This window comes from Cyrtonyx montezumae, unplaced genomic scaffold, assembly GCF_038088225.1.
Source record: "Cyrtonyx montezumae isolate F1298 unplaced genomic scaffold, pur_monq_1.0 scaffold_15, whole genome shotgun sequence".
NCBI lineage: Eukaryota > Metazoa > Chordata > Aves > Galliformes > Odontophoridae > Cyrtonyx > Cyrtonyx montezumae.
In genome coordinates, this window is record NW_027071881.1 from 8,814,399 (window position 1) to 9,046,260 (window position 231,862).

At 49.3% G+C, this 231,862-nt stretch overlaps 7 protein-coding genes across 12 annotated transcripts; 2 read left to right on the forward strand and 5 right to left on the reverse strand.

Moving 5' to 3' along the window:
- Positions 1-2,133: 2,133 nt before the first annotated feature.
- On the reverse strand, positions 2,134-99,033 carry ACACA (acetyl-CoA carboxylase alpha). Its single transcript, XM_065732089.1, has 56 exons — positions 99,017-99,033; positions 95,866-95,912; positions 94,756-95,008; positions 85,562-85,694; positions 84,866-85,004; positions 84,665-84,774; positions 84,123-84,204; positions 83,356-83,454; positions 82,671-82,777; positions 82,157-82,267; positions 81,625-81,834; positions 80,925-81,095; positions 79,165-79,326; positions 78,445-78,608; positions 77,501-77,651; positions 76,869-76,972; positions 76,521-76,602; positions 75,460-75,605; positions 74,429-74,579; positions 73,018-73,152; positions 72,077-72,223; positions 71,696-71,884; positions 71,012-71,112; positions 70,772-70,860; positions 70,003-70,127; positions 67,158-67,271; positions 65,727-65,840; positions 65,299-65,388; positions 64,750-64,868; positions 57,982-58,005; positions 55,916-56,059; positions 55,282-55,378; positions 54,019-54,126; positions 51,967-52,023; positions 51,607-51,651; positions 49,022-49,063; positions 48,290-48,505; positions 47,640-47,795; positions 45,985-46,188; positions 43,684-43,839; positions 42,968-43,114; positions 34,732-35,001; positions 34,281-34,378; positions 33,036-33,156; positions 32,466-32,576; positions 21,562-21,705; positions 20,727-20,847; positions 18,498-18,594; positions 16,149-16,245; positions 15,433-15,568; positions 11,738-11,915; positions 10,738-10,850; positions 4,971-5,125; positions 4,607-4,777; positions 2,792-2,928; positions 2,134-2,315 (listed from the first exon to the last, which is right to left on the reverse strand). The coding sequence occupies exons 3-56, from the start codon at positions 94,980-94,982 to the stop codon at positions 2,189-2,191; spliced, it is 7,044 nt and encodes a 2,347-aa protein (XP_065588161.1). The 5' UTR covers positions 94,983-95,008; positions 95,866-95,912; positions 99,017-99,033; the 3' UTR covers positions 2,134-2,188.
- Positions 99,034-109,172: 10,139 nt separating this feature from the next.
- On the forward strand, positions 109,173-128,288 carry TADA2A (transcriptional adaptor 2A). The gene is made up of 15 exons (XM_065732069.1): positions 109,173-109,226; positions 109,915-110,021; positions 110,943-111,002; positions 111,619-111,710; positions 112,732-112,889; positions 114,588-114,676; positions 115,325-115,397; positions 120,812-120,875; positions 122,746-122,789; positions 122,905-123,015; positions 124,320-124,391; positions 124,963-125,095; positions 125,746-125,789; positions 126,866-126,939; positions 127,744-128,288. The coding sequence occupies exons 1-15, from the start codon at positions 109,202-109,204 to the stop codon at positions 127,927-127,929; spliced, it is 1,332 nt and encodes a 443-aa protein (XP_065588141.1). The 5' UTR covers positions 109,173-109,201; the 3' UTR covers positions 127,930-128,288.
- Positions 128,289-141,261: 12,973 nt separating this feature from the next.
- On the forward strand, positions 141,262-144,516 carry DUSP14 (dual specificity phosphatase 14). Of its 2 annotated transcripts, none has more exons than XM_065732140.1 (2): positions 141,262-141,306; positions 142,718-144,516. In XM_065732140.1, the coding sequence occupies exon 2, from the start codon at positions 142,836-142,838 to the stop codon at positions 143,430-143,432; it is 597 nt and encodes a 198-aa protein (XP_065588212.1). In that variant the 5' UTR covers positions 141,262-141,306; positions 142,718-142,835; the 3' UTR covers positions 143,433-144,516. The 2 variants fall into 2 exon arrangements, with proteins under 2 accessions (XP_065588212.1, XP_065588213.1); XM_065732141.1 differs by lacking the exon at positions 141,262-141,306 and adding an exon at positions 142,293-142,457.
- Positions 144,517-149,521: 5,005 nt separating this feature from the next.
- On the reverse strand, positions 149,522-179,611 carry SYNRG (synergin gamma). 3 transcript variants are annotated; one of them, XM_065732070.1, is made up of 23 exons: positions 179,520-179,611; positions 176,589-176,629; positions 175,177-175,295; positions 173,701-173,831; positions 173,269-173,374; positions 172,892-173,003; positions 171,397-171,696; positions 170,452-170,676; positions 169,355-169,432; positions 168,476-168,672; positions 167,372-167,626; positions 166,979-167,115; positions 164,867-164,982; positions 164,626-164,688; positions 161,873-162,817; positions 155,440-156,033; positions 154,953-155,116; positions 154,143-154,196; positions 153,680-153,776; positions 153,444-153,592; positions 151,396-151,506; positions 150,917-150,952; positions 149,522-149,803 (listed from the first exon to the last, which is right to left on the reverse strand). In XM_065732070.1, exons 1-23 carry the CDS (start codon positions 179,609-179,611, stop codon positions 149,672-149,674), a joined length of 4,254 nt encoding a protein of 1,417 aa, XP_065588142.1. In that variant the 3' UTR covers positions 149,522-149,671. The 3 variants fall into 3 exon arrangements, with proteins under 3 accessions (XP_065588142.1, XP_065588144.1, XP_065588143.1); XM_065732072.1 differs by lacking the exon at positions 171,397-171,696; XM_065732071.1 differs by lacking the exon at positions 150,917-150,952.
- Positions 179,612-179,969: 358 nt separating this feature from the next.
- On the reverse strand, positions 179,970-186,718 carry DDX52 (DExD-box helicase 52). Of its 2 annotated transcripts, XM_065732073.1 has the most exons (15): positions 186,632-186,718; positions 186,280-186,457; positions 185,849-185,982; positions 185,507-185,692; positions 185,106-185,249; positions 184,796-184,907; positions 184,218-184,290; positions 183,872-184,075; positions 183,612-183,702; positions 183,057-183,179; positions 182,698-182,848; positions 182,250-182,325; positions 181,720-181,791; positions 181,016-181,108; positions 179,970-180,391 (listed from the first exon to the last, which is right to left on the reverse strand). In XM_065732073.1, the coding sequence occupies exons 1-15, from the start codon at positions 186,716-186,718 to the stop codon at positions 180,304-180,306; spliced, it is 1,812 nt and encodes a 603-aa protein (XP_065588145.1). In that variant the 3' UTR covers positions 179,970-180,303. The 2 variants fall into 2 exon arrangements, with proteins under 2 accessions (XP_065588145.1, XP_065588147.1); XM_065732075.1 differs by lacking the exon at positions 179,970-180,391 and having other exon boundaries at positions 181,012-181,108.
- A 5,359-nt stretch (positions 186,719-192,077) lies between these two features.
- HNF1B (HNF1 homeobox B) lies at positions 192,078-209,645 on the reverse strand. Of its 2 annotated transcripts, none has more exons than XM_065732105.1 (9): positions 209,257-209,645; positions 206,242-206,441; positions 204,903-205,089; positions 204,255-204,496; positions 198,532-198,695; positions 195,760-195,892; positions 195,450-195,641; positions 194,973-195,091; positions 192,078-193,395 (listed from the first exon to the last, which is right to left on the reverse strand). In XM_065732105.1, exons 1-9 carry the CDS (start codon positions 209,592-209,594, stop codon positions 193,375-193,377), a joined length of 1,596 nt encoding a protein of 531 aa, XP_065588177.1. In that variant the 5' UTR covers positions 209,595-209,645; the 3' UTR covers positions 192,078-193,374. The 2 variants fall into 2 exon arrangements, with proteins under 2 accessions (XP_065588177.1, XP_065588175.1); XM_065732103.1 differs by having other exon boundaries at positions 204,903-205,167.
- Positions 209,646-217,036: 7,391 nt separating this feature from the next.
- Positions 217,037-231,250, reverse strand: HEATR6 (HEAT repeat containing 6). Its single transcript, XM_065732076.1, has 20 exons — positions 231,050-231,250; positions 230,771-230,878; positions 230,232-230,372; positions 229,141-229,256; positions 228,052-228,166; positions 227,691-227,792; positions 227,477-227,614; positions 226,426-226,709; positions 226,151-226,328; positions 225,629-225,835; positions 225,025-225,124; positions 224,460-224,815; positions 223,435-223,557; positions 222,777-222,863; positions 221,665-221,799; positions 220,374-220,496; positions 219,222-219,346; positions 218,442-218,538; positions 218,078-218,282; positions 217,037-217,606 (listed from the first exon to the last, which is right to left on the reverse strand). Exons 1-20 carry the CDS (start codon positions 231,248-231,250, stop codon positions 217,062-217,064), a joined length of 3,486 nt encoding a protein of 1,161 aa, XP_065588148.1. The 3' UTR covers positions 217,037-217,061.
- Positions 231,251-231,862: the final 612 nt, after the last annotated feature.

A 231,862-nucleotide genomic window follows, 5' to 3' on the forward strand; every position in this document is an offset into this window, starting at 1 on the left:
TAAAGCGGAGTTTTCCCCCCACAGATCGGCCAAAGCCCTGGGGGAGGCTGTGCAAGAGAGAGAATCGCATTTCCAATTATTTTGTTGAATTGCTAATTTAGTTATTGTGCCTGGCGTAATTGTGATGGGTATTGGGTGTGCAATTCAATTTGTTTTAAATATTTGTGGGAAGGCGGATCAGTAATGGAGCTGACCTATTTCATGGCCCAAATTGAGAGAAGAGACTGAAACAAAACGCAGCTACAAAGCCGCGGTTTGTCTCAGTTTTTATTTTGATGTCTCTCATCCCTCCTAAGACTGTTGATGCAACAAAAGGTTTACATTAAAAGATGATGGCACTTTGATCTCGGGCTTTTGAGAGCTTACAGCTTTGGTACTTCTTTTCTTGGCATTTTAATATGTGGTTATTTTAGGCTAAAGAGTTTTAAATGCATTTCTGGAGTTCAGTAGCCCCCTCTGTCTCCCCCCCTCCCCCCCCCCCCGGCTGTTTTATGTTTGTTAAGGTGATTTGTGCTTTGACCCACCCGGGTTCTGGTTTTGGGCAGACACAGCGAGGGCACAGCTGAGCCACCATGGGGTGCTGTGTGCATCCCTGCTCTGCCCTTCAGGACAAGCAGAGCACCCCGAGGGCTGACACACTCACACTCCCAGCAACAGAGAGAGATGTAATTCATTCTTTTTATTAAAAGAAACTGAGGTAAGTGAAATAATTCAGCACCAGCAAGAACTGCACGGGTTCCTGCAGCGCCTGTCCCCCCCCCGACCCACACACACATGGATGGGGCGGGCACTGCACCTCAGGCAGTGCCCCTAACACTGAGCTGGAGGGGTCTGCTCCTGCCCAGCAGAGTTTGGCAGCTGCAGCTGTCGTGGTACAGACCCCTGTGACACCACGGAGGAATTCCTGGTGATGGCAGAGGAGCAGTCCTGCGTGGCTGAGACATTCTCTGTCCTTGTGTCCGGCTGCTGCCCGGATTGGCGTAAGTAAAAGCATCTTTGGGGACAGTTTGGGAGGGGGCTCCGGAGGAAAGAAGTCTTTTAAATCACGTTAGGGTTCTGAACTGCTCCTTCGGTGGCAGCCGCCGTCCTCGGGGGGCACAGAGCTGCTCCTCCGTGTCACCGAGCGCTCCGGACGCGGTGCAGGAAGGGGGGAGCAGCAGTTCAGGAGGAAGGAGCTGGGGGGTGAGGCACTGGCTTTGTCATTAATTCTCTCATCTAAGCATCCCTTCTGTTTGGGATAAACAAGCCCCCAGTTTTACTCTGCAGAGTTCCCTGCCCATGGTCGGAGAGGTCACTGCAACAGGTGGAGCTGCCTCTGGCTGCTGAACAATGTGATTGCCCATACCCTCCCCTTTTTCTTTTTCTTTTTCTTTTTCTTTTTCTTTTTCTTTTTCTTTTTCTTTTTCTTTTTCTTTTTCTTTTTCTTTTTCTTTTTCTTCTTTCTTTTTCTTCTTTCTTTTTCTTCTTTCTTTTTCTTCTTTCTTTTTCTTCTTTCTTTTTCTTCTTTCTTTTTCTTCTTTCTTTTTAATTTCTTTTATGTGAAGAAGGCAGTTCCTGTGCTCTCCAGCAGCTCTGGGGCAGAGGTTGGTGCAGAAGAAAAGCTCAGGTGCATTAGACCAAATTTCCCTTTGCAGTTCTAACCCCATCCCGGTACTGGGCTCAGCCCTTCCCCATCCCTGTTCCCCCTCAAAACAAGCAGGGGAGGAGGAAGAGGGATGGCCAGACAGCCGTGTTTACTCCTTCACCTCCTCCTCGAAGGGCTGCAGTGTGCACAGAGCAGAGGAGTGGGCTGGGTGGGGTGGGACCCCCACCCCTCTGTGCAGGAGCTCAGGGTACGGCCGTACCCGTCACTGCTCGAGCGTTGGTCCTCTCACGTGGTTAAATAAATAGGGTACAGTTAGGACAGCTGTAACTCGGTTCCGCAGGCGCTTTGTGTTCATGCGTTTTCCTCGTGTCTCTGGCCAAAGAGCACACCTCCTCTGGTCAGTCTGATCTGAAGAAATAAAACTGTCACTCTCGCAGCATTTCCCTGAGCCTCCCCGTGCGGGTACAGCGGTCGCAGTGGAGCAGACAAAGGGCAATTCTGAGCTTGGTTTTCTCGGTTGGTGGGGTTTTTTTTGCTTTTTTTTTTCCCTTCCCTTTCCCTGCACGGTACCGAGCAGGGGGGGAGCACAGGAAATTGATGCTCTTACGTTGAAGAAGGAGAGTCCATTGTGGAGAGGATCCGCACGATCTCCGCTCGCTGGGTGGGTGATATGTGCTGGGTCATGTGCACGATCGAATCCATGGCAACCTCGGGGTTGGCCTGGACCAGGCTGGGGAGAGGACAGAGTTAAGTGGAAGCAGCCCCAGCCCCGTCCCGCAGCTCCTGGGGGGGGGCAGAGCCGACAGACGGGCTCCTTCAGGGAGCAGAAGGCAATGGGTGCTGCTGGCAGTGTGAACCAGAGCACCAACCACTGCAGTACACAAAGCACAGACCCTCACACTGTGTGGGTGCCCTCCCCCAGCTCTGCCCTGCAGCAGGGAAAGCTCAGCCCTCTGCTCTAACACACAGAAGTGATCAGTGTTAGATCTGTTCACGGGTAACAGTGCTCCGCTCGTGGGGCTGAAGGCTGCGAGGATGAGTGGCCGTGCAGATGGGACTGTACTGCTCACAGGGAGGGGGGTGTTGGCTGTAGTTCTAAGTGAGAACCTAAAGGGATGCAACATCTTGTGGCCCCAAGCACAGAGTGCTGTCTAGCAAAAGAAAATATGGGGAACCCACGTGGGTGCTGTGGTCGGAGCTGCTCACCTGCGGATCTGCTTCAGGATGTAATCCCTCGAGATGTACTTAATGTTTTCATCCACCACCGAGCGAACCCCTTCCTCCTCCATCAGCTGCTTCTCCAGCCACTCCACCAGGTCCTTATTGCTGTCCCACAGGTACGCCTGCCAGCCAACACAGCACACACATCACCCGCTGTCCCAGCACCGGGGCACTGGTCCTACCCAGTCTGTCCCTCTGCTAATCTCAGTTCAGCTCGAGCCATCCTGGCTCAGCTGCCCCACGGGCACAGCACGTTCTGCGTGGCATCCCCAGTGCAGCTGCACTGCCCGCAGGAGGGGGTCCCACTGAGCCCCATTTTCCTCCACGAGATCATTTCACCTGATATCTGCGAGGTAGTTGACTACATAATAACTCAGGAGTGTGTTAGGTGCCTAATAGCCTTCCCACTCCTCTCTTCTCCTCTCATTTTCTTTACAAATCATTTAAGAATCGTTTTGTTAATGGTTTCCGGAAAAGCAAGTACCGCCATTAGTACTCATTCATATTTATGTCGTTTTATTTGGGTAATTAAACACAAAGCTCGTCATTTAAAGGTGCACTATCCTTCTCTGTTATCACTAACAAAGTCAAAGTCAGAATGACAATGAGCTGTGTGGTCCAGCAGGAGGTGAGTGGGACCCCCACGTTGCTTTTACCCTTAAAAATCACACGCGCAGCCGTGGTAACCCACTGCTGTCACTTCAACCCAACGATTCTGCTTATGGCATTGTTTTTTTCCTCCTTATTATTTTAAACTCGTTAGTTTTTGCTCCTTGCTGCTGCCCCCAGACAAGGCAGCAATGCTCCCTGCATACAAAGTGGGGCACTGGAAGGTTTCAGGGAAGGGTTTTCTCCCTCAAAGCCACTGTATGGCTGCAGACCTGCAGAAAGCGAGATTTACCCAAGAATCCCAAAGCTGTTACTTTAGGAGAATATTTAATACTCTTATTAATCATTTTTAATCCGTTTGCTTTTAATTAAGAAACAGCATGATGCTTTCCTATCAACATATGCCAGGGAGCAGATTAATTGTGGCTTAAGATAACTCTCCTTGATTGGTGTAATGTATTAGCTAACGAGATGCCCGCTTTTAAAGACGCTCAGACACTACCTTGGAAAGCCTGCTGCCCTCTGGAGAGCACATTCACCCCCCCCCCCCCCCCCCTCTGCTTTCTGGAACCCCTGAGTGCTGGTGACTTTAAAAATAAAATAAAATAACTCAGATCGGAGGACTGTGACAAAAAGCAACCTAAGAGCTGCGCTGGAGATGGCTCTTTAGAGATTGCCAGCCTCGGAGTTTGAGCACAATTAAAAATGAAATCCTCAACACAGCCATCAGATGAGGATGCTGCTGAGGTGACCCCCCCCACGTCCAGCAGCCAAACCTGGCAGTGAGCTGTGCACGCTGCTTTGCATGGCACTGAGTGAGGCCCTGTGGAGCTGGGGGGGCCATGGGACATCTGCTGTGCCTCCCATGGACAGCCCTCCTTGCTCTGCCAGCAGAGCTGCCCATCCTCAGATGCTCACATTTCCATAACGGCAGCGTTACATCACTGCATGCTTGGGGAGAAACCTACTGAAACCGAGTGAGCGCGTGTGCTTTCCTGCCCTGAAATAAAGCACTGCCACAGAGTAGCTCACTCATGACCTACAACGTTCCCAGTTCTCTTTTGTCACCCAAAGTATTTTCGGGCATTACAGTCAAGAACCAAAGATGATAAAGTTCCACCTTTAGGAGAACTTCACTGACCTTGCACCCCAGGAAGACCACGGCCGTGGTGGAAGTGCGTTTCCACTTACCTTTACTGTCCCCTCCACTTCCACAAACCAGCGTCGCAGCATGGCCTGGATCTGCCCGTCGGTCAGCTCAGGGTTGGCATCGTGGATCTTCTTTTTGACCACATCTTCCAGAAGAAGACGTCTCAGCCTCCAGTAGAAGAAGGTACGAGAAGTTTTCCAGTCTAGAATGTCCTGCCCAGGACAGAGGTGAAGGAGAAATGAGGATTTCCAGGGAGAAATGCCTAAGCCTTGCTCCCTAGGGAAGCTTTCACTCATACAGTTGTGCCACTCACACAAGAAATACAATTCCCGGCTCTGAGCTGCAAAGTGTCCCTGCTCAGCCGCCCCACCTCATGAAGCCAGCCCCCATCCCCGTGGTGCTCACTGTGATGGCGCCCTTCTCCTGCATGCGGCCAGGAGTGTCATGCAGGTCAGCAAACTGCATGGCCACCTGGTGGTAAATGGGAATCAGGAATTCCTCCCGCTCCTTCAGCTTGCTCTCCAGCTCCTTTCTGTCAGCAGCGCTCAGCTCGGGGGTACCTGCAATCAGAAGAGCCACAGGTCAGCCACCTCTGACAGAACGAGGCACAGGGAGCAGAGGTTGCTCCTGCTCCTGCACACGGGATGGCTTTGGCCAGGAGCAATGCCAGCTCCAGGCAGTGCCACGCAGTCCTGAATCAGAACCGGGCACTCTGGCCCAGATTTCCTGCCAACAATATTCAGGCAACAGCTCCAAAGGAGGTTTGACCATGGAAACTCTGTTCCGTTTAAATGCCAAATGAGTTGAGCCATCAATTGAGTGACAGATTTACTGGACTCGCCCCTATGAGAGAGTACTGCTCCAGCACGGTGCTGCTTTCAGCCCAGGACACGGGCAGTGTGAGACCACCACCCCACGCACACCCACCACACGGCCCCAGACACAGAGCAGAGTGATGGACAGGAGGAAAACTGCGAAGAAGACAAGGTCCCCTGAAGTTCATTAAGTTTTCTCTTGTTTTTAAAAGACCAAACTGTAATTAACGTTGATGAAAACGCCTTAATTTCACCCCGTGAAGGGCAGGAACCGGAGTAAGTCAGGAACGCCACTGCTGACAGAGGCACAGTACTTCGAGCCAATCTGGGTTCAATGTGAGCAAAGACTGTGGTCAGAGCTCAAGTGCACAGCAGTGGATGAGCAGCTGAACTGTGCTGGTTTTCACCTCCCACCCACACCAACAGCTGCAGCTGCTCATCCCGTCCCATCCCATCCCATCCCATCCCATCCCATCCCATCCCATCCCATCCCATCCCATCCCGTCCCGTCCCGTCCCATCCCGTCCCATCCCATCCCATCCCATCCCGTCCCGTCCCGTCCCATCCCGTCCCATCCCATCCCATCCCATCCCATCCCATCCCATCCCCCCCAGGAACACACAGCGATCACACAGAGCTCCCCAGCCAAGGTGCACTACCAATACAAATGCTTCCCAACCTTTCCAGCACCGCTAAGAAGGTTTTAATTAAGAGCAGCGGCGCTCATAACCTTCAGAATAAAGAATGAGCTGTATTTATCCACGTTCATCTCCTGTTCCTCCAGCCCCGTTCCAAACGGCGCCGCGTGCTCTGGAGCCCGCGCTCAGAGCAGCCAGGCCCAGTAATGATTTAGGTGAGATTAACAAATATGTCAATGTCTATTTTCTGCTTAATTTAAAAGCGGCGTCTATAAAGATTTTTGACTTCTGAACCCTGTTCTCCTGAAAGAAAGAAGGTAACAATGAGGAGGGGGGATAAAGAGTGATTATCCCATCATCGATCGTTTGTCAGGAGCATTTCTTATTCACTGGACTATTGTAAAAAGCTAAGCTCTCGATCAATCCTGTAAGCCCCCCGTACAATTAAATATCTTGGAATGGTTTTCTTTCTTTCCCAGGCAGATCTCGAGGCCTCGGGGCTTTTCGGAGCGCTCGGGCCTTATTTATTTATTTCTCAGGAAAAGTCTCCTTCCACAAATCTCACCTGGCAGGGAGAGCAGCTTAAAATATGGGATTCCTTTGCTCTGAAGGTACCGGACAGTTAATGAAACCGTTACCACTTAAATCATAGGAGCGTTGTGGAGCTGGGGGTATGGATCGGCTGCTGATCAATGGGAACAAAGGAGCAGCGTGGCGGTGGGGGACGCAGAGGGGACGAAGGAGCATCCTCGTGCTCGCAGCGATGCTCAGGCAGTGCTGGAGGTGCCCCCAAGTGCCACGTTTGTGTCGGGCTGTGGCTCTCCCTGCAGCACAGCCGTCCCCAGCTCTTCATTCCACCACGTCCTCCCTTCGTTTGCTCCATGGCAGAAGCGCTGAGAAACTGCCCTGGGGAAGCAGTGCTCCCGCTGGGAGATCAGAGATCACACTGAGGTGAGAGCTCCGGGACCTGATGGGACAGGGGCCCTCCCAGCCCCCCCCCGCCCCTGCACTGCAGGACCTGTGGCCACGGAGCTGCAGCTGTGGCCGATGGATGGGAGCACAGTGCCATAAATCCGCGGGCAGAGCTCTCGGAGCCTGAATCTCAATTTACACTCCTCTCCAAAAGTTAAGGGGAAGCATCGCGGCAGAGAAAGCAACACCTAAAGCACGTTGATTTGTGCCCCATTAAACACAAACCCTCTGCAGGGGCAGCCCCCCCCCCCCCCTTCAGCACCACTCCTGCCGTCGGGACGCGGCTCAGCCCATGAATCACGGCCTCCCATAACATTTAGCAGCAAAGCACTTGTTTTAAATATGACCACTTTAACAGGTTAGACAAAACGACTTCAAGAAATGTTATTGTAGGTTCCCTCTGATTGCAGAGCCAGGCGGCTTCTGAATCAATTTGATGGTTTATGGTTTCTAAGCTGTTAAAACGTGGGATTTTCTCCCTCACCCTCAGCGTGGCAAAGCGTTTCCTTGGCCATGCACTCCCTCTTCCCCAGCCACGCTCCCGGGGCCCAGCACACCCACAGGCCCAGCTGGGGATGTGCTTCTTCCCACTGTCACTCACCCAGTCCATCAGGACACGTCCATTTTAACCCTGGTCATGACCACCGCATCTAATGCCCACACGTGTGACAATCCTCCCCCTCACATCTCACCTTCTCTTCCTCCTCCTGTCCCCATCTGCCGTGGGACGGGAGGTCACGGCAGAGCGCGCGGCTTTGGGCCATCGCGCGTTCCTTTAAATGAGACTCCTCGCAATTGCTTCACTAAACATGCAGCAGGATTTATGTTACAACGGTGCAATATGCAATAGCAGTGAAGGTCACACGTGCTGTGGTCACAGCCCTGCAGGAGGGGCTCAGGATGCTCATGAGGACGTGGCAGTAATCGCCACTTCTCCTCTGGGCTCCTGACTGCTCCTTACCCACTCACACTCAGCAGCACTTGCATACAGAAGCAAAGGCAAAAAGTTACAGCTGCACCGACACCGCTGTCCCAGACTGCCTGCGAGACAGCACCACTACAGCCCCATTTTTCTTAGTCACTGCTCAAGAAAACAAGCAGCATTTTGATTAATTACCGCACGCAGTGACAACCCACCCCCAGAAAATAATTACTGGACCTCCGAGCCACAGTTCACCTCTGTGAGCCGGGGCTGGGAGCTGCTCGGCCATGGCACCCCGTGTCCCCGCCGTGCAAGAGCCTCTGCTTCCCAGCACAGACACAGCTCTCCTCCCACCGTGCCAGCACACAGCTGAGCACTTCTACCAGGAGCACCGCGGGGAACATCTGACAGCAGAAACGCGATCACGCCGTATCCGAGTCTCACTCTGACTGCGGCCATTCCACCCCACAAGCGACGCATGGCACGCGTGGGATCTGCGTGGCCGAGTTAGCATCTCCTCCACTCCCATCTGTGCCGCTGTGACCCATAAATGGGATGCACTGCATCCCCGTGAGCTGCGGCCGCACTCCCATTCACCGCACGCGGGGGAGCGCTCCGGGCAGGATGGGACCGCCCTCCCCCCCCCCGCTCCGTTTGGGAACGGCACAGCTCTGAGTGACGCCGCAATCCGACGCGGGGCTAATCAACAGTTCAGGACTAGCGTCGGGGAATGGATAATGAACAGATTTATGTCAAATGATTCGATATCCGCTGCTCTCACACTCCCCCACTGCGGCCGCGCGGAGGGAGATGGCTCCGAAGGGAGCGCCCGGCCCCGCTCCCCACGCAGGGCACCTCGTGCTGCTCGGCTCGGCAGGGATGACAGCCACTCAGGGGTTAAAGAGAGGCAGTGAACCCCCAGCTAATGAGTAAGAATTCAGCAGGCAGTGTAAGATAAATGGAGCTTTCTCTGCTTCTGCTGGAGTCAGCATGAACTGCGGCCCTGCGGCTTGTTTGTGGCAAATGGAGTGCGCGAAATATCAAAGGGCAGTGATCCAGAAGAAGACCGACTTTGACAAATTTTAAATTGGCCAGAAAGAAAACCAGCAAAAAAAAAAAAAAAAAATTATGCAATTCAGTGTGTCCTGCAATCTTAAGCTTTCCTGCGACGGACGGAATTAGCAGCGAAACAACAGCAATGATCGGCCGACGCTGGGAGCAATTACAGCCATCTCAGTGCGATGCTTATCAGTGAGTGAAGCTTTTAGAGCTCTCCGTATGCACAGCTGTAAGTGACTTGCTCTTGGGTTGCAGTCATTTTAATTAAAGCGTACGGAGTTTGCCAGGAGTCATCGCCCCGTGCAGAAGAGGGGGCAGAAAGGCCTGCACAGCTCCTGCCCCTCCCCCACAGCCCAACCGGGGCACAGAGACCCTCAGCAGAGACCTGCTCCCATCCTGTCCCCATGCCCGTGCCTTTGGGTGGCACGCTGTGCCCGCTCCCAGCACGCCGTGAGCTCTGCCCTCCACTTCTTCCATTGCTTTGGGACTGGGAATCGTGGCTGTGAGGGGAACCAGCTGCAGCCCCTCACCCCAGTGAGCTGACAGCCACCAGGACCACTGCTGGGTGCCCGGGACCTGGCACACTCACACTGTCTGCTTCCTGTTGGATGCTGTCAGTGTAACATAGGCCCAAATGGGTTTTTAGCTGCAAACATTCAGATGGTTTTTCACAGCCGTGGGACAGCTGTGTCCCCACTGCAGGGATGCACAGGAGCTAGACCAGCTCAGACAAAGCACTGTCCCACACACTGCCCACCTGTGCATGCCCAGAGAGGGAAACAGAGGCTTTTAAAACTGCTATCAAAGTCTCTGATGCTATCAAAGACATCAGCAAGAAGCTGCCTTTCAGCAAGCACTCTCATTCCTAACACTCCCAGCACCCCTTACATTCCCTGCTCTCCTCCCAAGGCGCATCAGAGCACTCGTTTTGTATATGTATTGTTGCACTACCATAAATTAAAAAAAGACAAATAGTAAAATACAACTGCAGCAACAGAGACGATTTATCAGTCATTTGCAGAACACTTCTCCTCCTGAAGGATCCCAAAAGGCTTTATAAATTCACACCATCCACACATTGCCTGCTTCCTCCACTAAAATGTACTCAATTTTGGAGGTAAAAAGAGGCTCTGTAAGATTATACTCTCAGAGTAAGAGCCAGTAAAGAACTCTTTAAGGAGTCTATTCTGAGAGAGTACGCATCTGATATTAAGTGCTGAGCACTGTGTTTTGGGCTGTTGGGCATACACCAGGTGCTGGGATTGTTTGGAATGAAAGGCTCCCTAACAACACAACACGCCAGCTGAGAGCACTGCAAACCAGCCCCATCTCCCAAGGAGGTGAGCAACAGATTTGGGCTTTCTTAAAACTGAAAAGCAGACACCTCGAGCACACACAGCCCAGCAGCCCGAGTGTCTCTGGCCAAATTCTGAATTGTGCCAAACGACACCAGCTGAGGGCTCGGCCAAAAACTGCTGAGATGGAAACTGGAGCCAAGCATCTGCAGCAAGTGTCTGCTGCAAGGCCCCATCAATTAAAGCAAATTCAGCTCACAAAGACACCTTCCATCCAGCACCCCCCCACGCACGCTGTATCCACACCAATCCCCCCTCACGCAGCCTGTCTCGTCTGGTTTCCTTCCCACGGTGGATGACGGTAAATAAAAATTATCATCAATTTGATGCAGTGCCTGAGTGCCCCTTTTGAAGGCCCACGACCACCCTCCTCAGGCAGCAGAGGGATGCTCTGCTGCCCACCCAACGTACCCAGCCGCTCCGCCAGCCGCATGTAGACCGGGTCCACTCGCCTCATCGTCTTCACCAGGTCCTTCCTGCGGAACTTGATTTCCACCGTCCCCTCTGGCTCCAGGATTCCTCCTCTGATCAGTGAAGGGAAAAGAGAAAAGAAAGGCACCTTCAGGTCATCGGACAAGGGGAAATACAAGAAGGAATGGTTCGGTGTTGTCTAGAAAGGATGTAGAAGGATGCAGAGAAGGGAGGAGGGAGATAAAACAAAGAGAGAACAGATCTTAGCTGTGGTTTGCCCAACAGCACTGCACACGAGGCTGTACAGGAGGTGCCCATCCAGCAGCACGGGGCACAGCCCGGCACCAGCACTGCTCTTGGCAGCCTCTGTCAGCTGCAACCTGAAAGCTTCTCCTAAAGGTAAAGCCTTGTGACACATCAGTTAACCAAGCACGTTCATTAAGAGGAGGAGAAGAAGGTCGGTGCTGAGGTGGAGGAGCAGCACTGGCGATGGGAATTATCACACACTGCAGTGTGCAGGGACAGGATGGCAGCACTCCCAGAATAATCCTTCTGGCCCGAGGGCAGCAGAGCCCAGCTCAGCCCTGCCATGCACACAGAACCTGCCTGCTCCTCCCCATGGCTGCAGGTACCACCCCCTGTAAGTGTCCCTGTCCTCCTGGCTCACCCTGTCCTGCCTGCTGCAGGCAGACCAGGCAGGGCTGGAAGACCCCGAGTGACTCGTGCTGTATTTTAGAGATTCTCATTTAGAAGTGCTCCCCACAGTCTGCCTGCCACTCTGCACGCTGTAACTAGGACTTCACTTATGCAACTTGTAGCACAGTGACCCAGAGAGACGGGATCGACACTGCAGACCCCCAAGGTGAGGGGTCGGGGCTCTGAGCACCACACTGGGCTGTGGGGTTCCCTGTGCACTACAGGGGGGTGGGACCAGATGGCCTTCAAGGGTCCCATGCCCCCACCGGACAGGACAGGGCCGGGATGCCCGGAGCAGCCCTACCTGCTTTCCCGGTCCGCATACATCTCCATGTGCCGGGGGTTGATGGTGGGGTCGATGACGGCCCAGGAGCCGCCCCTGAGCTCCGCCTGCGGTGGGATGTAGATGAGCACGGGCTGCCGGTACTCCCGCAGTCCGTCCACAATGTAGGCACCGAACTTCAGCACCTGGTCGTACATGTCTGCAGGGAAAGGACACGGCGTCAGGAGCACAGGGGAGAGGGGAATGCAAGCACTCATTCTGCCCTCCCCGTGTCATCCTACAGCTCCAGCGGGTGCTGCCGGCCCTGGGCGGAGGGAGGTGCACACACACATCCTTATCTACCCTTATAAAACCCAGTGAGCACAGAGGGTTCAGGCATGGAATAGCTCTCCTCCCCTCTTCTGGCTTTAAAATCTATCCAAAGCATTTTGCTGAACATTCTGAAGAACTCCACTGCGTACAGACAAAGCACGGGAAGTATCTGCCCCAAAGGTGATTTACATAAAAAAGAATGAAGGCAATGAGAATTTATATGAGATGATACAGTTCATAATGGATGTAGTCTGTAATGGAAACAGGCAGCCTCGAATACGTATGTTTTGTTACACAGAATTATATTTAGAAGCATCGAATCAGATATGTAAGAAATAAGAAATAGTGATCAGGATTATCTGGTCTGTCCACACGGGCCCCATCCTATGCTTCCTTCTTTAAAGCCTCGATTTAGAAATCTCAAACCACCAACTCCTGCTCTTTGGGGCCATCTCCACAGCATTCAGCCAAATTTCCCCTCCTTCCCCATCCCAATTCATTTCCCATTACTCCTCCTCGCACGGCCCCACACTGCATCCACACCGTCAGGCACAGTCATCAACAGACCAACAATGGCATTCACCTGAAATCCTTTACATCCCTTGAGAAAAGCCACTGCTGGGCAAGAAGAGAGCCCAGCCCAGGCTACAGCCTGGCATGTCACAGCCCCCAGGTCAATGGGAAGCATCAGCTCCAGGTCTTTGGGAAATACACAGTGTGTATATGAAGTCTGTGTGTGTGTGGGTACCGTGGGCTCTGTGCAAGGGCACTGTGCAAACACCCACGAAAAGGAAATCCCCAACATTTAGAGATGCCAAATGCCAACGAGGAGGAGGAAGATCCATCTCCACTGCTCGTGTGGATCAGCGTGAACGCTGGCAGAGCGGTGGGGCTGAGAACCAAACCGAGCTCCGACCTTTCCATTTGTCCTGAGCAAAGAAAAAGACCTCAAAAGGGGTGACAAATTTATTACTAATTACACAATTATTTTATTATGTAGTGCTAGTAATAAACCACTCGAAGTACTTTCGGCTAATTCTAGTGTTAAGAAAATAATTGCTTGATTCAAATTATTTTAACTGAATTAATTCTTTACTCGACATTTTTTACTAAGCTACATAATAAAATAATTGTGTAATTAGCCATCCATTTTTCACTCCTGCCAAGGGTATGTATTTTACTCAGGTTAAGACCTGGGAATAGAGGCGTCCCTGGTGCAGAGGGGGGTGCAGCAGAGCAGGCAGCCCCTCCCTGGGGATCCTGCACTGCAGTGCTGCACTCCCCTGGCAGGTCCAGGGCCGTGCTGCAGTTTGTGGATGGGTTCACACTAACTTCAGGCTTCCCTTGCACACTCAGAACTCCCACCACAGCCAATTTCTGCCCTCCCAGATGCCCCTTCCTGCCTTCGCACAGCCTATAAACTCCTGGCTGCTTACGTTAGGACGAGCAAACTTCAAACTGAACGTGGGATTTCTGGGCCAAGTTTCAGCACTGCACCAATTTAAAGCTGAGCAAAGCAGCAATGCAGGAGTCCTCAGGAGGAGCAGTGCTGGTGCTCCAGCAGGGCACGGTGCTGGCAGCATGCTGTGTGAGCACCAGCTCCTGCTGGGCACTGCTCTCACGGCACCACGAGGGTGCTGGGACGTGCTGGATTGGTGCAGACAGCTTTGTGCACTGCAGGCAGCGTGCCCTGAACCTCTGAAGCTGGAACGGATCTCATCAGCTTGGCTGGATTAGCAGATAGGACCCGGAGGTAAACACCAGGCACACGTTGGCTGCAGACACATAATGAACCTCGTAAAGCCATTACATACAGCAGCAGCGCCGCTGAGCACCAGGTAATCAGAGATTTAAAACAGCCCTTTCCTTCTGCTTAGATTTTTTTTTATTGTTATTTATAACCTGTCCCAGGGAAAAATAATAAGTGAAACATGAAAACCCAACCGCGAGTGACCCCGTAGCACAAGCAGCGCTGCCGTTAATGTCGCGGGGATTTGCATGCTATCAAACTATTCATGCCGAGTCCAAGACCCCGGTGCTAATTTCCAGTAAATTTCATGCTTGATGTCTCCCCGTCGTGGGTCACTGCCGGTTCGCCTAAATAAACCACTTCCAAATGGCTCCTCCATCTAAATATTCAAGCCAGTTTTTATAATTTAATTTTGCATTATGCTGAAGAGCCTTCCGGCCACGCAGCGCTCGCTGGGGGAAGCGCTGCACGATGCTGAGCTGCCTCCATCCCTGGCCCTCCTGTATTTGTTTTACTGCCCGAATCAGACCTCCTAGGCTGACGAGTAAAGGGGTTGGTCTTTTTTTTTTTTTTTTCCTTTGCTTGCTCTTTTCTTTTTTTTTTTTTTTCTTCCCCCCTCTGCTAATGTCAATTTTCAGCATAGCAAGAGCTGTCTCTAATCTTTTCCTACTCATTACACACAATTTTGGAGTCATTTTACCCACAGTGCAGCCGGCTCCTGGCAGTGTGTTTGTGTGCACTGAGGGGTGGCATAATTGTTTATTTTCCCTCCCCGCATAATCCCCAGGCAGTGCTGAAACCAACACTGCCAACACGGCCCCGAGGAGCACAGTGAGCATCCGGAGGGAGCAGAGCTGCCACGCAGCCCCAGCAAAGGCCGCAGCAGACGTGCCCACAGTGCACACTGCAGCAGCTCCATCTGTCCCTGCTCTGCCAGGAGCTGCTGCACAGTGCAGTGTTGGCATCCTCCCACAAATGAGCATCTTTGCATCTTTGCTTTTCCACCTCCAGTTCCAGCTCAGAACGGCTTCTGAGGAACACACACCCAGTGGGAACTTCTGCTGTGAGTGGACCTGTGGTGCTCCTGCTCAGTGCCAAGTGCTGTGTGTGGGTAAAAGGCCAGAATCCCTCACTCATTTACATTTTATAGTATCCATCTCACGTTCCTGGCACTTAGCAGAATTTCAAGTAGCGATATGTGGTACAGAAGTCTAACTGCCAGTACATTAACTGAGCATTTTGATAACCACTGCCACCCAAAGGAGCACCCGGGATGGGGAGCCCACCCTGATCTACTCGGTGTGAGAAACCATCAGTGAGATGGTGCTTCCACTCAGTGCAGTGTGTGCTCCCATTACCCCGTACTGGTGTCTCGCCCAGCCCCAGTTCTAAGCTGGGGCAGAAGGACATACAGCAGAAGGGGCTCCCAGAGATTAGTGTGTATGAAAATACAGCTGTGCTGTTACGCTGAAAGGAACCAGCTATCAGACTGGTGTGTGGCACATTCAGTGATATTCCCACGCTGGCTGTTAAAGACAAGAGCCCAGCAGGGAGGAGAGGAACAAAACCCTTCACCACCACCACCACCACCACCACAGGCAGCCCAGCAGCACCCTGCAGGACAACACCAGCACGGTACACGAGCGCCCGTTACCTTTCATGCCACCAGAGAAACCCCTCCAGTTGGCAAAGACCATCAGAGGCAGCCCCTCTCTGTTGAAGTCGTTGATGGCCTGGGCTGTCTTAAAGGCAGAGTCGGGGAACCACACCTGACCAGCCTGCTGGATTATCTGCGGGAACGAGAAAGATCACCAAACCCTCCATTGCCTTAAGAGCACAAATACACAAACAGCTGCAACAAGAACTGCAAAGTGGAACCATCAGTGCAGAGCAGAGCACACAAAATGCATAGGATCTGCTTGCCCATGGAAAAAGTGGGACAATCCCTCTGTCACCAGCACCAAGAGGAGCGATGCTGCTGCTTTCCCCACGGGGAGATGGCACAGGAAGGCCAGTGCTGTGACTGCTGTAACAATGCAAAGGAGAAAGGAACAGATATGCGAAGGAGAAGGCCCAGAAGAGATTACAGAGGGCCACAGCTGTAAAATCAGGCAGGAGAAAAGCAAAATGTCAAAGCAGCAAGAGCATGAAACACTGCAGTCACAGCCAGGGAACAGGGAAACGATGCTTCTGATGCCCCACTCCCCACATCTCAGCTAGCCCACAGCAGAAGTGGAACCCGGTCCACAGCTCCCAGCCAAGGACTGGCTCTGCTTTGTGTCCTGCATTTGAAAGAAAAAAATCCCACCAAAGCAAATGCTTTTTTTCTCAGAGATGTTTGCAGAGGACAACCAAGCACACTCAGCTGACCTTGGCCTCCGAGTCCAGGTTTGCGGGATCAGCGGGGATGCTCAGCTCCACTGTTCTGGTTTCTACGGCAACTACTCCTACAGGTATTCCTCCCAGCCTGAAAGGAGGTGAGACACATCAAAATCCGTGTTTTCACTGTTACACAACTAGACAATTTTTCCAATTTGCATCAAAATACTCAGAAGAGACAAATAACGCATGCAAATGGAGGAGGAGGCCGCGCTGGGGCCTCTGTGAAGAGGCTAGGCATGCGACCAGATAACTTCAGAGCTGAATTTAGAGTTCTGAAAGCAAAACCTAGCTCTGAAAACTGCCACGTGCCTCGCTGAGAATGAAACAGAACTGAACTCACTGCACCTGTGCTGCTGCTACAACTGCCTCTCCCTGGGGGCGGCGGTGGGCTGGGGTTTGGGGCTGGGGTTTGGGGCTGGGGTTTGGGGCTGGCTGCCTCTGTGCTGCTGGATGCCTGCAGCCAGCACAGCATCCCAGTGAGCTGCTCCTGCAGCCCCAAGGCAGGACAGCACGGCCAATGGGCACCAGGGGGCTGAGAACATTCCCATTCGCTATGATTAAGAGTCTGCCCAGAAAGCCGTAATTGCAGAAGCCGTCTTAAATCGGTAACTTATAACTTCTGTATTAGGGCCCATGTGACCTAATAAAGAACATCTTTATCCAAGTATTACAGTTATTTATTGAACTTGAAAACAGCTCAAAACAACTTCTGTTTTCCATTATACTTCATATAAATTTTATCAGGCTAGCACATGAAGATGCTACATCTTGTTTTATAGTGTGTCCCTGGACAAGTTGCCATAGAATAATAAAAGACAATTTACAGCCAACAGCACACATATTCCAAACATACATACAAAAGATGAGTTTTGGCAGCACTTATAGTAACAATCCCAGAAGAATACATTCGTATTTGTTTTTTCAAAGTGCCGCTGCTTTCAAAAGAAGTCGGTTTCATTTGTGTTATATATATGTGTGTGGGGGGGGAGCCCAGAGCAGCTCAGAATTTGTCAGAGGGAACTGCAAGAGGTCACACACTGGCCTGGACTGAGACCTTCCGGCTTTGCCAAACCATCAGTTGTTTTTTTTTTCCCTGGAATACTGCTCAACCTAAAAACCTTTATGAGATTAGAGCACCTCGTGAGATAAAAGTTCAGCGTGTTACAGATGGCAGATTAAAATACTGAAGTGTACCGGAAGGTCACAGGACAACCTGGGGTTATGTGCTGCAGTTAGGAGTGGAGTCTGAGGGACTCTGAGGATCCTTTAAACAATGTATGAGGACCAGACAACATCCTGAGTGGAAAGGAACCCTTGGGAGCAGCCATCATCCATGGTGGACAACTACACGGAGCTGTGGCTTTGAAGAGTCTAAAGGAAATGGGAACTGGCAGTGTCAGAACATCTGGGTCCACCTGTGCTATCACTGTAATGGAGATAAGAGGCAGTGGTGATCCACAGCCACAGCTCTGCCTGGGAGCAGAGCTGGTTCACAGCCATGGTGCAGCTCAGGAGCAGTCCTGAGGCAGTCAGGATCAGGAAACTTCACAGTGCAATTCTGTGGGACAAAAAAAAAATGAAAAGCCCAACTAAAAAGAAGGAACTAAAAAAAAAGGGTGATTGCAGGTTTTTTGAGCCCAGCATTCAGGATCCTACCTGCAGGCTTCTGCTTCCTGCCAGCTCAGAGAGCACAGACCTGCTCCACCCAGGACAACACAGGCTGAACTGATCTTAGAGGCAGGGATGGAAATCTCAAGCAGACAGGGAACACTTCAGAATTCTGCATAGGTGCCACTTCCCAGCAAGGCAAGGGGAAGTGCTTCCCCAGGAGGAGGTGACAGCCCCAGGTCCTGGAGCCACACACCTCTGCAGCACAGAAGACACCTGAGATCAGCAGGTGCTGCTTCGGAAAATGCTGCAAGCGATTCCGTGCAAGTCTCAACGTGAAGCTCTTCCCTTGCAGAATCACTTGCAGTTTGTTCCAGTTTTAGCTGAACTTCTCTTGCAAGTCAAGTGTGACCTCAGGACACTAAACTGTGCACCAACCCTTGGGCTAACAGCCACAGGAAGGCCTCCCTGCGACCACGTACCCAGAGGAGCAGGTTTGGTCTTCCATCACCTTTAACAATCTCTCTCTTATTGGCTCCTGTGCATGTCACCTCCAAGCAAAACAGGAGCAATGATCAGTGCACACTCCACTCCTGTGGTAAAGGAGTATCCTATTCAAGTAATGACTTATTTTTACTATCAACTTTGAAATGAGGTTCCAGAAAACAAATGTAAAGTGTGGTGGAAACATGATTTCTACAAACATCTGAAATGTCTCTCAGCATTTACCTTGCTCTGCCAACCACAACCGTCTGCGCCCAGGGCTGCATGATCTCCAGGAACGAGCCATTGTCAAAGAAACCACTCTGCCACTGTCCTTTCTGACCTAAAAGGAAGGGAGATGGAGACATCAGACTGGGAGGAAAGGAAGAAGTCAGAATGCAGAAGGAGCAACAGAAACTTGCTTAAAAATGCCAACCAGAGGACGTGGCGCTGCCTTCTGATGTATTTATTTATTTAATTTTAAACAGATTATAATACAAGGGAACATTAGACAGCTGAGCATTTGTCTGCCTTCAGCCATCATGTCTTATTTCGTTTGCTAGCCTGCATAAAGACAGTCATTTATCAGCAAAAGCATCATTTATTGTTAAACGATGGGGTTCAGATAGCAGAGGGACTTTGCATGCTTTTAAATAAATAACTTTTTTTTTTTCCAGACACGACAAACATTTGTCTAAAGGCAGCACAGTCATTAAAGATGTTCTTCAAAGCTCCTATTTCTATTTTAAAACTTGGCTCGCTCTCCTCCTGATTCTGCCTGGTATCTCCTGGAAAGGACCAACGCTGAAGAAACGCAAAATGTTCCGTACTACTTGAAAATGAGGTGGCACATCTGAGAGCTGTTCTCACATTCCTTGGGAAAACCTGAGGTAAGTGCTGCCTCCTGAAAGCCTGCTCGCTCCGTACACACCACGTGCACCCCCATGAACCGAACCACGCTTCAGGAGTCACTGTATGCTGCCACAGCAGTTCACAGGCCCGGAGGAGGCAGCAGCTTCCAGCACCTGAAGGAAATCAGAGCTCTGCCACCAAGATGCTGCCCACCCAACAGGCACAAACACAACTTTCTGTGGGAGTCTGCTCTTCCCTGCGACTTCATGAAGCTTCTGCCAAAAAAAAAAAAAAAATACAAAGCCCACAAAAGCTCCCTGCTTCACCCCTTGGCACGCAGCTTCTGAGGAATGCTTTAATCTGAACAAGCACCTTTGCTTCTGCAAACCCAAGTCCAAAACCAATTAAAAGTGGAGATCCAAGCAAGCTAACCTCTGCTGACTTAAACAGGATGGAGAGTGTTTTATCAAGACCAAACTTGTAATTACTGTGTTCTACATTCCCTGCTTCTGTGGCCCCACTGTAAAATGTGACCATCCATTTCAAAATTATCTCTTTATCGTGAGCCCAAAGCTGATCGTTTAGATTCTGGCCTCGTGTCGGGCGTCAGTTTGAAGAATATCACGGCAATATCTCCTCTAATAAATGGCTTTAACTTTTCACCTAGGAGATATCTGCTTTAACTTATCACAGGGAATCATCTGCTTTCCTTAACGCTTCCACTAAATTAAAATCTGAAGTCACTCGATTTGGAAGCCGGCGTTTGCTGCGCTCAGACAGCTGGATGAATTACTCGAGAGATGATGAAAAAATATTATCCAAAAACAGAAAACTTAGTTTATCACAAATCTCATTTTAGGCCCCCAATCTCATTAATAACAGCAGGCGTAATGGTCACCAGTTTGCAGCTGGTACATACACAGGCCGCACAACCCCGAGTGCGTGTGGGGGTGCAGTGGTTGGCAGTGTTTCCAACACATTTATCCTCTGAGATGTGCAGGAGTGCCGAGCGATTCCTCGAGCGTAAAGACTTTTGTATTTGTGCTTTCCTCTGAACCAGAAAAAGAAAGTCTATAAAAGTAACTATTACTCGTAAATGTTCCCAAGCATTTGGAATTTACATGATGTTTTGGTATATTGCATCTAAATCCCTTAGAGGGAATCATTTCATAAGCTCTGCGATGTATTTGCGTGCAGGCCTTGGACTTTTCTTCCCGTTCCAACCAGCCTGATCCATTTAAACTACCCACGTTCACAGGCTGCCTGGCTGGGGGCAGGAGGCAGAACACAGCATTTCAAGTCTGGAAGCAGATGCTGAGAATCTCCAGGCAGAACAGACAGATTCAAGCTTCAGAATGCACTTGGCACAACTCAAGTCCAAAGTACCAGAGAAGAAAGACCCAGATTTGCAGGGTTAGCACACAGCACCGCCTCATTTGCTGACATCCCTTCGTTCTTCAGCCCTTGTATTTCTAACTACACAACGGGCACAGAACTGCACCAGAGCAATAACAACGTGATGCTGAAATTGGATCACTGACAAAGCAGTACCAGATGTGGAGCCTTGAAAGCTTTGAAACAAGACACAACACGGCATGTCCTGACCACCAGAGATCTACGTACTTGGGTTTGGGCGTCCAGCCAGCATCCAGCGAGGATCATAGGGAGTCTTGGTAGGAACAAAGTCTATGGTTCTGTCTATAGGATCCTTGACCTTGAGGATAGGAACAGGGCTGTACACACTCTAAGGAAAAAAGAAAAATATTGCAATAATTCCACACAGCTTTGCACCAAACTCCAAATCTACAGCACCTGGTTGGAGTCCGCTTCCCAGCACGCAGTACAGCCCCATAACAAGGGATCTCGGAGCCTTGGCAGGAGTCTGCAGAAACTTCCAAGGGGCACCACACACTCCCCAAACCCCCTCCTTCTGCACCATCTGGTATGCACTGTGCTTAACTTGTTCCTGAACTTTAGGCACTGACAGCATCTGCAATTGAGTTTCTACGGGTGACCAGGCCACCCGACTCATTCATGCACGCACTCCTGAAGGAAGGTGACCTGTGTGTTCTCACTGCTGCCTTCCTGCCTGCAGAGCAGCTAACACACATACATCAGCTCCTACAAATTACTGCCTCAGAGAGGAACTTGTAGAGCCTTTTCAGGAAGAGACAACCTACTGCTGACAGAAGGTCCTGCCACTGAGAGTACAAAGACAGGACGCCAGGGGTGTGATGTGGAAGCGCGGCCAGCAGTGCCTCTCAATCCCAGCTTTGTGGGTCAGAAACTGCTCTGTGGAGTTCAGTACCACAATGCCCAACTGCTTCAATCCCGAGTCTAAATCATTTTGCTGCAAACACAAGATAAAACATTCAGAGAGTCTATCCTCCACCCCAAAGCTCTGTGAACAAAGAGAACGCAGAGTGACATCTCACACTCCTTCAGGGTCAGGGATTACCTTGGGCATGTAGGAAAGCCACAGCAGAATAGTGTAGACTCCTTCAAAATCGTCGCACACGGTGCCGTGCGTCACCCCGTTGTTGTGCATGATCTGGATCCCACCCAGTTGGTTGTTGGAGGTGTACACCTCCCGCCCCAGCACCTTGAAAGGAAAACCAGGGAAACCATCAGGGGATGGGACGTGGCCAGCAGGTGCTGACTGAGGAGATGCACACAGCAAGTCATGGCCACTTCAGCAGCACAGGACGACGGCTCCCAGCAGACCCTCCCATGCCCTGAGCACGGCTGAGACCCTCGGGTACGGATTTACAAGGGAAATGACACTCGTGGAAAGCCAAGGCAGCTGTCCCACCTGCCCTTTCTGAGCAGCTGAGACATGAACAAGTCTCCTGAGCACTGATACCCTTTGACTGGAGAGAAAAGCCACGTGCTGCAGAAGTCAGAGCAAAGACAAAGCCCTGGCTCTCAGAGGTTGGGAGATCAGATGAGCGCTGCGTTTGACTCTCCCGTGCAGCTCCAGCCTCAGCCCGGGCTCCGCAGCTCTTTTCTCATTCCCTGCTGTCTCTTTCCATTTGCCCTCTTGCTGACTGATACACTGATCTCTCGGTCACTCGGCTTTCTGCTCCACTGAGTCCATATTACTAATAACACCTCTGCCACGGCCAGTTTACCTCATGAAGGCAGGAGCACATCATTACAAAATAAACTCATAACTTTGACATTCTAGCAAATATATGCCGTTTGTTATTTTTATGGGTTGAGTCTCTCTAACAGACAGAGGGCATTACATACCTGCTGCATTTAGATCTTAAAACCCCCTCAAACGCAGGCAGACAACCCGTCCTCCCCCAGCAACCCACTGGCACAGCTCCATGCAGGATGAGGGTCCCCAGGGGAGGAGCAGCCCCAGCCCAGGACAGCACTAAGGATGGGGAGCTGGGGTCTGACCGCTTCTGAGGGCTCAGTGCCTGACATCCAGCCAGGAGCACTGCTGGGACACTGGGGCTGCCACGTTCCTCTGAATCTGAAGCTTTGAGCAGAGAGCAGAGGTGTCAAAGGGATGGGAGAACAGAAGCTCTGCCCCGGCTGTAAGCTGCCCTGGACGAGCAGCACCTTTCTGCACACACCAGTTAACGGAGGCTCGGGTTGTGCCCTGTGCCCACCACTGCCAAACTGCAAAGCTATAACACTACCATCTGCCAGCCCCAAAGGAAAGCAGAGGCCTCGGGATGCCAGTCACAAGCCTAACCAAATGCTCTTCTGCAGAGGAAAATAAAGAGGATTTCAACTCCCCATCTACGAACTAATGCAAACATGCAAAATGGGCCTCTGCTGCCACTCATCTGGAGTCCGCGCTGACAGGCAGCGAGAGCAACCTAACACGGCACCCCTAAATCCCACTTTGGAGATGAAGACAGATATGCAGCTCCTTCTCCTGAGTGCTGCAGACATCTCTGTGAAGCGGCAGAGCACTGCGAGGGGCTGCAAGAACAGGACCCCCCCCCAGCACTGTGCCAGCACACATTTACCCATCGAGGCCTGGGGCTGTGCCTCTGCAGCTGAGCTGGGAGCAGAGGTCAGGAGGCAGCGAGGGGCCAGCAGCACACACAGTGATACGGGGCTGGAGAAAAATGAATGCAATGGCTCATCCATTCAGCTCTGCCAACCGCCTCATCTCTGACCTCGCAGGACTACATTTTTAAAGGCTGACAAGTAATTCAATCTCCAATTAACAATTTTAAATGGTGCAATGCATATTGCTGTATAAATGTTTCTGCAAGAAAATATCCAAGGGTGAAAGAGAATATGTCTGCTGGAGGAGCCCAGAACTGATGCTTCTGCAATTAACTGATTCAGATATTCCTCAGTAAGACACACTGTCGGCAGAGGCATGAGTGGATTTAGAAGTGCTGCCTCTCAGTTAAATGGAGAATGTTGGAACCAAGAAAAGACTGTGTGGGATTAAATCCCATATGGAACACAACCAGGGCTGAGCATGCAGAGCAGGTCCCTCCTGGCAGAGCTCACTTCTTCCCCAAGGACAAAGATACAGCTACCACAGAGCAGAGATTAGGAAAGGTGCGGCAAGAGGGGAGGAGAAGGGATGCTCCAGCTCTCAGAGCTCAGATACACAATGCACACGTACCTGAATTATTGGTCATGCTTAACCTCTGACCTTTCACCTTGTCTGATGGGAAACCGGACAAAGAACATCCACAAACAGCAAGGCACTGCACAGTAAGCTTCCAGCCCCAGGAAATGGGCTTTCAATTAAAATTCCATCCACTCTATAAAATCCAGAAGACAATTTCTGCCCACCCTGCTCCAACACGCTGTCAGCAACAGGGAATGGCTGGGGGCCCACACAGGGATCCCACACTTGCTGCAGTACACCGGGGGGAAACCTCAGGAAGAGCATTCCTGTGGATGGCACTTGGGATATCATTTCCAGTTCCTCACTCTTTGCAGCTGCTCTGACTCCTCTGTGCCTCCATCGCAACAAAAAGATGAGGAGATCAGTGAAGTGTCCCAACAGAGATGGGAGATACAGAGCTGCACATGTTAAAGCTCAGCCTGTGGCTGTAAGAGCACACACAGCCTTCCAGGTAACACAACCTCTGATGCTCCATGCTTAGAAAATACCCCAGCAGAAATGCCACTGCCTATTCCATCTGTTCTACAGAAGCTGTGCTAGGACACCACATATCTTTTCACTACAGAGGACCCTTCAGGAAGCACAAAGGAGAGCCAGTGTCCTGGCAGCCCCTTCAGCCTTCAGAAGGCCCTTCCTCCCAGGCCCACGGGCACACCATGGCTGTGCTGATCATTTTCTAGATCATTTTCCAGCCTGCACTGACCAGCAGCTCTCCCACACTGCTGTGCAGAAGCTGAGCTGCTGGAGCTGAGACATTCACAGCGGAGCTGCTCTGGCTGCAAACTTGATTGGCTCAAATGTTTCATCAAAGATGAAAGATCTTAAAAAATGACAGCGGAGAGCTTGAATGGGAATCATCATGTAACATAAGTGCTCTTATTATTCAGAGCATATCATGTGTTTATATCAAATACAAGTGCCAGATTTTTATCCAAATAATTTCAATAATTGCAATTCCCATCCCACAATTTATATTATCTGCCAGAAACCTGAAGCAGAAAGGCACATGCACATACTATAAATAGCCTATTTTTCATAAACAGGCAGAAATGATCAGAATGAATGTCTCATCAGAAAACACAATGTAGGAACTTAAAACCTGGCTGCTATTACGTGCAGTCAAGCCTCAGCAGATCTTACGGCGTTCATTTCCATCCCTCAGCTCTTCCTCCACACGTATCGTGTCATTAGAGGGCAAAAGGGAAGCCACTCCAGGCACAGGAGCAGCTGAGGGAGATGCAGCAGGAGTGGGTGCACTTCTTGCATCTCTAATCTACCGGCGTGTGCAGTTCCTGCACTTTTAATTTACGAGCGTTCGGTGGGGGACCCTTCTGACTTGGGAACATATTGGCTCAGTCTAATGCTTGGAGATTATTAAAGTCAGAGCTATACTCCACTATCAAGTCTACAGATCTTTTATTTAGAAGATATGGTGCTCTAAATGCACAAAGAGCTCCCTGTCACCTTCACATTAAAGCCCCTAGTGCCTGGTAAATGGAATTATATAGCTGTCATCTCCTTTCCCCAAAGTTTTAAGAGTACAATGGGCTCATTTTTTCACACTCCATCCCAGCTTCAGAACTAAGAGACCTACTTTGTATTGATTTAAAGTCTCAGAAATAAATAAACCTGCTTCACCAATGTGATTCACAAGAAATTCATGATACACTATTGCATGATATATTTCAAGCTGTGGCTCCAGCTCTTTTTTTCCTTTGGTGAGTGATGGGGGAGGTGGGAGGCAGGGGGAGGTGGGGGAAGCTGACAGCCTGATGGTTATTGGAGATGGCTCCTGACTGCAAATCCAGAGCGGGGCCTGCTGGTGGAGGCCTCTCCTTGCTTTAGTTTGGGGAGATCAGAGGGGGAAGGGGAAGAAGCAATTGTGTGGGAGGCAGCAGGGGAAGACATATCCGGGGGGGCAGTGCTGCTGCAGTTGGCCTGGCCATGGCACCTTCTGCCTGAAGATCCCAAAGTGCCTGACTGATGCAGATGGTGACGTGAAATGTTCCTGGGAGGAAACTGTCTCCTTCCCATACGGATTTGTGGGGGCCTTTGAAAATTTCCTCTTCTGGACCGCAAAACGTGCGGCCCCAAGATTTGACCAGACAGGATCACCAGGTCTGCTTCTGACTTCTGAAATCTTTGGTGGAGATATTAGAAATAGAAGTTAATTTGGAATGAACATTCAGTTGGAATAAAAGAGCTTTTCGATTGACAAAATGAAAACATTCCAAATGAGGAATTCATCAAAACCAACACCTTTTCCTGAAGAGTTCCTGTTCCAGTGAATTGGCATTTTCAAATGAAAAATGTCTTGTCAAAAAATTCCTGCCAAGCTCTCCTTTCACAGCGTAGGGAGACGGTGTGTTTTGCTCAAGGTCACTCCATCAGTCAGTGGTAAATCAAAAGGGCTCAATATACTTTGCAAACTAAAATTACAGCCCCCTGTTCTACATGGTCCAAACACTCATAAATCCCATCTGTCCCAGCTAGGGGTTCCCTACTCTCGACAACAGCCCTATAAACAGTATTAAGAATTGTCTCCATGATACTTAGTGATCTTGTTTTTGGTCATCCCCTTGGCCACCTTCTGAGCCCCATCAGAACACGGAGATCAACCAAGGGGACAGCTCCAGCACAGGACAATGAAACTCTGTTCACCCTGCAGCATGGTTTTGGGTTTAATCATGAGATATCTGACAGCTTTCCAGAGCTCTTTCCTAGAGTTCCCACTCAACCATCCAGAACAGCAGTAGAGAAAAGCCATAGGCAGATCATCCTGACACACTCCCAGGGACACCTTGAGAGATGGGAGGGCAGGACCAGCTGCCATGGGACACATTTGAAGATTATCTTCTTCCATTCAGCTCCAGTGGGATGTTGGTGGCAGAACACTCCAGTAAAACATCCCTTAAAGGATCACCAGGAACTGGGATGCAATTCCTGCTACATTAAATGCATATGGGGTTTAAAACACAAAGAGTTTCCCTAGGAGGTGCAGGGAGAGATTCAGATGGGCAGAATAGGGGCCAATATGCTGAACTCCTGTTCAGAGGGATTAAATACCACATGCCCACACTGTACAAGCACCATCCACACAGAGAAACCGATCGAGATCCATATTAAAAATGATAGAAGGAGGAAGGAAAAAAAAAGTCAACAGAAATCTATTAGACTTTCTTCCCTAAGCAAACATAAAGGGACCGATAATGTGATGTCTTGAACGTAAATTGTCTCTAATGGGAACAATACACAAATACCACCACTTAAAGAAAGGCAATTAAAAATAAAATGTAGAAATGAAGGACGGTGTTTATTTGCACTTATCTGAAGCTCAGGCACCCATCCTGCTCACCATTTCTCCAGACAGAACAAAGACCTTGGTGTCACCAGCCCTGCGTGCCCCATTCCAGGTGGTGCCCAGTGCCATGCACGGGGCTCTGGGCCCCTGACCAGCTGGGGGGCAGCCAGCCTGCAGCTGGGGATGGGGCTGTAAAGCTTCCTGCATCTCAACCATGCCACGACTCTGTAACTATTCTGACCTTGGTTCCCAAACCAGGCAGCTTTGTTGGCGTGTGAGCACTGGTAACCTACAGCAGGGAAACCACGGTCCTGCGTCTGCTCTGGGTGAGCTGAAGGAAGCAGCCTCCACCCAGGAAACCACCGTGCTCTGCCCGTCCATGGAGCCCCTGCTGCCACTGGGCCAGCAGCAGGACAACCTTGGGGATGTCCCCATGGGGCTGCTGCTGAGTGTGAGCTCCCAGCTGACACCTCCTGGACCCCCTTTGGTCAGCATTCTCCAACACCCCGCATCCAAATATGTCTCCCTAATAGTCTTGCTGTGCCACTACAGAAAGATTCATATCATGCATTAATAATTATAATGCTTCTTTGAATGACAGGGATGGCACTCGCTGTTCTAACTCGTATGATTTCTCTCACATGATTGCTTTGATCTAATCCCAACACTGGAGTCATCTGGAGCAGATACTGAGCTAGCCTGCCTTGAGTCTCAAAAGAAGAGCTTTTCACATTCTGTATTTTACAGTAAACCCCCTGAACAGCATCAATCTCACTGGGCCTTTATTTATTTTTCCAGATTGTGAAATTGAAGGGTAAATATTACTGCTTGCGATGCTGAAGACGGATCACTCACACGAGACAGACTGGCAGGCTGAGAGCCTCCCATTCCTCACCCACAGCTCCACCAAGGAGCCCTGTGCCCAGCTCTGCTCCCCCTGCCCCCTCCTGCTGCCCACCCCCACCCATTTCCAGCAGTCCCAGCAGCTTCTGCAATTTCCCCAGCAGCAATCTGCCGATGTCTTCAGGCCTACAACAGGCTACAGTACCATCAGACACGTTTAAATAAATACGATTTTGAGGACAAACTTCCTCAGAAAGAAGCCCTGAGGATGGAGGTATTATCCTGATGTGAACTCAGGGAGTCAGGAGTGCCCAAGCAGCAGAAGGGGCCATGGTGATTCCTTACCCATGGATATCTGCAGTGCAGGGATCCATCCCCTCGGCATCTCAGCCCTCAGCCACGCAGACTCTTTGCAGCCCTGTGGATGCTCTCTGACTATTATTCCCATGACCCAAAGCATCCTTCTCATGGGGAAATTTGCTACCATAAATGAAGAACTTCTTTTTTTTTTTCAGAAAAGAAGCCCCTTAGCCACTCTCACTGATCCACACGTTCAGAAACAACGCTAAGGAAACAACTTCAGGTGTGAGAGATTTTGGAGAGAGCAGGCAGAGCCCAATGGTTCTTGTGAAACCAGAGTCACCCCTCATCCCACCACAGTCACAGTGCCAAAGGGACACTGCTGCTTTGGGCACTGATGTGATGGAAAGCCACTCTTTGTTTGCATTGATGAAACAGCCTTAAAGATGGGATTTCTTCTAAACACAAAAGGCAAGGAGGAGCAAACTAATTAAAAATAGGTCAGCGACAGACTTGGGAACATCCCTGGGAGGACTGAGGTGAAATGTAGTTCTGGAAGCTCGAACCACGTAAGCAATGCATAAATCTGGAGTTCTTCAGCTTCCTTCTATGAAGAAGGAAAGCACTGGAAATTAACCTGTGAGTGCAGGGCAGCAGCACGTCACCTGCCCATTCAGCTGGTGATGGGGAAGGGGAGGGAAGGAGAGGGGAGGGGAGCTGAGGGAGGTGCACGAAGGCACAGGGGTGGAAAAAGGGGGAGGCAGCCAAAGTTAAAAAAAAAAAAAAAAGAAACAACAACAAAAAACAAAACCTCTGTCTCAGCAAAAGTTTTCATTAAAATTTTAGACAAATGATCTCTGTGTCCTTCTCCCATGCTGCCTGGGGCTCCATGCTATTTCTATGCAAATAACAACCTCGTGGTTTATATCTTATTATTTCCACCGGAGCTGCGGCGACATGACCCGAGACGCGTGTGAGGCAGACAGCGAGAGAGAGGGAGAGAAAGAGAGGGAGAGGGAGGGAGAGAGATGGAGTGGCTGCTCGCTGAAGTGTGAAAAAATATTGTCAGGAGTGAGCGGCAAGAACAAAAAAAAAAAAAAATTGCAGGGATAACGTGTTTATTTCAGCCCCTCTCCCCATGTGAACCGGCACCTTTTAAAATTCATTGGGCATCAGGCGATCATGCACAATCCATCTGCTTTCACTTTATCATTTGCATTTCATGCCTCCTGGCTTTTGATGTGCTGATACTTTGATGCAGTCAGGAGACGCGCATTATCATTATTTCAATTTTCAGGGGGGTCAGCGGGCTCAGCACAGGCGCGCGCACACGCTCACGGGAGAGGAATGAAATGTCATTTCCACCTCTCCACCCCCTGCTGAAATGTGCTGCTGAAGACAAAAGGGGTGCAGATGAAATGCAGCCCGGAGCCGCCGGCCCCAGCGCAGCATCGCACCTCTCCCTCCATCCCCTGCCCGCAGGTCCGGGCTGCAAACAAAGACAGCTTAATCACCAGCACAGAGACAGCTCACGCTGCTCCCCCTCACCCCCACGGGCAGTGGGGCCGAGGGAATGCCAAAACCTGCGTGCTAGCAGGTGCCTCCCTGCTTACAGCACTGTGTGTGACATCAGCCCCTGGAGAACAGCACTGACCTTGAGCTCGCTGCCCAGGCCACGGCCCACAGCCTGACTGTGCCAGCCGGACCCCCCCCTGTATGCCCAACCTCTCCAGCTGGGTTTGCATAACGATAATGAACGAGACCAGATCTGCTGGCACCGAACGCTTCTCACGGTTCTCCTCCTCCTGTAAATCACACCGAACCCGCAGCAAAATGAAACATCAAGCAACTTTCCAGAAAAAAACACTCAGTGCTTTTGGCAAGCCCAGGTCTCCCCCGCTGCCGTGCGAGCATTTCTGCATTGCGTTTTCAATATACGCAGGCAGACACAACTCTGAGTATAGTGTTTGTACAACATCTTCTTTGAAGACAGGAATTAAAGTCAGCCATGGAAAAATCTGTGCCACATTTCTGATATCAAATTGGGAAAAGCTGAAGGATTATTTGCATGCAGCTGTGTTAGAAACTTTCATTTCCAACTGTCAGGCAAGACAGCAGCCTCCATTTATTTATCTTTGTTTCAGGCATGATCCTTCCTCAGGTCCCTGCCCACTTAACAGGGGATCACCTGAAGGCCACAAAGCAAAGCAGTGACTCTGCTGAGAAGAGCCCAGTGCTCTCATCCAAGGGAACAAAGAGAAGTGAGGCTCAGTTGCTCCACAGAAGGAAAACTGCAGTAGGTTCCCACCACCAGGCTCTCCTGAAACCTTATTCACACGCTGCTAAGAACACATTGAACCTCACATCCAAGGACCCCTGTGTTCCTCCTAGGGAAGACTCCACTCAGTCGTCCCCTGGCTGATGGAGACCCAACTTCTAATCAAAAGGGAATGCGAACAAACTGTCCGTCCTAATTCAAGGGAGGAAGTGTTTAAAGGTTTACACACAGGAACAAGGAGACAGTGTGAATCTCTAGCAGATACTATCTCCATGGCAAGATGATAGAGATGCGTTAGCTCTCGCCATGTGCTTTGCTGCTGAAGATCTCAGCTGGAATGAGCTCAGATGTGAGAGCTCTGGAGGTCATTTCTGTGCCTCAGATGTACTCCTGGCACACAGACAGAGCTGGATCCATTCAAGAAACTCTCACCAGAACGGGAGGGATCAAATAAAGAAGATCACAAAAACTAGCAAGACACATCACAGATGCATCCAGATGAGAGGGGACTCGCAGCTCCTCAAGGACAGGTAAACCTCCCCTTGGGTCTGGGCTTCAGCCTTCTTACAGGGAAAGCTGGAGAGGATGCAACAGGCTCCACCCTTTGCCTGACCTTTAAGCAGCTAGAAGTTCAGTGCCTATATAACAGCACATACCTTTCCAACAGAGCATAAAGGGAGAGAAAAGGACACGTGGAGTGATTCAGAGCAGGGCCAAAGCACCCCGTGAAAGCATCTCCCCCCTAGGCCTTCTGACAGATGTCAGACACTTAATTCAGAGTGAATCTTTAATTTTTAAGTGCCTAAAACTCAGCAAAATTAATTTAGTCGTATAAAATCAAACATTCGCTCCATGTGCAGAACTTGCAGTCAAACCCAGAAAGAGGAGAGCAGAAGAGGAAGACTTAACAGACTTGCTGAGCCATCTGGGAGACTCTGCAGGACCCCGATCACCAACAAATGACAGCTGGAATCACGCAACGTACTTCACTTCAGCAAGCACTAACTGACTCAATCTCTTTTTAAAGGATGGATCTTCAAATGCCTCTTTTTCCTTCCATTGATGCAGGTGTGTGTGATGTGTGTAAGAGATCTAACTGAGGGTACCGCATCCTGGAGTTGATAGGATCAATGCTTCATTCTCTGCAGAGCCCCCTTTATTCAAGGGAATAATTCAACGAGAGACTATTTTCCTTTTATCTCCCATTGTCGGGCAGGCACTCCTTGAAACGCAGCTTGCGCTGAAGCACAGCCACCCCAGGTGCTGGAGAGTGCCTGAGAACAAAGCTGCACAATGGGGAAGGGCACCGGGGCCCACACAATCCTAACTCCCACGTAAACAAAGCCCTCAGTGAGAGGGACAAGAGCTGGGCTGGCTGCGAGCCGCGTCTGCTGCACACAAGGAGCTGCAGGCTGGGATATTAATAGGCACAGGGCAGCAAGGGAGAAAAATCGCCTCTGGTGGGGGAAAAAAAACAAAAAAAGAAGCAGAAGAAAAAAAAAAAAGAGCTGTCTTAGTAGTGAAAGCACTAAGTTTTCTTACAGCCTGAGCGGTTCCTCCCTGCCCCAATAGCTGATGAAAATCACCATCCGCACTCCTTCCCATGGCTTCCTCCCTCCTCCCCTCCACCTGGTTCAGGCTCAGGCCCTTCAATCTGCAGTACTTCAAAGGTCCCCCTCCCATGTCCAAGCAGAATACCTGCAACAGTGCCTCTGGTTGTCAATGTGATGTTCTTGTCAAGGAAAATAAGTGCAAGAAAGGACTCTCCTCACCAGACTAACAAATAAAAATGACTGAAAGCCATTCTGAATGATCCCTGTGCCAGCTCTTGTCCTTGATCAGGAAGAACCTGAGCAGGGCAGGCTCAGCCCCTGGGACCCCCCCTTCACAGCTGTCCCAGAAGCAAACAGCGAACGGGTCTGAGTACGGAGCAGGTACAGTGGTGGCAGCTCGAGTGTCAGGCAGAACTCACGGACACAATAACTCATTCCACACAGCTCTGAAGGCTGAAATGTAAATGCTTACCTTGTTGAGGGCTCCACAGCCCGTCAGGATTATGTGAGAGTTCTCAACCTGGATAGTCCTCTGCCCTAACCGAACGAGGTAAGCTCCAATTCCAATTGCCCGACACGTAACCTTAAAAAAAGAGAGAAAAAAAAGAAGAAATCACATTGATTTCTGTCCTACCACACAGCCAAACCCTATTGATTCAAATGCCTAAATAAAACAATAAAACTAGTCATGTTTGTATTACAAGGTTATAAAACCTATTCCCCACTGCAAAACTCCAGAACCTACTGTTCTGTAAAACACAGCATCTCAACACTTATGTATTCTATTTAAAAAAGGGAGAGAAGCAGTAATTTACTGACTGAGCAAACATGAAGCCCAATGGGTGCTTTCTGAAAGTGTCCTACATTTAGTCTGTATGGACCCAGCCTTGTACTGGTGCCAACAGTGCTGCTCAAAGCCTACAGGAGTCAATTGACATCAACCAAGCGTCTGATCCCAGGTGTATCTCCTGTGTACCACCACAGGATTTTTAGCTGAAATAGATTGATAAAGTTTGAAGAATAGAAAGCAGCGGGGGATTACCAAGTTGATGGTGATAATACTCTCATAGGCTAAAGATGATTCTCCAGCAATCATGCCAGATCCTCTGAGGTTCTCTATCCCAAGTCCGTCTTCCTTCCCGATAATATCTGTTATCTTATACCTGAAGGAGACACATACAGCCTTTGAGTCACAAGGTCCAGTGATTTGCTGAATCAGTTTGCTATGAAGAAAATGGAAAGTGACTAAATATCATTAAAGCTCTGAAGAGTAATGTGCATAAAACCCATCTCGGACCCATACAGGAGCTCATTCTGCAGCCTTGCTGAGCATCATGAACAGGCCTATGTGCACACAAGGGCAGCAGCACTGCGAAGAGGAAACGCCAAGGGAGAGAAGAGATCCCATGAAAAGTGCTCTGCCATTCCCACAGGATGCGAAGCACGGTCTGATCATAATAAAAGGACAAGAAAGGAAGAGAACATGCAGCCAAAAGGAACACAACAACAGGACAACAGACAATATTGAAGTTCTTACCTTTTCTACACTTTCTTCCTCTGTGCCTTGCTTCCCCAGCACGGTCCCTTCTTACTCAGCACTCTCAGACTGGCTTCTATCTCCCACACTAGGCCCTCACTAAGCAAAGCACTTGAGCATGTGCTTAAGTACATCACTGAAGAGCCACTGACTTTGCTGTCCCCACACCTACAGCTATTTCTTTGTTCATCTAGAGCCTGCCAGGCTGCAGGCCAGGCTTTCTTCTTCCCATGCACATCCTCCTCTCTCTCTCCAGCAGCAGCACTGCTGTTTCAATCTAGCTCTGAAAACTTCTTCACCTCATCTGCAGATGAGCTACCTTTGGGATGCAGCTGGGAAAACATCCGCCTGGAGCACAGACGTGCATGGAAAACCAAACACTGTAAGGCACTGCCATTCTCCACAGCGCACGGAGGGCTTAGCTCTCATCCAGGGATTCGTCTCTCCTTACTCTGGAGTCTACTCAAAAAGCAATTTGCAAAATTTAGACTGCGAGTCCCTAGGCAGAAATCATCATCCTGGTGTTACAGCATTTACCACTGCAGGACCCCCAGGCATAACCTGGAGTCCCAGGCAGTGCCACGGTGCCAACACAGTTCTTCCTCGAACAAGGCACTGCATGGCACAGATGCTCCTCCTGCCCCATGCCCTGCCAACACAGAGCTCCAGCTCCTCAGCTGAGCACGTACCACCTTCATGCATACCCAAGGAAGCGCAGAAAGCCCTTCATTCAGACTCATCTGTGCTTACCTGGATTCTCCATTGTCCTCCACGTGTTCACAGTGAACTGAGTTCAGAGCACTGACTTTCTTATAGTCTTGAGGTGTCAGGTACAAGTATTTGTATCCCTGAAGGGAAAAACAGCTCACTGATTCATTCCCTTTTGCAGACCCTTCCCGTTTCCCAGCAACCCTATCCAAAAAGAGAGTTTCAAGGGAGCAGAATTTAATTTAAGAGCGAGGCAAATGTTCTGTCTCAACATCACAGCTCCAACTGAGGTCAGTGGAAGCTGGGGATGCTTTCAGCATTTCACACTAATTCATTCTGGACGCTCGTTCTGCTGCCTGACAGATCCAATACCAACTTTGGACCTAACAGCCTGGCATATACGCAGCTCACCTCAATTAAACGAGGCTGTGTTAAAATAGGATCATCTCCTAAGCCACGGAGACTTCCATCTCTATTTCCTGTGCCTCCTTACTTTGTATGGGTCGTCCGGGTCCTCCCACGCGACGTGGAACATGTGCCGGATCTCCTCAGCCAAACCAATCCTGGCTCCGCTGTTGGCAGCCACGTAGATGCGGGGGATGCCGTGGGTTCGAGCGAGCTCTGAAGCCCTGAGGAACAGCACGTCCTCCTGAGGCCCGAAGGAGCCTATCCGGTACGTAATGTCATTGCCGATGACGATGATATCGCGGCCTTCGGGGTACTCGGGGGTCTTGAGTGTCATTTTCCAAGCTACCATCCCGATCTGCAATCAAGGAAGAGAGAAGAACAAAAGCTCAGTGGATGATTTTAATATGTGAAAGCAAGGAATCGTGCATGCTGTTGGTTTTTTTTTCTTGTGTATACTGCGTTTCTGTCTTTTCCTTGGGAACCCCACTAACAGCAGCCTGCATCCCTGACCCTGCCCTCACGTTAGCAGCCCCTTCGTTCCCCATCTCCCTCCTGTATTTACTGTCCTTCCTTTCATCCCCCTGCCTCTTCCCCTTCTCCTCCACAAACACTGCAGCCGTTTCCTTCCAAGCCCCGCCAGGATAAGTAATGCTTTTTGCTGCATATTTTTCTTCTTAAAATCAGCAGACGATCTCTTCTGGCCCATCTTATGGAGATCAGCAACATCTGTACCCCGTGCCTGCCATCCCTCAGCCGCCGCGCGTCCCCGCGCCGGGGAGTTGGCCATCCTGGAATGCCATTAACAGATGGAAATAGCAGCGTCCCTTGAAAGCCACATGCATCACCCAGTCTCTGCTTGCCCAAGGATCATAAGCTCTGAGTACACATTCCTCAAGCCGATTGCACACCCGCTGCAATCAGGGGGGCTGAAGCTCTCATTGCGGGGACTCTGAATTCTGAACATGATGAACTAAACCGGGAGGGGGAGAGTGGAGAAGCAGCAGATAGATATGTGCCATTTAATCCAAATCAAAACTGCACAATGTACAGTTGAGATCCAATCAGTATCTGCAGTAAGATATGCCATAATAGGCTCATTAAAAAAAATAAAAAGACAGAGGAATTAATCAAAGGGTCATGGGAAGTGAAGCAGGCAGCAATCCAGAAACCCCACAGCTGGCCGATCCTCGCCTCACTCCTCCCTCCCCAGGGCTGAGGCTGTGGGCTGGCAGACAGACCACGTTTCTCTTCACCTTCCCCTTGGTCTCAGTTTCAATATTTTGACGGATATGTCATAAAGGATTAATTTGTTTGCTTGCTTCAGAATATTTGCAGATTCGCAGTTGCATCTTAGCATCCAACAGCAGCGTTTGGGGAAGAGAGAAAGAGACTGCACCAGTTTCAAATGCAGGAGCATAAATCTCTAAAGGTCAGCAGGTTGCTCTGCTGCAACAGCAGCATTACAGCAAAGCACAAAGGCAAAGTTGTAATGCTGTGAGACAACAGAACGTGAACGCTGGTTGGGCACGCAGACCTGCACGCCGGGAGGTGGGGGAGTCACCGTCCCCAGAGGTGGTCAAGAAACCTTTGGATGTTGCACTACACTTACAGGTTAATTAGACAGGCTGAGCTAATCACCTAGGAGCACCACCAGAACAACAAAGGGTGATGGCAAGCAGTGGGGGCTTCCAAGTGGGCTCTCAGCAGAGGCAGCACGGTCGGGCAGTGCTTCTCCTGCCACAGCTCTCTTCCCAGCACACACAGCAGCAAAGGGGAGAGGGAGGGAAAAATAAAAGCAGGAACCATCTTATTTAACTGTTTTCACGTTGGCAAAATGATTTGTGCCACAGGATTTCCATAGGAAGTGGGACCATTATTCTCCTGTAGGAACACATTTGGTTTGAGAAGTATCACCGGACAGAACGTGGAAATCAAAGCGGATGAATTATTCACAACCCCCGATCAGAAGTGATCATTATTTCTGATGTTCCAAACTGTGATTAGGATTCAGTGCTCAGATGCCATTTGCTCCCTGAATAACACCAGCCATGCAGAATTGCACAGCACACACACATTACGCACAAGTTTTATATATATATAATTTTATACACATCTTCTCCCAATAGATCTTTGCCTTAATGTAACCATTAACAGATAGTAAAAGCGTGATATTAACTAACGTTCGCTTTCATGGCGCTCATAAACGCCGTTCGTTTGACACACAGTGTCAACACTAATCATGGCCTAAAATTAACACCAAAATTGACTTCAACATTAATTGCGCTATCGATGTGAGCAGTAATACACACACTGATGCAGTCACAAATTGACTGCTGGTGGCAGTCAGCAGGCACCGAGCGCCCTGAGAGCACCAGCGTGGGGCAGGAGGACCTTGCAGGGCCCCCCATCCCTGCAGCAGTGCAGCTGGAGGACAACATGCATTAAGCTGCAGCAGCTCAGTGCTTGCCAGCAGCAAGAGCCATGCAGCAGGACGACTAGCTCCTGTCCCACAGCAAGATGGTGCTAGAAGAAAGCCTCTATGCACTTGCTGGATTTCAGCATGAGCCAGCTCCCAGAAGAAAGGCACGATGGACTGCTAGAGGCCTTCAGTCTTCCTGCCTTGACAAAAGGGGAACAGCAGAATCCAGGAGCCCTTCCTCCTCCTCTTGCCTCTGAAAAAGGCACTGTCAGGAGCAGGAGGTGCAGCCAAGCCCATGCTGGGCATGGTGCTGCACAGGACAGGGCTGTGAGGATGAGCCGTGGGGAGGGATAGCTCCAGGAGGAGGCACAGCAAAGTGCTGCTCAGGGCTGGGACTGGAAGGAATACAACATAAATTCCCACTGTCCTGGTTCCTTCCACCAGATGAAGGGTACTTGGGTGGCAAGCAGCATGCCAGCTGATGTCCAGAGAAAGCAAGAGGACATCCAGAGCTCCAAACGCTCTAGACAACTGCTGAAGACTGTAAACCTAGCTTGGACTGCACCCACACCTTGCTGCAAGGTTTGAAGCTCTCTCTCAGAACTAACTAAAGGCATCATGTTGAACCTAAAATGCATTCGCTGTAAATTCAAGTTCCTGTCTGAGCCCACAGATTAATTGGGAAAATCACTGCCAGCTCTGCATCAAAACAGAATGCTTTGGATGAAGGTTTCTAAACAAAGCTCCAATGCAGGCAGGTGTAAAGCCTGAAAACTTCAGCCCAAACAATTCAGCTCTCATAAAGCAACAGACCGACGGATCACAGAGGCCAAGGGGTAATCTTCATTAGGAACCTCCTGTGTTGTAGGCAAACGTGTGTGTGTGTGTGTGTGTGTGTGTGTGTGTGTGTAACATCCACATCCAAGTGTTCAAATACATACCCCAAGGTACAAGATCCAACTTTGCACCATCCCTTTTGTGCCCCCACTAACAAAGGTACTGGAAAATTTTAAAATCCCGCAAGAAGTTCGGGCTATATTCTTATAAACAACCAAAAATTGGTGTTACGTTCCACTCGTCAGCACACATTCTGCCTTTTGCTAAGGATGAGACTCCTGTTCGCAGCAAAAGCGTGCTCTGCACCAACCCTGGCCCCTGCCCCTCGTGGTGACAGCCGAGCATCTCGCTGATGGGGGCTGAAATCATTCTGCCAATGGAGGATCACCTCCTGAAATTGTACCACGCTCGTTTCAGATGAGGAGCCACCACTTGCTGTGCAGCACAAATAGTTGTCCAGCTTCCCTGTTATTTAAACCTATTCCCACTGCCACGGAGGCCTTCAGGTCAGGATTGCTCCCAAAACTCATCAAGAATTGGGATTGGGAAATACAACGGGAATCAACTACTTTTCCAGTAATCTCTGGGTGGGTTTGGGGTGGGGTGAGAAGAGGACATCTGTTTTCCATTCACCTTCACACTGATTCCCCAACTCCACCGTCCTACACTCTCTGCTCTCTCAGAAGCACTTATCTTCCTGCTGCACGGAGCGCAGTGGATGTTTTAATACCCTGTGCCTGTCATGAAACGCAGGGCCATGGGGTGATGGAGCAGAACGTGCAGTTCAGCTACGAAGCCGTGCTTGTATAAAATTCATTAGCTACACCTTCGAGCCCCAGGCAATCCAGGGAGCTGGCAAGGCAGTGCTGCTGCAGCCCTGTGCCCAGCGCCGGCTGCGGTTCCACCTGGCCAGGCCTTCCCACACTCACCAGAAAGGTGTCTGCCAACGCACCTCCAGCACGGGTTACTTCTGAACCTCACGTTGCTGAGAAGGAAAAACTGTGACATCTAGTGCCAGGAGGGAAAATGACATGTTTAGAGACTGCACGAGGCAGAGAAGCAGGCTGCCTGGGGCAATGCTGCAGGCTCTCCTCACGCTCACTTTCTCCCTGCCCTTGGAGGTCAGTTGGGTCTTATAGTGAGCAGTGCAGTCCCAGCACCAGAGGATCGTGGCAAATTGTAGTCAAAATACATACAGTACATCTCAGCCACACACTTCTGTCCCACACTGTGGAGATCTCAGCCAGAAACTTGCAAGACTGTGCCATGAAGAAGAAAGGTTTCCTTTCATTTATTTTAAAATTGAACTAGCAGGAATGTTTAAAGTCTTGTGCCGTAATCTAGATCCAAGCAACGGTGTGAACTTGTGATTTTCTTGTTAAAAACACTTTAGAGTAAATGCACTTTTGCAACCTTATGCAAGTGGATTTCTTTCCTTTCGCCGATATAAGCTCTGAACATTTCAATGGCTCATGTCTACCTAAACTTCTGCTGCTCAGTTCTTGACGTGGTCACAGTGGGGCACTAAATGCCCCATTTGTCCCACAGTCCTCATCCAGTAACAAACTCAGGAGCATCAGAAGGGTCCTACTGAGCAGTGTCTGATTCTGCTGATAAAATATTGTCTCCCTTCGTCCCTCTCGTATGCACCTACCTGCTCTGAAAATTATTTGCAAATCTTCTTAACTTTTTAGGGCTGCAAATTCAATCTTATCAAGTGTGCTTAGTGAAATGTTACGGTGGCAGACAGAGCTAACTGGAGCTGTCCCACATGTAAGCAGAGGTGCCAAAGCAGCCAGCATCGTAACAGAGGACACACAAGGAGGAGTAACTGGGGGCCAGAAGACAGTTCAGGATCTTACTGTGAAGGACCTGGAACAGACATCATCTCACAGACAGCTCAAGGCAGCATCCAGGATTCTGTCTGCAGCCCAAAGGAACAGCAGATGTTCCAGCAAGAGCTCTGCCTGCACTGAGAGGGCACGGGGATGGAAAAAGGGCCCGCATTAGTGATGCCTTCTGGGCTATGAGAGCACATGGCCAGCAGCACTGCAAGCTCCCCCGCGTGGCTGGGACAGGACAGATCTTCCACTCAGAAGGAGCAGGCGCTGCCTAGGAATAAATAACAAGTTGTATTTTCATGGTCCATTAAGTCCTTGGCTTCTTTGTTGAGACTACCAGCAAAGAGATAATTACTGCCAAATGAGGTGGTGGGTTACATGAAGTGGTCATCAGCTAAATGGAGAAAAACCTCTCACATTGTGAAAGTTCTCTGAGATTTCCCATTTCACAGATTTCTCTGAAAACAACAGCATCAGCCTGGCTAGCCCAGAACACTGCCAGCAGAGCCCACCAGGATGGGAGACTCCCAGCTCTGAGCTCTTGCTCTGCCCTATATGAGAGCAGGGATTGCAGCCTCTGTGGTTGACATCCAGCTGAACACAGTGGCCACGGATCTCTGGATTTTATGCTGGCTTCTCAATTTCACCAGCCGGCTAAAACAATTAGGGCACTCAGCTGAGCTGAATGCTTTAAGAGGAGGAGTGTCTTGACCCCTTTTCACATGGAGAAAATGTAATTGTTCATACTGTGTAGCACAGCCCCAGCAGAGCAGAGGAGCCCTGCCCCAGCACAGCTGACACCGCGCTGCTGAGGCACTCCCACGTGGGGGAATAGCTCTGAATCAATCTCTGATATCAAACAAGTATAAGAGAATGACAGAATATCCCGAGTTAGAAGGGACCCACAAGGATGCTCAAGTCGAACTCCTGGCTCTACAAAGGACCACCCAAAAAATCAAACTCCATTTCTGAGTGTTGTCATGATCTTCCCGACCACCAGCAGGCAGAACAGTGACAGGGGCCTGAACGGGCAGAGCTGCAGCTGCACTGACTACAGTCAGAACCCTCCTCTTCAGAAATAAATAAGTGTCAGCCTCCTGGAAATGCCCAGCCCAGCAGGCCCAGCCCGCAGCTCACTGCGCGGGAGCAACTCGCAGCTTGGGGCACAGCCCCCAGGCACTGACCACTTGGGTGCTGCCAACCAAACCTGGGGGAACAAACACTCCGTAACATCATAACCAGCACTCAGCACGTACACATTAAGGCTCTGAGAACATACTTGCTTAAACTATCCCTGCAAGAGCCCCCAGTGTTCCCCCTTTATGATAACGTGAGCAGCCCTAACAAAGGAAAGGCCTCTGCCTGAATCCCGCCACCATCCCGCCTCCATCTGTGCCGGACAGAGAGCACACGTTTGTGAACATCTCGGCTGAACGAAATGAAACCCTAAAAGCCTCAAGTCGGCTCATCCTGATAAAGGAAGTGCAGCGGGGAGGAATGAATCCGCTCGGCAGCTCGTCACCCCGTGAATGTCACCTGTCCTTCAGAGTGCTGCCAGAGCCTCTTCCTCAGATTGACCGCTCTCCCATCTGAATGAGTGCTATTGTGCGCAGCAGCTATTGGTAACAGAATTCAATACCGATGCCTCAAACCTCATTCCAGCTGCACACGGTCCCACGGTCACTGCCTGGCAGCTGAGCACCACCGGCCTCGGGCAGGCAGCAAACCCAGCACTGCCCTCAGCCCCAGCACTCAAGAGCAGCACCTGCTGCACACCTCTGGGAGAGGACATCTTGAAGAGACAGAAAAACATGGGGGGAACAACACAGCATGTCCCTGTGCTGCTTTCCAGTGGCTGAACTGCCACAGGAGGGCCTGATCCTGCGCATGGGACAGCGCTGCGCACACGACAGCTGTGCCATTTGTTTTCAGATTGAGCGTAATGAAGTCTACCAAGGGTTAAATAAAACTTCTAATTTTTTTTTGTGGTCTTTGGGTACAAAATCTCTTATAATAAGACTATTTGTATTCATACTGGCAGAGTAAACAGTACATGTTCATGCCCAGGCAGCTCCGTGCTTGTAATTTCAGTGAGAGCAGAGCTACGTCCCTGAGGGACGTTGCTATTTCCCCAGCCACCATCCACTCAGACACTGAATGAGTGCAGAGAAAGAGAGAAGGATGATGGTGTGAGGCTCCCCAGACCACAGCCCCAGCTCTCAATGCAGGGAACCATTCCTGCTGGGTTTAACTGTCCTAGTTCAGGCGGTTCTGCCATAGGCCAGCGAGGAAGCAGTGCTCTCACAGTCAGCACTGACTAATTAGGTTCAGTCTAAAAATACTATTTCTGAAACCTTTCCCCAGTAAGAGACATGTAATAAACAGTGATGAAAACCTCTATTTCCTCTCGTCGCCATCCTTGATGTTCTCAGTGTAACATCTGGGCCAGTCTTATGCCCTAAAACTGTAAAAGGCACTATGCCAGCTCAGCAGCACCCAGCACCTCGATGCCATCACTTAGAACAGCTCCAACCTGAATCACTGCGGAAACATTTGCTTCTGGAATCCCACCTAGCCAGGACCAAACTCAACCAAACCCAACCCAAGCGGGCTACCAGCTGGCTTTCTTCTCCAGCTGCTTCACTGCTGCAACCCACGGCTTGCTGACACAGCAGAGCAGCAGAAGCCCACAGCTGTAGGCCTCCTCCACCTGCAGCTGAAGGAGCAGCCACCAGGCAGGCAGCACTATCAGTCCCATGGAAATCCCTCACTAGAGGGGGATGTTGCACCCGCATTGCCCACGTGTTACACAAACGCTGCAGAGTATTTCCACGGCAAGCAGAAAATGGGCTTTTCATTTTGAAGGAAATGAAAACGTTTCTATTTAGTCTTGTAAAACATATTTTGTTGGAATATAAACTCTGGTTACCTGGAATAGCTGAACGAGCACTTTTTAATTATGAAGGAAAAAATAGCATAGGCACAGGTTTGAAACGGAATCACCATTTACTACGGAGTTTAAAATATCCATTGTACGGAAGGTATTAATTTTTAATGAAACAAAAATCCCATTTTCAAGAGAGAGATTTCATCTACGAAAGACTGAATGAATAGATTTTGTGCCTGGCCTGGTAAATTTTCATTACAATTGTCAAACCTACTCCAAGGCACAACGTGCTGCAGGACACGGAAAGAAAAGCAGTGTTAAAGAAAGTGCAACTTGCCTCATTTCCTCCTGGCAGCCTATTCATGTGCACGAGCTGGCCCTGATCATCCAGCACCAGCTCAGTGTATGTCAGGATGTCAGACAGCAGCGGCGGCGTTGGCAGGAATGCATGTTCATTCATAGAATCCCAGAGTTTAATTAAAGACTAGAGGATGAAGAGAGAAATTCTTGTTGAAAAAATGCTTTCATTCAATCCGCTGTGAATTAACATTCTAGGCAGGACACTCTCAAATCCCCCCTCCCCACAATTTGACTGGCAGTATTCAGTGGATATCACTTATTTTGGAATTTAAACTGTGAAACACAGTTTCACCCGAATTAACATAATTCAAATTACATGATTCAGGACAGAACTCAGCAAACCAGATACACAATCGATTCTGAAACTCATTAACACATTGTATAATGTGTGCACTGTCCAACCTTCAGGAAGGCTGGATAACAGGGTGGTAAAACAAAGAAACACAAGCAAGAAATACAAGAAGGTTTACATTTCAGGTTCTGCTGTTAGATTTATTAACGGAGCCACAGCAGCAGTGTACCAAGAATCCTGATTTTTTTTCGAAGACGACCCAACCTGGAGTCGTGCAGGCTACCACTGGTAGCCATTCCAGGCCACTCATATCCCAACAAGTAGGACTGGCAGTGCCCAGAAGTGCTTTGCAGGTACAGAGCTTGAGAACAATCCACCAGGCCCCAACAAAGAACACTTACCTGCCGAAACATCTCAGGAATGTCATAGACATAGGATGTCCCTAACGACTGCGCCTGGAATCTCTTGGACTGAAGAAGGTCCTTGGTCACGTATGGGGTATTTATCAGCATCCCGTGAAGTGGTCCCTGTTTATCCCCATAGGCCTGGAACATAATCTGCAGCAGAAGACACAGCCAATTACAGTTTAATCCTCCAATTCCACAGACTTACCTCATCCACACTTTAACAAAAATCACCAAGGCATTCCACATTGGCCAGGCTTCTTTCTGTTCTCCACAAATATGTTAATACTCACATAGCCTATAACACCATGCCTCATCTTGCATTACAACCCTTTGGAGACAGTGCTGGACCATAACGCGTGGATCTGAGCATCGCTGACTTATTACCACATCACAGCAGAAAGCAAAGTGAACAGAGCCACGTCCCCACAGAAAAAACCTGGTGACATAGATGACTTCACATCCACCAGTATTTCCCCTGACACTGTATCTATGCCGATGGATTGTGATAGCTGGGAGCAGAGAGGAGAACTCTGTTATTTATGGAGTCGAACAGCACTGCATCCGTATCTCCACTGACTGATCATGGAAGCTAGGTCAAGACTTGCATATGTCATTTGGCTTGAAGTTTTGATATTATAAGTTTAAAAGATTTTCCCAGAGTAGCAGCATGAATTATCAGCTGCCATGCTTCATGGCACTATATATTCCACTCAGCCAGGACTTGGAAGGAAATCTATTTCAACTGAGAAATAAACACGAGGAGCACTGCATAACTGGGACAGCACTGCACAAACACTGCCTCATAGAAATGCACCAACAAAAGCAACATGATCAGGCTTTCTTATCAACAGAATGGTGATCAGATCTGACACTGTAAACTACGGGTGCTTTCTAATCGTGGGGGAGTTAACTGAAGAATACCACAAGGAAATAAAGTCTATTTTGGGCTTTATATTCAAAGGAACAGTCCACGCTGTCTTCACAAACACTGCTCTGTGAAAGTCACTCTGTTGATGCGGTAAGTATCTGCTCAGGCCAACCTGCATTGGGGCCAGGGTCTGTGTTAGGAGCCCAAACTGAACCTGGAGCACAACCCTGGAGATGTCTGGAAAACCTCTGAGCAGCTCTCAGGGAAGCAGAGAGCTCTGCACGGCCACTCGTTACTGCAGAAAACACAGGAGATCTTCTGAAAGGCCAGGAAAACACACAACAGCACCAAGCTATCCTGCGAGCCTCTGTTGTGAGGGGGGAGTTTGAAGGTGTCCCAGTTTTCAGGACAAGCCTTCCTCTGAACGACACAAAGAGTTAACTGAAACAATTCCTGCCACCAGAATGTTTTGACAGAACTGGTTTAATACCCTGAAAAGAAACCAAAAAATCAAATATTGGAAAAGTTGTTAAGAGCTCCACACGCACAGGTACGTCCCGCTAGCTTTAAGAAGAGCACAAAGCTCATCACAGATGGAGTTTAAGAGAGACAGTGACCTTCACAAGCAACTAACAAAACTTGTGGGTAAAGCCCAGCTACCGCAGATTATTAAAACATTCTTTCTCTTTTCTTGAATCCACTCAAAGGCAGAAATGAAGTAAAGCATGCGGACAGTATCTGTTCTGAGATCTCCTGAGCTGGACAGGCTGTGCAGCCTGGCAGCATGCTGCAAGAATCCAATGGAGGAGAGGGGGAGAAGAGGTGACTCAGCACTCAGGCTGCACATTAACACTGCCAGGTGATTGATTCTGTTGCTACTTCTGCGTGGCAGGAAGATTGTTACAGGGGGAGATGTAAACGTTTCTGTATTTAAATATTTTTCATGCTTCCGATGGCTCATGTATTTTATATGTAAGGATTTGAGTTAACTGCAATATTCTTATGCCATGGAAAGCACAAAGACCTGAACGGCTGTAACCACTACAAAAGAGTCTATTATGCTTAATAAAAATGATATAAAAGCATCTGGCACAGTTTTATAGCATCCTACCCAAGTCATTCCCTACACCTTCAGAATCACACAACATCCTGGGCCGGAAGGGCACGCACCAAGTCCAGCTCCTGGCTCCACACAGGACTACCCAAAATTCACACTGTATTTCTGAGAACATACACGAAACAGATTATGTTTACTGCACCTACACACCTCTTGAAGGATTACTTTACCGTGATACGGTATGGCAGAGTTGAACAGCCACTTTATATTACCTGAAAACACAGCAAACCACAGAAGAGCTCTACCAGGTGTAACAGATCCCCCGCCAAATACTTTGTGCACGAAACAACGGAGCCACGAGGAACCATACCTGCCCTGTCCTGGAATCTGTCACCTCTTTGTACAGACTGATGTCCAGGTAATAGCCCGACTCGTTGGTCAGGAAGAGACGGATGGGAATGGCCTTTCCTGTCGGTGTCAGACGGATGTTGATCTTCAGCTCGGCCTGCAGGACACGGAGCTTCCACAGGCGACTCCCGTAGCGCATCACCATGCTCCGCACGGATTCTTCGATCTTAAAACACAGGAGAATTGGCCTCACCCTTCTGGACACAAGCACCCTGCTGCTGTAAGCTCCTGCTCCAAGGACAGCCCAGCGCACCTCAGGGCAGCAGGAAGGGAGATCAGGACTCCAAACGGCAGCAGGTGAGCTGCTACCGGACCCTGGAGGCTGGTCCTTCCCCATCCTGGCAACTCCTGATACGCAGGACTCAAAACGCAGGGACAGTGCTGAACTCACACCCCTCCTCCCTCCCAGCACCTCACTCCCCTGCACTGACCTTTCTCCTTCAAGCATAGCTCAGAATTACAGAACACAGAGAAGTGAAATCCTTGACAAACAGCTATGTAGCACTTATATGCACAATAATCATGTTTCACAGCACACGCAGTACAGTGCCTTAAATCAACAAAGTAATTACTGCTTGGAGCTTGGCCTTGTGGTGTTCTATTAAAGTTTGTAATATACCACTGTTGGCAAATAGCGCATATTAAAAGGAGGCAATTTATAGTCTGTTTTTAACATTCTTCCCAAAAAAAGGCTCCTTTCCACTGCTCGGGAAAAAGTCACAGCGCACATCTGAAGGCCCAACATCCAGGGCTGCACACCCTGCCCCTCTGGTGCTCCTGAGAGCTGACAGGTCGGGACGCACCACAAGAGGATTTATTCAAAAGCAATTTAAATCTCCAATTTTTAATCGTGATTTAAAGTCAGCAAGCGAGAGATCCTTACGCTGATAACCAATTCATCCTTTTAAACTTTCAGTTACTCTCATAAGGAAAGGTCAGCTCTCATATCTTTTGGTAACCACGAACACAATGTTGATTCCCAACTAAACGCAGCCAGGCAGCCTTTACAGCACACTCAGGACTTCCTTTGTAGTCATCTGCTCACCAGAAATATCATTTATGCCTAAAAACTTTTGTTTATCCATTTTCATCCCTCACATCTAAAACAGACATAAGGAACATGAGAAGTGATTCTTGTAAATAGCACAGGTGTTAAAGCTCTTTTTTCCTGGCAGGCTTCAAGCTGCCCCTAACAGCTTCGGGGTTAACACATGGCATTATTCTGTCTCTGTCTGGTAGTAACATTCACTACCAGCTGGTTCCCAAGGCAAAAGTATACTCCATACGACTTACACTGACAGGAAGAAATCCCAATTTGTCATTAAGTAACTAAACAAGGCAGTGCAGAACCTCTCAGCACACATGAAAAGCAGAACTCCACTACGTAGAGGAACTGAACAGACCCTCACATTACCACTTCTAACACTGGCCCCCAACTTCTTGTGATTTCTGCTATAAAAAGGCTGCTAGGAACTGCACCCCATTCAGCAAGCCATTCAAATGCATTCAGTCCATAGGTGCACTTACACAGCATAAAAGAAATAACAAATGACCTTTTACTGTGGTGAGCTAAGCCCAAGAAAAACAAATAGTTCAGGGTTGGCAAAAAGGCCTTACCTTGGATGGGTCCATGATGACAGTAGGCACAAAATTTAAGAAGATGTGATTGCAGTCAGTGCGCACATTGGTGTTATTAAATGCCACCTCCAACTCATCCATGGCTTCCAAAAGCAATCGCTCTCCCTCGTTCTGCAGATACTCGAAGGAGGCTTCCTGCCAGACATTGTCAACAAATAATTTACCTTCTACTCAAAAATCACAGCCCAAGTAAACAGCGTTTGAAAAAGGACTTGACTGAGAAAATAGGTTACATGAGGATCAGCAGGATGTGCAACGCTATCACAGATCAATCACAGGCACAGAGTCACTACTCCCACTTTCTGGATCCACGTATCCAGCTGACTTGTTTAGTCAGCATAAATGTGAACCTGGACAAGTCAAACTACTGCTTCAGTAGTAGGAGAAACGCAGAGAAATAACTACTGCCTCAAAACACAAGGACTTCTGAGTACCCACTTAGCTCAGAGAGAAATCTCTGTAAGGCACAGGAATACTGTCTTTGGAGACACGCTCCCGTGGAGCCAGGGTGAGGGCACACAACACCAGCTCTCTATACGTGCTCCGTGTTTTCAGGCAGATTCTCAAATGGTTCACAGAGTTTTATAGGCTGTCCTGGAAAGAGCCCCCAGCTGGGTGGCAAAACTCACCTTGGTAACGAGGTCTGAGTGCCTTATAATAGCCCTCACAAAGAACCTGTAGTCTGTCACTTCAGTCCCTACTTCAACTTTAGCTGCTCCCAGGTAGAGATGCATTTTATGGTTGGCACACGGAATGGCAGTGAGATCGAAGTTTCGCATTCGGTTCAGCTCCAGCTGGAAAGCCAGAGCTGGCTCCAGATGGCGGTAGATTCTGTCTTCTTCAAACTGGAGGAACCCAGCACGTGCAGAGAGGGAAGGATGTACAAGGAGAGGAGTGTTAAGGTGGAATACTGAGGACGGGGAAAGCTAGATGATACAAAACTTCATTCATACACAAAGGCTAAAAACTCAAACCGAAATGCTGAACTGCTAAGAGTGGTACACGCTGTGAGACAGCGAGTCCCCAAGCTCTTTCCCCAAGAGCCCTCTTTTTTCACAGAAGCTGAGAAGTTTGGTACTGAATCATTACTCAGCTTCTGCACTTCCCCTGTTACACTGTGAATGAAACCCACAAACCCAGAAGCTTCACGTCAGCTTCCAAATGCATTATTTTTTTATCCCACGTTACCGGAGATTCATCATAGTTCCTGAAATCTAGTGCTGTGTGGGAAGGTGAAGACACCACACTGTGCAGTGAAGCTGAGCTGAGGCAGCTCCCTGTGATGCTGGCATGGAGCAGCTACAGGAAAAATGGATAGCACAACTGCTTAGAGAAGAAGGAGATTCAAATGTACAACTTACCTTATCCCTGGCACGGAACGTGAAGAACTTGGGAAATTCCCTCTGTTTGAAAACAAAAATCACAACATTAATCCTCCAAAAGTAAGGCACCCAGAGTAGCACCACAACAGAGGGGATCACAGAAGCTGTTCCAAGCCACTTTTATAGTATTAAAGTGTGGTGGAAAATCAAGTTACCCCCAACAAGGCAGAAGTTATTTCAGGCCTGTCTTCGCCATCAGTGCAACAGATGCTACTTAGTTGGCTTTTTATTATTGTTGTCAGTTACCAACAGACAACACAACTGAACTGTCCTGACGTGGTAGTGGGAAACTTGTTCTATTATTACTACAGTGATTGTGGAAATGTTTGGGAGCTGTACAATCACATTAACACCTTATTATGTAAGATGATGTACACAAAACAACAATCTCTGTTCAACAGCTATCTTCATAACCTTACTGTTAAAAACATCCTCTTTCCAAGGAAAATTATGCATTGTCGTAACAGAGCTTCATTCCATGTATTAAGCATTACTCCAGAAAAACTCCCAGCTATGGTTAGGTTTCTCCATTATTCTACTGCTCGGATTAAATCCTAGCAAATCGTAAAGGGTTTACATTTTGTTGTGGTGTATTGCACAACTCAGAAGGCAGCACCACTAGACAGCATCCTTCTTTGTGTGCCCTTCAAATCCACCCAAGAAAAGTCATCTGCTTCTGTGGAACTGCGCTTGCACAGGGTGGAGGAACTTTCCTGAAGCTCTGCAGCAGCGTGGGAACACCAGCCATTCACACTTCAGGTGATACAGCAAAGCACACACAGCTGGCCAGAACTGTCTTACTAAGAAATAAAGGTGGTGGCTGAGTTCTCACTGTCAGTGAAGGACATGCAAGCCTAGCTTGATTCGGTGCAACAACCAGTGAATAATAACCAAATACAAGGCTGCACCGAGCAACACAGCCTTTAAGGCCAGGAGTAACCACCTAGTAAATCATCTTTACCTCCCATAAAAAGCAATCCCTGGAATGCCACCTGAGAGCTCTCAGCTGAGCAAAGCTCGTGTTTGACTGGAGTGGGCCGTCCAGACTAGTGAGAGCAAGGGAACCCTGCCTGAAAATGCAGGTGCTGGGCACACTGGAGAGCCCACGAGGAGCAGCAATACTCTAAAACGAGCAGACCCAGGACGTTTCTATGTGTTCCCTCACTTCTCTTCCCAATCCCTCCCACCTGTTCCCCCCACACACCAATTTCCCCTAATATCGTCCATGCCCATTCTATCACTAATGTAATTGCTTTCAAGGCATCTGACTATTGTTGTGGGCAAATATAATAATTAGATGTGCACACAAAAAATTCTCCGTGCTCTGGTACCAAAATCCAAAAAAGTGCTCCATTTCCTAGGCAGAAGAATTATACCCCTGCTGTGTTCTCATCAACCAACCATCATCAAGACAATCAAAATAATTTGCCTAAATTAGCCAATCAAGACACCCTGCAAATCGCAGAATGTGAAAAGCTACAACAGAAATCATCATAGTTGATTATTATACTAATAATCACGTTAAAAACCTAATGAGATGAGGAAATTGGAAGCTTGCTGGAGCAACTCTCTATTACCTCAACATGCTGGGAACTAATTATATAGACTGTAATTAAAACAAAAACAAACCCAAGCCTGGGCCCTGGCTATGTTAATAGTTGGTCCAATAATAAACGGAATAGAACAGGAGATGGTAATAAAGACTGACACTCACAAAACGTCCCAGTGGTGCTCTGGAAACTTTGCAGGCAGACGATGTGTGCGGAGCCCGGGAGCATCCCACCCATGTGCTGCACCAACGGCGGCTCAGGGCCAGCACGAGGCTGACTTGCTTTGCATTCCTCAAGTAACAACTCAATTCTCTAAATATTCATTTTCTCCCATCTAAAGCTAAGGTTTCCTCCAAAAAGACCAGGTCCTACCTGACCTGCTCACCAGTACCTGTCTGTGCTCCACAGCCAGGGATTCCCATGCAGTGCTCAACGTGCTACACCAGGCTCGTTAAACACAGGATGAACTTCTTGCACTTTAAAGACTCCTAACAACCTCCAGAGTTGTAAAGTAACTACAGAAGGGATAAAAATGCCGTGTATGCTTCGCATTGCCACCTTGAAAACAGGGCCAAACTAACTCTTGCTGATGCTGGGAGAAAGAAGTGATTCATATCAGCAGAAGCACCAAACATTTTCCACATCACTAAGTCATTAGACAAAATTTAGCAAGTCACTTCAATCACTCCTCAAAGTTACACTGAAATCAGTATGAAGACTAAAGGAATCACCACAGTACATATAAAATACAGAAATTTGCCTAATTACATTTTAGAATATAGAAAGACATTGATGCAACGAAGACCTCAGTCCAAGCATCAGTCACGAGGTTAGCCAGATAACAAGAGCATGCAGACAGCCCTGCTGAATGCAACAGGCACAGCCATGCCTTTAAACTTAACTCTGACACCACCAAACACCTGCCTAAGAAAGAAATGGGAGCCCAGAGTCTCTCACAATTCTCTCAGTCTCTCATCAGAAATACCCCCACGTTCTGGAGCCTTTTTTACTTACATGAAATCTCTGATCCACCTCACAGTTGACCTGTTTCCTGAAGTCCTTACAAACGAACCACACAAACACAGGAAGAGAAAAACAAAAAAGAAAAAACAAAGCAGAAGAAAGCTAACAATTAGGATGAAAATCAAAAATGAATTAATTCAAGAATACAAGAGGTGCCAAGATTGTTTACAATTGTAAATTAATTGTCTTAAGCAATTTCATCAAAACTATCTCCAATTTTAAAGAACAAAAACAGTGAAGTTAGAACTAACTGCAGTTATAGTACTTAACTGGTGATAAGCACAGTAAATGCAACGCTGCTATGAACTAGAAACCAAAATGTTCTTAGCAGCATGAGACACATCAAAATACCTTCTGTGCCACGAGGAAAGTCAGCCTCCGGATGCCGTGCTCAATCAGGACTGATTTCTGCAAAAGGACAAAGAAGGAATCAAGACTCAGCTTAACAGCAAAGGAACACATTAAGAACATGTGAAAGTCTTCTCTGAACCCGGAAAGCTCTACAGGTTCTCCTGCATCTCTGCTGCAACTAAGTTCCCAGCACATTCTGGCTTACTCACAGCCACAATCTCCCATCTGATGACTGCCTAGCAGCACACAAATACATCTGAAAGCCTGAAGAGGAATGTAAGCACATGGCAAGGACAAAGCAGCCCAGGTGAACCTCACCAACAAGCACAGAAGAGTCTGCTGCAAGTCCTGCAGGGCGTCCTCTCAGTGGCCAACACGAGCTGGTCTTTGTTTTGCAAAGATGACTTTCTGGAGCACAAGGCAGGCACAGTAAGGCCATGGAAAAGGATCTTTAAAGGAATGGACCCAAGAAGGCATTCACCACGTGCCTGATTTTGGCACACACAGCACACGAACAACCCTGACCGAAGGATGGATCTATCAACATCACAGAGGTGGCAGTTGATATTTTTACACTGTTTTTCAGATACAGGTCAGATAAGCACACGCTGGTTGCTTCTTGAACAATCCCAGAACACCACATTACAAATGAAAACGGTGCTGAGAGTGTCTGCCACATCACTGTTAAGCGTTGAAGAATTTTGGCCCTCTGAAACTTTATCCTTTCTCCTCCTTTTTCCAATTGAAAAGCAAAAAAGATTTAAAAAAAAAGGACAAAAACAAAATGAGAACTCTGGTAGAGCAGGAACAAAACAACCCCTTTCAGCACAGGCGGAAATGTTTTACTAAGGTTAAGCCCTTTGAAAATGAGCATCGGTGACTATATTCATGGCAAGAGGAAGAAAATAACTTCAATAATTCCATGATTTAAAAAGCAAAAATTGTTATTGCTTTTAAAATTCCACAAGTGGCAGACAATAACAGCATAGCAACAGGATTCTGATTACATCGTAATAATGTGGGTCTCACAGCAAGTCCACAGCTATTACAGAGCGATTAGCCATCAGCACCTGGAGAAACTCCATTTACACTGACTGCCTCAATCTCCTCCACAAGTCATTTACAAGTATATGATCCTAATTTCTATTAGAAAAAACACACACAACATGCTGGGACTAGAAGATTATTTGGACAATTTGGATCAACCTATTTGATAGTTTAATGTGTTTGGGAATTTTTTTATTTTTTTATTTTTAATTTCTTTCCTTTTATCCCCTCCCATAAAACACCTCGAGCATGATCAAGAAGATGAAAAGCAGAACTAGCTTTAATTTTTATATTTGATCATTTTCTTTGCTTAAAGAGACAGGAAGCTGCTGAAGTCGAGCAGATACCAGTCCCATTTTGGATCCCCTCTTTTCTGCAGAATGCATTACTAACTTTCAAGCTGGGAAGTGAAGTTAGAAATTACTCTCTCGGTACTCCCACAGCCACTGCAGGTATGCAGCAGGTTCCCAGTGCCTGGAGAGCTGTGCATACCAACAAGCCTGAGTTCTTCATGCCAATCAGGAAAGCAAGTGAAGACAGGCACTAGAGGGCAGAGCAGACACGAGGAGCCCGTCCCCAACGCCTGCTTTCTCAAAGGTGACCACAGGATTAATCCTTGACACTCTGAAGTGAATCTCAAGGAGCAATAAAACCTACCAAAGCAATTCCACTTGATGCCAGAAATATCACCTGATGAGTTTAGAGCCTTACAGGTCTCTACCAAAAATTAAAAGGGAGAAAGTCCTGAGCTGAAGGGTTAGAATGGATCACGAAGTACTGCGAAGAAAAGTGAGAGTTTATATGGCTTTCACTGCCCACCCTGGAGGCCTCAGAATGGTGTAGCTATATCCAAACGAAGAAGTGGGATAAATTAAGGATGCAACTGTTGCATTTATTTATTTGCTTTCGGAAAGAACATCTGAGAAGCATGCTGACTCTTCCCAAAGCACACAGACCTGTCCTGAACATCCTGCTCCAGACAGGGAGAGAACTGAGCTGACTTACCTTGCTTTGTGTGAACTCTCTGAACATGGCTGCCAGCCCATCATCATCAACGTCACCGTCAGTTTTAATGGCAACATTAAGAATGTGAATGGGCTCCTCACGGGCAGCCTGCAATTTGAAGAACACACACCTCATAAATAAATGGTAAACAACAACTCTTCAACATAGGTCCCATAGCAAACAAATGACTTCAGCAGAGCTTGATACCAAGAAAGGAGAGCTATGGGGGAAATCCCCGTTCAAGAGGCCTCACAAGTTCACAATTTCAGAAGAGATAAAATCCACAAACAGCAAAGAGGAGCTTCGTTTGGAGGATCCAGTTCTGACTTGGTGAACTCAAGCATGCCTCATTTGGATGCAAAATGAACGCAGGGTAAGGGCCTCTCTCTGTAAGATGCAATGTAGGCAGGGCACAAAAGGGCTCTGGCACCTTAAAGGTAATGATATTAAGCAGATTTAGCGTTTCTAACTTCTACAACAGAATGAAATAACGTGAAAGCATCAATTACATTAGAAGTCTGAGAAATGACAAATGTAGTGTTCAAGAATTTGTGGTTAACTCTGAAAAGCTGAGCATGAACTGGAAGCTTTCCTTGGTGAGGTGAGAGGGAGATAAAGACCGGAGGACGCTAAAGTTGATGGCAACATTCTGGAACAAGGCCACAGTATTTACACACACCAACATCAACAGCTAAGTTTAAAACCAAGCCCTATTCTGAACACAGACTGTACTGCAACAGAGCCCCAGATGCTGGGGAGCAGGATGGAGCAGTGAGCAGCTACCTGTGGTGCTAGGGACAGCAGTTCTTCTGTCACTAAGAATTACAAACCATCTGCTTCCTCTGCACCTGTTCTCCATGTCAATGCAAAAACTGTCAGGGCTTCACTCTCTCTTTCCTCATAAAAAGAGTTCTAAGAGAGTGAAGAGTCAGGATGCAAAGTGAGTGGAAACCTACTCAGCGTCCAAGCTGTCAGTTTCACTGCCATGGATCCAGTAATTCTGCTGATGCTAAAAGCAACAACCTGAATTTACATGGAGAGTAACACTTAGCTCTAGTTTTAAAACAAGCGGGAAATGGACGCCTACTTTGATTCACCTGCTGTGAAACAAGCAAACAAAACATACATAAATACATCAAGCTCTTAACTCCTGCTTCCAGCACTGGAACAAGTGAAAAGCATCCAGCCCACAGTCACTGCAGCATTCTGCATGCCTTCCATTTCCAAACCGAGAGCAACCTCCAGAGAAAAAAATTGCCATACCTTCTCTTCATCATAGAGGGAAGCATGGCCAGCTTCAGGGAAGGTTGGGCTCTGGGGAGGAGAGTCGCAGAAACAACTCATCACTTCATCGAAGATTCTGAAATACACCAGAGAAGTATTAGTCATAAATACACTGCTGGTAGCTCACTGAAGGCACACAGCACTAAAATCCACAAATCACATTGCTAGGAGGGGAGGGTGCAGAGTACTCCTTCCCTCTGCAGGACTGAAACTCGAAAGATGACGAGGCAGCATCTCCTCCACCCTTACAACTGAGCAGATCTTCTAGCACTTGTCACAGTGCCTATGGCTGCAGGCACTCATGGCTGCTATGAGCTCTGCTGCCTTTTTCAACTCGTTCCAAAACGTTGAAAGCATAAAGAATACATCCTCCCCTGGGAACGGGAGCGCTGGAAATGAGTACAGAAGCGAATGACCTGCAGTCCACAGCAGCTCCAGATGCTGCTCCTTCTGGCTGCGTGCTGAAACTTCTCGTTAGCTCGAGGAGACAGACGAGAGGATCCCAACAGACACCCCAAAGCTGAACAAACAAGCTCAGGAGCACTTTGAGCCTGGTTCTAGATAGTACCACCTGGGCCCACCTCCGAACCCAGCCATCACCTGCCCCACGTACCTGACAAAATCTTCAAAGGTGCGGAAGGAGACCATCCCACCCATCCGCTGGCACGGCGGAGTGAACGAGTTGTCCAGCAGCACGTCGCTCACACTGGCCACGTGCACCATCCCGTAGTGATTGAGGTTGGAAGAGAAGGACATTCTAAATGGCAATTCAATAAGAGCACAGTCAGTAAGGGCAAGGGGGAGATGTGTGTGTGCACGTGCTCTGACCATCCAGCACGTGGCTGTTTCTCCCACGTAAGCACTGCAGGACTGTTAGGATCTCAGCACAGCAGAGCTGCTGTTTCCTACAGCCCTGCAATGCTGGCATCAAGGTGCCACTGATGCTCTTACCTGGACACCCTCCCAAGCCATAGAGTCAGGAAAGAACATTATAAGCCCTCAGAACGAGTACTTCTTAAGGAGGTTAGTGAGGTGCCAGGTGAACTACAACTATGCAAAGCTGAATGCATTTTTCCCCCCTGTATGTGTCTTTTACTCCACAGGTGGAATAGCAGTCACTCTTCTGCTCCTGCCTGCACAGTCCAGGGCCAATGCCTGATTTCAGTGAGCAGCACCAGGGCACATCTACACAGTCTCAGAGGAAGGCTCTAAGTAAGGGACTTCTATTCAGAGCACAACTGTCCACTGCAGAAGTCAGTGTTCTTTCCTGGAGAGGACATGATCCTAAAGTACCACTGACTTCTCAGATAGTTCAACAGCTGTGCAGCTTACACCAGTTGTGAAACTGTTAATGTGGGTGGTGAGCTCTTCTCATCTGTTTCTCCCGTGTTGATTTTTTTGATTTGCTTTTGTTGCTTTTAAAGCTCCACAATGTTATGGCCAAGACTAGCAGAGGAAGCCCCTCACATGTCAACACAAATGCTACAACCAGCTAAGCATCCTCTCTCTGGCAACTGGAATGGGGTTTTGCCTTCTCTGGAGTGAAGGGGAACAGTATTCCTCATTCCTGCACTGCACATTACAGCCTCAGCTGCGTTCCCTGCAGGATGCAGGATGCTCCCTGTGATGTGGGCAGCTCTCCCTCCCCTCACTCTCTGTAGGGCTTAGGAGACATCAAAGGAAGTCAAGTTCCCATCCTCCCCAGACGGTGCTGTAAGGGCACGAATGAGGGCACTGACTCAGCACTGCACCACAGTGACGTCCAGCTCCTGAGGTCCCAACAATGCCCACCCATGGGCACTCCTCACACTGCTGCTTCCTTCACTCCTCTGTCCTTCCATGGAAAACCACGGTGACACGGCCCTAGGATCACTGCTAGCCACTCCAAACTATCACCACTTTGATTAATAGCTCTCCACGTTTAAAGTCAGTGCTTCTGTAATTTATCTCTGATTAAGAGCCGTGAGACTTTGGAGCCCATTTTTACTATTTTCCCTAAATAGGCATGTAAGCAGTAATAAATAATAAGTATTCATGTTTTGAAAGAGAAAAATGTTTCAGGACATGCCTTGGTGTACATTTCTTACAACCAATACAAAACATATCACAGAACAGTAACTAAACAAAGAGACAGCAGACATTTTTCATGTATTATTTAAAACGAGAAATACTTTTCAACTGAGACACGGGAGGAAAAATTAGCATCCAGAACACAACAAAACATGCTGTCAGCTGTTTGAGATGTAGATTCATCTATGGCATGAGGGAGGTGAGACAGCCTCGACAAATTCTAAGCTAGCTGCAAGACAACACAGTGGCAACAGGTGTGCTACCAGCCAGAGGCAAAGCCCTGCCCCACTGTGGCACCCGCAGAGGGCACAGCTGCCATCCTGCTCCAAAAGGAGCTCCCAACCAGGAGCTGTGCATCACACCACGGGTGGACTGAGACACCAAACACTGAGGAAACTGCTGCATGCAAAGCTGCTTTGAAAAAGGGTGGAGAGAAGCTGAAAACATGTTTTAGACAAAGGGAGAGGAAAAGGGAGGGAGAAGAGTTATGCTTGAGAGCTTCCGAACTAAAGAGAAGGGTACTACAACAAAACATGTTAAAACATTAAGAACTAGACTACTTCTTGCTAGTCTTTCTGTTCAAATGTTAAAAGATGACGAGTACCATACCTGTTTAGCGTGGGGATGTTCCCTCTGTAATCAAACAACCACAGTTAGTTACAGATTGGTTAGTGAAAGCCATCATCAAGAACTATCATCATGCCGGTACGTGGACCAGCGACACCTTTACAGTTGACCAAACCCAAATGTGCCCATCAGAAATTAGGCAGAATTCAATTTCATTGAGCCCGAGGAGGCACCCACCACCTGAGTTCGCCTGCCACGACTGCCACGGGAGTTAAGCGCAGACCACGCACGTGACATGCAAATATCACACAGCACCCTGCACTCCTACAGCACCCGATGGCACCACTGCATGCCCACTGCACACACAGCACAGCAGGACTCAGCCCCACCTGACAGAAGAGCAAACAACAGCGCAGATGCAGAACAGGGACTGCATCCCACAGGGAGACTGCAACGGGTTCAGGAAGGAAAAGCCAAATCCTCATTGCCAGACCTCTCTGGTAAGCAGCAGCACACACAGCAACACGGGGACAAAGCGAATGCACACCAACACTGCACAACACTTGGCATTTCAGCAGCAAGGCCGTGAACATCAAAAAACAACAAGCAGAACTTCAGGCCAACTTCAGGGAAACGGAGCAGCTCCTTGCATAACAGCAGTCCCCAGATCCCTGCATTTCCGCATGCAGACCACGGCTCAGCAATGGGTGTGAGCTGGAGGGAGGAGAGGTGCAGCTTCCCAGCAGCCCGAGGCAGGCACAGCCAGCACGGGAGCACGAGGTGGCAAACTGCCCCATGCGAGATGCAGGAATTGCTGCAATCTGGCATTCAAAACAGTAAAGATTAAGTCAGAAAAACACATGCAACCGGGAGAGATTAGCAAACATGGAAAGGCTGAAAGCAAAGCTTCAAGGAGCATGTAACCAGCCATTTGTCCTTCCTTCCCTACAGGAACCTGGGGAAGATCAAACCACAGACTTTCCCGATGCCCTTAGCCACAGGCAAGGCCCCTGGCTGCTGGACATCAAGTCCTGGCAAGCAGTGACCAGAGCGTTCCCATGGTCACAGCCACAGTGCACCCACTGCACCCGGCCCTGCTCAACAACAGACTTTGCTGCAGCTGTGAGATATGTTGGGTGCTTTACTGACAGAGGCACGGAAGTTCCCCTGATTTCCTTAAGCTGTTATGGGAGAAAGCAAAACTGAGCTGAAGGCATATCTATTTTGCAGCTTAATAACAAAACTAAATAACTCCTTTTGGAACCTGAGGGAGAGATGGTGTGCTGAGAGCCTGCTGCCCGGGCTGGAAGGGACAGGGGCCACAGGGGCGGAGGGGTTTTGTGTGCTTTTTCTGTCCTGCAAAGTGGTGGGAAAGCTGCATGTGATCTCCTTTAGATGGAAAGAACAGCCTGGAGAGAACAGGCAGCTCCTACACCTGGTGTGCTCATGTAGTACAGTGCTCCCTGCAATGATTTCAGAAAACTGGAAGAAAAAAAGCCAAGCAAACAGTGCAACGAACGCTCACTTTTGTCTCAGAGAGAGCACCCAGCTGCTGGGACCATTCCCAGAGCACTTGGTACAGAGGTAGAGAGATCCTGGCAAGAATCGCAGCAGGAAAACAGATCTCGGGGGAGAGGAGCACAGCAGTGGGGCTGTGCTGTACCCACAGGCACAGCTGTGGGAACCCTCCCGCATCCCAGCTCAGCTGTCACTGTCACCAGCCTGCACCAAGAGGCACCAGGCTGACGTGTGCAGCACGGGCAGGCCCTGGGGCGAGGCACTAGGGAAAGGCATCACACCTCTGCAGCTTCACAAACAAAGCTGCAAAGCTTGCAGGAGAACCAGCAGGACACAGTGCAGCACGGCTGCCATGCGGCTGGATACCACCAGGAGCTCTCCCCTCCACCTCCTCACCCTCCCCTTCACAAAGTCCCCCCCCTACCTGGGGGGCTGATCTCACAGCAACCTGCCCCAGCCCTGTGCAAGCACCGCATGCCCTCATGCTGCAACTCCTGCTCAAGCGAAGGAAAACCCCCCTAGCTCCTTCCTGCACCTTCTGGTTGAATTTCCATCCCTTTCCCCAGCCCCCTTCCCCATCCGTGGGGCTCCCCGGGCAGTGCTGGCCGTGCATGCAGCACTGTGGGTTGCAGCAGGCTGTGATGGAGGTGCCGGCGCGGGGCGAAGCTTTTGAAATCAGGCAGCAAAGCAGAATCAGCAGAGGTTGGCTGAATAACCCACTTGTAGTTATTAACAGCAGTACCACAGGAGAAAGAGCAATTCCACTGGCTGTGACCAGTGGCACTCCTCTTATGTTTCTTCATTTCTGTAGAAGAATCTAAACAGAAGGCTGTGAAACATGCCTCAAACCATACATTTTGATTGGGTTTTTCCTCTCCCTCTTTCTTTCCTTATTCTTCTGCTCCCTCTGTGATTCAGCCAAGCTGAATCTGCTACTGAAGTCCAATTTGCATAAAATTATCGTCGTTCCATTCAGTTTGCTGCCCCTTCAACAGCCCCTTCTTTGCTCTGCTGGAAGATTTTGCCCTTTCTGAAACAGCCAAGCCAAGGGAACTGCAACCCATTACTGCTGCCTGCTGTCTAATTAACATCAAACCCTCAGCACGAGGCTGTGGGGATTTACAGGTGTCCTGGAATCGTTGCCCCCTCCCTCCCGGCAGCGAGGAGGGGACCTCGGGCTGCTGATGGCACATTTTGGGCTGTGTGCTGGGCCCACAGCAGCAGGGCTCATTCTACACCAGGAGTCCAATGGCTGAAGCAAGAGGCAGTTCTAGCAGCTATTTCAGACCACAGGAAACGTGTTCATTTTGTCAGAAATTCCAATCTCCTGACTGTATCATTGTAAAACGATGAGGCAAGCTACTGGGAAGGTACTCATAACACTGCTCTAAAAGTACACCAGTTTGGGGTCTCAATTCTTCTATAAAAAAAAACACTGTTTGGAAATATCAATGTAAATTTTGGCTTTCTGCTTTCAAAATGGTTTCAACCTGCAAGCTAAGGAAGAGGCTGACAAAAGGAACAACCAAAGTACTCCATAGATGACAAAACATCAAGAGACAGCTCCAGAGAAACATGCATCACTCTTAAGCTTTGAAATCAGCAACATCAAAGTCCAAGGACGGGGCCAACAAACACCCACAAGCACAAGAAGAGGAGATACTGGGCAAAAACAGGCACGAGATAGCTGAGACATTTATGCTGAGATGCTTGGAAGTACAAGACAAGTGATGACTAGACCCAAAGTCCATTCTCAGAAGCACCAAGGACATCAGAATGCAGTGCCAGGAAGGGATTCAGACAAACCCAAGGCATCTGCTTGTATGCACTTGGTTGCTGAGTTGTGTGCATTCTCAGCTCCAAATACAATCAGAGTTTGCAGCTGGTTTAATGAGTTTCAAAGTAAGCTTGCTTTGAAGCTAAGTAAGGCAACTGTCAAACCTTAAAGTCTTCGGTGGCTTCGAGTGTATCTGGAGGGAATCTGCATCACTAAAACCTCCAGTTGCTTCCAGCTCCCAATCTCATCCTGGTTTGAGATTCCCTGTGACACATCGAGGCCATATGTGTGGCACATGGGACAAAAGGAAGGCATGGGCTCAGGGCTCAGGCAAGGGTGAGGCATCAGAGCAACCAGAACAGGCCAGGTTGTATTTCAGTTTCCTCTGGGGCTCAACATACTGAGACAGCAGAGCCGTCTGTTACAGCTGCCATGCCCCAAATAAAGCCATAGCCAGCATTTTTATGTCGTTTTTATTTTATTGCCTCATCTTCTGACAGAGCAGTGTGTTTGCTAGGCATGTGTCTGCCCCGAGTTCCTCCCTCCCAACCCTGCAGCACAGTAGGGAAGGACAAGGCTGGCAGGGGAACGCAGTGAGGGGGGGATGCTGTAAGTGTGCTGCAGCAGCACGATTCTGCAGCAGCCCCAAACCCTAGCAGCAGACAGCGTCCCAGCATCACAGCCCCACACGTAGGAAGAGCCGTGTGAAAGCAGGAGTGGGGAGTGGGGTTATTAGGGAAAAAAAAATTCCCGTTGAAAAAGCCCTGCAATTCCCTCTGCTCCTTTGAACAGGAGCTTTTAAGCCAAGAATAAGCAAGCACTGCTTTGTGTGCTCAACAAGGCCAAGAAAGGCTTTCAGTGTCTGTCACCCAGCTCACCACTCTCACAAAGGAAGCTGAACCCTCCAAGCACCAGTCAATATCCCACCAGCTTCCCATCTCAGCAGGGCAGCGTGAGCGAGAGGGAGGCAGACAGCATCTCAGATCAGGGCTCGCTTCATTCTCACAGCTCTCCTCCCCAGGTCTGGAGGCGACAGAAGGAGGCAGGTGATCCGAACGCAGGCGGCTCTGCACGCAGGCACGTGCCTGCAGTACCCCGCTGCATCCCGGAGGTGCCCTTGGATCGCTTCCTCCAGATCCAATTACTGCAATGCTCTCTACTTGGAGAGGGCTGGGAGGCACCATTTACTGCAAAAGGCACCAGATGGTTGCACCGTGCTCCTCGTCTGCCTTGCACTGGGCAAGGAGGAATGCTGGGCTTGATCTATACATCCCTCTACGGTTTCAATTATAAGTTTTTCTCCCCATGCCTTACCCTTGCAATCAAGATCAGCGGGGATTCTTACAATAGGGCATTTTCTATTAATTTAAACAAAGTGAGAACTAATGACAAAGAATTTAAGTGTACCATAGTTATAACAGCCCTATCAGTTTGCCATTTTCTCCGCATAAATATTTTCTCCAGTATAAGCGTTCACAGAAATAGGTCAAAAAAGGGACCAAGGTTTAAAAATAGCTGAGCAAGTGTTGGAAAATGTGTTGCATGACAAAAGAACAGCTCCAAAAAAGAATGCTGCCTTTGGGCCCTGCAGGACCCACTTCTGCTCTACCACGACCCAACCCTGCGGAGTTTCAGGGACATTTACTCGGCTGGGATACTCTGGTTTTGGGATTTGCCCCTCATTCCATCTGCCCACACTAAAGAAGATACAGAAGAACATATGAGGGACTTGGAACACGGTCAGAAGCAACAGAGACCACTTGGCAAGACAACAGCAGAGAGTTTTGAGATTTCATTGCTCTGTGTCCTGGGATTAACATAAGGCCTGACTCTATGGGTAACTTAAATCTGCACACTCAATGCTAATTTAATTCCCTAGGTATCCATACCCTGTTATCTGTTGCACTTCAGCCACACAATAGCTGCAGGAGGCGGTATGCACTGCAAACAGCTGCATTAAGCAACAGGAGCAAAATTCAGCACCAGCAGATGGAGGAGCACTCAAAGGAACAGAACCTGCCTTTGCCAGCAGTGAATTTGCCCCCAAAGTCTGCCTGCCTTCACACAGGGACTGCAGTGCATTTTCCTTCAACCATCAGCAGCACTGATCGTTGAGAAGCAGCACAGAGCTTCACAACATTGCCCCAGCAAATCCACAATAGAGGGGAGAGGAGATTTCAGGACAAAGAAGCTGTTCCCCAGGCAGGTAGCAGTTCCCATCTTCCAGCTGACCTTGTCCAACTACGCCAGCACGCAGCACCAGTGCAGTGGTCAGCGTGGGCAGCCCACACTACCCGCAAGCAACAGAGGTGACAGATGAGCAAAGAGAGGAAATGGAGAAAGAGGAGCGGCAGGGGAGGAGTATTATAAAGAAGGACTAAAAATAGTATGCAATAATTTACAAACATTCTAGAGATGTAGGAAACAGATGAGACCAAACGCATGTCCCATTTGTATCATGAGTGCTTTGTGCTGCTTGTTGAGGACACCCATTCATTTCTAGCAAACCAGATTCTGAAAACCATTTTATGAAATGTACTGATGGATTCTCAATGAAGCGAGACTGGACCCCGTTGCCCAGCCCTACCAAAAACAAAATAAGGAAAAGGATGCTCGGAAACAAAGGAGGAAAACAGCACCGGTACCACAGTGCCACCCAGCACAGAGCAACAGCGGCACCCGGCGGCCACGGAGCAGCACTGCACCTCAGCTCCGCAGCCGGGGACAAAACCACGTCCTGCCTAAAGCACCTTCCCGAGGGGCCCTGCACGTGAAGAGTGAAGTTCTGAAAATCAAGGCTTCTCTTAAAACACCCTCTGCACACACGAGAAGACGCGAGCCCTCCACAGGGCAGGGCACAGCCGGCGCTTTTGGTCTCAACCTTAAGATCCGGTCATCATGAGAAATGCATTCTGAAAAATACTGACTGAAAACCAAAGCATTTCAACTCTAATATCTCTGCGTAATACAGGTTTACGTGTGTATCCACAGCTCCTCAGTCACACAAACAAAGGCTGCTCGTCCTTGTCGTGCTACAAAAGGCATCGCCTCATCAATAAAGCCAGGTTTGAAAGCACAGCCAACCACAAAGAGTTACAAAAAGCTGGCGAGGGAGCAATGCAGCAAGAGGAGACTGAGTGTTCTTGATCAAAATTCCTAGTAACTGATGACTGTCTGGACCTGCATCTTTCAGAAAGCTCAGGATTCTGCCAGAACTGATTCTGTAGTTACTACACAAGCTGAACTTAACACTGGAACACATATGAAAATTGTATCGTATTAAAATGAGTCCAAATTGCCAGAACTACTGCCTGGAACTACATGGCTCCTGAGCATTTAAATTATTTAACAGAAAGAACTGGGTCATGTAGGGTTTTATCCTATGAAATCTGTGCTTATTTGGTACATTGGGATTATCTATTTCTCCGTGAATTCTACTGTGAGATTTCTGTGAAAAAACAGCACGTAGCCCCACATCTCTGTGACTCCAGAGGCACCTGGATGCGTGATCTGACCTGTTGGGGTGGGAGGTGGGCAGCATGAACTGGAACTCCACCACACAGGTGTTGTCCTTCAGCTGGCGGTGCTGGACGCTGTTAAGCTCGTAGGCAATGTACGCCCTTCGAACGTACACCTGGTCAAAGAGAAACTCAGTCAGCTGCCTGTGCTGAGGAGGCAGGAAGAGGAAAAAGACAAAGGACAGATCAAGAGAGCTCATCAAAGCATTACAGGCAGTACCGCTACCTCCAGATGAATGTTAAGATAAAAGTCTAATTCAACTAGAATTAAAATGGTGTTATTCAAGAAAGGCCTCTCTGGTGGCAAGCAACCATAAGGTATGGGCTGACCACATCTAACAGCAGCTTCACCTTCCATCCCTTCAACCATGTAAGCCTTCTATCAAGAGAAGATCATTTGCATCTGAAATTTCAGCCAACTATGAATGTTAATGCTGTTAAATGCTAGATTCCACACAACCTACAGCTCCTGCAGGGTAACACTCATTAAAAATTAAAATAAATTAAAATTCTAAGTACTTGTTTTTTCAGGGGGCAAAAACTCACCTCTAAAGCTGCCATTCTTACCACCTGGTTACTGTGGTAGAAAAAGTTGGGTAGCACGTCGAAGATGGATGTCTCTGACAAAATGAGTTTCTAGAAAAGATCACATGAAGCAGCGTTAAAGCAGAACTCCCTGTCTTGCAAACAGGATTAGGCAAAAAAGCAAAAAGCAAAAAGCCCTCAAACAAAACCCAGCAAGATAAAGCCTGACTAGTTCGCATTTGCTTGCTTTTCCTGTTGCTCAGCAAGGACTAGGACCTTTCCATTTTACATACTATCAGCATAGTAATGGGAATAATAATGAGGGGGAAGTTAGGAATCGGGCTGATACAACTTAAAGCCACAAGGAACCTGGGGCCACACGGTTTTAAAGCAGCAACCTTAAGCTCAGTGAGAAGGAAGCAGGGAACCAAGAAGGGCCTGGCAGATACCTGCAGGTTCTCAATGCAGAACTGGTGTCCGTACATGTCGATAGCGGACAGGAAGATGGACTCCACCTGGTTGTGACGCAGCTCGTAGGATGGCAAATGGGAAGCAATGAGAACCTGGCAAACAGCAAACACAAAGTGTGTGGGTGAGGGGAGCTCTGCTGGGCCACAGGCAGGAGGCTGCAACTCCAAGGCAGCATGAGTCTGCTCCATCCAAGAAGAGGCTTCTCCTGTGAATTCGGTGGCACCTGGGTGATGCTGCAAACTCTCTCCCCTCCCCAGCCTCATTTGTGTATCCGCTCAGTTTGTATTATTGGCAATTCCCCATGGAGAAAAGGAACAGCTTCAATCAAGTTCCATCAGTGCATGTGATTTAGCACTGCAGAGCTGTTAGTCCTGGGGATTGCCTGACCGGCTGTTAATTGGAAAGCAGATCTGGCAGGCAGCAGCTGTGGGGAGGCCAGCACCAGAGCCCGCCTCGCACAGCTTCCGAGCAGAGCAGGCAGAGCCACTGGTGCCAAGTATTAAACGCCCAACATGAAGGATACAGAGATGGGAAGGGGAAGCAGCTTGCAGGGGAAAATGAAGTGAAGGAGTAGCATAAAGACATCCACAAGGACTGCAGCTCTATCCCCAGCATGCTGCTGAGAGGTTCAATAACTCTGAATGGTTCAAGGACACAAACACAATCCTGAAGGAAAGGTAAGGTCACTGAGCAGCTTCAAACACCACATTCATTTTCCACAGTCAAGCTCTGAAATAAAAGGAGACATCTCCAAAGTGTCAGCTTCCCTGCTGAAGACTTTTAGAATGGAGATGGGGACTGCGGAGTGAGAGGAGTGATCAGACTGTGGGGTCAGCACTGGTGTGAAGTGATTATGCCCTCTCACTCCACCCTGGCTGCACACTCACCGCTAACGAGGAAGCTCACAACAACACGCAGATGGATGTCTGACATCCAAATTGCCATCTGTACTAGACTCTTGGAAACGACCAAAGTTTTTCGATTATTTTGAAGTTAGAAATAAATTAACAAGAGTAATTCACAAGCTAGATGAAACTATATTAAAAAAAAAAAAAGGACCAACATATTCTCTGCAATAATTCCTTAGGAACATCTGATTCTCGTGTGAATTTCTCTCATGAAGGTTTGTCCCACTGTTTTCTGCCCAAACTGATTCCCAGTTGCAGGGCAGCTGCTGAACAGCACAGCTCAGCTGCTTGCTGCGTGTTCCAGGCAGCCTGTGCTTGGCAGGCTCACGGGTTACGAAGCCAGAAGCCACCACGATGAGCAGGGATTTTCTCTTCCTCTAGCACACAAACCAGCCTATCTCCAACGTTCCTTTTTAGGCCAGACAACACTTCTGGAGGAACAGGGACAAATGATGTGATCCCAACTTCAAAATGCAGCCTGGCTGCGGGAGCGCTCCTCACCTGCCGTGCCCGCAGAGCCACTTTGGCGTTGGTTGTCTTGCTGAGCTGGGTCAGCTCTGTCAGAATATTGATCAGCTCATCTGTCAGAGTGGGGTCACGGCCACAGAGCTGGTCCTGCAAACAGACAGAGCTGAAAACATCAGAAACAGAAAGCCATCCTCCCACCAAGGGTTAAACACAACACATACACCCACGTTTTCTGATGCTGAGGTCTCTGGCTAATTTATTCTTTAATTCTGTGCCATCAAAGGTAGAAGTATTAGACTTTCAATAAGTTTACATATATAAAAAAGCTAAGAAGGTACAGAGGAAAGAAGCAGCACCACCACCGATTTTCTTACTTGCAGCTTGTGTTTTGGCACCCACATGCTCAACCACCACAATGACTGTTCCCAAAGAAAGCTCTGTAAATCTCATCACTACAGACCACTGTGTGAAACCACAGTGAATAATTTCAGAGCTGCCTTCGTTGCACTCCAGGTCCAAACACAGTGTGCTGCTGTGTTGCTGCTCAAGGCACCAAAAACCCAGCAGGACTCAGGACATCAGCACACCATCCAACACCAGCACTGCGGCCCAGTTACAGCAGGGATGTGCATGCAGCAGTCACTTAAGTACATAAAATGAATACACAACTTCAAATCGCACTATATTTCATCAAATACATGAAAGATGGAGTAGTTCCCATCCTGCCTTAAACGCCTGCTAGCTAAAAAGGTGAATGATGGCAGCATAACACCATTACTAAAACCATCCTCAGAGCCTCTAGTTAATAATGGATTCCTAGGGATACATCAATAACAGCAACATAACATCAAGGTGTTCTGACACGACATCTGCCCTTGGAGGACAGTTCCACCATCGCACACAAATGGCCTGGCAACCCAGGGAACACCACAGCCCCCACCACGATTACCAGATGTGCCAGAGGGCCCTCACACGAGGAGTAACATGAGGCAGAGGGGAGAGGAATGACAGCCTCACAGTTAACAGAGTGAGCAGTAATTCAGCAGAGCAGATCCTCGCTCTGCCATGGACAATCCGGTGCTCAGAGGTGCCCTTCCTAAGCCTCTGACACCCACCTGATGTGTGCAGCCCCCATCCCACAGTGTCCACGTGAGGGCTCAGCAGAGGCCACACAAAAGCACCTCAGCTATTGCCCTGCCATGTGCAGGAAGGTCTCCCCAGGCTGTTTTAAACTTGGATGATGGCCTTTACTTGAGGTGACACATCTAACAGCAGCAAGCAGAAAGAGCACGCATAAAAGACAAAGGAAAGCTCAGGTGGTCTCTCATCTTCTGTCCTTCCCTGGCTCCCAGCACGCTCCTCGCTCCCTCAGACATTCTGCCTACCAACCTGAAGGCACAGCAAGACTCCATCTCTAAGACACGGCTTGCATGGAGGTGAACATCTAGACAAAAAGTTTCAGTCCTATTTTAGCAAGAAACAATCAGGATGACAACAACAAAATAAAGCAGGTAGCTGGCGCTGCTCTGGCTTCTGCCTGCACTGATTGGCAAAGGCAGTGAGCAAAGCCTCAAACCAGCTCTTTGACAAGGCCTTAACGCCTCCCCGGCACCCCCGTGTAATTACACACTTGAGTGACTGGACTCTGAAGAAAATTGAAGGCCTGAGCTGCGAACAGCTGCCATTTTCTCTCTCCATCACGCCAGCATGATTACTTGAGAAATGAACAGCCCCGGCTCAAAGCTACTCCAGAATTCTCAGAGGAAATATGGCTCCGTGTTCAAATAATGAGATTCTTAAGGCAAGCGTTACTTACAATCACACCACACACCAAAAAGGAAAAGGAAAAAAAAAAGGAAAAAAGGAAAGCCAGAAAGAAAGAATGCCAGGCTCCTTATATCTTACAAATGAGAATTTAAGAAACCCAGCCTCTGACTAGGACAATTATGACCCTTCCTATGCTTTTGAGAGTTATTTTGCGGATGGCTACTTTGGAAATACTTTTCACTGTAACAGACCACGCTTTATTATTTTAAAAAGGAAAGAAGAGGAAGAGGGGGGGGTGTCAGAGAGGGCAGTATTGTAATTAGCCTCTTAACAAGCAGAATACCTAACTCTAATCTGTGCTGGAAGTCATGTTGTAGCTAAATTCATCCTGCCCTGAGGAATGTGGACATTTGCCCTGCTTCAAAGCCTTATGTGGAAGAAGGATTTTCTGAGGCTTTTTAGGAAACAGGCAAAGAGAAGCAGGACTCGATTGCTGGTTTTCCATTTGTTTTTCCTGCAAATGTAATTTAATGGGAGGTTTACCCATTAGACAGCAGCTGAGGTTAATAAGAATGGAGATCTTCAACAAGCCAGTAAACAAGCCAGAAGAACATGAAAAGACGATGGGAGATCCCAGCATAAGGATTTCTGTGTGTTGCTATGCTAGAATCTGTGTCCAGGAGTCTCACCATACCTTTGCAAGCCCCCTGGGCAGTCACACAAGCATCCCTAGGGTCAGACACCTTGCCTGGAGTGTGCAGCTTAGTGCTGAGACAGTGGGTCCCAGCCAGATTCTATCACACAGCCCAGAGCAGAGCTGGTCAGAACACACCACAGCAGATCCACCCCTATGGGGTGGCCGGGAAGAAAGTAAGACAGCAGCCAAGATGATGAGACCAAACACAGCTCATCAAGAAAAAGTGAATCCACTCCAGAATGTCAATACAGGCTGACTGAGGCCATTCACCAAGAAGAAAACTTGAAGAAACTCCACATTGTTTGCTGCTGCTGCTTCAGAAGCTAGAAAGTTAGCATCTTTAAGAGCTGTCAAAGCATGAAACATACAATTACATGGAGAAGCAAATTTCTAGACAATAAATAGACAACTTACAATGAGCATTGTGACAAGCAGGTTCTTCTTGGTGACCTGAGCATGTGAGAAGATGTAGTTCAATACAGCATTCATGTCGCTTTTATTCTCTTCCCGAAGGGCAAAGACACACTTGTCATAGTGACCTGCAACCAGAAATGCACATTTTTTTCAGCCAGCTTGGGATGAAAGCATTCCTCCCAACACATCTCCCCACAACAGAAAATTTAAAGCATCCCATTCTTATGAAAACAGATCAAAAAAACAAATAACAATACTCTGAGCAAAAAGGGGAATGGTGAGCAGCCTCTTTCTTCAAAAAACAATCAAATAAAATACTAAAAAAAAGACTTGCACCATCCTCTACCACCAGCAAACAGAAGTGGAGGTGAATCTGCAGTACCATTACTGCAGGAATAAGGGCAGGACAAAAGAAAAGTATAAGAGAATCTGAACTCCCAGTGAGAACTCGAGCCTCACAATCAGCCAGTGCATCACTGCCACCCTGTGCCTGGACACGGTAGTGCAATACATTCATTTCAATTCTGAGTCGAGCAGAGTTTGAGGTTTGTTCTTACTGAACACTGAAAAAACCCTGTGGCATTTCACAGCAGGTATTTCCTCTACAAAAAAAAAAAAAGCATAAAAAGGGATCTGAGTGAACTTTAAAAGGAAATCCAAGTGACTCAGCCTCATGGACTCATGCTTCTTGTGAAGGGTAAACGTAGAGCTGCTGGAACCAAAAGTGGGTCCTTCAGAAATCAAATGCTTGATAAGCATAGAGGCTCACCATGCTGAAATTGAGTCTCCACCTTCAGATACTGACGGAGCAAATCCATTACCACTGCTTTCATGTGACCACGAATACCACTCCGGTACCTGCGGAAGCAAACAGATCAAACCTAGTGCTCAGGGTTGATTTAAGGCAAACAGCCTCAGGTCTTTCAAGCAGCAAAGGAAAACTGGGAAAAAAGGAGAGGAAGAAGAAGAGAAAAGGAGTAATTAGGGACACTCCCCGAAAACAGCTTACCTCTGTACAAGCTGCACAATACTCTGAGTGTTCATGAAAAAGACCTCACGCTCGGACTTGCGGTTCAAGGTGGCTGCGTGGCTGTCCAAGATATTGGCAATCTGAAATACAGTAAATCTCGTGACAGCTTCTGAACAAAGATGAGACAACCTGGCTGACAGCTAGTAAGTACTTCCAGACAAACCAGACCAGACTTTAGCAGACTCCAGAAAAGGCCAGAGTCTCAAACTACTAAGGAAGATAACGACCTAACAATAATACAAAAATTGAAGCATGACACTGTATAATAAGGAAATCATCTTCCAACATCTCTTTACTTGATCAGGCCTTCCTCAGTTGCAATCATTCCTTTTTAAGGTTATGTTGACACTAGAAATTGCGGTGCGCCATATGTACCAGCCAAAAAGTGAGTAGGGAAATGCCCACAAGGCCATTGATATGATTAAACTCCTCCTAATTCCCAAGCTAGCCTGTTTAAAGCTATAGTGAGCAGAGAACATATAGCCTTCAGCTCAGGAAAAGGCAAATAAGCTTAAGTGATACAATAAGTATCTTTCATCACAAAGATTCTACGTTCACATGTATTATTAACTCCATCTAATCTCCAGCTAACTTAAAGTAATTTTCTCTCTTAACTCCAACACAAACTCATTTTTATTCCTCTACACAAGTGTGGTTGATCACCTGTTGGCTGGGAAACTGGCAGAGGACTGATGTGATGTTGCTGGCATATTGGGCCATCTCCTTCTTGATGGACTTCTCCACATTGGGTGGGATCCGTCCAGAAACACTGGTCATGATGTCCTGAAGTTCCAGCAGAGGCAAAGATGGATCTCTCAGAGTCTTCATTAGTCGCTCAACCCAGCCCTTCACCTGGAGACAAGACAGCATAAAGGCAAACATAAGGAAAACAATTAGCCAGAAGGGAGAAACTCTCTGCTAAGCCTGGCTATCAGGAAATCCAAGAGAGAAAACTGCTGTGGTGTGCCAACTGTCCAGCCTGACGTTGAACAGAAAGTTCTGAAACTCTGCTCTCACTCTCTGAGCTAAGAAGTTAACCAGTACCTTGCTGCTGAAGTAGGGCTCTGGCAGGCAGTATCCGTTCATCACGTTGACCAGGTTATCCAGGACACAATGGAAGATGCGATGGAGTTTCTCACCTCGAAGTGCTGTGCTCTGGATCTGTGGCAAGGTGCCCGTGTGCAGTTCAGCCTGGAAACACAGCAAATACCACAGTGTCACTAATCCTCCAATACAGCATCAGATGTGGTGGTAACCTCCAGCTACCCTCAGCTGGAGGCTCAGATTTAACTTGGAAGAATTCCCAAAGTGGAAAACGCTCTTGGTGAGAGAGACAGAAGTTATGAGCTCGATCTGCAACCATTCCAGGCTCTGTTCACCCACAAAAAAAGCTTCCAGCCTCTCTCCGAAATACCTTCCAGTTGATTTATATCCAGGATGCCCAAAATCTCAACAGAAAGCAGAGGAAAAGCCAACAGTTTGATGTTGACAATTATTTTCCACTCCCTGCCTGGCAACTTCTTAGTTTTCTACTAGCTATTGCTAAAGGAACATAAATTTTCCACTGCTACCAGCTACGTCCCAGGCTACAAGGCCTAAAGAAATACAACCTTCACCTTAAAAAAGGTCCAGATTTGCTACAATTGCTCTTGCAGGGCCTGACACTCTTGGAGTTGGGATATCTATTCCTGCCCTCCAAAAGAACATCAAAAAGAAGAATCCATGATAAAAAGAAGTAAAATAAGCATGCAGACAAATAAAGCAGGTAGAAAGATCCATGCACCCACAGGAGCTTCAAGGTAAGAAGAGAACAAGGATGGTACAAAAGCTTTGTCTCCATGAGACAAGCAAAGAGTGTGGTGACAACTCCAGTACAATGTACAAATCTAAATCTGGTTCAGCCCACTGGACCACCACGTAGCACTCTTAGCATCACTCTCCTATTAGAAACACCACAAAAATCTGTGCTCCCTGCAACTTCTCACCTGCTGAACCCTGCTGGGATCATCCAGCTGGAGTTTGGCAATCACACAGCCTGGATCCAACACTGCCCCGGGGCGTTTGACATAATGGATGCAGCCAGATTCTCCTGCTGTTAGTGTCATCACCATTTTCATCACCTGTAGCAAGGAAAACAGGTTACACACTCAGCTTCAATATTCCAGAAGTGGTTCCAGTTTTGTGAGCTAGCAGCCAATAGACTATCACAGACAAACTAACTTGCATGAGCACCTTTTGCATTCAGGCTTTCTCAAAGGTCTAAAAGTACACACACTGTGAATGAAATTCCAGGAACTTAAGGAAATAGTAGAACAAATTAGTAGGCCACAAATCAGTGCAGCAGGAAGCTGCTTGGACCAGCAGGTGCTTAAGAAGGTACCACATTCAACAGATGGAACAAAACAGATAACAGTTTATTATTGCAGCTGCTGCATTCCAATTGTCTGAAATTCAGGAGCCTCTCTCTGAAACTACAGCAAGACACTTGCTCTTAGCAGAGGGAATTGGGATTACCTTCTAGAGGTCACAGAGCTCTCACAAAAAGAGATGCTCCCATGGTTTAACCACAGAAGCTCTTGCTTTTGGAGAAGTGTTAGGTTTAGGGAAAGGCACTGCTGTAGCATATACCACAACTGGGAAAACAGGAACTGAGTAGGTGGCACCTCTTTAGCCATGGCTCTGTTGCAGCATAAAAGCATTTACATGAAAGTATCCAGATCTCTGGTTTGATATCCTTCTCCTACACAATCTTCCCAACTAGTTTAATTGTTCCTCTGCCAACACACCCTCCCCTCCCTCATATCTGTTTAGAGCTGTGCAATCCTACTCGACCTCTCACGCTTTCCTCACTATGGTGCAGCAATTGTTCTTCATCCTCCTCCTCTCTAAGCATTAAGTAACTTCCAAGGGAGTAGGTAAGATGCTTATTTTCAGCTTAATTTGTCTGATGAATCTGATAAATAATCAGGTAATCAGAGAAGTCTTAACTTGTTACATAATTCTAGCACATACCCCTTCTTCTGAGACTCTTTAAGAGCAAAGTAGTGGTCTACAAAAGGAAAGCCTTCTTTGCTGCAGTTAGAAGACACAATACACGTAGACTACACTCTGCTTTGGTACCATGGCAAGATAGTAACTGTGGTCTCACTGCTGAGAAATTTTGCTTATCACTTAGTGAAGTCATTGATGCTCAGATTTCAGCTGTTAAAAATTTCTTCCTCACCATTCTGTTTGCTGATTGCTGAATTAGTTCAAGTTAAAGCACAGATAAAATTTAGAACAGAAATACTACGAATTATTGCTCATTCTCATTTCCCCATTCAAGAATATTTAGCTTTTTTTTCCTTGCCAGCTTCTGCCTGGACAGCTTCAGCAACAGTTCTTTGAAACTTTTACCTCTATTTCTGCAAAGCATTGGCCTGCAAACACATGTCCCCCATCCTCCACCACATACTGGATAAGCTTCCCAGCCGAAGGTGAGCGCAGAATGGAGGGATCGTTTTCCTTCTCAAACACACAGGTCTTGTTACCTATAGTGATGCGATACCTAGGAAATAACAGGCAGAACAGAATCATGGAATCATTCAGGTTGTAAAGACCTTCAAGATGATCAAGTCCAACCACCCACCCCATGCTACAAGTCCACTGCTCAGCCATGTCCCTACACCCCAGGTCCACATCTCCTAAATACCCCCAAGGAGCAGGATGCCACCACTTCCCTGGGCAGCCTGTTTCAATGCCTAACTACCCCTCCTGCAAATAAATTCTTTCTGATATCCAATCTAAACCTCGCCTGGCACAACTTAACATGTGAGTCAACAGCCTCATCACTTCTCACCTGAGTAAGGAGACCGACACCCACCTCACTGCAACTCCTTCCAGGTAGTTGCAGAGATCTGAGTGTGCATGTGAACACAAGTTCACCATTCGTGTACTGCAGTTGGCTTACAGTATCACTGTGTTCTGACAGCACATTTAAAAAACCCTCTCAAAGCATACCAATGCCATTCTAGTATCCTTTGGAAAAGTTAATCCAATTTTCAAGCATCTGAGCCAAGAAATACTTTAACATCCCAAATCACGAAGCTCTGGGAGATGGGAATCTGAGCCCTCATTCACCTAAGCAAACTGCAAATCAGTTCAGCTGACTGGTCATGGTACTAGGTCTCTCACAGGTGACCACATGTAAGCCAAAAGGGGAGGAAACTCTCCATTGATACACATATAGAGGAAAGGTCTGGATGTATCCCAGACACACATTTCAGAAGAAGGCAACTTCTCCCTTAAAACTCAATAATAATACACCCAGGAACCCTTCCTAGGAGAAAGTTCCATTTCCAGCTGATCATCAGGAAACATAAGGTTAAAAGTACACCTAATCTTGACTGGCACGAAGATGTTATACAACAACCTTTACAAGTTGTTACCTGTCCACTTCTTCTTTCATGTAGGTAGTATAGCTGCTACCATCATAAGATAGGAGCAGCCCTCCATCACTCAGTCGGTGCACATCAACTTCCACACAAGAGCTGTTCATGATGACCACGTAGGAATTGGGAGACTGTCGGGTCACCTGCAGACCCACAAGAACAGGAGGCAGCACATGAGAGAGTGCCACAACAGATTTCCAAGCACTGCAACAGTGGTCATTAAAGAAGTGGAACAGAGACGTTTGTTCTCATCTTAGATGGAAAAGAAGTGTGAAAAGAACTTGAGATCTCAAAGCTAGCACTTAGCAGACAAGAAATGCTGCTGATATTTGAAGCTGGTAAATCACCAAGAGCACAGTGTAACATTCACTGCCTCTCTGCTTCCCACTGAAGGGGTGCCAAAATAAAACTACAGAATCTGGTTTGCTGGGGGGCAGAACGCTTAGAGCTGCAAACGATGACATACGATCATGTCATTAAAAACTTCACCATATCACGTTCTCCTAAGGAAGCTAATTACGACTGCACAGACAACTTGAAGTCTAACATTTCTTTATTTTTGTATGCTTGCTTTTGCAATCTTTGAACAGTATTTCTAAAGCGAATTTCTTTGTTTTGTTTTTTTTTGTCTTTTTGCTCACAGCAAAGGAAAAACAATGCTGCAGAGAAAACTTGCTACAAATTCTATCACGCTGATGAAACTGGAGATCAACACCCAACACTGTGTATCCACACATTCAGAAACATCAACTGGAAGTTTAAGACAACCAAAAGGCAGTGAGCTTTGTACAAAATTCTGGCCTAATATCCTTCAGGCACATGCAGAGGAGCTCCTGACCCTGAAAAATTAAGATGTTCACAGACACGCACAGAGATACTTCAGTAAAAAAATGTGACAAGTTATCACCTTCACCATGATTTCTTAACCCCATTAAAGCAGAGCAAATATGTTTTGCACAGATTTAATTCCAACAATTACAAAGACTAGGCCAGAGCAGCACACAGACGTTTCCAGCTAACAGTGGCACGAGGAGAGTTTCCTATGCTGCACAACATACCTTCAACACATACTTCCGTCCTTCATAAATTAGTTCCACATCCACAGTGTTTAGCAAAGTATGAGCAGGCAGGACCTGGCCCCTTGAAAGAGAAGTACAAAGCAAAATTTGCCTTCCAGAAACCACCAAATAACTGCCAGGGATCCAAGAGATTCAAGAAAGCATTCAGTAATTTAAAAAAACACTAGCAAGAGACAGAGCAGGCCAGTTTTCTTAGGCCAGTGGATAAACAGCTTCTTGGGACCAGAGAACAGTCAACAAGTAACAAGCTCCGTGCACTTCTGGATTGAACTGGATTTGAACAAAGCTTCAAGTAAAAAGCAATTACTATCTACCAAACAATTTCACCTTTCTAGAGAGTGCAGGAAGTTGGAGACGCTGTTTCGAAAGCTCACGTCGGCCACATGGAGAGCTCCACATACCACTCCTAGCATGGTATCAGGCCTTTCCGCCTAGAAAGAAGGGGTACACCATAGAGTTACATCTCTTCTAGCACCACTCTGTTCTAGACATCACTCAAAGAACCAACAGTTTCAGCTCTATTTCTGGTTTAAGGCCAACCTGCATCTAAAATTAAGTTGGTGTAGCATCTATGTAAATATTATACAGAAGTGTATAAAGAAAGCCACTTGATCTTTGTTCTTTCTGAACCAAACCTTGAGACTCCATCTACTTAAGCCTTTCTATTACCACCTGTCCAAAGCTGCACAGTAAAATACTAGCCTTAATTCTCATGCACACTAAGATGCCTTTATGGCCAGCTTTACGACTGCGTTTCCCTGACAGGATGGTGACCTGGAATTTTGATACAAATCAGAATCAAGCCCAATAAAAAAATCTTTGTGGTAAGTGGAAATTAAGTACCACTAAATACTCATCTTCCTGTAATCAGAACATATCAAGCTTTCCTACTCTCTCTTTCCACCCCACCCATCCCTCTCCCTCTCTCCAAACCAGTCCTGTAAAGCAAACAGCTGCACCTGCACTTTCTCAGCAATAAGCCGATCCAGCCAGCCTGTGTCGATGCGGTTCTGCTGGAAGCTTTCTGTTTCCAACAGTTTTATCAAGTATTCAACAGTGGTTCGGAAATCCCCTCGGATGGACAGCTCCTTCAAAGCAACCACCATGTTTCTGAAAGAGAAAAGAAAACCTATTAGCTATCCCATATTAACAGTAATGTGCAACCCAGTAACTCTAGACCGTTCCCCCAGTGAGTGGCCTGGAAAAAACAGTCTGAAGGTAATAGCAGAACATGTGCACTCGAGCAAGATCCTACATGGTATGCTTGGGGATGAAAGAATATTGATTTTTTTCAGTCTGCTGTCTAAGTGAACCAGAGGAACTCAGCCAGCATCAGCTATGAGATCAGGAGTTTCCATTGTTATCAACATCTAAGCACCTACCACATGTGAAAAGCACACGTAACAGTAACAGACACTGTCACCATCCCACCCAGAATGGAACAGAGGAAACACTCTGGATGAAAAATGGCATGGATGACAGGTCAGACAGTCCTGCCTTATGATAAGCCTTTTATGTTCCACATCACATAAGAACACTCAGTTATTTATAGGGCATTGGCACAGCCAAGTTATCAATGCTGCTCCTGTTAAAAGCCTTCCACCTGAATGCTTTCAAAGAAGGACTTCAGCACAATGGTATCTTACCCCAGCAGCAGGCATAGAAAGCAGGAATGAAGCAGAAAGGAAATAAACTAAAGAAAAGTAATCAAAAAGTGAGAAATAGAGGTGCCATGCAGTGGAATTGCAAAGTAAGACAGGGTGAGGAGCCTGACTACGATGTGGAAAGTGAGAAGGAAACTTCTCCCAAAAACACAACTGAAGAGTCTAGTTTGTGGCACTGTGAAATAAAGGCAAACAGAACAAGTAATCTCCACGGTGCCAACACTTTTATGACTACTTACGAGATGGCTTCTTCACGATTCTCTCCCCAGGAGAAGCAGTGACCAAACTGAGAGTCAGCAAATTCATGAAGCCCTCCTGCAGCAGCAACACTGAAATAGCCCCAGACATTCTTATTGCTGCGGAAATTCAGTTCCTGGACTGTACCAGAACTGGGCTTAAATCCCTGTAAAAACAGACAGACATTGCTATACATCCTAAAGAAAAAGTAAATAAACCAGAATTAGGGGAATAATCAGGATTGTAAAGAGCACCATTTTGCTCTGTAACATGATACATACACAGCTAAGCTGAGCCTGCTCACTGCCAAAGCAACAGCATAGGTCTCTAGAACAGAGAAACACAGAAACTGCTGCATCTCCGAAATTATAGGAAACCAAAGACCTTAGCTTTTGTGAGGTCAGTAACACCTTGGCAGCTAATAATGACACTGTGCCTGGGGGACAACTGTTACAATAAGAAGGATTTATAATCCTAAGGCACAGATTAAATCTGTTATATTCCGGGAAGTTGAGGAGATGAAGGTGAAGATACTGTACAGGGCACCTGTGTCAGTCCACATTCTTCTGGTGTCTAACCACAGTCTACAGAACCATCAGCTAAGCAAGATAAGGGAAGAATCTTTTAAAGGTGCTGCCAAACCTTCCAGGAACAGCAGCAGCGATTGAACTTGCTGAGGTTATCATAGCACGATAAGGAACTACAGAATTTAAAACACTCACCTCGTCGGGATTCTCACTGGTGATACGTGCAGCAATAACATGGCCACGTGGACAGGGGACGTGGGCTGAATTCTCAAAATCAATAGATCCATCACCCCATGGGGAAACACCGTACATCACTCGGATATCCTTGATCCGGTGCAGTGGAATTCCCATGGCAATCTAAGGAGGAAAAATAGAATTAGCCACTAATGAGCAAGTTGCTATTCTCACAGAGAGGATCTTCTCCTTAAGGAATTAATTCCACCAATTTTCTGCAGAAGCTAATGCTGCAGCTCTCATACAACAAACACATAATCTTATTTCCCTCAGTGAGCCTTCTCTGTTGACATGTCCTGTTAACGTTTTCATTTCTCAGGACAGCTGAACTCGGTGTAACATCCACCTTATGACTTTCAACAGATATTTTCCATTGATTAAAAGACTTCAAAGAAGATTGGTCGCTGCCAGGTCAGCCAAGAATGGGGATGAACTAACCCTGATGAACATATACTGAGGTGCCAGATGGCCCCTAACCAGTTCTATGGGACCTCTGAGGAATTCTCTAACTATAAAATGCAGTGAGAGTAACCTACAGGCTGCTGACTGGAGCCTTGAGGACTTCTCTAACTATAAAATGCAGTGAAAGTAACCTACAGGCTGCTGACTGGAGCCTTGAGGACTAAAGTCCCAGTTGTTCTGGTCAACAACAAAATAAACTACTCGTTCATATAAGCCACAAATGTCACTCACTGTGATGATTTCACCTTGAAAAAGCAATAAATCAAGACAAATTCTTGGTTGCTTTGCCACATCCATTCCAGTGCCTAATTATTAGGCACAAATCCTATTTTGTAGAAAGACTTGAAGAGCAGGGACCTCAGCCAAGAAGAGGAAGCATCTGCTATTAGTGAGGGACTTGGAGAGGTGGAAACAATTTCCCTGGAAGTCAAGAACTGCTAATCAAAATTAAAAAGACCAAAGTCACTTTCCTGAACTTCAAACAACTGCTGAACTTGCTGAAAGATGAAAAATCCAATTGTCTGTTCTTTTTTCACTTCCTTTGTCATTAGAAACTCTGGGAATACTGTTATCTCTCGGAGGCAGTGGACTGGGCAACGCACTGCTCCGAACTGGCACAGCACTTGATTGCTCTGCTAGCCTCAGAAGCCAATTCATTTGACAAAATAATTTTAGGGCTTGAAGTTGAATTACTCATGTCTAAAGCCTGTTAAGATAGGGTTTTTACACTCAACCTTACTTAAATCAGTTTTCCTACCTTTATGCTTTATTTTATCTGAAGGTCTTTCTGTAAGACTTTCAGAAGGGACTATAAAATTTCTTCTCTTCGCTTTCCAAATCAGAACAGAAGGGGAAGAATATTTTGGAACGCAGAAGCTTTGCTCCAGCCACAGAAGATAAATCCCAAGCTGAGAAAGTAACAAAACTGGTCTATTAATTGGGTGTTTTTGTTGGGCAAGAGAAGTGGGGGAGTCAAACATCACCTATCTGTGTGCGAGGACACAGGCCGTGTTTGGTAGTGCTAATAGCTGCCTTGCACTCTTTCTTCTCTAAGTATTAAGATCTAGTCATGTGCTTAATGTTAGTATGTGATCCAGTTTTAACACAGAAACCTGGCAGTGGCTCAGCAAGAGTCCAGCCAACCTAATTTCACTAGGGCTTCAGCAGAACAGGTTTTTCACGCTCAGCTTTCTTCACCATACCACAGTTGGAGTACTTCTGACAGGCTCCAGAAGCGCGGGAATCGGGTCCTGACTCACCTGGAGCTGTGCTGCAGGAAGATTAACATCAGCTACCATCTCAGTGCAGGGGTGCTCCACTTGCAGACGGGGATTCAACTCCAGAAAGTAGAAGCTGCCATCCTGGCTGTACAGGTATTCCACAGTGCCTGCACTCACGTACCCCACCATTTTTGCAAGCTTCACTGCACACTAGGGTACAGGAAAGAAGAGTGTTTGCTTTCCATCCCCAACACTCAATCATCTATGCCCTACTCATCCACCCTACCCACTTCAGATTGTTTTTGGTGGCATTCTGAAGCATCCAACATCTTCTAAAAGGCCCAAAAGCTGCTCAAAGAAAAGCACACGGCACCGGGGTTTTGGTTCCCAGGTTATTTCGTTTACACTGTTTACAGAAAGCAGAGCTTGAAGTGAATATTTTTAATAGCCAGCATTAGAAAATTCATAAAACCCCAGCTGCTTGATTTAGTGTGACATTACACATTTAAAACACACCTCTCTCATTTCTGAGGTGGGAGCATTCTTCAGTGGAGCAAAGCAGTGGCAGACTCAGTTCTGGAAATGTCAGGGGTTGCACACACAAAGCAGTTTACAACACATTACCTTATGTTGCTCTTTTACAAGACTGAACAATGCAAAATTATTCACCAAAAAAAAAAAATCCTGGCTCTTCCTGGAGTCTCACATAAACAAAGAGAACTTACAGAGCTACTCTCACCTGTTCCATGTGCTCGAACACCACCGACGTTGCAATGGAAGCAGGTGCTTCTTCAATAATCTTCTGGTGCCTGCGTTGCACGGAGCAATCCCGGCCAAAGAGAGAGATGGCATTGCCATACTGATCTGCCAGGATCTGCACCTCCAGGTGGCGGGACTGTTTGGCTAGTCTCATTACAAAGATTGGAGAGCCTGGGACTTCAGCTTGAACCTATAGCAGAGACACCATACAAATGGGCAGGTCAGTTTTAGTAAACAACTATCTTAATCACAATCTTCCCCAGTTCATTTTTTTTTTGAGCAACAGACATTCTGAGTATTTACCAAGGCCTCTTATGACTAAAAACAACATGTGCTCACTTGTATTTAATTACAGCACTGGTTAAATCATCTCAGCTTTCCTAAATAATCCATAAGCTAAAGATGGCTCACAACAGTGCCCCTAAGTTCCTCAACATTTCAATACGGCGCTCTCAGAATCACCCAACCTCAGTATCTACATCAAGACAGCATAAATCAATGGAAAAAGTTACCTGTCTAAATAGGTTGGGGAAGTCATCTGCATTATTAACTTTCCTAATTCCTTTCCCTCCTCCTCCTTCAGAGGCTTTGATCATGACAGGGTAGCCAACCTCCTCAGCAGCCTGAGCAAGAAGGGAAAAACACAGGTAAGAAAAACAAGTTAGCAAAAAACATCTTTATGATTTGTGTCCAAGTCCCCATATCCCTTGACTCTGTTTAGCAAACTCAACATTAACAAAATAGAAACCAAATATGCTAGTTCAGGAGGATTTCTTTAGTTGAAAAATGAGGGAACATTTGCTGCCGTGGCAGCGATCTTGTTTCTCTTTCCTAATCCCACTAACTCTGCAGGCTGGGCTCAAAGATTTCGTGAAAGACTGCTTTCAAATTTCCAAGACTCGGTTCCATGAGACAGACAGACCAGACCTACTCCGTTCTCCCCATCAGAAATTAATTAAACCTCCAGGCAACCTCCAGGTATGCACGCAGCAGACTCCAAGCAGCTCTGAACCACCAGCCACCTACCCGCAGGCCATCGTCTGCATCTTTCACATAGCCTTTCTCATACAGCTCCTGAGGAACGTTCAGGATACGCTTCTGAAGATCATTCTCCTGCCAATCTACTCGAAGACCTGAAACATAAGCACGACCTTCCAGCTCACTCTGCTGCAAGGCTCAGTGAGAATTCACACATCTGATGAAAGAAAGGGCTGTAACAGTTAGAGGAACCAGTCTGGAAGCATTTACAAAAGAGAGGATGCTGAACACAAACAATTATTACTGTTTTCAGGGGCACAAAGATTCTTCTTTGGGAAACAAACAGTTACACCCTTCACTTACCCTGTGCAATTCTGAGAAACAGGCAGGTATTTACCATCTTTGAAAGTATACAAAGCTTCCACAGAAGCAGAGTATTGGCTACGTGCTCCAGAATTACAGGAGAGATGCTAGAGAAGAAAAGACTGCAGAAATACCAGATACTACAGCTGTACTGTTAGACTAACAGCATGGTAAGGAACATGTACGTTTTGCCTGACATATCCATAAATAACATGATCACTCTGTCTAAGCCTTGGATAATACACGTTTGAATCCATTAACAGATGGAACACGACAGATCTTTTTATGCATAGATACTTATTAAAGATTAGACATGTTGAAGAAAAACAGATTAGAATGATCTTTATACATCAGGAAATTTCCTTCTTACCACTGCCACTCCAAGGTAGAGTTGGGATGCCAGCAGTCTGAGCCACTATTGATGAAGCAATTTTATCTCCTAAAGCCCACATTGCTTGGCTTGGAGGACCTGAAAAGAACAAAAACAATGCATGGAAGAGGCACAAGTGGTATCAAACGCTAGGGAAATGCTTACACGTTTGATTTGGATACCATGTAAAAGGAATAAATAAAAGCTCTCGGAAAGACTGATGCAGGCCACGTCCCAACTGGGATAAATCCAAGTTGCCAAATCAAACCCAAGAGCATTAACAGTATCAGCCAGGAATCTAAAAGCAGACTGGAGTACCTCTGACCAAGAAAGAAGGCAACTGCTGCTGCAGCAATGCAACCACAGACCTATCACAATTGCTAGTTACAGAAGCCTCAGAATACTCAGCTTGCAGACACTACTGTCTGTCCACATGTTTCTCTTCAAGCTGGGCCAGCTCTCAGAGACACAGCAGGTACTGGTGACTGGCATTAGGTAGGCACATCACATGCTACTGAAATAGTAATTCTGTCCTCTGATCTTTCATGAAATGTGGCTTGTATGGGACTGCAGCACATGATTGGCAAGAATTTAAGCTGGAATTAAAATGCAGATTTAAAATTCACCTGTAAAGAACATACCATCTATCTTGCACTTGTAAGCAGTACCCCATGGCTCTCATTCAGGCTCAGGGTTTTCTCTCATTAAACCCACCCATCCTAAAATAAGACTTCATCAGACATCTGGTCAGTAGTACACATGCTCACCCATGAAAGCAATCCCATTTTTGTGGAGAAGTTCAGGTAGTTTTGGGTTCTCAGAGGCATGGCCCCAGCCAGCCCATACAGCCTGCAGAAGAACATAACACAATTCACTTTGTTATAACAAAACAGGCACATGAGCAGAAATACAAAGCATGCAGACACTCCCAAATCTTTCTCTTTCTCCACTGAACAGAAAACAGCCTCATAACATCCACAAGCCAGGCCAAGCTCCTGAAATATGCTCAGGCTTACTTTAAAGGGCCAGTGCAATGCACCTTGCAGACAAGTCCAAGAAAGCTGCAGAAGGAAGCTGCTGAAGAGGAGTTAAGTGAAGGGAAGTGAAAGGGTGAAGGAAACCTTTGTCTCCTGCAGATACTCACACTGGGAAATTGACTGCATTCTAATATTCACTGTCCCTTAGCACCAGTATAGGCTTGTCAGTTCCACTTCTTGGACCTGTATTTTCTCCCACATACAACTCATTATTTGAGGAGAAGGGATTCCTTAGCACTACCTCATGATTTGAGAACTGTGGCTCTTCTCACCTGCACTGGAATGCGTTTAGCAATATCAAGAATGAGTTCCACATTGGCATAGTTGTTGTTGTTTGGTCCTCCTGGAACTGGCACGTAGTGATCTGCCATTTTAATATACTCTGCAAACAGAACAGAGGTCACATCCAGATCACAGATCTAATCAGTGGTACTCAGTCTGAAACTTCCCAAGGTCTGTGTGCCTTCACTCACCTGCGTTTGCTTTCAGGTCCTCAGGAGTCACCATGACAACAAACCTGATGGCCCGCTCGTTGCGGAACATCTCGTAGGACCAGCGCCGGATGGACCTCATGCATTTCACTGCTGCAATCCCATTGTTGGCAATAAGGACCTAAGTATGTCAGACACAGGGATGAGACAAGCATCTAAAGAGCACAAAGCAATGAGCAATAACCAAAATAGTTATGCTCTGTGCAGATTCTCCCAACCCATTTTGTTGCTGCTCAGTTTCAATAAGGAATCAGCTCTTCCTGACCAGAAGATCTTAATGTATTATGCTTCGTTGGGATTAAAGAACAGAGGAGCACTTCAGAACTGGCATAATGACTTGCTAAAACATCATTATCGAATGGAAGACACCCTACACGTTATGAGTTTATGTATTTTGAAAGAAAATTCTCAGTGCTGCATCCAGTCTGCATTCGTCATGTCCGTAAGTCCTCCTCTATCAGCAGAGGCACTCTAGCTCATTCACATCTGTTTTCCTATCACATTGGACTAAAACATTTAAAATTGAAATAGAATGACTACAGGCAGAAACACAACCTGCAAGTTCAGGAATTTCAGTATTTTGATATCTGCACTGTACAGTGTTGAATAAAGAAGTCACAGCTCTAAAGAAGGGAACAAGAAGGCAATATGCCAGAGCCCAGAAGGTCAACCACTTACCTTTTCGATAACTCTATTCCCTCCAAAACGAGTAACAAATTCTGCTGGAGAAGCCACAGTGAAATCCCGCTGCACATCAACCTTCTTCCTGTCCCGGCCTTGCTTTACAAGGTGCAAACCAGACATGCTGGGCCTAAGAGAATTTGAGGGGGACAGAAAAAAGCGACACAGCAGTGCCGATGAACACAAATAGAACAGTGTAGTAATTTCCACCTGACTCCTCCATCATATTCCCCAAGACAAGCAGATCATTTCCTGCTTCCAGCCCATCGTGGCCTGCTTTGCAGCTTTTATAAGCGTGATCTCATTTTGCTATGAACTTCAGTTATATCTCAGCACCATCTGGGGAAATTCGAGTTCCGCTGATGTATGAGCAGGTAAAAGCATGCTCACTGCACATCACTGCCAATCACAGAACAACTGAGCTAAGCCACGCTCCATGTCACCTCTCAGTCTTCCAGAAGAGCTGACAAATGAAGTTTTCTGGCCTTGGTTGAACAATATACTAAGGCAGATTCCATAAGGAAATCCTATTTGAGAACCACAGCAAATCACGCTTCAGGCATAAACGAGTGACTCTGCCATCCCTGTGCCTGGTCACTTCAACCATTTCCCATGGATGTGCCCAGCAGCAAGGCCAGGCCCTGGGGGCTGTGTGTCCAGCCCAGACCTGGCTGGCTTTGGCGATGGTTCCCCTCAGGATCCTCAGTCCTCATCAGCTGAGGCACTGAGCAACTCCATGGGGAGATGGGATGGGGTGGTAGAGAGCAACCAGCCTGCTGGAGAGGGCAAGAAGGGCAAACTACGGCAGGGACAGGCCCAGCTGCACGCATCCTGGCCCTCTGCTGCACAGCCCTGACTCTGTCAGGATGTCCAGAATAAAAAAAGCACATTGATGGCACTTAACACAGCACTTCGGAGCTGAATTTCACCTCATCTATCTTTAGCTCACAAACGGGGTATTCCTATGGCAAAAAGTCATGGCGGTAGAGAGCTCCAAGTTATAGTCCTGTGAAGGAAGCAAATCTGGAGCTTATTTGGGAAGTGAAAACCCACCCTAAGCACTGCAAGAGAGACACGTCAGAGCAACCCCTGAAGCCAAGGATGGTAAAAAGAAAAGCTAACAGATGGGAGAGCAACAGGGCGACGTTAACACGTGCTAAGAAAGAAAAGACAAAAACGCCTGTCTCCCAGTGACACGATGGGAACTACAAGTGTCCCCACCAGGTCAGACCAAAGTACACCCAGTTCAGCAACCTGTCTCAGAGGCGACAGCTGATATCCAGACAAGGGCATGAGATCATGTTGAGCATGCAGAGGTACTTCCCAGGAATACTTTCCCTTCTTCAGGCGAGCTGCAATCCCGAGATAGGCAGTGTCACTGTACCTAACAGCGGCTGCTGTCAGTGAGAGTTCACGGGCTGTGCTGCAATAATCACAAGCCTGAAAACTTGAGGACAGAGGCCAACAGGCAAGAAAGAGAAGAAAAGCGTAGGCAAGACTGAATTTCGCCTATATTTGTCTTTAAAGAAGATCAGAATCTATAGCTTGGCAAGGAAGGAGTACAGCCCAGGAAATAACTGAGGCAGGTTTACTCAATGAAGCTTCCTGCAAGTGTTCTCAACCAAAGACCAAAATCTTGGGTCAAAATCTGTGAAAGTAGATGAATGTGGACCACGGACATGTATGGACCAACTCACCAAGCTCAAATTACTACTTAAATGGAGATACTGCTACACGGACAGTGGCAAGACAACCAGATTTTCCATCACTCAGAAAAAACTGCAAACACTTGCTTATGAACAAGTACAGTTCAGCTTACTTTGTGATGGAACACATACCAAGAACATCAAGCTTTATTCACTAGCAATCACAACCAAAGCAGGATTGATTTTCTTCCTTTTGCAGCGTAACGTGAGGGAGAAGCCGTGCAGCAATGAAGAACACTGAGCCCTAAACAAGACAGAACAAATGGGTAACAGCCATCCCTGCTAATGTCCAGGTCACACGTGCAGTGCTTTCTCAGGTAGGAGCTTCCCAAATGCTCATCCACCCTTCAGTTTGCAGAGGTTAATGCCTGTGCAGAATCTCAAACACCGATTGCCCACCTAAAATACAGCCCAGTGCCTTTCTTACAGCCTGCACACACAGACACCTCACGGTAACTCCGGACGGCTTCAGAGGGATAAAACTGACATGGAAAAATATCAGTTTGAATTTCCAGCACAGAGCACTCAACCAAGACGGGGTGCTCTGAGGAGACAATCATAGCTGGAACTCTTACCTCTGCAGCATGTGATAGATCATCTCCTGACTCTGATCTGCAGGCTCCTCCATGCTGTCTGTGAAGGAATTAACAGACTGCAACGGCTGCTATTTTGGTTTTTCCAACGCTGCAGCTCGAAACCCAGCAGGGCAGAGCCGCAGAGCCTCCCGCGCTCAGATGGTTCTCCTTGAGGCAGCAGCACTTCCCGGATTGCTTCAGTCTTCTAACCTTTGTCCCCTGCCGACTACCAGCCCTCTGTCACTCTCTCTTCCTGTGACGCAGAGCGGAGCAGCCTCCCTGCTCCGTGCTGGGAAGGCAGCTGATCAGGGACAGAGGAACCCCCAGTTACGTAAGGAGCCGTGCGCAGCTCCGAGCCCCACGAGGACTGTGCAGGGAAGGGCTGCACGGCTGGCTCCCCGAGAGCCCCCACCCCCAGCACAGCCCAGGCTGCCACAGGGGCAGCTGTCAGCCAGGGAACTCATTGAGCAAGCAGCATTTTGTGTCTGGTGTGCACAGAGGGGGGGGAGTTGACAAGGAAAGCAGGCACACAGAGCACAGCACAAGGACAGCAGCCCGAGGCTTGGACAGGGCACCCAGGATTTCAGTGTCTCACTTTGTCCACCCTTTAAAGAGAGACAGCTCACTCCAGTGCTATAGGAATGAACTCCCTGCTAAGCAAAGGTGCTGTGGTCCTGCGGGGCCCCTAAGAGCCCTGCAGAGAAAATGGATGTCTGCTCAGCACCAAGCACGTGTAGGAGCAAACTGCAGATTTGGACTGCAACTCAGCACAGCAACTGGATTACATTTTGAAATCTCACGACACTGGGGTCCGCCCTAGCACAGGGCAGTACCCAGGCAGCACAGCCCTTATTTGAGGCACACAGATCCCAAGAGTCTGAGCGAGCTATGCAATTATCCAGGAAAGAATCACTAATAAAATAAAAAATATAAAAAAGGAACAAATACCCGGAGGAAAAAGGCACGTTATGAAGACATTCAATGCTGAGCCCAGAAGAGCAAGGTGAGGCCGCTGTGGGAAACAGGGACCTAAGAATAGCCAGGCAGTGACCGCCAGCAATCGCCGCATGTCTGATAAAGCACAGGCAAACAATTCTGTGCAGATCCAATTCCTGCATCATTGTCAGCAGGAGGGCAAAGCAGGACAGCGACATGCTGTGGCAGCGAAGAAGAACATCACGGTGGAAGTAAATCCAAGCCAGGCAGCAGACAGGTGACAGTGAGGGAAAACTGCCCAACCAAACAAAAACCACAAAGCCAGGCAGGTCGAGGATTTAAGCTCCTGGCACTGATGTGCAGCACAAAAGCCACACCAATCTCTCCCACATGGATGGCTGCAGAAGAGAAGAGAAGCCTGCGGGTCAGAGGGGACTTGCAACAGCACCGTGCAGTTGTATAACACCAGCTGTGCTGCAATAAGCCATGAGCATCAGGTGGAAGACACGATAAGATGGCCCTGCTCTCCTTCCACAGGGAACAGACTGGGGCACAGCCCCTAAAGAAAGATGTGGAGCATACAAAGATGACTGTGGTTATGATGAACAGCCCAGGAAGGGAAGGGGCTGCCAGCACTGCATGGGCACAGGAAGGATGCCTGCTGACAGCCTTTAAATACAGGAAAAGAGGACAGGAAAGATACCCAGGAAGGGGAAATAATGAACTTTAACTACAACAGAGAACACACGTTAGAAAACCTTTCCAACAGCAGTGCAAATGCCAGCAGTGGGCAGAGGGCTGTCCAGGCTGCTTGTGGGAACAAGGTTTCACAACAGGTTCGTGTAGTACCTGCTCAGGACTGGCTCAGCATCCAGATGACCAGACCCTGGGGCAAAAGCACTGCCCAGCTGGCTCTTGAGATCCCTTCCAGATTGACACTTCATTAATTCTCTGAGCTCTGCAAGCTCCTGCTCCCCCAGCCCTCCTGAGAGGCTCCCTCTAACACACCAGTTCCCAGAAGGCCACCACAAAGGCATAGACTCAAGAAATATCAGACTCTGCTTGATAAAATCTCCGTTGCTTCCTCACAAGGACATGCAAAGCCCACCAGGTATGTGGTGACCTCACTGGACATATGCTGCACATAGAAAATGGTACATTCCATCTCTCTAAATAAAATCCTTGCATGATCTATCACTCCGTTAAATTCCCTCAGCTTTTGATCCCGACTTAAAAATTTACAGTTATTCAATGTAATTGGAGTTTATTTTTTGGTTTTTGTGAATGCCCACGCTCCAAAAAAGCCTACCCATAGCTCCCAGCCCTAAGAGCTCCCAGCCACAGCAGCTGCAAGGAAACAAACCCTCCAGCTACACACAGCCTCACGTTAGAGAACAGCTTCAGCTGGGTTAAAAGCATGCATTGTGCTTCTGCTGCAGCACCAACACAGACGATGGGCTGCAGCATCCCCACAGAACCACACAAGGATGTGTCACTGACACAACACTTACCATCACATGCACGAAGCCCACTCCCTGACCACAGTGCTATTCACAACCCAACTGGCAAGCAGCGTGTGAAAAGCACCCCCCTCCCTGGAGGCTCAGCCTGCAGGCAGACAAAAGGGAAGCCTGCCTGCATGCTCCTCAGCTGCCCTGCAAAAAACCACACTGATTGCAGACATACCTGACGCACATTGCAGCCAGGAGCCTGCACTGATCCCAGCACTGCAACATGCCCAGCACGACCGGTGACGCTGCAGTCTGTTCCAAGGGCTGTGATGCATGAGCTGGCTGTGTGCAAGGCTGCTGTAAGGAGACTGCAGCACAGACATACACACGCGTACACACACCCTGAGGAAACATTATTCTTTTTTTTCCCCCATATTTGGTCCGTACAGAGTGTGGAGGGAGGACAGCTCTTATCAGTTTGGGATTTCTGTGTTGTAATACGTACATGCTGATGTGTCTGTGTCGTAGGACTCTGTGAAGCATCCACAAAAGCTGCCCTGGTGCAAGGCCTGCCCCTGCAGCCTGCTTCACAGAGAGGCAGAGGGAAGGAGCAAGCACACGGGTATGCCAGCAGGCACTGACTGTGGCTATGGCCTCAGGAATGGACACTGGGAGGCAGCGAGCCAGACTTATTCAAAGACAGTCTTTCCTACAACCTTAAAGAGACAGAACTGCTGGCCTGAATGCAGAAATTGCCAGAAGTCAGAGCCTCAACACAAGAACCTAAACCAAGCGTCCCTCCACAGCCCTGATGCAATGCTGGGCCCAGGAATTACAGCAAATAAACAAAGGATTCAGCACAAAACACAACTGCCCTCCTCCTGGTGAGATAACTTGACATTCATAGCAATGCAGCTTTTAACAGCCATCGAGGCAGGTATGCAGCCTAACACTGGAACTCTGCTTCCAAAGCAGTATAAGACTACAGAGGAACATGGCCACAAGCCCCCTCCCTCTCCTTCACATTTCTCTCTCAGAGTCCATTTCTTCATCCCCCAGTTCCTAGCAGACCCAAGTAAACAAACACCTTTCAATCAAAATCCATACTCCAGTTCCTAAAAGCCCCAAATACCTTTACTTTTACATCCCTGTGAAGTACAAAATTCTCTGTGCTCCTGGAGTAACAGCCTAACGCTCTCCAGATGAAGTCCTGCCACTGAGATGAAAGCAGTAGAAGACAATGCAGCTGAGAGCAGAGCCAAAGTCCTTTCACAAAGTTTTCGACAGATCTCCTCTGCAGGGAAGTAAGAATACAGCTTTTGTAACAAGAACTACAGGGCGGGAGCGTTCTGCATACGATCCAGCACTGACAGCTTTTGCCCCACACCAGCAGCACAGCAGGGCACACCTGGGATTGCTGCCACACCTGTCAGGACCCCCTGTCCAGTCTCAAAGACAGAGTTACAACAGTCAAGAGATCCAAGTTGCTCTCTGCCCTGGAGATTCAGCATCACCCGGTGACACTGGTGCTGAACAAAGGGCTGGAACTAAGTGCTTTGACTTGGCAGGGGTACCCCAAAGATGCACAGCCTTACTTCAGCAACTGGCAGAAAGATGCAGTGGTATCACTGCCCCCTTCCGCTGAACCAACAGCAACTGATCACGTGCAAAAGTTCCAGCAAACATTTGGTGAGGAGACCCAGTGAAACATGGAAGAAATCCAAACACGGTTCGGCACGAAGGCCACGGTCTGTGGGAGTGCTGTCAGAGCTAAGAGCTGGGCTACCTCTAAAAATCTGGCTTTCAGATGGTATAAGTGGACTGCCAGGTGACTTTGTATACCCACTTCATCGCTTATGAAACCAGAGCCCTGATGGACAAATACCAGAAGGCATGCAGGATTTATTCTATTTTAAACAAGAATTTGATACTGGATGCTATCTTTAAAATGAGGAATTAAACACAGCAACAGCCAAGAACAATTTATTAAACAAACTGACCCAACGGACCCTCCACGTGGCACTCACAGAGAAGTTACTTTATCTCCCACTGACCCCTCAGGAGCACAGCAGCCCCTGCACAGCACGAAGCACCGCATCCATGGGAGCGCTCAACTCAAACACAACAGTTACTCCCAGAAACAAAAAGACAAAGGAAAAACAGCACGTGCAGTTTTATCACCTGGAGGTGCACCATGCAGCAAAGAGCACGTTTTGTTGGCATAAGCTGTATGCAGCTACTTAAAGACTTTGAGGATTCTTGTTACCAATGTTCAGTGCTATAACTAACCGAGCAAGGAAGACATTCACACAAGTTTTATCGCTGATGCTCTTTAAATACAATGCAACACAAGAAAGAATCAGAACATTTACATGCACAGCTACTCTTCCAGCACACACTTTGTTCAACACTGGTGTAACAGACACTGATTTGAAGTTCATTATCAGACCACAGCTTTCTCAATCCCATCCCTAGCAGTCAGCTAGCACAATCAAGGCCCTGCACAGATACCTCGTGGTGTGAAGCCTGCATTGTACAGCCTGTCCCAGCAAGACCAGCTTTAGCAACAGCATGAACACTTACCCAGATCAATAAGGTGATAGAAGGAGCAGTGCAGCCACACACACTCCTCATGCTCAGATGAAGAAACACGAGCTGGCACACAGCCTGCCCACAGCTGGGCCAGGACCTACCGGTCAGGAACCACAACCCGACCTCAGCAGCACTTTCCAGCTCAGACAAAAGACCTGCGAGGTCTCAGGTATGGAGCAAACACGAGCAGCCCAGGGAAGCACTCGCCCATGCTGCACGAAGCAACAACGTGATGCTGCTTTTCACTTCACTGAGTTTCTTTGCTATAAAACAACAGCTCATGAGAACTAATGACCGAGGAAGAACATTTCTAATCAACAAAGTCATTTTCATACCAACAGGGTGCTCCTTCCAGGAGTGAAAATCTGCTTGGGAGATCTGGGTGAGCGCTGGGACAGCCACTGCACAGACATCAGCACTCCGTATTACAGGATGGGCTAGACAGTCTCACAGATAACCTCCACCAAGCAACAAAATGCCTAAAAGTGATCTGGAGCACGAGAGGGAAAAACAACTCGATATATCTGACAAGCAACCCTGCTCCTCCAGGCCTCCAGTGCTTCAAGAAGGAATCTCTTTTCTCCAGCCATCAGAGCAGCAGGTGCCACGCTGTGTGCAGAGGTAACGGATCACCCATGTGCACTCACAGCTGACTCAGTTCTCCAATTCAGAGATAATTGCTCCCTGAGAAGGACTTCTCTGCAGCAGTCACTCACCTCAAGTACAGGCTGCTTCTGTGGTTAGCTAACCAAACTCTCCTGTGTGGTACAGTGGGGCTAGCCAGAAAATGGAAGGATTTTTGGCACCTCCTTGAGAAGATTCGCTCCCTCAGATCTGCAACTTGTTTGAGCAGTACTGCACAGAACTCACTGAATTTGACACTCCAGAAGGAGTTGCACCTTTGTGATTATCAAAAGAAAGCAAGAATGTCAGTGTTCCACTAATTCACTGTCAGGCCGTGACGGCAGGCAAGTTGTTTGCCTTGTCTTTGTCTCAGTTTCTCCATCTGCAAATATTATTTGGAAATCTTTTGATGAAAGAGACTACCATCCTGGAAAACTATTTCAATTCATCTAACCTTATCTTAGAAAAACAGCCTCATGCTGTAACTTCTTTTTTTTTTTTTAATTTATTTGAATTGGCACTTCCCTCCGATTTAACTAAAAGTCAAGTACCCTCAAAGCAGAATGCCAAAGTAAGCAAGTTACAACAGAGGTGCTCAAGGTTGCACATCTATTGCATTACAGCTCTCTCGTGCCAGGCAGTGTCCTCGAAGTTGCATGCAGACACTGCTGGATTTTCTTGCTCCCCTGTTATCTGTTCCATGCTGCTGGTTATGTCTTCATACAGTTTCCTCAAACATATTCAGTTACAAGACTAGAGCTTTTCCCACTTCACAATTACCTTCTTTGTGCCGACAAATTATTACAACTGACAGCCAGGGGAAGGGGATCCCATTTACATTAGCTCTAAGTTTTATACTGGTTATATTACCACCAGCTGGCTAAACCATATCCATCAGCATGACCAGAACAACTCTCAGCTACAGACCACTATTGGCCTTTGGCCCCAGTCCACAGCCTGAACATTTTCAGAGGCTGTCTCCATAAAGTGACAAGGGTACCACCAACAAAAAGGACAAACTGAACAGTCCTTCTCTCAACTGAGGCCAACATCTCTCTGAGCTGCAAGCAGTAGCTACTGCATCAAGCCTTGGTTTACCAACTTCAAAGGTTACCCATCATTTCTTTCATCAGAATCTTCTCTCTCCTAAACAAAACCATCCAAAAAACACAGCAAAAACTTTTGAGGCCAAATCCAGAACCCAGATACAAAGGTGAGATTAATTAGCATGCAGCTGCAAGGAGCAGCTTTGGACTTTCTTGGGAATTGAGAGGGTAAGAGACAGAAGCTGAGATGTTTATCCATACCTCATATGGTTTGCCAGGCCATCTTGAGCACTAGGAAGTCCCAGGTCTGAAAGGGAATCTGAGCAGACAGAAACAGGGGACAGAGACCTCTCTTTCTCCTCTAGCAGGTCAAGTTTCACCAAGGAGCTTGTCTCATCTTCTGAGTTATCCTCTGACACAGAACCGATAATAAAGCGAGAGTGAGGGTTCATCTCCAGGGGTTTAGCAGGTTGGGAAGATTCCTCCATGGCTCCTCCAAACTGGGCTCTCAGCACTTTAAGGGGCAAAAGAAAGAATAAAAACAAAACCCAAGGTTGATATCTCCTACTGCAAAACAAAGAAGGCACAGCAAGGTTTGCTTCCAATTGGAAATGCAATGGTACAATACCAGAACACAATAGCTGAACCCAGACAGGAGTCCAAGGAACATTTACTTCTCTTACAACCATTGACTTCTCTGTTTGCACAAGGACTATGAATTGAAAGCAGCTACAAAACCTGCTTGTTTAGACAAATCTGCAGAAGGTACTTAGAAGAGGAAAAGGTAAGGCATTCCTTCTTACTTTTTTTCCAAAAAACCCATGTTAGTTAGGATTCTTTTAGGAACCTGAGCTACCTTCTGAAAGCTGGGGAGCAGACACAGCAGACAGCACTCTGACAGCAATGCAGAACTGCTTTACTCCTACCCTGACAAGACCACGTTTATGAAGACTTCAATCTTTGAGCTCATTCACATCTGAGAAGTTACCACCAGGACTTTAACAGCTCTAAGGCACCACTGTCACAGGGAGAGTGCTCACTCCATTCATGCTTTCCTCCTCCCACCTCTGCTCCAGCAATGTGCTCACACTGCATACTCCCCACCAGCTCTGATGCTTTCCAGACCACTTGATCTGATTCTATAAAAGTGTCACAACTGCCACCAACAGACCAGTATAATTTCCTGTGAGGTTAGCAAGCGGGAAAGAAAGAACATGAGAGATGGAGAACAAAGGGGTATCTCACAGCACAGCCCAAGATGGGTGGGATGGTGAATTACTGTCTGACACATCCTGCTCTGCCCAGCTTTGATGTATCTACACACAAATGGAAATCAAATAGTCATAAAACCAGGAATGTTTATGCACTAACCTCTCGTTATTCTTGCAATCTGAGTAGTTATCCACTTCCAAAATGAACTGGAAAATAAAAGAATTCACAGGTAATTATTATTGCTATAAAAATATTCTGCAAAATACAGTAAAGAGAACTATTGTAAAAGAAAAAAGAATAGGAAGACCCAAACACTCTGGGTCAATGAGTAAATCAGGAGCTAAATCTGTGATGCTCCTAGGTAGGAAGACAGGAAGACCCCAACACCCAAGTGCAGTTTTGCAGTTTTTATAGGAAATGATACTTGGTGCTAGTGCTACCAGCATAGGGCAAACTTTCTCACTCTGCCACCTCTGAACTTCTCTATCTGCTGGCCACTTTCAGCTGAATTTGATGGTCAAGAGCAAATCCGAATGATAATTAGAACCCTCATGAATAAACAGCTTGAAAACACAGCTGAGATACCATAAAACCAATAGTTACCTGTAAAAGAAACTGCATGGAGCACTACAGACATGGACAAGGCGTGGAGCAGGCATCTCAGGGCCTCAGCTCCTCTATGAGCATATTACCGTGCAGAAAAGGTGGGCTTGGTGCCCTCAACACCATGCTCACATCCCAAAGGAAGGAGAGCCGTGTCAGCCCTGCCAACATGGGCTGTGCCGTGGGGCAAGCACAGGGATGCACCACGAGCAGTTTGATGGGAACATGACAGCTTACATCCGGTACACAAGCAAAACCAGACCGTGTTATAACACTAACAGGACACGACCTAAGCTCTAATTAGAACACAGACAAGGAGTTTATAGACACTGCAATCCTTGAGCACCATTTCTTTCTTCCCATCAGTAACTGAGAATTAAAAACAGATGCAACTGGCTTACGCAATTTTACCGTGACCGTACCGCCTGAATTATTCAGATCCAACTCTGTGTTGACATCACTCCTCCCACAAACTCCAGTTTCACCCGGGCCAGGGGCAGTTCGTTTTACAAGGAGATGTCCTTAACCATTTTATGACCAGAAAGCCACATTCGCCCACCCAGTGTAGATGTTAGAAGGTCAATCTTGCTGCCTCTTTGCAAGGGAAAACTACAGGACGCGTGGCTGCGAGGCCTGCGTGCCCACCTGTCAATGCAGAAACTAAACTGCACGAGGCTCCATTAGCTGGGCTGCTCAGCAGGGCTCACTCCCCCTGCTCAGACAGAAAAGTTTGATCACGTTGGCTTTGTACACGAAGACAGTACTACGCGTACATTTACTCTTCCATCAGATAGTTCCCAGAGAATTTCATCCAGACAGATTTACTGTTGGCAAAACCAATCAGCACTGGATCTGGGATGCAGCCAAACCAACACCAACCCTTGCTAACGAAGGAAGGGCTTTTTTTAAAGAATTTACACTTTAAAAACTGCATTTCAAGGCTTTAATTTTTTTTCCCCTAAGCAAAGAAGGAAGCGGAGCAACACAGGGGAAGCACTCCGGGCAAACACCCCACGAGAAGCACCGACCCACGGCCACGCTCGGGCTTCCCAGCACTGCTCTCCAACAAGCCAAGCTTCACATCGTGTGCACAGCTCAGCCTGCAGCAGCCAGCTGCCCGTGGAGCCCCACTCGAGTGGGCTCACTGGTGCATCTGTGGCCCCTCAGCTATTTGCATGCCCCGTGCTTATTTCTGCGGGTACCACCAGCCGTCACAGGGGCTAACCTGCACACGTACACTGAAAGCACTGTGTCTGCTTCACTGGGATGCATCCTGAGAACTCCACTCCGTGGGGACTTAAGGACATGTAATGTCATGCACCGTGAGCCTGCTCCATTACACAAACATGGGTTAAATCAGTTTTATCTTGCAGAATCTGAGCCACACTCCTCCCTCCCAAAGGAACCAGCTCCCATCAGGAGCCAGAGCTACATAACATGCTCCTAACTCCCCAGCTCTGCAGACATTAAGGTATTTAATACCCAAATCATGCTCTTTGTATGCCTTATGCTACAAGCAATGAAAACTCCACCATCCAAATTTACAGACGAACTTGTTTTTGCCTGAGGGAGAACAAAACCCAATTCATTTCTCCACAACTCTACAGCCATCAAGAAACAGATCTGGCTTGCCAAATAAACACACACACAAAAACATTAGATCTTAGACGTTTTCATGACAACTATTCCTTTAAGATGGCTTTACATTCTTGTAAACTATACCCAGGCACGAAGCTTACTTAACATCAGACAGAAACTTAGCTCTGAATGTTTTTCCAACCACTCTGAAGGAGGATTTACACTCTGAACTGCAGCAGGCGGAGATGATGCTGCGCCCACCCAACCTCCTGAGCCACTCTCCCTGCAGTGTGGCTGCTCCACGTGTGCTGTGCCCCAACCCGCACTGCCCCACTCACTGACCATCAATGCTCGGTGAAACCCGTTTGCTTTTTCTGCATTGAAAGACAAACTCCTGCATGCATCCACAGGTGGAAGTTCCTGTTGAATTTTAAGGCTCACAACATCTACCTGAAACGCACAGACAGCTCAACATCCATTAGGGGTACGAGCTTCCAGGTCTCCCCAGGTAAAACGTGTATCAATCCTTTCCACCAAGGAAACATAAAAGCAAGAAGCAGAGCCTGCATTCACACCAGCCTCACTTTGCTAAGTCACTCGGGGCTGCGCCCAACTCCCACTGCCGGAGAGCACCAGCGCAGCCGGGCACCCGCTGACCCGGGATGGACCACAGTTCCACTTCGAGCCAACTACCAACGCGGTACGCGGCACCCGAGAACCCTCACAAGGTGTAAAAGGCGGCACAGAAAGAGAAGAACGCAACAACGCGGCACGGCGCTTCTTCCCCAAGGCCCGGCCCGGCCCTGCAGCCCCGCGCAGCTCACACACCGCCGGGATACGGGAGGCACCGCCGTCCCACGCCGCGCCGGCTCCCGGAGCTCGGCCACGCCGCGCCCATCCCCGCGCACGAGGCAGCGCGCCGCCCGCATCCCCGCGCCGCGGAGGCCCAGGGGGGGTCCGAGGGAGCGATCCGAGCCCCGAGAGCCGCGCCCACGCGGGACGCTCGCGGAGCCTTCCGCTCCCCCCAACGGGCCGCGCGATGCCGGTGGGCCCGGCCCCACGCGCTGCCCGCGGCTCGAGCCCCACCGCCTACCCCGCCTGGCCCGGCCCGGCCCGGCCCGGCGCTCACCTCAGGGTGCCGGGCGCAGTGGAGGCGCCGCGGGCCCCCGGCCTGGTGCAGGTCAGCGGCGGTGCTGGGGGCGCGGCGCTGCCCCCCCATCCCCGGCCCCGCCCCCGGCCTCGGCCCCGCCCCCCCGCGCCCGGCCCGGCCCCGCCCCCCGCCGCCTCGGTGGTGTGATGCGAGAGGTTACCTCGGGTCAACCACCTCTAACCCCACCCCTCCCGCCGCCCGGCCGTCCGCCATTCCCATTGGCTGGCGCCGGGCGCGCAACGGGGGGCGTGACCAATCGGGCGGCGCCCGCGGGGCGTGGCCAATGAGGAGATGCCGATGGCCTGAGCGGCGCGGCGCGGCGTGCCCATTGGCTACCGGCGGAGCGGGGGGGGCGGTGCGGGCCGGGGTCCCCGTGCCGCGGTGCGTCGGCGCGGCCCACGTGGCCGAGGGGCGCCCTGAGTGCAGCGCAGTTCCGTCGTCACGCGTGTGCTGCGGGGCACGGTCCCATCCACCACACGGACACGGGTGGGTGGCCGGGCCCATCGGGCGGTGGGGGCACCGCCGGAGCCCTCCCCGCGCGCCTCTCGGCCCCAGCAGCGCGCTGTGCGGAGTGCCCTCCAGCTGCTCTGCCCTGCGCTACGGAGGGGGAGGAGCTGCAATTTGGCACTAATGAGCGCTGCACCTCTAATTGCTGAGGTCCCGTGGTCTCTGTGCAGCCTCGGAGACGTGGCTGCTACGTGAGGATCCTCTGTGCAGCCGGAGATTTCCTGCAGGGCAGCGATGGCCCCGAGGCGTGTGGCTCTAAGCTCACCGTGGGTGCGTGGGGCAGCCCGTGGGGGAGCTGAGCCCGCAGCACTCACAGCAGCTACACGCAGTCTCAATGAACCGAGGGTTATCACAGCTGCTTGGCTCATCCCGACTCCCTGGGCACAGTCATGCCATAACCTGCACGCTGCTCTGCCCTGCACAGGCCATCCCTCAGCTCCTTAATGCTATGCAAACACGTCGGAGGAGTGATTGCTACATGTCGTTAAATCCTGTAGCAACTCTAGGTCAACGGCAAAGAGAGAAAAGAAGGCCAGAAAATAGCAAGAAATAGATCAATTGTAAAAATAAAGCTGAGGTTTGGAAAGTGTGGGATTTGACAGGAGTAAAAGCCCACAGCTGCTGCCCTGTAAGGCTTTGGGCCCACGGCAGCAGCTCATGACAGAGCCACACGTGGGCCTTTCCCACAGACAGATCCCCCACACATCCCCCAGGACAGCTGCCAGCATCCCCTCAGGGGCTGGCAGCCTGCTCACAGGCATGCAGCATGTCCCCAAATATTCAATTACATGAATTCTACACAAGGAAATAAGTTTTGAACTTCCTATGCCTCACAGCTGTTCTGTCCCACTGAGGCCAGCAACAGTATCACTCCTCACTCTGATCAAGTATTGGTGGAAGACATTTTGCAAGGAAATGCAGTTTGGGAGGAATTACAGTAACTGATTTGGGGTAATACGCTGCAAGGTAAGGAGCACCCAGCAAAAGCTATTTGCTATTGCTGAATCCCAGCATGCATTTAGGCCATTCAGGGAAATTTCTGGGACTTCTAGAGAAGCAGAAATGGGTTCTAAGTTTCCCATAATTTCAGATTGAAAAGAATGGTTAAAGCATGCTCAAGCAATAATGTGAACACTGTTCCACAGATTTCACTTTCCAATGACTGGGAATTGTGACCTGCTTCTTGGGGGGCAGGGGGCGTTGCTGAAGTGCACATCCTCTTCCCATTATGTTCAGACATGGGACACAGCACACTATGTACTCTGCATGGCTTACAAATGCATGCACTGTTTACACACGGAACCCCTCCTCCTCAGTTTTTCAATAAGCAAGCACAGCCTTAATAATGCAAGTAAATAATTTTCCCCAAAAAACATAGGGAAACCATTCCTACCTTCCACAAGGCCAAGCCAGGGCTCCACGGCTCTTCTCCAGGCTCTGATAACATCACCACTGCAAACACTGGAGGGATCATTCCAGGTGAGGGGGTTGGTGACGCCATGCACCCTGGCACAGCTCACATCCTGGCAGGCAAGGAGCAGAGAGGAAGGTCAGATTTGATTTTTAAAGCAAAAACACGTTTTGGCTATTTGCAGAAGATTTTGAACATCAGACATGAAATGCAAGCCCTCTCAACAGCAGCTGCGTGTTCTCAAGGATAACCATAACCCTGCCTCTAGCTGGTGGGTGAGCTGTCAGCACTAGCTCAGTCCACAACAAGTGCTGCTGTTGGCTCCACGTTCTCTCACTGTTTCAGGAAGTGTCCTAAGATGTGTTGCAAATCTGCAGAGTTAGGCCTGTGCCAGCACCACAGCCCAGGAAGAGAAAGAATCACAAAGTGAAACCAAGTGCTATGCTGGGATGGGAACACTCAGCAACAGTATCAGGCAGCCACGCTAAAAATGAACGTTCAGTTGGAGGGAATTATTTAAAATCCATTTCTCTTTTCAGTATTTTTAGTTTTTGTTTACAAGGCTGACAAACATTGGGTTCCAAGCGATTTCTATCTTGAGAATGTTGCATAAAACTTGAAAAGTAGGGAAATGTAGCTTTAAAAGGGGATTCAGAAGTGAATTATCCAAATCTTAAAAAAAAACCTCCTAACATACACCACAGATACTACAGACACACGCTCAGATGAGCCAAGTGAGAACATGCTCGTTGACAAGATGATGAAATCCTCCTCTGCAAAGGATCCTGACACATCTCCCTTCGACATCGACGCACTACATTTCACAAGCAGGGAAGTGTGAGTGAACACTTTTATTTCCATGAATATACTATTTCTGAAATAAAAGATTAATTCAACTGTTGATTAAGTGTTGATTTGCGACAACATATTCTTTATACCATGCTCTGGGTGGGAGAGTTACACCTCTCAGGAAGATTCACTTTTTTTTTTCACTGGACAGTGGTGAATGGCATACTTATTTATTACATAGTCATTCTTTATGATTGGTGTAAAAATTCAGCTTAAGGTAACTGGATGTCACTTATGAACAACACAGCACCTCTGAAAAATATGCAAGTTTTCTCAAGTCTCTAAGGTGTCAGTCCTATGAAATGCCAGGGGTTAGTTCAGATTCAACACAAACAGTCTATCTTCCCTCTTGTGAGGGGGACATAAACCTGTGTTATTCAGTACTTAAAAGACAGAGACCTTGGAGTAAAAAATGATTTCCATTGCCACTTTTTGACTATTGCAGAAAATGCCAATTGTCCAAAACCAATCCACCCAGCAACTAAAGCAGTCTCATCAGGACCCTTTGGTTACAGCTGCACTCTAGCCAGGATTCTCCACCCATTTCGGCCCCAGGATTTGAACGGGTTCATTCCCGAGGGCTTGCATGCAAGCACAGATTCCCACCCTTCCTTAAGCAGCCCTCAGCATCAACACCCAACACCACAAAGGGCACGGGCTGTGTGGAGGTGAGGGTTCTGTTGGCACGCCAGGGGTGGGATGCTTCCAGAACAACTGAGCTCCATAGCAACCAGTGTCTCCATGGCAGCCCCGGAACCGGGGCCCTCTCCCAGCTCCACTCCTGCTTTGCCCATCTCAGTGTGCAGCACTGAGATCTGTGCTCAGGACCACACTTCAGCTGCAATGAACCCATTGAAGGGCAGTGTGACTGACAGAGAAGGCCTTCTTCAGTCTCTTTCTTAACCAAAGTTCACATTTCACTGGACTGGATCAAAACCAGAAATTGGTAAACCGAGACGTTCACATTAAGCCTTGCCTTAGTCAACCACTGTAAAGGTACAGAGTTCTCAGCAGGAATATATGATTACAGAGCTGTTCCAGGAGCTCTGCTAATCAGCACGGTATCAGCTTAGACACCTGTACAACGGCTCAAAGGAAGCAGTAAAGATAAAGACGGCCTCAAGACTTTGAAGAGCAGGAGCAATTATGGTCACACTACTGATACTTAGCTTGGTGATAGTGCACCGGACTCTCATCAGAGAAGGTAAGCTGCTCACATAGCCACAAGTTCTGAGTGTGGATTTTGTAGGAAATTCATAAAAATACTCATGACCAATGTTACGTATTTTGTCTCTTTACCGTTTGCTGAACTAAATCCCTACGCTCAACTAAGTCTCTAAGGCATAGGCCCTCACCCCAAATTCTAGCACTTCTGCTGTCAGCAGAACGCTGACATTTAAAATTAGTTACCAAAAAGAGAGTAGCACTGACCTAACTGCATCGCAGCTGGAAGGCACTCATCCCTCACTCTACTCCCCACAGACTTCAGGGACTACCGATGCCACGTGGGAAGCACCTGGGCAGCTGGCCGCGTGCCGAGCGTGGATGTCTTCCTGAAAGGTGAGAGCCCACGAGGAGGAGAGCTGCCACGGCTCTCAGTGGTACGGCCAACCCTCCCTGTTGTCTCAGCTCTTCCTCAGCCACCTAGCCACAAAGGATTACAAAGGTCATGCAGAATTGTAGCTCTGTATCTCTAGAAACCAACGAGGCAGTTGCAATAACCTTAGATGGGTTGGTGTTGCTTGCCTGCAAACATCTAAACTTTTCAGCCAACTCTTGCAGCAAAGAAAGCAGTTCTGCAGGACTTACTGCCAAGCTGACCTGCACAGAGCTGCCCCTGCCCCATCACAGCAGGGCATCTGCACCCAGCTCCTGGCACCCAAGTGCCTTGGGCCTCAATGGGACCCCAAAGCAACAAGGACCCCAAACAGGAGGTTGGCCTCTGGCTGCTGTTCAGGGAGCTGCCCACAGCAGGTTAGGCTGCTGTAAGGTTTGCAGGTGCCAATGCTGTCCTTGGGAGCATACCAGATTACAATGCTTGAGCACTGAGTGGTCCAACACACACAAAATAACAAAGGGAACACGCACAGAGAACCTGCTTGAATTCTCCTGGTTGTAACACGAACACCAAGCTGTCTCTGCAGTTCCCCTACAGCAGCACATCCCTCACAGCTAACTGCTGGCTTGGGCCTTTTGCAGGAGGAACTACGCCGGATCTAAGAGAAACCTTTACTAACATTTAGCTCTTACCCTTTTCCAGCCCCTGGGATAGCTGAAACCAGAGGGAAGTTAAGCAGAAACCATAAAGTCACAATTCTGGAATGCTTTACGGCAAATAAAAAACAAGAAAGCTCCATGCAGGTAAATCTGCTGCACCTGGAGAAGACACGTGGAGATCTGACAGAGCGGACAGCAAAGGAATGCACCGTGGAGAGCCTGCAAGTCATCCACAGCACAGCTGGGGGGCCCGCTCCCCACCACCCCTGTGTCTTACGGACATCCATGAGGAGGCATTTTCATCAAAGATTTATTTTTAGAAGTAAAGGTAAAAAGTTCAGCATAGCAAATGTCTGTTTAAGTATATGAAAGGATAGCAGTCTTCATTTTCATACAGTTAGTGGTTATTTAAAAAATTATTTGCTCCTTCTCACTAAAAGCAAAAAAAAATTAAGGAGAGAGTAATGGTGCAGAGTTGACAGTACTGTAAGATTCAACTTTTGGAACAATTCCACACTGCTGTTTTCCCTTCTTTGGGGAGAGACAGGAGATTTGGGCAGATATAGTTTCCAATCTTAATACCTAAGGAAAATCCTGCACACTGGGAAATGGCATACCAGCAAGAAAGCTACGTGTCTCTGGTACTGTACTGCTACCTGCCAGGTGCTCCATCACTTCTTGTCACTGCTTCAGCATGCAGGTTATTCTAGAAACTGCTTCAGGTCCTTCATTTCAAACAGCAACAAATGTCTAGCTTTACAATTTGTCGTTTCCAGTGTTTCTGGCAGTGATTTTGAATCACACCACACCGACAACACCGCTCCAGCAGAAAGTTTTTACCAATGGTTCATCTACTACCCCGCACATGCACCAGGAGAAGCAGCCTTCCCAAGGTAGGTGCCAGCTCTCCCTGCTGAGCCAAAAAGCAGCACAGCAGCATCAGGACGGGAGAGGGTAATGCCTTTCACACACACATCGTGGCCCAAGCTCTCCCAGGCAGTGATTTATCTGAATAACTACACAGACCCTAATAAATATACTGCCCCGGGTCCCTTGTGAACCCACAGCTGTAAGAAGAAAGCAGTGTTTAAGCACTGACTTTCACCACAAGTTACCCATGTTCAAGTAAGGGCTCCTTGCATCCCTTGAAATCCTCACTGCCTTCAGTGGGCCGTTCCACAGTGCTGCTCAGTGCCTATGTACTGACTGCTCCTGGGGACCACTCAGCAACTGAAAGACATCTGCAATATTTTAAAGTAAAACAATTCTGAGATTCCAGAGAGATTTGCTGATAGCCGACAGGAGACCCTGCGCTGTTGCTCTGCCCAACCCACTTTACTCAGCCCAGCCTAACCAAAATGAAGACCTTGAACTCTCAAAGACTTGCAAACATACTTAAAATATCCTTTTGTTATCTCATTTTAGAGAGAATTCCATCCACAAATGGCAGAGACTTGCTGACTTTGATCCAAAATAAAAGAATCTCCATAAAAGTGCTCATCGCTTGCAACCTGTTAACTCTCATTATATACTTCTGTGTCATGATCTTCATACATGAAAGAAACCACTTGGTAAGTTTTTGAACACGATAGCTTCCCCCCCAGCCCCACATGCTGACCAGTTGTGTCAATGCAACAGGCAAGCTGAAATACTGCTACTGAGTTCTGAGGAGGGGAGCACTGTCTTTACGGGTACGGACAGAACCCGTCTGCTCAGCACAGTGGGGAAAGAAAAATACACGTGCAGGTGTCCTGAAAGCACTGTGCTACGCTGTGCCAATCCCACAAACCCCTCCATGTGCTGGGACAGTGCTCCTCCTAGAGGAAACCTTGCTCCTCCTTCCCAGCAGAGCAGAGTAGCACACTAGCAGCTGCTGCTTATGGCTCGCATGTATTTTGGTTGTAATCAGCTACTCCCCAAACTATGACTTTGTGAGGTAAGCCTGAAGAAGGCAGCCCAGAATAACCCTGTGCTGCTGGGCAGGAGCCAGAGGTCCTCTGATAACACAGGAAGGACAGATTAGGGGGTACAGGAGCATAGGTAAGACTCTGGGAAAGTTACCCTCCCCAGCTTTCTAGGCTGTAGGATGAACTATTTCAGCACACTTGCGAGACCGTTTTTTCCTAGCACTGAGCAATTGGTATTCCCCCCCATCTCCTGCTAAACTCTAACTGGTTCTGCTTCTTTCCTAAGTGCTCGGGCCGTGGCTGGATCTGCAGCAGACGGAGCAGAAGCAAAGGCATGTCTGCAGCCTCCATCCCAGCAGATCACCAGTCAGCAACACTTTCAGCCCAACTACTTGAGGACACAAAGAAGTCAGTGCTATGTTATGCCTGACTCTCAGACTCCCTTCCAAAGGTATTACCAGCCAATGCCAACCAAATTTTGAGCAAGGGGTAGCAGGCACCAGTGCAAGCAAGTTTCCAGGTGAAAATGAGCTGCCAGGGAGTAAGGAGACAGGCAAATCCGTGCCCCAGGGAAGCTGGGTGGGCTCACTGTCCTGCTGCGGCCACTGATGAGGACAGAGGGAAGCTGGTCCCACCAGCACTGGGAGGATGCACAGGGCCAGCTTGCCCTTCGCAGTCAGCTCAGTTCAGGGGCATCAGGGCAACAGTTACTGTGTTTGAAGACTTCCTTCCACTTCAAAAATTAACTAAATATCCCTGCAGTCCTGGAAATGAACTATTAAGGTGCCTTTTCATGAAGAAATGATTTAATCTTATGCTTCCTACCCCATTAAGCAAACTGCTGAAGTACAACTGCTATACTCCCACTATGTCTGCCACCTTCCCCACCAGCTGCCTCCTGCTGAGGCTGGAAAGCTTAGCCCTGCTGGCACACAAGAAACTCTCCAGATACTGTATATACAGAGCTTGAGAACACTTAACTTGCAGGAATTATCAGTAAATAATGAGGGGAAAATGAAAATTACTTCATTTGTTAAAACTTCTGAGTAGGAAAGGGCAGAACATGAGCACATTATTAATTACGAAGTACCCACTTCGACCTTCCTGGAGCGTAACCTGCTGTGAGAAACGTGTCACAGTGGGAGGTGAGGAATTTAAACTGGGGCCTTCAAGTGCCATTTCATGCAAGCCATTGAACAGCCACCAGGTGGTAACACCTTTTGGCCTCTCCTAAGCTGAAAACCATTCATACAGTTAGAGCAGAAGGCTTTTGATGTCATTGCTACCTCTAGTTCAGCTCAGCCAGGAGATGTCACTCCACTAATTACTGATTTGAAAAACAAAACACGAGCACTGGTGTAACTCGCTAGGAATAGGGGTGCTTAGTATTCCTCATGATATTTTTTCTTCCTTTGCCAGATCCCTACGTGCGAAGATCCCAAATTATTGTCACCCCTGAAACCTACTGAAGAAATATTGCAGGCTTTAGAGAAACACCCTTTTTACCTACAAAAAACACATCACCTTCCTCCTCACCACTTCCTGGGAACAGCAGATTGAACATCAGCAGCTTAAATAACCACAGCTCCAACCACTGCAGACTGAAACCAGACTTCACAGCAGAAGAAACATTTACCTGGTTGGGAGTAATCACATCAATTCACTGCGAAATGAAGTGCTATGAATACACCCACATGCTGATTCCTTCCCTTAACTACCTGGATTTGTGTTTTAATTCACAGATACTAGAAAAACCTGTTGGCATAGCAATAAATATTTCATCGACATTCCAAACTCTACTTCTCTCACCTATTATTTTTTTTTACACACATATTTAGGGCCTGGGAAAAAAAAAAAATCGTTTCCAATATTTTCAGTCTTAAACAGCTCAGAGTGTACACTAGCAAACTCATCCTACAGCAGCAGACCTCCTCCTCTCCCAGCCTCCAAGGAGCAATGCCGATGTTCACTGCTGAGCTGTAGGCTCCAGCTGGTGCACGTTTCCGAGTGCTCGTTCAGATTGAATCTCTGCTTTATTCCCCACTTGTATCGCATGCAGTCTTCACCTCCCAGATACCAACAGCCAAAGGCTGCACCTGTCTGTTAGAGCACAGCTCTCCCCTCCAGTTCCCACGCATAGGATTTAAACGCTTCGGAATCTGCGTGAACGAACAGAAGCGACCTGCGAGCACCGGGCACAGTGCTGCGGGCCCAACCAACGCAAGGCCGGAGCTGCGTGCCATGCTCGGAGGCCTCTGCAAACCCCGCCAGCCGGGTGCCCGCAGCAGCCGCGCCCCGATCGCCTCAGGAACCCGAAAGGGAACCCCGAATCGCACCGCCCGCAGCCGAAGGGCGGAGCGGCACGGGAGCGCGCACGCACGACGCCTCAGCGCACGCGCACGGCCGGGACGCGACCGCGGGAGGGCCGTGACGCGCGGGAACTGCCCCGGCGTGAGGTGAGAGGCGGCGGGGCGCGGCCCGGCGGCGGCCAGCGGGAAGTCGGGAGCGTAGCACGGCGGGGAGGAGCCGGATCCGGGGCGGGGGAGATGGGAACTGCGGCGGACAGGAAAAAGGAGCGGGCGGACGGCAGCGCGCTCCCGCCGCTCACCGCACGGCCTCGGGAGGGGGCGGGGCCGCGGGAGGGGGAAGGGCGCCGCCTGGCGGTGAGGGGAGGACGGTCCTCCAGCGGCGCGTTCCTGGGGCGCCGTGTGGGGACCCCACTGAGCGCCGCCCGTCAGACTCAGTAGGAAAATGCTCGAACCTGACTGACACAAACACAGCCCCCACGTTCCCGGTGCTGCCATCACTTCTGTCACTCCTACTGGCGCCCTTGAGGTGCGGCCCCATCGCTTCACCTCTCTTAGAGTCACGGAATCATTCCTGTTCTGAAAGACCTCCAGGATCCCCCACCCACCCCTCCGTGCACACTGACCACATCTGTCAGCTCCACAACCCCATGGGTCTGGAACACGTGGAGGGACGGTGACCCCCCCCACAACCTGTGCCAGCACCTGACTGCTCTTTTAAAGACATTATTCCTCATACCCAACCGGACCCTCGCAGCACAACGTGAGGCCGTCACCTCTCACCCTATCGGGGGCAGCAGGGGCTGACCCCACCTCTGTCCCTGTGACAGAGGCTGCTCACTGCTCAGACATGCTGTGAGGATTTCAGCCACAACTCCTCTCCAGCCCAGATCACCACTTCAGAAGCAGTGGTCGGCGTTTGGGGCAGCACAGGTTTCAGGGAGAGGAGCGGGAGTACGGCAGGAGGATGGAGCGCCTGGCGTCCTTTGGCAGTGAGTACCCCAGCACTGCTGGGAAGCATTGGCTGTGCTCTGAAGGGGGGAGGGAGACAGCAACATCTGATCCATCAAATCCTCAACTGCATGAGGACAGGAGTGGTTTGGTGGTGATTCAGATCTTTGCTTCTGTCTGCTTTCCACTACTTAAAAAATAATGGCTTAAGACAGTATTTTGACTAGTTTGCAGTGAACAACATAAGAACTTGCAGGGCAGTGTCTCACTCCTCGTTCGGCAGCCTGAGGTTTGGACAGGTTACAGAACAATCCACTCAATGCCTTTGCAACCACAGCAATATGCTTTTTGAGTCAGATGAGGAGAACGGATGGGAGAGTGCTGCTGTCTGTGCAATGTTCCCCATAAAGCCTCGGGTCTCTGGGCTCTGAGTTAAGTCAGCCAGCTCACACAGCTGCCATCGCTGCTGAGCAGCACCGGATGGCTGCTGCAGAGGTGGTCTTTGACTCCAGCATGATCCCAGTAGTTGCCCTCAGTGTACCAGGTCTGTAGCAAAGCTGAAGTGCCAATATCTGTCTTACAACTCCAGCTCAGGAAGGAGCTTTCATCAGTAGGGAAGAGGTTGCGTGCAGATGAGTTTGTTTTAAATTACTGCACACAAGTGAATTTGGGTGATTGCAAAAGCAGTGCCACGTTTGTGTTGCATGAGATTTACTTCTGGCTTTGCAGATGACCCCTTTGATAAACCTCCATGCAGAGGTTGCTCTTCGTACCTCACCGAGCCCTACGTTAAGTGTGCGGAATGTGGGCCTCCTCCCTTCCTCCTGTGCTTGCAGGTGAGTGCAAGGATGAAAGCAAAGATATTCATTTCTCTGAGAAAGCCATCAAAGGCTGCCTGGTGCCAGGCTGCTCCATAAACACATTAATAACGGGTCTCCATAAACTCATATCAACACATTTATTTGCTCAGGGACAGGGAAACAACAAAGAAAATATGGGAGGCTGAAGATCTGAGACATGAAGAGCTGAACAAGGCCTTTATGAAGGCAGCCAGAGCTTGCTAAAGACATGCAGTCAGCCTGGCTGTAACAGAGCCTGCCACTGCATGTCTGGAGAGGTATTGTTTCTGTCACTTTTATGGCACAGAAAAGAAAATCCATCAAGAAACACCCTGTCCCCACAGCTTTTTTTTTTTTTCCACCTCCCAAATGGAAAAGAAAATCAGCAGGAAATTTGCAATACAGACAATAATTCTGACCAGATAATAGTTATTTACAAATTGTACATGTGATCAGATCACTGCAGAAGGGGTTTTAATTTTAATTATGACTGAAAAATGGCAACTACTTCTACTACTGAAAAAGGAGCTTTGTCAAAGCTCCAAGAGGAAACCAGGCTTTCAGTACTTGGAAAATGCTCTTTGCTCTCTTCCAGGAATGACACATAACATACCACCAAGCTTCTTTCACCTGCCTAACTCAACTGTTAATACCTAAAAAAAAAGCATGGAGGTGCACAGGAGTTACATCCTGGTGTAGAAGAGCAGAATACCACACAGCCTCAAAGTTATAGCACAGATTGTCCTTCCGTTACGTATATTTTCTAAAATGAAATCAGAAAAATTAGATGCTATGTTCAGCATATCAAGTGGTCACTTTTGGATATGCAATGTGCAGAGAATAAAAGGAGAAAAGAAGAAGCCACAGTGTTTTCAGGGCAGAAGAGAGTAACATACTGTTCATTTTTTTGTTCCACAGTGTTTCACGCGAGGATTTGAATATAAGAAACACCAAAGTGATCACACTTATGAGATAATGGTAAATACTCCTCTTGGGTTACCCCTGCTCAATCCTGAGCTGTTATACTCTGCAGGATTAGACCCTTGCTTCCTAATAGCACATAAAATGGTAACTGACACAATTCTTGGATTCATAAGTTTAGAACTATTAATAAAATAAAAAGTCCTCCTTGCAAGGAAAGAAAGAAGTGTCCATCTGAAACATAATGGAATAGTAGAGATGTTTAAGTGACCTTTTCCCTTCTGCCTGATAGCACGATGCATCTCCCTACACTTTCCAATTCTTTAACCATGTAAATTCTTTTTCTCTGTTGTTTTTTAATTCCCCAAAAATGAATTGCTAAAAAAGTTTGTTATTTTTTTTACTGTTTCATGGCATAACATTGAATTACAGGTGGTAGATAGAACATGTAACAGCATACTGAGAACTGTGGTGACAGACTACTATTTACTGTAATTAATGAGCCAATGACTTAAGGAATTCAACAATTATCAGGATTAATGACACAGTAAAACTGAAAGATGGCCAGTACAATGTGCTGTGTTGCCCTATAGTATGCAGCTTCTTTCTTTCTTTGTATGGTGGATTATAACTGAGAATCACAGCAGTTTGATCTGCTTCTTTTTTCCTCCAGACTTCAGATTTCCCTGTCTTGGATCCTAACTGGACAGCTCAAGAGGAAATGGCACTGCTGGAAGCTGTGATGGACTGCGGATTTGGAAACTGGTGAGAATGTAGGGGCTCAGCCACCAACAGTGAATGATGGGGGACATTTCCTCTTCTTTCACTGGATCTTGCTGTTGAGTGCATCAGTGCACACTGAACGTTCAGTGACTCATCAGGGATGAGATACCAATTTAGTAGCTAAAGCAGAACATGGATTCTGTTTTCATCTCTGCTGTTAGACACACAAGGAAATTGGTAAGGGCCTCTCATGTGTTTCATGGCACCTCTAGTGAAGGACAGAGATTTCTCATTTCACAATGAATCACCAGGATTGGAAGAAACCCAACTATTACATGAGATTTTTTTTTGCCTCAATTCACTCCGATGTAAAAATCAACTGTAAAGTTTATCTCATGTGGTTGCAGCTTGCTTACAGTTTTCCTGCCTTGCCAGGAATTGTTACTGGTTTCCTGCTTCTGTCATGTTTAGGATGGAGCACTGGAAATATTTGGTCTTTTCATGTTGTTTTCTGTTAATTTCTGTAGTTGCTACAGGATTTTTATGCATCTGTAAATAAAGGAGATCTGTGGTAACAAGTTATTTCCCTTCTCCTACATGAAAAGATTGCTATGATAAAAGAACTCCAAATTATACAGAAACAGAACTGTACATCCTTATGCATACCTTACTGTTAATTAAGACTGAAAACTGGTTGCAGTTATGTCTGCAAGTATGCTACCTAGTACACTTTGCCCAACTTAGAAATACAAGGAATCAACTTTTTCCTTAAACATTTGGCTTTTCTGAATAAAGGGAAAGCTGACATTTCATGGAACACCCATGCATCCCACTTTTACTGTACCAGAAATTAGCATGCTTGCTGTTAGTGTAAGTCCTCCACTCACACTGCCCATTTTATTCAGGTGAAATACTTTGCATTCCTCCTCTGTCACTGCAGAGCAGTTCTCTGTGCACACTGCAATCAATCTTGTTCAAAATTAACTCTACCACTACAGAAAAGAAAAAAAACTTCAACATTCCCCTGCTCTTTGTATTAAGCATCCCTCTTTCCCCACTTCAGGCAGGATGTGGCCAACCAGATGTGTACAAAATCCAAGGAGGAGTGTGAGAAACATTACATGAAACACTTTATCAACAACCCCTTGTTTGCATCTACGCTGCTGAACCTGAAGCAGGTGGAGGAGGCACAGCACAGCGAAACAGCCATTCCCTTCCACCGTGAGTACCCCCAGCCAGCAGCACACACAATGCTGATGGACTCTGCTCTGCAGAAATGAAACATGCAACCAGGGGAGGAAGGCACACGCCACACACACACTGCTTGTTTTCATTCCCGACAGGAGAGCTAGTTCTCATGGCTGACTTGAACAGTGTAGGGTTTTCTGGGCACCGTATTAAATCATGGGAGTATCATATAGTGGGAAAAGGTGGGAGCAACAGAGGGATCACCATCAACTGCTCAAAACCTGAAGTTTCTGCCCAATCAGTGGAAGCAGTCACTCAGAAATCCCCACAGCAATAGTCTGAATGTACGTATTCATTCCAGAGACAAACAGCCTCAAAGCTACATCGCACGGGGCTCAGAGTAACAGCACGTGCTCCTTGTGAATACCAACATGAGCAGTCCCCAGATGCTGGGGCAGCTGCTTCTCTTGTCCAGACCTCAGGTTTTTTACCTCCAGAACATTCCAGCTGAGGATCCACTTTCTAGCAGCCTAACTGTTGTGCAGTCTGTCATAAAATCACTCTCTTTAAACAATGCCGACTTCACATCTCTGTTTAAAAGTGCCTTTGAAATGCTTCTGTTCAATTTCAGCAATTGGAGGAAAACTAGTAGGTTCTGTTCAATCTAACATCTTCAGAATTCCCGCAGGCTGTCAGTGCAAGGATCTCCAAAATGGCTGAGCAAGAAGATTGCTTGCTATCTGGAGGTTTCGATTTCATGAGAAAGTGTTTAGTAGGAACTGGACCATTTTGTTTCTATCCCTGGCTGCTGGCATTGATTTTTATGTGACCTGTACCAAGAAAAATTCTCTGTGCCCCAGCTTTCTTTATCTGTAGCACAGGATTTACAACCTTTAGCTGCTTCACAAGTGTGTTGTAAGCCTCGGCCCATTATTGTCTGTAAATTCTGAGATCCTCAGTTGGGAAGCATTGTAAAAACTCAGAGTTCTCTGGCTTTAATTGCAGTGCTCCATAAACGGCCCCGTGAGGGTGGCAGATTGAACAACCCTGTTGCTATTAACTACAAGAACCTGTGCACTGAGAGCACGGCTGCAGAGGTTTACCAGGGGGATTCTGAAATCCAGAGTTCATGTTCTATAGTCTGTTTTGTACCCTGAGTTTCTGTTTGACTTCTGTGTGTATCTGTAGGGTAAATAATCCCCAAGGATGGTACTCAAAAACAGTATAGAAGATGGCATATTTCAGTAGGTCTATATAGATGGTACATAAATAGTAAGCAAAAGATGGCCTTTATCATCCTCACCTTTAGGATGATAAAGGCTCACTGTAGACTCCACGTGGGAGGGATCTCCAAGAAGAGATCCTTCCCTGGTGGTGGTCAGCCCTTAAATGGGGTCTGGGAGAGATGGAGCCAGGCTCCACCCCTTCCAATCACACAGGTATATCACCTTTAGCTGTGCCCCCATGGCTGACTTGGTGCTCACCTCAGGTGACCAGTGGTTCTGGCTGTGATTCAACAGTTCTCATACAGCATCCCAGATTCCTGCCTTTGTCTCCGAATGGACTCAGTCTTTTCCTGAACATAACCCTGCACAGACCCCCAGTCATAGTGGTTTTCTTCCCCTATCCCCACTTCTTTTGTACGAAAGCAACACAAACCAACTTACAGAGCAGTTTGCTTTAGAAGCAGCCCTGTGCCGCACACGACACTGACAGCCTTTCTTTTTCCAGCTGCTGATGATCCCCCCCGGCCCACTTTTGACTCCTTGCTCTCCAGAGACATGGCTGGGTACATGCCAGCACGGGCTGACTTTGTCGAGGTAAGACCTCCTTCTCCCATTATTGGATACTTGAGACTGAATGCAAGATCAGCAAACACAGGGTTGCAAAGGTATAAAAGGTCTAAAAGCCACGAGTGGTGCTGGCAGGACGGGCTGATCGCAACGAGGAGTAACGGCCCATGCTGGGTCATGGCCACGCTGCCACCACCACCTCTTATGTAAGGGGGCACAGAGCTGTGAGCTGAGCACTCAGAGCTCACATTCACTGTGCCTCTGTTCTGTGTGCCTCAGAGAAGCACACAGCAATCTGACCCAGAGATGGCTTGGAAGCCCTGTGTCGTTTCGGTGTTTTACTGCGGGCAAAGCGAGCTCCCTTGCACAGAGCAAGGTCAGCTGCCTGAGCAGCACTGCTTCTACACACTGGTGCAGAACTTCCACCACAGCACAGGAGTCACAGAGAGTCCCCACTGATTTAATTGTCCCCTCTGCATATCCTGCCCCAGTTACAGCCATAGAGGCACACACTGTTTGTTAAGCAGCCCAGCAACGCGTGTTGCTCACGGACAGAACCGTGTACAGCCACAAATGGGTAAACACCTCTGGTGTCAGCACTTACATGCGTACTGAAACTCAATACCAATCCTTCAGTGCTCGTTAAGTGATGGTTTGTTAATTATCTCTGAACAGGAATTTGACAACTATGCTGAATGGGATTTGAGAGATATTGATTTTGTCGAAGATGACTCAGACATTTTGCATGGTAAGTCTTGTTCTCAGGCACTGCTTGAACAGTATTTCACCAGGTCTTTTTCTCTACAGACTTTCTTTAAAGTGAACATACATTTTTAATGATCTTGGGGGTTTACACTAACGTTTTCTATGGTCTTCATTTCAAATCTCTTAAAAGCTCTTAATTAATTGATGTACAAATGGTGCTTATATGTATCACAGTGCACTTTACTCACTACTGAAATGCCGTGAGTTGTAAAGTAGAACATGACCCAAACGAACAGTCTGTCAGTAACAGGCATCTCTGTAGGAGCAACACAAGAGATGTTGATGCAAGAAGTGAATGATCTCAGCTAGCAATCTGTCTGGAAACGTGCAGCAGTACATCAGTGTTGGAATAAGGACCTGCACAACAGTTACAACCAGAAGCACAGTGCCTTGGTGGCACCCCCCTCCCTGCCCAAAGGACACTTTCTATCCACATAATGCTTGTGAGCATTGTAGCAAGGTGCAGCTTTTCTTCTGATACAGAAAGAAGAGGAACACCTTCCCCTCTGCTGCTAATGCCCTTTTCCACTGCTATGTCTCATTTCTTACAAGATTTGCCGCATATTATAACCACTCTGCTTTATGAAATCAGTTACTAAGGCAGGACTGAGATGGGAAGCAAGGAGGTGTGTAATTTAGGCCTGGGTGCAACACTCCAGAACAGTCTTGAAGTGCATTTTTTTCAGTTGTTAAACATGCACGAAGTTACAGTCCATTAATTGTACCTTAGGAAGTTCATTAAGAAGAAGAGAGCCATTGGACAGGTCCAATTACTGCTCCCGAGTTTCTGTGAATGTCACTGCCTTAATAATACAAATATCAAGGAGTATTACAATTAAGTTTTAATCCATAGACAAATAAAGATTACATTTACTTATGAATGTGGGAAAAAGTCTGTTTAAAAGGACTGCATTTGTGTTTCAGAGTTCCCCCTTCTCTGTCTGGCAGCTCTCAGCTGAGGCCTTTGGAGCCTCTGTGGACAGACAGATCCTGTTATGGACAGACAGTCTTTCCAAACCTACAAAACTCAGTTTGAAATTCAGCAGTGCACACGGAGTTCTAAGGAATGCAATCTCCCTTGGCTCAAAAAGGCTTACGAGAATCATATATCAGTCTCTTTTTCCCTTTTAACTTTTATTGAAAGAGGAGTTGGCTTGTGGCTGTGTCACAGATTCATCGTGCCCTCTCTGCACTGTTACTTTTTATTACTATTAAAACATACTTTATTCTATGTCCTGTAGTGCATTCTGGTAAACTGAAAAAGCCAAACACTTCCCTAGTTCTGTGCTAATGGATTGCTTAATGGTTTATCAGCACTTTCTTCTGTACCCCTCACGTGTGTTCTTCCTCCCCCTGCACAGTTCAACCAGGTGAGATATGTCCTCTCAGCCCCCTTTTAAATGCAAAAAGTCACCTTTCCCCATCTCTTTGGAGAATCATGCAGCTCTGCTGATCTGTCTGGTGTCCTGTTGTCCCATGGCAGACACACAGAAGAAGAATGTAAGAAAAGATAGGTCCAGCTGATGCTATTCCTGGCTTATCTCCCAAGTTTTCTGCAGCCAGGAGTTAGCAATGTTGTTAACCACAGGTCTTGTTCAAACTGTTCTGACCACAGCACCCGTCCTGCATGAACTTAGCAGCTGTATATCTGTGTGCTTTTCCCCTTAACATCCTGTAGCAGTGAGCTCCACAATTGAGTTAGGAGTTCTGCAATTTCATTATGTGTTGCATGAAAAAATACTTCCTTCTGTCGGCTCAATCTTTTGCCTGTGTCGTGGTTTCATGCCTGATAATTTCATTGGGTGTTCTTGAGTCCATTCTTTAGTTGTCTCCAGTATTTAGTACAGAATGTCAGGCATTTGCTTTGTGAAAACTCCGCTCAGCAGAGGCTGGGGAGCATGACTGACCACATTTTCGGTGCCTTAGCTCAGAGACTCTGGCAGCTTCCTCCCCACAGCTGTTCCAGATCTGCCTGTGGAGAGAGAATGCCTCTGAAAAAATGAAGTCCCGGGGCCTAGCCAGCTGTTTTTCTCTTACATGAGGCATCTCAGGGAGGGAAATAATTATTTTCTAAGAGAAAGTTTGGAATCAGATCTTTCCCTTCTCCAAGCTAGCACAGAATGGCTTAAGGTGTGGATCTAAAGGCAGGGATGGGAGATTGGGTGATGAAGTCCCTGCACTTTCCTGCTAGGGGCAGAGGAGGCTGCAGGCAGTCTCGTGGCCGAGCTCTCACACAGCTCTGCTCCAGCCCTCCCTGGCAGTGTTCCTGCACTGCACCTCACAGAGATGTCCTTGAAAATCACAGCCCTGTGGCTCCTTCCACTGCACCCGCTCGAGATAAACTCCTTGCTGGCCAAACAGCACACTTTGCTCGTAAGGTACTGATGTTTTAGCCCATTAATCACCCACAGAAGCCCAAGTAGGGTCTGGCAGTGTAGATTAACCATCAGGTTGATCTGTTTTCCTGCTGCGTGTTAAACCTCACTGAGTCCAAGGCTGATTTTTTGGACTACTTTTATTTTCCATTTCTGCATGTTACTCAAGCTAGATCCTGACACAGTGAGCAGAACAACTTCTATGGTTTCTCAAGCCATAGATTGTGTTGCAGGGGCTGGGTTGGTCATAAGGCAGGACCATTTGGTGCTTGCATTGAAACAGAATTCCCTCTTCTTCCTTCCCATCACTCTTAAAACTGTAAACAGTTCTGCATCTGAACTGCTTGATCTCCATTCCATAATGTCAGTGGGTTTTCCCTGCTACACTTCCATGCTTGCTCACCACATTCTCAGTATTTCCACAAGAAAGAAGAATGCAGTTTAAGATAAGCTCCTCCTTTGTGAGGAGCACAGAAACCTGCACCCGCTGCTTCGCACTGCTCCCACCACCCCGGAATCACTGCATCACTTCTTGGTCATAGAGAGATGGTACAAATTGGATCAGATCCTCCAGATTTCAGTTAACTTCCCAAACTGTTAATTTTTCTGCAGCACTTCCAGCCCAGCAAGCGCATGCAAATAAATACTGCAGCGAAACAAAACCATAATGGATGGATCGAGTGAAGCAACGAGTTACAAATGGAATCCAGCCCGGAGTGCTTGAATATTTCATGAATTACAAGTTTTCATCAGACCGAATTATAACATAAGTCATTTGTCTTTTCCCAGGCTCTTTCTCCCTCTCATGTAAATGATTTTTACTTCAAACGCAAGGAAGTAATTGCTGAGACTGCAGTGTTGGAAGTGTGTTGGGAATAGATTGCAACTCTGGATGTACAGCAGTGACAATTTGTTCCATGAGATACGAGACTGTAGATGCCCTAATCTTCACGATGCTTGTTCTCTTAGGTCCTGACACGGTCTGAAGGGCAGTACTCTGCTGGCTTAGGGCCCTGCTTTCTTCTGCAGGGGTAGATGTGGGTTGTGGCCATGAAGTTTGCACCACCCGAGGCACAGCCTGTTTGATGGCTCTGCATTCTTGCATTATTTGGCTCCTGCATACCAAGCAAGGGTTGGCTAATGTGAAACAAAAGTCTCACTCATTAGGGTAAGGTTGTGCAGACTAAACGAGGCTGAAGAGGAATGAAAAGCAAAGAAACTGTTTTGGACACTGTCTTGAGAAATGAAAATATTTTGATTTTTTGGAGCACAGAAAGGAGCCTTGAGTTCCTGCCTATCACTGTACCCTTCAAGGCTGTTACCTTCTCCTCTCCCAGAGCAGGCACTTTGAACACCATGTCAGCTTGGATTATCTCAGGTTACCAGGACAAACAGCTGCCTCCCCAGCATAACCCAAGGGGAAAAGCAGAAGCCAATCGTTTTCATTCATAAAGCATTTCTTTTTCTCATTGTAGTGCAGCATGTAACAGTGTAGTCCGAGTCATTCACACGTTCCAGATCTTGTGCTTGGTTGCCTCAGCCTGAATGCATCTATTAAAAACAGGAGCCCCTCCAGAAGCACACGTGGCAGCAAATTCTCATTTTTCCTGTCCTCAGAAGCTCTGGTTTTGCCCTTCACCTGTTTTCATGAGCGTCCCATCCCCTCCTGGTGAATCAGGAGATCTTTCAGAATGTTGTGTGCTCAGGTGAGAGCACCGAAGTGCAGTGGTTACTGATGCACAGTTACATGTTATTTATGGAGGTTGTCCAGTGCAGTTTCTGCACATGCTCCTGAAGCACTGCCCACACAGACCCCAGAAGATAACATGCTGCTGCCTCTACAGATACAGTTATTTTCCATCAGCTGGCAACAAAACTTTGGTTGTGAAGACATGCCAGCTCCTGAGCTTCTCTGAGGGCTTGGCAGAAAGCAGCACGGATGTTGTAGCACCCCTCCTGCCTTACTGTGTGATCTTCTGCTCCTGCACTAGCAGCAAGTCACTTTGCATAAATGCAGCACTTCCTGACTTAGCAGAGGACCTGCAGGTGGAACTGTGCAGCTGGAGCCCCGGGCTGCAGCTGCCTCTACTTGCAGGGAGCGTTGTTACCCCGGGACCGTGGGGCCAGATTGCTGCAGGCTCAGGGCTTCCCACTGTTTACACATAAACACAGATTTTTAACTGGTTGCATAACCACATAACCACACTTCTTTCTCAATTGCACTATTTGCATTATTTAGCAGAGAATCCAATCGATGAACTGCCACTATTGGCTGTGCCCTTTTCCTGTGGCTGCAGAGAGGAGCGCATCATCCCAGCTCCCAACACATCCCAGCTCCCAGCACATCCCAGCTCCCAGCACATCCCAGCTCCCAACACATCCCAGCTCCCAACACATCCCAGCTCCCAACACATCCCAGCTCCCAACACATCCCAGCTCCCAACACATCCCAGCTCCCAGCACATCCCAGCTCGCAACACGTCTTCTATCCTCTTTGGTCTTTCAGCAGACAGATAAATTTAGAAGTTAATGAGCTAAAATCGTGGAGATGTTTTCAAGAATGGTAGCAAATGCTCCTTTGAATCTTCTCAATGCAGAACTCTGCCATTCTGTTTTCTGGAGCTCCTCATTATGTGCAGAGAAGCCTTGCTCCAGGTGAAACCTCCGAGCTCCATCTGATAGATTTGCTTCTTGAGAGAAGCGACGTTTAACAGCAGCATGTATGTAGGAATAAATATGTGCCAATAGTAAAACTGCAGGGTTGTGTAAAGGAAAGAAGTTCTCAGGGTTTGCCCAGGTTCACCCTCAGAGGCAGTAACGTGTCTGAAAAGAGGAACTGAGAGAAAGGCTCTGCAGCTGGCACATGCTTCTGGTGGTTTTATGCCCATGTAAAATTACCATGGGATTTTTAAAACATCAAAGTAAGTCACAGTTTCAGCCTGCCATGAATGTAAAGGCTTGAAAATTGGCATTAATACAGTGATTCGTCACGTACTTTGTAATCCCTTTTTCTGTTTTGCAGCTCTGAAGATTGCAGTTGTAGATATCTACCATTCCAGGTTAAAAGAAAGACAGCGAAGAAAAAAGTGAGTTTTCAAGCAACAAAGCAATAACTGTTTCCTTGCTTCAGTACCACGTCTTGTCACCCAGTGCTGTCGCAGCACTGAGCATAACTGATTTCCTGCAGCCCCCTTCCAGACTGCTGCCATGCAGGGAGACCTGCTGCTGTGAGATCTGCATGGCACAGTTCATTCTGGATGTGTGTTCTCTTTCTGTGCCCAGATCCACGTCAAACACGTGGCTTTAGCAATGGTACCCAGCCAGAAAACACAGATTAACAGACTGGTACTTATGAGGACATATGGATGACAGAGGACATCTAGACTCCTTTACTCTCCTTTAAGTGCTCAGAGAACAAATCGTTGGCTTAAAAACCTGCTTTCCAGGACTCCCTACTGCAGGAAAGTCATGTTCCCACTGCCATCCACACTGCTGCCCCCAGTCCAGTTATCTTCAGCACATCAGGCTTCCAGCATCCCTGTGAGACACAGCCACTGTGCAGAACCACCTGGGAACAGCTCAGACCCAGCACTGGGGACGGACAGCAGACAGGGCTCTGTTCTCCCTGCCCCTACCTAGTGCTGATGGACTGCACGTGGTGGTTCGTTTCCTGTTTTAGGGAAAAACAAGCTGCCAGCCTGTGAGTGGTTGCCAGGGCCCCCACTTTCTCCACAGGACTGCTTGCATCAGGTTTTCTGATTCCCTGTGGTCCATGAGTTGGATTTTGGCAACATGTAATGAAGGTAACTGTGCTGCCGACACCAGTTTGAGTCATTCATCCAGTTCATTTGACAGCTTTTCCAAATGACTCAATCTGCTCATTAAATTCAATTTTATTATAATTTCAAATGCTTTCTTCAATATTTAAATTATATCTTGCTGCATTATTGCCTGTTGGAAGAATGAATAATCTGCAGAAAGGCTCCTCCTTTCCTTCTCATGATACAGCACAGTGCTGCTGGAGGACAGGCTCAGAGCTGCTATTTATTGACCTGCTCATGTGCTGTGACTTCCATTATGGTGCGTTGGGTCTTACTCAGAGGAAGTGCTATAAAGCTCAGTTACATAACTCATATCAGCAGCAGTTTCTGTGATGTTCCCACAACAGAATCAGGAAAATGACATAAAAACATTGAGGTCACTCAGAAAGTCTTCTCTGCCTGGGATGGGGCCATTCTTTTATACACACTGAAGAAAGTAGAATGGATTTTATAGAACAAAGGCCAAGCTGACCTGGAGGAGCTGGGACTCGACTGTCTCCTGTCATTTGCAGAAGTCAGGTGTTGATCATGTTGCCACAGCCATGACCTCATGGCATTGGCAGAAACCTGTGACACATGCATTTGTCATGCACTCACATATCTTACCTGTCTTCTTACACTGTTCATTTCCCTGATCCTGTCATGAACATCTCATGCATAACCTCAGCCACTGTCTTTGTAAATTCCAGGCTGCCATGGAAAAACACCACCATCCTCATCCCAGCAGTGACATCTGCCCTTCATCCCTCACCCCTGCTCCAGGAGAAGGACATCTGCCTTTCCCTGGAGCCAGAAGTCACACACCGTGACACACACAGTGTCCTTCCAATTTTGGAAAGACAAGTTGTGAGACACTGTAGATGTGAAAGCTCTGCCTAAAAAAAGCAATTTCTCAACCCTTTAAAGCAGCTGGGGCTCCTTTTGTGCTTAGTGCTGTCAGCCTGTCCAAAACCTCCCTGTTAAAATCTCACTGCATCATGTTTCTCAGCTCTCCAGCTCAAGGGCCATATAGATTTCACGTTTGGTTTTGGGACCATCTCATGGTTTAGATCAAAGTTTCTTCTGAAGCCTCCGTATTTATGTGTAATGCACGAGTTATTGTCTCTCATTAATACCATTTTTCTCCTCATTATAGAATTATAAGAGACCATGGCCTAATCAACCTCAGAAAATTTCAGAGTGAGTATCACGTGTAACTGCTTAAAGTTAATGTCACATGTTTCATGTTGCCATGAAAATGCCTCTCCCCCTTCAGCATCACCTCACCAAAGTGTGTCACCTTTTCCCCCTTCAGTTTTGGAACGACGATACCCAAAGGAGGTTCAGGACCTTTACGAAACGATGCGGCGGTTTGCACGGATCCTGGGGCCCGTAGAGCACGATAAGTTCATTGAAAGCCACGCATGTAGGTATTCTGGGTTTAACATACATCTTCTCCAATAGCCATAATAAGGCCTTGCATCATCTACAGCCTTTCCTAAATGTACACTGCTCCTGGAGGGCAGGAGGTTGCTCCCCCCGCTCTGGTCTGACTACCTCAGAAAAACAACTGTGTTTGTGGCTTGGTGCATTAAATGTGCAACAGATGTTTCTTCCCACAAAAGCGTGCCCCAGTTCTTTCTGTCTCAGCTGACCAGAGCTGCTCTCCTGCTCGAAGCAGTGCTTTCTTACCAGAAGCCCACTGCTCTTCTACTGATACTGAAAGAAAACCCCTAAATCTTGAGTCTGCACTGAGGGATAGGGAGCTGGCAGCAAAGGGCAAATTCTGTGAAAGATGTGCATTAAACTATTCTACGTGTGCATAATTACACAGCACAGCTGTCATTACGCTCCCTGCCTTAAAGGGAGAGGCATTGTTCCATCACCGAATCATCTCGAGTCGTTATGCATAATCATAGCATGCATTCAGTCAAATTCCAGCACGAGTCATTACATCCTGCTTAATTCTGTGACTTAAATGGGGAAAATTATTGCTCATTAGGAAGAACAAAGCATTTCAGCAGTCGTGACTGTATTTTCGAGACACTGGCATTAAATACCAGAAGTGTGACCCTGCAGATCAGGAGTCCAGCATGTGAGCTTCGTGTTGTGGCTGCAGTGACAGCCAAGCCCTCGCGTTCAGCCGTGAGCCACACGCAGGCACTGAGCATGGCTCCTGAGAGGCGTGAGGAATTGAACTGGAGACAGGCAGACTCACTCCCTGTAACACCAGGCAACGTCTTGGAGCCAGCTCACGAATGCTGGACACAGTAAATAGTTCTGAGCAGAAGAAACAAGGGTACTTAATCTTAACAAGTGCAGAAAAGGGGAATTTTCCGCAAGGAAATGTTTTGAGAGGTCTGGTTATGAAAACTGTACTTCAAAGTCGGCACTGGATGCTATAAAGGAGCCAGGATGGAGTCGTTTTTCAGGCCTGGTGAAGGTCTGACCTCCTTCCAGAAATCCTGTGCTGCTTTGGCTGGGGTACAGCAAAGGAACTGTCAAAGCACAGAGGAAAAAGAACTCTCCTGGCTTAGATCTGCCACCAAGGGGTGTCACGGCGGGCAGAGTGGGAGGGCTGACACAGGCTGGTGCAGGGGGCTTCGCCCTGCCTGCGGTTGTGTACCCCTCCCAGCTCAGCTGTGTAGGCAGATAAGGACCACCCGTGTCCCCACTGACCCACCTTTCTGTTTCTGCCTTTCCCCTCTGCTTCCCACCACGGGACGGCAGTGGAATTTGAGCTGCGAAGGGAAATAAAGCGCCTGCAGGAATACAGAGCTGCAGGAATCACCAATTTCTGCAGTGAGTACACAATGCGTTATTCAGCCCACTCCCATTCACCAAGGTGCCCAAGGATGAGTTTGCAATATTTAGGATGTGCTGAATAAAAAGGCATTTCTAAACTTTTGCCTGCCCCTTGTACCACACACGGCTCTGGTGGTGATGTGTGTGTGCATGGCTGTGCTCTTAGAGCTGCTCTGAGCCCTCAGCTGGGATTGCTGCTGCCCAGCACAGCTCTGCTCCAAGGAGCCCCGGGAGAGCACACACTGTGGTGTCCGGTGCCTCACGTTGGAGCACTTTCACTGCCCATCAGCAGTGGGCTGCTCGGAGAGAGGGCTGCTGCCTCTCCACAAGCCAAATGCCTGGCATTGCATCGTGGCAGTTCTTGTTTGTTCCCTTTTGGCCTGAAATCGATGGTGGGGAGCGGCGCGGGGTGGAACCCGATACCTCCTCATGCCAGGGAGCTGTCATGAGGCAGAACGGCAGGGTCGGGTCCAGAGCTGGAGAACAGCTTCTCCCTTATTCCCCAAAGTAGAACAACAACAGCCTGAACACTCCGAGCAGCGCGACAGAGCGTGTCTGTTCCTCGTAGGTGCGAGAACATACGACCACCTCAAGAAGACGAGAGAGGAGGAGCGGCTGAAGCGCACCATGCTGACCGAAGTGCTGCAGTACATCCAGGACAGCAGCGCCTGCCAGCAGTGGCTCAGCCGCCAAGCTGACATGTACGGGCACTGCGAGGCCACGTGTGCACTCCGGCTCACTCACACTGAGCCTGGAACACTTCGGTCTGACAACAAACCCGCGCCCGAAGCGTTGCAGGAAGAACAGTCTGCAAAATGCAGAGGGGCAGGAGACGTGGGTAACAGCAGCAGTGCTGAAGCTCAGCCAAGGAAGGGCCTGGCGTGGGCTCAGCAGCTCCGGCTTCTCTGTTTTATATTTCAGGAGCTTAACTGCTGTTAATGGAGGCACGGAGGGAAATGAGGTCTTTGGGATATTAATGAGGGCAGGGCCGACACTTGAAATGTTTCGTGTGATTTTAGGTGCAGCAGCACTGTTAATGTGTCATCACCCCACGCAGCACTTCGATTTCAGGAGTGAGCTGCAATGCAAAGTGCTGCAGGGCTGAGGGGATCACTTGTCATTTCCCAGTCGGTCTCTGCTGAATTTCTCACTGCCCCCCCCGACCCCACACACCTCTTTAAAAAAATCAGGTTTCAGACATGGTCCTCAGTCTTGGGGTGGTAAATATTTAGAAAAGCTGCTGCAGGTCAGGGGTTGGGTTATACAAGCTGAGCATTAGAAGCTGCAGAAGGTGTCAGGGCCGTTACACACAGTTGTGCTCACAGAAGATGAAAATGTTTTTTCCTTGCAGTGATTCCGGCCCCGCTCCCGCAGCACCGCTCCCTTCCAACTCAGGTAAGTGTCAGACACTGGTAAATAATTTTCACATGAGAACAGAATTATCTTTTAAAGATAGCTACGGTGCTGGCTCAGCTTTATCACAGCCACACAGACTGCTGCTTTGGAGGGAACGTGGCACTGTGTGTCCGGGGCTGGAACCCAGGGTCCCTCGGGTGGGGATGGTGTCCCCTGAGCTGAAGTGCTGCTGTGCAAAATGAACTTAATTGTGAAGTACTCTGTGGGCAGTGAGGGAGAACAGCCCGAGAGAAAACGAGTTGTTTTGCCTGTGGAGCTCAGCTAGCACGTGGTGTTTACAACCAGTATCTCGTGTAGAAAAAGCCCAAAGAAAGTACCAAATAGTTGCTAATTGGGTGAACATCCTGCACACTGAGCGAGGCAGGGACACTGCAGAGAAACAGCCACGTGGCTGTAATTAAAGGCTGCATCATCCTCAATATACAAGAGGGCAAATTATTGTTGCTTAACTTTAATTCCAGATTTTACGATCTTGGCTCTGCAGCCTTCACGTATTGTCTGTATGTGTGTCATTTCCTACGTTCTGAGAAGCCCCAAACCAAATTCTGCCCCGTCCCATCACAGCATGCTCCTTCCACCCCTCGGAGGGAGCCACGCTCACACGTTGCTCTCTCATCACAAACACAAACAAATGCACCAGCTGCGTTTGGTTGGCAGCACCTTCAGTGCATTCAAAGGCACGGAAAGAAAGCTGCTTCGGGAAGCTGTAAGAGCCCCAGCACGGCCCCCAGCTCCCTGACCCCCAGCTCCAGGAGGTGCAGTGCCCACCTTCCAGGCAGCCCTGGGCCCACACATCCTCCTGAACGCCGGTGAGGCATCATTCAGTGCATCACAGCCCTCACGTGTGCATGCCCAGCGCTTAACTGCATCTGTTGCAAAACCAGACCCTTTGTCAAAATGGTGCTGGCTTTATGTTAAGCCCTAAATACCTCTGAGTATGAGCCCTCGGATCACAGCGGGTTAACATCGCAGGGGTTTAACGGCTGCGGTAACGCCCGGCTCTGCCACCACCATCCACCCCACGAGTTTGTCATCTCCCTCCCTTGTCCCCGCAGGCAGACGGAGTGCACCTCCACTGAACCTCACCGGGCTGCCAGGGACGGAGAAACTCAACGAGAAGGAGAAGGAGGTGAGGAAACGAACCCAAAGGCAGCGTGCACAAAGCACGGCGTGTGCCTGCACCGCCTGCCCCACATGTGGGGATAACACCGCAGCCACACAGGCTTTTTAATGCCAGTGAGTGCTGCGTGTGTACAGAGCTGTGGTAAATTAGCTGATGTCCAAAGGAAAGGTGGAGGGAGCCCAGGGGTCATCACATCCCACTATGACATCCAGAGAGAGCATCCTGCCCTCCGTCCGGAGCGGGGCTGAGCGCGGGGCGGTATTTCCTTAACGTGTTCAGGTGGGCAGAGGGTTTCATTCTGCACTGCCTGGGCTCCTCACTGCCCGAGTGCTGCGGGGCCTCTGCCCCCACAGCTCAGAGCCAAACCTCAGCCATCACAGTGCTGCTGAAACGTGGATCAGGTTCAGGCTTCTCCCTCCGCGTGGAGGTGGTTTCCACCCTCCGTTTCCGGAAGGGACAAACGCGTGCAGAGCTGCTTTTGTGGAAGGGCATGGAGCCCTCAGTGCTGGCATCGGGAGGCAGAGGCCCGCAGCGCTCACCCAGCGGGAGGAACTGAGCCTCCCTGGCATGCGTACATCCCCGGCTTTGTAGAGAACAACGCCCACACGGGACACGCTCAGAGCTCCATCCTCCTGCTTTGTTTCCCAGCCAGGAACGTTTTGCAGTGTGGCAGCTCCTCCTGCCCCCCCTCCCCCCCCCACCCATAGAGCCCCCCACAGCCGTCCTCAGGAGGCATCCACTGCGTTGCTCCCCCAGCAGGAGCAGCAGAGGGACGAGGCAGCGCTCCCTAACTCCCCCTTTGTCTTGCAGCTCTGTCAGATGGTGCGGTTGGTCCCCGGGGCCTATTTGGAATACAAAGCTGCTTTAGTGAACGAGTGCAACAAACAAGGAGGCCTGCGACTCGCGCAGGCGAGAGCGCTCATCAAGATCGATGTGAACAAAACCAGGAAAATCTATGACTTCCTGATCAGGGAAGGGTACATCACGAAAGCCTGAGGACACACGGGGCTCTGCTCGGGGCACACAGACACACACAAGCTCTGAAGTCACTCCGACAGCGCTGAAAGATCTTAACAGTGTTGAACAAAGGGCATTTTCTATTGTTTCAAATCTTCCGGGCCCTTTTTCTTTTTGGTGAAAACAAGTAGGAAGCTTTGTTAGACGGTGAACACCGACGTTTCTTGGTCTGCTTTCCTTTTGACCGTGCTCTGTTGTCAGGATCACACCACCACGCAGCGCTGGAAAGAACCCCGTGTCGTGTCAGCCACGAGTGACACTGCCCCCTCCCAACATCTCAGAGGGAATCGCAGCACTGCAGAGAGCAGGGACAGGAGGGCAGCACCTGGGAGTCACACTGACTCAGCCGAGTGCAGGAACAGACGCAGTGCTCTCCCTCCTCGCACTCCTCTAAAACAGCAGCAGCTTTCAGAGGAGGCAGCACACACCCGGGGCTGCAGAAACGGAGCGAGCAAGAGTCCAGGCTTTTTAACTTAATTACGATAAAGGATGGGGAAGGACATCGTGGGGAAGCACCTCAGCAGCCACTGCTTTCACGTGGCAATGCACAGCATGAGAGCACTGCACGAACCAATAAACTTCATCTGCTGCAGCGGGACAGCTCGCACTGCTGATGTGCCACGTGCTGTTGGGTCCCAGCTCAAACAGCACTCCATAAGAACCCCACGGCCAAAGCAGGGAGGAGGAGCGTGTCCCAGCTCTGGGTCCTCACACTGAATAAGCCCAAGCTATAACTATACTGGTGCATATTTAAGGTCTTTGGCTTCGATTTTTGCTTCCCCTCCCCCCCGGAATGTAATTATCCCGTGTACCTGAGGTGCTGCTGGATGTGTGGTATTTTGGTCTGCAATAAAATCAGGTGGATCTGAAACGGTCTGAGATGTGTATTCCTGGGATCTGAGTGAGACTGTGAAGCTCACAGAGCTGCCTCTGCTCCATGCTGCTCTCCTCTGCCATGAGAGCTGAGAGCTGTGTCCCTTTGGACATCGAGGAGCCAGAACAGAGTTTTCTTTTCCAGGAAAAGTAGGAGAGATGAGGCAACGGGAAACGGGGCAGGGATGTTTCCCCTCACAGAGCATCAAAGCAGAAAAACAACAGGTTTTTCTCCCCTTGCAGGGCACCCCATGAGCAGGGAAGGGAGCAGGCTCCCAGCCTGGGCCACGCTCAGCACCTCCTCGCTCCTGTTCCCATCTCCAGGCTCCAGCACAGCACTGCTGTGCCATCCTGCAGGAGGAAGGGCAGCAGAGCCGTGCTGGGAGAAGGCTGCGGGGTCACAAACCTCTGCCTGAGCAGAGCAGGCGCAGCCGCCCCACGCTGCAGCCTGGGGTCACACCACAACCACAGATTTTGGGGTCCAATCCTCATAACAGCAGCTGGGGCCTGACCGAGCAGCAGGAGGCAGCAGGACCTCCGCCCCAGGAGCTTTCAAACCTCTTCCAATGTGATTTAACGAGCAGACAAACAAACCCCGCTCCCCTCCACCATTCCGCAGAGAGCAGAGGAGGAAAAGCACATCCCTGCTGCCCTCAGCCACTGCCAGGGAGGGGGACGTGGGGACAAAAGCCGCCCCAAGCTGCCAGCCGTGCTGGGCCCTCCTTCACATCCCAGCTCCTCCTGGGCTGCAGGAGCCCGCTGCCGTGGCAGTGGAGGGGCTGTGAAGTGGGGATCTATCTTTATCCGTGCTGGGAAGCGCCGTGTGCGGCTCTGGCACTGTTCAAGTAATTAACAATAATGAAAAGTTCGCGTTGCCATGGCTATGGTGTTCTATTTACAACACACATCCCTCCCCATCACCCGGACCCGCACTGCAACCAAAGGAAATCAGAGCCCCATTCACAGCCCCGGAGTGGGGCTGCATTGCAGCCAGCACTGCCGCAGCACCGCGGCCCCACGGGAGCCCCTCTCCCCACGCAGCAGCTGCCCACAAAGAGAGCCCAGAGGGATGCTCTGCAGGCACCCCGAGCTAACTGCTCACGATGGTCTTTTGTAGGACACCACGGTCCCCGTGCACTGTTTTTGAGGACTTTGCTGCTAATGGGCCCTCAGTGCAGACCCCGCTTTGGGATCTGCCCCTCTGCAGGGCAGGGAAGTGGAAGGACAGAAACAAAGGAGCAGAGGGTGTCCGTGGGTTTGTTTGCACGTGGGTCTCACACGGAGCTCCAGGAATGCCAGCCCTCGTTGGCACACCGCGGGCACGCTGCTGAGGAGCACAGTTGGCTTAATTAGAGACTCAGGTGTACATGAAAGATTAAATATGGAACAAGGCCGGGGAGGGATGGAAGGCAGCCAGTTTGGGCTAACGTGCCTATCCGGGTACCTGCAGCATTAATTACACCCGAGCTCAGGAGATGGGCAGAGGCTGCAGCTGCTCCATCCCGGAGCATTCGTGGTCTGCAACGGCCATCACACGAGGAGTGCACGGGATGGATCTCCGGGGCTGTTATCTGCCTGCCACTAACAGCATCGCTGCTTCTTATTGCTGGTCTGACTGCCGCAGCCACGCAGTGCTCAGCCCCTCGGTGACACAGGGCCAGGAGCTGGGGCTGCACGTGGGGGTCCCGCGGGCCAGCACAGCCCCAGCACGGCACTGAGCTCCTGCAGTGCTGCCGGGCTGCAGCAGAGCGGGTGACGCCGACCACAAGGTGATGAGAAGAGCAGCTTTAGCACCTGCTCAGGTTCCCATCAGGTGGGGCCTGTGAAACCTGAACCTCCTTTTGGACACAAACAGCAGCGTTTCAGTGACAGTTAAAGGAAAACTGCAACTCTCCTCCTGGCTTCTTCGAAACAAAAACAGAAAAACCCACTTGGAGATGCCCCGTAGCTATTTCCTCTGCAATTCCAACTAACAGGTTCAGCAGCCTTCCAGGGAAAAGCAGCACGGATCTGCTGGTGCAGAGGAAGTGTGCGCTTCCACCCTGCAGCCAGAGCCCACCACACGTCCCCACAGCTCAGCTCACCACGGTACAGCCGTGCAGGAACCTGACAAGTGTTGGATGGAGGAGGAAAGGGGACAACAAACGCAGATGTGGGGTCAACCATCGGCAGATGCACTTTTACCACTCGGGAGCTGTTAGGAAATGCCTGCTGTACCACAGGATTCCCACTGGCCCCGAGCACAGATCACCTTTTGCACCAGAGAAAGCAATCTGGCATCCCTTGAGCCTTCTGTGCAATTGCTTGCATCTCATTTCTTCCTTCCTTCTTTTTTCTTTCCCCCTGAGCAGGAGGTGCTCACAGTGGGGCACTGACCCTGGCTCAGTGAACCCAGAGGCAGCACAGGCTGAGATGGGATGCAACGGGGCCACAGTGGGAGAGGTGCAAGGAGCAACAAGCACCTTCGGAGGCCACGTCACCCCATCTGCCCTCGCTTGGCCCCAGCTGCAGCACACACCCCCAAGGGCACAGAGCATCACCCACCAGTCAGACCAGAGGGAGGCATGCTGCAGCTGCACGGCCCCACAACTCAGCGGGCAGCACCCGGACAGAGCTCAGCCCTCACTCTGCTCAGCAGACCCCACTGCCCCGCAGCCCACCTCTTCCCAGAGAGGTGCCAGCACGCAGCCTGCACCACGGGCCCATCAACTCAACGAACAGCAGAGCTGCTTCCCGTGTCCCTATAGAGCCCACCAACACCCACGGGAGGGAAAGGCAGCCCTGGGAGCGGGCAGGGACGCAGGGCGAGGTGCGGGTTTGGCCCCGCGCTGACTCAGCCCTGGCACCCCACACCCACGCTGCAGAAGCACTTCCCCCTCCACGCACTGTCCCCATGAATCAGAGCACCCCATACACACAGATCAATCAGGGCAGCACCGCAGCCACCGCGGGGACACAGCAGCAGAGATGTCCCCCCGCCAGGACACAGGGTTGGATGCACGGTGCCCTCTGCTCCCCACCTCGCTTGGAAGCGATCAAAACTGCTGCTGCATCCCAACAGCCGCCTGCCTCCCCGCAGAGGCCTCTGCTGACCTATATTTGCCCGCTTAAATCATAAGCTCTGACCTCGAGCTCAGGTCTTGTTTTCCCCCATTAATGAGCCACCGCCTGAATGCCCGCTCGGGGTTCCCTCTGCCCTGCGCTGTCACCTCGCATCAAACGAGAGGCGGCCGACGGCTCCCGAGCCACAATTACCCACGGGAGAGCACCCATCCCCTCCCCCCCCGCGGGTCCCCACCGCCGTCACTCACAAAGCAGGGAGCACGGAGGGGAAAACAGCACTGCAGAACCACTCTGCAGCCCCACACACCCCGAGGTGCCGCTCGGAGGGGACACCGCTACGGGGACAAGGACGCAGTGCCGCGTGCTTCACCACCCCGCGCTGGGGGGGGGGGGGGGGGCAGCTGTGGGTAACGCTGCCGTGGGTAATGCAGGAGGGCCCACGTCCCCGCGCTGCTCGCATCGCGCGTGGTCCCTGCCGCCCTTCCAGGGGAAGGTAAACTCCCGTGTAACCATAGAAACCGGGGAGGATGGCAGCGGCGGGGCTGGATTCCTGCGCGTGGTGCTGGGTCTGCTGCGGAAACCTCAGCCTCAGCCGGCACGCGTGGCCGCCGCTGATCACAGGGCACGGCAGGAAAACACCCCGGTGATTAAGCTAATAGCCCCAACGACCAGCTGATGAACCAAGGGCCGGACGCACCCCTTGGGAACGCGCCCGGCACCGCACCGCGCTCACCCCAGCGCTCCGGGCGCGGTGATGCTGAGCCATGGGTCGCAGGTGCCCTCCCCACCTGAGTGCGGCAGGATGGAGGTTAAGAGCTGAGTTACACCACTGCTAAAACCATCCACCACCCGGGACACGGCCTCACAGGAGCACTACAGGTGGCTGCCACCCCAAAACCATCTCTGGAAGAGATGAACCCGACGTGTCCTCTGGAGGACCGCGATGTGGGGTGAAGCCCCATACCCCGTGCAGGGCCCACGCTGAGCACCAGCCCCGGATCCGGCCCAGCTCCTCGGAGCCAGCACGGGGCACACCCGACACAACGCAGAGGCGAAGCACAGCCCCCAGCTCACGGAGCTCAAACCCTCACCGTTTCATTTTTTGGCCTTTTGAGGGTTTTTATTTCTTTTTTTTTTTTTTAATTTGTCTATTTTGGGTCCTCGCCCACCTCCGCGCTGAATGTGCTGAGCTGCCGGGCCGGAGAGGCAGCGTTTTAAGGGAGAACACTGATGTTACAAAGCAGAGAGGCTCTCTGAAAAACAGCCTCTGGAGCAATAGACAGATTCGGTGCCGAGGGCCGTAGGGACGGCTCCATCTGGGCTGCTGAGTCACGGAACCCATTGAAGTGAGGTAAAAGCCAGAGGGGCTGGAGGTAAGGGAAGATTTCCTGTTAGGGATCTCTGCTATTTTGGTCCAAACGCACAACAGTGACAGCAGAAAGAGAGCAGAACAGGGCCAGGGCGGCGATGCTCCGGAGGATGTCACTATGCTCCGGCAGCCGGGGGGTTAAAGCGCAGCCTGCCGCCTCCTCCTCCTCCTCCTCCTCCTCCCCGTATCAGGCCCCGCTGAGCTCGCAGCCTGCTCCCAGGCCCCGCCGCCCTCGGGAGCCCACCCTGCCGGCAGGGCAGCGATCCCGGAGCGTCCCCCTCCCGCAGGGATCCCGCCATGCCTCGGCCATGTCCCCGCACAGCCCCACTCGCGTGTCCCCGCGGTGACCGTGTGATGCCCCACAGGGGCTCCATCGCTCCCCCATCACATCCCTCAGGGACCACGCCGCGTCCCCGCGGTCACAGCCCCACCGGGACAACGCAGCGCCCGCACACAGCGCGCGTTCCCGCGGGGACCCCGCATCCCCGGGGACAGCGCCGTCACACCCACGCGGCGACCCCGCCACGTCCCCGCGTGGCCGTTGCCACGTCCTCGCTCTGCCCGCACACGGAGCCCCGCACGTCCCGAGGCGGCGCTGCGCCTTTAAGCGCGGGCCGGGCGCCAGCTGCCTCCGCCCGGGGGCAGCGCCGGGCGGGCCGGGCCCCGCCGTAGCCGGGCAACCGCGCACGGCGGGCGGGCGGAGGGCGGCCCCGGCAGCGCCGCGATCAGGTGGCAGCGCCGAGCCCGAGCTCGGCCGCTGCCCGGCGGATAAAAGTGCCGCCCGCCGCGGGACGGCCGCCAGCCGAGCGGAGCCGCCGAGGAGCAGCGGTAAGCGGCGGGACGGGACGGGGCCGCGCCGGGAGGAGGAGGGGGTGGGGTGGGGTGGGGTGGGGGTGGGAGCCGGGCCTCGGCCGGGGCTGCCCCGCGGTGCGCGCCGGGATCCGGCCCCGCTGCGGCTCCGGGGGCGGCGGTAACTCCGGGTTCTCCGCGCCGGCGTAGCGCGGCCCCCACCTCCCATCCCCCCGCCCCCCCCGCTCCATCCGCCGCGCGCTGCGATGGGTGGGGGTACCGGGGGGAGGGGAGGGGGGGTTCGGGGGTTCCCGCGGTCACAGCCCCCGCTGGGGGAGGGAGGGGTGGGACGAAACGGAACACAAACCGCGCGGGGGAGAGGTACGGTGGTGGAGCAGCCGAGCTCGGGGTGCGCCCGTTCGTCCGGGGGGAAAACCCCGACGGCGGTGCCGGGCAGAGCATCCCGCCCGCCCGGAGCCGACCCCGGCACCGCGGATCGGACGGGGCCGCGCCGCACGTTGACTCACGGCCGAGGCGGCCGCCGCCAGCAGCGCGACTCACCGCGGCCCTGGGCCCGGCGTGCGGGGACGGCCGTAACCCGTCCGACGGGGCGGCCGGACTGCCCCGCGCCGCGCAGCTCTGCCCGCGGTACCCACGCGTCGCCTTAGAGTTCGGTTTGTTCCTAAACCGCTGCCGCAGGAACGGTGCAGGGATTAGCATTGGCGAAGCATTGCTTTCCCCTATGATAGGCCACATCAGCCCGGGCAGGGAGCAGGTCCCTTCCCCCGGGGCTCTCCATCCGCCTGCGGGCGTACTGCTGCCCCCAGCGCAGGGCTTCTGGCCTTTAGCACAGCTGCAGCTCCCAGGCAGGGGAGGTACGAGAGCCCGGTTCGGGTTCGGGGAGCACACACCAGCTCCCCGAACCGGGCTCACAGCAATTCGTGCTCAGCGATAGCAGAGCCGCGGTGCCGGCTGTGCTCCCTGCCCTGGGACGTGCGCGTCCCACTCCTCGGGAACACGCGAAATCTCAGGGATTCGTTCCTGCTCCAGGAGCTCCGGGCTCTGGTGCTGCTCCCGCGTCGGTCCACACGATGTGGGAGGTGGCACAGTTGAAGCAAAGAGCTGAACCCAACTGAGTCTCAGAACCGGCGAGGAGAGCTGAGGCTGCTTTTGTGTTGAGAAATATACAGAGGTGATGGGAAGAGGGAAATCCCCTAAAATGGGATATTATGGGAGGGGAGAACAAAATGTGGAACTCAGTATTTGAGAGGCAGTGCTGGCTTTGAACCAGGAGCATCACATCTGGGATTCAGGTGGAAGTGTGGAGCCAGGAAACACACCGGGGTGAGGTCAGTGCACCCCACACACAGCCCCCCCAACTCCTGCCCGCTGCTCCAGGCCGTGGGGATGCAGGCAGCCTTCCCTCTTACTAGGCTGGTTGCCTATAGAAAGGAAACCTCATGCCTCAAATTGGGCATGGGAGCTTCTCCCAACCCCCTCTGTCTCTAGATAAATGCACACTGAGTTCCGGCTCCAAAGCAGCACAACACCCAGCAGCTTTGGGCTCAGGTCTTGGAAATAGATGAGAGTCTCTGGAGCACAGCCCCTGCTGCTGGGCTCATCCCGCCCAGCTCCTCTCCCCCTTTAAATAAGACACCAGCAGCCCTCAGGCAGCTTGTGTTAAATTAAACCACCACAGCTGGCAGCTTCCTGCAGGACAGCTCACCAGTCAGGTGCCCGTGTCCCCGCTGGGGTGTTTGGACCCAGCACTGATGGCACTTCACATCCCCCCCCGTACACACTGCATGGCTGCATCTCCTCGGAGCCAGGAGTCCCCGTTCCCGAGGGAAATCAGCCCTGGCTGTGCCCTGTGCTGAGCACACAGCGATGGGAGCTCACAGAGATGAGGGGTGCTGGCTCCGTGCTGTTTGCATGGGAAGCATTCAGTGCTGCACGTAAACTTGATTTCCAGCTAATTGATTACAGTTGGCCTCCATTCCTGTTACCCTAAGCAACCCCAACCATGTGCTCAGAGCGACCTCATTCCTTCCAGCTGCTGCGGGCAGGAGGCTGGCATGGCCAGGCAGCTCCTTGCCAGCCCTGCTTCCCCTCCAGCACAGCTTTCTACTGTACAGCCTCACACTGAACCTCCCCAAGGCCCTGGGGTGCCCACGGCCCCACTCACCCACCCGGGGGGGGTTCCCTGCTGTGGGCACGATGCTCTGAGATCTCCTGGGGAAGGAAGGCTGTGCTTCAATGCACATTGCTCAGCACAGCCCCTGGAAAAGCTCTGGGTGAGCATCAGCATGGAGGTGCCACGCAATTCCCAGCGATCACAGCAGTGAATTCTCAGCTGACTTCAGTTTTATGGGTCCTGAAGCCAGCCGTGGCAGAGCACAGAGGTGCTCCCCAGCAGTGAGGTACCGACTGCCTCCAGCAGCAGCCTCTGAGCCCTGGGTGTGAACCACACAGCCCCAGCAACATCACATCTCCATCACAGCAGCCGTGTTCTGTGCCACAGATAAGAGGGATGCTTTCCCCTGCCTACCAGCTGGGCACATCCCACGAGGCACAGCCTGCCCTCTGCTCCGTGCAGGTGCCCAGGCAGCCAGGGTCTCACACACACACAGTATGGGAGTGGGGGAGCTTCTCAGAGCTCTGCCTGCAGCCCAGATGCCGTCAGCTGGTGCCAAAATAAGCAGCAGCGCTTCGCAACAGACGCTCTCCCTCCCCTCTTGCTTTGAGAGATGTGGAATGGAGAGCAGCCCCCAGAGCTCAGCCAGCTCACAGCCCTGACGCTGCACGCAGCCGTAGGATCCAGCTCACGCCTCCTCGAGGCTTCATGCTGCTCAGAGAGCATCTGATGCACCCAGCCTGAGTTTATGCAAGACACAGGTGGCTGCACTACGGCCCTGAGCGGCGGACACACGGAGCACTGGAGCAAAGCAGGAGCTCCAAGATAAGAGGCACTGCTTTAAAAACAAACAAAAAAGGCAGTTTGTTTCCCATGGATAAAACCGGTTGCTGAGGGAAGCTCAACCCCAGAGCACAGCCCTGCATCACACGGGGCTTCGTGAATACCTGCAGGAGCTGTGGCAGCGGCTGTCACCTCGCAGGCAGTGTCACACAGGCTGGGGCACCCAGAGACCAGGCTCAGGTCGTGGGAGCTGTGTGGAGAAGGCAGTGCCACAACTGGGGAGATAAACCTCTCTTTGTCTGAGCAGAAGCAGTGGGTGTGGGGTCACTGAGCAGCAATAAACCCCAGACCTCTCACAGCAAACCCCGTGCAGCAGGGAGCCGTGCCTGAACGCAGCTCTGACAGCAGCAGGTGTGGGGGCTGTGGTTGTGCTGGGTGCTGTGCAGGCAGCCAGGCCTGCTCACAGCTTCTGGGAGACGGATTGTTATCTCGAGTTCGCATCTGACAGCTTCCATCCCGTGCTTGCCTAAGAGGATAACGCAGCAGCCAGCAGGAATCGGAGCAGGGCTTGGCCACCGGTGCAAGGTACAGCCGAGGCATCCTCTGTCACACCCAGATCACCCCACGTCCCTGCTGTTACCCAATCCAAAACCCAACTGCTCATTTCTCTGCTCACGAGGATGCATGGCTGACAGCAGCCGTGGCAGCTCCAGGAGTAAATCCCCAGCAGGGCAGGGGCTGCAGCTCACGTTCCACCTCCCAGCTTCCCCACCAGCCTCGAGCCCACCTCGGACACAGCACAAGCAAGCTCTGACCCCGAGGACAGCACTACTTTGTGCTCTCTGCTGAAATTTATTTTAAATGCCATTCTCCAAGACTGTTTCCCAAGCAATTTGCCATCCGGCCTAGCTAGGAAGAGCCCTGAGCAGACTCATTTCAGCAACTGCAATATTGTCTCTTCTCTTTATGGCAGCATTTATCTCTAAAATGAATAACTTTACCTCTCCTGGGAAGGGGAAGAAGCAGCCTCAGCACTGACATCTCGTACACCCAGCCCACAGACCTGCTTCCAATCCCAGGTGATGCTCTGGGAAAGAAACTGAGGGCTTCTGCTGCTCCACTTCGTTGGGAGTGAGGCTCTCACTGCACCTGCTCCTCCCCACGCCCTGAGTTCACTGGGCACTTCTCAGTGCATTCCCACCATCCCCAGTGCCACGCAGTCCTGGGGCTGTGGAGGGGATGAGCAGAAGGCAGCATTGGAGCAGGGCCACCCCTCAGCAGCAGCCTGGGGCTCACAGTGCAGGGGGGGAGAGCCAGGGAGGTGCTTCCACCTCGGAGGTGCCCCCTAAGAAGTGACAGAAAAGCCACCCAGCAGCCCCAGAACGAGAACCTGGAAGCTCAGAGCTCACAGCTCATTGCTGGAAGACCAACAAGCACGGCCCTCCAGTACGCCAAACCGCAGCATGCTTACCCATGACATCTGCCTGTACCCCTCATCCTTCTGAGCCCTCAGAGGGGCTCTCAGGCCTTTCTCAGGAGAGCCAGAAACCAAGAACATTTACCCAGGGGAATTTCAGTTTTCATTAATGGAAATCTACGTCTCTGGGAACCAAAGTGAGAGGAGGAAACACCAACCACTGCACAACTTGGAACTGTAAGTGCTGTCAGTGGTGGCCTTTCCGAGGGAGCAGACTGCACAACGCACAAACTACAACAGAGGCATTACCTCACTGCTTCTGAACCCCCCTGCCTGCAGAGGGGCTGCTGGGAAGCACAGCGGTGGGCACACAAAGACACACCTCCTGCAACCTGCCCCTTCTGCTGGGGGTTCAGCCACAGATCCAGCACTCCGCTTAACCCCTGGAGACAGCAAAAAAGCACACGGTGCCCAACGCAGACTCACCAGGCTCAGCAGCACGCAGCAGCCACCAGGAGAGGAGCAGCAGCTGCAGTGGTCAGAAGCGAAGTCTGCAATGAGTGCTGGAAGGACCAGCTGGTTGCTATGAGCCCACCCCCAGGGACGGCTGGGGGCTGTGTGGAGCACACCTGAAGGCAATGGGGGTGGGCTTACCTCCAGGCTGTAATTAGCGAGTCCCCACCCCTCGTTAGGCCCAGGAGAGAAACATCAGTTTTCACCTGGGGCAGGAGAGGCACTGCACCAATCCTCAGTACTGTGTCAGTAGGGACCCGGTGTGTTGGGACCCCCACTGAGCTCAGCACGTGGGGACACGTGGGGCAGTGCCACTGTGTGATGTGCGTGTCCCTGCGTCCTGAAGCTTGGTTGCACAGTCTGCCCACCCACGTGCAGCCAGGATGGAGGTGCTGACTTCAGCCTTCTGCAACAAACCCTGAGCCCTGCCAGCCCCCGGAGCCACTCACTGCTCACTCCACTCCATCCCCAGGTTGTTTTTCTTTGCTTGTTTTCTTGCATGCAGCAGGAGTCAGGAAGAGCCTTTTCACACTCTTCCTCTCTCTCTGCCCCAGCGTAATGATGGGAACCATTGCATGAAGAGTAACAGCGTTGGGTTACAGAGGGACGAGGCAGAGTGAATTGTGCATATTAAGAACAGCAAATGGAGTACCATGGGAGTGAAATCAGAAGCTGGCTGGGGTAGGCACAGCTGTGAGGGTGGGGAGCGACCTGCTGCTGGCTCTGGTCATCGTGCAGGGCTACCACAACCTCCACAGGCACGGAGCTGCCACACAGAGGCAGCAAGCTGTACCGAGCTATCCTGGCTGGCTGATGCTGGGAAGGGGCTGCTCTCTGCATCCCCCTGCCTTCCCCAGCCCTCTGCTCTCGCTGCCATGCAGCACCCTCGGCCGTGTTGAGTTTGCTCAGAGCGTGGCAGCAGCCCCAGCAGTTGCTTATGTAATGAAATCCTCCCTGAAACATTAACTGTTTCTGGTCAGGGGTTGCTGTGCTTCACGCAGGGGCAGTGCTGCCAGGTCTCGGCCGTTTGGAGCTCTGTTGCTGCTCTGTGCAGCATCCCCTGAGCCCAAAGCTGTCTGTCCATCCATCTGCCTTGGCTGCTGTTGCAGGTGTGCTGCACGCAGTGCATGGGCAGCTTGCTGCCAGCCCGGAGCTGTGCAGTTTGCAGAGCGAGCCCGGCTCGTTGCATGCAAATGGTCGGATAAGTCACTGCCTGCAAGCAGGAACCACTTTATGGAAAGCAGCAGAGCCGTTCCCAAAGCGCCCCGAGCCCCCGCAGCACACCTGCAGGGCTGGGTCTGCACGGGGGTGCTGCTGGCTGTCACACTGCCAAAACCAAGCCTGGCTCTCAGCGCTGGGAAAATCCAGCTCGTCCCTATTCATGTTGCATACCAAAGGGATCCCATTTCCTCTCTGCTGAAAAAATTTTGGTGGTCTGTGTGGAGCCAGGAGTTGGACTCGGTAATCATTATGGTCCCCTCCATCTCAGGATGGTCTGTGAAGATCTCTTCTCCAACGACTGCTCTCCTGTTTGCCGTGTCCAAAGCTCAAAGGGACCTGAACCTCCACCCTCCTGCAGTTGCCACTCATCCACCATGAGGACCTGGGGGATGTTTCTGTTCAGATGTCTCTATACAGCTAGGAGGAGACCGATCCCCAACCCACTGCAGCCCCTGGAGCTGCCTGGGTCCCAGCACTGAGCTTCCCCATCCCAGGCAGCAGCAGGTCAGCCACACGAGCGAATCAAGGGAACAGAGGTCAGCCACGTTTGCTGGCTGAGTCCCCACGATGAAAGCTGAGCTGAGACCGAGCAAACAAAGGCCCTGAATTCAGCACTTCTTACACGAAACAGGCTGGGTCCTCCTGCCCAGCCCCGCAGCTGCAGTGTGTTTGCAGGTCACCTCCCCACTGAGGCTCCCCGGCCCTCCTGGGGGGTGAGGAGTTACAGTCCTGTTTGGATTTGTGTGCTGCCCGCTCTGCATCCCGCCCTGCCCACCGGCCCTGCAGCAGGCATGCACTGCTCTCCCCACCCCCGGTCCATTTCCCCTCACTTTCTTTTGCTCCTTCCACTCTCAGGATGTGTGTTATCTCTGATTCAGCTGGAGAATTAAAAGGGGATGCTGTCCTAGTCCTGTGCTTCCCAGGAGCAGGGTGCTGCGGCTCTCAGCACCAGCTTGCCTTTCTTCAGCCTCTGTGTCCACGCAGAGAAGCTGCGATCCTCCTTTCCAGTCCTTGGAAAGCTACTTTAACCTGGTGGCTAAGCATCCTCAGAGCGAGGTGCTGCCCGGTGCCCTGCCTCAGTCCCACCTGGAACCTCACAAACCCGTGCTCTCTTCTCTTCCCAGCTCAGCATTGGACGTGCTCTGCGACGCCTCCAGGTGCCAGGCGGTGCTCGGGAGCAGCTCCTTCCTGAGTGTAAGTGCCCAAATCCTTTGTGTTGCCCGCTGTAGATATTTGAATAGGGATTTCCCCTGCTCCAGGAACCCAGTTCCCTTGAAACGTTCCCTGCTGCCCCAGCTGGGTGCCTGCAGTGGGAAGCTGAGTGCTCGCAGCTGCAGCAAAGATCTTGTTGGGGCACGAACTTCTGCAGCACCCGCACTTTGGGCCCACGGTTTCAGGAGCTGCTCATGTAGCTGCCAGCAGGGAACGAGCCACAGAGGAGACTGTGCTATGCTCATTAAGTTACCGTACAGCAAACCCATGCCAAAAATCTGCTGGCAGAGCTACCAGCTGCTGCTGAGACCTGCCGGCGCTTCCCAGAGCCCGGGATGCTGACGGACTGCTGCGTGGCAGTGGCAGTGCCTGGGGACTCTGCAGGCACTGTCTCAGCCCTTCGAGGGGGCCCAGGTGGGCCCCCACCTCTGCCCCCACCTCGGCCTCTCCCACACCAGGCTCCAGGTGGAGGCCACATACGTGGAAACGACCTGCAAGGTATTAATGCTTTGTGGCTCATCCTCTTGCTCGCAGCTTCTACGCTGGCTTTGGAGAAGTCCCAAAGGAGTAAGGGAGGTAAAAACACATCTTTTATTTTCCACTCTGGCCCTCGAAATAGCAGGAGTGCCCAGATCGTGTCCTTCCTGGAGCCCACAGCGGAGGTGGCCGGGGACAAATGGCTCACACAGGCAAACCCACGCCTCTGCGGAGCGTGTCTTTCTCCAAAACATTAGTCAGTTATTAAAGCAGCAGGAAAAGAGCCTCCCTTGTCCCTACCTCTGCTTCAATTTTACTCTCTGTTTGACATAACCAGGTCACTCTTTCCACACTTCCCCAGCCTCACTGGGAACCGATTACCGATCAAGATGGACGTGAGTCACTGCCTTTTTTAATGAGCAACTTGCCTATGTTGACGTGCTTTGGCAGAGACTTTCTTATAGCTAAAAAAGGAGAAGGGTGGCACTGGGGAGAGGGCAGGGTAAACTGCTGGCACCTATATCCAGCCTCAGTGAGATGCCTCTCACCCTCCCCTTGGATCCCAACCAGTTGTGAAGTTGCTGCTTTTGAACATGAAAAAGGCGTAACTAATCTTCCACGCGCTGATCTGGATGAAACACTGTCCAGGCCCACAGGTAGGCTGCCTAAGCCCTTGACGAGTAATCGGGGCTAATTAGGCTGGAAGATTTTTGTGTTAATATCTGTTCAGGCAGTGCCTGGGGGCCCCATGGTAACGCGCGCCGTACAAACCCAGAGCAACCCTACCCCGTGGAGGTTTGCCAGTAGGAGATTGTCTAGGCCACAGCGGGGTGAGCTGGGTTTCCCTTCTCTCTGGCACGGACTCGGGCTCATCGGACGGGTGCCCCACTCACGCGGTGTTGCTTGTGTTTTGCAGCAACTAAGCGGAGGGAGCTCTTGCTATCCTCACACCACCGGGCCAGACAATCCTTCCCTTGGCTGCAGGTCCCGTTGGATCCCTTCCCATAATGGAAGTGTGAGTGCCAAGATCCTCCATGACCTCCAGAAGCCACAACTCCTTACCGAGAACTCTGATGGCTCCACGAATGCTTTCCGAAGGTGCCCTCGGGGGCATCGCCCAAATCACCCCCTCGCTGTACCTGAGCCGGGGCAGCGTCGCCTCCAACCGGCACCTGCTCCTGTCCCGAGGGATCACCTGCATCATCAACGCAACCATCGAGATCCCCAACTTCAACTGGCCCCAGTTTGAATACGTCAAAGTGCCTTTGGCTGACATGCCCAACGCTCCCATCTCCCTGTACTTCGACAGCGTCGCCGACAAGATCCACAGTGTGGCGCGGAAGCACGGGGCCACCTTGGTGCACTGCGCGGCCGGCGTCAGCAGGTCGGCCACGCTGTGCATCGCCTACCTGATGAAGTACCACAAGGTGTCCCTGTTCGAGGCATACAACTGGGTCAAATCGAGGCGCCCCGTTATACGCCCCAACGTGGGCTTCTGGAGGCAACTGATAGACTACGAGAGGAAGCTGTTTGGGAAGACGACGGTTAAAATGGTACAGACACCATATGGCATCATCCCAGACGTTTATGAGAGAGAGAGGAGACCCCTGATGCCTTACTGGGGAATTTAATGTGACTGCAGATGGGAAGCACAACAGAAGGGACACGCTGTTCCAAAGTCAACCAGACTGGAGACGTTCCCTTCTCTTTCTACAGCCAACTTTGGTTCTTTACCATACAGCAGAACCTCAACTAATTCTCACCTCACTAACCCGCAAGGCCAACGGTTCCCTTCGAAGCATTTCTCTCTACAGGGATTCCCTCATCCCATTTTTTCTCTGATTTAGCAGAAGGAGATCTCCTTATAAGTTTATTCCTTTCATGAAGTCTTTTTAGTCAGTTTATTAGTATCCTTTGAGGAAAGGCCTACGAGGCGTTGGGCAGAGTTAATGAACAAAGCGCGCTTTGTGATGCGGTAGCCTGGATATTTCTTTAATAGCTTGTTTGCTTCCTTGCAGAATCCTGTAGTGGCTTGGGAGCAGCACTAGCACCAGGCAGGGAAGTCGGGCTCTTAGGGCACGGCTTCCAGGAGCAGGGAGGAGGCAGTGCAGGGTTGTGTTGCTAGTGCTGGTGTTTTCTTTAACATCTGTAGTGACTCTCAGTATATAGTGTTTGAGATCTTTAGTCAGCTCTTAATCTGTATTAAAAGTCAAAAAGAATGAAGTCAGTCCGTGTCAGGCACAAGTAAAGTAAAATCTGAATGATTGGAATCAAGTAAATAAAAAAAAGTCCTTCTTCACTCATTCCATGCCAGGGCAATGCTCCTGGAAGACAGTGGCACTTCTGAAAAGTACTGGGGGTGTTCTGTGGGTGGAAAGTAAACACAATTTGTGGACGTGTGGCTCCAGGCAGCAGCAGGAGGTTAACCCTTCCCCTCCCCCCTTGCACAGCCAAGGGGATTTCTGGGGAGTGCTGCGTGCGTGGCCACCTTCCTAAAGGGCTGAGTTGCGTTTCCTAACGTTCAGACAACCAGTGAACTGAAGTAGGTACACCCACTCGATTACTTCGCTCTAGATACGGTCGTGATCTGCCTTAGTCCATTTCTGAAACACTTCATTACGTCCTCAAGGTTATGTTGCATTCTAGAACTGTTCTGCTCAAAAAGGCGATGTGGATCTGTGAGACCTCCTGGACAAGGACGGCACCGCGGGGAAGGCTCTGCCTCGTTCCGTTCACGATGAGAAAGATTCCAACCAGAGATGTGGGAGAAACCTTTCCACGGCACAGCTGCTGCCTCCCCAGCACCACTGCTCCCCCTGCAGATGGAGCAACACCTTCCTGTCCTCTGCTGCATCCCTGATGAGCAGGGTGCAGACTGCTGGATGCTGACATAGCTCTCTGATTTAAATGAGATTCTATACTTGTAAAAAAAAAAAATCAATAAAGATGAAACTAGAACGCGTGTTTGGCTTCCTGCTCAGAACTGCGCTCGTGTATCTGGAGGAGCAGTGGGAACGTGGTGTGATCCTGAGCAGTGCTTCACGGGGGTCTGGAGAAGTAGCTCTGATCCAGGCGGTTTTGAGGTGTCCTCCGGTTCCTGACATCACAACAGCCAGTTGGTGCTGCCAAGTCCTCAGTAGCTTACGGGCATCCAAAGGGAGTTTGGAGCATCTATAGCCCGTTCCACCTGCAAAGCTCTCTCGTGTCAGGGGTGCACTTAGCCAAAGCTGCAGCTGGGAAACCCCCAGCACTGGAGCACCACATTTCCAGCTCCCGGTGCCCCTCCGTATCTCAGCACCACGGAGCAGCCCCGCAGCGCCAGAGGGAATTTCTTTTCAGATGAGCAAGAATCGAGTTTCAGCCCGCAGAGATAAAAGGGAGCTTTGCCACACGCTGGGAGCAGCTCAGGTTTCAGCGGTTGTGTCTCTTGGCACTGTTTGCTGTGACAAACAAGCGGGCGGATCAGGCTGGCTGTCCATTTGAAAATACATGCGTTGTTTGTTTTTTTTTTTCCCTCGAGTTAAATCGCACCAGGGAAGTGGTAAGTAAGAAAGGAAGGAGAGATTAAAAATAGGACTAAAAATTAGTTAGGAGAAATCCTGAAAGCATGTCACGTAGAGGGGAAAAATACTAAAAAAAAAGTCTTTCAAAATTAAATTTCACCTGAAAAATGGAGTAGGTTTAACTTACAGTATTTTCTGCATTAAAACTAGAAGGGATAACTTCTCCACTTGGAACAGGTAAATCTAGATATTGCACATACACTGCTCCAGTGTTAGGGAAGGGGACGGTACCAAAAGTGTTCAACAGCCAAAGCACTGAGTGACTCTGAAGCAATAAAAGATGCCATCACCCCACAGAAGCACATTGTCAGACAGAACTCATCTGGAATGCCCAGGAGAGATTTCAGAGGAGTGCAGTGGTACTAACACCTGGAGGTGTCCCTCCGCAGAAGTTCCTCATTCCAAGAGATGATATTTACCTGAGCCCTCTTTTCCCCTGAACGGTTTTTGTGCACCTTTAAGTCAGCAGAAGTGGAAGAAGATGCAACTCCAAGTGCCTGGCAGCGGGACACGATGCTGCCCACCGTCCAGCAGAGCGCACACCTTGTTTGCAGAGCCCTGAAGTGCCACTCACTGAGAGCCCCCACACATTGCCCCCACTGCAAGGATTCCTGCAGTGACTGTGGCACAGCACAGACCGAAGCAGCTCCAACTACGAATGCTGAAATCACTTCTAGGAGACAGACAATGCTCACCCAAAGGGAAGAAGAAGGAATTTCTTCCTCGTACTGAGAACTGGAATTAAAGGCAGGCCCAGAGATCAAAAAGACATCTTCCAGAAGAAGCAGCTTGTACAACAGCAGCTTTTATTGAGAAGGCTGCCTTTGTTTCACGTTTAATCAATCTGACACGAAGCTGAGAAGGGAATTGCATTCCGTGGGGTGTCACAGCTTCTTCCCAACCCTTAGCCGTGCTTCCCCTCGCAGCCGTGGGCTTCTCAGGAGGAGCTGCTGCTGGAGATGGAGACCACCAGCATCCAAGAGCTGACCATTCCCACCCCACAGAGCATGGCAAAGGAAGGGCAGGGAGACAGGGCAGTAAGGAGACACAGGCCGGAGCCACGGGTTTGCTCCCCAGCACTCCTCCCACAGAGACAGCACAGAAGCATCAGGAGAACAAGGCAAAACCATACATAAATTAAATTAACCAAGGGAACAATCTCTTCAAGCTCCAAATATACACAAAGATAGGAAGATTGCTTTCCCGAGGCAGCTCCACAGATCTCAGGCATCAGAAAAAAACAAAATGTGTTTCTCGGGGTTTTTTTTTTTTTTAGTCAATGTCCAGAAAAAGGAATTCCACTTACAAAACTCAGCACAGCAAAGCAGAAGCAGCAAGTCCATCAGCCTGTATGCAAAGGAAGCAGGGAACACGGTCTGCTACAATGCACCACACAAAACACCGTCACCTTGGATACAGATTGGCCAGCAGTGCCATATCTGAGGAGGCTGAAAGCCACAGTGAGTCACTGTGAGGAGCAGGATGTGCGAGGGGAACGATCCTCCCGGTGCCACGCTGGCATCCAGGGCATCTGCACCGAAAGCATTTGGCGTTCCCATGACGTCAACACGTTCAGAAATACCACTTGTGCTGCCATGGATGCTCTGATGCTGCGGCTGCCTCCCCTTCTGCACGCAGCAGTGACGGCAGTGCTGCACTGCTCCGCTGCCACTGTGAGCACAGAGCCCTTACTTTTATGGCCAGGAGACACAGCAGGTCCACCAGGAGGGGAAGCTTCCCTGCTTAATGAGTACACGACCAGAGAAACATCGCTGAGACGCGTTATTATGACAGCACAGCTCATGCTGCATTTGAAATATCGCTTGCTTTAAGCTCCACGTTGCGGCCTGTCTCCTTCATGCTGTTCTCTTAATGAGACGGACAAACCTACCCAGCTAAGGGCTCAGGGCCTGCAGTGGAAACCCACCCTGACAATAAACTCCCTTCTCCCAATATAGCACTTCCACAGGCGCAGCCTTTGTGTCAGCCACACACTCCAAACCGTGGAGAGGTCCCCTCGCAGCACTGCAGCAGTGCCCAAGTGCTCCGGTGCTCAGCAGCACAGGGAGTGCTGCCACACAAACCCAAACAGCAGTGGGAACACTCACCCTGGTGATGTGTACAGCCCCTAATCAGGAGGGAAGACGATCTCTGTGGTCAGAAGCTACAGTGCTGTCACTATTTCATGCCTAATAAATGAAAGAGAGCAAGCAAAGAGTGACTGCCTTCTTGCTCCATTTTTTTTTTGTAATAATTGGGGAACAGAAGGCAAGCAGTCGCTGTCACACGATTAAAAATCCGCCACTTGATGAGCTTGAGCTTGCAACGGGAGGCATGAGATGCTTATTCTGTGAACGAGCTAATCTCAGGCAGCAGGAAGGTTGGTTTTAATTTGTGTAAATGAGGGCCCAGCCATCTAATGCTCCCGTCAGCCAAGATTCTTTCATTTGGCATTATGAATAGTTTAGTATAGTGCAGAATTAGTAAATGCATCAATCAATCACAGACCCACGGGATGGTTAGGGTTGAAGGGACCTTGGGGCCCACCTGCTCCAACCCCTGCCCCATCAGGCAGGATTTGCCCTTGTGAAGCCACTCCTGATATTTCTTTCTCCTTCACATGCCTGGAAATGGTTTCCAGGACAAGCAGGTCCATCACCCCACAGGGACTGAGGGGACACTGAGCGACCTGTGAGGTCCCCTGGCTCCTTTTTAGGGACATGTGCTTTCCTCCAGGCTTTGGGAACTTCTCCCATTTGCCACATTTGAGCAGCGATGATGGAAAGTGACCTCACAATCACATCGATCAGCTCCCTCAGTGGGGCATCCCATTGGGGCCCTTGGGCTTGTGAATGTCAGTTACTCATAATGGACACAAGGCAAAAGTGGAAAAGCTGTTGATATCCTTGGAGAAAAGGGACTTCTGACTTAAGTCAAAGAATTCAGCAGCAAGTTGCATCTGATGGATATACACCACACTGCATTCTCTGCAAACTAAACAGAACTGTACACAGGTAAGGCTCTTAAAATAATGCCAGGCAGCTCCCTCTGAGTTTAAAATCCTGTAAGCAGCAGCCAATGGCACTGTCATCTGAGTGTTGTCTTGGAAGAAAGAGTCAGAAAACTCCAGATGTCTGGGTAACACTTTGCAATAGTCTACTACAGACTTCCTCCTGTTTAGGTAGGTCCCCCTCCTGTAAGCAACAGAACAGCAGATTGGCAGCAGACTGCTTCAGCAGACAGCCTGCTCGAGGAGACAGCTTCCAGCCTGAGATCACACCTGTCCCCAGCAGGAGCTGAGCTCCACCTGTGCTGGACTCCTGGGAGTCAGGAACACACACCATTGCAGACAGCACACGTTACATGCAGGCATCCCATCAAGGAAAGCACGTTAACGTACAAAAAGGTAATATGTACAACAAGCAGACATGCAGCAACAGTGGAGTCCAACTTCCAGCAGCGACGCAGCCACACAACCACCAAAGTGTCAGGAAAAACAAACTCCACCTATAGTTTAGGCAAGTCCAAGAAAGGATATTACCTAGCATTTACAGCAGAACAGCACGGATGGCAAGTTCCAAAACACAGCTGCATGTACCACAGGACCTGGACATGAAGGGGAAATCTTAAACCCTTTTTCCAAGTTCTCATCCTTCAGTGCTAACCAATTATGTGCTTGAATATGGTGTAATTTACAATTTGGAACGGTGAAAGCATGAATATACAATGTCTCTCTGCCACCTAATTCATCTGGTATCAGTAATTCATTTTGCCTCGGAAGTAACTGTGACATGCACTGTGTGCATGTAACAGAGCAGCAAATATTTAAAGAAAAACATCATGGTCCAGACACCAAAAACATTAAGAAAAGATTTGTTTGCAAATATGTACTTCAAGTACTTAAGTAGTCATTTCTATGCAAATCAATCTAAGGTTTGAGTTCATCTCGGGAGCTGAGTATGTCCTCTGTGAGGTCTGTGCTTGGTGAGCAGAACTGCTTGTTTGTTTGACAAAGGCCAACCCACGATCATTGCAGCAAGGACTGGACCACCACATTTTATGCCACTTGTCAGTTTTTCCCAGATATTTCTGAAGCCCCAGCCATTTCCAGGAAAATACTTCATGGTGACATCTTTTCATGGATGAAAATTCTTCTGTACGTGACAGTGCCTTTAATTCACGATTGTACAAAAGCCAAAAAGAAGCATTTCAAACAAAGAAGCCTTTCCACTTACTCCATCACACCATTTACCCAAGCACTGTGCATTATCATTCCACCTGATACTCCACCTTCGGCACAACTGCTTTCAGAGCAGGTCTGGCAAAATGAGACCTGGAGGCTTTGGTTCCACACAGTTGATCCAGAAGTTTGCACAGCTCGCGTGGTACTGGTGCCCTCCATACGCCAGCTTAAAATTATCCGTTTCTGAGTTAAAGGCCTGGAGTAACAAGAATTGAAACAAGTGTGACTGTCTCACCTCCTCCGAGCTCCGGAAACTAGAGTGGAAAATGGACATCACACAGGTGATCACCCCGGAATGGCAAGTCATGGTTCAGCCTGGACGCTCTATGTCTGAACTGAATAAACCACCCTCACTTGCAGAAGCACAGCAGCCAAACTAATGCTTTCTTTTAGTCTGCAAAAGGTCTGCAGGTGGGCAAAACCTGCCACCCTCACACCTATCTGTTACACCACACATCGGTAGTGCCCTGTCTGACACCTGTAACTAACTCACCATGTTCCAGGCACCGTCCAGAACAAAGCTAGTTCTGCCAGCCACTCCCTTCCCCAGGTCAGACTCTGCTGTGACTGAGCTGGTGCTGCTCCTGCTGTCGATGTTATCTCACCACACTCCAGGCTGAGTTTGGTCCACCTTCTCCTGGTAGCTGAATTTGCTTTACGACTGAAGCGCGTGAAGCCACAAACAAGCTTAAAATATCTCCGTGTGTGTTGCTAGGAGATACTGCTTACATGTGACGGGGAACTGAATTTTTATTTTTAAATAAATCTCGACTCTTTGCGATATATTGATTTTTTTTCTTCCCCCCAGTTCAGAAGGAGCACATTTAACAGCTGTTCCTACTTGAGCAGAATTTCCAGTGCTTCGCAGCCACCTATTTTAAAAAAATATTCTAAACCTGTTTCCCACATTCTGGATTTCCTACACAGACTTCTAAAAATGCCACTGCCTACTGCATTTAGACAGAAGTCAGTATTTGTAGCAGAAATCCCTACAGCTCCCCCCTCAACAGGCATGCAGGCAGCTACGAACTCAGAAACTCACTGCAGGGACTTTTCTACCACACAACAGAAGGAGCACAAAACCAGAAAGCTATTCACAAGGTACAAGCATGCAGACAAGACCAAAGGGAGGCTCTAGAGCATGTTAGTTGATCAGATCAAGTGTTAACAGCGACAAAAAAAAATGACTGGAAGAAAAGGGTTCATGATTGGTACAATTGAGAATGACAGCTGAAGGCCAGCTAGCAGTTCAGCCTTTCACACTCAGCTAGGAATGATTCTATAAGGAATGTTTTTTACACGTTCATACTTTTTTAGGGAGCTCTTCCACAGGTTTCTCTTCTTTCTGAAATAACGTTGAAACCAAAAAGTCAGCAGAACTGCCATTACATGTTAATTGGATGGCATAATTACTCTGTACACATCCTGGGATTCCCTCCCAGCTCCGCTAATTACAACAGACCCCTCCTGGCGATCCTTGGAGATACATTTCATCAAGAAAAGGCATTAAGAGACCGTATATATATGCACTTGAGTCTCAGTACCCCAGTCTCTTCCCAGCGACGAGCCACTGACCTCATCAGCCCTCTCTCCACATCTCTGTCGCACGCGGAGCGCAGTGAACGCAGGCCATGACTCCAGGAGTCCCATCTATTTACAGGTCAGATTTTGCCTTTGCCACTTCCAGTTACAGATTAAAATTTAAACTTCCTAATCATGTCCCAGGCCTAAATGGAAGCCAAAACTATAAATTAAGAAGGAGTTTAACGACTGAGGCTGTATACTTACTTTACTTCTGGAATCCACATTTAGGAGGCACACTCCACAGGCAAGGTCTTGGGCGTTTTTAATCCCTGGGCGCAGCATACAAGAAGAGAAATCCAGTGAGTTTTCATCTGGCTGAAGAAATGAGACAATAAAGTTTAGGAATTTTCAATGAGTTTCAGACATCATAGTAAGAATAATCGATCTGGTTGTGAGAGAGAGCTGTGGTATCCCAACAGGAACGTGAAGAGATGACACAGTGCATGTCCTCACAAACTCATACACGATTTAATCAAAGCTGCTCATGGATATCTGCAGTCCTGCTACGCAATCTCCATCTCCATCGATTTGTAACACTTCAGCCCTTGAAAAAGGGTGAGACTACAAAGGAAAGGATCCTTCAGTTCTGTGTTCCCACATCAAAAGGAGGAGAAACTTCTGAGGAAAGAGCCCAGGCGGTTCTGCTACATTTCAACTGCAGCATATTAAGAACTGGATGAGGATAAACAGTGGTATCCAGCGGCTGTTTGTGCAGCTGTGAGGAAACAAGGCAGCAGCCAGCACTGCTTTCACCAGTGTTTGAAGTGTATCTGTGCTTATTGTCCTGAATTCTGTACCCCTGCCTGCTCAAAAAGGGCAGCTGTTCTTCTTTCTGAAGGTTTTTCTGAAACTAGAATATGGCACAGCATCCAATTGGAATATTTAGATCAACCAAAGCACTTAGGAATTAAGGGCATCGGCTGTTTCACACCAGACACAAGTTCAGGTTCAAGAAAGACAAAGGACAGAGGAGACGAAGCCTGCAAATAAGAAATAAAGTAACTTCTCTGGCACACAACCTGAAATTCAGCAACAAGACAAATGGAAACAGAAAAGCCTCTCTGTATGAGTGGTATAAAACGATGCACTGCTTGAATGCAGTGGCACAATGAATGATAATGGCTAGAAATGTAGGAAACTTGGGGGGGGGGGGGAAAGTGTGACCATAAAAAGATGCATACTCCACTCCATAGGATAGGAATGCTGATCACACTCCCTGCAGAACGGCCGGAGAACAACTGAAGCCCTTTAATCTTTAAGAAGATCAATCAAGTTAATAAAGGCACTCTAATATTTGTTTACTAAATGCATGAGTGAAGCAAATGAGAAGGTCATCCTGTAATTTGCAATGAAAACCACAGGGCCAGGCACAACATTACCCTGCAACAAAACCCTTTAAAAGGTAAAATTAACCTTTCCAAGCAGACGTCTCTGAGCTAGAATGCTTCTCAGCACTTAATTGGCACTTCTGCACCATTTGGGATCCACACTAGGGGAATGTATGGGTGCACACAGTTCCACGTGGAGAAGAGAAACAAAAAACAATGATTCTGAGAACCATAGGAACTGGGAGTCCCAGGACTCCTACAGATAACTTTTGGTGCTCCAGCTCCAAGTGCTCCCAACGTGTGGCTGACTGACATGGAGGGCACAGCCAGGCCCTAGCCCTGGGAGTGGTCCCTGCCATCTTCCACAGAGGGCACTTCAGAACTAGATTTTGATCTGCTTGTTTAAATCAAGAGAGAATCCTGGTGGCTGCTTCGATTGTTACCATCAACAATGCCAGCTGTCAAACAGATGAATCCTCATCTATCAACATCACCTGCTGAGTGGTAAAATACTGAAAGGATAAATCCCATATTCTGACAAGGTGTCATCAAAAATACCCATCTGTCTCCACTATTTGTGCTCAGCTAGGCAGAAAGCTCCCAAGCTCCTACCAGACTGCCTCAGAGCAGCCCGGTCGCGTCTGGCAGATCCATTCAGAGCAGGGAAAGCTATTTTGTCTGCAGTGGAAACCAAAACAAACTGAGGCACTTCCAAATCCAGAGAGAAAAGAAAACAGCTCCGTTACGTGTGTGTTGCTACGTTGCACGCTCCTGTGTTGTGAGCATTAGAACTAATGGTAGAGATATTATACAGAGACAAATCCACACTATTCCAGCTTCATAAAATGGCTCATTAAAATTGTACTAATTTTCCCTTATCAGAGCTTTTCTTCTAGTGAAGATGCAGCTTCTTTTTGGTCTTACCGTTAAAGCAGCAAGGGACATGAAGCTTATGAGGTTGTTCCACACTTTATCTATATCCTTCAGCAGCTGCTGGAGTTTCTCACTACAAACAGCAGTTGCTTTGATTCCCAGTTCAACTCTCTTTGTTACTCTGTAGACTTCAACAACCCCTGTTGGAATAAAACACAGTGGAGAAACTGCAGCTCAAATACAGAAGAGAACTTCCAGTGTAAGAGATGCAGTCCATTAAAACATACCCAGTAAATACTCCATGCCTTGAGCAGACTGGATAACCTCAGTGCAAACGGATGAGCTGCTTATTCCATTCAAGGTATCGTTTGCTTTCTTTATCACCTGGTAGAAGGGAGTTTCATGAAGCAGAGCTGTTAATTACTACGAACAAGATGGTCACTAACAAATTGTTAAACAAAACAACAAGGCAATAAATAACTGCTATATTCTGTCACACAGATTGGGGTAGAAGTATGAACGTTTAAACACTGAACGCACTCCCTCAACTATTTTCATTATTAAAACAGCAGTTTTAAGTGCATGCATGCACCACTATCTAGTTGAATAATACAATTAATAATATACATATTTTTAAATTACTCTGGCTGGTAAGTATCACATTACCTGAAAATTAATGGCCTTTCCCCTTCTCACAATAAGTATCCTATGCTAGGGAGGAAAGGGCTGCAGAGGAGGTTACACTCTTACCTGCAGAGCACTCTCCAGGCACCTCTGCCACTCATAGGCATACCTCTCACTTTCCTATTTGGAAGAGAAGGACAGTCTGAATCTCATTTCTACACACAATTCCCTTTCTCCTATCACAATAGACATACAGAAGATGTATATTTAAAGAGATTGCTTGCAGGTTAGCCATGAAAACTCCTAAAATACCTTCTCCTAACTTTTTTCCTCATTTTTTAATTAGTCTGTTTGCATCTGAATTGTAAAGTTTGATTTCTGAGGCTTAGAACTAGTTTAAAAAGGAATAAGGTAAACAAAAGGGTGAAAGTTTGGATTGCACATCCCTACTCCTAACAAATCTGTTGCAGGTCTGCTGTTGGAGAAATGAGGATTAGCAGAATTTAATGAGTCCTTTTACCATTTGTTCTCAATATGAGCAAGAGAAATAACTATTACACAGCCAAAAAGGTTCGTCCACTTCCTAAAGCCAACGGTCTCAGTGCCAAACCTGGGATTAGATTTTAGCTGTAACCAATTTCCAGTTACAGGCTTAGACTGCAAGGTCAAACGATTCAGACAACAGCATTTTTTTCCATGTCATGAGGCTTTAAAGACAGAAAAGATGAAAATTCTTTTATTAATCATTTCTTGCTCGTAAGAAGGGAACAAAGGAAAGAAACTTTAAGAACAGCAAAATCAAAACACAAAACCTCACCCAGGTTCCATCTTCAGATCATACTCTTAATTTCAAGCAGCTCACATCTCAAAGGGCTGCGATACAGAACACCTGATGGAAGTCACTGCTGATTTACTTGTATTCTGGGTACTCCTTACCTCAACCTCCCCAGTTAGGTCTTTGTACTTGTCCCGGATGACAGGCAGAGCAGGCTTCTCACTCAGAGTGTTTGAGCGGTCCCTAAAGGGCTGTTCCAGAGCTGGTAAAGGCAAGGAGCGGCTTATTTCTCTGTCACCCAGGCTTAGGCTCCTTTTATGAGATCCTAAAAAGTTTGGATACAAACAAAGCTATTCTTCTATTCAACGGCAGCGACTAGCAAAAACGAACAGAGCAGCACCAAGGGATGTCCAGCACAAAGCCCTCCATTCACCCAGTGACTGGTGCAAACCAGTTCTTAAATTCTTACAGATTTTTAGCACAACCATTTTTTTTTTCACTTCTAGAAAGAGCTCCACTCCAAACACCATGGAAATTAGTGAGAAGTTTGCTTCCAGCAGTCCTCATCAGCAAATGCATCATTTGGTTAGAACAAATAGCCTCTGGTAAGTGTATGCATTACAAGCTTCCTCCACGGAGCAGGCTTACCTTGAACAGACAGGTCGAAGGTTGCCAGCTCACTCTTGATCATTTCTTCACTAGATTTCACCTTGCCTTGGGACGTTGCCACTAAGAAGTCAAATTTGCTGATTTTTGGCTTTTCACTTTGGAATTCTCCAAAATCATCTGTGGACTCTCTCTGTATTTCAGAAGAGATCCCAGCGGCGAGGAAGTCTGCCTCGTGGTTTGGGTCAGCTGCCACATCTCGTGCTTCTGACGAAGGTCTCGCAAACTCACCGAAGTCTCCGTTGTCATCATCACTTGGACCACTGGATATTGGTCCGGAGTCTTTAAAGTTAGCAAAGGCTGCAAATGAAACATCCTGTAAAGCATCCTCGCTAGAAAACGTCGTCACTTTGGAAACGGTTGTCATGGTGATGTTTTCTGAGCTGCCAAACAAGGTCTCCTTCTTCTGAAGAACAGAAGTAGCTGCAGAGGATCCACTTCCTGAAGCCTGGGTGAAGGAGAACTTCTTGCCCTGCTGAATGTCCTCTTTGTCAGACCAGTCGTAGCTTGCCAGGCTGCTGACTGCAGACCCGCTGTTACAGCTTCCAAATGGGGCACATTTTAATTCATCTATATCTGAGAAAAACAAACCCCTGCCATTAGAAGCTGAAGTTCAAACATTAGCCTCTCTAGGCTGTCTAGAAGTAAAAATGACTCGCTAAGAGCCTTAACAAACTGCACAGTGAATTGCTGTTCTGATGAGTTGCACTAAGCCCTTACTACAAAAAAACTCTCCGCTTACTAAATGCAATCTTTCACCTTTGAATATTGTCTTATATTTTAAGCTGAAAGTCACCGTGCCCTTATAGATTGCAAAGAAGCACTAAAAGAAATGTTCCTAGATGGTACGGAGCACACAGGGCACCAGGTCAGCCTCCTGACACTGACTACAGAACCTACAACCGAAATATAAACACGAGCAACTCAAGGATCACCTTCATTCATCAAAACCAAGCACGCAGAAAGCAAGGGCAGCTTCCCCATCCTCTCCACTGAAGTGTTAACACGCTTTAGTTTTGTACTGATGCTCTGATACAAATAAGGTATAGAAATGTGCTGCAGAGGTTACAAGAGGTAAAGTTGTGTCTGAGCTTCTCACAGTTACTGCAGTGCTGTGTGCCTCAGCCCTCAAGCTTACAAGTTTCAGGAACAACACAAACATGGCAAATATCTTGCCTTAATGGAATAAATCGCTTGTGAAAGCTAAGTACAGAAAAAAAAAAAAACAATTATTTTGCAGAAAGCTCCAAGCATTTATACTCACCTGGCAATTACACGGGCTGACGGGCTCTTCTCCCTGCCACAAGGAGGTATGGCACACAGCCTGGCTGCTTATGCTGCAGCCAGCAGAGGAGATCAGGCTCTGCCAGGCTGTGCCCACTACTCATCCAACTTATCTTTCACATTCAGACCGAGATTGATCCACCACGAGGGCACGCAGAGCCGGGGAGATGTCATTAAAGCATTGTAAAAAGAGCCCTTCTGCCCTGCACTTGGCAGTTGTTTTCCTGCATTAATGACTGTCAGCCTGGATCAGAGCTTCAGCCACCGCTCGGTGCCTACGGCCCAACAGTCCCAAGGCAGAGCAGGAGCAAGGCAGCGCCGTGCTCCCCGGGCAGAGCTGAAGGCAGCACGCCCTTAACTGCACACAGCAGGCACAGCTGGGGCAGGGCAGCCAGGCAGGGAGCAGGCTGAGCCTGCAGCTGCCCTCTGGTCATTAATAGAGGATTAAGCCATTTGGACACGTTTCTGCCTCTTGTATTCATTTGACCGAGAGAGGAGAGCGTGCCACGCTCCAGGCTGCCTCCCAGGCATGAGCCTCATAGAACAGCTCATTAAAAAAGACCAACAAATGTACGATATAATGATGTGTTTCGTGGCTACGACAAAGAGAAACATCCCTACGCAACGTGTCACCTCCAGATTTTCCTAAGGGAGGGTCCTCACACAGCAGCTGCACAGGGAGCAGCTCCACAATTAACATCACACCTCGAACGCGTGCTGCAAGATTTCAAAGCACCATTTGAATATTAGATTGGTAGAGCAAACCAATTAGATTGGTAGAGAAACCCCTAACTCTGCCAGAAGAGATTTTAGTGAACTTTACCATAATAAGACAGAATTCCTTCGCAATCCCAGCAGATGCTGAGTTCAGATTTGTTCTAGAAATCCGAATGCCATTACTCCAAATACAGACAAAGCCACAGGGAATTGGCACAGCCAGCTCTGCACTACAGGCCCACAGACACACACCAGGCTGAACACAACGGAGCAGACTCCCAAAGCACTTGGAGCTGCTGTGGGGAGGAAAGCAGGCGTGTGCACACTACCAGAGCACAGCACGGATGCAGTTCAAATGGTGTTTCCCAGTGCTATCTAATCTACAGAAGTATAGTTAATATGCTGCTTCCTAGCGTTATCTAATCTACAGAAAAACTTGACATCCTTCAGCAGGGCCAACCACAACAGTGTATTTCAGCTTCCAGGGATCAAGGTAGGTCTGGAGGCGAATGACAAGCTGCTGGCTTCAGTGCAGCCCCTTGATTGCTTAAGGAGGACCCTTGGCAGCATTAGCTGTATTCTAACAAACAGGAAAAAAAAGACAATTCCCAAGATTTTAACATATATTTGTGACTGTAACCAACACTCAGCTGGTGAAATCTGGAACAGCCCCAATGACAAGGGAGTTGTCCCAGCATACAGCCATTTACACAGCACTGCCAGAGAGGAGCCACCAAGAATGCTGGATAGAGGACACTTCAAAATGGAGGAAGGAGAGAAAATCCTTCAAACCTTTTGGAGTTAAAACCTTCACCTGTTTCTTTTATTACCCTTAGGGATGCTGCCCCATAGAGAGACATCAGGACCCCACTGCCAGGAGCCATCGGGGACACGTACAGCTCTCACAGCTCTTCTGTTTGCAGAATTACACTAAAAGAGAGCAACTGAGAGAGAGCAACACTGTCAAGTCTGGACAAAAATGCAATAAAGCAGAGTCACCAACATTACTGTCCCTCCTCCAGGTATGATTAGCTGAACAAACACTAATACAAACACTGCAGAAGCAGTGCAGAAATCAGCCTCCCAGGTTTTATGTTCAAGCCTTTGGTTTAAAAAGCTTTAGGGCCAGACACAAGGGCTGCTTCTCTAGAAAGGGAGAGGTTTTAAAGTCCTAAAGATCAGCATAAAGAAGAAAAACCTGGTGTGCTTTGCTCTCGTGGCAGGGAACAACAAAAACCCAGTTTGTGCTGGCACAGTGCTTGAACTTTATCCCACAGCTCAATTATTTTTAGCTTTTTACCTTGTCTGCTAATTTGACAATCATCCAAAGCAGTCGGTGGCCCAGGATTTGGAAGAATTCGAAGTGACACAGTTCTGCGACACAGATCTGCAGCTGTCATTTGTGTTTGAAAGCACTTCAGTATTCAGCAAGCCAGGATTTTCAAAGCAGAAAAATGAAGCAGGCCCTGTACTGCAGGGCACCAATTAACTCACTCCCAATTAACTACATCAATATCAGAATACTGTTTAGAGGCCTCTCACTAGCAAAGGCCTCCGCAGCAACACGTTTCCAGTTGGCCCCATCACAAAGTGGCCTTATGGCCTCACATGGCAGCGGGGAAGTGCAGACAGGAGATAGTGGGGCAGAGGCCCCCAAGTCAGCACGGAGCTCCCCAGGCCTCAGCACAGCAGCAGCCCCACCACACACACTGCTCCCAGCCCCACTGCACGAGAGCTCTGCGGGGCAGCAGCTCACCCACACGAACCAGCTCAAGGGGATACCATAACTTTAAACTTTGTCGTTCTTTGTTTGTTTGTTTTCCCAGGAAAAAGAGGCAATGCTGCTGGACTGCAAACAAATCACACGCCCCCATGTTTTCAAAATATGCCAAGATAATATTTATTAACACAGCAGGACTTACAGATCACAAAAGATAGTGATACACAGGAGCTCGGAAAGGTGTTATCAGAATAAAGCATGCAGGTTGATACTTGCAGAAGAGAGATATCAAAGCAGATCTGAGAAGGCACATTCACACAGGAAATGTTTAGTTGAAATTAGACATTAGAAAAGCAGCAAAAAACCTGAAGTTGATTAAAATATACAGAGATCTCCAGTAATGCCAAAGAAAAAGGTACTTTACAGATTCGTAAGTGCAGCAAAGTGGATAACCCTTTGAGAATACCCCAGGCAGGTACGCTCTGACCGCAGCGCTCGGCAGAACGCAGAACAAATTAGGTTTACAGGAATGACGAGGCGTTAATTAAAAATGCTCGAGTCCTGGAGTGAAACACAAATTTGGTTGAAAAGAAGCAGCCCGGTTCAATTAACAGCATGCAGGCAGTGCTCAAAGGGTTATACCAAGTATATGCAAGAGAAATCAGGCAACATTAGTATCATCTACCTTCCACACAAAGAAGTATAACAAAGTTTAAAGAGACAGTATCCCCTTTGGAGAGCACAACTGAAAGCCTCGCTTCCTGCAGAGCTCCAGGGCAGCCACCCAACGTCCTGCCATCCCCAGCACCAGCAACCCACCTGCCCTGCCCACAGCCACGGCGCTGCTCAGCAGGCAGAAGGCAGAGAGCTCCATCCTGGTACGCCAGGGCCGCCCAGCAGCAGCCCCCACCCGCGGCTCGTGTTGCTTGCAAGCAGCCCAGCTCCCAAAGGCAGCCCGCCTCCTCTCAGCAGTGAGCACTGCAAAGGGATACTGTCCCTTTTGACATCAGATTTACAGGTCAAAAGAAGTGGAGGGGAAAAAAAAAAGCTGCTTTTTGAATGATGTAAAACTGAAGGAAAAAAAAAGACTTGGACATCAGCAGTTCGTAGCTTGAGATGATCCAATGCACGTAAAGGAACGCACGGGAATACTGGGAACAGCACACAGCACGCTCTGCTACGAGAGCCAAACGGAATTAAACGATGGAGCAAACCTCTCCTCGTGGAAAAAACACCTAGCTTGGCACCGTAAGAGAATACAGACTTGTTGGAGTTTAATAAAAATAGCTTCTAATTAATACTTCAAAGTCCAAAAGTTTAGCAACGAGCACATGATCACCTAACCCCCCTTAAAGAGACCGAGAGAACCCCTCCTGCCACAAAGGGCAAACGATGCATCGCTGATTCCTGTGGCAAAAGCTCACGGACTGCAAAGAGCTACATAAGTCAAGCTACCACCAAAAGAGGCTAGAAAAATATTAGGAAAAAGTGCTTCCAAAACCAAAGTAAACATTCAAAGTACGCTGTAGGTGCTACGTTTTTGACAGCTCGCTCAACTTGGAACTTTACCAAGCAGTAATATGAAAATTAAATGTCTTTGCTAATAAAGTTATTCCTGATATTTTGTACCCTGTTATAGAGTATCTTCCATGTTGAAGTTGCCAACTTAGTTTTCTCTCCCCTACTTAAAAATAGCATATAATGCAAAATTACAGTACTGTATATTTTCTCTACCCATACTGCAAAAATGGAAGAAAAATTTCATCTGAGAATTCCCAACTCTAGCAGTAACAGCTTTTGCATTTGCAGTTTGTGTGCTCCCCCTGTTCAGAAACGCCTCTGTCTGAGTAGTATTTGTCCCCAGAACACAGTAATGGTTCTATATTATTGAAGGCCACAGAACATTCAACTACACCTTATCTTCCTATGTACACATGAAAAGAAAAAGCAGGACACTTGGGAAATTCCATGATATGCAATCAGGTTGGAGATGGTTAATTCGTTCTCTCAGGAGTGCTTTCATAAAGGGAGATTAAAGAAGGAGAAAAGCTTGTTAAGGATAAAATACAAGTCCTGTGGTTTTGGATATGGGCCCCAAAGCCATCGATCACGACATTAGTGCTTACAGATCCATTCCAATGAGGGCTTTAATTCTAAGAAGTGTACACGACACATGCAGTCCTGCAGAATACTGGCTATGCTGACAGAGCCCCACCAGAACGGGATGTACCAGTAGTGTTATCAGACAGCTTCTCGTTAACAGCACGTGGGAGTGCCTACTTCCAGCAGCACAGAGTGGGTTAAGACCCCAAGCCAAATGCTTTGTTGAAACCAAGAGATTAAAGTGAGACTCTCTGCCGTTCATCTTGCTAACATAAATGGAATGATGCTCCTCGCATTAGAAAATTTTCCACTCAAATTCCTCAAGTGACAGTTGCTAATGGGTACCAGTAATATGATGCTGCCAAATCTCAAAAATAAACGGGAACTGAGTTCAAACTGCTCAATCTATTTATAGTCACCTAAGAAAAGGAATAAATGCTGCCCATTTAAGGGGCTGCTGGCTAGCAGGTGCACAGATTTAGAAGCCTTTCACTACTGAAAGACTAATGCATAATACTGTAACTTAGCACACAGAAGAATACTGCTATCTCCATCACCTATGTTACCAGAGCAATCTAACCAATTCCTCACCTGCTGCTGGTGGATGCTGGCCACTAACTGTTGGCAAATCCAAAGAGCTATCAGACATGACATGCTTAAGATCTCCTTCCACATCAGTCAGTTTCATGTCAAACTGAACAGACAACGCATCTTCAGAATCCTCCTTGCCAACACTGCTGCCACCAATAGAAGGGAGATCCAGAGACTTCACCGAAGCAGAGTCTTCTTTGGCCTGCTTGAAAGCTGCAACTTTGTCCACCAGGGACTTATCTGCACTGTTGCACGTGGAAGAAAACTTGTTTGAGTGAAAATCGGCAAAATCATCATCGCTCTTCACTGAGGAAAGCGTGCTGTCCTTTGTCTCCTCAAAGCCTGCCCCAGGGCCTTCCAGAGAGAGCTGCTTGAAGATGTCATATTTGGTGGGAGTAGCGGCGGTGGCCGAGTTCTGCCCACTCCTCCCCGTGCTGGCAGATGAGCCAGGCTGAGGAACAGGGCTGGTCTCTGCCTTAAGTGCACTGTATTTGTCATCTGGCTTTTGTTCAGAAAACCCACTGCTATTGTTGAAAGCCATGAAATCTGCAAAGTCATCTTGTCCACTGGCTGATGTGCTATTAGAAAATTCCCCAAAAAGGTTGAACTCTCCAAACTCATCAGCTAAGCTCGAGCTTTTGCTAGGTGCTGGCTGGGCAGGGGCAGCTGGTGGTGGCGGAAAGGAGGCCGGTTTTGAAGCATTAAATGCAGGTGGAAAGGACAGCTGCTTGTTTTCTCCAGTAGAAGAAAAAAGGTCCAAGTCTGCTAGATTCAAAGAGGTCTTAGCTTGTGTTTGCTGTTTGGACTGGGCAGGTAAGGAAGGGAAGGACGTGGGGAAAGTTTTGTCTTTTGTAGGAGGCTCTAATGGCGAGATACTGTCAGCGGTTTTAAAATCTGTGAAGCCATCATCGGTTCCTGCAGCCTTGAATTCTGCAAGGTTATCTCCTGAAAGGGAAGCAATGAAAAGAAAAAAAGCAGTAAGATACTGCAGCAACAATACGTACATCACACTCACACCATGCAAGTAAGCAAGCAACCTATTTCATGCCATGACAGAAAACTTTAGGCAAACTGTTTCAACTAAGACCTCAGGATGCACATAACTCCACTTCTGTGAGCTCCACACATTGAGGTCAGTGATTCTAAAAGTCATTCCAGAAAAAAAACGAACACCCTCACAAACAGCTCCAGTAATGCAAGAACTCAGGCACCTTCCTGCTGCTGGTATGGCTGGTTACAGCTTTCCTAGGAACCCTGGAGATGAACTTCCACATGAAAGTGATTAATCATAAAATGATTAATCATAAAACGTGGAAACCCCCAGTTCAACTTTTAAACTGAATGTCAGCCAGTGCAGTAACGATGTACAACGACTTGAATATTAGGTGGCAATGTCTTCACTGAATTTACATTAAATACGTTGGTGTATTAGACAGTTTTCTTCCTCTTAGGACAATATTTTTAAAAAATGAACAATTTATTTTAAACACATGACAACAAGACAAATGCTTTTTAACCCATTCACCAGCATATATTTGCTTAGGTTACTTGTAATTTCACAGTATGAGTACATTTTATTACAGGTGTCCAATAAACAGATTTAGTTCTATTTTAGAAATACACCGTTACCTTTTAATTCTTCAATCACCACACAGTGCCATACTTTAAATGAGTTTAACCAAGATCTGAAAGACTCCTCCTGAGAACTGAGAAGGGGAGTAGAGGACCACAGCAATACCCGACATCTTTCCACACTCCCTTCCCTCCAAACCAATTAACTTGGCCCAACGACAGTGCAAGAATTTGTGGAATTGCTATTTGTTTACCAAAGCTAAAACATCACAGCAAATTACACTTACTGATGAAGTGCAAACTTTTCCATTAGAAAGGTAAGCTGGTGAAAGGGTTAAGAATGGTCAGACCTGGATAGCAGGCAGATACAAAAATCATCTATGTTTTAAGAGATATGCAGAAAGACATTTCTTTGCATTTCATGCAATTAAGCCTAAAAAAAAAAAAGTACTGAACATGAAAATTTCTCAGATTGCAGGAGTTTCAAAAACTCTGTGCCTGAGAATCCCACCTTTGAAAAATATGGAGTAGGAATGAACTAGGGCAAGCAGCCTTATCCTAGCACCTAAAATTGTCTACTACCAGCAAACCAAAATACTAGCCAAAATATAACTCTCTGGAAGTTAGATTAAATTTGTAACACATTTATCTTCTACTTATAATATGAGAAAGTGGAATTTATGATTAAACTCATTGCATAAATGAGTTATTCACAGATCTGGGAAAAGTTCAGGGAGCTGCAGCTTGTATAACCACACAGATATTTCATCTCACATGCCATCTAGGTTTTACTTTTCCCAATCAACAAAAAACAATTAAACATCATTACAAATGAGTGATCACACCTGTTCTTGGGACGAAGGCCATAAAAGCTTTAAGTTCTGCCCTAACAATAGAAAACAGTTGCAATTTGGTGCAGAAGCATCTTCTTCTTCCTTCTAATACACTTATCCTGACTTGAAACAGACAAATTCTAATCACAGTGTTATTTTAAAATAACTCAAGAGATGCCCATCTTCCACAAACAGTCTGTTCCAAGAGTACACTGTACTGCTCTTTCCACAATACTGTTTGGAGGAGCAGAGGGACCATTATTCTGCAAATATAGCAATGGAAATTCTACAGTCCATGGAGAGCCACAAAAAAGCATCCAAAGCACCTCCAGAGCCCATCCTGCTCACCTGCATACTTGCTCTCTGATGGCTGCTCCAGTTCACGGAAAGCACTGTATCTGTCTCCAGAATCTTACCAATGTGAGAAAAAGAAATACATTTACATTCAGCTGTTATGAATTCATGATGTAAATTTCACATTGGCACGATTACTCTGATTTTTTACATTAACTTTTAATCAATGCCAAAAATAAGACATATGGAATACTGTAATAAGTTGACCAGAGTAGTTGCATATTTTCCCTTTTACCTCCAAAAGTAGCTGTACTTTCAGGCTTCTCAGCTGCAATTCCTTTAAACACAGCATACTTATCAGTTGATGAGAGTGTCTTGTTACCTGGGAGCGGCATTAGCAAAGAAGGAACACTAAAAGCAAAAGAGATAAAAGCAAAGATCTTAATTTATCCACAACAAGTCTACAGTTCCAGGTTTCATGTAAAGGAGCCTCCTATCCTGACTACAGCTTGGATTGCTAAGCTTAAGCTTCTACTCTAAAAACACTGAATTTCTGTCTGTGCAAATCAGTGAGTTCAGACGTCCATCTATTCAGGAATATCAGGATTATTCCACAGTTACTTTGTGTACTTCTTTGTACTTTGCACATAAACACACGCTACTTTATATGGTAAAACTGTCATCATAACCTCACACCATTTTAGCAACTGCTGAAAGATTTAGCAGATGCTTGCTTGCCCTCCACACAATCCTCCTTATCATTTGCAGCACTATAGAACAACTTCCTTTCCATATGAATGATGCATTTTACCTCCAGTATATGTCTCTCAATGCTATGCACATTGAAAGCATGAATGAATTGCTATGGCATTCTTTGGCCCGAAGCAAGAATCTTTCTAGAGCCATTTAAATCTCCTTACCAGCAGCCTACAAGCATCACACAAACCTAGCACTTGCACACACGTGCTAATGATAGTCGATGATGCCTGCAGACAGGCAGTGCAGTGTCAAAAAATATAGCTTCTGTTAAAATAATTGAATTTCACATCACTGCGAAACAGGCTGTTAGATATGCAATCTTGGCAAATATAATGGTTAATCATCTGTCCTCTACAGATGGCTTTTTTTTTTATTTTAAATAAAATTCCATAAGCAATGAGATTATAGCTTATTGTAACCTTTTTATTCAAAACAGAATGCTTTTACAACTTTACAGCTGAATAAAAAGAATTGCTGCAATGAGAAAGAAACCTTTTATTTTTTTCTCCTTATGATCCCCTGCTTTCCACCATGGAATTTAAAAACAATATTTCTTTGAAACTTTCACTCACAGAATAGCTGTTATTGCAAACTGATATCTGACACATGCTTAAATTACAGCCCTTTCAAATACAGGTGGCATTACTGATCGACATCAGCATAATTAAATCCCTTCCATGCAGTGTCCTTAAGTGCAATCTGCTTTAGTATCTATCCCCTGACAGCACTGATGAGGAAGCATTTAGTAATCACTGCTTACCTGCAAAGCACTAGTTCTGCCTGCAACTATGAGCATACAGTTCAACACGCCTACAGTTAGATACCTGGGCACTATGTAAAATTTTGCCATGTGCAACAGGATTAAACAGCACTTTGAAATCCTCACGGGACTTTGAAAGATTAATTTTCAATTCCCAAAGGCAGCAAGTACACGTTTTATTGTGCCCAATTTGCCTGACCCAGAATTACAATTTGGCTGTCTCCCAAACAAAGAGCCAAAATTGCTGAAGACTGAATGAGATTTCAATTCAGATTTATAGTCAGCTATCAGAAGTTTATATCTCGGCCAGAGAACCATAGAAATAAAAACCCTGTCCACTGGAGTTCTCGTTCATTTAAAAGTACAATGTCATGCTGTTGAATTGAATGCTGGGTTCATAATTCACGGTCTGAGGAAAGGCCTTGGTGTCAGCAAATGGCTTCTATCAACTCCACCAAACACTGGGTGAGACTATTAATGGATGCATACAACACCAAAGGCAGAACTTCTCTGTCCTTGTGCCTTATTTCTGAATAACTTCATGTTAGATTTTTGCCAGAATGCCCAGAATAAAATAACTTCCAATTCCTGTGCAATAATATAAACACTTGAAGACCAATTCACATGCCCCATATATACAATTTACCTCAGCATGGTAAATGACTGGAATGGTAAAGAATGGGCAACCACTTATGGCACATCAGATGTCATTCTGGATTTAGAAAGCCTAATTATAGTTCTAACAGTCTTCAAAAGGAATTGTCAGAGGAGAAGTCAGGTGAGAGAAAAAAATTACAGGCTGGAAAGCTAGCCACGAAAGAGGAAAACATTTAATTTCTTAGAGGAATTCTAAAACGCTGAAGGAGTGGAAATCCAAAGGTCTCCTACCTGTTCCGGTGCTGTGAGCTGGCTGCTTTGGAGGAGCCAGCTCCATCCCCTTGGAAATCAGCAAAAGAGTCTTCTAGGGAGCCAGACTTTGAGGCATCCTGAAACTCTTGGAAGTCATCATCTTCTGGTTTTACTACCTACATTGCAAATAATATGTAAATTGATATGCCTTTCCAAATTGTCATATAGCATGAAACCAGTTCAGAGTAATGCGATCCACTTAAAAAATAACCTAAAATAAAAACCCTCAGTCCTGTAACATTAATGAGCAAACTCAGTATGGTTCGTGTGTCTCTGCTTCACCTGCACCTTGGGCTTTATTAAAGCCACTGTGCAGCCCTGAAACAGGCCTATTCTCCCTGCAGGCCCATATCTGCCAGGCAGAGCTCTCACCTGGCTGGGTGGGTAGGAGGGTGTGAAGGCTCCCACTGGTGGTGCTGCAGCTCCGCCCGCTGGCGCTGCTGCCGTGATGCCCATGCCCATCACGGGCGGCCCGATGCTCAGGGGCATGGAGACAGGAGGTCCCGTGGGCAGCAGGGGCTGCTGGCTCACTGTGGCAGACAGTGGCATTGGAAATCCAGATAAAGTAGGGACAGGGGCAGCTGGAAACTGGTTTAACATATCAGGACTCACTGCAGGTATTCCTCTCTGTAAAGGCAACCACAGGGGACATCAGCAAAAAGGCAACACGGACTCACTCCCATTTTGAGCTTGTATTACTGAAACTAAGAAGGAGAAAGGTTTCATTCCAGCTTCAATTAAATCTTCTAAAACAAATAAACAAAAAAAGGGAGATACTATCCTGTAAGAGTGAATCCTATCCAGCACTCTGGCTCTCGGGGTTATGCTGAGGGTAATGACAACCTCGTGGCTGAGCAGGGGCATTTGATAGCATTCTTGTTCAGTTTTCAGTAAATTAATCTAGTGTGTACTGGAAAGAAAAGCCATGCTGAAGCAGGTGGGTACTATACAGAGCAGTCCCATAAAATCAGCTTGGATCTTTATTGCTCAATATACTTAGATTTCATACAGAACTGGTATTTGGAAACAATCTGGTGAGAGATGATGCTGGGCTGACAAACAACAGAAGCCTAAAGTTCACGCTCCAGTGGTTCAGGAAAGAAGTAACAAGTTGACTTGATATCACACTTGTTATTCACAGACTGAAGGGATACAGAATCCACAGCTTGAGGAGATCAAATGTGTAACAAGAGAAGAAAAACATGCAGTGTTTTCCATCAGAAATAAGAACACACACTGCCGTTTGGTGGGAACCACATTCAACTGACATTTAAAGAAAGGATCAACTGGGATGTAAGTACATGGATGTAATTACAGTCCTCCTGAAGTTATGAGGGAAGTTTCTCCTCTGGATTTCAGCAAAGTAGTATTTTTATTACAGGTGTGGTATAGTACCCACCTGCAGTGATGTGCAATAATGGTGGATGAGCCAAGAGAACTATCTTTGCACGCTAATCCCCAAAGCCTTAGTCATACCTGAGTTACTGCTATCATTGCCAGGACAGTGTAGAGCTCTTCCTTCGTAAGTTTCCCAGGGGTGGTTCGGTTGGCTAGAGCCCATATTTGTCCAAGAGTCTCTCTGGGCAGTCCAGATGACATCAGTATGGGATACAGCTTAGCTGTATCTATTCCAGCAGGAGTCAAAGTCGTCTCTAAAATTTTCTTATACAATTCTGTTACAAAGGAGTCAGTATTAGTCAGGCAAACTGCTTTTTTCAGGCAAACTTAAGACTGCTTTTCTGTATCAAATTCTTAAATCAAATTAGTAACATGCAATAGTGTAAGGTAAGGCAACAGTGTTCAGGCACTGTACGCTATCATGTGTTTTCACCCAAAGATGGCAGTGGAAGCTCTTCTTGCACAAGTTTAAACAAACAAGAATAATATTTTATACAAAATACAGTTTGTGCTTTATTTCAAAAACATGTTTCTGTTATGAAATCGAGGGATAATCTACTTTGAAAGATAGTCCCTAACAGCCTCACGTATCTAAACCTCAATGTAATCAATACTGCATGTAGAATTGCATTATTTCCCATGTTATTTGCATGTAGAAGGTATATACCCTTAAGAGGTGAACCTGCTTAATTACAAGAGATGCCAAAAGCAGTCTACTTATGAAAGCAGTTTTACCAGCAATAGCAACCTCTATTAGCATGATCTGCTTTCGTAACAATTCTACATCAAGCATTTAATATGCTTGAAGAAAATCCTCAGATCAGAAATAGGTATCTCAATGAAAATACGGATTCATTTGATAAGTGAAGAAAAACTCTCCAACCAGCAAAGGCAAGGTGAGCACACATTCACACTGCACATCACCCACTCAGTTCAACACCCACTCCTTTTGTTTACCTGGGACCAAACTATCGTTGTAAATCCAAGGAGGCATCATTTGCTGAATTGGGTCCTGCGAGGGAAATACTCCGACTCCTAAATGTATTCCATTTAGTAAGAAAAAGAAAGATACAGTTGTATTAAGACATACAGATTCAGAGTATGTAAGTCTTTGAGACTAGATCTTAGCTTGTCAGCATCACTTAGCGTTCAGGCAAAGTTTTCAGAGGAAAAACAGCTACTGCATAATATATTCCAACATAATGGCTAGAATGATTTGGGGTAGCAGCAAGAATACTGTTACATACAAGAAGAAACAAGGAGCACTTGCCAAATCTCTAGTTGCACAAAAGCTCAAGTGTCACAGTACCTTACAATTGCATAACATCCGCAGTTCTGTGCCATGGAAGCTGAGCCTTCCACCACTATTAGGGCTACTGGTGGAAAAACAAGTTCACAGCTATCCAAAGGGAAGTGTAAGAAGCACTCACAACACTCCACCAGAAAATCCTTAGTGATAGCCCATCAAAAAGGATCTGAGCAAGTTAATTTCCCACTCTCACAAAAAGGCAGCCACTGCCTGTTCCTTCCTGCACTTCAGATCCAGAAGACACCGTATCTGTCTTCACAGACTTCCCTGTGATCTGCCACAACTTTGTCAACTGGTGACTTTCTCCTCCACTGCATTAACTCTCACTAACCCAGCACACATTAGTCAACATTAATAAAATCTGAACTGGAGCTAAAGCTTTAGAAATCATCCCTAAAATACAAATAATTTTAGACATAACACTATGAGTGGCAAGGGTCTGGGAAATAAATATAAAAACTTTAGAGAGCATATCTGTTTCTCCAAGAAAGAGGGCAGAATATTGCAAAACAGAAAACCTGATTAAACAAACATGTTAAATGTGATTACAGCAGTAAACTCACATGGGGAAAGTCCAGAGCAAAATCACAGTTGTTACTTCTAGCAAGGAGCAGGAGGCCCTGGTATATTATTCAAGCAGGCGTTCAGAGCAAAATTATGCAGAATTGGCCTTAGAATTAGTATATGGAGTGTTAGCATTCAAGCAGCATCTTATTAAATTCCGTCAAATGTTTCATTTGCTCACCACACTCTTCAACTGCTATGTTTTGTTCTGAAGCCTTGTGAACTTCTGCAGCAGTGGTAACACTTTCATGTCCACCTACAAAAGCCCAGTCATTGATGGCTAGACTGGCATGAGCTTGGCCTGCAGCCGAGGCTTTGTGCCCAACTTCGGATGTTCTAAGTTTGGTTTGCTCTCGTTCAGATTCATTTGAGCCATTATCTAAGGCTTTCTCCTCCAAGGAAGAGCCTGAATGAACAGCAGGAGGAAGTATGCATATTTCATTAACCATCTCAGATCTCAATTCCACATCTTTAAAGAAGTATTACTGGTACCACCGACAGATGATCAGGATGAGGACCTGTCCCATCTCAGAGCAGTAGCACCCCCCTGCTCAAACACCTTTACAGCCCGATTCTGCCTTTCACTTGCCACGTACACGCAACAAATTTGACGTATAGAAAGAAACAAATAGGGAATACATGAAAACATTTCCTGTATTAGGGATACTGCTGCATAATCACCTGGATCATGGAAAAGCATGACTTAAGGCTCAGGTGAAATATGTGCTTATATATGCTAAGTTCTTCATGTTAATCTTACCTACATCCGCATAGCCTCCAAGAGAGGAAGCACGCGACCACTCCACATCAGCACAATGATTATTTTATACCATCATTTCAACTATTCTACAACACAGGTTTCATACAATGCTAGCACACAACTCTTAAAACATTTGAGTTCAGCCAGATGCATATTTAACATCCTTAAATCCACAGGACTTGTTTTCACAGTGAAGTACTAAGGAAGGGGACATCTTTCCCCACGGATCAGCAGGCTTCTACTTCATTGCCTGTATCTTTCAGCCAGACTGAAAAAAAAAATCACCAACAAAATAGATAAAGACTCTTGTAGCTTTACAACAAAAAGTGGTATTATGAAGAATAAAATAAAAAACTTCAGAGTTACCTGTTTTATGGATATTGGGTGAAGATGCAGAGGTAGGAAAATAAGGAACCTGCCCAGCTGTACCATGCAGGATGGATAACACTGGAGTCTGGGCTGGAGGGAGAGGTTGGACCACAGCCTTTTCTGAAAGCAGTTGTCCAGCCTCAGCAGCAGAATGGAAAGGCTGAAAAGGCTGAGAGGTGGAATGAGGCACTGCTTTGGGGCTGTCAATAGGCCCTTGTATAAAGTCACTAAATTCTTCATCATCGAGAAAATCAGAGTGGGAAACAGACACAGCAGAATGGGATGATGTGGGATGATCTGTAAAATGGAATGAAGACAATGCAAAGTGATGAGGAAGAAAGTTTTTAGGTGGAAAAGTAGAGAAAATGGCAAACACTAGCTATAAATGGCAAATGAGTAAGGAGAAACAGCAGTGGATATGTTATTTGACAGAGATGAGAGCAGTGACTACTGTCAGCGTAGCAAACACACAGGGTAAAGCTGAGCAGACTCTTCCAACCATGCATCTTCTCTCCCAGATGTAAATACTTTGATTGACTCTGGATCCTTAAAGCCACCTATGGAAGTATTCTATTTGTTTCAAACAGGTTGGGTCAAAACGAATCAAGAGAAAATATTTCAAACTAGACATGTTGGGTGGGTAGCAAGGCAAGGGGAACGTTCCCCCTCAAAGAAGCGTTTTATCCTCTGAAACTCGATAATTAATCATGAAATGGAAAAGAGATGTAATATCCCTTCAGACAGTTTTCTGCTCGATGCCTTCCTTAGTTACTAACTGTAACAGAGCACGATGGGAAATTTAACAAACCTTGGGAGAATGTTAGAAAACCACTTGGAACTTCAAAATGATCAAAGAGCAAATTCACAGTAGAGATAAAGATTTTATATGTGAAAATCCTTGTCCAGATAAGCTTCATTTCAGGCTACACAGAGCACGCCATGTTTTAACCTATAATAATTGTTACTAACGTAGTAATTACTGAGAAGAGGGAATACCAAAGGCTTTGATTTGCCCATGCCCAGGCAATGGTAAAAAAAAAAAAAAAAAAAAAGTGAGCTATTACAGTACTCTCAAGTCTTTGCTCAAGGTTTTGATCATTCTTAACACTTATATAGCACTTCTCAGCTTCAAAAGCACTCTGCAAAACATTAATTAATGCTTTGACTAGAAAAGAACTCAATTATCAGAGTTAGAATGGAAGTATAAAGAAAGTTATTAACACTGGGCTTAACATCCATTATCAGTTCCCATGATATTTCACAGTAAGTGTTTCATATTACATTTCCTTTTAATGATTATCAAGTCTTCCAATGAAAACTGAAATCTAATGTTTCACCCCAAGTGAGTGAACAGTTGTTGGGATGGCACTCGAGTTTACAAAGCATTAACACATTCACTTGATATCATCAAATAAAAACGCAATTGGTTCCTTCTGCCAAGGATTTCAAACATTAGTTTTATTTTCAGTTGGAAGAGAGGAAAATGACAAACCTGGCTTTTTCGGATGCGACGCTGGTGTTGGATGCATTTTAGCATCTCTAGAAAAACCATCTAGGTTTCCTTTAATGGCTTCCAGTGCATCATCTCTGCTTTTTTCACCTGTCTAAAACATTTTGAAAAAAATCACAGTACAATTCAGTTTTCTTCCAATATCCACACTTGTTCAGTACAAGATTCAGCACTGCCTACCCTGAGATCAAACCTTTCCATCTCCAGCAACACCTGAAGCATATTAACAGTAACTCCTCTGTTTACAAAGCATGTATTCTGCAGGTACACAGTAACAGCACCTCTCAGTCCTCTGACAGATGCCTTATGCACTGAAACAACACATTATTTATAGTCTTACACCCCCGTTTTGGACCCACCTTAGGTTTCACACTGCTTAAGAGCCTCAGCTTTTGCTTCTGCTCTTCAAACTGGCGCCGCTTTCGTTCCTCTTCTAAGAACTTCTGCTGGTGCTCAAACCTCTTTCTGAAGCAAATGATTAGAAATAAAAGAATAAATAAAACCAAGTTTTCATTACAATTTCCACGTCCAACTTCTGCTTGACTTTTTCCTGTTTCTTTTGACTCAAATTCAGGTGGCTCAGTGCACACATCTACTTTTCCTCAGAACTGTTTAACAGACACTGTTAATCTTACAGACTGCCCTCAAGTGCAATGGAATTATCTCAAAACTACTGCACAATACTAAATGAAATACTTTCCTAGATAAACTATCGTTAGTATGGTTGCTATGTGGACTACACTTCCAGACCACATTTCCCCCTTACAAAATATAAATAAAGCATCACTTACTGTTGTTCCTCTGCAAACTGCTTCTGCATGTCAGGGGTGTACTGTGGGGCCGCCGGGCGCATTCCTAAGAAAGAAGCCTGTCCCATGTAAGGCATTCCAGTTGCTGGCATCGGCCCTAAGGGCATGCCACCCTAGAACAGAGTTAACCATACAGCTTCAAGATATGTCTTTCCTCCACAAAGCCCAACCACTGACAATTACATCCTGCTCAATGACGAACTAGGGAGATGTCAAAATTCAGAGCATTTGAATACTAGGTGAGCAATCTGCACTAGCTGCTACAGAACAAGGCTGCACTCACTCAGTAGGTGGCACTCTTCCCTCTCAGTAACGAGCTATAATTCTTGAAGGATTTCACACAGCACAATGGTTTTCTGGGCAAGTCCAAAACTGAAGACAAAAGCAACACCATCTAAGTGAAAACATTACAGGCATCCTAACCTACATCACTAATGTGGTCTGGGACCTTGCTCTTGGGTTTCCTTGTTTGTTTGTTTGTTTAAATGTTGTTTCCTACTCTAAGTGATTGCATAACATTTCTGAATTCCACGCTGGGGGTGCATGCTCCTGACCAACAGTGGGTGCTGACAAGATTGGGTCTGATCACTGCGCAGAAAAAGCTTATCCAGGCATCCAAGGGGGCAGAAAATATACAGCAAGAGTCACTAGGAGACTTAGCCAAATATTTGATGATAAACATATTCTGGTATAGTGGCAGTAACAAAGCTTGCTTAATATAGAAGGAGACAGAAATTAAATTATTTCTATTATCATTCACTTTGTTTTTGCTATCGGAATACATAGGAAGAGAACAAATGCTATTATTTTTAGACTAGCTCTCATAAAACCATCTTCCTGCTGTAAATTTTAGGAAATTAATTTAATAATGTCCAGGTGGGGGTGGGAAGTGAGAGGAGAACATAAGGAGATGGCAAGATATAACAAATTCAATTTGAGACAGCAATTTGGTTACAAAGCTTTGGCAGTATAGAAAATTTCAGCAAAATGCAAATCTGTACATAAGCACAGATGGTACTAAACAAAACAAATGATTAAAAACAGAGAAAATATAGTACTGGCTACTCATACTTTATTCTTATTCTTCAATTAGGAACAGTACAGTTAAAGACAAAGTTGCTTTAAGCAAGGAAAAAACAACAGTGTTAGAGGAAGTAGGACAAATGGGAAAACTGCTCATGTGAGACAATGCAGCACATTTCTCTTCAATTGCTTGCTTCCTGCAACAAAGGTTTTTAAAAACTAAGTGTATGAATTGTCGCTTGCACTTAAATCCAGTTCTTCTAACTTTAGCATGTGAGTTACAAAGCAATATTCAGTGAATTGGTCACCACCACAGCATGCATCAGCTTACGAGGGGCTCACGAAACACTACACAACGTGCCACCTTGGCAGCAAGGAGGGAGAACCAAAGCAAAAGGAGTGTCTCACTTCAACACACATCTCACTAGCACACACCTGCATGGCCATGGGCCCAGGAGGCATCTGGGAGCCATAATTCATTCCCATCATGCCTGGCATGTTGGACTGCATGACAGGAACCATTGGAAATCCTTGCTGTTGCATAGGAATCATCCCTGTAATGAAATGTTAAACAAGGTGAGCACTTTGTATTCAGGCTTTAATATTTGAACTAAACCACCACAGCAAAGTAAAGGAAGAACAAAGAAATCAGTCCTGCTGAACTGTTTCAGAAGTAAAAACCAGCTGCAGCATTTCCTGAAGTGAGCCCCTGGTCAGGCTGAGGGAAGAGATGTTATGGGCTGTCCCATAACCAAGCAAGTGAACCCTCCCCACCAACTGAAGGATTCTCTGTGGGTTTCTTCCCATCAGTCTTCACAGGGTCAGTTCCAACTAATGAGATTTAATTAACCAGGTTGACTGCTGCAGATAAATAACTGTCCATTACTCTTGAAAGGGGAAACTTTAAAACTGGGAGCCTTTCAAGCTCAGCCTCAGGATAAATAAATAAATAAATAAACCAACCATGCACCATTTTCACAACACAACTTCTCGATCTGAGCTGGCTGGATAACTCATGACCACCACATAGATTAGAATGGTTAAAACATTTGCCACTTAAAAAGCTAAATTGGAATAAGATCTGGCAAATCAAACTGAAATACAATCATTCACAGAATGAAGTCAAATCAATTACGTTTTGGGATCTTTGTATGTTTTGCTATCCTGGGACTCAGACACTGAGAAGAAACTCACACATGCTACCAGCACACCAAGAGAGAATTCTAACTGCCTGCAGCTGAACATCACATGCAAAGGCACTCCAGGAAGGATGCAACAAGCTCAGAAATAAGCCATAAATCAGCTCTCAGCACGTTTTATAAGGAGACTGTCACTTCTTCAAGTTCTTTCTGTATTTTCCATTAATTAAACAAACTGCTCAAATGGTAATGACAACAAAGGCAGCGTAAGGCTGGGGCTCTATTATATGAGTACTTTCACACAGGTTATGACTGCTGCCCTGAGGTCATGCAGAGCTTTGTAAATATTGACCAGGTGCTGCAGCACCCACACAATGCAGGTATGCACAGCTGGCAGAAGGAGCACAAAGAGGTTAAATACCACACTCAAAATAATATAAAAATCTTAAAGGCAAATTCAGGGTCAAAGAAACCAGAAGGATCATTTCCCTGAGTCTTTAACGTAGCACTCTGCTTCATCAGCATTGTACAGAGAGCTTTAGAAAGAGCTGTGAGACTCAGCTAAGCAGCACTGAACTGAAGGGGGCAGCCAGCTCAGGAGTTCACTTAATCACACTGAGCAGCAGCACTGAACGGAGATTACTTCACGTTGGTTAACATCTCTAAAGGTAACGAACTTAGCACTCACAGCATTATGTCTGTACATACCTTGAGGGGGGCCCAAAGCACCTGCCACTGGAAACATGAAGCTAGAGGAGGAGGGAGAAAAGGGAACACGAACATCAATGGATGAAAGCAGTCTCTGCTGCACACCAGCCCCACCAGCCACAGCCCTCCCACCACAGTCAGCACCTCCACCTGCTGCTGGGCATTTCAGGAGACATCGGTGACATTACACACAGCTCAAACCTTCACAGCTCACACCGCAGAGCTATGAAGGAGCAAGACCTCAGCCTCCAGAACAGCACGAAAATAGCTTTGACTCATCCACATCACCCACAGGAAAGCTTCCAGCACCTGCAGGTTGGTAACAGGTCAGTCTGCGAGCTTGGGCTGGGCCCCTGAGCACTGCAGAATGAATAAGCATCTCCTGCTGGAAGCATCTGATTCAGCAAGACCACGAAACACACCAGGAAACAGTCCTCAGCTGCTTAGTAACTATTTTGTGCATGGAGTAAACCACCCATGAGACCCCACTGCCTTCCTCTCTCCCCCCATAAATGGTATGCATCACAAAATAATGCAATGGCTGTTTTCTCAGTTACATTTAAGTACAAGAACACTAGTTTGCAAAAAAAAAAACCGATCCATCCAAGTATTAAGAACCAGGTACAGCTGGGGGAGGAACTGTTGGAAAATTAACCAAAATTACAATGGAAAATGCTAGGTCTTGCTTCCAAATGGGAGCACATGCTGTGCTGCCAAACAGGAAAAAGGCCCTCATTGGGAAACCTCACTTGCAAGAAATGTACACGAGCAGTTAGTCACAAAATAAGAACCTCAGGTGGTGTCCGTGCCAGCTGTTACCTCAAACTGCCACACAAATGCACTCACAAGACTTCAGCACTTCAAACCGCCTACAAGCGAAGGAGACACAGAAACTGACTGCTGGCAGCCCTGCACACCTTGCAAGAAATCAGAAGGCCAACCTCACCTATACTTAAACTGCTGAGCAAAATGAATCCTAAGACAAACTAAGGAATTTGGTTTGTGGATGAACGCAGAATTTAATTGTGGCTAGTTGTTGTACAGACAGCGGGTGACATGGTCACCAGGACAACCTCCTGGTGATTACTCCTCAATTCAGTCTCTAACGTGGAACCTTCTCAATGCTTCAGCTCTCCATTTTCACCTGCAGAAACCACTGTTTTGTCTCGAGGCTGTCAGCACAGAGTGCCACCTCGGCCACAGACCCACTGAAGCCGCATGTAATTTCAGCTCCTGCATGCAAAGCAGTTCCATGCATCTTAACAAATACACCATTCATTGTTTCTTCTGAATTGTAAAATATTCAAAGTTCATTTTGAAAAGCTCACAGGTATCACAAAGCGTTCAGAGCTTTACGTCGCGCTTTCATGTCAGGGAAGCTGCTCTAAAAGTGCTCTTCCAAATTAGCAAACGTAACCTGAACAAGCATAGCAAGGTACCACTGCCTGTTGGAAGCAAATAAAGGACAGGCTATGAAATATTTATCGCTTTCTACTGAGCTCCTGATTTATTTATAGGTCTCAGGGAAAGATAAATAAATAAACAAACCCTCGAACTAATGAGAGGGCACTGGAAGAGGGAGGTACACCAAAGCAGTGAAGCAAACTCATAGCACAGCTGTCCCTGTGCAGCTGGGGGTCACCCCACACCTCAACCCCACAGTTGCGCTGCCACCAGCACACATGCAATCCTCATCACGTTTCTAAAGGCAAAAACCTGGAGCTGTACTTCCATGCTGCTTTTCAGGGACACAGAAGAAAGCGTACAGCCACATCCAGGTAAAGCAGCTGATTGGCATTGCTGACATCAAGCTCTCAGCCACTGCTGAAGGCAGGACAGAAAACCACAGGACTTGACCATGCTGATAGGAGCAACATGAGAAGCAGTTTTATTAAGAAAAAAAAAAAAAGAAAGGCATTTTAATTTCAGGTACCTCAAAATAATAGCACTGACAATACCAATAAGAAGGCAGCAATAGGACTGCCTTTAAATAAAATAAAATAAAATGGGAACAATAAAGAACATCTGTAAGGACCCATACTCCTCTTGAAGGCTAGAAGAGCATTTATTACAGCTAGATGGTGGCAAACTCCAAAATTCCCAAACACACCTTCCAGGCAACAGAGCCCCTCAGTCTGGGCCATTCAGAACAGCTGACGACCATTAAGTGTGCTATTCCAGCGGGGTTTCTTAATCCTTATTATTTTCACGAGGGCTTTAAAAGCAACTGCAGAGATTTCTGTAGTTGTTGGCATCCGATGCCCCCCACCAGCAGGGCTGATGCAACTAAATGTAATGCTCAGTAACACAGAAAGAAAAGATTACACGACACAGAGTCCGTAAGCACAGGGAAAGCGAAGCAGTTACCCTATATCACAGATGCTGACAGAGCTCAATTAATCCGTACGTTGTTACTGGGTAAGTACCTCAAACAGCAAGCGCCAGAAACTAAAGCCAGCCTCGATGAGAACGCAGGAGCAACTCCATCGCTGTGCGTGCTCCTTCAAAAGCCCCAGCCTGCACCTAACGCTTTCCCAGCCACAAGCTGCCTCTGAACCCCGCTCAAGCAAAGCCTCAGTCCACCAACGCGACAGGATCCGCTGCAGTATGTCAACCCAGAAATCCACACAAACGAACCCCCCCAGCGCACAACGCGAACCTTCGCCCTCAGAGAAACCAAACCACCGCCGGGAAACAAAGGCTCCGCAACGAGCGCGCCTCTGAAGCCCGCAGCTCGCTGCTCCGAGCCCCTCAGCGCGGGCTACACGCGGGGTCGCGCTGCAGCGGAGCCGGCCCTCAGACCGCACAAAGGAAGAGACGCGCGGCGGGCAGGCGGCACGCACCGGCCCCGACCCCTCCGCCTCAGCCCGGCGGCCTCCGCCCCTCGCTCAGGGCCCCCGCGGCCCTCCACTCCCGCCCCGCCGCACCGACCTGGCTGCCCCCGCTCCTCCCGCCGCTCCGGTCCCGCCGCCTCCCGCCGCTCCTCCGCCGCCCGCCGCGCCGGGCCCGGCCCGCAGCGCCATCTTCCCGCCCCGGCCCGGCTGTCAGCTGAGCCGCCGCGCTTCCGGGGCCGGGCCCGGCTGCGGCCCGCCCCGCCCGGCGGGAAGGGGAGGGGAGGAGGAGCCGCTCCTGCCACAGCCGGCTGCGCGCCATGAGGAGCCGTGCTCCCACACTGCTCCATCGGGGCTGGAGGAACGGACGCAGCTTTGTGACCTTATTTATTCTGCTGTGAAGAGCTCACACACGTACAGGCACATAGAAAATCCACTATTTCAAACGCAGAAGGTTTCACTTCCCCTGCACGTGTTGTGCTATTGGCGTGTCCAGGGAAGCATCCAACAGCGGCAGCTCCCAGGCCCTTCCCCTACCTCCACCCCCCCCATATTTTCTGAGTCTGACACATCTTGTAGGGATCAGCATTACTGACAGTAGTTCCAATCAGTAAAATAAATCTGTGACAGTAACACAGATGCCACTTTTGAACAATTGTTCAGTAACATGAGGTATTCAACACAAGAGCACGTTCTGCAGCTTCTATAAGGCGCATTCAGGTGTCCTCTATTCGTATTTTGGTTTCTCATATGTAAGCATCCCACCTCATGCAGAAGGAAAGAAGAAATACTCTTCTCCCCTTCCCTTCACCCTTATCTTCATTCTTCCATTCTTCAGTATGGAGAAGGGCATCAGTCCCAGCTCAAGAGCCACGTGCTGCTGTTCAGCTTTTTGAAGCAGTCTTCAACTTACTGGCATCTTGAATACCCTTAACCTTCTTTTTTTCTTGAGTATTTTCCTTAGCAGATCTCCTATAAAATAAGAAAGTATAGACCAAGGCAGCTGAGCACTGAATATCAATATATATATATATATACACACTGAAACACAACAGACAGCAGTCATTTTGCACTGCAGCAGTGCAACTCAACATAAATCCTTCAGCAGAAGATATAACGAGCACCTACCATACGAAACTGCTACACACCAGGCAGTCCTGTTTCGTGAGCTCTAGCCATTGCAATTTGACATCTATTTCTGGTGCTAACACCTGGCTACCCTGCCTGGGGCAGGGAGGTTGAATCCTTGAGGTCCCTTCCAGCCCAAGCCATTCTATGATTCATATGATAAAAACAAAGCAAGCTCTTTACCAGAAGAGCAGCAGGTTCTGGCATTCTGCTAGGAGTGCTGGTCTGAAGTTGAGCTTTACAGCGTGTTACAGGCAGCTGCCTGTAACACTGTCATCTCACACACAGCCACACAGGGTGAACCAATGGCATTAATCCAAATTCCAGTAGCAGGTACTGACACTAAAACTTCACTGTCACTACAATACAAGCGTTACAACTTGCCACGTCCAAACAAGAGATTGGTTATAGTGGAGGAAACAAAAGAAGAACAAAAAAACCCCACAAACCCTACATACACACACTTACTTTTTTCGTCTGCCTTTTTTTAGGAAGCACTGAGGAGTGGTACAAATTGCTTCTCTCGTTAGTGGTTTCTTAATGAATTTCTTCTTCTGTTTGCTGAGAATGACATTTAGTCATTTAGGATTAAGTGACTTTAAATGACATCAAATAAATAAAACAGACAATGAACACCTTTATAAGTTGTAAGGTAATTATGGGTCCGGATGTATTTTCAGCATTTATTCCAGGGTCAGTTCAGCTCCGTTATCTCCATGCCACTCAAACAAACTTCATTTTAATACACATGGTTAATATACATATACACACATAAAATGTTAAATTAATTTTGAAATCTATGAAAAATTATCGGTCAAAATAAAGCATTAAGAAATACTCTTTACAATCTATCAATACGCATACAGCCACACACCACTTTAAGGTAACTTTCTCATGTATTTGAAGTCTGATTCATGAGTGTGGGCCTGGGAAGCCTAGGGCACATCTCAGGGAACTCCCTGCTCCCCAGGAATTAACTACTACTCTGTATTAGAGATTTCTTTCTGTTCCCACTTTTTGTCTGGGTGGAAAAACACACCATTACCACTCTGTCAAAGATTCCTTTTGCAGCTGAACTGCAACAATAACTTCTGCAACCCTCACGCCCCAAGCAGCCCTCATGCAGGATTTAAAATGGAAGACAAAATGGTGACCTATTCAAACAAACATACCTTTGAAGTTTGGGAAAATGCTTTATGTAGTCTGGCACAGGACAGCCAGCCCGCTGAATAACATTGGCTATACTGAAAGGCAGAGGAGGGAAGAGATTAACATTGGCAGTAACTGCAGGAAACAAAGCAGAGCAAAGCCAGCTGAACAGTCTTGAATCTTCCCCCTCAGAAGGGTTCAAATCAGAATACCAAGTTTCACTTAAAAATGCTATGAAGTATGCCTTCACACTGCCATTACTTACAGTGTAACTGGATGCAGTGAAAGAGTGCTAGTATCTCTCTTGCTGCACTAGCAAAGAGCTTCAAAATGAAACCTTAAAACTGAAATGTTTTTGGGCTTTTCCATACTGTTAACACCTTATAGCTTCAACGTACAAATTCTGAGCTCTTGAAGAGCATTTTATACCAGGGTGGTTTCCAAAGCTCAGCAGCACTGCGCTCACAAGGTGTGAGGCACCACACAGAACCATAGGGCTCAGCAGGACACTATACAGAGGATAAGGCATATTTCTGATATGTTTTAAATGTACCTTCGTAACAAAGGTTTGTCATCTTCTGTAAAGAAAGTGACTGCTTTCCCTGTGTGTCCTGCTCTTCCAGTACGACCTGTCAAACACAAATTGAACAGAGCAAAGGGTTTTCTTCAAATATCTTTACTCGACTCCTCTTCATAGCCCCAGTCTCTCAATTTACATTAACATACTAAGCACACTACCACACAGCTTATCCCCAAAGATCATTTCTACAGCATGAAAACAACGGGTATGTCTGAAAGCTCTAAGTGTTCAAGGTCTGTAGAAGCCTGACAAAAAGCAACCTTGTTTTACTGAAAGTTGAGACAAGGAATAAACTGACTCAAATGAGTCAGTGCTATAGCAACAGAGGAGTCTTGGTCTCATGATTTTCACATATGCATAAGAGCTTCTCCATTAAAGATATACAAACTATGGGAAAGGACATACTTTGCAAATAACTCACCTATCCTGTGGATGTATTCCACTGCACTCGTTGGCAAATCATAATTAATGACCATATTTACTCCTTTGAAGTCAATCCCTCGAGCTAGTAAAGCTGTGCAAATGAGCACCCAGATCTTCCCAGCTCTGAAACTGTGAACTACATTATCTCTCTAGAAAAGAAAAGAAAGGCACTTGGGGAACAGTCTGACTAGCAGTCTGAGGTAAACTGGTTTCCTGACAGTTGTTGTGTTAACAAAAACTAAGTCCCTAAACCAAAACATGCAGTAAATTACTGCCAAACTTACCGGAAGTAACATTTTCAAAAGGAAATGCCAAGTATCATAAAGCATTTCTGAGAAAGAAGCTATAACTTCCTACCTGTTGCTGAGTTTTGTCTGCATGGATGACATCTACGTTGATGCCTTCATAAATAAGTTCATGGAAAAGCTCTTTAGCCCTCTCAATAGACTGTACAAAAACAAGGACCGGGGGAGCAAATCCCTGCAAAACAAAAAGCTTGTTAAAGGATCAAGTTCTTTTCCTACTGTTGCTGGCTGCAGACTGTGCTGCTAACAGCTTAAGTGAACCCAGTATTTATATCTTAGAAGATATCTTTTTTCAACTAGCAAAAAATCTTTGGCATGTAAGCAAGCTCAGCTCCACAGCCTTTACATTCTTCACTTAATCATCAGGCTGTATTTTAATCCATAGAAACTAACTTCATTTTTCCCCCACTCAATATGAACAACCTAATTCACGCTGTCAACTGAAATTAAATGCACTATTAACACAGAACACTCCCAAGCAAGACTTGAATACATAACTAACAATGGGGGATCTCCTAAAATTTCACAGGAGAGTAATATTCCTCTTGTAGAGATTTGGACAATGTCTCAGATCAGAAGCAGTATGTACTCAATCACTCCAAAATACCTTTTTAACAAGCTCTCTCATTGCTGTTAGTTTTCCAGTCTCAGATCCAACAAACAGCAGCTCTTGTTCCACTGTCTCTGCTGCAGAGTTTCTGAAACCAGAAATCAATAAATATATACATATAAATATTACCTAGTGGGTGAGAAACACTGCATGCAAGACAAACTTCCATCAGTACATGTTCCAAAGCTTAACGCTCATTTGACAATAAAGTAACAGGCAAGGGAAAAAAAGAGAATCAGAGCACACTGCACACCTACCTTGCACCAACAGACACCAGAACAATACTGTCAAGGTTGAGTTTACACCACTCCTCCACATCACGTGCAAAGGTTGCGCTGAAAAAGGCTCTTCTCACCACATGGGATGTGCATGCCAGGAAGATGGAGGCCAACTGGTCTCGGAACCCTGACTTTCCATCTTCAAACAGTTTGTCTGACTCATCCACCACCAGCCACTCCACACTAGGAACAAAGAGATTTTCTACTCAGTAAGAGTCATTTCCAGAGAAGGAAAAAGTTCTAAGGAACCTTAGAGACACAAGGACCATGCACACATACACTTCCAGCAGTAGAGCTAACAGCAAAGCCACATTTGATGACATACCTGGTCAAGTCTATTGCTGGAGGATCTTGTTTCAACAAATAAATGAGTCTGTTTGGAGTAGTAACTAGTATATCTATTAAAAAACAAAACAAAACAAAGTTAGAAGAGACAAAACAAACTTTAACAGAGCACTGAGAATCGTGATCCTACCTAAACTGACAGAAGTTTGTTGGTTTGGGGTTAGTACAAGGCACTTCATCGTTGCAATTCACTTAGGGTAACATTTAAGCAGCAGAAGACATTGCAAAAAGGCTGTGAATTTATTTTATCACCACGGGATTTTAAAGGTGTGACTGTTAAAATTCAGTAGAAATAGCTCAAGTACTAAAATCAATTCCACTCTGCTCTTGTTTGGAGCCCTATCTACTGTAACATTCATCTTATATTAAGCCCACAATTTAGAAAGGTTTGCTGACCCACTCCCTATTTCTTCCACACAAGCTACTTTTCAGTGTTGAGCAATAGACTGTATAACTTGAGTGGTACTGACAGTCTCCTCAAAACCACACAAGCCAGAAGAGCGAAGTCAATGTCATTTTTGAAGTTTTCAAGAGCACTTCAGTAATGAAAACAGTTACCAAACTTCTTAGATGACTTGGGCCCAAACTTTTTTGCTGCTTCAGCAGCCTTCTGGATCATATGAATTCTGAAGCCCGTCCCCTCAGCCAACTTCACCAACTCCCGATGCGTCTGAAAAGACAGCAACACTGATGAAATTCTGAAACCAAGCTGATTAGCTTTTGCAATCAGAAAAACTGCAGACATCCCTCCAGAGAATCTCAAACACCGTTCAGATTTCAGGACTAGAGAAAAACATCTATTTTACTGAGCATAACAACAGGAATTATCTTCAAATGTATGTACTTGCACTTTCTCCACAACACACACCTGGCTAGCAAGTTCTCGGGTAGGTGATATGATCAGAGCTCTGAATCCTTTGTTCATAGGTTGTTTCAGGTGCATTAAGAGAGGAATACAAAATGCCAGTGTTTTTCCAGACCCAGTAGGAGCAGAAGCTAGAAGTTCTCGACCCTGGCAGAAAACCAAGAAGAGGCATTTTATTCTACTCAAAGAAGAATAAAGAAAAAAAAATCACATTCATGGAAACATTAATATTACAAACTACTCCCAAGTATGTCAGTAAAAGCACAGATCAAAAATCTTTAATAGCTGCATTCTGAAATGTAATGTCTTTGATACACACTGTACAACCAACTGCTGACAGGACTCTAAAAAGAGAGAACTCCCTCCAAATTTTGCCACACACCCTGTAATTCTAGAAGACTTACATGAAGCATGACAGGGATGGCCTGCATCTGGATCGGCGTTGGAACCTGGAAGCCAGCAGCTTGAATATTCTCAATGACTTTGGGGTGGACTTTGTATTCCTTCTGAAGCTGTTCAAATGTGGCAATTGGGTCAGGAAGATCTGTTCCTTGAACATTAATCTTGTGTTGATTTCTGAAACGGTTTATCTAAAAGACAAGATACACACTCTTCCTTTAGTTTGTCTCTTAACTCTGACATAAAACTAAATGCATATGAATTCAACTTCTGGTTTTTTTCCCCATCCTCAGTCACCCTACTCAGCATTCACAGACAACAAGGAATTGTTTGAATTGTAGTCCTACCTTTTCCCTTCTCAAACGTTCAAGCTTTTCTGCAGTAGGTTGTTTGTTGTCTTTTGTATCTTTGACTTTTGCTTCCACAGACGACATCCACATTATCCCATTGCTTTCTGACAGCTCTGACATTGCCACTGTTTCTGGAAGTTTCAAAAAACAAAGCTTCCATTGGTAAAACTCAGTCAAAAAGGGCATCTCAAGACCTTTTTTGACTCATTCTCACTGAATGGAACAAAGATATCGATTACATCCCAACGCCTCAATATTGAACAATGCACAGCTGTTCTATCAGCTCTAACACTGCACAGCCAAAGAGGACAAAGACTCCTTTTTTTTCCCAGACAAGTATTCCACAATATCTGCACATTTAACACAAACTGAAACAGAAGAATGAACTTTGTCAGGGCACTGTATCAGGTACACACATACATAAATACCTTGCATCTTTTTTCTTTTCCTTTTACCACCTTCTGCCGACCTCTCTCTCTTCCCCGCCACCTCCACGTCCCTTCTCTCTGCTCCATCTTCCTGCTTCCCCGAGGACCCCGGAGGGGCTCCCTCCTTGCGCCCGAAGAAGTCGAGGCTCTCGGGTGGGCCGCCACTTCCCCGGATCACCTGGGGGAGGGAGCGAGGAACACGGTGACACACCCGCAGACTCCCAGTGAAAATCCCGAGCGCCGCCACAAGGCCGCGAGCACGCGTGGGGCTCTAGCGAGCTGACGGGAAGCGGCCTGGAGCCCCGCTGAGCCGCCTCGGGCCCCGCCCAGCCCTCCCCTCGTAGCTCCGCACCCCGAACCGCCGCGCGTCCCGTCCGAAGCGCTGAACATCGAAACGGGCCCCGGCGCCCAAGCGGCGGAACAGCTCCTGCACCTCCATGCTGCCGCCGCCTCCCGACCGCCCCTGCGGCGTGCCGGAAGCAGGGCGCCGGAAGTAGAACGCACTTCCGGGATCGCGGAAGCGGGGCCAACGCGGTACCCCGCTGTCGTCATGGCAACCGCGCGGCGGAGCGCCGTGGGGTGGTGGGGGTCCGACGGGGACGCGCCGCCCTCTGTCGGCGCAGCGCTTCTCGGGGCCGGGGCCGCCTGTATGGCTTTGCCCGGCTCGGTCTGAGCCCTTGCAGGGCCTGAATGGTGCCAGAGGTCCGGGTCGGCCGCGGTCGTTGCTCCGCGCTCCGTGGCACCCTCACGTTCTGTATAGGGACGCTGCCTGGAGGCTTAGTGGGTTGGGGGCGGAGCGGGAGAGCACTCCACAAGTGTCCTTCTTTCATAGCAGAAGGTGGGACCCAGCCACATGCACAGTTTCCTTCTGTTTGCAATCAGAGCACGGCTCCGGGTGAGAGGGTGGAGGAGGAAGACTGAGAAGCGGTACCTTCGGTTCCTGAACAGATTTTCAGCTATGCTCAAGGCCGAGGTCGCCTGCATGAGAACGAAATGAATCAGAAATATCAAATCTGGGCTATGAGCTGTAAAGCTGTTCTACATCTTTATAGGCTCATCACAGCACTTTGTCCTATTGTGTATTCCTGATGGCGAGTTAATTACACTGACTGCTGCGCCTATTTTAAAGGAGCAGCTCATTTAAATGAAGGGACAAAAGCTTTTGTGTGAAGTTTTTGTTCGCCCATGTCTGCGCCGTCATGATTTACAGTATCATTAGCTGGTCTCAAAGGGCTGGCGGGCAAACTGCTCTTCTATCAATCACAGAGAGACACCATCGGTCCGCTGGGCACAAACAGGGCTCGCAGAGCTGCAAAGTTGGACCCTACCTATTTCTGAAGTGGAAATCCAGCAGTTTATTAGTTCTGATCTTCTCACTGTCAGGATCATCCCCGGTTTTACATTCTCTTCATCAATGGTCTGGGAAGCCCCTTTGTGACCTGCAGCAAGCTCTGCCTTGCTCCGTGAAAGGCTGAGCGTGTTCTCTCTTGGTCTGAATCAAATCCATGGCAGCCAGGAATACTGCACTGTGCCCTTGTTTTAAGGCTCACCCTGACGTAGATACCCACATGCATTTGGCATGAAGCAGCGTGGCAGTTCTGGAGATACATACCTCAAAGTCAGGCACACACAGAGTTTGTTTAATCTTTGATGTTACATTGATATAGTTTCTCCTCACGTATAAGCAATTGTGCTTAGAGAAACTATTTTAGAAGCAAAACAGGAGCACCAGAGCAACTGGCTCTGCTCTTCAGGGCAATCAGAGAAAAATCAAAACTTGTCTAATTAATCTAATTATTCATTCTGATAAGCCATGAGACACAGTAGTAAAGGTAAGTCTCCCTGTACTCTGTATCAGATCAAATGTTCCAGATATGTTTCCTTGTGTGCTTGAGGTAGAACAAGCAAATCCCATTAAGCAACATAATATTAGCATTACAAAAACCACTTCATGCAATAAAATTATCAAGGGCCAAACATCTACATCACTGAAGTTTGTGAGCCCCAGAACATCCAGGCAATGGTTGTTCCTCCTGTAACATTCATTACTTTAATTACAAGCTTTGAGATGAAAAATTGCATTAACGAGATCCTCCCCACAGCCCCTATCTGCCTGATTTATAGCACTTTCCCTTTGCCAACCTTTTGACTTCCCAGCAGAGGGATGAAAGCAGCTGCACAGAAACCACGAGTGGGTGGGTGCAGCGCACCGCTGTGTCCCTCCTTGGTGTCCATCCCCATTTGCAGCTGCTGCTGTGTGCACAGTGAGTAAAGCAGTGCAGGAGAGACCCGAAGGAGCATCCTTCGAGCTGATCCAAGGCTGAAGCTCTTGCTTTTCTGTTGGAAGAGGTGGCTGATGGTTGCTGTGTGAGGACAAGGAAGAATGTGGAGGAATTTGTGTAACAAAGATCTATAAATCGTCTCCAGTATCCATCACTCCCCAAGAGATGCTGTCAGCAGATTCAAGAGTGAGGAAATGGGAAATACTCTCTTCATCAATTGGCTGGAAGTGCCTTTGTGGCCGAGCAAAGGAGCTCCACACTGAGGAAGGACTTTGGTGGGTGCAGAACTGGAGCTTGCTCCCACCTCCTCGTGCCAAAAAGGAGAAACTGAAAATGTGAAATTGAAACAATCTGAATGAATGCAAAGCAAAACTGCTCATGTGAAAGCATCAGGTTTAGCTTTGCTTCCCTGGTGCTGCCTTGTCAATTACTTGGCACTAATTGCCAAGTCAGCGCTGACAGCAAATGACCAGCAGAGGCTTTACAGTGTACATGTGGGGCACATAGGGTGCTCAGCCCTGATGTGATTCAGGGGTTCATGCACTCCAACAGCCTCGTGTGCCAGGGCAGTCATCAGCAGAGCTTGCTGGGCTGGGTCTTGGTTCCACAAAAGTCAGCTCAAAAACACACCCACCTGACCCCCAGAAGTGTTCTCATGTCTGTCTCGTGCATGAAGCATGAGGGATGCGAGCACGGCAGCCTGAAGCTGCTGGCAGGGAGCTGGGCTGGGACCCCACGGGTCTGATGGGCATTTCCCTGACATCGATCAGGGCCATGTCCCACAGGTGGGGCTGAGGTAAACTGCAAAGCAAATGTAGTCAGCAAATTCAGTTCATGCACAGTCAGATCAGGGATGTCCACCTATAGCCATGGCATCCCCTCCTGAGGAAAGCCAGTATCCTTTTTTTTTTTGCATGCTTTTTTAGCCCATTACGGTAGGACCGCATCCATCAATGGCGCTTCTGCATATCTGCGCCCCACATCCCACTACCCTCCTAAATTATCATCACTAATATGCACATAACAGTCAATTAGCCTGGCTGAGCGCACTCGTGACCTCTGATCCCTGCTGTGTCCCTCAATCCATTAACAGGCCCTCGTCCTCCAGCTCCCAGTATGAATTGATGTCGCATCTATTCTCTTTGGGCAAAGGAACACGCTTCCTCATTCATCTGTCCATTTCCACTTTCTGTTCTTTTGTCCCCTCCTTCTGTTCCCTGTGTTGCTAACCTGGTCACAACTTCTTGACCCCACGTCCTCGTCCCTCCCGAGGGTGCTGTTATCCCCATCACTACCAAAAAACTTTTACTTTTTTTTCCCCCCATCTTATTTAGCAAAAATGGTTTCCAGCAGCGTGAGAGCTTTGATCCCCTATTCAAGAAATCCCTGCAATGTTTTTTTAAAGGCTTTCTTTCTAAGGCAAATGAATTCTTCATGAAGGGGGAAATGGTGTGCTAGTTGGTCTCTGTTCATCTGAGGAAGACAAACGATCTCTTTTATTACTTGAAAAGCATAACAGTTGAGTGTGTGGATTTGTGATTTATCTGTAATTAAGAATTCATTTGAAGCAGCATATTAATTACAGAAAGGAGGATAAATTTTGCAGGATATACAAGGAAAAAATCAGAGTTCCTGGAAAGAGAAGATAAAACTTCTGAGGTTTGTGTTTTGCGTATCTCTGTATGAACACAAGCGCTGGGCAGGGCCAGCTCCGTGGTGCCTGTGCAAGGTTTTTGACTTGTAAGTTTGATCCCTGAGTTGTAAAAATAACAGCCCAGGTCAGAGCTCTACCCCGGCTCTGCTGAGCCCTTCACCGCAGCACAAACCTGTGCCTTGGGCAAGCTCCAGCCTAAGCAAACCTGCCCAGAGCAATGAAGCTTTCTTCCCAGCATCACGCAGGGAGCACAGCCCCGGTTTTCCTGCCCAGATTTCCAGTGCATGCGGCCATCTGACCGGACTGGCAGAGCCAGTCTGGAAATGCTGTGTGTTTGGAGCTGGGTGTTCTTGTGCAACTTGGTGTTGCTACTCCACATGCGACAAGCAGCTGAAATAGCACGTCTGGCCTCCAGTGTCCATCCAGAGGCCATTTTGGTAACGCTGGGATCCAGGAGGTTTCCTCTGTACCCACGCCTGCACGCTAAGTTAAATGCAGAGATGCGGCTTTGCTCTGCCAAGAAAGTGGTGGCAGTTGTTATGGATATAAAGGCGGCCCTTTAAAGCCTCGTGACAGCCTGTGGATCCTCATGTGCAGGAATTCCCCTGCAAAATAGCTTTGAACTGTGGAATTATCACCCAGACTTGTAAAACTGTACTGGTCATAAATGGGCTTTGTCGTGTTTCTGCCAGGTGTCTTTGCTGCATGACAACTGCATCACCAGACACAAAATGCCCACTAGCAAAAGAAACAAGCAGCCATGCTTCCTTCCTCCAGGCCCTCTGCTACCCAGGAGTGACAGCACACAAGCAGCTTTTTGGCAGCTTCGTGCATTCACACCTCTTGGGTAAACGCTTTCCCTTCTTAATCATTAGTTCTGTTCATATTATCAATTTTGTCCTGCCTGCTTTATCACATGCTCTTTGCTCCATGCTTGCTGCCTTCTCTATCCATGCCTTTGTTCAGATGTGTCCTGTGCCCATTTCCCAGTTCCCTTTGGCTCAGTCCCACCCCTGACCTCCCAGCTCCTCTCCCATGGGGTTGAACCTCCCCAGGATTTGCACTCACCTTCTCTGCATGGCATTCTGGAGAGCAGTGCTGATACTGGGCTGCTTCCCAAGCAATGATTTACACAGAGCTCTCACACCACAATCCCTATACTCCTCACTCCACATCAATCATAAGGAGTGTGCAGAAACCATACTCAAAAAGGCACTGCTCCTCATGGAGCATCAGCTCAGGTACAGCAGATTAAGTAGTGCCTATTTCCCTCCTCCCTTCCCATTGGGTTACCCATTCTCCAGCAGGACGAAGTCAGCCTGATGCTGGATGTACACCAGCTGGGGGTCACTTACCCCTCTGCCTTGACGAGCCACTCAGGGAGCAGAGCAGCAGCTGGCAGCAGTGAGAGACCCAACCTGCTGGGAACTGAGCCCAGGCAACGTCTGGGAGCAGAATCTGAGCTGATTGAGAAGGCTCAGCCTGGCTGAGCTGCACTGAGAGGGCATCGCTGAGCAGGGAGGGGCAGCGGATCTCTCTGCTTCAAGTCTGCATCTTTTCTCCCAGTCTTTGCTAACAGAATGTTAACTTCTGAGTCTCTGCGAAAGGGACCAAATAGTCTTCATCTCTCCCATCCTCTTCCAGTTTTCATCTAGGGCAGTAAAAAATTCAAAACTACACAGGAGGGCTTTGGAGTGTCCTGCTCCAGCCCTAAAGGTGAGCACCAGAACAATGCTCTGAAAGCCCTTTCCTCAGCACTCACACTGAACAGATGAAGCTCCCTGAACCCCACATCCCTGCTGCACCCCAGCAGCCCCCCCCCCACCTGCAGCAGGAGCCATAGATCACACGGCAGCAACAAGTCTGAAAAAATGGTTTTTAATTATGGTATACATTAAATTAAATGTAATTTGAATATCAGTCTCAGATTCATGATGACTTATTCCCCATAGGGTTGCTCCTATCAGTCTCAGCAAGGGTTATCGTACAAATGCACCATAAAAAAAGCATTTCTTGCCCCAGAAAAAGCATCCAGTGTTCTTCTGAGCAGTGGTCAACTGTCCACAGGCACCTCCACTGCTCTTTAAAGCATTCTCAACATTTGGCACACATGACAAAGTCTAAGAAAAATTTAAACAACTGAATAGCATTAGATCCATTTCCAAAGGAACGTGGGCACGAGGGAGCTCATGTCCCATGGGAAGTGAGGTGATGCCTTTCACAGCTTTGGGAACTCAGACTCGGGTAGATGCAGCAGGGGGAGGCTCTGGCAGTGCACAGCACAGTGTTCCCAGTGGGTGCCAGGCTGGGACACGCACTGTGTGCGGAGTGGCCCACCCCATGGCAGCCCTGCTCTGTGTCCCCAGACACAGGACAGTCCCCTGAGCTCCCCACGTCACCCAGGCCAGGGGCCAGCTGCCAGGGCTCAGCTGGTGCCTGCTGGTGTCCCCACGTAGGCACAGGGCTTTCTTCACGAATTAACTCCATTAAGGGAAGAAAGAAAATACAAAACCGAAACCATGCTCAGCTCTGACCTTTACCAAAAAATAAAAAACAAGACTGGGGGAGAGAAGAGATGCAGGAACAATATATACAGATGGGGGAATTGCACTTAATTACAATAGTTTACATCAATTGGACAAAATTAACTTCTTTCATATAAATCTCTATGTATAGGAGTGGGGATGGGTGGGGGTGGAGCAGACTGTACCTATATTTACAGTTTAACTGGCTCAGTTCATCAGCACGAGATTCCTCCTTCCAAATGCCAAGTAACAGACCCGGGTCCCTCTCAGTCCATCGGGTGGAGGAGTATAACTTAAATATGATCCATCTTCTGCCACGTCCCAGTACAGCTTGTTCCTATTTCCTCAGGAGAGCCAACGGCCTCTTGGAAGGCAAATACTTAGGAAAAAAACAATCCTCAGGACACGTCTCGGAAATACTGCGCGGAGGGGAGGAGAGGCGCGGTCCCGTGGTTCGGGTTCGGGTTCGGGCTGGTCCCCAATGTGGGGTCGTGAGGCTCCGGCTGCGTGTTGGGGTAATGAGCTCCTCGCTGTGGCACTGAGCTTCGCTCCGGCTCGGCACACGGATCACCAGCGGGATGTTGTGGAAAATAAGTTCCCGTTGCTATGTGCAAAGGCAGCGAGGTGTGGAGCATCACCAGGCTTGCAGGGGACACTGGGAAGGGAGAGCAGCACGGTGAGCAGCAGGTCGGGTGGGCTCCTCCCACACCCCAAACCCTGAGCCCTCCGCATCCCCAGAGGGAAAGCACTTTCTGAGACAGATATTGCAACCCTACAAAATATTCCGTTTTTTTTTTTATTATTATTAATAAAAAAGGGACTATTGCATGGGCTGTTCCAAAGAGTTTGTGCTGCTCAGGCAGCACTCGTGTGAGAGCAGTGGCTGTCCTCAGTGCTGCTGTCACCTCTGGGATGGACGAGCTGGCCCCTGTGGCTCCATCAGTGCCACCACAGCTCCATCCCCTACCCCCCTGGGGTCCCCCGGTCCCCACAGTGGTGGGGGCTGGCAGCCAGGGGTGACCTTGTGGGCTGAAGCACACAGCAAACATCGTAACATGGAGATAAGGAGACGCCAGGAGCCTCCCGTGACATGTCATTAGGGACGGGCCGCGGCTATCAGGTGTTTGCTAACGTAATAAACATGGTGGCTCGGCCTCGAGCATTGTCAGAGGAACCAGAAGCTGCATGCCCCTTCCAGCCCCGACCAACAGCCACATCTCCCCCTTCTCTGCTTCAACTGAAACACGATGGGGGGAGGAAAGGGAGCGCTGCCCACCCCGGGCAGCACCGTGTCCGGGCAGGCCGAGTGCGGGGCCTGCAGGCCGCAGCCCCATGGCGGGGATGGGCGGCTGCCGTTCCCATACAAGGGACATTTCCTGTGTGTGCCGGGCTCGTTTTGGCAAGCCGGCATCAAAGCCGGCCCGTGGCAGGAGAGCACAATTAATCAGGGGCAGTTCGGGCTGAGCGCACAGCAGATGGGCCGATAAAGCTGCACAGAGGAAATGGCGCTCCCGCACCGCCGGGCACAGAGCAGAGGGAGCCCAAACCGAGCCGAGTCGGGCCAAGCCGAGGTCTTTGCCTTCCCCTATGGTTCAGCCCTAGGGCCTCCACCATCCCCAGCCCATCCCCAGCCCCTTCCTTGCCCCCCAGCGACAAACAGTGCCAGGCATCCGTGCGGAAGTCCCACAGCAATCCCAACTGTATTTACTCTGTGGTCATTGCAGACATTTTTTTCCCCTCTGCTGTCTCAGGTTGGTAAGAGAGTTTATCTGGATACAAGTTCAAGGCTCTCTCATATTTATCTAGCGATCAATAAGGGCCGCATATTTCCCACAGTCCCCAGAGCTGACATTTAGAAAGGGGCTATTGTCTGAGTAAGGCCTTGTGCACCTGATTCCAGCTGGGGTATGTCTTGCACCAACATGGGGCAGATAAAGCCTGGGGCCGGGGCTGCCATGCTGCCTGCAGAGCCGCCCGAGCACCGCTCTCCAGCTGCAGAGGGATCAGACCTGCTCGCTTGGCCAAAGCCTGGCACTCAATGGCCACGCATTGCCCACATCCCCAGCGTGGCTGCCATCCACGAGTAGGTTTCTCAGAGCCCGTGGAGGGGCTGGGGCTGCGTTTTCAGGGCTGGGCTTCCAGTGCTGGAGGGCTTGACCCCAGCAGGGCCAGGAGCCATGGAGCAAATACCCAAATTACAGCAGTATCCTGCTGCCAGAACCCAGCTGTTACCTGCTTGCTGGAAGACATGTTGGTGAGCGTGCTGATGCTGCTCGTGTCTGTCACTACCATCGCCGAGGGGAAGCGGGAGGTGTGGGAATACTGGGGGGGCTCCTGCTTGTGTGCATACACTGTGGAGAGAAAAACAATGTTATCCACAGCCTTTGTGCAGGAGCAAGGCAGGCAGACACCACGCTACACACATAGCTCTGGGGATGGACACTGCAGACAGGAATGCAATAAAAGAAATGGAAGGAAACCACCACGTGCCCATTGGCACGGCGGGGAAGCTTTTGCTTTTTCTGACCACTCAGGTCAGTGGTGGCCAAGGCAGGAGCAACATGCACTCTGTGGCAATAAAAACCCAGAAGGAAAAAAAAAAATCCTTGCACAAAGCCAGACAGGGAGCACCACGGGTGGCACAGCAGTACAGCAGAAGTCACTTTCCCATAGGAGTTAATTTCCCGAGCGCTCCCGTAAGGCCCTTACTATGCGAGTTCTGCAGCTGGGTGACCGTGGCCATGAAGGGCTGCTGGGCCATGTGGCTGGGGGACTGCTGCATGAGTGGCTGCTGGTGTGGGCTGTGCAGCTGCTGTGAGAACTGCACGGGCTGCAGGGCTGCCAAGCTGCCGGCCACGCTGTTGATGACAGGGACGCTCTGCGCCTGGGAGGTGTTCAGACCTGGGAGAAGGGAGAGAGCGCAGCAAGGTGTCAGCACTGGGGCTGGGACCTGCAGGTCGGGGTCTGCGGCTTGAGGGTCGGAGGTTGGGGTTCAGATGTGCCCCCGTTTCACACTCACTCTGTGCAATGGCCATGACTCCCGAGAGCGGCGTCATGATGAGGTTCTGGGACTGCTGCGGGTTGTGGTGGGACAGGCTGTGGATGTTGGTCAGGGTGCTCACCGGCGGCAGCCCACCGCCCGACACAGAGATCTGCAGGGAACAAAGCAGACAGGGACCATCAGGCACATGACACTGGCTCCCGGCCACACCAGCACCGAAAACAGTGACGGAGGAAACAGAGAAAGCCCCTCAGGAGGTGACAAGCTGTGGCCACACCGGCACCTTCCAGCAGAGCACCCCAGGGCTGCAGCCCCTGGCTGGAAGCACTGAGCATCGCGTTAATAAATAGCAAAGCTGCAGCAGTGTGAAGCCTTCCTGGAAGCGGCTGCCAGCGCTCCAGCAGAGCACAGCACCGGGGACAGGACGTGTCCCACGCAGTCTCCGTTTGCTCCCCAGGTCCGCATTCCTGCTGCTGGGGACAACTGAGGACTCCCACACTTATTAACTTCCACCTGCCGCGGATGTAGGGGAAAGTGAGAAATACAAACTTGGGAAGCTTAAAAAAGAAGGGAAAGTAAATAAATAAATAAATAAGACATCTTAGTCATCACTTCCATGAAACAGATCCCAGCTGAGGGGCTGCAGCCCCACCAGGAGGATGGCAGTGCTGGTAGAGGCAGGTGCACACGGGCAAAGGCAACCGGTGTACAACCACTGCACACACAGAGGCACTGGAGGTGTGCTGGGGCAGTCCTAGGAGTAGCAGGACTCCAGCAGCACGTGGTTATTGCTGCCTTATTGACCTGCTGCACATTCACCTCACCCCTCTGTGACACCTCCTGCACCGAGCAACCTCAGTGCAGATTTTGGAGCCATCCTCTGGTCTCTGTGTGACACTTTTGGACACTCAGTCCTTGTTTATTTTGCCCATGTGAGCCTGAGATAGCCTCATTGCAATCGAAACAAAGGCATCAATAAATTCCAGAGCACAGCAGTGACTCATGTTTCCTTATCCAGTACTTTCCACTTTGAAAGTTTCTTCAAGGCCAGGCCACGCCGCGGTGCAGTGCGGTGTGGGCAGCTCATGGCAAGTACATGCTGCTCACCTGTGGCATGGCACGTTGCGGGGAGAAGGGGGCAAAAGTGCTGCACCCAAACGGGGGTCAACCAGAGGCAGCAGGACTGGAAAAGACCTTACCAAGCACTGAACAGTCTGGCACTGTGGGAACAGCACAGCACCACCACGCAGTATAACACCCTCTCTACAGTGCTCCTCCCCCCCAAAAAAAAACAATTGCCTTCAGATGCAGCAATATCCTTGGCAGCTTTTGGTTTCATGTGGGGCATTAAATGCATATGTTTACCTACTAGAAACCACAGCCTACAGCATATTTTCATTAAATAACTTGCAAGCACTAGCTAGCCTTGCTTAAAGATCAGAGATAAGCTGGCAGAGCTGCGTGCTGCCGGAGGAGCAGAGCAGCCCCAGACGACGCTGTGCAGCGGAAAGCTCAGCAGTGCTTCTGCAGCCCCCAGGTGCCTTTAGCACATTGCTTTAACCCTCTGCATCTCTGAGCAGCCCCCTGCCATGCACTGCAAACATCCCCTTCCTGGGGGGCTCCTGTAAAGGGACTGCAAAGGGTGCACCGAGATTGCTGTGCTGCTGAGCTCGTGGTAGTGCTTTGTCCTCCCGTCCCCCGCCCCTCACCGCCTGTGCCTGCTGCTGCCTTCTTTCGTGACTCATTTTATGACTTCAAGGCTCAGGGTTACAGGCTTAACACACCCAGAGGGAGAAATGGGTGCGTGCAGGGTGTGCAGCGAGGGAGAGTGCCAGGGGGTTTGGGGTTGCTCTGTGACGGTTCCCCTGCATGGCTGAGGATACTCAGCTTTTCTGGAGCAGTGCCTGAGCCCAAGGAGCTGCAAGGAGACCCCACAAATGAGAGGCAGGCAGAAAGGAATGAAAAGCAGGGAAATGGGGGAGCAAAAGCTCTCAGGCAGTGAGAAGGAGCACGCAGCTCGCCCTGGTGTAGCCGCCAGGCTTGTGGGGACCTGCAGCTCGTGGCTCTGAGGGATACTCCTAAGAAAATGGAAGTGAAAACCTGTGCCAAGAGCCATGTGCAACTTTCACTTTCATCAGGAAAACCTCCTCCCGGAAGAGCGGCCGAGCAGCCAGAACAGCCACGCAGCGATGCCGTGCCAGCCGCTTCGAGGAGCACTGTGCTCACTTCCATCCCATCCCATCCCATCCCACCCCATCCCATCCCATCCCACCCCATCCCATCCCACCCCATCCCATCCTCCTCACACCACTCCTCCCTGCACATTTCTGCACCGTGCCCAGCCAGGAGCACACTGGGCACTGGAGCCAGCATTGCCCAGCACGGCCACATCACACTGGGGGCACAGCTGGGAGCAAAGTGCTTCCCAACGAAGCTCAGAACTCAGGAGGGCTTAAGGAAAAGCAATGAATGAGAGCTTTATCAATGCCCATGTCATCGGCAGGGGAAAGCAAACAGTGATCCACCCAGCGCGCATTCAATTCACAAGGCATGCAATCAATAAAAGCGGAGCGGGCTCTGTCAGGTTTATGGGCCGCACTTGGGGAACACGCCGGGGCTGTGGGGCCGCCTTTGAGGCGGGCGGTGGGGACGGGCGCGCGCCCGCACCCCCACAATGCCCCATTGTTCAGCACGGGCCGCGTGTGAAACCCGGGGAAAGCGTGTTTGCTTTGCCCGCTGGGCCCTCTTATCTTATCAGCGCCGCCGCCACAATAGGCCAGGTGTACTCACCATTTTACCATCGGGAGAGAGCAAACCGTGGCCCGGGTCCAAGCCGGCGGGGGAGACCTGCTGCAGGACTGCCTGGCTGGTGGTGACCATGGCACCGCTGCCGTGGTGGCTGATGGCCCCTGAGGATGCCGCCTCGCTGCTCGCGCCCTGGCCGTACCGGACCCCTGCGGAACACGACGTGGTCAGCGGGCATGGAGGGACGGGTTGGATGACCTGAGAGGTGTTTTCCAACCTGAATGAGTCTGTGATCCCACGTCTCTGTGCAAGGCACTGACGTGGCCTATGGGGGCTCGCTCCTTGACAAGTGTGTGATTGGCACAGGGGGAGGACACGGTGACAGCAGCCACGACGGCCAAGAGCAACCACGCCGCAGCCCACCACTGCCCAGCACAGGAATCTGGCTTGAGCATGGGTCTTCAATACAAATATATTTAATTTGGCTAAATAGCTCTGTGCTGATAACCATATGATCAGCCATGTGTCATGGAAAGGCATCTACAGATCACAAATAATTAACAGAGGGAAACCCACTGGAAACAAAAGCACCTTTTACAGGGCTACCCCGGCAAGGAGACATTTGTTATGGGAAGCCAGCACCGGGGTCACTGAACTCCCAGGGATTGAGGCGGTGGCCCAAGATCCCTCCTGGGAACACAACCCATGAGAGCATCACCCATGTGCTGGCACCCTCTCCAGAATGACCCAAGCTGGGATCCTGGGTCTTTAGGACTCCTTTCTCCAGGACCAAGTCCTACTGGAGCCCTGAGCCTGCACTGAGCCTTGGCCAGGAGGTGCCAGCGCTGCCCAAGCTCCAGTTCTGCAAGGATGCTCAGAAAGCCTCCATAAGACCTGAGTCCAGGAGGAAGGAATAAGCCATAACTCAGGTCTGGGAGCTTTGCTGCAAAATAACTGAATAAGGTACAGCAGGCTGCCTGCTGCCTCCACCAAAAGCACAAAAAGTCGCTCTAACCGCCTCCAAATTTTCCAAACATCAGCTGGTCAAACATGTCCCGCAGATAGGAATCTCCCCGCGCTGTCTGGTTCCTGATCATTTCCCAGCAAACCCCTTTATCCCTGATAATACAAGAATGTCCTCTGGCAGGTGGATATTTGCCGGTACGAGTGGACGGCCGGGTAAACATTACTCAACCGGGGCACTGTCACCACATTCTTCCCCGCAGTCCCGGCCTCGTGCAAAGTGTGCTTCAGCCGCTGCCGGGCTGAGACGCTGCAGTGCTATTCAAACAGAGGGAGAGCAGAGTGAAAAAGTGCCCTTTCTTCTCACAGTGGTCTTTAAATAGATGAGGAGCACAGGCAGGAGATTGAACGATGGCTCCTGAGCCCATGGAACAGTGATCGGACTGACCATGAAACTGGAAGCAGTTATGGAAAATATGGGACTGAATGAGACACTGCTCTTAGGAATTAGTGTGTGGTGTTTCGAGGTGTTGGGGATGCCAACATCTGCTCACTACCGGGGAAATCTTTGCTCTCTTTTGGATCCTGTGAACCTTTCAAGAAGAAAAAATAAGACCAGTTTCAAGTCCCAAATCACACTCTGCCCAATTCAGCCAAGATTCCCAGCATTACAAAGTTGACTTTAAGAAGTAGATGTTAAAAGCCGATCTTCAAGCTTTCCTCTGCAATCCTAAGAGCGAGGCTGTTACTGTCAGACAAAAACGACCAGGACTGGGATTTGCAGGTGCCATGGGGTCCCCAGGCACAGCTGTGGGTGCAATCACAGAATCAGAGTCATCCAGTGAGAGAATCATTTGAGTTGGAGGGGAGCAGTTTAGGTCAGTGGCACGTTGGGCCATGGCCAGAGCCATTTGCTGGCAGGGACAGGGTTAGCCAGTGTGCCCTGTGGGCCTTTGGGAAGCCACAACCATTTCACCTTGGGTTTTTTTCCGTTCCTGGAGCAGGATGCATATTATTATTTGTGTGCCCTCACTGTTGGGATGGATTATGGCACATTGCATCATTAACATCGGGAGACTCATGCTGGTGCTCCTGCACCCCCACATGATGGAGGTGCCATCACTCCCTGCTCCCCACCTCCACTGAGCTCCCACCCAGCCCCCATCAAAGCACTGACACAGGAGATGGAGATCCGTGGCCACACTGCTGGAGTATCCTCCAGGCACGGGATGCCACCACTGGCCCTGTTTTCTTGCCTGTGCCAGTCATGCCCCCAGGACCAGCCTCTCCCCATGGCCCAGCTCCCACTGCCCACCCTGGGCACAGAGATTCCCCTCCTGGAGGCTCTGCTGCTGCCCAAGCTCAGCTTTATGGCACGGCGGGGCAGGCAGCCGCGCAGAGCCAGGCACGATTGTTCTGCCGCCGCTCTCTTGTGCTTCCACAGCGTGACGCAGCCCCAGCACAAGATTTATTCCTCCCTGGCCTCTCCCCGTCCAGCCCCAGCAATGAGTCTGCCCGCCAAGCCTGCACCCTTAAAGAGTTTGTTTCCAACTTGGAGCTACAGCCATAGTATAAAAGTCTGTTTATGGGACGTGGCTATTGTTTGGTCCCTGAGCTGCACAGCCCATGAAATGCTTTACTGCTTCCCTACGGCTCCAGACGAGCTGCGGGGTCCCACTGCCATAGCCTTAACCCTGTGTCCCAGCCCTGCAGCCAGAGCCCTGGACTTTCTGGAGCCCATCCCAGGGGCAGTGCATCCCATGGAGCATCCCATGGAGCATCCCATGGAGCATCCCATGGAGCATCCCATGGAGCATCCCAAGTTGCTGCCAGCTGCAGTGCTCGCACCCAGCTGCACTCCTGCCCGGAGCCGATTTTGGGGCTGCCACTCAAACTGTCCCTAAAGTGTTAATCTTGCTATGTTACCGAGGTGCGTAGTTTATGTCCATTATAAAGCTGTTTATTGGGACTGGACCCTCCCATTCTGCTGCTGTCATAAAGTCCTAATTACCCCCCATAAAAGCAGGAAAAGCTCCTAACAGTGCACTGTACCCACAGAGCCACACAATGAGCGCAACAGTAAAATCTGACAACGGCTGGCACCAGCTCTGCAATCAGAACCCACACTGCCCGAGCTATCAGAGAACAGCCTGCAGGAGCCAGATAGAAAGCGATGTACCTCTGGACCAGGGTGTTATTAGCAGGCTCTTCTTGAAAGAAAGAAAAAAAGAAGCGTAAAGTCACCCAAATTGCCCTTTCAGTTTAGGGAGAATCTCAGGGCGTGGAGCTGAGATTTTATATTTTTATACGTGGCTGTAGAGATATCTAAAATATATATAAATAATGTAAAGTGCTGCGGTGCCGTACGTTCCTGTGGATGTGTGTACACACGGGGTCACCGTGGTGGTGGCAGTGCTGCTGGACGGAGTGGGGCCGGGGCACTGCGGGGTCCTTTGTATGCGGGGGTGTGGGGGGCACGTCCCTAATCTCATCAGCACTGATTGTCCCCGGGGCTCTTGAAGATAAAAATGGCATAAGCCAGAGTCTGCGGCATGGCACCGAGGAATGAGATAAAGCCCCGAGTGACCTTCAAATCAAACAGGGAACCGAGATCTCTGATAATCCCCTATAGGAAGGGAAAAGTCCAGAGTCTGAGACACCTCTGAGATAGATAGGCTTGGAGTATTTACCTCCAAACAGTTAAAAACCTCGCACCGAGGGGCCGCCCGGGATGCTTGGTTTTACAGCTCGCCCCGGCCGTCAGTTTGCCCTCTCACCAGGCACCGGCCTCATCCCGGCCGAGGGGCAATGCCCACTCTGAGCCACGCTCAGCTCCATCATCTCCTTCCCCAGGGGGAGCGTGCAGCATCCCAGCGCTGTCATTAAGCTGTTAAAGGCATTGAGGGCTCCAGACACCACCGCACGCGGTGCAAGGGCAGTTCAAATCCCAGCACGGACGGGGTCAGCATCTCTCAGAGGAGCTGGTGGCAATTCGGGGACTTGCAGCCCCAAAACACCACTGCATCTGATGGATCCCAGCGCAGGCTGAGCTCCATCCCAGCCCCTGACCCCTAAAGCAGCCCCGAGCCCCACGCACACCCCTCGCCGTGCCCACCTCCTCGGCAAGGCCGACACACACCAGCACAGAATTCCCGCGGCTGAGCCCTCCTGACCCCTCCGTGGCCATCACTCCTGCCCCACTCAAAGCCCCACGAATGGGCTGTCAGAGGCCCTATAGCCACGGCTGGCTCCTGCTGGCCGATGCTCCAACGGGAAAATAAAGGTTGGGGCTTAACGGCCCCGCAGCCCCGAGATAAATGCCCGCGGTTCCAATAATTGCCATCCCCTAATAGAAGAAAACAAAGGCTCTCGCAGGGTGCCTGCAAGCGCGCTGGCAAGACGGGGCCACATCAAAGGCAGCGGGGTTCGTTCAAAGCCCCAGCTTAATTGTCAATTAAGCATGCACGGGGGGGACAACGCCATGACAACGCGGGGCTGCATGCTGGTGCGGTATTGTAAAGCCCGGCGGCCAACACAGAAAACAGCTGATTTTGCTGACAATGTGCTTGTAGGGCACCTTGTAAGCAATCAGCCGGTGACAGGAGGGCAAACGTCCACCCCGTCCCCACCATTGTGCGGGGCATTCCTGGGGCAGGGTCACATTTTGGTCACTGTGGGCCAGCCCCGCAGGGAGAGCTGCACCGTGAGTCAGGCTGCCAGCCCCCGTGTCCCCGGTGTCCCCGGTGCCCCCACACCATGGGGTGGCATGCTCTACGCCCATCCCCATCTCCAAGCCTTCCCACCCCACCATGGGGTTCACAGTGCCCAGGACAGCTCCATCCCCACCTCCCATCCCACCCCACCGTCCTCCCTGGGCGTTCTCTATTAATTCCCCTTTCTAATGAGGCTGGGGCTTGCAATGAGCCAGGTAGGAGCGTTTCTGGGAAGCAGTTGCTTTGTGTCTCCCTGTCCTGGTATCAGGATGTTGTCCCCAAGGGGGGACTGGGATGGCCGGGGCACACTGCCCGCAGCCCACGGCCCCACGCTGACCCCTCACCGCCCGCCTCAAAGTGCCCGCTGCTGTTTGCTGGGGCTGGCGGCTTTGGAGTGCAGATTGCAGGTAGCAGCACAATGGGGATTGTTCTCCCAACAATGCCTCTTGCCCCATGCCGCCGGGCCCTCCCTGATTACCGACCCGGCTCTGCTCTCAGCATTATCTCCTGCTCAAATCCCCCATCAGTGCACACTGCAGGCAGAGCAGAGCTGAACTGTGGGGCTCAGCACAGCCCTCTGCCCACAGTCACTCGTGTCACCAACTTTTGTTCCCCAGCCCTAACTCCCTGTGTTGGGCAGAGCAGCCGTATCCCCACCCCTGCCCAGCCCAGCCTGCACCAACAAATGCGCCCAGCCCAGCAATCTGTCCTTGATGGGATGGAAATCCAGCCCCCACCACGTGGCTGGTACTGCAGGGACAGCGTCACCACCTCTCTGCACCCATCAAGGCTGCGGGGAGAGCAGAGTGTCCCCGTGCTCCATTCCTGAGCAGAGTTCCATCCTACAGCCAATGGGGAAACTGCATTGAGGGCTGAGCCTTGATGCTGCCCCTCGGGCAGCACGGACCACCTTTCCCCCGAGGCCATCACCACCACGGCCACGCACCGCCCGGAGTGCCCCTTTCTGCAGCATTGTCAACAGTCTCAACAGCGTCAACAGCTCAGCAGCACAACCCGTGAGCTCACAACCCCTTTCTTCATGAGAAACGTGACCACCGCTGCCTCTGCCCGGCGTCACCGTCCCCGTCTCACCTGGCATCTTGCTGGGCGGCGAGGCGCTGGGCTGGTTGTGGTGCGGGGAGCCGTGGGACAGCAGCAGGTTCATGCTGTGTGGGGGCTGTCCTGAGCTGTAGGCGTCCATGGCCAACTTCTGGCGGAATGCCTCCTCCTTCCGCCGGTTGGCGAACCAGTTGTACACACGCACCTCCGTCACCAGGTTGGAGCCGAGCCCGTGTGCCTTGGAGGGGGACACCCCTCGCTGCAGACACTCAGCCCTGTGCAGGCAAGGGGACACGTTGGAGCAAGGGTGCTGACGGGGAGCTCCCGACGCAGGGTTGGGGGCGTTCAAGTCCTCCCTGGATCCCCGCCTGCTCTTCCCGACCACACTCATGCTATAAAAGCCATCCCACCTCCCTCTGAGCTTGCTGTAACACCACGGCGCCGCTGCTGCATCCCCCCTGCATCGTGGCTGCATCCCTTCTGCGCCCCTGCCCAATCTCCACCGCATCCCTGCCACACCTTCACTACATCCCCTCCTCATCACCGCATCCCTGCCAGCGCCTCTCCGCATGCTGCCCAGAGCCAGCAGGCAGCTCAGCAAAGCCATTCCAAAACGCAGTGCTGTGCCACGAGCCCAGCACGCCGTGCAGCTCCTGCAGGATGGCACCAGGCGGCCGTTACCTGTTGCACTCCTCCACCAGCGCTTCCCGCTCCTCCTTGCTGGGGTTCTTCTGGCGGTCGTAGGCTTGGTACAAGATTTGCTGGGAGGCCGGCCCCCACTTGAAGCGGTTGCGGCGCATCTTCTTGCTGGGGGTTTCGGAGCAGGTATCGTCGAGCTGGCCAGCCCCCTGGTTCTGCTGATTGAACTCTGGAAAGAGAAACAGCAGCTGATCCTGACTGCTTTTGTCTGTCCTATTTCCACACCCCTGGACTGTCTGGTTGAACTCTGAAAGAGAAAGGAGCAGACGTGACCCGGCCTGTAGCCGCCGCTCAGAGCTCAGAGTCACTGCCACGCGTGGCAGCAGCCCCCGCCCCAGCCCCCGGCCCCCTCCCACCCACAGCCCCCGTGGGCACCGTGGGCAGGTGGGCACAGCTGGCTGTCATGTGGCACACACAGCATATGGGTATGCACGGCCAAGCTCTGCCCACGTGAGCTTGTGCCAGGAGGAATTTTGCCACGAGGACGGGGTCACAGCCCCCAGAAGGAGCTCAGTGGGTGCGCAGCCCCCTGCCCGTGCCCACCCTGTGCCCAAAGGGGCTCCCAGAGGAACCCGGCCCCACACCAGGGTGACCTTCCCGTGTCCGCCAGGCACCTGTCACCACGGCCATAAAGGGAGATTAATGGGAGTTTTTATTATTCTCCATTTTGCAGGGGAATTCTCCCTCTTTTTATAATGGCTTTTCCCCTTGTGACAACAGGGGAAGGCGCGGGGCACGGCTGGAGCAGCTCTGTTTGCTTTAACGTCTCCAGGTGCACCTTCAAAGCAGCGGCACTCGGGGCTGAGCCCTTTTCTGCCTTTGGATTTTGCATCCTTTGGGGCTGGGGGCCAGGGGGACTCAGCACAGCACCGACCCCATGCAAGCACTGCCCCGAGCCAGGCCATAGGGGTTTATGCAGCACAGCTCCCAGGCACGCAGCACCAGCACCGCTATGGGAGCTCGGTCAAAGCCATCTACACTGTAAATAATTTGGGCTGCATGAGACCTTGCTACAGATTTACGGGTTTTTCCTTTCCTCTCTCTTTCTGGGTGCAGAAAGCGAGCGGGTTGGAAAAGCAGAGAGGCAAAGGGGGCAGAGGTGGGAGGTGAATCTAATGGTGTACAATCCTTAATCGCTTTCCCACAGACTCAGCCATCCTGGAGGGCTCGGGGCAGCCCACACAGCACTACTACAGCCCAGAGGGGCTCCCACCCCTCTTCCCAGAGCCTTAAAGCAAAAAGAAGCACTCTGGGGGGGACGTGGCACCCTGCCCCCACCCGTGGCCGTGCCCCCCACCCCAGCCCGCTCCCCAGTACTTACGCCGCAGGATCTCCCGCTGCTTGCGGACGTACCACGTGTAGAGGGCAGCTCGTTTCTGCGTCTTCATGGGGGTGCCCTTGTTGAGGTGCTGGGAGAGGTGTGACTGGTTGAGGCCGGTGACGTCCACCACCTCGCGCTGCGGGATGTTGTGCTGCTGCATGTAGCCCTTGATCATCTTCGCCGCCCGCCACGGGTCCTCGCTGGGGGTGGAGGAAAACGAGGGTTAAGTTGGCTCTGCGGTTGCTTTTTCCCCGTGATGGAACCCCGCTATTACTGACGGAGACCCACTGTTCCTAATTAATACTTGATGGCCAATATTCCTGCCCCGTCTGCCAACCCGGGCCGAGCCCCTCGCCGTCACTTTGAGCCGCTCTTCTCTGTTTTGAAGCGCCCAAATTCACCTCCATCAGAACCAGTCCAGGCGCACATCGGCTCTTCCCTAAACCCACACTACTTCGGTGTCCTTGTGTCGGCTGACACCAGTTTGGGGAACCAATGGCACTGCAGCCAAAACCGAAACGCAGCGCACGTTCCCCAGCGGAGGGACGACGCGACGGTGCGGCCGCTGTGCCCACACTGCAGCCCGGCCCCACAGCTCATCCCACAGCACCCACCGGCGTGGGGTGAGAGGAAATGGTTCAGTGCTGAGAAATGGGAGCGGAACCCGAACCTGGTCACAGTCATGCACTCAGATAATGAGATACTCTAACGCTGGGCTTGGAATAACCGTCCAAGTGCTTTTCCAATTCATTCGTTCTTTTGGATCCTTCATTCTGTCAGGGGGGAAAAACCCAACACATGGATTTCTTTCCACTTTTTGTCCAGATCACAGCGAGGAATCAAAGCTCCTCGGGTCCAAAGGAGTACCCACGGCCACGGGGACCCGCTGTGGGGACGGAGCCGTGTGCCCCGAGCCCAGGCACGGGGAGTGTGGGTCCCATCCTGCTCCCACCTGCTCCTCTCATTAATTACTGGGTCCTAACGAGATGATGGGACAGAGCTTGTTCTGACAGCAGCCTGGCTAACACAACAGCACTGTACACCGGAGCCAAGCCTGGAGCCACCGGAGCACGCCGAGAAAATGCAGAATGAGTGACTTTGGGTTCCAGATTTTGGAACTGAAATGGAATTTGTCACCGTTTGGGCTGGAGAAAAATATACATGGGAATGAGTGGAAAAGGCCCCAGATTTCCCTTCACTTCATTACTTGAAGAACTTTAAACTTTGTCATTTCCAACACGCTTCGAACCTGTGCTTTCCAGGCGATCATTCCGCTCTGAATTTCTGAGCAACGATTTTCTTTACAAATCAACGTGACCGTATTCAGAAGGGTTAAACAGCCTGAAACCAAACCCAAACATTTTGTTTCATGTTAAACAAAATGTTTGGACCTGACCCAAAACGAAACGTTTGAGTGTTTGTTCGCCTCTTTTTTATTTATTTCTTTATTTTCTTTTTAGGCGAACCTAAAAAAGCCGAAGAGGAAAAACATTTCCATCCAACAACTCGGCACAACCCCGTCTCTGTGGGTTCTCTCACCGAAACGAAAACCTCACCGACGCTCCGAATTCCGTCGGGATGGATTTGACACGCAGGAAGAAATAAAGGAGCGGTGACCCAGGCGCTGCAAACCAGTTTAAAGCCCTCACCCCGCGGCCCTTCCCCGCCCCGTGCACCCAACGGAGCACCGCGGCACTGCCCGGGGTGGGGGGGGGGTTGGATAGAGCCCATCCCCGTCCCCCGGGCCCCCACCCGTTAACCCTCTGGGTCAGCCTTGGAAACAGGTAAATGCGCTCCACATCCTCCGAGAAAAATGCCAAGAATTTATACAGATGGATTATAAAGCCGGCTCCGTCCGTCGGGGATCTATCTAATCTGCATCTCCTCGCGCGCACAGCGCGGGTCCCTCGCGGGGACGTGGGGGCAGAGCTCCCCCGGCTCGGAGCCCTCTGGGGACCACGGAGGTGCCCACGGGGCAGGCCGGCACATTGAGGACCCGAGGGGCCGCGGGGTGGGAGCAGAGGGGGCTCGGCCGCATGGAGAGGCTGAGATGGACGGTTCCCGACGCTCCTGCCCCGGCCGCCTCTCTCCAAGTACAAAGGGCTCTCTGAGAGCAAACAGCAGCTCTTTGCAGAAGGATCCTCAGGGACATGTGCCTGCTCTTGTTTGCACCGAAGGCAAACTTTGCACAGAAACACCTGTGGGCGAACTGCGACGCGGGCAGAGCCCTCCCGCAGCCCCGGGGGGGGCACAGCAGCAGGGAGTGGGGCAGCCCGCAGCGGCGTCCCCTCCCGCACCCGCGTGTCCCAGCCGAGCCCCCGCGCTGCCACCGATGTCACCGTTCCCGGGAGGCAATGGGCCGCCCGGCCGCAGAGACGGCCACGAGCGGTGCTGGGGACACGCGGGGACCTCCCACGGAGGGACCGCCTCTGGGTGCTCGGAGCAGAGCCGCGCTGCCGGCTCCGGGGGTCGGAGGGAATCGCCCTCGACGGGAGCGGGGCTGCTTCGCTGCTCTGCCGCGCCCCGACGGCCCGGCCCCGCACGGCACGGAGCGGACGGGCTCGGCCGGAGCGGGGCGCGGAGCCGAATCCCCCGGGACGCGACGGGACGGGACGGCACCCGAACGGCCGCGTTTGGGGGTTTCCTCGTTCCCCCTCCCCGCCTGGTTTACAACTCCGGCAATGAATAACCCGCCTCTCCGCTCGCCCTAATCGCGGCTCTTTGTGTATCTTTCAGTTGATGATTTATAGAAATAAATTAATAACACTCCGAGCTCCACGTGCTGCAGTTTATGTTTTATCTCCCGGCGCGGAGGAAGGACGGAGCCGAACCCCGGACGGCCGCAACCCCGGGCACCCCCGACCCCTCCACCGCGGAGGGCGACGGACACCCGACGGGGCGGCGGCAGCGCCCGGAGCGGGAGAGGTGCGGCGGCACTGCCCCGCCGGGACGGGCGCACCGGGAGCGAACCCCGGAGGGGCGTACGGGGCCGCGGGAGCGGAGCTCCGCCGGTACCTGATCATCCTGTCCACCTCCGCCCGCTGCTCCACGGCCTCCTCGGTGTTGAGCGCCTGCAGCTCGCGGAGGATCTGCGGCGTGTCGAAGTCGTCGCCGTCCTCCGAGCCCTCGTCTCCGGACAGCTTGCCCTTGCCGTGCCCGTTGGCCAGCGGCACGAAGCCGGGCTTGCCGTCGGGCGGCCCGCCCGGGGACAGCGGCAGGCTCTCCAGCTTGACGCCGAAGCCGGCGGCGGGCACCATGTCCTCCAGGGCGCGGATCAGCCCCTCCTTGGTGGCCCCGGAGCTGAGCAGGGCGCCCAGGAGCTCCCGCTGCAGGGCGCTCAGCTGGGACACCATGGTCCCGGGTCTCCCCGCGCTCGGCCCGGCCCGGCCCGGCCCGCCTCCCTCCGGCACCTGCCGCTCCGCCCCGGCTGGCAGGCTGTGCGGCATTATACCTTATGCAAATCAGCGCCGGGAGGGCCTCTCCTCCGGGAGCGAACCCCTCGTCCCCGCCCGCCGCGGCCCGGCCCCCACCCGGCCCTTATCGGCCGCGCTGGGACGGACTTTGCCCGCAGCCGCCGAGAGGCCCCGAGGAGCGGCGCGGAGCGCTCGGGGCAGCGGCGGAGCGGGGCTCGGTTCGGCCCGGCCCGGCCCCGAGCGGCGCGGTACTCGCGGGGAGCGGCCCGGCCCGGAGCGCGGAGTGCCGTCGGGGGCCGCTCGGAGCGGCACAGCGCGGAGCCGGGCGCTGCCGTGGGGCTGAACCTCGCGCTGAGAGCTGAGCCCCGCGCCGCACGAACCCCGTGGGGCTGCGCGGGGCCGAGGGTCCTCAGTCGGGGTCCCGGAGAGGTCCCGTCGCGGGGTCAGGCGATGCTCCGTGGAGGAGCCGCGGCGATTTGGCAAATGGGACTCCGCGGGGTCGCGGTGCTCGGGGATGCGGAGCGCCCACTGATCCCTGAGAGCCGCGGGGGTGGGAGAGGAGGAGGGCAGAGGAAGGGCTCAGGAACCCGAACAAAAAGTGCTTCTCTTCCCGCTATAAACGCACCGAGTCACAAAAGATCAGCAAACTGAGCCAGACCAAAGCATGCGGGATGCACCAGGCACCAGCACATCGCTGAACGCGGCGTGGTGGGCTCTGGGCAGGAGGGGGGAGGGGGGACACAACATCCAAACCCTTCGTCCGTCGCCTCCCATCCCAGCAAGCTGCGCAGCCCAGTGCCCTCTGGCCGTGCCCCGACGCTGGGAATCAGCGCTTTCCGAGATGGAGTGCCCACCACTCCCAGCTCAGTTCAGACTGCCGTAGCATCCCCGGAGCCATCGCTGCCCGCCCACCTCGAGGGCTCCCAGAAAGTCCCAGCAGCAGCAGGCGCCCAGCAGACCCTGAGCCCTATAGGAGCCCATTTGGGACAGGACTCTTTGCCCCCACTGTACCCAGCAGGAAAATGTGGGGCAGCGTGTTGAAGGGGCAGAACACCTCGCTGCGTGCCCGGCGGGGAGCTGGCGGACAGGTGTGTGACAGCTCTGGTTTTGCATCAGTACAATGCTCAGAAGAAAGGGCAGAAAAGCCCCCGGGACCCCAGCACGGAGCCCACCTATCTGCCCACCGTGTCCCTGGCACCCACACTCCCATCACTGGGACGTGGGCTCAGGTGCAGTGGACCCCACGCTGCCGTCGGCCGGGGCTCAGCTGTCCCATGGGGCCGTGCGTGGGACCGCAGCCTGGGAACAGCTCGAGCTGGGGCAGCTCCCCTCTCCCTTTCAAGTGGGCCAGTGAGCTTTGACTCGGTCTTTGCACGGCTTCATGGCATCGCATGATAATAATGTTCTGTCACAGTGGGTGACCTGGACCTTGTCCTATTTCCACACATTCGGAGCCACCTGGCTAATGAAGTGGATATTGTTTTCTGGTCCATCTCTCTCACCCCATTGCTCTTCCCCCTTCCTCCACACCCAGCTCCTCTGAGTGCTGTCAGGAGCCCCACGGCCGCCCGTTCCCACCGCTGTGGGGCACAGCTCATTAACTCCCCTCAGCATTAGGCCGCGCTCACTGTGGGGGGCAGTGGGCGCCCCGTGGGGTGGGAGCACAGAGTTTCCCAGCAGGAAGGTGCTGGCTCTCTCCGAGCATCAATCTGAGCTCCCACATGGAGGGCACCAGGGCTGGGAATGGGGAGCCACGACCCCCCGTGCCCACCCCACTCCAGCTCTGCGCCTTTGTGGGCTGAGCTGCCACGAGCCCCAAACCCCGAGTGCAACGGGGTCGGGCACGGGCACGGCAGAAGCAGTGGGGACTTTGCTCCCAGCACCGCGTGAGTGGGATGGGACCACGGCCACACTCCCCCCACCCCCACGTGCACTGTGGGGGCACGGAGCGGTGCCCCCAGCTCTGAGCTCGGTGCCCAGTGCCTCCAGGCGGGGATTTCTGCCACGGGCCGCCCCAAAGTGACTCACACGGTGCCGGGGGGATTCTGCCACGGACGCCTTCACGCATTTCGTATCTGCCTCTCATTTTTTCTTACAGTTTCATTTAACGGCTGAGCGCGTGCAGACACACCGCCCTGACCCCGCGGGCAGTGGGCACCAGCGTTCCCACCGGCACAGGGCCATTAAGTCCCCGCGCTGAGATGTTTTCTCCTCTGCCCCCACTCGCGCCGAGATTTTCGCATTCCCTCCCTGCCCCCGCCTCCCCCGCGCCGAGGTGACGTAATGTTATGGAGCCTTCTCCCATCCCCACCTTTATTAAATATGACCCGCGTTTGATCCCCGCGCGGCGGCGAGGGGAAGCTGTGGTTTCGGGAGGCTCAGACATGAAAGGCAGAGCTGTGTGCCCGCCCGCACACCCCGCGGGGTGAGAGCGGGTGGCAGCCACCGGGAAATGCCACACGTACCACCGTGCCACCCCCCGACGGGCACCGGGCTGGGGCTCCACGTGCGCCCACCGCCCAGATCCCTGCCCCTGGTGGTCGCTGAGCACAGAGCTCTTGGGGTGGGCGCTCCGATGGAGGGTCCCCAGCGTCCCCTGTTCATCAGGGAGCGGCTGCAGCACAGTGCTGGGCCACATGGCCAGGGATCTGCTGCCACCGCTCCTCCTGAGATGGAGAGCCGACAAGGAGAGGGGACAGGGCATGGGCTGGGGACACTGCAGCCCGCGGGGAGGTGGGCAGGGGACAGCTGGTGGCAGCGCTGGCCTGCGCTCCGATAATTAATGCTCCTCCGTACACTTTGCAAATAACTCGCCACTCTCTTTGTCTGGTGATAAATGGCCCCTTTGAAGTTCTCCCTTCTCGAAAGCAAAGCAAAGAAACACTTTCATAATCCGCCTTCGCCCCCCTGTCCTTTGCGGAGCTGAAGGGCTCTAGGGGGGGGCCAGCACGGCGTGCCCCCCCCCCTGCTCTCCTCATGGGGACACACGGCCCCACACCCACCCACAGCCCCAAACCCAGGGCCAGGACCCACCAGTTCAGGGCGCAGGGGCTCCGTATGGGCTGAGCCAGAGGGTGTGTTGTGGCCAAGCACCCCCAGGAGTGGGGTCCCTTGGAGGGATGGTGGGTGTGAACGTGACCGAGCAGCCATCCCAAACCCTGCTCGTGTCCCCTGCAGCTCCCAGCCCACACTCGGGTTATGCTTCACTGGTACAGGAAAACAAGTTCTGCTGGGCTATAAAAAGACATTGAAACCGGGGTGAGCTAGGAGAGCTCAGAGCAGTGCAAACGAAATCAGTGCCAGAGCGCTCGTATTGTCACCAGGCTTACGTGTCACAGCAAACAATGCTATCTGCCGAGGAATCACAGCACAAAGAACACAACAGTGGCCCAAACCCCAAACGTGGGGTCATGAGGCTGAGCCCATGCGAATGGCTCCCCAGCAGGAGCCCCAGCTCAGAGCTGCTCCCTGCGCACGGCCGTGAACAGCGGGCCTGGCCCCATCCCATTGGCATGGCACTACCATCCCCATCCCGCTGGCACAACCCCGCTGTCCTCATCCTGTTGGCATGGTCCCCCCACCCCCAGTGCACCAGATTCCCAAGACCTGAGCGGGGCAGGGAGGCACCTTTGCTTTCCAAAGCACTGTCCCCCCTCGTGGGGCGCGCATTGTGCACATGCCATTCTGCGTTATTGAGCTGCCCCCTGTCCACAGACTTTTTATTAATTTTAAGACCAAGAGGAGGTGAAGCGAGCTGGAACCAGCGCAGGAGGCGGGGTTGTTTTGTGGGAAAACAAAAGCAGTGGTGCTGGAGGGATGCTGGAGGGGCTGTGGGGCCATCGTGCAGCTCAAGGAGCCCCATTGGGTCCCCGTAGCCCCCATCTGTGCCACCCCCCAGCTCGTGCCCCATCTGTGCATCCCCATCCATGGTACGAGGATGGTGGCACACACCAGCAGCCGTCCCATTGGGAAGGTGGTGACCACGGGCTGGGATGAGTGTGGCCACAATGGAGAAGGGACAGCACAGCCCAGCAGCCCGCGGGCAGCACAGGGAGGTGGGGGGGGTGGGCTTTCCAGGGCCAGCAAACACCGGCCCACCCCACACCCAGACCCACGCGGCGCTCTCAGCCAGGGATGGGGCAGCCCCAGCCCCCAGCGGGGTCTGGTGGAGGGGAGGGCAAAAAGCAGAGGAAAATTGCGGCGCTCAATGGTGTGGAACCGCGGCGGCTGCAGCGTGACTTTGATTCCCCTATCATAACCCCGAATTAAAAATTCAGGCAATTACTTGCATGGCTTCCCTCCGATGAGGCCGGGCCTCGCCTTCATTAATGCAGGCGCACAGAGAAAAGCCATTAGGGCCGGTGGAGGGGAATGTTTCTCTGAGAACAGTTCCGCTTCAGGAAGAAGCCCGAAGAGAGCCGAGTTTCACACATCCCAGCGGCCGCTCGAGCGCGGCCCCGCGGGTCCTCAAAGCCGCCTTTGTCCTGGGACACTTCGTATGGCATCGGGGTGGTGGCACTGCCCGGTGGCCCCGAGATCTGGGGACGCACGCAGCTCCTGCACAGCGCTGGGAGATGCTCGACTGGGATGCAGCCTGCTGTGCACCAGCCAGCCCGCTTTTACGAGCAAATGTCACATTTCACACCGTTTTTCCCCCCACCCCACTGTACGGCAAACTTTTCTCCCACCTGCAGTGCCAGGCTCCTGGCTGCCCCCGTCCCGCCCCGGCCCCCCGCAGCCTCTGCCCGTGCCAGCACAGCCGGTGCCATCGAGGGACCCCGCGGGGCCGAGCGCGTGCCAGCACGTCCAGGCAGACACGTCGGGCTGGGAGCTCGGGGCCCCCAGGGCTGCGTGGGCCACCGACGTGTGCGTGGCACAGGGGGACGTGGCTCTGCCTCTCCCCGGGCCCCCTCAGCCCCGACGTGGGGTGCGGGGTCCATCCGTCAGCAGTGACCCCGGAGCTGCCCCGGGGAGGAGCGGCGGAGGTCGCGCGGGGCAGAAGGGAGAGGCGGACAGGATAAAAATCACCGAATTAGCGGGGGCCGGGAGGGTCGGCTGCGAGACAGCGCCGAGCCATTTTTTTACCGGGGAGACAGCGGCCGTGGGCCGCGGGGATTGGCCTCTCCCCTCCGACCCCGCCACTGGAAGCCACCCTGCCCTCCTGCCCATCGCTCAGCCCCGGCCCCGAGCAGCGGGCGGCCGTGCCCGTGGGGAGGAGGGGAGCGGGGAGCCCGGGAGCTCCGTGGAGCACCACGTCCCGCGGGTATCACCGTCCCCACGGCGCTCCCAGGGCGCATCTCTGCGGTGTTCCCAAGGGGCACCCGCACGGGGACCCCACAGTGGGCACCTTCGTGAGGTCCCCGGGCCGCGGTGACAGGGCTGAGCTGCAAAGGGTTACGGCAGCGGGGAGAACAGCCACGCAGCGGCCCCAGTGGGACCCCCAGTGGGCTCCTCCGGGGGGGACCCCGTGTTTCCCTGCGAGGGGAACGAGCGCATCCCCACGCACCGCGCGGAGCGGCTCCGCACGCACGGCCGCGCATCCCGCGGGGGCCGTGCCGTGGCCGTAGTGCCACCTCGCGGCCGTGGGGACATCTCCGAGCGCGGGGCCTCCCCTTCCCCGAGCTCCCGGGCGCTCCATTTGATTAAAAGGTCTTTTCCGCTCGGTGCCGCGGGTCCCCGGGCACCCCGAGCTCGGCCCACGGGCGGCCGCTCACAGTCCGTCAGCACAGAGGTCACGGGGAAATCATCACCGCGTGGAAACGATGGGACACGGCGGTGGTCCGGTGCTGCAAGGAGCGCGTGGATGCCGCGGGGCAGGGAGCTGCGCGTCGGCTTACCCGGGCAACGCAGTTCAAAATAACAGGAAGAAAAGCAGAGGGCTTTGCAGCGCGAGCTGCAACCCGAGCTTTGACGCTGCCGGGCGGGAGCGGTGCGGGAGCCCACGCGAGGGCTCGGCCACGGGATGGCCCCGTGGGGACGGCCCCACGCTGGGGCCCCTTTGTCTTCGTCCACGCGCTGACCCCACGGAAACGCGGCCCTCCCCTTCCAACAGAGCCCACGTGGGGCGCGAACGGCCCCGGCCATAAATCACGCCGTGTGCGATAAGGAAATTGCCTTCTCCTTGAAACCGTTCGTAGGAAAACACATAAAGCGCCCGGGCGGCACTGAGCGCGGCCACACACCCGCGGTGCCCCAGCGCTGCGCACCACGCGAGGACCGAGCCCACGTGGAGGGCCCCTCTGCACCGCCCGACGGCACCGAGGGACGCATCCATCCCACACTCCCCAGTGCCCCCTGGAGCAGAAACCGCGCAGCCGGGCCTTCAAAGCCAATCACTGCGCAGCCCCACGGCACTCAGCCCCGAACTGCCGCCCCAGGGCCCCCCGCACCGCCCGTCTGCAGCCCCACGGCCACGGCAGCCCCACGGAGCGGCGGTTCTGCTCCCGCTGCGCTGCTCTCCTTGGTGCTGCTCGAGGGGTTTCGGATACTCAAATATTTGAGACCCCGCTGAAACGTGCGGCGAGAGCAGGGATGGAAGGAACAAAGCGGACGAATGGTGTGTGCCCAAGGGCGTTATTGCAGCGGAGGCTCACTCTGAACTCTGTTCAAACAGCCCCGCAGGGGTTGGGACAGCAGAGGCACTTAGCTGCCCCAGTGCCTCCTGGGCCACCTCATTCCTGGAGGTATTGATCGGTCCTTGGCAACTCACACAGCCCTGTCCTGGTAACACAGCCAGGAGCACAAGCAGGGAGGAAGGGGAAGGGCCAGACACGAGCTGCAGGACATCCCAGCTCACCCCACACAAAGACAAGGGCCCTGCGGGGCAGCACGGGGCTGAAGGCAGAGTGCAGCACGCTGTGTGCCCAGCAGAGCGGCCTCGTGCTTACTGCCTGATGCAGTGCAGTGCTGCCCACCTGCAACCAGGAGCTGCGCCCCGGGACGGAGCGAGGGGAGGCTGGGAGCAAGGCACCAGGGACAGGCAGTTACCGGCAGAGCGTGTCTGCTCTGAGCTGGCATTCAAACCTTGGCACGTTTAGGTTTAGTGCAGGAACTTAAGAGTGGCAGAATTTGCAGCCCTCAGGAAAACAACTCTGCCCCCTCTCCCTTATAAAAGTGGCTCTGAATGCAGCAGTGTCAGTAACAAGATGCTCCCGGGGCTCACGCAGCAGGCTCCCTCTATAAAACATACACAGAAGGAAAAGGTGTTTGTTCTTCAGGGCTAACAAAACCACGTGAGAACAACTTCTAGAGTTCACTGAAAACAGAAGTGGAGAGAGCAGTTTAATGAGCTGCTGTAGTGATTTCAGTTCGACATCAGCTGCTTAACAGCACCAACAGGAAACCATTCTGGGTGCTCCACATCACTCAGAGCAGCACTGTGAGTTCCTGGCACTGACACACACTCCTTTAGGCCTCTGTTAGTTCAGTCACATGGTTTGTCAAGATACCTTCCAGGTACACAGACACTCTCCCTCCAGCTCTGCCCTCTGGCTGTTTCTCTCTCTCTCGGAGATGTTCAATAGCCCCTCTCAGCAGTCTCTCTCTCCCACACAAGTCTGTGTGCATCCCTGCTTCATTGTCTTCTACCCCAGACTTCATATATTGCACGATGTAGGATTTGATGGCATCACCCTTGGCTGCTATGGTTTCCCAGATGAGTGGCAGGTCAGTGCCCTGTGCCAGGCTCAACAAGTGGAGCAGAGCCTGGCAGACCTGCGTCCTGAGGCTGGCGCTGTACTTGAACTCCACAAAGTCCTCGGTGTCTTCACTTTTCTGCAAGGCTTCCACCAAGGCACTCCAGATCTGGCAGAACTGCTCCGTGGCTCCGTAGCACTCCCTCCTGTTGGGGATGGAGAGGGCCATGGCCGATTTGATGCGGACTTTGAAGTTTTTGCATGACTTCACTACCGAGGAAAGCACGCTGTACGCCTGCGAGGTCCAGGCAGCCTCTCCTGTAAGTGAAGGAATACTGCTGATAAAGACAAAACCACCAACCCTTTTTGATCACTCAAAATATAAAAAAACCCCACTGTGACTGCATCTCCTAAACACTTAACAGCTGACGTGTGCTGGACTTGCACTGATCTAATTCCAGAATCGGGAGCTAGGAAAAGAAAACAGGTTTTATAAAGTTAACCAGCTGATGTTTTTCTAAGAGGAAAAGCAACATTTTGCATTCCTATTTTCTAACTATGACCCCTTTCCCTTCTAACACACACATCCAACTGAACGCAGCACAGTTATGAGTGCATTGTCAGGATCTGAACCTCCTGCACTGCCAAGAGTTCTGGGAAGGACACACTTCTGGAGCTGACAGCACAATTCAGCTCAGTTTGCTTTCTCCCCTCTTCTGCAACACTTCTGACAGTGACCTTCTCAACCCCTCAACCTGCTGCACAACCCACAGGGACGAGGTTACTCACCGAGTGGCAAGGCACTGTTCTTAAATACATTCCCCAGTGCGTAACAAGCGTTCCAGCGCACCTTCATGGTGGCCTCACTCTGAACAGTAGAGACAAGGGCCTGAAGAGACTCCTCAATGGCTTCCCTAAACCTGGGGTGTGCTACGTGGCACGGCTGCAGGAAGTGAAGCAGATTCCCAAGGGCCCTGACTGCATTGCTCTTTACCTGGAGAGGAAAAGCAAACAAAAAACATCAGCTCTCAAGGGAGGATGCTGACCCGCAGCTCCCTGTCTGTTGGGGCAGAACACCCTGGAGGCACACAGCTAGTGCCCTCTTAAACAAAAATGCAACCAGGATCCCCCACCCTCTTCCTCTAAGTCATACCTTGTCTTTGTCCTTGGATGCTTCCGTCGCAGACCGTAACATCTTCAACAGCAGGAGATCAGAGAATTCCTCTTGGAAACTTTGTCCCATTGTTTCCCTAGGAGAAGGAATCACACTGTGAGAGGCCAGCTCAGAAAAGCCATTCTCAAAGATGCAATACAATCCTTTATAAAGTCGTATGAACAACCTTCACTCTTTAGAAAGCTAATATGTAAGGCAGACCTTACTACATGTGACCACTATGTTTATTAATTTAAAACCAAGCTATCAATGCAAGAAAGCCTGTTAGCAATGCATGAAGTCTGTAATAAAAGACAGAGGGCAATGAATTGCTCAGAGGCAATTCATTAGCAGGAATATATGATAACTATTTCTCCTGTTAAAAATGTAACAGTTGGTTGGACATCCTTCAGTCTTTGGCTCGAGGAAGTGTTAAATATTCATCAATCCTACTTTTGGGTTACGTTGAAAGTAAAGTTACCAAGGAACACACAACTACACAAAGTGACACGCAAAAAAAAACCCAGAAAACTGCAAAGTAAGCTTGGTGTGTCCTCTGGAACTAATGACAAGAAAGACCTAAAACCACCAAGCACCTGAGTCTGACACCAAGGGCAGTGGGTGCAGGATAACACAGCCCTGCACGCCAGCAGACACACAGGCTAAGGAGGGGTTACAAAGCAGCATTCTGTTTTGACACAGTGAGCACAGATCTCATGTTTTTGAGACTAAGTGCCCTCTAGGAAGGCAGGCACTGAGGGGAGCTGTGCTTCCACTTACATGTTGACAATCAGAGTGTCTGTGAGGTTGCCCAGGGACCAAGCAGCTTTGGCACGGACGCTGGGAGATTTGTCGTGGAGGGAGTTCAGGATAGCATTTGCTGTGTCTGCTACAAACATCACATCCTGTAAAAGAAAAGATAAAAAAAGCTTTTGCAGTTATTTGTCTTTGCTGCTTTTCTTTACGTGGGTGATTTCCTTCAGTGACATCCATGCTCTGAGCTGTGATAGGGAAATCAGGACCTCCACAGAGACCGCCTCTATTCACGTGTGGTTATTTCAGGTGACAAATGTAACATGTTTACTGTGCTTTCTGCACAGCTTTGTTTGATCTTTAATTAACAGTCTAAGCCTCCATGGTGACCAAGTTCACCACTCTCCTGGGCAGCAGTTGCTGAAAGGTTTCACTGTATAATTTAATTTCATTGGTGCTTTAGTTACTTTGGATTTTAACATAATTACCTGGACTGCCATTCTTACACTCATTAAATCCCACTGTTAAGAAAGTAATTGCTTTGCCAAACTCCCTGTTGAGCTGCTTGTTTAATCTTCTCTTCTACAGCACTATATATATTTCATGTTCATTCCTTTGCCCATGATAAAGGATTTTTCTTTCAAAATATTTGGAGTGAACTCTCAACATTAGCTACCACATAATTTTTTGTTAAAATCACCCATTTAAGGCCACACTGCAAAACTGAATCCTCGACCCTCACTGAGCTAAGACCAAGTTGCTGTGGAAGCAAACCAGCATTTTTCTCTAGGTAAGCTTTATTTCACAGTAGTGAGCAAAACTGAAGCTTTCCCATCACAATCTTTAGTTGAACTCGACAGAGTGCAGCTGTTCCCTTCTTTCCAGCATTACTTCATTGCTGTGCCTTTCCCACTTTGGTCTCCAATTGCTCAGTGAAGGTCCTTTCCTCTTTTCAGGCTCCCTGGTAAACCACTCTGGGTTTTGCTTCATCTCACGTAGGACTGCACTGATTTGTGTTCCCACACTGGGCAAGGAACAGATTGGGGATAGTAAAGAAAAATGAGGAATGCCAAAGAACGAAGGAAGGCTCATTGCGAAAGAGCTCATGTCCCCATCTTATGGTTCATCAAACCCATTCTAAAATGGTTCAAAGTAAGAGAAAGATTAACTAGTTCTGACCTGACGAAGGCAAGAGAAGAGGATGTAGACCCCAAGGGCACGTACGGCAGCAGCTTTTACCAGTGGGGTCTCGCTGTGGTTCAGGCCAAGCAGCAGAGTGATGCACAGCATCTGCTGGTCGTTCTGAAATGGCAGAGTCATGGAAACAGATGAAGCAGAAAAAAGAATTGTCCCACAGAGACAGATAACTGACAAATACTCTGAGAGACCTTAATACATGGAATCTATAGAAGCTATCATTCAGAGTGTACTTTTTTCTTCCAAGTAAATTGATGGGCATTTGAGGATGCCACACAGGAAGCTGGAACGCTTTCAGAGCAAATGTTATCTTGTTGCTGTTAGATGATACAGTGAAGGAAACTAAATATTAACTGTCCTGCAGAAGGTGAATGGCCCATCACAGGTAAAACAAACTGAAGAGGTTGCTTTTTCCTGCCTCGCTTCACTCTTCCCACTTTGTGAACAAGGACAACAAGGCAGATTAAGTTCATCCTGGACAGACTGTTAGTTTAGCAACCCACAACAGAGGTCTTTGCTTCATCAGAGCAGAGGGTCAGAGTGGGCAATGACTTCACCCCACGTGGCCACAGGGACAAGAAGGTGTATGAGATCAAAGTACAGAGTGATGAAGCACATGCTGTACTTGGGAGAAACCAGGCTGAGAATTCCACAGATACTGCTGCACTAGCAATTCTTGGGCAAATGAGATCTGGCAGAGTACTCCCCATCAAGAAGGGCACAGTGACACAAAAGGAGCTGCACAATGCAGTGGTGGTACACTGCCAAGGCTTTCATGTTTAAGAGCATATTTCATGTTGCAAAAGGAGACGAGGGACAACATATTCATTTTCTTCCGCCAGGGCAAACACTGCAGCTTAATGCTTTAAAAACTAGCCAAGAGAAAAAACACACATGAGAATCAGTGAACATCAGTCCGTGGCTGTTAGGTCAGCTGTCTCTTCAACTGCTTAACCAGCAAAAATAGCAACCCTTCACCCTTCCCTCATGCAGTGAAATTCCTGCCCTCCATCCCATGCATCAATAGCCAAGGCTGAGCATTCACAGCAGGGCCAAAGAGCCTCTGTGACCCACAGTTTAATTGTTTTGTGAGACTAATTACTCCCAACATTGCCTTTTCCAGTCTTCAATGGTCACAGCTTATTCAGAATGGAAAAAGCATTCTCTACCCTCTCCCTATGAATTTTAAGGGTTTTATATTTCCACAACGCATTAGTCAAGAAAAATATCTCTGTAGGTTAAGAATGGTGAGCTCATAGGAGTGCTTTATTACCTGCAGACTGCTGAAAGCTTCTGGCAGGATGGAGGACAGAGCATCACAAGCACTCGTCTGAAGAGTTGCATGCTGAGAATTCTGGAGAGCACCAGGTAAAGGGCCATTCAGCATCATAGTCCAGAAAGTTACAACCTACAGACACAGCAGACACGTTTACCTATTTAAATTCAGCAATTACACTGAAGTTCTATCATAATTTGTCTTTTTCTACCGTCCCCCAGAGGACATACTTACAGCAGGTAGCATAATCTCACATGAAAGTGATTACAGCTGTTTGGAACCCTAAAATAATTAGCATCCAAAATAAAATGTTTTAGTAGTGCTGTAAAGCACTTCTTTACCGAGTTGTGTTTGTTCCTTCTCAAGGGCACATGCACACACCTGGATTAGATTGCATTAGGTAGAATTACAATTCCATTCTTGAAACCACACAGATGGGTATTTTCATGTGCCTGACAATTTACATTCGTATCGAGTAACAGGAAGCCAGTGCTGCTGGACACACTTTCTGCCTGGGAGGGTCACTGGTGACAAGCTTAAAATTTAGCTTACTCTAAAGAACTTTATGACATTTCCCTATGTTCACAGAAACAAGACCTAAACAGGCCTACATTACTACTAGAATGCCAGTTCCTCAGCTTCAGCAGATCTGTCTAAGCAACAGCTCCAGGCAGCGAACATTTCTGAAGTCACACACACAGTTGTGAGCAGGCAGAACATTTGGGCAGGCTCCTGTAACAATGCGAGCTCACCACAACTCTAAACGTGTACTTCTAGGTTTTATGTGGTAGTAGTGACACATGCAAAGCCTGTACTGGTCTTCCAGCAAGCTGACTTACATCAGACAGGAAGAAGAGGGATGAGAAAAGGCAGAAAGGCAGTGTTAATATCGTGTAAAAAGATCACTTGCCTGCAGGCCAAAATGAATGCCAAATAAACACAGAAAGCTGTACAAATTGTACATAGCAGCACCTATAAAGCTGTAGGGTACTTACTCCCATTCTGCCTTCCTGTGATTGATTTATCAGTTTCCACATCAGAAACTTTGCAGGAAATTCAAGAAAGGAAGCTCAGTTAAGTGGAATCTCAGCAGGAGCCCATGCACTCACCGTGCTGACTGGTACTCTCTTCTCAGGGGCAACAGCTGAATCAGGTTTGTGCTGCTGTACTACACCTGTGCCCAGCTCCTCCAGAAGCTGCAAGGAAGCAGAAAGCAACTAGGTCTTTATCAGGGTGACTCAAGCATCACAAAACTACAGAAACCTTTACCTAGGACTACACTTGTATTTTTGTTCTCCAGGTAAATAAGATCCAGTATTAATTTGAACTCTATTCTGTCTGTGCTAGTGAAGGAACCAGAGGAAAAGCCTTTCTTACAGGAAATCTCCAGCGAAAGCAGCAAAACAAATAGCTGGGCAAAGAGAGGAAATCTTCAAGCTTTCCTTCAGGTAACAGACTACAGCTCATGCACCAAATGATGGTAAATCAGGGAAAGGCCAGTGTTGTAGTCCATGCATGTCCCAAACTTTCCAGTGAACCCAGCAGAGCAGCAAACCTCTGCTCAAAATTCAAGTCTGGGAGGTCGCAGTGTATTTCTGGCAACGCAGCACCCTGCCTCTTTGAAAGGCACCAGCTCATCACAGAGTGCTGCTACACAGAACTTGCAGAGTCTCTGAATATTCAGCATTACTCATCTGCATTCACAAATCACACTGATGGGCAAAACTGACTCGGTAGAACAGTACTGGCCTCTCCTCACACTCTTACTTTGGCTCCATGAAGCTGAATGGATGGATCCGTTTCTTCCATGCATTTGCAAGCCACTTCTCCAAGCTCTAACAAATAGCTCTGAGCCATAGAGAAATAACCTTTTACAAGAAGAGCTAACACCTAAACACAAGCAAAAGATAAATTCAAGTCAGCATTTTTTTCCTTCTATTAAACCAAAATACCCCAAATACACAGAGCATGTTAACAGGATAATCAGCACAGCAACCATACACTACAGTATAACGTAACAGATACTCCTTACAGCACAACTCCTAGAATAGCAGAGCTAATTAAAATCCTTCCGATTCCATTATCTTGTTCAAAAAAGAACCACAAAAGCACTATCAGGTAGCAACACAATGAATTATTTACTATAACAGAAGTCTCCTGTAGTGAAAAAAAACTATTGCCTGTAAGAGCAATACATTCTGCATCTCCTGCAAACTGCTGCTGTGCTCTGCAAAGCTGGATTTAACAAACATCCACTGTTCCAGAAGAGGTATGAGACTCCCTGTGATGCACATTAGAAAATATTACCATTTTCTGTGTGGCTACACGAAGAAAAACATGGCCAAGTCTCAACATTCACAAGTACTTCTTTAGTCATGCTAGTACCATCCCACAGCTCTCTGCACTCTGTCTGCAGAATTCCTTCCCCACCAAAACTTAAAGTCAGATCCTGTATGGAGGAGTTTGCAAGAGGAAAACTTGCAGCCTTCACCAGATGCCAGCACACACAACCAAATATTTAAAAATAATAAAGACACAGAAATGGCCAGCAGGTGAACTTGCTGCTGCAGCTTTACTATGGGATGGCTTTGCCGTGGCCACACGCACAGGATCAAAATGTTAACACTCTTTCAGTCACAGCAGACCAGAAATGCTGCTCCAGCAAATGCTTTCGCCTACACACAGCTCCCTACAAGAGCTGGGAGCAAAGGCAGCCCACGAGACTCAGCAGGCCTGAGGCTATTCCATACTGTACAGGACAGCTGTTTTACAAGCTAACTGCTCATTCTCACCTGCAAGGATTCCAGTCTAACAGGAGATGGTTCATAAACACTCCCAGATGGAAAGTTAGCATCACCATCAGAACAGGAATCCTCTCTGGGCAGAACAGTGATGGAAATACAGAGACGAATAAGCCAGCATGGCTCTGGAGGCAAACTTCCTGACGGATTCTCAGGAGATTCCCCTTCCAAAGGGAGTGCTTTCCTCCACTGCTCAGAAAAATTAAAACGATGGGGGGTTGCATTACCACTGTTGCTTAGCCCTGAAGAACTGGGCTGCTGTAAAAGCAGCTGCACTTCTGGTAAAGGTGCTTGGGCAGATACTACAGCCCCTAATAATGTGAGGCTAGAAACTCGAACATTAACATCTGCAAGAAAGAATAGGGAGGGGGAAGAGAAAGCCAGACCATTAGCATCTCACTGATGCATCAGTATCCTTCTTCAGCCATTTTCAAACGGAGACAGATCATAACATATAATTTAGTAGTGCTCTAATTATGTATTTATAACGTTGCATATTAACCAATGCTAAATGAAGGAATAACATATACAAAGAGGCTCCATACAGAACACAAACCTTTATGGCAAATGTATGGCTTTATCTGGTTCCAAACTCTTGTCAGCAACCCAGGATTTAAACGGCTGTATGGTGCATTTGAAACCAAATTTGCAAGGCACTGAAACACATAAAGAAACATATGTGGCATGATGGTTACAGTGTCTGGCCTCCAACAGATTTCATTTTACATTTGTATTTCAGGTCATTTTGACAGTTAAGTATCTGAGAGCACCTGAAAAAAAAAAGACCCAATTATCTGCTGTTAGAAAACTGGTTGCAAGCTTGGCTCCTACTGTGACCTGGCATAAAGATCAAGAGATTTCAATAGTCCATGGAAAACTTTTGCTTTTCAAGATGGCTGTTTGGATTCAGGTTTCAAAGCCAGGGTGAGTCTCCAGAATCATTTCATAGGTTTTCTAACAGGAAAAATGCACTGAAAAGAAACCCTAGGTCTTTGTAGGAAGTCTCAGTCACTGAAGCCTTCTGATATTATGGCAACAGTCTATTTGCCCTTCTTCGCCCCTGGTCCTTAACTGGCACAAGAATTTCCTTGCAATCTTCAGCAGTCTAGAGACCAATTTCAGCTCTCGTACAGCACTTGAAACATTTACAGTTAAGTTACCTTGATTATTTGAGTGAGTGTTTGAGAAGACGACTCTGCCACCAGGGCTAGCAGCAGGCAGCGGTGCAGCTCCCGGATGCTAGAAGCAATAGTTACAGAGAAAGGAGTAAAAGCTCTCTTGTGATCATTAGCATCTTCAGCAATAGAAAGAAACTGCTTAGAACCTTCCAGAATGGCTGAGAGAACTTGAAGAGAACAGGCCCGTGTCTGAAACAATAAAACATTTTTGTTAGCTATAGCAGATCGGTTAAGAATAAGCTATTTTCTCCTTAAGTACTCATCTCAAGCACATGATTGGCACCACATTCTTACTCTGCAGTATAACTTCAGGAGCCATTACACCAGAAATGAGTAATGACTGTAACTGGTGCCCTTAATTGATACATCCTCCTTTATTTCTTGTGGTACAGTGAGCAAGCGACACAAATACAACAGCTAAAATACTGACTAAAGCCAGAGGAGACCACTCTTACGACTGACACCTGGAAAATACAACACTTCATCTATTCAGGACTGCCTCACCTTTGGAGAAGGGTCCTTTAAAGCAATAGTCATCAACGTCACCGACTGCGGGCTGCCGATGCCGGGTGCATCAGGAACAAATGCTGACCAGTAGCCATAAAGAACCCTTTTTTCTATTGACTTTATAGCAGAGAGGAAACATGTTAGAGCCCCCTGACGAACTTTGGCTTGATAAGACCTTAAAAACAAACAAAAACATTAGTAAAATAGCAGACGTGTAAAGTAAGGACTTAACCCAGGACTACATGCTTTACGTTTACATGAAGAACAGTAACCTCATTTTGCTCTGTATTCCACCTTCAGCATCAGAATATTCTGACTCACTGCTGCTGACTCTTTTCCAGCTAGTACCATGTGAAGGTAAGGGATCCTTTCCAGCAGTCACACATGCAACATCTGATGCACAAGCCTGAGGATCCAAACAAGAGCTGTTCTCCAAGTTTAGTTTCAGCATGTCTGCTCCATGGTTTGATTTGTTTCCTGTATCACACAAATCTTCTTTTCCTTCTTCTGCAAATTCTCCCTTCTTTTGTTTCCCTTTGGACTTCTTTCTTCGGTTCTGTTGTATGAAGAAAACTAAATTATATATATATATATTCAGGAAGATATGCAAACATTTTATAGTGGCATACCTTTTACTAAGGGAAAAAAAAATCCCACCTGAAAACAAGACTATTTTTAATCCAGAAGAAAAGCAGAGCTCAATACAGTACACCATGCCTTCTGTACAGAGCATTAACACGTCATAGCTTTAGTTTTTAAATGAGGTGTTTCTAGACAAAATTTAATTTACCCAAGAGAGTTATGACAACTGTTAGTATCATCTGTGAAACAACACTGCACATTAATGCAATAGCATACAATTGCAACACTGTACACAAATAATAACCTGTATAAAGATTGAGCAGAATAAAATCAGTCACTAGATGAACCTGACTTCCCTCAGAACAAGTCCAAATTTGTCCAAGTGCTAGGAGACAAAACACAATTTATAAAATAAAGAACTCTGCCTCATCTGCAAGCACCATTTCCATGCCTTCAGGCCAAGAGTTTTTGGCTACAGAAGAGTAACTGATGCACGCAGCTTAAGTCAAGAAAGCCCATCTCTGCAGAACCATTTGAAAATGCAGGCAGCAAAAACAAAGCATTTTAATTAGTTCAGAGTGTACAACTGACACCTTAAAGCAAAAAAAAACCCCACAAAATGTATCACACTTATAACACAGAGAGCCTGCTAGCCACTAAAGCCATACCAAGAATCATGCGACCACAACAAACATGTACAAGCACGTGACTTTGCAGTAAAGGAGTGTAACTTCAGCTTACCCCTGTCTGCTTAAAGGCAGCTGGCTCTGGTTGCTCCTGTTTGGCAGGTGACCTTTTGTCATACTGAGGTAATGGAGCTGGGTACAAGGCTGCAGGCATCTCTATGCTCAGTCCTGGCAGCCCATGAAACATACATTTCTGAAACAATGACAAAAATGTTTGTGTATCTTGCCTTCTCAGCACATGTGCCTTCAGAGTCAATTTCAGTAGCTACCTTTAATACTGCAAGGAGAGATCCAAGTTGGTCAGTTTGCATTATCTTCATCTTTCCACCATTCAGAAGTGACTGGATACCCTTCAGTGCATTTTGTAGCAACTGAAAACAAAAGCACAGAATTACCTTTTCTTCCCAGAACACTGAAGCTGCACATCTTTCAAGTGACTTTCTCAGTGCTTATAGCTTCACTCAGTATAGTTGCTGTGACAGTTACTTACAGTGTTCAGTCAGAACAAATATAAAAAATAGACTATTTAAGCAAAATTTCAGTTGAAAATAGTCCAAATGTCACACACTCCAAACCCCAGTATTCCAGCAGCACAATTTCCTAATTAGAGTATTCCAGGCTCACACTTACCATGCAAAAGGCAATATCATCTATATTAGAGGTTTTTGAAGACTGCAGAACACTTAGGAAAGTTTGAAAACAGATGCTTCTGTAGGGCTCATCCAAGCATGGCTGTCCAGGCACACTAAATAAAAGCGAGAAACAAATCACTGCTTCACAGTTTATAAAGTTACAAGGGCTAAGATGCAAGCCTGCCAGGCTGAGGAGCAGGGCTGCAGATCGACAGCTCTTTGAAAAGGATCAGCTCTACCACTATAAAGAACAAAAGCAAACCTTCTGCACAAAGAGCTCCCACAATCCTAGCATGCCTTACAGCTCTCTGCTTCTGTGGCTACCTTCTCAATTACTACGAATCTCCAAGCACAGCTCAACAAGCTGGCATGATTAAAGGCAAGATTTTGCATTTAAGGGGACACAATATGACTTCTGTCATTTTCTAGTTTCCATATCTCTGCAATTTTTATGTGCTGAAATATTTTAATATCTACTTGATTTAATCTATAAAAAGAGAGAGCAACTGCATCACTTTAATCTCTCTGCCTTAAGTACCAGACAGTAAAAGCTGGCCAATGCTGCAGTAGCTTTAGTCATTAAATAAAATCTCTTTAACAGACTCTTAAGCATCTGTTTCCAGCACATTTAATTATTTCGAGCCATTACTGCATGTTTGATAATACCCATAGGACAACTCCAGCATTACAACTGATTTTCCTGAAATTAGAATCACAGAATAGCTGAGGATGGAAGGGACCATCTAGTCCAACCTCCTTACTCAAAGTACAGCCAAGCAGAGCAGGGACCATGTCCATTCAGACTCTTGAGCACCTCCAAGAACAGATTCCACAACCTCCCAGCAATCACTGCAGGACTAGACAAAACATTTTCTCACCTTCTCTAAATATTTTCACATAACACTATTTCTGGATGTCTGAGACTTTACAGTTTTTATAGCTTGGAGCACTCATCTCACATTTCAAATCAAATCAAATTCAGCTTACAGGTCCAGCATTTGCTGTTCCTGGCACAGAGCAGACCAGCTGTCCATGCTGTACATCACCTAAAGCATCCACTTCCCCATCTGAAAGAGTTTGTATGCACCTGAGACACAGGTTTGCCATGCTGTGTACTGCTGCCCTCCTGAGTTCCACGTCGGGCTGAGCAGGATCACTGAATTGTACCAGGAGTCCCGTCTTGCCCAGCAAATCCTGCAGGTACTGAAAGGAAGCAGACAAAGTCACTAGGGGACAATGCTCTTCTTCAGCCTGCTGGCTCTGCTTGGTAGCTAAACATATCATATTTATGCTACAAGAGAAGATTTATCAGCTGCAATTTCAAATTCCACAGAAAGACTGCGTTTACTAAAATGACAGGATAACATTTATTTCCAAAGATCTCCTGTTTTGTATTTAAAAAGGTACTGAGTGTGAGCATAGTTCAGACTGAGTCACAATTTATGCCTTCTTCCCAGACATAAAGCTAAGCTAGTGACAACTGCTGTACCAACTTTCTGCAGTTTTCTAGGCTCCAAACCCACACAAGCTGGCAGCTCCAACACTGCTAGCATCACTACATTGTGCTTCAGCCAAACTGCAGAAACTGCTGTGCAATCTGCCAAGAGTTGGTGAGAGCAAGAGAATTCATCATAGCAACCACTGTCAGCTACTTTGCAGCAAGAAGCTTCACACAGACTTCAGGTATGACACTGGACAGCCTCTGCTTCGATGTGGGTTTGAGAACACTGCACACTAAAGACCTGATCTGGCTGCAGGATGAATGTTGGGATCCTCAAAGGAGCCTGTGGAGTATCTTGCAATTTGAAGCTCCCTACATTCTTCCTTGCTGTCACAGGGACAGACCAGGGTGCTTAGTCTGCAGACTGAGCCTGGTGCCCTTTTTCCACCGTGTGCCTCTGGCTCAAGCCAGCTCCTGGATGGACCCAACTGCTGCTGTCTGCAGGTACAGCATCAATGAGCACAGGCAAAATCCTGTTATCTACTATTATTAAAATACACACCTATCACACCTGCAATTCAACAAACACTAGGCATGATTCTAATGGGATCTAATTTCAACCTACAAGGTAAAGTGATTTGAGAACAAGACGCATTTTTACCTAAAAAGAAAAAAAAAAAGAAACAGTAAAGGATGAAAACTTTTCTTGCTTACTTTCTCTTAGTTTGTAAACCCACCTTCTGACATTTAGGTCCATTATTGTAAACAAGAGCTGCTAAGGCTTGCAGAATTTCAACGTGTGTCCAAGAGCTGCATTGCTTAAGAGCAGAGATGCAGTAAGAAAGAAGAAAATTCAAGTTCTGTTCATCAACTACCACCTGTCATAAGAGAATAGGATTATGGTCAAGAAAACAGCATTATCCCATACTGACCAATGTATTTATAACCCCATGGCTACAGACTCGGGTAATCTGCTGTTAAAGCTGCACATCATCACAAAAATCAGTCTACGTTTAAGAAATACATAGGTGCATGTGAGCAGCCTATAATCAGGAGTACTCCCCATGAGAGCTGGTTTTACACGAGGAAGCCCCCAGTCACACTAGAGCCACAGCTCAGAACCTTGGCTAAGAGTAAATGAACACCACAGTGAAAATCCAAGTGACTCCACACGAGGTCAGCTCCACAGGCCCACGGAAACGGCACAATGTCTCTCTGGCTGTGAGGGCCCAGGGTCATAGCACAGAGGGGTTAAGGCATAGCCAACACCCCATACCTGGAATCTGTTAAGTAGATGATGGATGAGCTGACACACTTTGCTGACGAGATGCTCCTGGTCGAAGTGAACCAGCTGGCAGGCCTGGGCAAGCAAGACACAAACATCCTGGAAAGAAAGCATCGGTTTGTCACAGGGAGGCTACAAAGCACTGCCCAGGCCCTGCCCAGAGCCGCCGGCTCTCACAGCGTCACGCCGGCTCCAGCAGCGCTCGGGACCCGACACCGGACGGTGCTCAGGCGGCTGCGAGCCCGCCCCGCAAACGGCAGCGCCCGGTACCTGCGCGCTGGGCCCCGCCGCCGCCGCCGGCCCGCAGTTCTCGGAGATGAGCTGGTCGAACAGCAGGTGCAGCTCGGTGCGGCGGCCGCCGGCGGAACGCTCCGCTCCGGGCTGAGTCCTCAGCGCGCCCAACCGCACCAGGTAACGGCGGAAAGAACCGCCCAGCCCCGCTTCCCGCGCCGGGCCCGCCACCGCCGCCATCTTCCGCCCTTCCGGCTCTGTCGCTATGGTAACGCTATGCACTTCCGGGACGGATACGGTGGCCGCGAAGGGCGGGGGAAGGGGGGGGCGCACAGCTGAGGCGGCGGCGGAGCGCCGAGAAGTGGCGGAGTTTCAGGGAGTTTCTGTGCCAAGCTTTCCAGGTCAGTCCTGCCCCCGAACGTACTGACATTTCACTTCTTATCGGTGTGATTTCAGAGCAGGTAAAACATTTGAATCTAGCAAAATCCTCGCGCCCAGGGAAGCAAACACAAAATGCAGATTCTCCCCCTTGGGATGTTCAGCTGTGGAGATGCAGTGAGTGCTGCAGTTACCGTTGTCCAAAGGCACGTGCAGATTCAGCACTTAGCTTTATCTCCCCTGATGCCAGAGGTGTCTCCCACTGCTTTCTGGCTGTTTTCCCAAGCTGCAGGCCAGCTGATGGACAAACAGTGCTGGCTCCAGGCTTGTTTGCCCCTGAAGGACAGACACAGATACTTGAAATATTTTCCTAATCTCGTTTTCTCATGCAAGCAACTGCTGGCGCTGTCAGGGATGTTAATTCTGTGGCAGGATGGGACACAGCACGTGGGATGGCCAGGGGAGCCCCCAGCA

Coding starts and splice junctions, on each gene's coding strand:
- ACACA (XM_065732089.1), bottom strand. CDS start 94,982: ATGGAGGAATCTTCCCAACCTGCTAAACCCCTGGAGATGAACCCTCAC. Junction 67,272..70,002: donor TGCTTGTCACAATGCTCATT/GTAAGTTGTCTA, acceptor GTCTGTTTGCAG/GACCAGCTCTGTGGCCGTGA. Junction 34,379..34,731: donor ACCCGGACGACCCATACAAA/GTAAGGAGGCAC, acceptor TTTTCCCTTCAG/GGATACAAATACTTGTACCT.
- TADA2A (XM_065732069.1), top strand. CDS start 109,202: ATGGAGCGCCTGGCGTCCTTTGGCA. Junction 109,227..109,914: donor GCGCCTGGCGTCCTTTGGCA/GTGAGTACCCCA, acceptor CTGGCTTTGCAG/ATGACCCCTTTGATAAACCT. Junction 111,711..112,731: donor GACTGCGGATTTGGAAACTG/GTGAGAATGTAG, acceptor TCCCCACTTCAG/GCAGGATGTGGCCAACCAGA.
- DUSP14 (XM_065732140.1), top strand. CDS start 142,836: ATGACCTCCAGAAGCCACAACTCCTTACCGAGAACTCTGATGGCTCCA.
- SYNRG (XM_065732070.1), bottom strand. CDS start 179,611: ATGGCGCTGCGGGCCGGGCCCGGCGCGGCGGGCGGCGGAGGAGCGGCG. Junction 168,673..169,354: donor CAACGATAGTTTGGTCCCAG/GTAAACAAAAGG, acceptor CCTTTGTAACAG/AATTGTATAAGAAAATTTTA. Junction 153,593..153,679: donor AGGCATGGAGTATTTACTGG/GTATGTTTTAAT, acceptor TTATTCCAACAG/GGGTTGTTGAAGTCTACAGA.
- DDX52 (XM_065732073.1), bottom strand. CDS start 186,718: ATGGAGGTGCAGGAGCTGTTCCGCCGCTTGGGCGCCGGGGCCCGTTTC. Junction 185,250..185,506: donor CCATCCCTGTCATGCTTCAT/GTAAGTCTTCTA, acceptor GTTTTCTGCCAG/GGTCGAGAACTTCTAGCTTC. Junction 181,792..182,249: donor GACAAACCTTTGTTACGAAG/GTACATTTAAAA, acceptor TCTGCCTTTCAG/TATAGCCAATGTTATTCAGC.
- HNF1B (XM_065732103.1), bottom strand. CDS start 209,594: ATGGTGTCCCAGCTGAGCGCCCTGCAGCGGGAGCTCCTGGGCGCCCTG. Junction 195,642..195,759: donor AGTCATGGCCATTGCACAGA/GTGAGTGTGAAA, acceptor CCCTTCTCCCAG/GTCTGAACACCTCCCAGGCG. Junction 193,396..194,972: donor ACATGTCTTCCAGCAAGCAG/GTAACAGCTGGG, acceptor CTCCCTTCCCAG/TGTCCCCTGCAAGCCTGGTG.
- HEATR6 (XM_065732076.1), bottom strand. CDS start 231,250: ATGGCGGCGGTGGCGGGCCCGGCGCGGGAAGCGGGGCTGGGCGGTTCT. Junction 218,539..219,221: donor GACACTCTGATTGTCAACAT/GTAAGTGGAAGC, acceptor TCCTTCTCCTAG/GGAAACAATGGGACAAAGTT. Junction 217,607..218,077: donor GAACAGTGCCTTGCCACTCG/GTGAGTAACCTC, acceptor CTTCACTTACAG/GAGAGGCTGCCTGGACCTCG.